Source organism: Callorhinus ursinus, unplaced genomic scaffold (assembly GCF_003265705.2).
Source record: "Callorhinus ursinus isolate GAN/ISIS: 27379988/994484 unplaced genomic scaffold, GSC_fseal_2.0 scaffold29, whole genome shotgun sequence".
In the NCBI taxonomy this organism is placed as follows: domain Eukaryota; kingdom Metazoa; phylum Chordata; class Mammalia; order Carnivora; family Otariidae; genus Callorhinus; species Callorhinus ursinus.
Genome location: NW_027397091.1, coordinates 2386756 through 2670431, shown reverse-complemented (window position 1 = coordinate 2670431; position 283676 = coordinate 2386756). Strand labels below are relative to the sequence as shown.

Here is a 283676-nt window from a genome sequence, read left to right as displayed (position 1 = left end):
CACACACACACACACACACACACACACACACACACACACACACACACCAGAATATTATTAACCCACAAAAAAGGATGGAACCTTGCCATTTGCAACAATATGGTTGGATCTTGAGGGCATTATGCTAAGTAAATAAATCAGATAGTGAAAGACAAATAACATATGATCTCTGTGGAACCTAAAACAAAAACAAAAACAAAAATAAAAAACTGAGCTTACAAATAGAGAACAGATTGGTGGTTAACAGAGGTAGGGGATGGGAGTGGGAGAAATAAGTGACCTGCTCTCTTGTTTGTTTTTGTTTAAATTGACTTTAAAAACTTAAAAAAAATTTTTTTTAATTTACAAATGGATGGCACAGACTTGGAAAAGATTCCAGAGACAAGAGTGTAGCACTCTTGAGAAAGCTGCATCAATACCTGTGATAAGAGTATGCTAGCATATGGAAACACAGCCATATCAGCAACTGTGAAAAACTGAATGTGGAGAAATATTAAAAATGCCTTAATTCACTTTGATTATATTTTTATGTATGCTAAAGAGTAATATACAATACAAATATTTTAAATAATCTAAAAGTTCAGTAATTACAAAATAGAAATTCTAAATGATAAAGCAATGTGTGACGGTTTGACATTTTATTTTTTTTCTTGTGCTACATGAAAACAATGGTGCATCTTAAAGTTATCTTGCTTTCAGGGCGCCTGGGTGGCTCAGTTGGTTAAGTGACTGCCTTCGGCTCAGGTCATGATCCTGGAGTCCTGGGACCAAGTCCCACATCGGGCTCCCCGCTCAGCAGGGAGTCTGCTTCTCCCTCTGACCCTCTTCCCTCTCGTGCTCTCTATCTCTCATTCTCTCTCTCTCTCTCAAATAAATAAAATCTTTTTTTTAAGATTTTATTTATTTGAGAGAGAGAGATAGCGAGAGCAGGAACACAAGCAGGGGGAGTGGGAGAGGGAGAAGCAGGCCTCCCGCAGAGCAGGGAGCCCGATGCGGGGCTCGATGCGGGGCTTGATCCCAGGACCCTGGGATCATGACCTGAGCCGAAGGCAGACGCTTAACGACTGAGCCACCCAGGTGCCCCAATAAATAAAATCTTTAAAAAAAAATTTATCTTGCTTTCAATGAAAAGATTCATCCATTAGAATTGCCAGAGAGAGAGAATAGATTAGGGAAAGGCAATATTTGAAACAATAATAGTTGAGAATATTCTAGACTTGATGTAATATATAAATCTTCTGACTTGGGGACACTAAACTCTCTAGACAGCATAAATAAAACTAAATTCACATCAAGATACACAGTAGAAAAACTAATTCTACAGACCAAGATAAGAGAGCAAATACAACTAGGGAAATGCTATAACCAAAGCAAAAGAAAAATAACAAAATGGGGGGAGGGAAAATATATATAATAGAGAAATGATTAATATATAAAGTGCTCCTTGTAATCAATAGGAAAAAGAGTTTAATAGAAAAGATAAACGTACAATGATCACTCTTAAAAAATATATATGAAAGTTACCCAACCTGTAACAATTTTTTAAAAAGATTTTACTTATTTATTTGAGAGAAAGAGAGAGCATGAGCAAGGGGAGGAGCAGAGGGAAAAGGAGAGGTAGAAACAGACTCCCCGCTGAGCGGAGCCGCCTGTGCAGCTCCATCCCAGGACCCTGAGCCCAAGGCAGACACTTAACTGACTGAGCCACCTGTAAATATTTTAATATTTCAAAAATATTTTAATAGGCAAATTGAAATTTTCACACGAAAAAGCATTGATTTTAAAACAAGATTGGTAATATCTAAAGTTAGGAAAATATGGAGAAATGAGTACGTCCACAGTCTTTAGGTAGATTGCAATCTTTCAGCAGCCAATTTAGTAACATTTATCAAAACTTTAATGCGTATGCTACTTCAAGGAGTCGATCTCACAAAAATCAACTAAGTGCCCAAAAGTGTTTGTAATCACAAGAAATTGATAAATTTGGTTACATGCATAGGATACTATGCCATTGTTTTAAGAGGTGCTGATATAGAGGTGGTGTGTGACAGAAAATTAAACGTATTTTATTAAATACGTCGCAGAAGTGTTTCTGGTATGAACGCATTTTTTTTTAAAGATTTTATTTATTTGAGAGAGAATGAGAGATAGAGAGCACGAGAGGGAAGAGGGTCAGAGGGAGAAGCAGACTCCCTGCTGAGCAGGGAGCCCGATGCGGGACTCGATCCCAGGACTCCAGGATAATGACCTGAGCCGAAGGCAGTCGCTTAACCAACTGAGCCACCCAGGCGCCCCCGCATTTTGTTTTTTAAGATTTTATTTATTTATTTGAGAGAAAGAATGAGAGAGAGAGAGAGCACATGAGAGGGGAGAGGGTCAGAGGGAGAAGCAGACTCCCTGCCGAGCAGGGAGCCCGATGCGGGACTCGATCCCGGGACTCGATCCCGGGACTCGATCCCGGGACTCCAGGATCATGACCTGAGCCGAAGGCAGTGGCTTAACCAACTGAGCCACCCAGGCGCCCCGCATTTTGTTTTTTAAAAATGTGTTTGAATAGGGGCGCCTGCACATGATCCCGGGCTCCTGGAATCGAGTCTGGCGTCGGGCTCCTTGCTCAGCAAGGAGCCTGCTTCTCACCTGCCTGCCGTTCCCCCCGCTTGTGCTTGCTCTCTGTCTCGCTCTCTCTGTGTCAAATAAATAAATAAAATCTTAAAAAAAAAAGTATTCGTATAGAGAAAAGAAAGCTTAGAAACTTGTATACAGTAAACAACACGAGCTTGGTGTGCGTGTGGGCGGGGAGGGGGCAGATAATTTTGTAATCATAACTGTACACCTCTTTACCGTTTGACTTTTAGGAGCACATCACTTCTATAATAGCAAAAATAAAATGCACATTTAAAACCGCTATACTCCTCAGGCTGCAAGGCGTTTTCCTCCTGGTAGGTTGGATTTGCGTTTCACTTTCACGGCTAAAATCTTTCTATCCCTGAAGCGGGAGATGGAGGAGGCAGCACAAAACTGTAAACTCTTAAGAACCCTAACCTGGGTCTTGCCTTCACAAGCCTAGACTTGTTTAGCGTCCGGGGTCTCAGAAAAGGGAAAAAAGGGCGGTCCTACAGGAGGTGGAGGCGCCACGCTCCCGCCCCGCCCCTGCACCCAACCCTCCAATGGATGTTCAGGGAGGACGGGCTACGTGCCGATCAGGGACACTATTGGCCCTGGAGTCTCTCCGCCAGGCAATGGGCGGGGCAGCGTGGTGACGTATCCACACGCGGCGCAGAGGTGGAGAGCGCGCGCTCGTAGACGCGGCGCTATTAGACGGTTGCAGGCGTCGCGGACTGGTTGTGGTCTTCTGCTTCTCGGACTTTCGGTCCTGCGTTTGTCGGCTCGCTTTTATACACTGACGCCCAAGCCGGCTACAACTTCTTCCTTATCTCCGCCTGTAGTTGCGTCGTTGTGACTCTGCCACCATGTTCGAGGCGCGCCTGGTCCAGGGCTCCATCCTGAAGAAGGTGCTGGAGGCGCTTAAAGATCTCATCAACGAGGCCTGCTGGGACATAAGCTCGAGCGGCGTAAACCTGCAGAGCATGGACTCCTCCCACGTCTCCCTGGTGCAGCTCACCCTGCGTTCCGAGGGCTTCGACACGTACCGCTGCGACCGCAACTTGGCCATGGGTGTGAACCTCACTAGGTGAGCCCCGGGGTAGCAGAGAGCCGGGCTCTCGTGCACCCCCACCTCCTGCTCTTGGCGGGAGCCCCTGCTAGCTAGGCCTTCATTGGCTGACATGGGCGACCTGCGCCATCTCATTGGCCTGCGACGCCGAGGGGCGGGACCTAGCGGAGCGCGCGGTTCGGAAAGCCCGCGCTGGCAGCCGCGCGAACCGGCTTTTTCCGCGCCAAAGTCACAAAGCGGGTGGTGGCGGGAAAATGACGGGCTTCTTCGCAATGCCAGGAAGAGCCTTGAACAGCTGTTTGGCCATTAAGTGCCGGCGGCCTTGGATGAGAAACCTTTGGCTTGATTGACTTTAACTGCTTTATGATGTGCCTTAGTTCTGTCACCCTCCCTAGGGACAGTCGGTTGGTTCTGGTCTTTTATTATTATAAAGTTGCAGTGAGCACCCTGAGTTCCTGGACTTAAAATTTCTCCAGGGCAGTGGCTTTCAACTTTTTATCACTACTTGTCTAGTACATAAACATGTTTAAATCTTAAGGCTTATAAGAAATACTTACCCCGACTACGTGCAGTGTGTTTTAATCCTAGATCATCTTTCACGATCGTCGCGACCGAATAATTTGCTTCATCCACCAAAGGGATTTGCAATTCATAGTCTTTTGTTGATATCCAGAAGTGAAATTGCTCGTGGTAGGGTGTGTGCTTGTTAGAGTATAAATACTGCAAAATTGCATTACAAAATGGCCGGATCAGTTTACCTAACTCACCCAATTCCTCAGAAGACCCTGGTAAAAATGGCAACTCCTCGTTTTAATTGCGTCAGAAATCGATCTTGAGAACATTGTGTGGATTTTAAATCCTGTGTCTTCTGTGCTCTAGCATGTCCAAAATACTGAAATGTGCTGGCAATGAAGACATCATTACACTAAGGGCTGAAGATAATGCGGACACACTGGCACTAGTATTTGAAGCTCCAAGTAAGTTGTATACCCTTCTAAGTTATGCTGGAGGAAATTTAAATGCAGTGCGTTTCTTAAAGTTGTGAGAAATTTAAGAAAGTGTTTGTGATGATCGTAGAACTTAACATCATAGTTATAAACTTAAATGCTTTTCTTCAATCTGCTTTCTTTTGGTAGATCAAGAAAAGGTTTCAGACTACGAAATGAAGTTAATGGATTTAGATGTTGAACAACTTGGAATTCCAGTGAGTATCAAAGTTTCTGAGTGTACTGTACACAAGTCATGATAGTTACATTAGATAATGTTAATACCATTAAAGCCCACTTTCAAACAGAACTTCTATATAGCTGCTGATAACATGTTCCAAAGTGGGGTTTTAGTATTTATACTGACATTTATAATTTCATTAAACTACAGTACTCTAAAATGAATCATTGGTTGAATTCATTGCACTAAATGTGTATTTGCATTAACCTCCATGCCCCCCCCTTTTTAAGAGTAGACTTTAAAGCTGTGTTAGCAGAAATTCATTAAGGTTAAGTTTATCAACGTAAAAGGAGAGAAGAGATGTTAAGATGTTTAAAATCCTTAGTATCTTATTTTCTTGTTTTGTTTTGGTAAGCAGTTGGGCCTCCTTGAACAGCCATCATCGTTTGTATGCCATGAATGTCCTCTGGATTTAGTCCAGAAGGTGATTAGGGGGAGGCTCTTTTCCCTGAATAGTGCATTTATCATTAAAGGTTTAAACTCTTAATTTTAGTTTTCTTACTTTGATTATTCTTATGATATACTTGTTTTATATCTACATTTATTTTTTGAGTGTTAGAGTATGTTAGGAAATTACACAATGAGTGATACTTCAAAGTAATCAGGAAATCTTAAATTCTGAATTCTTGTCTAGATGCGGAGTCTTCAGAAAATGAGAATGCCAATCTTTAATTTCCAGCAATTGAACTTTATTTTATTTTTTAAATAGGAACAAGAGTATAGCTGTGTAGTAAAGATGCCTTCTGGCGAATTTGCACGTATATGCCGAGATCTCAGTCATATTGGAGATGCTGTTGTAATTTCCTGTGCAAAAGACGGAGTGAAATTTTCTGCAAGTGGAGAACTAGGAAATGGAAATATTAAGTTGTCACAAACAAGTAATGTCGATAAGGAGGAGGAAGCTGTAAGTAGTTTCTTAAGTAGACAGAAAATACTTTTGAAGAGCATTGTGACCCTTAACATTAGGTTGTGCTTTAGTCTATTCAGGCTGCTATAGCAAAATACCATGGACAATGACCAACTGACATTTATTTCTCACAGCTCTGGAGGCCAGGATGCTGGCAGATTCAATGTCTGGTGTGGACCTGCTTCTTGGTTCACAGACAGTGGGCTTCTCACCTGATAGAAGGGTCAAAGGAGCTCTCTGGGGTCTCTCTTAGAAGGGTACTAGCACTATGCACCTCCTAAAGGCCCTACCTCCAAGTACCATCACATGGGGATTTGGTTTTAACATGAATTTTGCAGGAACACAGACATTCAGTCTATAGTAAGGTAATTGCAACCCAACAGAAGGATCTAGTTGGAGGTAAAAATTTACCTTTTAGGAGCTCTTATGTAATCTTTATATTAACTTTTTTTTCTTTTAAAGATTTTATTTATTTGAGAGAGAGAATGAGATAGAACATGAGAGGGGGGAGGGTCAGAGGGAGAAGCAGACTCCCCGCTGAGCAGGAAGCCCGATGCAGGACTCGATCCCAGGACTCCAGGATCACAACCTGAGCCGAAGCCAGTCGCCCAACCAACTGAGCCACCCAGGCGCCCTATATTAACTTTCTATACAGTAGGCCCAGTAGGGGGCCAGAGAACCCCTATTTAGGGACAAAATAAAGAACACTCTAATTACTAAATATCCTTAAATTAAGGTTTTCCTATATAATCAAGTGCTTTTTTAAAAGAATATTTATAAACTAATATTTTGTAATTGTATTTTTAAAAACCTTGCTAGCCTTTGAATAAACATCAGTTAACTCTAAATGAAGGACAGTTGAAGGTTCTAACCTCATAGGATTATTAGGATTAAATATGGTAACAAAGTGCTTAACATAGTGTCTACGTTTTAAGTTTATAGTAAATATTAGATATTCTAGTCCCTTGCATGAGTAGTCAATCCTTAGTTTAAATGAAGACTTAAAGGGTGCCTGGGTGGCTCAGATGGTTAAGCATCTGCCTTCGGCTCAGGTCATGATCCCAGGGTCCTGGGATCGAGTCCCGCATCGGGCTCCCTTTTCCTTGGGAGCCTGCTTCTCCCTCTGCCTCTCTCTCTCTCTGTCTCTCATGAATAAATAAAAATCTTAAAAAAAAAATGAAGACTTAAAAATATTAGTAGCAAAAGTCCAGGGGCTAATTCTGAATTATTGGTCTCCTAAATTATATTGTAACTCCGCTGCCATTCTGGATTTTTGTTTTAATCTCCGATTAGTTCTCTCTCTTTTTTTTTAAGATTTTATTTATTTATTTGACAGAGAGAGACACAGGAGAGAGGGAACACAAGCAGGGGGAGTGGGAGAGGCAGAAGCAGGAAGCCCAATATGGGGCTCAATCCCAGGAACCTGGGAGCGTGACCTGAGCCACCCAGGCGCCCCTCAAATTAGTTCTTATATAAATATTTTTATATCTGAAGTATGAGCATTTTATGACATTATTTGGTATCAAGAATTTTTCAGTGTTTTCCTGTTTCTTTGGTTATTTCAGAAGTTGTTTGAATCAAGATGTTAATAAGCTCTACATCGCAGTTCAATGATAGGCCCTCAAATTCTTTTAATCCATTGGTTCTCCATTCAATTTGTTCCCCCCCCATTACAATTTGTTAAAGCAAATCTTTGTCATTGAGTTTTCCCAAAGTCTGGATTTTGCCCATTGTATTCCTTATGTCAATAAATATGCTCCTCTAACCTGTATTTCCTATAAACTGGTAGCTACAGCTCTAGAGGCTTGATGATACTCAGTGTTTTCTTTGTTTTGGGAATGAGAGAGCAAAAATACTTTACAGATGGTGGTATGTGTACCTCTAGTAGGTATGAGGTGTCGTATATTTTCTTAGCAGCCATAATATTTAGAATCATTAGGCCATTAGGGTTGTAATATATTAATACATTTCATTCCTTCATTTATTACCTGATTTATTTATTAGGAGCATTCCCATAAAGAGAAGCTTTCTCTTATAATTTGTACCTGAGCTACAGTTCATATGGGAAAGGCAGACTAGATACTTGATTCTTTTTTAAATTTATTTTTAATTAACATAATGTATTATTTGTTTCAGGGGTACAGGTCTGTGATTCATCAGTCTTACACAATTCACAGTGCTCACCATAGCACATACCCTCCCCAATGTCCATCACTCTGCCACCCCATCCCTCCCACCCCCCCTCCACTCCAACGCTCAGTTTGTTTCCTGAGATTAAGAGTCTCTTATGGTTTGTCTCCCTCTCTGGTTTCATCTTGTTTCATTTTTTCCTCCCTAAATACTTGATTCTTTTGATTTACCAGTCCTCAAAGTTAGTTTCATATCACTCTCCAAAGTAAGCAATAAAGGGTTTTTTGGTTTTGTTTTTAAACGTATATTCTAGGGGTGCCTGGGTGGCTCAATCAGTTAAGCGTCTGACTCTTGGTTTTGGCTAAGGTAATGATCTCATGGAATGAGCTCTGCTTGGGCTCCACACACAGCCTGGAGTCTGAAGATTCTCTCCCTCTACCTCCCCGTCTTGCGTGCACCCATGCACTCTCTCTAATAAATAAATCTTTAAATATATTCTAAACTAATGGGTTGCAACTTTCTTGATGTTTTTCAATGATTAATCTTTTGTTTTGTCTCAGGTTACCATAGAGATGAATGAGCCAGTTCAGCTAACTTTTGCACTGAGATACCTGAACTTCTTTACAAAAGCCACTCCGCTCTCTCCTACAGTAACACTCAGTATGTCTGCAGATGTACCCCTTGGTAAGATAATTGGTTTGTTGAGTCTTGTTTTGTAGATGGTATAATGGACTTCTCAATAATGAATTATGTTCCTGTCTTCTTTCAGTTGTAGAGTATAAAATTGCCGACATGGGACATTTAAAGTACTACTTGGCTCCCAAGATCGAGGATGAAGAAGGATCTTAGGTATTCTTAAAATCCAAGAAAAGAAAGTTAAGCTCTTTAAGAACTGCTTCTGAGATGCCAGCATGTACTTGAGTCTGTCACCAAATTTGTACCTCTGAATACATATGTAGATATCTTCTGTAAATAACCTATTTTTTCCTTCATTCTTTACAATTTGTTTAAAGAATAAAGTCCAAAGTCAAATCTGGTCTTGTTAACCTAGGAATATTTCTGCCTTGCCCAAAAAGTTGTGATTTTCATAACAAAAGGGTTTTGACTCTTAAATACAGTTTTAAGAATTTTTTTCAATTTAAATAAAAGTTATTTGAATTGCAAACATCACAAGACAGTGCCTTCATTTGGACCATGACTGTTGCAAGTATCCTAGGCAGTTCAGTTCAAGCTACCATTTCATGTAAATGTGCTTATTTTTCCAGTCTAGAGCAGCCTGATAAAAATACATTAGATATAGCAATAAAAAGTATTCCAAATACAGTAGGTGACAAGATATTTTTGGGGATTCATTTGTCAAACTTATTTTGGTATTCTTCTAACTTGAGTTCAAGAAATGAACAGGAGGGTAGACCAAGTCCTATATATATTGTTATTTTGTCAATTTTGTTAGCAAAAATTAACACTCTTTTTCAGAAGCTTTATGTACCCAAAGCTGTGTGGGCTTTAGAAGACGAGCATTGCTATAGGGCAGTGTTTCTTTAGCCTAGGGAGCCTTTTAGAAGAATCTTTAAAGATTTAGTAGATCTGTGATAGGGCCCAAGCAATATGTGCAAAAATAATTTTTCTAATATAAGTAGCTTTTTTTGGGGACTTAATCCTAGCGGTTATGAAACGGACTGTTTAAATGTTCCTACTAATTGTGCCACAAAGCCACAAGCTGGCATAGTACATGTTGAGAATTGCTTCATTAAAGTCCTTTATCCCGGTTTATTTTGTGCTTGGTGGTTTAAATGACTGGTTTCTTTTTGTAGTATCTGGACTGAGTTCTAGTTACTGGACGGTAGAACTCCCTGTACCCAGTAGGTTCATTACCTTCTGTGTGCCTGGAGGTGGGGAAGGATATTGGCTGCAAAGGGGCCTGACGGAAGTTTTGGGAAAGATGTAACAATATAGACTGGTGATGGTTCCAAGACTGTATGCACTTGTCAAACTCATCCAATTGTACTTTATTGTATGTAAATTATACTTCAATAAATCTGACATTTACAAAGCTTCATGTGCTGCAAAATGTCCCTCGTGGGCAGGCCTCTTACCTGGGTCAGGCCTGACGGTGAGGAGGGAAACTGAAGCACAAGAATGTGGGGCCACTCGAGAGTAGTGGTGGGGTACTGACCAGCAGAGACCGCGGCGCTCCTGCGGGGAAGGCCTACAGCCCTGGGCAGTGAATAGGAGACCCAGCAGTTAGGGTCATCCACAGCTTCACTGTCTTGGCTTCCGTCTCCCGTGGTGCCACTGAGCTCCCAACACTGCCGGAGGGATCAGGGAAAGGAAAAAGTAGCCGGTTTACCTGGAGTCTGACTGACCCAGGCGGCCGGTCACCCAAGGCACCTACACAACCCAGCGGAGGTGACTGGCAGCGACTCCCGCAACCCCACAGGGCGGGACTCCGCCAGAGCCTCCCGAGAACCCCCGACGCCGCCCGCAGGATGTTCCCACTAGCGCGGTATCAAAACGGGAAGTTGCGAACAGTGGAATGAGAGGACGTCGCTCCCGGTGACGCCACTTCCGGCGCGCCGCCGTTCGGCGTGCCACTTCCGGCGCCGAGGTAGGCGGGTAGGGCGGGGTGGCCGTTAGGTGAGGCGTGCCATGAGGCCTCAGGCGCCTCTGCTGCCAACCGTGAGCGAGCTGTCGGCGCGCGCGCTCCGGTAAGGCGTGTGTGCGGCGGGGCGGGAACAGAAGCGCCCCCCTCAGGCGCCCGGCGGGGCCGAGACTGCGCTCCCTGCCGAAATCTACTTCGCGTCCTGGGTGTAGAGCGTTCGCCAGCCCGGGCCACCGCTGGCCTCTTCCCAGAAACCGGTTTTGTTTGTTTCCGTCTAAATTCGCGTCGTTTTTTATTTGTCTTCCTGGCTAGGCTTGGAGACGGGCAGGAAGGTAGTGTGTGTGGAGGCGCATAATGCCAGGCACTGCGCTGAATGCTTTACTGATGCTTTTAGTCTTGCAACCCTCGCGTGTTTAGGGAGTTTGGGGGTTGCGGTGGAACCGGTAAAAAAAAAAAAAAAAAAAAAGCCTTTTGGGAACTTGGACTGGTACTCTGAAAACCTCGGTTTACGTTTTTCCTTCCTCTTGCAGAATTCTTACTCTTGGCCGCCAATAAGCATTCGTCTCCCCTCTCCCTCACACCCTGCGGTTTTTTGTTTTGATACGGGTGTATGAATAGGTAATGGCAGAGTATGTAAACTTTTTTTAAAAAGACGATACAAATCAGAGGCGATTAAATGCCCTCAAAACCCCCACATACCGGTAGTTTGGACTTTAAATTTTGTAGAATTAAATTTAGGTTATCATGTAATCGGGATCGCAACACTTAAAAACCTAGTATTTAATGCAGTTTGAGCTAACTTCAGAAAAGTATATAAATTAGCATTCTGGATTCAGTACTTGATTTCTGCACTGGTATATAATTGCTGCACCAGTATATAATATAAAAAGGGACATTTGCATTTAGCACCAATTCCATCATAATGCTAGTTATTTTAGGTTCACTGCGGGCCGCTTAAGACGGCTCATTAATAATTGGGATAAAGTATATAGAAAGCACTTAGAGTAGTACCTGGTATCTAACCAACACTGGGTAATTATTAACTGATATTATTATAATGATGGTTATTTACAAAGTATCATACCAGGGGAAGGCAAAGTCGTTATGGTTTCTGTTTTTTTTTTTTTTAATGTAGTCCTTATTGCGAAATAGTTAATTTTCTCTTTTTACAGATCCACTTCACCTTTAGAATTAGCTTCACAAAATATTTACTTGTTTTATTCATATAACTTTGTGATTTTATGGTGGAAAAGTGCACAAATTACAAATATTTCCCCCATTTAAATGTCATTGTTTTTTAATCTTATCTACTGTCTCTTGAACTAGTGACAAAATAGTCATGATTTCATTACTGAAGTTGGTTTTGAATATTTTGAACAAAAACCAGATATTATTATTATTTTTTTTTTTTTAGGAAGCTATAGAAGTAATCTGGAAAATGAAATCACTACTTTCAGTGCTTGGGGTAGGGCAGAGAGGCAGGCAAATTGGCACTGGTACAGTGCTGATTACCAGTACTGATAGTGCTGATAGCCAAATTTACGGGAAGCTCTACAGATTTTTTGCATTAAAAGAATGATTCCCATTAAGGGGGATCAACAAAATGCTGATGTGACTGTATTCCATATCCTACCCATTCTCCCTCCCTGGCAAGTAAGAGAATCATTTGAGCACATGCTCTTCTTGCTTTTTCCTGAAACAGGGACAGGGGCCAGGCAGTACTATAGCAGAATGACTGAAAATGTGGACTTAGGTGTCAGACTCAGATTTAAGTCACCACTCTTCACCTGCTCTGTGTGAGGCTTTGGAAAAATTAGGAGGCCCAGGAATATTGGTGACAAGATAAACATGAGGTCTGTTTCTTGGCAAATGTCTTGACTCTCGTTCTACCAGGACAAGCCAGAGTAGATACATATGAGAATGTTTTCACTTTGTCAAAGGAATATCAGATTTTAAGTCCAATGGAGTGTAAATTGCCAGTTGCTTAGTATGACATCTCAGCCCAAAACTCCCAATATATGTAACACACTGTTGTCACTTGCATACAATGACAGTTTTCTTTGTCTTCAGACTATAGCTGTGTCAGTGTGTTATGATGCCGTCTCGTACCAACCTGGCTACTGGAATCCCCAGTAGTAAAGTGAAATACTCAAGGCTCTCCAGCACAGACGATGGCTACATTGACCTTCAGGTAAATGCGGCAGGGAGCTGATGAGACTGGCTGGCTCTGTTTCTGTTGAGTTAGCAGGAAGACCTTCCAGGTGGAGGATTTGCTAACTGTCCATGGGGATTCGAAGGAGCAGCAAGAAGGAAACTCATCTCTGAGACCCTTTCAACCATAGTTTGCAGAAGGAGGGGCCTTGGTAGAGCAGTTTCAGACAAATATAAAATATTGTTCATTTCTAAGAATTTTTAGTTGTAACGCCAGAGCCCAGTAGTTACGTATTTTATTTAGTTTTTTCTGGAAAATACTCAGATTGTGTTTTGTTAAGTAGAATTTTTTTAAGGACTGTGTCATTGGTTCGTTTACACTTTAGTCAAAGCCAGTTCATCTTTTAAGGGAGAAACTAGCTGCTAAAGCCAGCAGATTGTGGGAATCTTCCTTCTTTCCTGATGTCATGAGATCCAGTTTATTAAAGGTATTCTTTGTGGCAAACAGTAAGTAAAACAGAATATTTGTTAAGTTTGTATTCTACCCTGATTCATTATTTATAAAATACTTAATGTGTAGCATCTCCTTTTGACCACTTCCCCTTAGAATAGTTTAGGTGGAACCAGGGCTAAGGAGGAAGAGGCAGGAACCCATCCCTTTAAATATAAACAAATCAATGACTCTGCACTCTTCGGACCCATACTTGAAGGAGAGAAGTTTTTTTTTTTTTTGAAAGGACATCTGGGAAGCTTCCAGCCAGTTAGGTCAGATACAGAAATGAGGCAAACCTTAGAAAGCTTGTCTCTGAATCTTAACTTTGAATTGAGCTTATTAAGTTAGGTTACTTGATCTGTGGGGTGGGCAACTAGTGCTTTAGAAAAAGCTGTTTCTAAAATCTTTGACTGTATGCTAACTTAACTTTGAATGCCAGAAATCACTAGTTTTGTTTACTTCTCCACAACATCATACTCACTCTTGAATCCCTATAGATTAGTACAACCTTCCATGTGCCAAGCACTTAATAAATACATGTTTAATCAATGAATGACCGTTCAAGTGTCTTTTGTTTTTGTAAGAAAATATTTTCTTATGGTGAATGGTATGTGGAATGAGATTAGAAGTAGAAAGAGTAACATTCTGCTGGAACTCTTCTGAGTGATTGTTAGAGCAATAACTAGAGCTTCACTTCCTGTTTGTCCCTTGCCTTTCTCTCCCAGAGCTCTAGTGGGTAGTAGGACTTCCTTCAAGACACACAAAGCATCCACCTTGGTTCTTATTATCCTCCTTGCTTTAAAGTGTCTCAGTCCTGGTATTTTCATAATGTGCCTTTTTTGTTTTTTTCTCTTCCAGTTTAAGAAGAGCCCTCCTAAGATCCCATATAAGGCCATTGCGCTTGCTACAGTGCTGTTTTTGATTGGCGCCTTTCTCATAATCATAGGCTCCCTTCTGCTGGCTGGCTATATCAGCAAAGGGGTAAGTTGAAGGGTTTGTGGGACTCTGCCATGAAATCTTTAAAGTGTGAGTCTGGGCCCTATTGTTTTATATTCATATCTAGTACAGGATTTGCCAGCAGAAAGAAGAAAAGAGTTTTCTTTCAGATTTTGTTCTCTGATAACAAAGCATATGTTTCTTTTTTTGAGCAAGAACATGCATGTCCCACAGTTTCTGTGAGGTGTGTGGGGGCAGGTAGGCGCATTTTCCCTCTGAGATGTTGAGCAATCTTCACTGTCATAGTTTAGAACAGCAAAGCTGAGCCTTGTATTGAGGATTCCTGATTGATAACGGCTGTACCTGGAGTAGAATGTGTTGTTGCAGTTTTGCAGTGCCACAGAAAGGGTGAGGCTTCTATAGGTCTGGGGGCACTGACCAAACCAGGACTTGTGACTTATGAGTCTGATCCCTCTTACATTGGGTTTGGTTGGAGTTCTTGTTATGTTTCCGAGTGTTATCTTCAAAACCTAAAGTGTTGGGTGGTTCTTTTTCTTGGGCTATATACATACTAATAGACAGTGCCCAAGTTGATCTGAACTAATAATGATCACAAGTCATGTCTGTTCTTCAACACACACCAGGCCACGGGATGATGGTCATATTGTTCTGCAGAGGGAACACAGCCAACATCTGAAAAACTGGACACTATTGAAATTGGGAATAGTAGCACTGTTGCAATAAAATGGCTGCATATGGTTTTTAAGAAGTGAATCTGATTTGTCTTTGTTTCTTATCTATTTAAAATTATTACATGGTCACCAGGTGTTTACTTGGTGCAATCTGTGTTTGAACATCTAGCTTCAGGACCGTGCCTTCAGTTAACTTTCATTGCAGTATGCAGTATGCAGTATCAATTCCAGAGGACTCTGTTAATGATATTATGAATACTGAGAGTGGACATGACATCCACATGCAGCAAATATCATTTTACCTTGTGTGGTTTATAAAAGACTGCTTTATAAATAAAGATGTTAAGAGAATCACTGATAAGTTTTGTTTTTTCGGTTTGGAGTTTTTTCACTTTTATTACAGATATTTCAAACAAAACAGAAGTAAATGAAATAATGTGTTAAACCCCTGTGTGTCTACCACTCATCATCAACAGTTATAAACATTTTGCTTCATGTATTCCCCCACCTTTTTTTCCTGTGTATGAAACCAAATACCAGATTTACATTTTGCTGGTATTCTTTTTGTTTTTTTTTTTTTTGAGAGAGAGCGCATGAGAGTGGTGGAGGGCAGAGGGAGAGGAGAGAGAGAGAATCTTGTGGAGGGCAGAGGGAGAGGAGAGAGAGAGAATCTTAAGCAGGCTCCATACCCAGCATGGAGCCCAGTCTCACAACCCTGAGCTCATGTCCTGAGTCGAAATCAAGAGTCTGATGCTTAACTGACTGAGCCACCCAGGCACCTCTATTTTGCTGGTAAGTGCTCAATCCCAGGACCCTGAGATCATGACCTGGGCTGAAGTCAGATGCTTAACTGACTGAGCCACCCAGGCACCCCTATTTGGTCCTTTTTATAAGGGTAATGATGCTTCTGGTAAGGGGAGAATGCTCAAAATGGAACTGAAGGCCATAAAATGAGCATCTTCAGTATGCATCTGTAACAGTTTTTATATATAAGTTTACAGGTGCTATATTAATATCTTTGACCTTGACTTCATATTTTTGTTAGATTTAGAGACTTACTTAGATTCAGGTTTAGTTTTGTTTTAGAAAGAATATTTCATAGGAGGTGCTGTGTATTTGTTATGGCAGGTTGGTTTTGAAACTTCGATGTTAATCAGAATCATCTGGCAGGCTTGTTAACACAGATTCCTTGGTTCCATTCCCAGAGATTCCAGTTCTGTAGGTGGGTGGTGAGAATCTGCATTTCTGACAAGTTCCCAGGTAATGCTGGTGGTCCGTCAACCACATTTTGAGAACCATTGCTGTAACATTACATAAGCCCACATTGGGCTCCCTGCTCAGCAGGGAGCCTGCTTCTCCCTCTGCCTGCCATTCCCCCTGCTTGTGCACACATGCTCTCTCTCTCTCTCTCTGACAAATAAATAAAATCTTTGAAAAAAACGAGATTTTTAGATTGGGTTTACCTTAGATGAGGGAAAGCTTAAAATTAATGGGAAAAATCACAAAGGAAAAGGAGGATAAATTTAACCGTATAAACATTTAAAACTATACCTAAAAACAAGGCAGAGCAATTTTATGAGTGGATTCATTCATTTAATACATTTATATTTTGGGCACAGCTGGGGATCCAGGGATGAACAAAGTCCCTGCCCTCCTGGAACTCCCCAAATAGTTGAAGCCCTATTGATAAAAACACTAAACACCATTTCTTCCTCTTTGACCTGTGAATTGTACTCATGGGAATATACACTAGAATCTGAAAGGCCAAGGAAAACAATGGAGTTTATTGTATTCTGTACAGTTAGAAAAAGTGAGAGACAAAGTATCCAACAGTTGGTAGGAAACTGTGGTGCATCCCTTACAGTGGAATGATAGACACCATTAGTTGGCATATAACGTGTTAGTTTCAGGTGTACAACATGATTCAGTATGTCTATATTGCAAAATGATCACAATAAGTCTAGTTAACATCCATCACCACACAGTTAGAATTTTTTTTTCTTGTGATGAGAACTTTTAAGATCTGCTCTCAGCAACTTGCTGATACACAATACAGTATTATTAGCTAAGTCACCATGCTGTTCATTGCATCTCCAGAACTTACTTGTTTTGTAACTGAAAGTTTGTACCTTCTGACTATCTTCACCCATTTTGCCTATCTCCCACCCCCAGTGCAGAACTTTTCATAATATTTTGGCAGTTGCTTGTTAACACTAAGAGACTAAAACAAGGCAAAGGGTATGGTGTGTTCACAACTAGAAACTAGAATGGAGAAAAGAAGGAAATAAACGAAATATCTATGGATGAAGATGGACAATTTATTTACTTTATAATTTTTAGTGCTTTGCAGTTTTGCTACATTTTTTTTAAGATTTCATTTATTTATTTGAGAGAGAGATGGGAAGAACAGGAACACAAGCAGGGGGAGTGGAGAGGGAGAAGCAGGCTTCCCGCTGAGCAGAGATCCCGATGTGGGGCTCGATCCCAGGACACTGGGACCATGACCTGAGCTGAAGGCAGACACTTAACGACTGAGCCCCCCAAGCGCCCCTAGTTTTTCTACATTTTATAGTCAGGAGGAAAAGAGATGTAAACCTGTTTCGTTGGTAGCATACTATCCAAAGAAAATGCTCTGAAGAGTGTAAAATACTGATGTATGGGTTGAACCTATGGCTTTGTTTTATTTTAAAATTGGTAATTTGTATGGTACTAATGTGTTTGCCTCCTTCCGCCACCAGGGGGCAGACCGGGCTGTTCCCGTCCTGATCATTGGCATCCTGGTGTTCCTGCCAGGATTTTACCACCTTCGCATCGCCTACTATGCATCCAAAGGCTACCGGGGTTACTCCTATGATGACATTCCAGATTTTGATGACTAGCACCAACCCTTAACCCTGAGGAGAAGAGTCACAGATGGGACTGAGACCAGCTTTAAGATATTGAGCAGAAACTGGCTAAGGGCTAAGGAGTTCTGCAGTTTGCGATGTTAAACAAAAGAATGGCCATCCTCAAGATGTCAACTGAGCTTACAATTACAAATTAACTAATTAGGACATGCTCTATTTTTCATCTCCTGGCTCTGGCAAAAGCTGACAAGTTTTTCCACACGAATATGTATCTTGGAAGAGTAGCGGCGTTAATGGTGTGGGAAAGCAGGAGGTTACCCTGTAGTGGAGAGTGTTACTGCTGCCACCCTTTTTAGAGTTCAGCGTTTCTTTTAAATCGTCCTCATTGTCAGTTCTGGTAGCAAATGGAAAAATTTAATATGTCAAATTTCTTATTACTCGTAATTTATCTTGAAAACATCTAAGTATCTTACCCCTACACTCATCTCTCACTTTGTGTGCTAGTGGAAGACCTTGGCAAACCAAATGTCAGTGTGGGTGCATCTGTAATATTTTTTACTTGCTTTCTTATTAACAGCAGCCAGGACTTTTTTAAATCTCAGAGCAAGTTTCCAGAAGGTAAACACCTCTGTTCACCAATCCTTGGTCAGCTTTGATTTGGTCCACCAGTAAGTTGGCCAACATAATTTGGGTTATTCTGTTCTTCATAGATCAAGATGTTCTGTATATCGTGCCTTTAAGGACTGGACTTTGGCTGTTTCCTAAGGAAAAAATGTAGATAAGTGATTGTTATTTAGAGATTATAAACCTGTTGTTAGCACCTTGCATTATGATGTCATTCTGCTGAAGACTGCAAGACTCAACCTGGATTCCTAGATGGACTAGACTGCCTTAGTTTGATTCTGTTTCCTAGCTTGCATGAAGTGACATATTCAAAAGAAATTAAAATGCCAAAATCTAAACCTAGACTTAAAGTGAGTTAATTTCAAGTATATTTCAGAAAACATTTTAATGATTATATGAGATCGTTGATCCCAGTACCCAGGGCCATCTTCATATTTAGATAACTGGCCTTGTGGGTCAGACTGCATTTCAGTTGTCCTCTTACTATGAGCTTATGGACGTGGGCGACTAGAAGCCTGGAAGGGCCATCATCTGACATTTGGAGGGCTGTGGGTGGAACAAGTTTATTGGGGATGAATTCACTTTTGGATGTGTTAAATTGTAGATGTGTACTCTGCATCCACATGGAACTGTTGAGTAGGCAATTGGAAAGCATGGATCTGGAGTTCAGGAGAGAGTCTAGGCCAGGGCTAGAAATCAGGGAGTCATTATGGGGACCATATCTAAAAACTGAATGATACCACTCACAGAGTGAGTGCATATGAGAAAAACACCTATGACTCAGGAAATGAGGGACGGCGGGGGTGGGGGGTGACCTGGAGCAACCTCCAAAGTTAGGTGCATTTGGTAATGGGAGAGGAGGCTGGGGAGCCCAGTACTCTAATTGAAGTTCCTGGGTCTTGACACTGGAGATGTAAAGAGATCTATAAAGCTTTATCATGGGAACTGTTTGTAAAGCAAAACTCAGACCAGAAGGTTTTGGCTAAACCAAATTATTTGGTCTTTTTTTTTTTTTTTTTTTTTAGATTTTATTTATTGGAGAGAGAACGAGCAAGAAGAGAGAGAGGGGAAACAGACTCCCCACTGAGTGCAGAGCCTGAGCAGTGCTCAATCCCGGGACCCTGAGATCATGACCTGGGCTGAAGTCAGATGCTTAACTGACTGAGCCACCCAGGCACCCCTATTTGGTCCTTTTTATAAGGGTAATGATGCTTCTGGTAAGGGGAGAATGCTCAAAATGGAACTGAAGGCCATAAAATGAGAAGTAAGCATCTTGCGATAGAAGGTAAAAACGTTTGCTCCCCGACCCATTCTCTAAGGTTGTCTAGTGAAGTTTCTTATACACCCATCTAGAAGTGTTCTAAGCACATAAACATACCCTTTTTAAAACTCAGACTTCCATTGTATATTTCTATAATTTACCTTTTTTAAAATTTTTTTATTGTTATGTGAATCACCATACATTACATCATTAGTTCTTGATGCAGTGTCCCATGAGTCATTGTTTGTGCATAACACCCAGTGCCCCACGCAGAATGTGCCCTCCTTAATACCCATCACCGGGCTAACCCATCCCCCCTATAATTCCCCTTTTTTTCACTTATTCTGTTTGCTATTTCTTTCCATATCCATGGAGATCAGCCATATTCTTTTAAAAAATCTACCCTAGAATATAGTTTTACAAGCTGTGCATGTAGTCCTAGGGTCCCAAGAGCAGAGACCATGAAAGTCCTAATCCTCCCCTCTGATGTCCTCTAACAAATGGCCCTTGCTGTTCTCTGTGAACATTCAGGCTCATAATCTCATTTCAGGTGGGATTGTTTATTCAAGCCTTATTCGTTTGGGTTTTTAAAGATTTTATATATTTATTTTGAGACAGCGAGCAGGGGGAGGGGAGGAGACAGAGGGAGAGAGAATCTCAAGCAGACTCCATGCTCAGCGCAGAGCCCAACGTGGAGCTCGATCTCAACACCCTGAGATCACCACCTGAGTCAAGAGTCAGACGTTTGACTGACTAAGCCACCCAGGTGCCCCTCAAGTATTGTTTATTAAGATAAAATCAGACTCTCTGTTACTTTGCATTGACAGTAAGTGTGTGTTTTGGTTATTCATAAAAAAACATCTAAACGTTTGTAACAACAGTGAATGTTTCTTTGCCAGATGTGCCAAGATGTGCCAAGCACTTTTATTACATACTGTTTGATTTTAATCCTTGGAAAAAAACCCAAGTTGGATAATATTCTTAGGTAATAGGTCGGACATTTGGGACTCAAGGCAAAGCCTGAATTCCCCTTACCAAATATGAAAGCCCAAGTACCTTTAAGGGCCGGGCAAGTAAAGAAGGGGTGGGGGTGGGCAGAGCCATAGACAGTAGTGGGGACCTAAGTCAATTGTTAAATGTATATTTTATGTAAAAGCAGCCTCCCCCCGCCCCCACTGTTGGCTAAGCCAAGTGCTCTAGCTTTATAAGGATTTTCTTACTTGCAACAACTGTTAGACCTCTCGTTCATCATTTCCAAGACTAAAAATCCTCCGGGGTTGCATCAGCTGTTCTATGTATGATGGAGATTCAGACCGGTTGCCTCTGGATAAGCTTCCCCTGGTCAGTGCGCTCGCCGCATATTGACTGATTCCTTCTGCCAGGTTTTGTGAGGTGCTAAAGGCATAACAGGAAAAATTGGGCATGGTCAGCGAGGAGCAGAGTTTGCAAACTAGTGAACACAGATGTCGGCCTGCATTTTGTTTTTAAAAATGGAAGGGTTCACATTTTGATTTGGGGGTTTTCTTGAAAAATCACTAGATTTTTCTTCCATGCTGAGACGCTACAACCACCTGAAGCAACGTAGTAAAGCAGCTTCGTCTGAGCAGAATTCTCCAGTTCACCACAGTCCTCACCGTTGCTTGGCTACTTGTGTGCTCAACCTGCTAATTGTTTTTGTTAAGGGCAAGAGTGTGTCTTACGGTCCCACAAAGTCCAGCACAGTGTTTGGGGGCACTTCAGTTTATTAAATGAAGAACCAAAGTTCAAAGTGCATTTCCATCCCAGGATGCTATGTTATGTTCCTTGGAGGTGTGGACAGTTGGGCTGGTACTATTCGATTCAGATGGTCCTAAATGACCCTCCCGTCAGCTGCCTGGCAGGCCGGCTTCTCCTCAGACTGGTTGGTGCCACCTGGTGAGTCCAGTCTCTGCCTGGCACCCTCTGCTCAGGCCGTTGAGCCCAGTTCACAACCACCTGCACGTTCCGTCTGGCGGGGTCCTGGGGTGTCCCTGCTGGCTGACACAAAAGAGCCTTCTGTTACTGATTCAATGAGGGAAGCTGGTCGAGGGACAGTCAGTTTTGACCTTCAAAGTGTTATAAACCAAATTAATTCACCTTAGTGTCTTGTGTCATCTAAACTCCTTATCTCGAGGCTTCTCTCCTGGACATGATCCCCCAGGCTCCTGGCCTCATGAGTTCAGTTATGGTTTAGTGCCAGGCTGGGAAGGGTAGAGTCCTATTAGCTGTGAGGAGTTGGGCAAATCGAGTCTGGAGCTTCAATTTCCTTATAAGGTGGGGATGAGCCAGTTCCCACCTTCGAGGGTAAAGGTGAGGATTAAATAAAACCGTGTGGGAGGGCGCTTCACACACAGCCTGGCACCCAGTAAGTGCTCAGTTAATGGAAGCTGCTGTTTGAGGAAGTGAAGACGGTCAGTCCTTTGGCTTCAGGGAGTAGGTCCTCGGGTGAAGCTCAGGAGGGGAGTGAACCCATCTGTTATCCCTGGGGCCAACCTGAAGAATCTGCCGTCCCACGGAGTTAGGGGCCCGAGCTAGCATGGCAGTCGGGCCCAGCGGAGGCAAGGGAGGGAAGGAGAAGGTCTCCAGCCCCTGGCCCTCCCCCAGCATGCATCCGGGAGGCTGTGTGCTCCAGTCCTGTGAAACAAGAGGGGAAGGGAGAGGACCAGAGCACCCCACTGTAGCCTCATGGGGGCCACCGAGACCCCTGCCACAGAAGGCCCTGCGGGGAGGCCTCGGAGACCAGAGGTGGTGCAGCCGTAGCACTCGCAGACCGCCTCTCCTGGAGCTTGTTTTCCCTCACCTCTCCTCCTATGGGCCCTGTTTTCACCTCTTTCTCCACTTTTCCCTCCTCAGTCTTGCCCCTTGCTACTTGAAGCGTGGCCTGCGGACCAGGAGTTTGTTAGAAATGCAGAATCTTGGGCCTGCCCCAGCCCTGCTAGATCCAAACCTGCGTTTAAACGAGACCTCTAAGGGCTCCGTTGTGGGTCAGTGCCTGAAAAGCACTGGTTTGGGGCTCCCTGTGCCTCCTAATCCATTTCTTCCCTTTGGGCCTGGACCTTCTCTGGCAGCACCAATGGCTGAGGGGGGGGCACCCAGAATTTAGAGCTCCTCCTCCTTGATCTACCTGTTACTCTCCAGCCAACCCAGTAACTCCCAGTGTCTTGAGGAAGCTTCACAGAAACGGCACGGACACAGCACAGGAAGGCTTTGTGAAGATGCTTCGTGTGAGCAGTGAGAAACCAAAACAAGTCCCACAGATGGCGAAGGTCCATGGCAGGAGTGGGAGCACATTCAAGTGCTCTGAAGGCCAGGGGAAGGGAGCTGTGTAATTTAGGACCCAGTGAGAGGCAGGGTGTGTTTTCCTGCGTTTGTGGGAGGCAGGCCTTGCGGCTCAGGAGCTGCCCCCGAACACTGGAGGTGCTGACTTTCCTCCCCGGCTCTGTGGGTCTCCAATGCCTCCATTCTTTCGTTCCTTTCCCTAACTGGAGAAAGGCCAACTAGAAAATGCTCCGGTCTTGGCTCCGGTGCTAGGCCTTTGAGAGGGTTTTCTCTAGGATTAATATCCACCAAGTTTGCTCTGAGACCACCATCCTCAGGACCACAACTGAAAAGGTGGCAATAGCCGAATCACCAACACAGCTAGGAGGGTTCGTGGCCTGGCAGAGTGGAGGTGACTGGCACGAGGAGCTGGGGCTGAGTCAGATCTCTGGATATAGCTGCGGGCTCCTGTCCCTTCAGCCATGATCTGAACGTTTTAAAACTTCAGAGCATATTGACAGGGTACTTGCTAAGAGCGCCAAGTTTGCCCTTCTTGGGGATGTCAGAAAATGCCAGGTATTTTCTCCATTTAATGGGAGTGAAACCACAGTGGGACCAGAAAAGCATGGAATGAATGGGCCCAAGATTAAGGACTCCTGCTCATTCTGAACATTGACTCGAGATGGTCTTGCACTGCATTGCTCTCCCAGGGCTGTTGGCAGGGTAGAGTACATTTATTTTCCAAGGCCCGGGTCACCAAAACTTGGAACTTGAGAGTACTTTGGGGGCAAAATATCTCTTTATTAAAACAACCCAACTTAAACATTAACCAAAAATGTAGACCACGGAGCTTTGAAGGCCCCTCTATCTTGATACAGTTAGGTCCTCTAGATGCCTTAGCCATTATCAGTCACAGCTTTAATCTAACCTTAGTTTTATCTCCAGACTTTGTTTTAAATCTGTCTGTTAATTCACCTTGAATTCTACTTTTAAGTTTATTCATGAAGTGTTTTTTGGGCAACTACTATGGACGTTTGCCAAACATCAAAAAGGAATCGTTTACTTCTGCCAGAAGTTTGCAACTTACTCAGGGAGAAGAGCTCCATGTCTGAACTAGCTAAACCAATGTAAAAAGTAACATTCATCCATGAATAATTTAGAAAATTGTTGCTCTGCTAAGTGGACTGGAGAGGAAAGGAGGCTTGGCAGGCTCTGAAAGGGTCTGGTGGAGACAGGACTTGAGCTAGACCTAGGGCAGGTGGGAGGGAACTTGGGTGAACTTGGGCTGCCCCCCTCCCTGCCCCACTGGTAATGGGTGTTGTGTCCAGGCAGGGCATTGGGAGAGTTGGGGATTAAGGTTGCCTAGGTTACATGGGACTAGGTTGTGACCAGCTAAAGAATGAGAAACTATGGTAGTTTTCTTTTTAAACTTTTTATCTTTCTCAAAACGATCAGTGCACATATCATAAAAAGTTAAATAGTTAAACCAGGCTTATTATGAAAATCAGTTGTTCTTAGCAACGCCTTTTCCCCCATTCCCCAAGGGACAAACCACCCACTTTAGGTTCTTCCAGCTCAATCTCTTTGTATTGACTTTGAGCTCTCCGCATGATATATTACCACTTCACAATTTTTCAGTACTAAGCCTAATCAATTGACTTTATCTGGTAGAAAATGGAGATTTTGCTCCATCCCTCACCGTCTCCCATCCTACTCACATACTTGCAAGCCCCGTTTTCTCCATGTAATTGTGTGATTTTGAATGGATCAATATTAAACATTGTGATGTGACTAAGGATATATAAACCCTATGTGCAGCTTAGGCAGGACATATATTATGACTTACTTCTCCCTTCTGGCACAACTTTTAGTTTTCCCTGAAGTTGACAATCTTTTTTCATTTGTTTATGTGATTTTCTATGTAGCTGTCACTAAATCAGGCTCTGCCATTTCTATATGTATCCCCTGGTATTCTGTCCATGTCATCGGGAACTCTCTCTGGAGCCTGCTGCCCTTTCTCTACCTGCTTTTTGTCCCCCAGAGGTGAGGATGTGACTGCAGAGCCTTCAGCCTTCCCATATGACTTATGTGGAGATGTCTGGTACCACTCTGATTCCAGGTTCTTCGTTTTGCTACTATTTTTCTTTCTGGATGCTTGTAGGATTGCATTCAGTGTTCTGACATTTCACAGTGACATGTCTTGTTGTTGGCCTATTTTTCTCCAGCACAGGCACTCTGGAAACTCATGTCTTTTAGTGTTAGGGAATTTTCTGCAATTAATTTCTTTGATAATTTCCTTCACTCTAAGGTCTCTGTTTTCTGTTTCTGGAATTGGTTCTTTAGGTGTTGGTCCTTATCTTTTCTCTCCGATTTTTCATATTTTTGTCTTTTTCCATATTTTGTCTTTTTGATCTCTTTTATGGAAGGTTTACTTAACTCTGTCTTCCAAAACTTCTGTCATACTTTTTAGTTTTTTGCTATCATGGTTTTACTGTCCAAAGACTCTCTTTAATGTTCTGGGTGTTCTTTTTATGGCCATAAAATTTTATTTTGTGGCCATAAAAATCTTTTCTTATCTCAATATATTATCAATGTAAATATTCACTTAATCAGGGGCGCCTGGGTGGCTCAGTCGTTAAGCGTCTGCCTTTGGCTCAGGTCATGATCCCAGGGTCCTGGGATCGAGCCCCGCATCGGGCTCCCTGCTCGGCGGGGAGCCTGCTTCTCCTCCCGCTCCCCCTGCTTGTGTTCCCTCTCTTGCTGTGTCTCTCTCTGTCAAATAAATAAATAAAATCTTAAAAAAAAATATTCACTTAATCAGGGCACCTGTCTGGCTCAGTTGGTAGAGCATGTGACTCTTGACCTCGGGTTGTAAGTTCAAGCCCCACATTGGGTGTAGAGCTTATTTTTTTTAAAAAAAGAAAGAGGGTTATCTGGATGGCTCAGTTGGTTGTCTGCCTTTGGCTCAGATCTCAGGGTCCTGGGATTGAGCCCCAGGTTGGGATCCCTGCTCAGAGGAGAGTCTACTTCTCCCTCTCTCTCTGCCTCTCCCCCTGCTCATGCTTTGTCTCTGTCTCTCTCAAATAAATAAATAAAATCTTTAAAATCAATTAATCAATCAATCAATCAATCAATCATATTTTTAAAAGACGGGGCGCCTGGGTGGCTCAGTCGTTAAGCGTCTGCCTTTGGCTCAGGTCATGATCCCAAGGTCCTGGGATCAAGTCCCACATCGGGCTCCCTGCTCCGTGGGGAGGCTGCTTCTCCCTCTCCCACTCCCCCTGCTTGTGTTCCTGCTCTCACTGTCTCTCTCTCTGTCAAATAAATAAATAAAATCTTAAAAAATAAAGAAAAATAAAGAATGGTCCTTTAAAAATATATCATATCATGTCATTCCTCTCAAAACACCACAGTGGTTCTGCATCTGACTCACAGGAAAACCCCGAGTCCCTACAGTGACTGATGTGGCCCAACGTGATCTCTCCTCCTCCTGGCCTCCCTGTCGTCGGCTCTTCTACCTCCTGTTCACTCGGCTCCAGCCACACTGGCCTCCTCAGTGTTCCTTGACTTCTCCAGGCCCACTCCCACCTTAGCACCTTGGCCTTCACTGTTCCTTCTGCCCAGAACCCCTCCCTCCTTCAAGATTTGGCTCAGATCGCATCTTCTCAGTAAGACCTGCCGTGACTTCCATGAGTAATACTACAACCTGCCCACACTCCTGTCCCATCCACGCCTGGAGCACCCACACTCTTGGCCTCCTTTCTCCTGCTTGACTCTTCTTTTCCATAGCAACTGTCACTTTCTAACTAATTTTACTTACTTACTCTGCGTGTTCTTCATCATTCCATTCCACGCCCTCACCCCACCCCACTCAGAAAGGCAGACCTCTGTTTGTTCACTGATGTTCCCAGCACCTTGGAATGATGCTTGGCACATGGGGCAGGAGTAGTCTTCGCTGAGTGAAAGGATGAATGAATGGATGAATCTCTTTGAGGATTTTCGTGGTTGGTTTGGTGAACTTTAAAACTTCTCCCTGCATGCTGGGCTTTTCTCTAGGTTGCTTTTTCTATTTCTTTGCTTCAGTCTTGACCTTTCAGGTGATCCATGGCTGTCAGCTCATGCTAAAGAGTGAGGACACAAAACCCAGCACAGGTCTGTGCCTGTGGAACCGCCTTGTTGACCATGGGATGGATCCTCTGCGTGACAATCTGTCTGGGCTATTCATTGGGGAGAACTCATGGTCAGCGACTTCAGATCTTTCCCTGAGGCTGGTCTTTCCCAGATAGCAGGGCTACCCACCAGCACCTGGGAACCAAGTTGGCAACAAAGGATGGGAGTCTCGGCTTCTACTTAGTCCCCTGCTCTCAGTTGGCTCCTCACACCTCAGCTATAAATTGGTATCTCCCAGCTTCTCGGTCAAAAAGCCTGATTTCACAAACTCTCTCCAAAGATTAGACTTCCAGATTCCTGCCAGGGTACTGGGGTGATCTTTGCCCTGTGGCTTAGAGTTGGGGAGGAGAAATAGGGTTTAACTCATTTTATTTTTTACTTTTTATGCATGGATTCCCATACCTCAGGGGCTTTGCTGCTCCCATGTTTCCTTCTTTCCCCCCCAAACCCTTTAGGGCTTGAATTCTGCCTTCTTCCCACCACCCGCATTCAGATAAGCTGGTGTCATCCACAGCGTCATCCACTTGCTGCTTGGACCTCCAATCACCCTGCCCTCTCTGTGATTAGCCCCAGTTGCTCAGCCTTTGTTCCCACTTCTGCTGACCTCGCCAAATCAGGAGACCCAAGCACCGCTTCACTTACTGACTTGTTTACCAAAACCGCTCAAGAAATACATGTTCTGACACTCTCAAAACAGGAATAGCGTCCTTCCTTTTCAAATCTCTACCCTGGAAAAGACTCATTTTTCTTTTTTAAGGGAAATCGTATTAGAGCGAATTGTGTTTGAAGGGTTTTTTTGGTTTTGTTTTTTAAGACCATCCTGCTGCTCTTTGAGATCCTTAGAAAGCCCCGTAGCACCAGACCTGGCAAAGATTAGATCCTGAGGTTCAAAACGCGGTGAGTAATTGACGGTCTACAATGAGGGTAGAGGGCAGCAGGTCAAAGGCACAGTTGTCTGTGGTCCAGGAAGGAGACAGCTGCATGTTGAAATCTGTCTGGACACAGCCAAGACTGGGAGAGTGTCTCTGGTCATCTGGGGTCAACCTGGGGTTTCCCTGCTACCTGGTCATTTCCCAGGCTTCGAAAAACAATCATTTATTTAAATATGGAACTGTATTAATTAAAAAAAATTAAACACCCTCCATTACGAGTTTGCCATTGTATTCTTTCAGAAAAAAAAGTGCATCTATAAAACCATACACAGACTCTTTGTCAGCTGTCTTCATGGTGAAATATAATACATATACAGAAAAGCACACAAAACATACATGTATGGCTTAGATAATTAGAAATGGAAAACTCAGGGAAGCACCTGTCAAGTCAGGGAGCACCGCACGGGCATCCTGGGCAGATGGGGCAGCACGGGCAGTGAGGCGAGAGGCGACAAAGCAGATGTTGCCTGAGAGCTGCCTGACTTGGTTCTGGCCAGTACGTTGTGACAGGAGGAGCCTAGGAGAGGAGGCAGACAGGTGAGATCTTGGAGAGCCCTCTGTGCCAGGGGAAATAGGCCAGCCTCCTGTCCCCCACCCCAGCTGGGGGTTCGGCCCTTCTCTTCACTCTCAGCTCATCCTCTAAATCTGCTAAATAACCCGCAGAAAGTATGACTTTCCTTCTCGGAGGCTATAAGATTGGAACAGAATATCCCAGCCTTTGATCAAGCCCATAAAACTCCTGACACTGGATAAGAACAGACTCTTTTGGGGAAAGATGAAAAGAGGCACATGAAAAGATTCGGCAACACAAAAGAAAATGGAGCAGGAAAAGGAGAGGAGCGTTGCTTCCAGTAAGAGGGGAAATGTGTGCCAAGAGGAGACTCATGTTTGTGGCGAGATTGGAGAGGACATCGGAGGGGCCACCTGGAGTCCACGAACACTGCTTTCAGATGAACTCAGGACTCAGGGGTAAAAACTCAGAGAAGAGGGTGTTAGGGACGACTTTTTTTTTTTTTTTGTTAAGTTTATTTTATTTATTTATTTATTTTTAAAGATTTATTTATTTGAGAGAGCGAGAATGAGAGAGAGAGTACATGAGAGGGGAGAGGGTCAGAGGGAGAAGCAGGCTCCCCGCCGAGCAGGGAGCCCGATGCGGGACTCGATCCCGGGACTCCAGGATCATGACCTGAGCCGAAGGCAGTCGCCTAACCAACTGAGCCACCCAGGCGCCCAAGTTTATTATTTTTAAGTAATCTTTTGATTACTAAACAACTCACAACCCTGAGCTCAAGAGTCACATGCTCTACTGACTAAGTCAGCCAGGCACCCCGAGAATGTGAGGTACAACTTGCTCTGAGATTTAAACATGAAAATGAAATGTTCTTTTAGAATAAAATGTTACTAAAATTGGGGCCGCCTGGGTGGCTCAGCTGGTTAAGCGTCTGCTCAGGTCATGATCCCAGGGTCCTGGGATAGAGCACCTCATCGGGCTCCCTGCTCAGTGGGGAGTCCGATTCTCCCTCTCCCGCTGCCCCCTGCCCCTTCCCCTGCTCATGCGCACACACACACTCTCTCTCTCTATCAAATGAATAAATTAAAAAAAATATATTAAAAAACAAGTTACTAAGATCAACTCAATAAAAAATGGAGAACCTGAATAGACCCACTAACTCTAGAGGATAGGAAGAATGTCCTCAAAGGTCTTACTCAAATTTGGGACACAGATGGACAATAGTGTGGAAATTTTCTAGCTAACCTTCAAGAAAGGCTGCCCATAATTTTTACATTCTATAATCTAGAGCATGAGAAAATGTTATAAACCTAGTATAACCCCCTTATCACAGCTTGTTCAAATGAATGTTTTTAAAAAGTACACACAAAACTCACTTATAAATGTTGGTTTGAAAATTGTAAATAAATTATAAGCTCAAATTCAGCTATGAGTTAAAATAAACAGGCAAAGTCAAAGGTGAATTTTTTTTTAAGATTTTATTTATTTATTTGAGAGAGAGCGAGCGCACACACATGACTGGGGGGAGGGGCAGAGGCAGAGGGGGAAGCAGACTCCCCACTGACCAGGGAGCCCAACATGGGGCTTTATCCCAAGACCCTGAGACCATACCGACCTAACCGACCTAACCTGACCTAACCGAATGAGCCACCTAGGTGCCCCCAAAGTCAAAGGTATATTAAGAAAATCTGTTGTGTACTACATTACCTTAACAGGTTAGAAGAGAAAAATCATAGGACCCTCTTGGTAGATGCTCAAAAGGCACTAGACAAAATTCAACATCTATCTTGTTCTCAGCTGCACATTTTCCTAAGGGCTCTGTCGCTCAGCTCCTTCTGCACCCCCTTTGGGCCCACGATGACATCAGGTGGCCCTGGTGCCTACCTACTGGGAGTGTCCAAAGTTCTTCGCTGCCTGTGGGCTCCTTCTGGACACCCAGCGAATTATTCTGCTGCTCCCCGCCTCATGCTGTAACACGTGGGAACTGTGTGGGCTGCCTCCAATCCAGCCGTCCAGCTCTGCCCAGAGCCCTTTCATTTCTCAAAGAAATGACAGAATCTTGCTGCTTCCCAGGCTCTACTTAGAAAAAGGGATGGGCCCCTTCCGATTGCAGTTTCCCAGTCTGTCAAGGATAGCTGTAGTTCTCCCTTTGGCAGCTTTCCTCTGCCAGCCCCCGCCCTGCATTTATGGCCATGCTTCTGGGGGTGGGGGCCAGGATGCAGCCACACGGGGAGGGGGGACATTCCAGACCTGCATGCTTCCTTCTAACTCTCTTCTTTTCTCTCAATCCATAGCCTGCTGGTTAATCTAAAGAAGCACTCAACGAAAGCACATCAACCGAAGAAGTGAATCTAAAGATCAATCTGTGGTGAAGGACTTGGATTTCACTTCCGGTTGTCATGGAGCAGTATTTTTGGTTCACACACCGTTCAGTGAAGCCAGTCGGCTGATCATGCATTTGGATATTGTGGCGACATCAAATTGCTATAAAAGTTTCTAAATGATTCCTCTCCAAATCTGTACGTACTTCATCACGGGCCAGTGCCAAATGGCTCAAGGGCCAGCAGAGGTCAGAGGCCATGTTGAGGAACCTGGTAGAAAGGCTGTCAACTCCTCCTCTGGTCTTCTAAATCTGGTAAAGACATTCAAAAAGGAAAAATTCCAAGAATGTGGGGCGCCTGGGTGGCTCAGTCAGTTAAGTTTCAGACTCTTGAATTGGGCTCAAGTCATGATCTTAGGGTCGTGGGATGGAGTCCCGTGTCGGGCTCTGGACTCAGCGTGGGGTCTGCTTGTCCCTCTGCCTCTGCTCCTCCCCCCACTCACGTGCGCGTGCGTGCTCTCTCTCTCTCTCTCTCTCAAATAAAGTCTTTAAAAAACTCCAAGCACTTGACTTCCCTTTCCTGTGCATTCTGCTGTGTCACCCCTTCCCTAAGCCAGTGGGCACAGACCACCCTGGCTGCTGCCAGGCTGGAGAGAAGTGGTCACAAGGTCACAGAAAGTAGTGGAAATGAAAACTGCATCAGTCACACAGCAAGTTTCACTCTTTTTTTCTTTTTTAAGATTTTATTTATTTATTTGACAGAGACACAGCGAGAGAAGGGAACACAAGCAGGGGGAGAAGCGGAGGAAGAAGCAGACTCTCTGCGGAGCAGGGAGCCCGACGTGGGGCTCGATCCCAGGACCCTGGGATCACGACCTGAGCCGAAGGCAGACACTTAACGACTGAGCCACCCAGGCGCCCAGGATGGATTATTTAATAAATGGTGTTAGAACAACTGATTAACAAATCTGCCCAATTCTCCTGGTCCCCTGTTTGGATTAGATTTCCTCCTCCCTTCAGGCTGGGTGTCGTCATGTGATTGGCATTGGCCATTGAAATGTGAGTTTGAGTGATGGGGGTCACTTCTTTTGGGAGGGGCAGAGGGAGATGGAGAGAATCTTAAGCAAGCTCCAGGCCCATCGAGAGCCCAATGGGACACAGGCTTGATCTCACAAGATGGGTGTCACTTTTGAGAAGCTTTAAGAGCCATTACACAATTTCCCATGTTTTCATTTACCCTCTGCCTCAGTCTGGGAGTGAGGATGACTCACAGCAGAGCCCCCAGCTGACCAGTAAGGAACACATAGTGGGAGAGGGAAATAAACCTTTGCTGTTTTAAGCCACTGGGTCTGGGGGTTTCTGTTACACAGTTACCGTGACTGGAACAACTGTTGTTTCATACTTCACAACCGTCAGAAGAAAAACAGTTCACACCAATGTATTAGAAACGCAAATCATTCATGTTTCCTGGGAGTATCTGTGCTTTCAAAGGGAGTGTTGGAGAAAGGGCATAGCCTATCTGAAAGAATAAAGTGCTGTATGCAGGACCAGCTACTGTAATCTGTGGGCCTCAGGGCAAAATGCAAATAGAGATCCCTTGAGGGGCACCTGGCTGGCTCAGTCGGTAGAACATGTGACTCTCGATCTCAGGGTTGTGAGTTCGAGGCCCACACTGAGTGTGGAGATTACTTAAATTCTTTTTTGGGGTGCCTGGGTGGCTCAGTCGGTTAAGCGTCTGCCTTCGGCTCTGGTCATGATCCCAGGGTCCTGGGATCGAGCCCCACATCAGGCTCCCTGCTCCTTGGGAGCCTGCTTCTCCCTCTGCCTCTCTCTCTCTCTGTCTCTCATGAATAAATAAATAAAATCTTTAAAAACAAACAAACAAATAAATAAATAATTTTTTAAAAAAAGAAAGCAAATACAGGTCCCTTATTTAAAAACTATTAAAAATGGTCAAGATGGTGACAGTAGAGCATTGAAGCATGCATGGGGTCCTTCTGAGCCTGGGTCCCTGTGTGACTACACACACAGAATGCACACCCGTGAAGCTTGCACGCGCCATTTGTGACTGATGTGTCTGCAGCCTCCCTTTCCTCGCGCTGCAATTTTCTCCCTACTCTGCCTCACATTACACGTCCACCAAACACTAAGGTGGACATTTGTGGTTCATTTGTGAAGTCTTCACTCAAATGTCACCTCAATGACGCTAACCCTCAACCCCCTTGTTCCTTACCCCTTATCCTGACTGATTTTTCTCCTTAATACTTATCACCATCCATTGTGGAATACATTTGCTCCTTTATATGATTTATGGGTATCTCCTTTACTAGAATGTAACCCATGAGGGCCCAGATTGTTGTCTGTTTTGGTCACTACTGAATCCTCAACACCTAGGACAGTACGTGTCATACAGTGACTGCTCAGTAAATATTTGTTGACCGAGTAAATGAATTAAAGGGTATCAATAAGAGAATATGGAACAGGGGTGCCTGGGTGGCTCAGTCAGTTAAGCGTCTGCCTTCGGCTCAGGTCATGATCTCAGAGTCCTGGGATTGAGCCCTGCATCGGGCTCCCTGCTCAGCGGGAAGCCTGCTTCTCCCTCTCCCACTCCCCCTGCTTGTGTTCCCTCTCTCACTGTATCATTCTCTGTCAAATAAATAAATAAAATCTTTAAAAAAAGAGAGAGAATATGGAACAGGCATCCACACATTGGTGGGTACATCCATTCAACAGTATTTAATGGTTGCCCCTCAAATCACTGCATCATGTTATCTTCCGGGGGCGTGATAACAACTAAACCACAGCACTGCCTGTCCGGTGATAGAGTTGGGTGCTTGAGCCATTGCTGGAAATCCTGGTAACGATTATGAAAGGTACACTTACAGGATGTCACGAGGCTGGGCCCCTGTAGGGAAATGATTTTTTTTAAAAATCAATTTTACCATGGGGTGCGTGGGTGGCTCAGTTGGTTGGGCGACCAAGTCTTGGTTTCTGCTCAGGTCATGATCTCATGGGTGGTGGGATGGAGCCCCGTGTTGGGCTTCCTGTTCAGTGGGGAGTCAGCTTGGAGAGTCTCTCCCTCTGCCCCTCCCCCTACTTGTGCGCAAGCCCGCCTGCGCGCTCTCTCTCTCTCTCTCTCTCGATAAATAAATATTTAAAAATAATAAAGAATTAGGGTGCCTGGGTGGCTCAGTTGGTTAAGCGACTGCCTTCGGCTCAGGTCATGATCCTGGAGTCCCGGGATCGAGTCCCGCATCGGGCTCCCTGCTCAGCAGGGAGTCTGCTTCTCCCTCTGACCCTCTTCCCTCTCGTGCTCTCTATCTCTCATTCTCTCTCTCTCAAATAAATAAATAAAATCTTTAAAAAAAATAAAAATAAAAAATAAAAATAATAAAGAATTAAAAAATAAAATAAAAATCAATTTTACCAGGACATAATTTACATGCCATAAGATGCACTCATTTGAACTATACAGCTTGCAGCATTTAGATAAATATATAAGCTCATATTCTTTTTTTTTTAAGATTTTATTTATTTCTTTGACAGAGAGAGACACATCAAGAGAGGGAACACAAGCAGGGGGAGCGGGAGAGGGAGAAGCAGGCTTCCGGCAGAGCAGGGAGCCCGATGCGGGGCTTGATCCCAGGACCCTGGGATCATGACCTGAGCCGAAGGCAGACGCTTAAAGACTGAGCCAACCAAGTGCCCCAGAAGCTCATATTCTGCGTGATATTTTTATTGTAGTAAAAAAATTACATAACATTAAATTTACCATCTTAATTATTTTTAAGTGTCCCATTTGGTAGTGTTAAATATATTTACATTTTGCAACCCATCACTAGGATCTTTTCATCTTGCAAAACTGAAACTCTAGACCCATTAAACACCAATTCCCCCAGGAGAAAAGTTTCCTTTTACTTCACCCTTATAAATGGAGCATTCAGAATGTATAAAGAAGTTCTTAAAATGATCTCAAAATAGGGCCACTACCAGAAAAAGCCAATGTATCATTAAGGTGCAAATAAGGACTCTTAAGGATACAAATAAAAGAAAAACAATCTGACTCAAATTGGCTAAATAATAAAAGGGAATTTGGAGACTCCTGTAACAGAACATTCTTCTATCCAGGACTCAAATGGTGTGACCTGCCCTAGCTTCTCTTTCGTCGCCTCTCAGCTCTGTCCCTGGGGGTTGTGTCCCTTCCCAGACACAGGGGAGAGCACCACCAGCCCACCCTCTCTTTCTGGGCCTTCTGAGAAGGAGCCTCTTCCTTCCTGGCAACGCAAGCAGATGCCTCCTCAGGTCCGCACTGGATCAGCTAGGGTTGCTTGCCCACAACGGAACTAATCTCTATAACCAGAGGAATGGAGTCTGTTGATTGTCTTAAATCAATCGGGGTCCATGTGGGAGCTCAGGTAGGGGTTGATCCCCCAAAGCTGCATGCCTGAGAATGGGAGAGTGACAATTTAACCAAAGAAAATTGGGTGCAGGTGATAAAGGGGGAATGGATGCAGGGGCAACATTGTGATGTCATCACTGATATGTGTTTTATATAACTAGATCAATCAGTCAGTACTCAGTGAGTCCCAGTAACAAAATGAGCATCGTGATGAGCCTTTGGGGTGTGGATCAGATTGTCCCCGAATCAAGGATTCAGGTGCTAGTGATTCATGAAGAAAGTGCTCCCAGGAGAAACCTGTAAGGGAATGTGGAAGGGGGAGCAAGACAGGGAAGGGGAGGAGGGCCCAGCAAGGATGCCATTGGGGTGAGGTTTCAGCGCCAGCTTGATCCCTCCAGGCTGAGAATAAAATTACACCCCAGGGACACCTGGGTGGCTCAGTCGGTTAAGCGTCTGCCTTGGGCTCAGGTCATGATCCCGGGGTCCTGGGATCGAGCCCCACATCGGGCTCCCTGCTCAGCGGGAAGCTTCCTTCTCCCTCTCCCTCTGCTGCTCCCCCTGCTTGTGTTCCCTCTCCCGCTGTCTCTATCAAATAAATAAAATCTTTTAAAAAAATAAAAATAAGGGCGCCTGGGTGGCTCAGTCGTTAAGCGTCTGCCTTCGGCTCGGGTCGTGATCCCGGGGTCCTGGGATCGAGCCCCGCATCGGGCTCCCTGCTCTGTGGGAGGCCTGCTTCTCCCTCTCCCACTCCCCCTGCTTGTGTTCCTGCTCTCGCTGTCTCTCTCTCTCTGTCAAATAAATAAATAAAATCTTAAAAAAAAAAAAGAAATTCATCTGCTGAACTAACAGCAAATACATTACTTAAAAGTATAATTAATATTTAAATGATATATAATGTTTATAATTTATATTAATATTTAAATTATAACATATTACTTTAAATTTCAATATTATTTAACATTATTTTAATAATTTCTCAGTGTGCTGAAAATAACATTTCAAGTTATGTTTTCAAGTGGGGCCTTTGGTCCATCTTGAACTGCCTATTTTATGCCTACGGTAGGCGGAATTCTAAAGATGGGATTCTTTTTTTTTTTTAAAGATTTTATTTATTTATTTGAGACAGAGAGAATGAGAGAGAGAGAGCACATGAGAGGGGGGAGGGTCAGAGGGAGAAGCAGACTCCCCGCTGAGCGGGGAGCCCGATGCGGGACTTGATCCAGGGACTCCAGGATCATGACCTGAGCCGAAGGCAGTCGCTTAACCAACTGAGCCACCCAGGCGCCCTAAAGATGAGATTCTCTCCATACCATATTCTCATCCCCTAGTTAGTCAAACACTAACCTAGGTACTGCTAGGTGCTGCTGTCAAGGGATTTTGCAATTTTTTTTAAGACTTCATTTATTTGACACACACTCACACACACAGAGTGAGCACAACAAGCAAGGGGAGCAGCAGAGGGAGAGGGAGAAGGAGGCTCCTTACGGGGCTCGATTCCAGGACTCCGGGATCCTGCCCTGAGCGGAAGGCAGCCACTTAACCGACTGAGCCCCCCAGGCGCACCAAGGCATTTTGCAATTGTAATGAAAGTTCCCAGTCCGTAGATGTTAACACACGGGAGGTTCTCTGATCTAATCACGAGCCTTTTACAAAGCAGCAGCAGAAGGCAGAAGAAAGAGGCACCTGGGTGGCTCAGCCTTCGGTGTCTGCCTTCGACTTGGGTCATGATCCTGCAGTCCTGGGATCGAGCTCCACACTGGGCTCCCTGCTCAGCTCCAGTACCCACCTCTCTGCCTTCTGACTCTGTTCATTTGGCTGCTCCCAGTACCTCAGATTAGAAGAATCAGACAAGGGGCGCCTGGGTGGCTCAGTTGGTTAAGCGACTGCATTCAGCTTAGGTCATGATCCTGGAGTCCCAGGATCAAGTCCCACATGGGGCTCCCTGCTCAGTGGGGAGTCTGCTTCTGCCTCTGACCCTCTCTCCTCTTGTGTTCTCTCTCTCATTCTCTCTCTCTCAGATAAATAAATAAAATCTTAAAAAAAAAAGAATCAGACAAGATTGGTCTTTGGTGGCTGGCTTATTTCACTTAGCATAATGTCCTCAAGGTTTATCCTATTGTAGCAGGTGTCAGAACTTCTGCTTCTCCCTCTTCCCCTCTCCCTCTGCCCTCCACTCATGCTTGCTCTCTCTCCAGTGCTCTCAACCTCTCTCAAATAAATAAATAGATAAAATCTTCATTAAAAAAGAGGCAGAAGAAAGAGATTCATAGCATGAGAATGACTTGATGTGCCATTCTTGGCTTGAAGATTTTGAGGACCACATGAGAAGGGATGTGGGCAGCATTAAGGAACTAAGAGAGAGGCCCCCAGTCAATGGCCAGTAAGGAACAGGACCCTCGGTCCTTCAACAGGAAGGAATTGAATTTTGCGAACACCGACAAGAGTTTGACGGTGGCTTCTGCCCCAGTAGAGCTTCCAGAGAGGAACGTATCCCCATACTCTGATGTCAAAATTGTGAGACCCTGAGTAGAAGACCCAGCCAAGCCTCCCTAGATGCCTGATCTACAGAAGTGTGAGATAATAGGGGCCCCCCGGGTGGCTTAGTCGGTTGGGTGTCTGCCTTCGGCTCGGGTTGTGATCCTGGGGTCCTGGGATCTACCAGGATTGAGTCCCGCATTGAGCTCCCTGTTCTTAAGGGGCCTGCTCTCCCTCTGCCTCTGCCCCCTCTCTCTCTGTCTCTCATGAATGAATAAATAAAATTAAAAAAAAAAAGAATTGTGAGGTAATAAATAGGTGTATTTTTTTTAAGATTTTATTTATTTATTTGAGAGAGAGAGAGCAGGAGAGGGGGGAAGGTCAGAGGGAGAAGCAGACTCCCCGCCGAGCAGGGAGCCCGATGCGGGACTCGATCCTGGGACTCCAGGATCATGACCTGAGCCGAAGGCAGTTGCTCAACCAACTGAGCCACCCAGGTGCCCAGTTTTCTTTTTTTTTTTTTTAAGTAAACGTTACCCCCAACGTGAGGCTCGAACTCACCACTCCGAGATCAAGATTTGCACGCTCTACTGACTGAGCCAGCCGGATGCCCCTAAACAGGTGTAGGTGTTAGCTGCTAAGTTTAGGATAATTTTAACACAGCACTGAACAAAGAATACCATGCCTCTTCTAAACCATCTTAGTCCCCACATATGGCTGGCGGTAACATTTGATGCTTCATCTTTCAAATCCTCCCTCAAGGGATGAAAAGTTGTTTACAGTAAAATGGGTCCATGTAATTACGGACCTAATGGTGTGATTTATTTAAAGGATGTGCCACAGGCTCTGGAAGCAATGGCATGTGAAGAGCCGTTGGGATCAGGAATACCACAGAGAATCCTGAAACAGCTGGGTTGCAAACTGGATAGTCATCAAAGGCTGCTGCTTGGAAAGAAAGAAACAGAGCGAGGAACGTTATTGCTGTTTGGACCACAGACATAGCTTTAATTTTTTTCCAGGGTAACCAGTTCCCCTCCTCCCTCATGCTAGAAGCCCCCTGTTGCCTCAACACTAACTAGATGGGAGATAAGTGAAGGTGTCCGCCAGTCTGAAGCCTTCCTACAAGCTGTTGTATACTTTTTCTGTATCTCCAGTCTTTAAAACAAAAAACAAAACAAAACAACACTTCTTTTTGGACAAATGATGCAAGTTCCTTTTGGAAAAGCAGAATATATTAGATAATATATTATATTATATCTAATAGATTAGATAAGCAGGAAGGGAAAACATCCATGAACAATCTCACCACACACAGGTAATAAACATATATATATATAAAACACCTCTTTTTATTTTTCTGGGTATCTCCATCTCTAAATGCACATATTGGTGTCTAGATTCATCTTATTATATATATCAATGTAATTAAAAATCTATATATCTTTATATGTCTATTTATGTCCCCATCTTTCTCCAGCTCCCATATCCCCATACCCACACCTGTTTTGGTCAGTGTGTTTGTGTACTCTTTTTTTTTTTTTTTTTTTAAGAGAGAGAGTGTGGTGGGGAGGGGCAGAGGGAGAGGGAGAGAGAGAGAGAATCTTAAGCAGACTTCATGCCCAGCATGAAGCCCTATGTGGGACTCGATTTCACGACCCTGAGATCATGCCCTGAGCCGAAATCAAGAGTCTGATGCTTATCCGACTGCGCCCCCCCAGGCGCCCTCATTTGTATATTCTTTTTTTTTTTTTTTAAGATTTTATTTATTATTTGACAGAGAGAGACATAGTGAGAGCAGGAAAACAAGCAGGGGGAGTGGGAGAGGGAGAAGCAGGCTTCCCGCAGAGCAGGGAGCCCGATGTGGGACTCGATCCCAGGATCCCGGGATCATGACCTGAGCCGAAGGCAGACGCTTAACGACTGTGCCACCCAGGCGCCCGCGTTTGTGTATTCTTGACTAGCCGCAGCCCTGCCTTAAGCCACATGGAGCCCAGGGATGCGTATTTCCGGAGCCAAGACATTCACTAACGACTGGAGCCAAACACATTCCCACTTCCTGTCATTTCTGGGGCATCTACGGATCTGATCGTCTGACTTTTTTTTTAATAATTTTTATGTGTGTTATTTTTTTAAAGATTTTATTTATTTATTTGAGAGAGAGAGAGAAAATGAGAGATAGAAAGCACGAGAGGGAAGAAGGAAGAGGGTCAGAGGGAGAGGCAGACTCCCTGCTGAGCAGGGAGCCTGATGCGGGACTCGATACCAAGACTCTGGGATCATGACCTAAGCCGAAGGCAGTCGCCTAACCAACTGAGCCACCCAGGCGCCCCCGATCGTCTTGACTTTTAAGTACCTCCTGACAACCACCTTGTTGCCATTCACCTGCCAACGGGGCCAATGCCGGCTTCTAGCAAATAAGGAAAAACAAACACACAAACAAAAAAAAAATCCCCAGCATCTTCTGAGAAGCCTATTTGTTTTCCTCTGCCACACTTGCTCCAGAGCAGCCGCCACGGCCAATCACAGCAAACTGACGAAACCCGCCAGGTGATTTGCCCGCGGTGGACAAAAATGCTTTCATGCAAATCTTTGTTGACTCTTCTCCCACTCGGTAATTAATTTCCGCTTTCCGCTTACACCTGGATGAGCGGAACCGCTGTGGTGGAAGCGCGCCACCTGCCATGGCCCTTGGCTCGCCTGTAACAAGAGGACCGCCCAGCGGGGGGCGTCTGTTCCTCCGCATCAGTGAGAGCTCTGGGTGTCAAGACCACTTCTTCGAGCTTCTCTTCCTTGGAATTCCTTCCTTCCCTGGGTCGCTTCGCCGCTGCTTCCTGGAATCACTTCCAAACTTCTTATACCCAGAATCTACTTCTGTTGGAACTCAAACTAAGGCTAGCTGAAATATTAGCTTCATCTGTGGTCACCAGGGACACCTAGCAGCTGTAAATGGGGCCTCAGATCCGTATGGGTTGGCAGCTGGGGACCCTGGTCACGGGGTCGGAGATTGGAAACAAAGAAGTCAGTGGGGAGATGAGCAAACTCGTGTCTGCGAGCTTACCCAGGTCGGTGACTTTCTGTCGCATCCCAGAAACGTTCTAGGCGTCAACTCCGTGAATCACAGGTGCGTCAACTCTGTGAATCACAGGTGTGAGTAACACCGGAAGAAGGTTCTTTGGGCACGTTTGGGGTTTTGACATTTTTGTTTGTTTGTTTTTAAACAAATGTTCTTGTCTCTACTGCCCAGGCTTGTACCCCGCTGGGGATGGCCTTCAGAACTCTAGGAGGACAGAGAAACAAATTTCACATCCTCCATCAGGGAAGGCAGTGTCCTTCAGGGAAGAATGACTCTACCTTGACAGGCTGGCGAAACGGCCGAAGGCCAGTCCCCGGGACTTGGCTGGCCAGTCCCAGCCCAGTCCAGGAGGCCTGCCAGTGTAGCAGTGATGCGTCACCGACTGGGTGTGCTGGCCATGATTGGCTTGACCATGACTGGGCAAGGCTGTGAGGTTTCCCAGTCTGGGTCAGTGTGGGTGTATGGGCAGAACAGGGCTAGGGGTGAGGGCAGAGGCCAAAGCCAGGAAACTTTGTAGGCTCCTTCCATGGCACGGCGGTCCCTCTCCCCCTTGCTCAGATCAGTTCCCGCTTCTCTGGTCCTCATAGGGATGGGGGTTTCCAACGCAGCCCACCCCTCATGCTGGTTCTGCCCATCTCCAGTGCAACTCCAATCTGCCCTACAGTTGTGGTATCCAGCCTATCAGGGCGTGACCTGCATCCCACACAACCAGTGAGTCACAACCTTTGTGGTCTGGTCTGTGGGCTGGACACTTCCTGCCCTTTACGCCAGAGCCCTGCTCCAAGCCCAGTCATTACACAGGCCCTGACTTTAACCCAATTATTCCAGAAGCATCCCCACATGGGAACCTGGGAAGCTGGTGGTAGTAAGGGGCCTCTGCCCTGGCCTCCTGGCTATACCCACTGCCTCTCAGGGGCCTACCAGTCTCTAAGAGATTGTCAGAGCAACTTTGCTGCCCATAACAAGGGCCACTGGAAAAAAAGAACAATAAACAGCTATGGGAGGTGGATCATGGAAATCAAAGAAAGAAAATTCTCTGTTCCAGTCTCTCTTAACAGCACCACCTTCATCACTCCTGACAACTGGTCAACCTGCCACTAAGCCTATGATACTCCTTTCCTGGAAACCTAGGTCATGACGTTCATGGACCATTCCAATTCGTTAGAAAATTATTGCATATGAAGAAACCAAACCTGCTTTCCTATGATATTTTCCATCTTTTCATATGTTTATTGAATATTTGTATTTCATTCACAAAACTCATAACTTTTGTCTAAATTTTCCAAAGTTATTGCTGTAAAGTTATACCTGATATTGTTTATCTGTTGAAATATCTATGCTTTGTTGTTCTTATTACAAATATTAATTTTTATTGTCTTTTTTTTCTTTGATAGCATTTTTCAGAAATGTCTATTTTATTGTGATTCAGTGAATTAGCATTGCGTCCACTTGATCAAATTTATTATTGTGTTTCATTTGCTTTTCTTTTTTTTATTTCTGCTTTTATCTTGAATAATTTCTGCTTATACTTTCTTTGGATTTATTTTGCTGTTCACCTGCCAGCTTCTTAGATTGAAAACTCAATTCACCTAATATCAGTCTTTCTGGTTTTGTTATCAAGGCACCTGTGGGTATGCATCATCCCCGAGTCCTGCTTTGAGCACATCTCCCAGATGTTGACATGTAGCTCTGTAATTATCATTTATTTCTGAATACTTTATAATTTTTTAAAAATTTCCTTTTGAAACCAAGAATTGCTGAGTAAGCTTTCATAAGATTTTCCAAGTTAACAAATTTTTGGTTAAATTTTTCTTATTATTTTGTAATTCTATTGCCTAGTGGTCAGAGGATACAACTTGTATGACTTTTCACTTTTCTGTAGTGATCATGGTCTGTTCTCTGGTCCCTCTCAAAGACATTTTAATTCCTCTTTCAAGGGATGCTCCAGTAAAAACTTGATAGCAGTTACTTAGCAATCCCTGGGGAGGGAGGGGATTTCCCCCAAAGCATTGTCCATCTTCTAGGGGCTTCTAAAGCTGTTCAGATGTCCTGCCTTCTGTGCCTCACCTCATCACTGTCATCACATGTTGAGACAGGAAGGGAAAATCTGCTCTGAGTTACACATTCACAGTAGGACTGTTGTAGCATGCCCATTCTGTCCTGGGGCTCATCTCTGGAGATGTTTGAACCTTTCAGTGTCCCTCTTTAGCAAACCTCTGAAGTCAACATGGTGCTTATCAGACTGTAGGGAGCTGTGCACCCCCTCTATCCCTGAAAATGTACTTCCCTTTATGTGTTTCCAAGCTTGCTTTGTCTTTTTCATAGACTGTAAACTAAGCCCCAAACTGGAGTTTCCCACACTGGGTTCCATGGAACACCAATTCTGTAGGCATTAATAGGTGATACACAGAAAAGGTTCTTTTGGGGACTGTTGAATTAAACAAAGAGAACTGACTACTATGGTATCTCAGAGCCTCTGTATCTGCTAGTGTGTTAACTGACTTTATAAGAGGAGGGAAAAGCACAGTTGTGTTCCCCAAACTAATCTGGAATCGAACCCTTCTGTGGGACTCCGGATTAATGCTCCAGAACAGATAGCATATGCCATGCTGCCCTATTCTCAAATATACTCCTATGAAGTCTTTTGTCTTGGTCAAATTTTATTTTATTTATTCTAATGGTTAGAGTCAGTCCTTCATTTTGACTTCTCAGTGTGTTTGTCTCTTATTCTGCAATCCAGTGTTTCTTACTCTCAGTAGATCAGAGCAGCCTGCCCCTGTGTGCTCATGCCATGCACGGATAAGTGCTTGGAAAGGACCAAGGACAGAGCCTTGAAGTGTGCCTCTGGACTAGAGAGGACATTCATATTCATCCAATGACTTAGATTGGCAGAGGCTGCCTACCCCAGCACATCTTAGACTTCCCGGTGCAGGCGAACCACCTGGAAATATTGCTAAAATGCAGAATCTGATTCAATGAATTTAAAGTGGGGTCTGAGATCCTGCATTTCCAACAAAACTCCCAAGTGAAGCTGATACTGCCAGACCTGGAACTACATTTTGAATAGGAAGGTATTAGAGTACTATGACGAGAAAGAATCTGAGGCTACATTTGTGCTCAGTGGGAAAGAGTGCCATGATCAACTGGTAATGTCTGCCATGGGCAGAGGGGTAGGCCGTGAATACAGGCCATCTTCGCCCTCTAAGTCTCTATGTAGAAAATGATGTATTATTCAAGACTAGAGGGAAAAAAAGTCATCCATACCATAGAGTGTTATGTAAGCATGAAAATGGATGTCTATGTCTTCTGGATGGCGTAAATTCCAAGACATATTGTTATATTTTTTAAAAAGGCAAGGTTGGAGAATAAATTATGCGCTACTCTCCCATTTGTGTAAAATAATCAGTAATCATATGCTCTGACGATACCAAGACTTGATAAAGCCATAGAAAACAGGAACGTCATTACACCGCTGGTGGGAGTGTAAACAGGTATAACCACTTTGGAAGACGGTGTGGCACTCCTTTTGGAATTGAAGACATTCATCCTCCACCCTTGTGTCCTTCTTCTGGGTGCACATCTGAGAGGAACTAAACTCATGCACTTGTGCACCAAGACCCACGGACAGAAATGTTCACAGCAGCATTTTATGCTCGCTCCAAACTGAAAACAACTCAAACATCTCTGAAGAGGGAAATGGATCAATTGTGGTAAATTCCTAATGAAATACTACATGATAATAAAAATGACAAAACTATAGGTGTGTGCAGATAAATCACAAACAAAATGCTGACTGACAAGCAAGACAAAGAGAATACATGTATCCTTCTACTCCATAAGTTTCAAAAACAGGAAACACTAAGTTATATCACTTAGGGATATATAGGTAGGTGCTAAAGCTTTTTTTTTTTTTAAGTCTCTATGTACACCTTATTTTTTTCTTTTCCAAATTTCGATGACTTTAAAATTTTTTTAATTTAATTTTTAGTATTTTAAATTCCAGTATAACTGGGGCGCCTGGGTGGTTCAGTTGGTTAAGCATCTGCCTTTGGCTCAGGGCATGATCTCAGGGTCCTGGGATCGAGCCCCGCATCGGGCTCCCTGCTCGGCGGGGAGCCTGCTTCTCCCTCTGCCTCTGCCTGCCACTCCCCCTGCTTGTGCTCTCTCTCTATTGAGATAATAAATAAATAAATAAAATAAAATCTTCACAAATTGTTATAAATAAATAAATAAATAAATAAAATATATATTTTATATATATTTTATATAATAAATAAATAAATAAATAAAATCTTCACAAATTTTTTCAGTATAATTAACATTCAGTATTATATTAGTGTCAGGTGTACAATATAGTGATTCAACAATCTCTGCGGTCTTCGGTAGTTATCATGATAAGTGTACTCCTGCTAAGATGCGGAATCTGATTCAATGAATTTAAAGTGGGGTCTGAGGTCCCCATCACCTGTCTCACTTGTCCCCGCTACAACCTCCCCTCTCGTAACCACCAGCGCTCTGTATTTAAGAGGCTGTTTTTTGGCTTATCTCTTTTTATCTTTCTCTATTTTGTTTCTTAAATTCCACATATAAGTGAAACCATATGGTATTTGTCTTTCTCTGACTCATTTATTTCACTTAGCATTATAGCCTTTAGATCCATCCATGTTGTTGCAAATGACAAGATTTCATTCTTTTTTTATGGCTGAGTAACATTCCACTGTATACGTATATATCATGTCTTCTTTAGCCATTCATCTGTGGATGGACACCTCGGTTGCTTTCATATCTTGGCTATTGTAAACAATGCTGCAATAAACATAAGGGTGCATATATCTTTTTGAATTAGTGTTTTTATTTTCTTTAGGGAAATGCCCACTAGTGGAGTTACTGGATCATATGGTATTTCTATTTTTAATTTTTTTTTAAAGATTTTATTTATTTGAGCGAGAGAGAATGAGAGATAGAGAGCACGAGAGGGAAGAGGGTCAGAGGGAGAAGCAGACTCCCCGCCGTGCAGGGAGCCAGATGTGGGACTCGATCCCGGGACTCCGGGATCATGACCTGAGCCGAAGGCAGTCGCTTAGCCAACTGAGCCACCCAGGCGCCCTATTTTTAATTTTTTGAGAACCCTCCGTACTGTCATCCACAGGGGCTGAATCAGTTTGCATTCCTATCAGCAGTGTCCGAGGGCTCCTCTTTCTCCACATCCTTGCCAACACTTGTTATTTCTTGTGTTTTGATTTTAGCCATTCTGACCAGTGTGAGGTGATATCTAATCAGGTTCCTTCTGCCACTAAGACACGTTCGGCTCAATTCATCCGAAGTTTAGTGAGTACCTGCTATGTGTCAGGCCCTGTGATAGGTTCTGAGAGTTCAAGGACAAAATATGCGGCTTCTCCTCCTCCGAGAGCCCACATTTTAGCAGGAGAGGCCCCACATACAACGAATAACAGAGCAGTGAGGCAGAGGTTGCTGGTATGCTGTGAGAGTGGGAGGAGAGGGTGCAGACAAGGATGGGGGCCTAGAGAGGTGGTGGGTCCTTGGGAACAAAGCAAAATTTTTCCCAGTGAAGATGCAAGGGTAGGAAAAAAGCATTCATTCTAGGTAGAGAGGGCAGGTGACATGAACACCCCATCTGCTGAATCTGGGGACTGGAAGGGTGAGTAGGGGCCAGCTGGGAAGGGCCTTGAAGGCCATGCTAAGGAATATGGACTGTCTCCTGCAGGTAAAGAAGGGTAAGTGATGGAGGGTGGTATTAGGAGAAAGCTGGGTAGGTATGAAAAGGTTTTAAGCCAGACCAAAGTTAACCCTAATAGTTTTACAAGAAGACACTGTGAAGAAAATGTGGAGAAACAGAGGCAGGGAGCCTTGTTGTGAGCTCTTGTCTAGGCAAGAGGTGATGATGCCCTGATTTAGGTTTGTGGTTGTAGGAATGAAGAGGAGGGGCCAGATTCGGGGGGCTGTTTCAAAGATGAAGGAGACAAAATATAATGGCAGTGACTTCCATTTTCCATTCTTAGATTCTAGGGTCAAATTGGAATAATCTTAAAGAAGATCTAAGATAACACTGTCTTACATCAGGTCCCCTAGAAAGCAGAGCCTGAGGCAGGGATTCGGGTGTACATGACTAACTGGAGGAGTGCTCCCAGAAGAAGGGGAGTGAGGGAAGCAGAATGGTGCAGAGGAAGAAGCTGAGAAAAATGTGGTTTCAGGTGGAATCTAGCCTTAGCGTGACCCCAAAGACAGCTCTGTAGCAAGGCTTAGCACCACTGTGTTGGTCTCACCTTAAGCCAAGAGGGCCAGCCTTTTATACAACCCGGTAAGAGTAACCGCTCAGGCAAGGGGACCCTGATTGGCCAAGTACAATTCTCTGGAGAAGGGGACCGTTGGAAGTCATTAGCAACAGACACTCAGAGCGACTGGGAATGGGATGCACCAGGCAGGTGTTATGAGCTGAATTGTATCCCACTCCCAAATATATATGCTCAAGCACTAACCTCCAGGACTTCAGAATGTGACTGTATTTGGAGATAGGGCCTCGAAAGAGGTGATTATATTAAAATGAGGCCATTAGTGTGGACCCTAGTCCAATCGGACTGGCGCCTTTATAAGAAAAGGAGATTAGGACCCTCAGAGAGACACCGGTGATGTGCACACGCACATAGAGGAAGCCATTGTGAGAGCACTGTGGGAAGGCAGCCATCAGCAAACCAAGGAGACAAGGCCTCAGAAGAAACCAATCCTACTGACACCTTGATGTCAGACTCCCCAGCCTCCAGAGCTGTGAGAAGACACATTTCTACCACGGAATCCCCCCAGTCTGTGTGTTCTGTTATGGCTGCTCCAGCGAACTAAGAATGTCAGCAGGATCTGGATGGCACCAGCAACATTTCATTTATGCTCTTCACTCACACCGTTTCTCCTTTCCTTCCCCACCCCCCCTCCCCAAAACAGTTCACTTAAATCTGTCTTCCCTCTCATCATTAAGAACAACGGCCGCCATTGCAAGAACCAGCTGATTTCCTGGATGGGATACCGGCCACCTGCTCTCCTGGCCTCCCTGAAGCAGTTGTGACATCTCGGGTGGAAACAGCGCAACCAGGCTAGAGATTTATGGTCCTTCAGTTAAAATAAGCAATCACAAGTGTTGCTGTATTTCAGCCCTTAATCCGCCATCAATAGCCAGGTCTGATGACTAAGGGCGACGTGCGTGGTCCTGGCTGGTCTACAAAAAGCTGAAGAATTGTTCCCAAGATCTGCAATGAAGGCGGAGGAGGCAGAGTTGGCTAAGTTTTCTGTGATGAGCCTTTAATTGATGTGACCATCATTAAGGTTAATATTTATTGGTGACTAATTTTCCCTCCAATGCTGGATTTTTCCTGTGGCAACAGTAACCGCGTTGACCTCATTTCCATGTAACAATGGCAATTCCTCGGCCTGCCAGCTTGCTGAAACAACAGGTTCCCAAGCAGCGGGCACCTAGTCTGGTAAACTTTTTCTTGAGGTGAGATCAGGAGCCATTCTCCAATGGTACGTTAGCTTGCTACAGTTACCACAACAAAATACCATAGACAGGGGACCTGAAGCAACAAAAATGGATTTCCTCATAATTCTGGAGGCTGGAAGTCTGAGATCGAGGTGTGGGCAGATCAGTATCTCCTGAGGCCTCTCTCCTTGGCTTGCAGACGGCTGTCTTCTCCCTCTGACTTCACATGGTCCTCCCTCTGTGTGTGTCTTTGTTCAAATGTCCTCTTTCCACCCTAACGGCCACATTTTAACTTAATCACCTCTTTAATAGTCACATTCTGATGCACTGGGAGTTAAGGTTTCAACATAGGAACTTTGAGGGGACACAAGTCAGTCCCTAACAGAGGATTTTGAGCAGGAGAGAGATGGTATCTGATTTTTTAAGGACCCATTTGGCTGTGGTATGGAGCACAGACCGTAGGAAAGCAGGAGTGGGGAGGCGCTCCTGTCTGGAGGCTCCGGCAATAATCCAGAAGACAGAAGAGGGTGTCTCGGGTAGGGGGGTAGCAGTGGATTTGATGAGGAAGGATCAGACCCTGAATATGTTTTTAAGATAAAGCTGAGAGGATATGCTGATGCCCTAGAGGGTGACACAAAGAGAAATCCTTGAGAGTCCATCCGAAGGCTGGTGGAGCACTAAAGACCTTCCACCTCGGTCTTTTTTAAATGTATCAGATGTCAGAACTACCCAGATGATTATCAAAATACAGATTCCTGGGGGGCGCCTGGGTGGCTCAGTCGGTTAAGCATCTGCCTTCAGCTCAGGTCATTGTCCTAGGGTCCTGGGATCGTGTCCCTCATCAGGCTCCTTGCTCAGCGGGGAGCCTGCTTCTCCCTCTGCCAGCAGCTTCCCCTGTTTGTGCTCACTCTCTCTCTAAAATAAATAAAATCTTTAAAAATAAATAAATAAATAAAACTTGTAAAAAGACTATTATGCTAATATTAAATGCAACCACATAAAACAAATTAAGACAAGGAATACATTTTTAAAATAATTTATTTGTGGATGAAAATGACATTTTGTCTGGCATTTGCTTTCCAATAATCCAGTGGGGAAAGAGTCCGTATGAAGCAAAATGGACCAGGAGTTAGTAATTGTTGACGGTGGATGATGCGCACACTGGGCGGTGGGGATATGCTCATTAAACTAGTCTTTCACTTAACAAAAACCTCACCTTGTTATCTTTCCACATGAATCCGACAGCTCCCTTCTAAAGGAAAGACTCGAATTTTGACAATGTAATTTGTATGCAATTTTGGCTAAAATCAAGTGTAACACCTTATAATCGTCACTAAACATAACTGCAAAAATACGTAAAAAACAAACCAGAAAACTCGACCTCATTCTACACTGCCCTTCCATTCACCTCTGTACTTCAGTTGAAATCAAGAAAAATTCATGACCAGAAAGATTTACTTAAATGTTGCATTAAAAAAAAAAATCCATAAATCAATATCAAGCAAACACACAAGCAGGAAGCACGGTGTTATGGGCAAGCACTACCCATGTCGCAGAGCCCTTTGGGTCAAACACATTTACGGATGTTTATACCCCAGGTTGCTCCCACTGTAATTCCAACTATTAATTGATATAAATATTTTATCCTCAAAAAATCCTCAACATATAATTCAGCGCGCTAACAGCAAGACTTGATCTTTTTTTTTTTTTTTAAGATTTTATTTATTTGACAGAGAGAGACACAGCGAGAGAGGGAACACAGGCAGGGGGAGTGGGAGAGGGAGAGGCAGGCTTCCCGCTGATCAGGGAGCCCAATGCGGGGCTCGATCCCAGGACCCTGGGATCATGACCTGAGCCGAAGGCACACGCTTAACGGCTGAGCCACCCAGACGCCCCAGCAGGACTTCATCTTAAATTGGTTTGGATTTAGCAAGTTGTTCTTTTTTTTTTTTTTTTAAGATTTTATTTATGTTTCAACAGAGACAGAGACAGCGAGAGAGGGAACACAAGCAAGGGGAGTGGGAGAGGGAGAAGCAGGCTTCCTGCGGAGCAGGGAGCCCGACGCGGGGCTCGATCCCGGGACCCCGCGATCATGACCTGAGCCGAAGGCAGACGCTTAACGACGGAGCCACCCAGGCGCCCTAGCAAGTTGTTCTTAATAAAGTATAAAAAAAACACAAGAAAAGAGAATTTAGGACAAGGATATGGAGTACAGCTTTACGATAGAGAAATGCAGGAGTGCCCTGGGCTGCAGAAGTCACTGGAACCAAGCAGTGGGACAAGTCAGGAATGTGGGCCATGATCCCCTCCCAGCGACGCTCTTCTTGGCCTTTCTTGGTATTCTTGCTTTGTTCTCATTCTCCTTCTCTTCCTCTTCCTTCTCTTTTCCCTCTTCCTCCCACCCCTCCCTCTCTCCCTCTGGTTCTGCAGACTGGCTTTCTCTGCTTCCCGGGCCTATGGCGGAGGATGGCTGCAAGGTTGTGGGAGCTGGTCCTTACAGACTCTCGAAAGCCGATTGTTACTTGCAGGAATTTTGTAGGCCAGCGGTTAAGCATGCCCATCATTAAAAATAAAACTAGATAAACTCAAGCTAAATAAATTATATTAAAAACAAAGGGTAATAGGGCGCCTGGGTGGCTCAGTTGGTTAAGCGACTGCCTTCGGCTCAGGTCATGATCCTGGAGTCCTGGGATCGAGTCCCACATCGGGCTCCCTGCTCAGCAGGGGGTCTGCTTCTCCCTCTGACCCTCTTCCCTCTCATGCTCTCTGTCTCTCATTCTCTCTCTCACAAATAAATAAATAAAATCTTTAAAAAAAAAACAAAGGGTAATAAATACTCAAAAGTCATCAATTCTTAATTATGGATTTTACTACATTTTCTACTATCCGGAGGCTGTGTATGGCTATTGCGTCTATATGTTGGATATACCATATCACGGCATATACCACTGGGCATCTCTTTCCAACTCCGCATTTGGTTACCTCATGTTCGGAGTTTGAACTCAGCCATGGTGGGAATATTTACACCACAGAAATTGGCAGACATTATAAATTGAGCCTTGATTTATTATTTTGTTGACTGTCCAAAACTTAAAAAGTAATGGTGAGGGGCACCTGGGTGGCTCAGTCATTAAGCGTCTGCCTTCGGCTCAGGTCATGATCCCAGGGTCCTGGGATCGAGCCCCGCATCAGGCTCCCTGCTTAGGGGGAGGCCTGCTTCTCCCTCTCCCCCTCCCCTTGCTTGTGTTCCCTCTCTCGCTGTCTCTCTCTCTCTGTCAAATATATAAATAAACTCTAAAAAAAATAATAAAATAAAATAAACACACCCTAGCCTTTGCTTTAGGAGTAGCACAAAAATTTCAGGGAATAGTCATTCAGTGTTCAAAAACAATTACCCTTTTCAGCAAAGAAGTCCTCATATCACCGACTAACAAGAAAAGTTTTGATATATGTCTTTGTTGTTTTACTTTTGTCTTCCTAAGATAACATAACATAAATGAGAATTTATGTTCATAACAGTCATGTTGAAACTATCTTAAATTCCTCATTCATGACTAGAGTTTTGCTACAAATACAAGAATTCAGGAAAAATCATGAAAGTTTTCTGTTAGAATCAATTGGCTACATGAGACTTGCAATAGAGTATTATATATTTTATTATATGTAAATTTTATGCTACACATCATTAAGATTTGTTATATATATCTACCCATTTATTTTCATGAGGAGTTGGGTGTTAAACATCTACCAGCATCCCATTGGATGGCTGCCTCACACTCTTAAAATAACATCTCTTATTTCCACCCAGATTAAAACACTGTTTTAAATTCCAATTCCATATTCCCAGGGGAAATCATCTAATCTGTAGTGTGCGTCAATTGGCTGCCCTTGGTCCACTCAGTGAAAGTCAAGGATGCAGGATGACATAGTATTAAAATCGTCCTCCAAGGCCAGGAGCCTATTCTTAGAGAAGAGGGCAGGCTGATGGGCTGAGCAGGCATCCCACAGAAGTGTCCACCATACAGCAGACACAGAGAAACTCTGGCTCCTTTGAAAAGCAAGCAAAAAGTCACACAGAGAGAAAGGACTGAGATGAAAAGCGTAGGATAAGTTAGAAGGGAAAAGATAATGAGATCAGAGATTAGGACCAAAAAATGAAAATGCAAGAATAGAATTAAAATCTATTTTGGAGGATGCCCTTTAAAAGTTCACCTAGAATGTAGGGATGGAGACCCAAGAAGATGACGGCTACAAAGGATTAGAGGCGGGAGAACACAAGGCTGGGTGAGACACAGCAGAAATATCCATGCTCTCTTTTACCATACTGACATGGTCCTAGTTTTGTTGGAAGCAGCATTAAAAACAACATTCACCATCTCTCTTGCACACAAAGGTGGACTTGTGACATAGTTCTGCCCAGTAGATATTAAGCTGAACTCTGCTGAGGATTGCTGGGACAGTTTTGCTTTCCTGATACAGGAAATCCTATCCTCCCTCTGGCTTCTTTCATCTTTCTTCTTGCTGGATCATGGATGTGATGGCTGGTGCTGGAGCAGCCATATTTTGGCCATGAGGGGAAAGGCCAAGGGAATCAGGGCTTCAGATTCTGACATCCTTAAAACACCGAACCAAGACTAGCAACTGCCTACCCTTGGATGTTTCATTATGTGAACGAAATAAACCTCTCTTTTAAGCCATTGATAATCTGGGTTTTCTGAAATATGAGCCCTAAACCCCTAGCATGATGGGCTATCATGGATATGATTAGTGTTTCTCAGGAGGAGAGAACAACAAGTGAATTAGACCTAATAATTGAAGTTATATGAGAATAAAATTATGCTGAGATGAAAAATATGCAGATTAAAGACCTTACTGTTTTCTGAATAGAATCAGCAAAAAGATCTAAAGACATCCCATTAAAGGACCTAAACTGTGAGGAAAAAGATAGGATCCAGGTAGAAAAGGTGGGGATACTGGGCACCTGGGTGGCTCAGATGGTTAAGCATCTGCCTTCAGCTCAGGTCATGATCCCGGGGTCCTGGGATTGAGCCGCGCATCGGGCTCCCTGCTCAGTGGGGAGCTTGCTTCTCCCTCTGCCTCTGCCTCTCTCTCTGTCTCTCATGAATAAATAAATAAAATCTTTAAAAAAAAAAGATGGGGACACTAACAAAAAATAAGTATCAACCTGGTCTTAATAGCAGCATCTGTAGAATTTTATGAAGGAATACATTATGACTCAAGGATTTCACCTGTGTGAGAGGAAAAGAAGAACATTCTCGGGGCGCCTGGGTGTCTCAGTCAGTTAAGCATCTGCCTTCGGCTCAGGTCATGATCCCAGGGTCCTGGGATAGGGTCCTGAGTTGGGCTCCCTGCTCTGCGGGGAGTCTGCTTCTCCCTCTGCCCCTCCTCCCACTCGTTCTCTCAATCTCTCTCTCTCTCAAATAAATAAATAAAATCTTTAAAGAAATACAGCAGCTGGGTGAAAGAGGAAGCAAATTAAAGTCTCAGAAATGGAGAAGTCATGGTATAGAGCGGATTTGCACAAGGACTCCAAATCAAATATCCTCATAATTATTATACAGCTGATTTCAATATTAAATGCCAAAAGCAAAAAAAAATTGAAAGAATATATACAATATGAAATATACTAATTTAGTAATAATAAGTAATATTTTAAGACAACAAAGAAGGAAAAATCACAACTTTTGAGAAAATAAAAATGACAAAATTATTCATCGAAATTTATGCAATAGGGCCAAAACCGTAGTTAGAGGAAAATTCATACCTTAGCAAGTTTTCAACATTAACAAGACATAATGAAAACAAATTAATTAATATAATTCAAGAAGTTGAGAAAACTGCAATGAGATAAAACTAGGGAACACAAATAAAGGAAATCGATCAGTTAAAAGCATCACCTAATAAAATAGTAGGATACAAAATAAACTCATTTCTGTTGAATCAATTTTTAAATTAATTTTAAAATTTTGGATCAAACTTTGCCACTGTTAAATAATATTTATTATGATGGTCTTTTTCAGGGGCTATGTCAGGACGGTACAGCACGAGCTCACCTAGATTATCTCATTATCACTTACCTCACACTGGTCTGAAATAAGGATGGAGGCTTGGTTGAAGCTACAGAACCTTCTTATTTAAAAAAATATTTTAAAAAATGAAGCTTGTTAAACAGACCTTTAAAAAATGGATTATTGAGGGGCGCCTGGCTGGCTCAATGAGAATAACATGAGACTCTTGATCTCAGGATCAAGAGCTCAAGCTCCACGTTGGGTGTAGAGATTACTAAAAAAATAAATAAACTTAAAGAAATGAATTATTTGTGACGATTAATAGAACAAACAAATCTCTGGCAAGTGTATCATTAAGGAATGATCACATAAATATCCAAGACTTCAAAGATTAAAGATCTAAAAGACCAGGGAATTATAAAAGAATCCACAGATTCAAAGAAGAATTTTTTTTGAAGATTTGTTTTAAAGATTTTATTTATTTATTTTATCTGACAGAGAGAGAGAGAGAGCACAAGCAGGGGGAGTGGCAGGCAGAGGGAGAAGCAGGCTCCCCGCTGAGCAGAGAGCCCGACGTGGGACTCCATCCCAGCATCCTGGGATCATGACCTGAGCTGAGACACTTAATCCACTGAACCCCCCAGGCAACCCAAAGAAGAATTTTTAAAATTTATTTAATTTATTTTTTTTAAAGATTTTATTTATTTGTTTGGGAGAGAGAGAGAATGAGAGAGAGAAAGCACGAGAGGGAAGAGGGTCAGAGGGAGAAGCAGACTCCCCGCTGAGCAGGGAGTCCGATGCGGGACTCGATCCTGGGACTCCAGGATCATGACCTGAGCCGAAGGCAGTCGCTTTACCAACTGAGCCACCCAGGCGCCCAAGAATTTTTTTTTTTAAATTACGGAAATAACACAAAGAACAGGGAAGGATTTTTCCAATAAATCATATTAGGATAACTGATTAGTAATGGGGGGATATATTTAATTTTTCCTTTCACATAATTCACCAAAAATCAATTTACAGTACCTTATATGTTCTCTCTAGGGTTGATTAAGTTTAAAAAAATTTTTTTAAGATTTTATTTATTTATTTGAGAGAGATTTTATTTTATTATTTGAGAGAGCACAAGCTGGGTGAAGAGGCAGAGGGAAAGTGAGAAGCAGACTCCCCACTGAGCAGGGAGCCTGACCTGGGGCTTGATCTCACCACCCGGAGATCATGACCTGAGCCGAAATCAAGAGTTGGGAGCTTAACTGATTGAGCCACACAGGTGCCCCCTTAGCTCTTATATTTGGGTCTCAGATCCATTTTGAACTAATTTTTGTATATGGTGTTGTTAGGTAAGGGACTACTTCATTTTCTGGCATGTGGATATCCAGTTGTCCCAGCACCATATTTTGAAAAGACTGCCCTTTCCCCCATTGAATGATCCTGGCACCCTTGTCAAAGTCATTTGCCTATACATGTGAGGGTTTCTTTTCAGGCTCTCTCTTCACAATGGAATCACCTGGGGAGCTTTAAAAAACACTGAAGCCTGGGCCCCACCCCCCAGGGGTTCTGATGCAAGTGCAGCCTGAGCATGGAGGGTTTTTACCCATCCACAGGTGCTCCTAAGGTGCATCCAAGGTTGAGTAAGGAAGAACTAACATTGACTGAGCCCTCACGCTGAGCCAAGCCCCATTCTATACGTTTGACATCCTTGAAATCTCACATGATAACCTGATGTAATTGATCTATTGTTTTCCCATGTATAGTGTGGTCACTGAGTCACAAAGAGATTAAGCACTTGCCAAGGACACACAGGTCGCCAAGCGGCAGGGTCTCCACTTGAACTCCAGAGCCCGTGCCCCTTATTCAATGCTGTGCTGCCAAGGGTCACTTGCCCGTCTCAGCCATTAATCCTGCCTCAAGATTCCCCTGGGTGGAAGGATGGCCCATAATCTAAAAGGCAGGGATATGTCCACTCCTGCTAGACTGGTCTGGCTGCCAAGGTTACAAAAGAGAACCAAGAGTCTGTTTGAAGCTCCTGAGACCAACTCCTGCATGGACCCTCCCAGGATGTGACCCCAGACCCCCGGGCTGCCTCCCAGAGACATCTGAGCTGTGACCCCAGGCCACCTGCCTCCTCCCTGGCCCCTCTGGACTCTTACTTTGGGCATCCCCGATCCAAGTTCATGGATTTCTTGGTGTGTAGTTCTTCACATGATGCTCGTGGGCTCGAAGCCCCCACCACTGTCCTAGCAAAACAAATGTGCATGTTGGGGTCTGTGGTCCAATGGAGAATTGAAGTGGTCATTTTCCCCAGTCTTCTGAGAGACCTGGAGAGTCTTTCAGGGCTGTCCTCACCCCAGCTGAGGAGTTGCAGGGAGCCAGAGGGAAGCTGGGAATGAAAAAGTCTCTGTCCCCCATTCCCTTCCAGTCATTGTGAAAGTAAGTCCTGAAAAGAAAAGGGGGGTCAAATCACGATGAAAGTTGAGAAATTAAAAAAAACAAGGCCTAGGGTGCCTGGGTGGCTCAGATGGTTAAGCGTCTGCCTTCGGCTCAGGTCATGATCCCAGGGTCCTGGGATCGAGTCCCGCGTCGGGCTCCCTGCTCCTTGGGAGCCTGCTTCTCCCTCTGCCTCTCTCTCTCTCTCCCTCTGTCTCTCATGAATAAATAAATAAAATCTTTAAAAAAAAAAAAAAAGGGCGCCTGGGTGGCTCAGTTGGTTGAGCGACTGCCTTCGGCTCAGGTCATGATCCTGGAGTCCCGGGATCGAGTCCCACATCGGGCTCCCTGCTCAGCAGGGAGTCTGCTTCTCCCTCTGACCCTCTTCCCTCTCGTGCTCTCTATCTCTCCTTCTCTCTCTCTCTCAAATAAATAAATAAAATCTTTAAAAAAAAAAAACCAAGGCCTAAATAAGTAAAATGTGAGCTCAGAAAAGAATCTTTATTTAAAAATTGAGTCCAATGAGAAATTTTAAAAGCTACATGTACGGGTTATCTGTTAATACATAATAAATTACTTCAAAATTTAGCAGCTTAACACGACTATAAACATTCATTATCTCACATAGTTTCTGTGCGTGGGTCAGGAATTTGGGGAGCCGCTTAGCTGGGCATTTCTGCCTCAGTCTCTCAGGGGTCTGTGGCCCTCTGAAGTCTTCAGGGAGCAGGAAGATCCACTTTTTCATGGTTCCCATGGCGACTGGCACAAGGCTTCAGTCCCCCAGGACATGGCAGCTGGCTTCCTCCAGTGGGAGTGAAACGAGATGTCCAAGATGATCTAAGCCAGCCGCCACCGTTCCTAAAACGTTCTATTCGTTACCCAGGTCACCACGCACCCCATTCCATAGGAAGGGGAGCGCACAGGGGCTGGAATACCAGGAGGGAAGGATCACTGGGGACTCTCTTGGAGCCTGAATGCCATACTACATAAATACAAAGAGCACGTAATGTGTCTGTAGTGCTTATTCAGAGCGAGGCACTGTCCTAATATAGTAACACCTTTAGTCCTCCCTATAACCCTATAAGGCAAATGTGTTCCTATTCTCGCTTTACACACAAGGAAGCAGGCCCAGAGAAGTTCAGCTACTGGCCCAACGCTTCACAGCCAGTGGGGATGGAGGCAGAAATTACTCAGGTAACCTGGTGCTGTCTGTCTGTCACCCAGTGAACCCCACTGCCTCAATGGGGCGCCAGGGGTGGGCATGAAAAAAGTGAGGATTAAATCAGAAGAGCTAGAGAGAAAAGGGAACCTAAAGAAATAGAGCAGGGAAAAGAAAGCGGGGAGTGAGGGAGAGAAAGGAGTGAAAATAGAGGGGTAGAGTAGATCAATAGGACAGAGATGGTTCCAAACGGAAGCTGAAGAAGGCCAGGGAAGAAGACAAAGCAGGGTAAGACTATCGTTTAAAATCCTGCAAAGAAAGATTAGGAGTTTTAAAAAAGAACAATCAAGGGAGAAACACAAAGCACAATGAAAGGAGGGTGGTTTACAAAGATATAAAAGAAGCCGAAGCCAAGCCCATGCACTAAAAAATAATCCGTGAGCAGGTTAAAAAGGAGAGAGGGTGGGAAAGTCTCTGGAGGCAGCTGAGCAGAGGCTGAAAGAGGGTTTCTAGGGCATGTCAAGCTTCTAGCTTGTCCTAAAATAGGCAGGAAAGCCTCAGGCATCCTCTGCCTCTGCAGCCTCCGATCTCCGGGCTGGGCCCCTAGCTTCCACTTAAGGAGACCTGGGGCAGAATTTTCTAGAACACGGCTTCTCAGATTGGGGCCCTTGACCAGTGGCACCCCATCACCGGAGCTTGTCAGGAATGCAGAGCCCCAAGCCTCAGCCCAGGCCTCCTGATTCAGCATCTGCATTTTAACACAGGAAAGAGGGAGCCCTACTGCTTTGTAAGAAATGTCACGTTTCTTCCCTCAATTTTTAGTTTACGAAGTACTTTAAATTTCTGAAGAAATATAAAAATAATGCAGCACTTAGGAACATACAACTCAGATATAACAAATGTTAGCATTTTGACAAATTTGCTTCACAACTATTTTTTTTTCCCTTAAAACAGGAAAGGTATGGTTTCTTCCTCCCACGCTACCCCCCCGCCCCAACCTTGGTTCTCTTTCCTTTCCTGGAGGAGACAGCAGCTGCTATGGAGTTGGTGTTTCCTCCCCTGTATTTTATGTACACCTTTATTACAGATACAGGAATGCAGAAACATACAATCATTTTGTGTGCATTTAATTTTACATGAGTGGTATCATACCCTATGTACCTTTCCGCAACTTGCCTCTATAATTCAGCATTGGGTCTTTTTTTTTTTTAAGATTTATTTATTTATTTGAGGCGGGGGGAACAGGGGAATGGGGAGGGGAAGGGGCAGAGGGAGAAGGAGAGAGAATCTTGAGCAGACTCCCCGCTGGGCCTGGACCCCAATGCAGGGCTTGATCTCACCACCCTGAGATCATGACCTGAGATGAAATCAAGAGTCCAACGACCATCTGAGCCACCCAGGTGCCCCTAGAACTCGGCACTGAGTCTTAAAGGTTGATCTCTGCTGATAGACCGCAGCTGAGTTCACTCATTTTAATAGCTGTGTAGTATTCCTTTAATGGCATATTGTGAAATGTATTTCTTAGCTTTCCAACTGCATGACTTTTAGGCTGTTTCCAATTTTTTGCTGTGAGCCAAAGAAAAGCCGAAATGAACATTTGCAGGTCTTTGCACACATGTGTGAGTGTTTCACAAGGGCAAACACCGAGGAGAGGGTTTTCCGAGCCAATCTGTTCTTGTGCCAACAGTGTGCAAGTGTTCTGTACCCAAGTCCTTGCCACCTTTGATTGCATTGCTGTTTTAGACACTGTGGGCTGGCTAACTGAGTCGTGTTCTAGCCCTTTCTGCCTGTTTTCTCTCTATTGCAGAGATGGGACAAGCAAATACCCACCTTCTCATCACCCTTTCATCTCTGGTAGCCATAGAACATAACTCTGGATCCTGTACCTCCCATGCTTTATTCAAGAAAAAGAAGCAGAAGCAAAATTGGCAAAATGGCACCATGAAGAATTGATTTCAGGTGCAAAAGTGTCGTTATATCATTCTCTTCTTTTGTGGATGTTTGAGATCCTTCATATGGCAAAAGTCTGCTGGACAGATGTTAACGTGTTTGCTTCTCAAAGAGGATCAGTGCATTATCTTTGTTCTTTCCTCTTTGATTCTGGGTTTAAAACGGGGTGAGATGCCAGGAGGCACACCAGCTACCTTACAATCATGTGGCTGAGCTGTTGAACTGGTACCCACGGGTGGTTACCTCCAGATTTCTCCAGACTTCTTGTTATGTGAGAAAAAGAATCTCGTAATCGTCTGAGTTCCTGTTAGTTAGATCTTCTGTTACTTGTAGCCTAACGCATTCCTGATTAATACAGTCAGGCTTGCTAGTTTTTGCCAGTCTGAAGATGTAAATGGTATCTCACCATGTTTTTGTTTTTTGTTTTTTTTTTAAGATTTTATTTATTTATTTGAAAGAGAGCACAAGTGCAGGGTGGGGCAGAGGGAGAGAGAGAGAAGCAGACTCCCCGCTGAGTAGGAGCTTGATGCGGGGCTCGATCCCAGGACCCCAGGATCATGACCCAACCTGAAGGCAGACGCTTAACGACTGAGCCACCCAGGCGCCCCTTAATAATGCATTATTAATAGCAACAATAACAATAACAGTACTATATTGTTAATACAATACTGTCGTCCTGGAAGGATAGACGTTAGTAGAGCAGAACAGGAGGGATAGAAACAGAACCAAGAAGAAATTAATATTTAGTGTATGACGGCAGTCATATTGGCAATCAGTGGGGAATAGAAGAATTATGCGAGAAAAATTAGATAATTATTTGGAAAAAAATTTAGATTCCTGGCTTATATCAAATTACATTTCAGTTGAGTTAAAGACTTAAGTATAGAGAGTAAAACAGTGAATTGTGCCAGAAGAAAATGTACATAAATATTTGATCATGGGACAGGGAAGTTTTTTTTTAAGATTATTTATTTTTGCAAGAGAGAGAGCGGAGGGAGAAGCAGACTCCCCGCTGAGCAGGGAACCTGATGCGGGACTCCATCCCAGGACCCTGGGATCATGACCTGAGCCGAAGGCAGATGCTTAACCAACTGAGCCACCCAGGCGCCCCAAACAAAAATATTGCTAGAGGCTACCCTTGTCCTTGTTTCTGTCTTTAAAAGGAATTCTTTTAACATTTCACACCAAGAGTGTTATATTTGTTGTTTGGTAGATTTCTTAACAACAAAGAACAGGTTAAAGTAATTCTCTTTTTTTTTTAAGATTTTATTTTGGGGCGCCTGGGTGGCTTAGTCAGTTAAGCGTCTGCCTTTAGCTTAGGTCGTGATCCCAGGGTCCTGGGATCGAGCCCCACGTCGGGCTCCCTGCTCAGCGAGGAGTCTGCTTCTCCCTCTCCTTCTGCCTGCTACTCCCCCTGCTTGTGCTCTCTCTCTCTCTTTCTGTCAAATAAATAAATAAAATCTTAAAAAAAATTTTATTTATTTTTTTATTTTAGAGAGCATGGGGGGAGGGGCAGGGAGAGGGACAAGCAGACTCTGCTGAGCACAGAGCCCAATGCGGGGCTCGATCCCATGACCCTGATATCATGACCTGAGCAGAAATCAAGGTTTGGCAGCTTGACCAAGTGAGCCACCCAGGCGCCCCAAAATAATTGTCTTCTATTTCTAGTGTTCTGAGTGTGCCCCACCCACATCTTAGAACTTTTAGGATGCCTGGGCCCACATTCAAATGCCAGAGTCAGCCTCTCTGAGCGGGAGGCCTCCTCTGATCCTCCCCAAACTTAGGAAGGCCGCTTTGCCCCAGTAAAGGGAAGGCTGGACACCCTGGGGAATGGACAGCTCCGGGGTCAGTTCTCAGCAATGACTTTCTCTTGGGAACTGGAGTATAAATCCCCCAGCTCACTCACCCCTCTGCCCTCTGGGGGGATAATTGAGAGGGTCTGTTTCGGGGGGAACACAAAGGAAGACCATGCTTTCATAAAATGGTTGTGGGATTTATCACTTGTTCTTTTTCTGAATCTATTGAGATGACCATATGGTTTTTGCTTTTTTATTCTATAGCTATGTAAATTATATTGCTATTATTCAATGGTCAAATGACATCCGTTCTTCCTGGGATGAACACTACTTGGTAATGTTTATTCCCACATTGCTGCATTTGATTAGCGAATGGATTTTTCATAATTGTTGCATCTATATACATGTAATTAGACAATCAATTTCCTATGTCCCCTGTCCTTGCTGGCTTGGTGTCACGGTTACACTAACGGTGGCCAGTGACTTGCTTTGCACAAATTGATGAAGCTTGTTTCTGAGCTTGAGTAAGACAGAGGTTTTCTGTTCCTTGAGGGTAAAGTGCCTGTGAGGACATGCGGGCTTGGTGCAGTGTTTTGTAGAATTTTTTATTTGGATTCAATCTTTAATGTAGAAGTGTATTTGGGTTTTCTGTTTCTTGAACAATGTTGGTAATTGATATTTTTCCAGGTAATTGTCCACTTTATCTCATTTTTCAGAGGTATAGTTTTAACATGCAGAGTTCTGAGTTTTAGAACAATTGCTTGTCTCCCTCCCCACCCCTACTCCCCACCCTCCCCTACCCTTTCTAAATTGGGCAGACACCGAAAGGCGCAAGGAAAAAAGATGCTTTCATTAGCCTCTGATGACCCACAAGCTTAAAAGAAATGGGGGAGGGGCGCCTGGGTGGCTCAGTCGTTAAGCATCTGCCTGCGGCTCAGGTCATGATCCCAGGGTCCTGGGATCGAGCCCTGCATCGGGCTCCCTGTTCGGCGGGAAGCCTGCTTCTCCCTCTCCCACTCCCCCTGCTGTATTCCCTCTCTTGCTGTCTCTCTCTTTGTCAAAGAAATAAATAAAATCTTAAAAAAAAAAAAGAAATGGGGGAGGAGCCGATATTTTCTCTAAAGACTTTTCACTGTAATTTTTTACAAGCTCCTTAAGTAACACAGATGTTCTCCGTGGGTAGCCTTGTTCACAAGGGCCCACAGGCTAGGCAAGAGCCCCAAGGGTGATTTCAGGTGAAGGTGAGAACCAACTGGGGCAGCGAGATAAGGCAAGAGGTTTATCTGGCACAAGGCTGTGGCCACATGATGGAGACTTGGAGGCTAAGTCAAGGAGGTAGAACTTTTTACCCCATAGTTACCTGGTCTCCTGTCTTCCGTCAAATGCACCATTTTGGGGAGAATTGCAGGCTGGGGGTGGGAGACACAGACCTTTTCTTACTATTTTTAAGCCTTATTTTAAAAGACAGCTCGGGGGTGCTTGGGTGGCTCAGTCATTAAGCGTCTGCCTTTGGCGCAGGAAGCCTGCTTCTCCGTCTCCCACTCCCCCTGCTGTATTCCCTCTCTCGGGGTCTCTCTCTCTCAAATAAATAAATAAAATCTTAAAAAAAAAAGAGGGGTGCCTGGGTGGCTCAGTCGTTACAGGTCTGCCTTCGGCTCAGGTCATGATCCCAGGGTCCTGGGATCGAGCCCCACATCGGGCTCCCTGCTCCGCGGGGAGTCTGCTTCTCCCTCTCCCACTCCCCCTGCTTGTGTTCCCTCTCTCGCTGTTTCTCTCTCTGTCAAATAAATAAAAATCTTTAAAAAAAAAAAAAAAGAAAGAAATAGGGGAGGAGCCGATAATTTCTCTAAAGACTTTTCTTTGTAGTTTTTTTTAAAGATTTTATTGATTGATTGATTTGACAGAGAGAGACACAGCCAGAAAGGGAATACAGCACAGGGAGTGGGAGAGGGAGAAGCAGGCTTCCCGCCGAGCAGGGAGCCTGATGCGGGACTCGATCCCAGGACCCTGGGATCATGACCTGAGCCGAAGGCAGATGCTTAACAACTGAGCCACCCAGGCGCCCCTCACTGTAGTTTTTTACAAGCTCCTTAAGTAACACAGATGTTCTCCGTGGGTAGCCTTGTTCACAAGGGCCCACAGGCTAGGCAAGAGCCCCAAGGGTGATTTCAGGTGAAGGTGAGAACCAACTGGAGCAGCAAGATAAGGCAAGAGGTTTATCTGGCACAAGGCTGTGGCCACATGATGGAGACTTGGAAGCTAAGTCAAGGAGGTAGAACTTTTTACCCCATAGTTACCTGGTCTCCTGTCTTCCGTCAAATGCACCATTTTGGGGAGAATTGCAGGGTGGGGGTGGGAGACACAGACCTTTTCTTACTACTTTTAAGCCCTATTTTAAAAGACAGCTTGGGGGTGCCTGGGTGGCTCAGTTGTTAAGCGTCTGCCTTTGGCTCAGGTCATGATCCCAGGGTCCTGGGATCGAGTCCCGCATCGGGCTCCCTGCTCAGTGGGAAGTCTGCTTCTCCCTCTCCCACTCCCCCTGCTTGTGTTCCCTCTCTCGCTGTGTCTCTCTGTCAAATAAATAAATAGAATCTTTAAAAAAATAAAAAAATAGGGCGCCTGGGTGGCTCAGATGGTTAAGCATCTGCCTTCGGCTCAGGTCATGATCCCAGAGTCCTGGGATCGAGTCCCGCATCGGGCTCCCTGCTCCTTGGGAGCCTGTTTCTCCCTCTGCTTCTCTCTCTCTCTCTCCCTCTGTCTCTCATGAATAAATAAATAAATAAAATCTTTAAAAAAAATAAAATAAAAAAATAAAGGAGAGCTCGGGAGTGTAGGAGAGATAAAGTTGGGGAGAGGCTGGAGCACAGGGGCTATGTCTAACCGCCCCCCCCCCCCCCCCCCCCGCCCCCCCCCCCCCCCCCCCCCGCGCCGCGGGCCCGGCGGGAGCAGGGCAGGAAAAGCCTGCAATCAGGGGGGATGATTTTGCCTGGGTGTTGGGAGGAAAGGGTGTGAAAGTGGCCTTGGGACAAGAATGCACAGAGGCTTGGGAAAATCCACGCTTCGCAGCTGTGTGACCTCGGGCAAGTTACTTAACTCTAAAGCCTTGGAATACGAGAATAAGGTCTCTGATTTGCAACTGAGTTTCCTGCAATTTTAAATTTCTTTGGCTTGGCCACAAGGATCTGGGGATCCATGGGGTCGGGAGGAAACTTCAGGGTCCTCTTTCCCTGAGGCCTCTTCTCCAACCTCAGTAGCACCCCTATTCGATCTCACTGGTCTACTGTACACTGGGGATTGAGCAAGAGCTTTGTGCTGAGGAAGCCAAAAGATTCTGTGGTTTAAAAAATTGAATAGTAGGGGTGCCCGGGTGGCTCAGTCAGTTAAGCGTTTGACTCTTGATCTCAGCTCAGGTCTCAATCTCCAGGTTGTGGGTTCAAACCCCATGTTGGGCTCCACGCTGGGTCTGGAGGCCACTTAAAAAAAAAAAAAGTTAAATAGTAAAAAGGAACTGCCATGGATATTCAACAACCACTGGGATTTTAAAATTGTTTTGATTTTAAAATTGTTTAAAAATTTTTTAAAGATTTTGTTTATTTGTCAGAGAGAGAGAGCACAAGCAGGGGAAGTGGGAGGTAGAGGAAGAGGTAGGCTCCCCGCTGAGCAGGAAGCCTGATGGACCCTGGGATCATGACCTGAGCAGAGCCAAAGGCAGATGCTTAACTGACTGAGCCACCCAGGCATCCCCCACTGGGATTTTTTTTTAAACAGTGAAACATAACATTCAAAGAAATGCACAATGATGTGCAAAATAGACTGGGAGGGGAGAAACTAGAACCTGGGTCCTCAAAGAATGGTCTGGAGACCAGGAAACATCAGCATCCCCTGGAAGCTTATAAGAAAGGCAGAATCTCAAGCCCCAACTCAGACCTACTGAAGCAGAATTTGCATTTTTTTTAAAGATTTTATTTATTTATTTGACACAGAGAAAGAGTGAATGAGAGAGAGAGCAGCAGACAGAGGAGAAGCAGACTCCTTGCCGAGCAGGGAGCCGGACCCGGGATTCGATCCCAGAACCCTGGAATCATGACCTGAGCCGAAGGCAGACGCTTAGCCAACTGAGCCACCCAGGTGCCCCCGAATTTGCATTCTAACTTTAGGTGATTTAGAAATACTTCAAGCCTGCATCAGTGAGGGCCCAAACCAGGGGTTTCAAACCCAGTTACCCGGTAGGACCAGAGAGGTCCCAAAAATGAATGAGGAGCCCACTGAGGCCACATGATGATGCGAAGAGCACCTGGCACCCGGTAAGATACATGTACGCATGTTCACTTGAACTTCAGTTTCACAATTTTGCCTTGGGCCAGTACACACATGAGAGAAAGGAGTCGGTATCCAGAATATCCAGAATCTATGAAGAATTCTTTTTCTCTCACCGTGATGAAATGCTCTTTATTATCATTGAAAACCACTTACTACTTGTCTATAGCCACATAGCACACATTTCCATACCTAAAGTTTACCCGTTGGGTATATTACACGAAAAAAAGAGCTTTCTTGATGGCGCACGCAGGTGGCTCAAGTCAGCTGAGCATCTGAGTCTTGATCTGAGCTCAGGTCTTGATCTCAATGCCGTTGAGTTCAAGCCCCACACTGAGCTCCATGCTGGGTGCGGAGCCTACTTTAAAAAAAAAATTAAAAAATAGCGTTATTGAGATAATTCATCTACCATACAATTCACTCTTTTAAAGTATACAATGTAATGGGTTTTAGTATTCCACAGAGTTGTGCAATCAGCCCCGCCACCATTGTTTGCTGTCTTTCATCACTCCTGTTAGCAGCCGCTGTCCATTTCCCTCCAACTCCGCCAGGTGTTGGCCATCATTAATGTCATTCAACATCGGGAGGAAAGTACTAGCTGTGGGACCTCAGGCAAGTTACTTAATGTCTCTGAGCTTCCTGTCTTCATCTGTCACGTGGGAACAATATTTGTGCCTCCCTTCTAGGGTTGTGATGAGGGTTAACTAGAGTAACACTTGTAACCTCTTTGGAACAAGCAGTAGCTTGATCAGAGTGAAGTGCTCAATAAATGCTACTACCCCTACTCTTATTTTTTTTACTATTATTATAGTGGACCAGGAGAGGTTAAGCAACTCTTCCAAGCTCACAGAGCTGGGTTTTTTCCAGCTTGGCTCTCTGTGTGTGTCCCCACTGCCATGGCACTCATTACTTTTTATCCAGACTTTTTATCACCTTCTAAGTAGTCTGCTTTCCATCCATCTCTTTGCCCACTGCTCCATCCTCCACACTTAGTGACAGTGAGCTTCTTAACAAACATCTTAAATGCCCACGTGGGGTGTTAGTAGATGCTCTCAGTGCTCCACCCAGGGGCCCAAGGGGCCTGTTGACCGTTTCTGTGTGTCACTCACCAGGCTTCTCTGTGCTTCCAGTGGCCTATACTGTACAATGGACTTAGAAGTCACACATAGTCATTTCTGCAACGTTCTTTGATTACACAGGTCAGCCCTATTCATTATGGGAGAGAACTACCCTGTAAACCATTGGCCTCCCTGGAAACCATTCCCAAGGGTATGAAAAACAGGAAGCAAGATCACTGGGGGCTAAAGGGGAGCCTGGCTTATCACAATCCCCTTCCATTCTTCTCTCTCATCTACTATTTCTCTCTTTTATTGAAAATACTGTCTTTTGTAGGAAATGATACTGGTTGCTAACCCAACTGCCATTCCCTCTTTCTTGTTAACAGAGCACCAATTCATTCAAGTTTTGTTATTCAGGATTCTTAGCGGCAGACAACATAATCTACCCTAGCAGAAGGTGATGCGTGTTGCTCACAAAATCATTGGCAGGGCTGAAGAAACATGATCTATGCTCTAGACTTGCTGCTAATTTTTATAAAGTTTTATTGGAACACAGTCACACTCACTTGTTTACATATCATCTATGGCTGCTTTTGCATGACAATGCAGAGTTGAGTAGTTATGACAGAGACCATATATCCTACAGAGCTTAGAATATTTACTACCTGGTCCTTTAAGAAAAAGTCAGAATGGGGGCACCTGGGTGGCTCAGGTGGTTAAGCGTCTGCCTTCAGCTCGGGTTGTGATCCCGGGGTCCTGGGATCGAGCGCCATATAGGCTCCTGGCTCAGCGGGGAGCCTGTTTCTCCCTCTCCCTCTACCTCTCCCCCCCTGCTCATGCTCTCTCTCTGTATCTCTGTGTCTCAAGTGAATGAATAAAATCTTAAAAAAAGAAAAAAAGAAAAAGTCAGAATGGCGCAGCCATTATAGGAAAAGTATGGAGGCTCCTCAAAAACTTAAAAATAGAATGACCATATGATCCAGCAATCCCACTTCTGGGTATATAGTCAAAAGAATTCAAAGTAGGATCTCGAAGAGATATTTACACACCCATGACTGCAACATTATCACAATAGTCAAGATATGGAAACAACTTAAATGTCCACCCACAGATAAGTAGATGAAGAAAACGTGGTATATACACACAATGGAATATTAGGCGGCCTTAAAAAAGGAGATCCTGTTACCTGCTACAGCATTGATGAATCTTGAGGCTATTATGCTGAGTAAAATAAGCCAGCCAGAAAAGGACAAAGACTATATGATTCCACTGATATGAAACCTCTAAAGCAGTCAAAATCATAGAAACATAAGGTAGAGAGTTGGTTGCCAAGCCCTGGGGGAAGAAATTAGTGTTTAATGGGTAGAGTTTCAGTTTTGCAAGATGAAAAAGTCCGAGATATCTGTTGTACAACAATGTGAATGTATGTAACACTGCTGACGTGTGCACTGAAAAATGGTTAAGATGGGGGGCGCTTGGGTGGCTCAGTCAGTTGAGCGTCTGACTCTTGGTTTCGGCTCAGGATATGATCTCACGGTCCTGAGATCGAGCCCCACGTTGGACTCTGTGCTCAGTGGGGAGTCTGCTTGAGATTCTTTCCCTCTGCCCCTCTCCCCTCCCCCACTCAGGCTCGCTCTCTTTCTCTCTCTCTAAAATAATAAATAAATACAATCTTTAAGAAAATGGTTAAGATGGTAAGTTGAATATTATGTGGGGTTTTTTTACCACAATAAAAAAGAATTCACAGAATGACCCCCGAAACCGCACAGAACTAGGACGCCAAGGGTCCTGTTGTCTCTGCCACAGTCAGGATGTTGCAAATGAAGAAGCTGCTGCCACATCGGCCACCTCCAGTACCCTGACCCCTGTGCCGAGTTCACACTAGCAAGTCACTATTCTCCGAGTCTGCCCTCTCCTCCACGTGACTCAGCTTTCATGCAGGAGCTCACGTGAGCATTTTGACAGGTGGGCATGTCATTTTAGCTTCCAGACTTTTCAGTCCGGGAAGATGCCCTAGAAAATGAATCCCAGCAATCAAGCAGCAAAAGCCATCTTTTCGGGTATTGCCAATGCAAGAGCAAATTCTGAATAGTCCAAGTCCATCAAACATTATAATCACCTGGAGGGTTTGTTAAAACACAGATTCCTGGGTCCCACCCCCAGAGTTTCAGAGTTAGAAAACCCGAGGTGGGGCCCAAGGATTTGTCTTTTAAAATAATTCCCAGGTGATGCTGCTGGTTTAAAGGATTACCCTTTGAGAACCACTGGTCTAAGCACTTTTTCCAAACCCTTTCCACACCCTGCCCCATCCAGCTACATGGATGCTGCTGTCTGAGGGCTTCTGGGACCAACAGCTTGACCTACCTGTAGACCACTCGAAGCCCAAGCACACCTTCCCAGTGATTGGTTCAGCGGGGGGCACATGGATGCCTTTTTAATCAGCTGAGCTGAGACATGAGGTTCTTTTTCTTTTCTTTTTTTTTTTTTTAGATTTTGTTTCTTAAGTAATCTCTATCCCCAGTGTGGGGCTCCAACTCACAACCTCGAGATCAAGAGTTGCACACTCCACCAACTGAGCCAGCCAGGCGCCCCTAGATGTGAGGTTCTGGTGATAGCCATTGGAAGAGTTCCTTGTTCTGAAAAAGATGCATAGGAAAAAAATAGTTCCATGTTACACCTGCAGCCAGGGAGTCATCCTGCAACCCCGAGGGGAGGTAGGCTGCTTTGTTGATGAGATGGGCTGGACAGATGAAAAGAACCTGGGTCTTTGAAGATGTCATCAAGCCATTAATCAGCACAAACCCATCCTTACCTCTGGGCTTCTCGCTATCAGAGAGAATACGTTTTCCTTACTTCCTTAGGTTCATTATCTCTCACACAGAAGTAGGACTCAGCATTCTGTGTGATTTTCAGCCAAGGGCAATCTAGTCTATATACATTTTAATCTGCTTTTCGCTTACATTCTGAGAACACTCTTTCCTGTCATTTGCTATTTCTCTACATTATCAAATAGAATGGTTGTATAACACTTGTGCTGCGATGTATTTAACAGTTCCCTCTTATTAGACATTCAGGAGACTTCCAGTTTTTTATTACCACAAATCATGCTACGATAGACACCCATGGCCATACATCTTTGCACACCACCATAATGATTTCCTTAGGATCAACTTCAATGAGTAGGCTTGTAAGATTAAAAGGTAGGCACATTTTAAAAGTTTTACAATGTGTCTAACTAAGGTTTCCCGAAAGGTTGATATAACCCTACCGCCGGGAATGTGGGAGAGAGTTTTCATCTCCTCCCATTGTCACCAACCCAAGGTATTACGCTTTGACATTTTGCCGCTTTGAGAGGCAAAATAAACTAACTTGTTTTGATTTACGTTTTCTATAACCAGTATTTGTCATCCTATAAATTAAAGATAAAAAAGTTGTATCTTAATTATCTATGTCCCTTAAAGTCCGTATTTTAAAAATCGAATTGTGGACTCTATTTTTATGCTCTGAATAAGCTGATAAGCTATTTCTGCATATAATTTCCATTTAAAGAAATCAGGTAGGGAAGACATAATGGAGAGCAAACAGCAGGCAGCAGCTTGGGGTCACTATTTTGAAGTATGGTGACAGAGGGTTGCTCCAGCAGAGGCTGTCCTAAGAGGCTGTCCACTCGTCCAAAAAGTGTCTGCAGAACAGTGGTGAGGCAGCCCCAGAAAGCGTGCACCTAGGGCACCTGGGTAGCTCAGTTGGTTAAGCGACTGCCTTCGGCTCAGGTCATGATCCTGGAGTCCCGGGGATCGAGTCCTGCATCGGGCTCCCTGCTCAGCGGGGAGTCTGTTTCTCCCTCTGACCCGCCCCCCTCTCATGTGCGCTTTCTCTCTCTCTCATTCTCTTTCTCAAGTAGATAAATAAAATCTTAAAAAAAAAAAAAAAAGAAAGGGTGCCTGGGTGGCTCAGATGGTTGGGCGTCTGCCTTGGGCTCGGGTCGTGATCCCGGAGTCCTGGGGTCGAGTCCCGCATCGGGCTCCCTGCTCTGCGAGGAGCCTGCTTCTCTCTCTCTCTCTCTCTCTCTCTTTCTCTCTGACTCTCATGAATAAATAAATAAAACATTTTAAAAAATTAAAAAAAAAGAAAGCATGCACCTATAAACACTGGAAGAAGAGACAATCCATTTCAAAATTAGATTTTTAGGCAGCCATCAGCATTTTCCGACATGGAACTCCACACCTCTATATGTTGGATCTAGATTCTAGAATAAACTTGTTATTTTTTTTAAGATTTTATTTATTTATTTGAGAGAGAGAGAGACAGAGACAGAGCATGGGGGAGGGGGTCAGAGGGAGGAGAAGCAGACTCCCCGCTGAGCAGGGAGCCCGACGTGGGGCTCGATCCCGGGACCCTGGGATCATGACCTGAGCTGAAGGCAGACACTTAACGGCTGAGCCACCCAGGCGCCCCTAGAATAAACTTACTATTAAAAGAAAATCAGAACAAACAAATAAATATAGATCCCACCTCTCCAGAGGGTGACCAACACTCTGCTAGATGCCTCAGAAGGCGGGTTTGTTGTTTTTTTTTTTTTTATTGAAGTAGAGTTGACACACACGTTTACTTGAGTTTCAGGTGCACAACATAGTGATCTGACAAGTCTGTGTTATACTGTGCTCACCAAGAGTGTAACTCCCATCTGTCACCATACAACGCTACTCCAATACCATTGGCTACATTTCCTACGCTGTACCTTTCATCCCCATGACTTATTCATTCAGTAACTGGAAGCCTGTACCTCCCACTGCCTTTCACCCATTTTGCCCATCCCCCCACAGCCCTTCCCTCTGGCAACCACCAGTTTTTCTCTGAATTTATGAGTCTGTCTGCTTTGCTTGTTTTTTTTTTATACTTTAGATTCCACATATAAGTGAAATTATACAGTACTTATCTTTCTCTGACATATTTCACTTAGCATAATACCGTTGGTCCATCCACGTTGTCATAAACAGGCAGATCTCGTTCTTTTTATGGCTGAGTAATATTCCATGGCATGTATATATCACATCTTCTTCATCCATTCATCTATTGAGGATACTGAGGTTGCTTCCATACTGTGGCTATTGTAAATAACGCTGCAATAAACATAGGAGTGCATACAATTTGTGTGTGTGTGTGTGTGTGTGTGTTTTGTGTCCTTTTTTTAAAAGTTTTATTTATTTAGGTAATCTCTACGCCAACTTGGGGCTTGAACTCATGACCCCAACATCAAGAGTCACATGCTCTTCTGATTTGAGCCAGCCAGGTACCCCTTTTTGAATTAGTGTTTTTGTTTTCTTTGGGTAAAAATATCCAGGAGGCTTTTTTTTCCAGGGGAGATCCAGGTAGCAAGAATTGTTGGAGGAGAGACACATCCAGGTGCATTCATAGCTCATTAAAAATATTTTATTAAAAACCTAACATATTCATGGGGCGCCTGGGTGGCTCAGTCGTTAGGCGTCTGCCTTCAGCTCAGGTCATGGTCCCAGGGTCCTGGGATTGAGCCCCGCATCGGGCTCCCTGCTCAGTGGGGAGCCTGCTTCTCCCTCTCGCACTCCCCCTGCTTGTGTTCCCTCTCTCGCTGTGTCTCTCTCTGTCAAAAAATAAATAAAAAATGTTAAAAAAAAGAAACCAAACCAAACATATACAAAAAATGAGGCCAGGTCTGATAGGATTACCAAACTTAGCAAATAAATATACAGGGTCCCAGTTAAATGTGAACTTCAGATATATAATGAATATTTTCTTTTAGTACACGATGTTCCAAACATATATGGCAACTCTAGCTGGGAGGATTCCTACTGGCATCTCCCTTCTATCTCCCTGAATTTTAACGAAACTCTTTTGGTATTTATCTGAGGCTGTTCTTAGAACCACATGAAAACTTAAATGCAAACCTTTCACAAAAGACTTGTATAAAAATATTCATAGCATATAATATTCCCAAATGGGAACAATCCCAATGTCCATCCATGACAGGATGAGTCAATAAATGGTGGTCTTCATGCAATGGACGTTTATGCAGCAGGGAAAGAGAACGAATTCCTGTCACTTGTAACAACCTGAATGAATGTCAGACGTTATGTTGAGTAAAAGCTGCCGGACACAAAAGAGCACATGCTGCACGATTCTGTTTATACAAAGTTCAAAAATGGGCAAAACCAACTGATGGTGATACAATAGTGGTTTCATGGAAGAGGTGGGTAATGACCAGAAGAAGGTATAAAGGAACTTTCTAGGAGTCTGGAAATAGCCTATACATTTCCCACCTCTGCCTTGTGGATGACCTTGGGGAAACCATCTCCCAATATGCAAAGTCAAGATAATTCTGTCTGCCCCATCTGCCCCCTAGGTTGGTGTAAGCATTAAATGGTATAATTACTGCAAACATGTTTTCTGCAAACGTTTTCTATAGCCTCTACAAATATAAAGTATTAGTATAAGAGGTCTCATCTAGTCTATATATTTATAGATAGCCTATATATTTCCAGACTCCTAGAAACTGTGTGTGTGTGTCTGTGTGTGTGTGTGTACATATATATGTATATTTTAGCTTACACTTACACAGGTGCATACATAGGTAGAAATTCATCAATCGGCACATTAAGTTGTGCGCCTTTTTGTAGGTATATTATGCCTTAGTTTTTTATAAAAGGGTCTAACCCCCCTCAGACCAGGATCTTTGGTTTTCTCCAGGTCAGTTCCATGCATGAACCTATTTTTGCACCATAATTTTCTTCTCTATTCCCTCCAACTGGGCTGAATACGAATTTTTAAGGGATGTGTTATTGCTGGAGGGTCCCCATCAACTACAAGATGATGTTCTTCTGTGTCCTCTTTTTTTTTTTTTTTTAAAGATTTTATTTATTTGACAGAGAGAGAGACACAGAGAGGGAACACAAGCAGGGGGAGTGGGAGGGGGAGAAGCAGGCTCCCCGCTGAGCAGGGAGCCTGACGCGGGGCTCGATCCCAGGACCCTGGGATCATGACCTGAGCCGAAGGCAGACGCTCAACGACGGAGCCACCCAGGCGCCCCCTTCTGTGTCCTCTTCACCCACTGCCCCTCCTGCTTGGCTGCAGTCTCCTGTGCTGGAGGAGCCCTCGGGTCCCATTACTGGGCCTTGGTTCCTTTCCCTCTTATGTTCGTTCCCTCCATGATCCTACTGAATCTGTTAGCTTTGAATATCGCATAGCACCCTTGGCTCTGACGTGCACACCTCCAGCCCTGTCCTCCTCCCTGAGGCCAGTAAGGGGATCTGGATGCAGCTATGCAGCTGTTTCTTCTGGGGATGTCACAGGTCGCGGTCTCCCCGCCCCAACTCCTCCTCCATGCAGAACCCGTCGACAGAGTGGCCCCTCGCCTACTGGCCGCCTAAGCTCCAAACCCAGGGGTCCCCTGATTCCTCTCTCCTTTGTGCTCCACGTGCAGCCCATTAGCAAGCCCTGTCTCTTTTCTCTCTAAAGTATTTTGAATCTGCTCCTTATCTCCATCTCTCCTGCTCTCACCCCAGGCCACCATCTTCCACCTCACCGGCTCTAACTCCTCCGTGTTCGATTTGCTCTACATTTGCCACTCCCATCCATTCTCCACGGGGCAGTGGAGTGACCTGAAAACAAGAAATGAGGTCATGTCCCTCCCTTGCTGGAACCCTCTGAAGACTTCCCGTCAGACTTAGAAGTCATGACCAGCTCTTCAGTCTCATTCATTTCATTTGTCCTCCTACCGTCCCCAGCCCAACCATACCAACCGTTTCTCAGTTTTTCAAATGTGACAGGTTCTTTCCTGCCCCAGGACCTTTGTACTCACTGTCCCCTCTTTCTGGAATGTTCTTCCTCCAGCTCTTTGCATAATTGGCTTCTTCAAGGTTCAGCAATAATGTCCCCTCTTTGGTGCTTCTTCATTACCTTACCTATGATGCCCCCCCTCAACCTGGATCATAGTCAGCCTTTTTGATGACTCCTTTTTAGCACTTATCACAAACATAATAATTTTTTTATTTGCTTATTTGCTGGTTGCCATCTCATGTCTTAGAAAAAGTCCACTGAGCCCTAGGAGCCCAGACAAACACTGGCTAGACAACGTTTTGTCCTCTAGCCTCCATACTTACCGCTATCCAGGCTCACTTGGGGCAGGGCAAATTTCCTATCTATCATTTTGTCAATGGTGTCTAGCTCCATGCCTGCCAGGTAGCATGTGATCATCAGCATGTGATCAAGAGTGGCTGTCCGAACTTGTATCAGATGAGTGAGTGGGGCAGCCAACAGTCTGGGCACAAAGGATCTGAATTCCAAGTGAGGTTACATAACTGGAGACCTTATCAAAAACAAAGAGAATGAAATTTCATATAAATGAAGTGTAAACACAGTCTAGGGAAAGATTAAGTGTGTGATTATCGCTCAAAACCAATTATGGACTCAGTCCTGCGACTAAATGAGACCTCTTATACTAATACTTTATATTTGTAGAGGCTATAGAAAATATTTGCAGAAAACATGTTTGCAGTAATTATATCATTTAATGCTTACACCAACCTAGGGGGTAGATGGGGCAGACAGAATTATCTTGACTTTGCATATTGGGAGATGATTTCCCCAAGGTCATCCGCAAGGCAGAGATGGGGCAGGGACCCTGTGCCTTTTCCCCAAGGCTCAGTGAGTTGTTTGACTCATTTGTTCTAAGACCAAAGGAATATTCTAAATTAAACCTTCACAACCTGTGGTATATATGCCTTTGTTTCCTAAGGTGCACATTTCTGAAGATAATAGCTTAGACCAATTCATGTCCTGGGGCTTGACTTTCTGCCCCAGGGCCCAATCTAGGTAGGGACTTCATCTCCACTTTCTTCTGGAGATGGACCATGTTATTCACAACGGAACCGCCAATTTACTGAATATCAATTTTTTTCTAAGTCTAGTTGTTGCATTTACTTAATAAAAATGCTTTGTAATATACATACAGAAAAATGCACATACCACAAGTGTGCAGCCTAATGAAACCTCACTAACTGAACATGCCTGCCTGCCTAGCACCCAGATCAAGGCATAGAACATGACCAGCTCTTCAGAAGACACTGTGGGTCTCTCCTTAGTCACTATCCCCCCACAAGGTGACAGCGTCCTGAATTCCAACAGCTTGGGTTAATTTTCTCTCTATTCTACTTTATATAATTGCTGATGGATTTTTTTTTAAAGATTTTATTTATTTATTTGACAGAGAGAGAGGGAACACAAGCAGGGGAGTGCCAGAGGGAGAAGCAGGCTTCCCGCCTAGCGGGGAGCCCGACGTGGGGCTCGATCCCAGGACCCCGGGATCACGACCCGAACCAAAAGCAGACACTCAACGACTGAGCCACCCAGGTGCCCCTTGCTGATGGATTTTTGTCCTTTTCTCATTCCCTCCCCTCCAGAGACTAAGACTGTGAGGTTCTAGGCTCAAATGACTCCTTTACTGAATAAAAGCATTTACCCAGGCATTTGAGGCCTTTTGTGTTTTGCCTCTAACTTTCGTTTCCCTCTTGGTTTCCAATTCTCCAGGAACCTGGAGTTAATCCTGAGTCTTCCCTTCCCTTCATACTGCAACTCCCGTCAGTGCTCAGGCCTCGGTGGTTCAGTCCGAGAGCCAACATCCTTGCCTACTTACTGAGCATCTACTGTGTGGCCGGCATGCTGTGATGAGACAGCATGCAGAGGTACATAAATCGAGGTCTCTACCCTGGAGGACCTGACAATTACTGAGGCAGGGGAACAAGACACAAAAACAAAGTGTTTCGATATAATTTCATTCTAAATCCTGGGTAGTATGCAGGGGTACACTTATACCAGCCTAGGGGTTCAGGGGAGATTTCCAGGAGAGCCCAAGGGCAGGGGTGAGGTGCGGGGGGACCTTAAACAATGAGTAAGAATGATCCAGAGGAAAGGTTAAGATAACCCAGGCAGAAGGAACAGTGAAGCCCTTGAAGGGTTTTTGAGGAGGATGGACGGAATGGAAATGGACACACTCCCCCACTCCCAACACCAGTGTTTGAAGGAACGGGAGAATAGGAGTGTGAGAAAGAGGAGGGAAAAATATAGCCAGGGACATAGAAGAACCAGTAGGAAATGCAGCCACAAAGCCAAAGGCGGAGAGATTTTCGTGAGAGAACACTGCGCGGGCTCTGCCAAATGCCTCCAGAAAGTTCCAGTAAGGTACACACAGAAAAGATCCCCTAGATTGTGCAATTTGAAGGAAATGGGTGGTTTACCTGGGTAGGTTCAGAGGAAAACAGGGGCAGAAGCCAGATTGTCGGGGGGGGGGGGGGAGAAGAGAGGATGATCTCAGGATGGAAACAGGGACAGAGGTGGCTCTTTACAGAAGCTGAGTTGAGAAGGGGAGAGAGGTGCAAGAGCCGGGGGGATGTGGGCTGTAGAAGGGGGTGGTGAGTGCTGAGATGCACAGAAGGAGGCTACCTGAGGGAGGGGGCTCTCCAGAGAGGCTGGGAGGACGGGGTGGTCCCTCATAGGCAAGTGGGGCTGTGGGAAGCCCCTCCCAGGAATGGTCTCCCAGGAGGGAAGCAGGAAGCTGGGAGTAGGGGCAAATGGTTAGATAGGGAATTTGAGGTTATTTGCGGGGGGGGGGGGGGGGGTGGAGATGGGGGAGTGCAGGTAGGAGAGGTTACTTGTGAAGGAAAAATACAGGGCAGAGGGCTGTTCGGATGGGAATGTCATGGTGCAGGCCTTCATGGCTGCCCCGGGCTGGGCTTCCATTGGATCAGGTGGGCCTGGGATTCAGAGACAGCGTAGTGAGAGCGCTAGGGAGGCCAGGAGGGGCTGCTGAGTGAGGGGAGGGGGCGTGGAGGAGGCCCAAGGGACAGGGAAGGTTGCTTCCTTGAGCACCCTGTGGCCTCCAGTATGGGCTTGTGTCCGATAGATTCCCAGAACTGGTGTTCTGAGTTTAAAGGTGGGTACATTTAAATAGATACTTTAACAGATACAGGGCGTGCATTGAAACAGATAGATAATGCCAAATTACATTCCCCAAAGGCAGACCAACTTGGACTCCTTCCCACAGATTTTGGGAAAGCCTATTTCCCTGCGGCTTTTACCAGCCTTGGATGTTATTAATATTTTTCCAGCCTTGGATGTTATTAATCTTTGCCAGTCTGATAGGGGGGAAAGGATATCTTGATGACCACGTTTCTGCCCCTTGCTGGAGAATAGAGGCCCCCAGCCCTCAGAGAAGGGCTGGGTGGGGGTCTCTAGTCGGCAACCACTGAGCACAAATCCCTCCCAGGCCTCAGGCCCCCTCCACCTTGCCTGCTCTCAGCCTGAGCCCCTGTGCTGTCACAACCCCTCCTGCGGCGCCCTTAGCCTCTCATCCTGCCTTCCTCCTTGCAGATTGTTTTTGCTGCACTCCTAGCCACTCCTGGGACCCTGAGGACACTGTGTCCGCGATGATGGCTGTACTCATAGCTGGGTCTCTCCTGGTGGCCAGCCTGGTGGTCAAGGTGGCATTTTATAGTATAACCGGACAACGGAGTATTTTAGGAGGGGAATTCTGATACAAGCTACTGCGGGGACAACCCTTGAAAACAAAAGACATCGTTATGATTCCACTTACGTGAGGCACCTAGAATAGGCAAATTTACAGAGACAGAAGTAGACTAGTCCTTACCAAGGGGCCACGGGGAGTTAGTGTTTCATGGCGACACAGTTTCAGTTTGGGGTCATGAAAACTTTCTGGAGGTGGATAGTGACGATGGTTACAAAACTGTGCGAATACACTTAATGCCCCTGAATCGTACGCTTCAAGAGTTAAAATGGTAAATTTTATGTTATAGAGCTATTTCACTGCAATTTAAAAAAGAAACAAGGGGCGCTTGGGTGGTGCAGTCCGTTGAGCGTCGGGACTCTTGGTTTCGGCTCAGGAAGTGAGCTCAGGTCTTGAGATTGATCCCTGGCCTTGGCCTCCACACTCAGTGCAGAGTCCGCTTGAGATTCTCTCTCCCTCTGCCCCTCCCCCCCAAGCTCGTGGGCACGTGCGCTCTTTCTCTCTCTCTCACTCTCTCTAAGATGAATAAATAAATCTTAAAAAGAAAAAGAAACGAAGTGCTGACACATGCTACAACATGGATGAACCTTGAAAACATTGTGCTAGGTGAAAACAGCTGATTGCAGAGGACCACATATTAATGTGATTTCATTTATATTCAATGTCCAGAATAGGCAAATCCATAGAAATAGAGTGCAGATTAGTGGTTGCCAGGGGCTGGAGGGAGGGGGGAACGGGGGAACTGCTGATAATAGGTATAGGGTTTCTCTTTGGGGTGATGAAAAGTTCTGAAGTTATATAATGGTAATGGCCATACAGCTTTGCCAATATACTAAAACCCACTGAACTGTACACTTTAAACGGTGAATACTGTGGTATGAGAATTATATCACAATTTTAAAAAGAGCATGGGGCTGGGGGCCGTGTGAGGGCTACGTGGTATTTCATACAGTAAAATATACTCCAGTTTATTCAGCCATTCCCCAGTTGATGCACATTTGGGTTGAGTTTCAGTTGTTTTTTTTCCTATTTGAAACAGTGCTGCAATGAACATCCTTGAGCATGTAAAAAAAAAGAGAGAGAGGTTATTCAGGCAGATCTTGGGCTCTCCCAGGCTGCTTCATACCCGGGCATATCCCAATGTGAGTCTGACTTAGAAAGTGTCACTTCGTCTGACACCAAGACAGGGTGTATGGATGACACTTTCACCCTCTGCTCCAAGCACTTTCTCAGAATTAGAAGAAAAGACTTTGAAATGACTGTCATTTTGCTTTCTTCTATCACTGAAGATCTATTATAAATTATATTGGCCCCATATTACCCTGAGGAGACAACCCAAAGTGAGGGGAGTTATGGTTTAGATCAGGGATTGGCAGGGGCGCCTGGGTGGCTCAGTTGGTTAAGCAACTGCCTTCGGCTCAGGTCGTGATCCTGGAGTCCCGCGATCGAGTCCCACATCAGGCTCCCTGCCCAGCGGGGAGTCTGCTTCTCCCTGACCCTCCCCCCTCTCATGCTCTCTCTCTCATTCTCTCTTTCTCAAATAAATAAATAAAATCTGTTTAAAAAAAAAAAAGATCAGGGATTGGCAGACTACACCCCACGGCCTGTTTTTGTACCATCTAAGAATGGTTTTTACAGATGCGCATTTGTGACCGATTTGATGATAGGAGACACTACCTTTGAGTCAAATTAAGCAAATCTTATTCCCTATTGCCCCCCAATTCTGTTCTTCTCATTAACAGACTTGTACTACAAAAAGCTTATACTCATGGGGCGCCTGAGTGGCTCAGACTTTAAGTGTCTGCCTTCGGCTCAGGTCATGATCCCGGGGTCCTGGGATCGAGCCCCGCATCTGGCTCCCTGCTCCGCGGGAAGCCTGCTTCTCCCTCTCCCACTCCCTCTGCTTGTGTTCCCTCTCTCGCTGTGTCTCTCTCTCTGTCAAATAAATAAATAATAATAAACAAAAAAGCTTATACCCAATTGCTATTGTTGTATTTTGAATTTCATCAATAAAAAATTTGTGGAAATTCACTTTCTCTCATTTTATAACCACCCATATAATATCCTTGATTTTGCCTCTTGGCCCACAAAGCCTAAGACATTCACTATCAGGCCCTTTGTGGAAAGTTTGCCAATCTCAGTTCTATACTCCAGAGAGATATCGGAAATAAATAGTGTAAAGAAAAGCACTGTATAAAGATGGAATAGCCCCCAAGCTACAATTACCTCTCAAAAATAACACAGCCTGGAAATGACAGAAATTTCAATCAAATTATCCAGGTCACAAAACGTTCTGCTGATTTAGTTTAGAGAAGTTAAGTGGAAAGAAAAAAACCCTGTTTGTATCTTCTATACTAGGAAAGGAAAATGAATAGGAAATAGGAAAATGAAACGACTAGGAAATTATTCATGTATTTTTTGAATTGATGATAAAAATAATTATATAAAAATAAGGACATGGATACATATTGACTATGTGAAATATACTTATGTATTCCAGCCCTGAATAAGCACTTTATTTAAAAGATCTCATTTAATCCTCACAAGAACCCTGCAAGGTTGAAGTCAAGGTCATCCCCTGATACCAACTCCCATCTGCTAGCTGCAAAAAGTGGTACTTTGTCCAGAAAAAAAGAAGCAGCTGGAGACTAGCTGGCAAAGGGCCCTGAATGCTGTGCTGGGAAATAGCCTATATTCTTTTTTTTTTTTTTTTTTTAACCGGACCCGGAGGCCCCCAAGAATTCCCAGAAGCAGGGGAAGTGGTCAATTCTGTGTTTTGGGATGATAACAAGGATGGCTTTGGGAGATAACTCTTGAGGCCAAGAGGCCAGAGAGAAACTTTTTCAATAGTCCAAGGAGGAGCCAGTGAGGGTCTGGGATGGTACATGCAGAGAAGAGAGTTCCAGATACACTTCCTTGTTCCAACTGGCCATACATAGGTTGACAGAACGGACATGAGGGCTGAGAACAGGCAGTCAAAGTCAACTTCAAAGTTTCTGGTGGCAAAATGGGAGGACCCAGATAAGAAACAAGTTTGTAGTAGGAGAAGAAGGAGTAGGGAGATGCCATATTTAAAATTCCTGGGTAGTATCTAGGGAGGTTATCTAGGGCAATTGGAAATGTGTGTCCAGAAGTTCAGAAAGACATCTGGTTGAGAGAGAGAGAGAGAGAGAGAGAGAGAGAGAGAGGCTGGGAACCATGAGGAAATGGTTGCCTTTCAGAGGGGATTCGAGAAGAAAAGAGCAAAGGAAAAGATGGGAGAGAAAGGAAATGTTAGTAAAAACTAATCTTTTTAGGGGTGAGCATGGGGCAACTCTTACATCACTGAGAAGGAAGTGGGGGGTGTAGGACATGTAAGACCCAGTGGTATTATCTCAAAAAAAGAGTTTCAAGAAGGAGGGAGAAGTGAATGGAAGGTTACAGAGCTGTCTCCATAGAAAATAAGGGTTCCAAACAGGCAATTCGATTTGGCTATTAGAAGGTCACTGGTGACGTCTGAGAAAGCAGGGAGTGACAGCATCAGCCTGAGGAGTGATGGGAAGGAGGGGGAAGGAAGAGAGGCTGGGATAGTGGGAGCTTTTTTAGGATAGAGAAAATCTGTGAGGGAGAAAGAGACCCTGAAGATGCATTGAAGACTCCCTCCTTTTTCTATCCCAGATCTCGCATCCCTGGCTGAGCAGGACCCATAGTACTCCCCACCCCCCAAAATAAAGGTTGGCTAGAAAACAGTCTCACTGCTGAGGATGTTACATGGAGAGGGGACGGGCATTTTTCTCTAGGTGTTGGTCACAGGCTTTTCATCTCTTACTTCCTCCCTCTTCAGTGAGGATCAGAACACCTGACCTTCCAATGTAGAAAAAATGTTTTTTAAATTCAAGTATAGTTGACATACAATAAAATGTGTACTGAATTTTACAAGCCAACTCTTGTATTTTAAACATACAAGTTATTAGGTAAACATGATGACATTACTCTTACAGACTACACTTTGATTTTGATGAAATTCCCAGTTGCTAGTCATACTCCCCCCCCACTGATACCTATAACATGGGGTTCCCCAAATTGTGTAAAACAGGCAGAAAAGTCCGATGATGAAATCTGCTCCTCCCCATGTCAGGTCAAACACAGTCCACAATTTTTCAGCTCTCTCGAGAGTTGCTTGGGGGAACTAGTCAGTTATTATTCCATGGAAACAGCAACCACCACAGTGGTTTCAAGATGGAAGGTGCTAAGAAAGTGCTTATTATTAGTGTTTTTTCGTTTCTGGCCGTGTATTCAGATAGTCTTCAGCAGTGGCTCGCGAAGTGTGAACATGAGACGGCAGCTGCAGCATCACCTGGGAAGCTGTCAGAAATGCAAGTTCCTCTCAGTCCAGACCTCCGGCCTCAGCAGCCCGGGCGGGGGGGTGGGGGGTGGGGTGGGGCCCAACCACGTGCGTCTCACCCAAGCGCTCAAGGAGGGGCTTGCGATGCGCTAAATTTTACCTGCAGCCCCTTCCCCTCAGCGGCATCACCCCGGGGGCTTTTTAGAAATGCAGTATCTCGGGCTGCACCCCAGACCCGCTGAATCACAACCCGCAGTTAAACACGATCCCCAGGGCAGTGGAGTCTGAGAAACCTCCGGCTGTATTACCATGTCTACATGATGTAATGAGGACCTCTCCTCCAGTAAGTTAAAAAACCTGTCGGCCTAACCCGAGAAACGGCGAAATTGCCTTAAAACCTCCAGCCCCCTGAGCCCAATGCATCGCGCCAACTGCACGATTATCTTCCCGCAGCGATGACAGGGCTCAGTGTCAGGCAGGGTAAAGGGGGGAGCCAGGAGGGGGAGACTCCGGGCGGGCGCTCTGCATTCCAGGTGGGCCCCAGGAGCAGGTGTGGCGGGAAGGCGCGAGGAGGGGGGCGATTTCCACGCAGGGGAGGGAGCTCAAAGGGACTTGGGGTCGGGGTGCGCGCGGGGAACGCCGCGGGGAGCGGCTGCGGTGGGGGCCGGCTGCCCAGCCCGGGACCCCGCGTAAGGGGGGGGGGGGAGCCCCCCCCCCGGGGGGGGGGCGGGGGGGGGGGGGGGGGGGGGCGGAGAGGGAGGTGGGTCCCGGGCCGGCGCGGGGGCGGGCGGCTCCGCGGCTCCCCGCCCCCGGCCCGCCCCTCCGCGGCGCCATTTTGCAGGCGGCTGTCGCGGGGACCGGAGGCGGAGGCGGCGGCGGCGGCGGCGGCGGCGGCGGCGGCGGCGGCTGGCACTGCGGCGCCGAGGCGCGGCGGCAGGACGGGAGCCCAGTGAGCTGCAGCCAGGTGAGAGCCGGGCCGCCGCGTCCCCCGCGCGGCCCGCGAGCCGCACCTGCCGGGCCGGGCCGCGAGGTGCCCGCCGCGCCCACGAGGCCGGCCTGGCACGGCACCCGCGCGCTGTCACCGGCCCCGCGGCGCGGCCTGCGCCCCCCCAGCCCCGGCCGGTCCCCCGGGTCCCCGCACCCGCGGGCCTGAGTGGCCGCGGGGCCCGTGGATGCCCGGCGAACCCCCAGCCTCCGCCGCCCCGCCGGGCCCGGGTCGGGCCCCTGGGCGCTCACCCTGCCCGCCCCGGGAGCCGCAGCGCGCTCGGGCCCTCAGGCCGCGCCGCGGGGAGGCAAGTGGGTCCCCCGGGAACCGGCTGGCCGCGGCCGCCGCCTCCTCCCGGGCTCTCGGCCCGCGCGTCCTGGGGTCGCTCTCCCCTCGTCCCTCCGCGGGAGGTGCGCGCGGACATCCCGGCGCCCCAGGAATTCAAGGCCATCAAGAGGGCGGCGGGGGGGGTGCCTTGTACATTTTTTGCTTTCTTCTCTCCTACAAAGGCTGCGCCAAGTAATTTTAGAAGCCGCTGCTCGGACCCCAGGGCCTTTCTCTTCGGCCTGTTCCCCCGGGGGTCGCGAATTCCCCTTCTTGCTACCTTGCTGGAAGGAGAAATTGACATTTTCGAGTGTGACTACTTTAAGGGCTCAGAATTTTCTCCGTCCTTTGACTCTCGATATACCCTTGAGTGGGTAGCTGACAGGAACTCGGCCTACAGGCTGGGGGTTTTAAGCATGACTGATGAGAAATTCTTGATTGTCAGAGCAAAGGGTAAACGAGGGCAACTGCAGGTGGAAGAAAGTCACCCATAATTGATTTCTGGGTCTGCGGCGTCAGCGGGGGCTGTTACTTTTATTCTTGCAATGCTGGAAGATGGGAGGGGGGCGATGCTGCCCCTGCTGACGTTTGGGTGTGCTGAGAAGGCCGGTGATGTGCGAGGACATGGGACCGGGAGTCCCGAGGCAGTCTGGTTTGAGCTGTCATTAATTAGCCATGTGACTTCTCGCGGCCAGTTTCTTCCTCTCTAAAGCCAGAGACAAGAATCAGGGATAGCTGAAGGTTTTTTATTTTTATGTTTTTGCATTTGAATGCTGTTGGGCTGGGGCCTCACCGTTTCCAGTTGTCTACACCTGCCTTTTTACCCTCGCACATGACTTTCCCTGGATAGCCCCGAAGGTGCTGGAATCTGGTGAGATTTATAAAGGGCCTTTCAGCTCAGAGATTCGGAATTCTGTCCTGGGTTATGGTGGACTCTAGCAGGATCACTTGTGAACCTGTCACTAGTGGTCTCTTTTATGCAGAATTTAATAGCGTTTGGGCACCAGCCTTTTAAATGGCCAGCGGTGGGTGTGCAGTGTAAACCCTTATGGCACACCTGTTAGTTGAAAGAGGTGAGCAGGTGTGTCCGGCCAAGCTACCTGTTTCACCTGACAGCCTGAGCGGGAGCTGCTTTCTAGACCATTTCCTTTGTCAAAATGGCGACCGATTCTTTCTTTGAATTCCAGGGCATTTCTCTTGGTTTTTTTTTGCTCTGAGTGGGGAGTGATTCTTTTTTTTTTTTAAAGGAAAGAGGTATTTCAGGAACTTTACATGTTGACTTTTTTTCTTTTTTCAAATGGTTGCATGGCAGTTGTATTTTCTGACTGTGGCAACGTTAATGAAGCTGAGTTTTAATGTCTGTTAGGATGTTTCAAAAATGCTTATGAAAGTACTTGGCTAGAATATTGTAGAGGGTTTTGCTAGGTTTCATGCCAGCTACATTGTCTCGTTTGTGTAGCAAAGGCTAGAGGTCTTAGTAGTGCAGGAGTTAGGTGTCACAGGAACGAGCTCACATAGCCTTCCGGTAGTCCATCTGCTAATCTGGTGCCAGGTGCTGTTGAACAAATCATTGTTGAGTAACATTCAGTCTTTTGCCCTCAAGGAGCCCAAGGTCTGGGATTATTAGAAGTCTTGAATTGGCTATTGCCATCCTGTTCAGTGTCTCTAAAGACAAAGCTGGGATCCTTTTGGGGACTCCTTTCTGGCATCACTGGTATCTTGAGGAATTTTCCCATTTTGCTTAAGGGAATTAAAAGTCAGCAGTCATAATTTGCAATTACATAGTGCTTTGTACTTGTAAATGAAAGCTTTTTAAAAAACTTATTTTTACTTAATCTTCTTAGGCTTCTTTTTTAATTTAAACATTTTACAGTCCTTCCCTGACCTGTTTCCAGGCCTTGCCTATAAAACTCCCAACACACTGGTTAGTTCCCAATGCCAGCTAACCTCATTAATTCATCTTTACTCCCAGCTGTTCTTCCAGTTACTCTCTTCTCAGAGGGCCGCCTGTCTGGGCTTTTATTCTTTTGCTAGGGAACATTCCTGCTCCAGGTTAAGCTGTGCGTTACTGAGCTGTGTATTACTGATACCATAAGGCATACTGTGTGTGCCTTATGGCACTGTCTTCCTTTTCTCCCCAGCTTTGCTATTTCTAGCCTGTTATTTTGTCGTAGGTTCTAGATCGTTGACACTTGAATAATTGAGGTTTGCTTGCAGCTTATACTTTTCTTAGGATACTCACATATTTAGTACATTTATTGAGAACCTGCTGTGTGCCAGGCAGTGTTTTTGGTGCTCTGGTTGCTGCATGGAGATTCTCTGCCCACATGGAGCTCACACTCGGATGAGGAGGCAAAGAGATTTCATGCCCTGAAGAATCTGGCAGGATTGAAGGTATTAAGTGTTGGCGTGGGAGCTGAAATTTTAGGAAGGATAGACAGGGAAGGCCTGAGTCACCTTTGAGTGAAGATGTGAAGGAAGTGAGTCATGGGGATATCTGAGGACAGAATGTTCCCAGTGGAGGCAGCAGCAGATGCAAAGGCCCTGAGGCAGGAGGAGAGCATTTGGTTTTGGGGTCAGAGAGACAGTGGGAGTTGAATCATGTAAGACCATGTGACAGTAAGGTCTGTGGATTTTACTTTGAGGAGAATGGGAGCTGATGGAGGGTTTTGAGTAGAGGGGACAGGGACTGACCTAGCTTTTAACAGGGACATGCTGGTTATTGCTGTTTGAGAATCAACTAGAAGCAGGGAGGGCAGGGCAGCAGGGTGACCTCTGGGTGAGGGCTGAGGGTGGTGGTCAGACCAGGGTGATGGAGGGTAGTCGTGGAGGTGGTGAGAAGTGATGGGATTCTGAGGTGGGGCTGAGGAGATCACTGATAGACCAGATATTCGAGGTGGGGGTGGTATGTACAAAAGAGAGTTGAGGGCAATGTCCAAGTTTTTGGCCTGAGCACTTAGAATGTAAGGAACCCAAGATATCTGAGATGGCTGAGGAGCAGGTTTAGGGCATGTTGTCATGCCAACCTGACAAACCCAAATGTAGTCATAAAGGGAGGGAGTGGGTGTTTGGGGGAGCTCCTCCTCCACGGAAATGTAAATCTTTTTGAGAACTTCTCGTTGTCCGTAGTCTTCATTCTCTCCTCTGACCTCAGCAAGTCCCTTACCTCAGATGTAGGTGGCTTCTAGGGCCCCCTGAAAATGTACTCCACGAAGGAGAGTTCCATCTTACTCATTTATTCAAAAGCCATTTCTTGCTCTACTTCAGTGGGGTTGCATGTTATGCAGGCCTAGAATCTAAAGATAGCACAAAAAGCAAAGAGCTGGATTCATCAAAAATGACCTTTGAAAATTCCTATATCCCAGGAAGTGTGGTAGGCATGATCTGCATATATGCTGTATACAGAAATATCTAAGTATTCAAGTGTAATGAACACAGTAGTGAACAATGGATAATTTCACAGAAGGTCATACTCTGGACTTAAGTCAAGTACCCTCACTGCCGTGCCCTGCTCAGTAGCTTTAGATTGCGGCTCCCAGCCTTTCTGTTGGCCATCGTTTTGACTCCAGTTCTTCCTTATTCACTGTTTCTCTGCAGCCTCAGTGAGTCCTTCCGTGAGGGGGTCAGAGTTGCCTTGGGCCATTGCTTGCCTGGCCGCCCCAAACCATGGCTTTCTCTGGTCGGTGGTCAGGAAAGCCTTCTTCATTCGCAGTAATAAAATGCACTTCTCCTCTAGGAGCCTCTCCAGGCAGTAGAGGGGACCCAAGAAAGACTGGACAGTGGGCCCCAGGAGTTAGGGGGCCCACTAACACTGCACGTCAGCTCTGTGTTGAACACTTGCGGTCCATATTGTTAGTCCCAGCAACTGGCAGGCAGAGGCGTTCTGGGCTGCATTTTATCGATGAAGAAATTGGAGTTTGGTTAACTTACCTGAGTTCACTCTTGGGTCTTGATTTCTACTCTTAAGTTCCTGTAATCTGGGGCCCTCAGTGATAGACTGCCCTTCCCAAGTCTTGTCTGAAGCTCTGGGTTTGTACGTTCCTGTTGGCATAGAAGAGGGTAGAGAAGCTAGTGTTGGGTGCCAGGTGCTCTGCCTAGCACCTCCTGTGTTCACTAATGTCCTTTGATTACGGCAGCCCTGGGAAATGGGTATTACTCTGGTTCCCACTTTACATCTGAGGGGGCTGAGGTCTGGATCCTTCTTGCTTCTCCCCTTCTCTTATCTGGCCTGTTTTTCATTCCTGGCTATGGTGTTTCTTCTGTGTACCCCAGCTTGGTCCTTTGCTCCTCCCCCCCCCTTTTTTTTAAGATTTTAAGTAACCTCTACATCCAACGCCCAACATAGGGCTCGAACCCACAACCCTGACCGAGATCAAGAGTGGCACGCTCCACCGACTGAGCCAGCCAGGAGCTGTGGGTTCTTTGTTCCTTCTGTTAGTTCCCCCTGGCATTTCCTGTAGGAATCATCCACAAAGACACCACCCCCAACACATAGACCTTTCTTTTGCATGGTCTCCCTTTGAGGTGATATTCCTTTGCCACCAGCTTCATTAAATTAAACTTGAATTAGTGTTTTCATTCTGGACCATCCCTTCATCAAGGAGGCCGTGGCGTTAGGACCCTGTGGATGGTCTTCTCCACCCCTCTTCTGGTGGAAAGCACTGCTGGAACTGCTGTTCCTCATATAGTCAAATTGGTTTGGCTCTCTCGTCCCCTCTGCAGTGCTGGCTGAAATCCTTTGCTGTCTCCAAAGGCAAATTCCCTACTTGGGGGTACAATCTCTTACTTGTTTGACGTGGTAGAACTCAAACTGGAGAGTTTCTCATTCAGAGGGTCTGGGTGGGACCCGATAATTTGCATTTCGGATGCTGCCCCCCACCTGTTCTGGTAAATCAGGTTTTACTGAAGCACAGCCTGTGCATTCGAAACACCATATGACCTGCAGGCCTGAGGTATTTGCTTTCTGGCCCTTTTTAGTAAGAGTTTGATTACCTCTGCTTCTCAGTGGTATGGATGACATCAGTGCCGAACACTTTCTATTGAATTCATATTTTATCATCGAGAACTCTTAATATATAAAGACACTGATTCACAAATTGTTCCACAGAAGTACGGTATGGGGAATATATGCGTATTTTGAAATGTTAGGGAATATAACAAGCATGGCACTTCTTTTAAGTCTTCTGTTTTATCTAAAAATAATGTGAATTTTTTATTCTATTCCAGAAACATCAGTGCTTGGTTTAATATGAAACATTTTTCCTCCTTAATCTTTGAGTAAAGTTGATGCTACTGGATGTGTTATTTTAATCCTACTTTCACTCTGTTTGAGAAATAAGCCATTAAGATTTGCATTTTTTTTGTCATAAGTTGCAAATATTTGTCTATGCTTTGAATTCAGATCTGTCAATCTTTTTCTTTCTCGTGCCTTCTCTACCCCAAGATTTTATTAATATTCCTTTATATGTTTGTTTTTTTTTTAAGATTTTATTTATTTGATAGAGACACAGCAAGAGAGGGAACACAAGCAGGGGGAGTGGGAGAGGGAGAAGCAGGCCTCCCGCGGAGCAGGGAGCCCGATGCGGGGCTTGATCCCAGGACCCTGGGATCGTGACCTGAGCCGAAGGCAGACGCTTAATGACTGAGCCACCCAGGCGACCCTGTTTCTTCGTTCTTTTTAAAAATATTTGGCTGTTATCTAATACTTGGAGTGTGGCATGGAGTAAGGATGATTTTTTTCCTCTACATTTTTTCTAGCACCATTTATTCGTTTTCATCCTTGTCTTATTAAAATAAAATGACACCTTAATCATATGCTGAATCCTTAGATCCGTTGTGGGACTTGCTGTTTCATTCCATTTATCTGTCTATTCCTTTGCCATCACCTTGGTATTTTCATCATTATAATCACTCTGTAGTAGGCTTTATTGTCTGGTAGTGCCTAGGCTCTGTTCTTTTTTTTTTATCCTGTATTTTTCATTTTAGGGTTTCAAAATAATGGGAAATTTTATTAAATGTATATAAATTTGGGAAGACTCATCATCTTTCTAGTGAATTATTCTGTTTGTGAACATAAATCTTTGGGTTTATGCAGATCTTTTATAGCTTTCTTTTTTCTAGATTTTTTCCTTAATAAATGCAGATTACTTGTTTATTGCTCTTTATTTAAAAATATTTATTTAGAATGAGGTGATTTCCCCTTGCCCCTCCCTTCCTCCCACTGGTAAAGAGCAAGAATAGAGAAAGTACCTGATTGCAGTCTATATATCTTAGAACCAACCACCTGTATTACTCAGGGTAGTTATGTTAGCCAAAATCCGTGTCCTAACAAAATAAAAAGTTATTTTTTTTAAAGATTTATTTATTTTAGAGAACGTACAAGGTAGAGGGAGAGAGGGAATCTCAAGCAGATTCCCCGCTGAGCAGGGAGCCCTGCATGGGATTCGATCCCAGGACCCCAAGATTATGACCTGAGCAGAAGTCAGATGCTTAACCGAGCCATCCAGGAGCCCCCATTTGGGGTTTTTTTCTTATACATTTCTTTTTTCCTTTTTCTTTTCTCTTTTTTTTTTAAATTAGGCTCTGTGCCCAGTGAGGGGCTTGAACTCACTACCCCGAGATCAAGAGTTGCATGCTGTCCTGACTGAGCCAGTCAGGTGCCCCATACGTTTCTTTTTCTTAATAAATTAGTATTTATAGAACAGGTTTTAATGTGACAGTCCTTTTAGTCAGTTTTTACTGGAATGCATTATTGTATATAATCTTTAATGATATTGAAGACGTGTCCTCTTTTCAAGGTCTTTTTCACTAAATTGCAGTATTATATATACATAATGTTTTTGAATGAACAAAGTTTGTGACCTTGACATTGACCCTGGAATTTTGTGTGCCACAAAAATCCTTGGTAGAATCTGTCCCTGTTATTGTGGTAATTCTCCACAAAGAAGTTCAGTTTCCCTGCTGATTTGAGGATGACCTCAAATTTCTTGCCAGGGGGAATTATAGGAGTTCTGTCTTATCTTCAGGTTCATCCCCAGGGCCTCTTTTCTAACCATGCTATCGTATTGTGCAGCTCCTGGCATCTTTTGTGTTGGGGATTCTGACCCGCAGTCTTTGAAAATGTGCTCTCCCTCAGAGAAGTTTTTGTGGCTTCTTGTTTCCCTTCCTTTCTCTTTCATCCCTGTGAAGATAAACTGAATACTCTAGCAATCTCGATTTGCCTCTTCTGTTGAAGTTCTGCTTTTTGCACCTGCTTCCTGACACCCGGTGTGAGTTCAGGCCCTGCACGTCCAGGCTGCCCATCCTGCAGCCTGCGTCCCCACCCCTCCCCCCAGCTTCAAATGATGGGTTGGCACCCTCACCTCTCGAACTCCCTGTGGGATCAGCTGTGGGCTCATTGACCAGGGGCCCCAGATGCTGCTCTGCACCCCCTTGGAAGCCCTGGCGGGAGTGGATGGGCTAGGGAATCATATTATTACTTGGGCGGTAAAAGCAGACGGGGTCCAGCTCACTTTTCCTAGCATTTAGTTCAGTGCTTAGGGCAGTGCTCCAGACTGGCTTCAACTTTTTTTTTCTCTCCAATTTCTGTTTCAACTCTTAAACTCTCACCCTTATTTTTTTGTTTTGTTTTGAATAGGTGTCAGGTGTCAGTCAACTCCTGAAATGCATTTTCCAGTCTTTGTTTTGACTGACTCACTTTCATTGATAAGTATATATGCATCGTGTTTGTGTGCATCTCAAACAAGTTTCACAAAAACCGTACATAACTTTGTATGCTGTGTATTCTGAAATCTTACACTCCTATTTCATGAAAAAATTAGTTGTGATGCCCCGAATTGAGTTTGTGATCTGGTCATGAAATCCATACACGACTCCGCCTGTGAGTTGGAAAGGTTATTTATCCATACTATCCTATGGTAAAGGAACTGCATGAGGTTCTGAGGGAATGGTGGGGAAGGAACTCTTGACACAGAATAACCTGCAAACAACAACAACAACAAACTTTACTGAGTTGTTATTCCATAAAACTCACCTTTTTTAAAGGGTATGCTTCAGTTTTAGTATGTACACTGAGTTGTAGCCACTGCCACTTTTCATTTCCAAACCATTTTTTTTTTTTAAAGATTTTTTTAAATTTATTTGAGAGAGAATGAGAGAGAGAGAGCACACGGGAGGGGGGAAGGTCAGAGGGAGAAGCAGACTCCCCGCCGAGCAGGGACCCCGAGGCGGGACTCCAGGATCATGACCTGAGCCGAAGGCAGTCGCCCAACGAACTGAGCCACCCAGGCGCCCCCAAACCATTTTTATCAGCCCAAAAAGAAAACCCCGTACCTATTAGTGGTCAGTCCCCATTCTTCCCTCCCCTCCGCTTCTGGCAACCACGACCCTACACTGTTTCTGTGGATTTGCTTTATCCTTATCCATTTCATATAAATGGAATCATACCATATGTGTTCTTTTGTGATGGGCTTTTAGCATGTTTTTATGATTTATCCATGTTGTGGCATGTGTCAGTGCTGTATTAGTCCGTTGGACATTTGGGGTGTTTCTACGTTGTAGCTGCTATGAATAATGCTTCTGTGCGTGTTCCTGTACACGTGTTTGTGTGATCATGTTTCTGTTCTTTTGGATAAATATCAAAGTGTGGGATTACTGGGTTATATGATAATTCTATGTTTAACATTTTCAGGAACTGCCAAACTTTTTCAAAGTAGGTGGGTCGGCAATTTGACAGTAGCAATTTCTCCACATCCTCACCAGCACTTGTTATTGCCTATTTGGTGATAGCCGTTCTAGTGGGTATGAAGTGTTATCTCCTTGCGGATTTCATTTGCATTTCCCTAATGACTAAGGGGGGGGGTCTTTTTTCATGTGCTTATTGGCCATTTATATAATGTCTTTGGGGAAATGTCTATTCAAATCCTTTGCCCATTTTTAAATTGGGTCGTTGTCTTTTTATTGTTAATGTTTTATGTACCAGTCTCTTACCTGATAAAAAGTTTATAAATTTTCCCCATTTTATAGGTTACCTTTTACTTTCTGATGTCCTTTTGAAACAAAAGTTTTTGGTTTTTTTTAAAGATTTAATTTATTTTAGAGAGAAAATGCAAGCCGGGTGAGGGGCAGAGGGAGAGGGTAAGAATCTCAAGTGACTCCCTGCTGAGCATGGAGCCTGACATGGGATTCAGATCTCACAACCCTGAGATCATGACCTGAGCCAAAATCAAGAGTCGGGTGCTTAACTGACCGAGCCCACCCAGGCACCCAAAACACAAGTTTTTAATTCTGGTCAAGTCTCATTTACTTATTTTGTTGTTGTTGCTTGTGGTTTTGATGTTATATCTAAGAAACCGTTGCCTAACCCAAAGTCGCGAAGATTTACCTTTTCCTATATGTTGCCCCTATGTTTTCTAAGAGTTTTATAGTATTTTTTATTTTTTTAAGTAGTCTATACCTGACGTGGGGCTCGAACTCATGAATCCGAGATCAAGAGTTACATGCCCATCCAGCTGAGCCAGCCAGGCACTCCTAAGAGTTTTGTAGTTTTGGGTCTTTGATTTTTTTTTTTTTTTTAAATTTTTTTTTTTTTTTGTGAGAGAGAGAGGGGGGGAGCCAGAGAGCAAGCACAGGCGGGGGGGGGGGCGGGGGGAGACGGTGGCAGGCAGAGGGAGAAGCAGGCTTCCCGCTGAGCAGGGAGCCCAATGTGGGACTCGATCCCAGGACCCTGGGATCATGACCTGAGCTGAAGGCAGACGCTTAACCGACTGAGCCACCCAGGTATTCTTTGATTGGTTTTGAGTTAATTTTTGTATATGGTGTGAGGTAGGTGTCCAACTTCATTCCTTAATGTGTGATTTCCAGTTCTCTCAGCACCATTTGTTGAAGACTATTCTTTCCTCATTGAATTGTCCTGGCACCCTTGTTGAAAATCACCTGACCATAAATGTTACGGTTTATTTCTGGATTCTCTGTTCTGTCCCATAGATCTAGTTGTCCATCCTTATGCCCGGATATCTTAACTACTATAGCGTTGTATTAAGTTTTGAAATTGGAAAGCACGAGTCCTCCAGTTTTGTTCTTTTCCAAGATTGTTTTGGCTATTCTGGTCCTTTGCATTTTTATTTGAATTTTAGGATCATTTTGTCAACTTTTGCCAGAAAGGCAGATGGGATTTTGATAGTGATTGCATTGAATCTGTAGATCAGTCTCGATAGTATTGCCAAGAACTACATATTTTTAACGGAAAAATTTCATGAGATAATATCTATTTGCACTAGGAGCAATGCATTTTATATTCTAGCTTATTCTAGTCCGTTGCATTCTTTTATTTTTTAGTTAAAATAATTGCTGGCCCCAGCTCCGTGAATTGATTTCTCTATTCATGTTCATGGGGTGTTAATTTATTGTTTGAAAAACATGCTTCTGGTCAGTGGTCCTCAACCTTGACAGCAAATTGGAATCATCTGGAGAACTTTAAAAAACTACAGCTGCCTGGTGTCATCCCAGAGACTAAGGTGCACTTGATCATGAGTACAGCCTAACTGTTGGGATTAAGAAAGAAAAAAAAAATCTCCCAGGTGATTCCATTGTGCAGTCAGGGTTGAGAACCATTGCTCTAAGTGAGGTCAAGTGCAGATATTTACCCCTTTTAGAGCCTGTGCATAGTTGACTGAACGTACAATGGGATGAAGTGTGCATACTGCTAGCTGTGGAGCTGCCTGTGTGAAGCATTTGGTCACTTCGGTGACAAATGTGCTAGAGAGGTCTGTGTACTTCATTTTTTTTTAAAGATTTTGTCAGAGAGCGAGAGAGTGCACAGGCAGGGGGAGAAGCGGCAGGCAGGCAGGGGGAGAAGCGGGCTCCCTGCTGAGCAAGGAGCCAGATGCAGGGCTCGATCCCAGGACCCTGGGATCATGACCTGAGCTGAAGGCAGACGCTTAACCGACTGAGCCACCCAGGTGTCCCCCTTTTTCTTCATTTGATCTGACCACTGACGTTGTTTTCCTGAGAAATAAAAGGATTTTGCTTTCTACTTTCTCCTGAGTGTGTGTAGTTGTCTGTGGTCTGTATAGGAAGCAAGGATAGAGCACCCCCTGGGCAGTGTCATTTCTCTTTTGCTTTTCTGCGATAGGAAATGGGCTGATTTGAGAAGAATATGCAGGAAATGCCCAGCTATTTTAGGGATTGTTGTATAAAGAACACTGAAATTATTGGTTAGAATTATTATAGAAGTATATGAAGCTGTTGGTCAGGATTGATCAGAATTAAGGTCAGAATTACTGGAAAAATGCCTGAAAGTGAGACTGGTGTCCTGTCTTAGAATATTAAAGAATATTAAGACTGGTGGAAACACATAAAATAGCTTATTTTACTCATTGAGTATTTTTTCTTCGTTTGAAAGTAAAATTTTTTGTTTGTGTACGTGTGCATATGAACACGTGTATATTTGTATTTTGAAATAGAGATACAGGGGCTATTTAAACCAGTTTTCTTTCTTTCTTTTTTAATTTAGCAGTGTACCTTAGGCAAATGACTAAATCATTAAATAGCCCTTTAAAACATGGCTTTTAACAGCTCATTTGTGCTGAATGCATCATGTTTTATTTGACAAATCCTTCCATTGTTGGGCATTTAGCTTATGAGCCATTTTTTGCTGTGGTGAACATAATACAATAGTGAACAGCCTTGTATGGAAATCTGTGTGCATTTTTCAGATTATTTCTTTAGACTACTTTTTTGCAAGGGACATCGTTTACATTTTTAAGGCTTTGTTACATAATGTATATGCAGGATACTTACTGCATCCAGGTTAATGTACTGGGAATTACTGCTATGTTAAACTTTCCTGAATCCCCCCGCTTTTTTTTTAACCAATTTGGGCAAAGAAGAGAATCTTTATGTTTGTTCTGCTTTTCTTTGGTAACTAGTGAGTTTGAACACTTCTGAGTTTTTTTGGGCCATTTATATTTTGTTTGGCTTATTTATTTCCTTTACCAATTTTTCTAGTTTTCTCTTCCATCTTTCTCCTGGTGATTTATAGCAGTTCTTTTTATAGCAAGGGTATTAGCACTTTAGTAAATGTTACAAATATGTTTCCTAATTTGTCTTGTAAATTTATGATGTATCCAGGAAGTTTTATTTGTAGATCATTTTTAGTGCTTTAGTTTTCAAGAAAAAAAACCACCTCATTTTTCAGACTCTAAAGTTTCAAACAAAACTTTTTTCTTAAAGATGAATAAAAATCTGTCAATGTGATTTTGCTTAAAAGGTTTTTTAGATTTCAGATCTGCTTGTCTTTTAAAGTATGATGGGAATAATCAGCTGAATTTTAAAAAGTTAAATATGAACTTGAAGATTTTTCATCATCCTGGTCCCAAAGAATGGGAACTTTAAGTGGGATCACCCGGAAGTTGGGTGCTGTTACTCTAAAGAGCCAGAAAGTGGGGCTCGATTGTCAGTGACAAGCCTTCCACTCCAGTTTTAAATTTCGACACTTTTGGTGTTCAGTACTTTCCCCTTTGGGCATGTATGATGTCTGTTTTGGGTCGATGGAGTTCTTGTGCTTTCATTCCTTACTTTTGCGCCGGTACTATTAAAAAACTGAGACTTTTGCATCATGCTTCGATAATAGCCTCAAGTAACTCTTTCTAATTATATCCTTTAGGCATTTTCCAAAATATGGACTTCATCTGTATTCCAGGTCTCTGGAAACGCTTGTCCTAACTAGTTTTCAGTCCTTGTGAGTCTTATTAACTCCTGAGGTCGTGGGCGGGATGTTAATGCCTGTAGCATAGGACTTGCAGTAGGCACTAGGTACTCTCTGTGCCTATCCAGGCATTATTATTTTCCTCTCCACAGTTTCTAGTAGGAATCTGTTCTCTTGCTGCTTCTAACTGGGTGCGAGTCTCTGCTTCCCCTCTGTGCCCTTCACTGTCCTTAGCGGGTGGGTCTGTGGGATTTCTAATTTACCCTTTGTGTTCATTCTCCCACCCAACCATTATGGAGCACCTTCTTGGGCAGGATACTGAGGTACATCTGGGGAGAAGTAGCCTGTCTGAGACCTTGGCATGACCATCTCCAGGTCTTCCTTGGTTCTGAGTTCAAAATTCTGACCCTGAGTTACTTTAATCTGATTATAGGTATTATCTAATTGTGATCATTCTCTGACACTTTGGAAAAGTTTTAGGGAGTTCTGGGGTTAGCAGGCCCCAGGGGGGAGCTTGTCCTCCCTCTTCACACACACCCCTGGTTCTACTCCAAAATTACTCCTGTCTTCCACAGTAATGAGGCCCCGGAAATAGGTACAGGAAGGGGGCGTACGATAGCAGGGGGGCACCCTTGAGCTGTCAAGTCTGGGTGGGTCAAGGAGCGCCCCGCACCAATAGGCAGAGAATGGGGCTGTTCAGAGAGAGATTGGGGCATTAGAGGATAAAGGCACATCCGTCTAGTCTGACAGGGAAGCTTTTGGGGTTAGCTTTTCAGCTTAGTTGAACTCAGCTGTACTTGTTCACGTGCTAAGGCACAGTTTATTAAGGAAAAATGGAACCGTTTGTGTTAGCTGAGCTTGACTTATTACCACTGATAATTGTCATTGAGCTGTGTTTTTAATTTGGTCATTTTGCCAGGAATATAAATCAGACATTACTCCTTAGATCTTTTGGGTAATTAGGAAGATTGGCAAGCCTCCATTTTTCTTGAATTAAGTCATTATCCTATTTGTAATATGGGATTAAATGTGTTAAGTGAAGGAAAGGCATTTTTAATTTTTTTGAAAGATAGTTGCAACTTAAGCATGTGGGCAAAATTAGTTTTAGTGGCTTGTTTTGCATATATATTTATGAATTTTAAGCTTTTTTTTTTCCTAATCACAAATACAATAAATGTTCATTAGTAATGTAAAAGAGAAAAGCATAAAGAAATAGGACCCCACATGCAATCTGACACCCAGGGAGGATCGCTGTTAATATTTAGGTAAAGTATCTAGACTGCCTGGTTTACCAAACAAATGTAGTTTTTATATAAAAATGGGGGGTGTTCTGCCTCATCCTTCCCTCCTGCCACTTAGTAACAGAGCATGACTGTTTTCCTGAATGGCTTTGCAGTTTATCATAAAGCATTTTACTGTCATAATTTAGTTAGCCAGCCCTTAAATATTGGACATTGACTTGTTCTACAACTAAAGTGAATATAATTATACTCATCTAGTTATTTTCCTAGAGCAATGATTTTATTGGATATGCATTTTTATTTTTTTAAAAGATTATTTGAGGGGGGGAGAGGGGACAGTTGGGCTGGCACACAAGCAGGGGGAGGGGCAGAGGGAAAGGGAGAGAATCTCAAGCAGACTCCCTGCTGAGCGGGGAGCCTGATACAAGGCTCAATCCCCAGGACCCTGAGATCATGACCTGAGCCGAAACCAAGACTAAGCCACCCAGGTGCCCCTGGATATGCATTTTTTTTTTTAAAGATTTTATTTATTTATTTGAGAGAGAATGAGAGACAGCACGAGGGAGAAGCAGACTCCCTGCTGAGCAGGGAGCCCGATGTGGGACTCGATCCTGGGACTCCGGAATCATGACCTGAGCCGAAGGCAGTCGCTTAACCAACTGAGCCACCCAGGCGCCCCCGGATATGCATTTTTAAAGGGATGGATGTTAAACATTTAAAAATTACTTTGACCGAAAATATCTAGCTGAAAATGAAGGTGAATATTTCTCTAATCTTGGAATGAGGAGGGGCTTCCTAAGCACAAAAGTATTAGAAGCAATTGCAAAAAGATACTAGATTTGACTTCAGAGAGATGAAAAAGCTATCCTTTATTTCAAGTGATATAAACAGAGAGGAAAAAGCAGTCATTTACTTTTTCTGGGGAAAATATCTGCAACATGACAAAGGGTTAATGTCCTTAATCTGTAAGGAGCTCTTACAAGTGAATAAGAAAAATCAAACCTACTGAAAAAAATGGACAAAAGGCACTTTAACAGTTCATAAGAGAACTATAGACACATGGATCAAAGAAATCAAGATTGAAACCAGATGTCATTCTTTGCATGTCAAATTTGCAAAAGTTAAAAAAAAAAATCTGGGACTGGCAAGTGAAGTTAACATACAGTTTTCTTCTCTTGTGCTTTCTTTGTTAGTTTGTCAGTTTTCCCAGAAGGAATTGGGAAGGTTTCCCATTTCCTATTTCGTTATCAGGAAGGTTAGGATGTAACTATAAATTTGTCTTAAGCCTGGCATCTTTTTTTGAGCACAGTTCTTTGCTTTTGTGATTTTCTCTTATTTGTGTACTGTTATTCAGGGTTTTAAAAAATTGTTTTAAGGAAATTGCCCATTTCGCCTAGATTTTTGGGTTACATATATGTGCTGCTTTTAAGTCAGTTAAAAAATACAAACTCAGTGTAAAAGCGTGAAGAGTACATAGTATCTTGTGTTTGCCCTTGTTTTCAGAAGATATCCTTTGTCCTGTTCAGCAAGTATTTTGTTTCATGAAAGAGGTTTTGTATTTGTTTTTTTGAATTAGGAGTAGGTATTTTGTCAGCCTTTTTTGGCATCTACTGAATTGACAAAATGATTTGGTTGCTCAGTTTCTGGCCGGTGAATGGTACTGGCCCCGGGGCTATATCCTCCCTGCTTCTGAAGTATTAACATCCTTTTTTAAGGAAATGGTAAAATACAAAGGTAACAGTTCTGTATGTGTCTGTTACCCCCCCCCCCCGCCAGTTTTTTGGTATGTTTTTTCCTCTGTGAAATCAAAACCTGGAAACCATAGCACTTAGGACCTTTGCATACCCCAGTTAAGAAACTAGAGAAGAGCTGTGAATATTTTCTTGTGTGTTCAGAGTGTTCTTTCCGGGGGAAAGTCAGGTGGGGCGTCATTGAGCTCCAAGCAGTGTTTCCTCTGAACTGCTCACAGGGGCCTGGGCTTTGATCTCAGCCTTGTAACCTTGTGTGCAAAGGGCAGGTCTGCACATTTCCAGAGTGTGGTGCCATACAAAGGGGAGGGGTGCAGGCTGACGGTGGGACAGAAGTTCAAGGATGCGCACTGATAACTCAGGCTTGCTTTTGTTGACTGGCTCCTCCTGTTAATTTCTCTCTCAAAAATACATTTGTATTTTTCCAGTATTAGAACTTCTGACCCGATTCTGTATTTTGGTCTCTTGATAGTCTAGTGGAGTAGACAGCCAGTCCTTCCAAACACTGGTTTTACTAATCAGCTTAAAAAATACTTTCCAAAAACAAATCTTCATGGGGTCATAGTACTTCCATTTGCCCCTTTACAGTTTTTCTCTGATTAGTAGCTAAAGTGACATTTTGTTAATTTGCAGTTTTGCCCTTCATGGAAGTTTTTTGCTTAATTAATATTTTTTAGCCTTTTAAAGGATTTACGAAAGAAGCATACACATGCTGGAAAATAATTCTAACTTGTCAGAATTGGATAAAGCAAATTTTGAAAGTCACATGAGCCTCTTTTACCCCCTACACTTAAAGGCGGTTTGATCTTTATCCTTTCCGGCCCTTTCTTCTGTCTACGAATCTGTTCTATATAATTACACTTTTAATAAAAATGGGATTATACTACACATATTGTGTAACTTGAATTTCTCAAAGGACATCATATATAATTTCAGTTTAACTGAAAATAAGCAGTTCTAGAGCATTTCTTTGGTTACTTTTTTCCCTGGTATTTTCATTATTCCTCTTCTTGACTAATCTTCGTTGATGGATGTTGCCTTGGTGCTTTTCTTCTGACTCTGTACATTTTTAATAAACATAGCTTAGAATAGATTTATGGTTATGAAGATTTTGTTTTTGGAAATAAATTACCTTTTTATTCCTCCTTGAATGCAGAATGTTTTAGCAAGAGAAAAACAGTTTCTCCATGCATATGCTCATCAGTTAAAACGAGTAAAAATTTTTTTGTCTCAAACAGCAAAAGACCAATGTTTAGTTTCCGAAATTAAAAAAGTAGGATCACTGGAGACTTTTTCAAGGCTGGACTGGTACAATTCCGATGGCATTTGTGTGCTTTTTTACCTCAAAGCCATCAGTGATTGTGAGGCTACTCACAACAAACAGTAGAAAGAGTTGCAGCGTTTAAGAAAAAAAAGGGGTTTGCAGCATAACCGTTTTCTAACAAGAAACTTCTTGGTATCTGGCTAAACTCATCACCTGTGTTTTTCTTTACAATGGTGGGCCAGGCTCCTGACTGGTGCGTGGTGTTGCAGAGACAGCCACCCAGGTCAGGCTCTGGGTTCTTTTTTATTGTGAAACATATGCACAGGTATAAGAGTATATAAAACAATAAAATGAACATCTGTGACCTGTTGATAATCCACCTTACTAAATAGAATATGAGCCAGCTTTTTTTATAAGCACCCTCCCAATACATGTGTAAGATGCTTTAAAATAAGGTCATTTTTTAAGTAATCAAATCTTGCTTTCCCCACAAATACAGCACTGCCAGTTGATCATAGTGGTGACGTTGAAAGCAGTGTAGAGTCATAAAGCTCAGTTGTCACAGGTGTGATGGGCTCTGATCCCTATTCTGTCACGTCTTGTAGGAGCTCCAGGACCTTGACCAGGCCTCATCCCTCTTGGGTTTTCTTGTGAAGTGTGGACCCAGTAGTTTCCGAGGGTTGTTGTGAAAATGAAATTGCACAGGTATGGTACATTAACCTGAAAAAAGTTATTTTACCAGCAAAAATGGGTTTATTTGGGTTTATTAACTGAGAGCTGCAATTTTGGACACGCAAGCTATGTCCAGCAAACAAAGGAGAAAAAGGTTATTTTATGGAGAATGAGGAAATCGGAAGAGGTTATTTTGAACAAAAGTCCTTTGGAGAAAAGCAGGAGTTCAGGGTGGGGAGGGTTGATCTTTGGCTGAGTTGCAGGGGTGGTTAATTTCTTATATGAGATACTGTGTACTTTTTTCCCCTTTTGGTGCCTGTTATTGATGATTCTTTCCTGTTGAGATTCTTCTGTTGGGATTGTAATTGACAATTTTTCCTACAGTTGGCATTCAGTGGTACTGACTCCCCCTTCTAGCCTCCTGACTCCACTTTAGTGAGGTTTCCCTTTATAAATTTTCACATTTTCCCCCTTTTGACCAAGCTCTTTCTTCAAAAGCATTGCTGATCAGCAGATTCTTCTAATTCAGTGGCCTTTTGTCCCTCAGTGCTCGGAAGGACCTTTCCTGGGCGTAATGTCCCACATTGGGGGGAAAATTCTATAGATTGGAAACCTACTGAGGTCACATTTGAGTAACAAGGGGGAGCAGGGAGAACTCTCAGGTATCTCCCACCGCTAGTGCGTATTTATCAAGATTGTAAGCGTTGGAGATCGTCTGTTGGGTACGTCAATTTTTTTTTTTTTTTAAAGATTTTATTTATTTGACAGGGAGAGCACAAGCAAGGGAAGCAGCAGGCAGAGAGAGAGGGAGAAGCGGGCAGCAGGGAGCCCGACGTGGCGCTTGATCCCAGGACCCTGGGACACAACCTGAGTCAAAGGCAGACGCTTAACTGAGCCACCCAGGCACTCCTGGGTACGACATTTTTACACAAGTTTGATAGGCAGCAAGTACAGAATCAGAAGTAACATGACCGTTTTTGAATTGTGTGATGGTTCTAAACCAGGATCCTAGGTCTGAAGGCCATCTAGGGGGCACCTGGCTGGCTCACTTGGTGGAGCATTCAACCCTTGATCTTGGGGTTGTGAGTTCGAGCTCCATGTTGGGTGTGGGGATTACTTAAAAAAAAAAAAAATCTTTGTAAGTAGCCAACTAAAAATATCCATTGGCACTGATTCCAATTTAGGGGAGGAATATTCCCCCTACAGGAGTCAAACCCAGAGTCCTATATGCCTACTAGAAGTTGCCCCTTGGAGCCAGTCAAGAAAATAGAATAATGAATACAACAGGAGCACTCTGAGAATTAACGGAGTTAATTTGGGAAGGTATAGTGCAGGTATAAATATGAAGCAATAGCTGGTGGGCTTTTTGCAAAATAGCAGAACTTCAAAGACCCTTTAAAACAGTATTATTATCTCAAGAGAACTGTTCTAACCAAATGTAATAATACAGTAAAGTTGACAATTCAGAAACCATGAGTTTTGGATAAGAATCCACACTCTGTTAATAGTCCAGATGAAGAAGAGAGACTTTGTGAATCCTGAACCTTCTAACAGGCCAAGTATGGACATTTTGGGGAAGCTGTCTCATCAGATGCTGTCTGCTTCAGTTCTGGGAAATCTTTACTTTCGGGTCATTAGACGGTGTGTAGGTCCAGGCGGGGTTTGCTTTCTTTAGACAGGTCCTGTGAATGCAGGAGTCTGTTCCCTGGAGTTTGGCAGCACAAGGGTTGGTTAGCAGTACCTAAGAGGGGCCTTTCCAGCGACGTTGAAGAGAGTTTTTCCAGAGGTGTCTTTTATCATAGATGAAATCTCCAGTTGCAAGGTGTGATTCTTTAAGTTTTCATCTCTCAAGAGTGCATGGTGAAAAGATTGCTCTACCAAAGCCTGGTTATTCTCAATAGGAGCAGCTAGGCTTTTACAATATTCAAGTATATCTTTATCAACCATGGGTCAAAGAAGGCAGGAGCCAAGTGCGTTGGATGTTCTCGGATTATTTCAAAGGGTAAAAGCCTGAGTTCCAGAGGGGTGGAGCTGAGTTTAGAAGTATCAAGGCAATGCTTTTAGGCCAAGATAATGTGGGAGATCTCTGCAAATTTTTCCAGTTGAATCTTAATAGTGCCCTTAGTACATTGGACTAACCTGAGGATTGAGGATGGAAGTGTTGTAAAACTGGCGGTGCAGCACAGACTTGCTGAAGTACCTGCTTGGTAAAGTGGGTTCCTTGATTACTATGACTTTTAAAGAGGGTTTCTCCACATTGGGAATTTTTTTTTTTCCTAATAGAATTTTATCTACAGAAGCAGCAGTGGTCTGTCTACAGGAGAGAGCATTGGCCCAGGGAGAAAACCTACAAACCATGACTAAAACATATTTAAATCCATGAGATGAGGGTAGCTATATGAAATCCATTTGCCAAACCGCGAATGGCCCCTTAGGTAATTTCAGGTGAGCAGTGTGAACGTGTTTTTCTGCATTGTGTTTCGGACACGTGGGGCAAGCGAGGGTAGGCACTTTTTGCGGCTTTATTTCTATTTCCCCACCGTATTGGTTTCATGAATTGGGACAGATTATTTGGTCCAAACCACAGTTTTTTTTTTGTTTTTTTTTTTTTTTTTAATCCAACCAACAATGATTAGATTTCCAATATTGTTTTTCCCTTTCTGGGGGCCAGTTATCAGGTGTCTCTAGTCAGTTTTTCAGAATCCTCATTTAGAACATCCCTTTGGACTGTGACAGAGGTTTGGCTCTTGATTTCTTTGAGAGGCGTGTTTTGGGGGAAGTATCAGGGGGTTTCCTTTGGCCTCTGGAGAGTCGAGTCTGGAATGCCCAGGAACCTTAATAAAAGAGCAGCTCGCAAAAGTATGGCATTTAATGAATCTTGACCCTAGGAGCCATTTTTATTTTTTATTTATTTATTTTTAATTTTTTATTATGTTAATCACCATACATTATTAGTTTTTGATGTAGTGTTCCATGATTCATTGTTTGTGCATAACACCCAGTGCTCCACGCAGAATGTGCCCTCTTTAATACCCATCACCAGGCTAACCCATCCCCCCTCCTCTCTAGAACCCTCAGTTTGTTTTTCAGAGTCCATTGTCTCTCATGGTTCGTCTCCCCCTCCGATTTACTCCCCTTCATTATTCCCCTCCTGCTATCTTCTTCTTCTTTTTCTTTTTTCTTAACATATGTTACACTATTTGTTTCAGAAGTACAGATCTGTGATTCAACGGTCTTGCACAATTCACAGCGCTCACCATAGCACATACCCTCCCCAATGTCTGTCACCCAGCCACCCCATCCCTCCCACCCCCCCACCACTCCAGCAACCCTCAGTTTGTTTCCTGAGATGAAGAATTCCTCATATCAGTGAGGTCATATGATACATATCTTTCTCTGATTGACTTATTTCCCTCAGCATAACACCCTCCAGTTCCATCCACGTCGTTGCAAATGGCAAGATCTCATTCCTTTTGATGGCTGCATAATATTCCATTGTGTATATATACCGCATCTTCTTTATCCCCCTAGGAGCCATTTTTAATTTTATCCCCTTTGGAGGTAAAGGCACCCCATTGTTGCCATAACATTCCAGAGTTCTGAGCTACCCAAAGACATACCAGCTACGGGTGTAAATGTTTGTGGTTTTACCTTTGGCCAAGGTACAAGCTTGACCAAGGGCATGTAACTCAGCCTTGTTGGGCTCAAGTAGCTAAAGGTATAGAAGTGCTGCCTCAGTCACTTCTTTTTTTTTTTTTTTTTAAAGATTTTATTTATTTATTTGAGAGAGAATGAGAGACAGAGAGCATGAGAGGGAAGAGGGTCCGAGGGAGAAGCAGACTCCCCGCTGAGCAGGGAGCCCGATGTGGGACTCGATCCCGGGACTCCAGGATCATGACCTGAGCCGAAGGCAGTCGCCCAACCAAGTGAGCCACCCAGGCGCCCTGCCTCAGTCACTTCTGCACTAGCATTCCCAGCACAATATTTGTCATTTTCATCCTTTAAATAAGCACCATCAGTAAAACATGAAAAATCTGCCTTGGTTAGAGGAGTTTCCTAGGAATTGTCACAGGGAGTCAGGAGGTGATCTGTCAGTCTTAAGCAGTTGTGAGTGGTCTCCTCCGTGAAGGAGGAGAGAAGAATAGCGGCTTGATTAAGGTTATTGCAGTGAGAAGGAGTTCTGTGAGGAGCAGTTAGCAGGGGGATCTCCTAGGAGGGGAGGCAGCTGACTGAGGTGTTGAGTGTGGTGAGAATTTGTGGGGGGCTTCTGCATGCAGCACGAGCTTGGTTAGAGGGAGTCCTGTGACTCTTTCTTCACTGGCCTTAACCAGAAGGGCAGTGACAGGAATGGCTCAGAGGTGGGGGCAGAAGGGACATCCCTGGCCACAGGCTCCAGTGGTTGGCTCTCCTACCCGATGGGTCAGTGATGGTCCCCCATATTTTGGGGCAAGCAAGTACTCCAGGCATTTTCTTCCTTCTCACAAACAGCGAGGAAAAGGAAAGTTGATAATTAGAATGTGCGAGGGCAGGAGGCTTTATTAGGCTTTTCTTTAAAGTCTCCAAAGCTTGGTCTTTTCGATCTTTCTGAATGACAGGGTCAGGTTTGTCATTTTTAAGTGAAGCATACAATGGTTGAGCTGTAAGAGAGAAGTTTGGAATCTCAGTTTTGACAGTAGACAGCCAGTCCAAGAAAACTTCATAATTGGCACTTAGTTTTAAGTTTTGGGAGGTTCAGGATGCCATGAAACCTACCTGCATCTAAATGTAGTCCTTGTTCTGAGATCAGGTGCCCTAAGATGAACCTGAGTTTGTGCAAGCTGCAATTTTTCCTTGAAAACTTTATGTCCTTTTAAGGCCACAAGTTTTAGCAGGTGAATGCTGTCTCCTGTGAAGAGGTTGGAGAAAGGGAGAAGAGAAGCAGAACATACACATATTGTAACCAACAGGAGCCTGCAGAAAACTTTTTATCCTCCATATCAGCTTTTAAGGTTTGTAAAGAGTAACCTGGGACATTATTGTCCAGGTTTATTACTGTTCTTCCCAAGTGAAAGCAAGAAGATACGGGCTATCCTTATGAACTGGAATACCAAAAGTGCACTATATAGAACAATTACAGTGGAGAAGGATTTGCTTTCAGTGTCAGTGTATGGGGGTTAGGAACAACAGGGTGCCCAGGGATAATGTTACTTATTGCTCCGAGGTCCTGGACTAACCTCCATCCTTGGCCCCACTGGGTCTTCTCACAGGTAAAATAGGGGCTCCCAGGGACTAGTGCAGGGAATGATAAGGCCCTGAGTCCCGTGGTCTCCTATTACGGGCTTGATGCCTTAAAGGGCTTCTTTATTTATAGCGTATTCGTTCTGGGGAGAGGTGGTGAGGGATCGGTTTGAATCTTGATGGGAGGCGCGCTGTGAATTCTGCCAATATCAGTTGAGGAATCTGCCCATAAAGAGGGTGGTAGCTGACCCGATGAGGACAAATGAGCAGTGTCCCCAGACTCCCCCATCGTGCCATCAGAGATGGAGCAAATAGAAGATGTTGAAGGGTCATTGAATCCACCTGGTTGGCAATTTTGATTCTAGAATGATTTCCTTCTTTTGGGAGAAATTCTGGCATGATACTTTTCTAAGAAATCTTGGCCCAGTCAATGAATGGGGTAGAGAAACTAAAGGGTGGGAATCTCTCAAAGGGCCTAAACCAAAGGGAATAGGGGCAGAGACAGGAACCTGTTGAGGTTTATGAGAGACCCCCCACTATCGGAGCTGTTTTCATGTTCTGACGCCTGCAGGGCCTGCTTTCCAGGAGTGGTGCTGAGCTCCGAGAATGTAGCTCTACGGTCAGTTAGACAAAGAGATTGATTCTCAGTCTGGAGAGTGGTTTCTCCAAGCCAATTAAGAGGGGGGACTGGGAAGAGTCCCTGTCGGTCGTTGGAGCCCCATCACTGGGAATTAGGAGGACCCTAGAAAGGCTGGCTAAAGGGCTGAAGGCTTCTGGAATGCTTAAGTGTGTAACAGTCTTTTTTCCAGTGCCCAGGCCCTTTGCACCAATAACAGAAACCGGGGGGTTTGGGTCTGTTTAGGGGCCTTCATTTGCCAGAGTTGAAAATTGAGAATTTTGGTTCTTTCTTTCAGGTGACCCTGCTGGGTGTGAGTGAGCTGGTTTGCCAAGCTAGCGAACTCTGGAGTGGACTGAGTTTCCCATTCCATGCTGGTCCTTCAACTAAAAGATCCTGGTTCTGCCTGTTAGTAAATGTAGAGTTAAAGGCTACCCAGGTGGATTCAGCCTCTTACGGAAGCCCAGAATCTTTAAAGACGGTTTGGAGTTGGTTATAGGAGTTGTGACCAGGTTCATCAGGATTTTGTGTGCAAGCCTGAATTTTGTTCCAATCAGCAGGCTTAGGAAAAGCTACCGTAACTGCCCGGTGGAGGTTTCCAGTGAGCGTTCTAGAATCTTGCCAAAGTTTTAGGGGTTTGTGTCTCTAAATCTTTTAGGATGTTCTCATGGGGCTAGTTTCATCCAGCATTTGGCCTGGTCCTCACCAACAAGCACATGACCTGACTGATACAAATCTGAGAAACCGGGGGTGGTAAGTTAGAATAACTATGTTAAATTCTTTAGTAATTGTGAGTTCTGAGTCACTTTAGGAAACTCTTCAACTCTGGCTCACAGTCTGGCCTTGGTCCAGGGAACATAAGAGATTTGGGGTTTATTTGGATCCTCAGAAGACTTCACTTTAAAGGGGCAGTTTTTATTACGTTCAGGAAAGGAGGGAGTGGGGAGAGTTTCAGAGGAAAAGGGAAGTTCAGGACTGAACGCAAGACAGCTGCTGCACATCCTGAGACATAGAAGACAGGAAGGAAAAAGGCCTCAGAAGCCCTTTTCTCCCTTTGTTTGCCTCTGTTAGTCTAGAAATTGTATTTTGCAGACAGGCAATTTTAGATTCCTGATAATGTTTGAAAAGCTTCAAAATCCCAAAGTAGGCATCCCATTCAGTTTTGACAATTTTAGAGCCATGGCTGTCCAATTAATTTTTGAGAAGAGTAAGTTTGGGGATATGGCACATTCCCTGTAATGGCCATTGGAGTTCTAAGTTACTTTGTGCATGAAGAGGGACCACGGTTTTCATTTTTTTATTTTATTTATTTATTTATTTATTTTTTAAAGATTTTTATTTATTTATTTGACAGAGCGAAAGAGCACAAGCAGGGGGAGCAGCAGAGGGAGAGGAAGAAGCAGGCCCTCTTCCGAGCAGGGAGCCCGATGCGGGACTCGATCCCAGGACCCCGGGATCACGACCCGAGCCGAAGGCAGATGCCCAACCATCTGAGCCACCCAGGTGCCCGGGACCACAGTTTTTAAACATAAACCTGGCTAGGGTCCCAGAAGTAGGGGCACCCTCAAAACATTTTGATGACTGGGATCTCATTTCTTAGGGTTTTGTTTTTTTTCTAGAGCAAGAAAGAAAAATTCCTAAACAGTATGAACAGCCTGGTTCTAAAAGGAATCCGAGCAAAGGCCAGCTCTGTTCCAGTAGGCACAGCCTTGTTCCCAGGAAGTTGGGTGAAAGGCTAGCACAGTTTCAGTAGGAGTAGCCTGGTTCATAATAGGAGTTGGACCAAAGGCCAAATGAGCTGCTTATAAAGGACAAAGCCTCAAAACAGGTCCCAAATAATTCTTGGAGAGCTTAAAACACAGAGCCCAAAATCCAGGAGAAAAATTACCTTCAAATTCTAGGTTTGAGGAGAAAGCAGTGAGCTCAGGTAGCTCTGTGGGTATGGGTACCTATTTGCTCACCAGCCTTGGAGTTGTTGGCAGTCTTCTGGATCCCACTTCTAATCACCAAATAATGTTAACCTTAAAAATAAGTTTTTACCAGCAAAAATGAGTTTATTTGGGGCATTAAGCCATGGCCACACCATAGGCAAGTCCAACAGAGAGGAAGGTGATTTTATGGAGAAGGAAGAAGTTAGGAGGGGTGGCTTTGAGGCAAAGCCTATTGGAGGAAGACACTAGTTCAGGGTGATGGTGGCTTGTCATTGGCTGAGTTGGCAAGGGTAGCAGATTTCTTGTAGGAGCTGCAATGTACATCTTTCCCTTTTGGGGCCTATCATTGATGATTGTTTCCTATTGAGATTCTCCTGTTAGGATCTATAATTGACAATTCTTCCTGTAATTGAGTGGACTCGCTCCCCCTCCGGCTTCCCCTTAGAGCCTCCCCTACTTTCTTCTCCACTCCACATTAGTGACGTTTCCCTTTATTAATTTTAACAGGTAATGGGGCTTCTGGGTGGCTCAGTCAGTTGAGCATCTGACTCTTGGTTTCGGCTCAGGTCGTGCGTGGCTCAGGGTTGTGGGATCGAGCCCTACGTGGGGCTCTGTGCTCGGTGGAGTCTTCTTGTCGCTCTCCCTCCCCGACTGCTTCTCTCCTGCTCTTTGACCTTGCTCTCTCTCTCAAATAAATAAATAAAATCTTAAAAAAATTTTAAGAGGTACTTAGTACAGTGCCTGGCACGTAGTGAGCACTAGAGAAGTCTGTAAAAAGATTTTTTTTTTTTTGGTGCCTGGGTGGCTCAGTCGGTTGGGCGTCTGCCTTTGGCTCAGGTCATGGTCCTGGGGTCCTGGGATTGGGTCCCGCATCGGGCTCCCTGCTCAGCGGGGAGTCTGCTTCTCCCTCTGCCTGCCACTCCCCCTGCTTGTGCTCTCTCTCTCTCTCTGTCAAATAAATAAATAAAATCTTTAAATTTTTTTTTTGGGTAAATTGAGGTCTTACGCTAGGGAATATGGAGTTTAAAAGATTACCAAGGAAGAAACCCCAGTTAAGTACAAAATTGCTTTTCCCAGGTATTCTAAAATACCATCTTCCAAAATATTCAGTGCAGATTAAGAGCCGATTTTGAAGGGAATGAGGGTGCCATGTGTGATTCTGCCCAGGGGCTGGCTGGGGCCTCCTAGGTGCTCCTCAAGAATGAAGTCGTCACAGAGCAAGTTCTAGGATTGGGCACAGCTGAGTGAGAAGTAGGCTTCTCTGTTCATGTGGAGTGCCTCCTGGTAGGTTCATTATTACTCCATTTTTATTTACCATCTGTTTTTCTCTAGCTAGGTCTTGACTCTGCTAACCGGGATCCCCCTGTGGTTTCGAGCTTGGACCTCAGCAGCACGAGGAAATGTAGCTCAGCGGCTTGTAACGGAAAGCATATGGACAGGTCCACGGTGCGGCATTTAGGTGCGTCTGAAACCCAGTCTTTTTCGTTCTGCATTTCACCGTGCAGTTGTGCTGACAGCCCTTTAGTGTTAGAATTCATTTGTGCTTGACCTTGTCCTTTGCACCTGTCACTAACAGTCTAAATGCAATCTTGGGAATAATTAATTGTTCCATTAATGCTAATGATAAGGTAATGGACTGCTTTAGGCCAAATTCCTTGTAAGCAGATTAAAGTAGAAAATAGGCAAAGTCTTGCCATTTACAGGTAATAGTAAGGTAGGAAGTAAATATTTTCATTTTCCTTTATATGCTTTTGACTTTTTTTTATCAGTAAAAATTTGAGTACTGATTGCCAATTGAGGCTCCTTGTCTGGGGTCCCAGGTCTGAACCCTGGGGGTAAAGATTGAAGACCTCTTCTCTCTTTTTCAAGCATTCCTCATTATTACTGATATTATTACATTGCATTCCCGGTCCCCCACCCTCTCTCATCCCAAAGCTTGATGGGCATTTTGGTTATTTTAAATTTTTTGCTATTACAAACAATACTGCAATGAAATTTTTTGTATGTATTTTAGGGAGAATACCCATAAGTAAGTTTCTAGCAGTACAATTGTTGGGTATAGTGCTTAAGATTTTTTAGTTTTTTAAATTTTGACAAATTGTCCTGTAGGGAAGCTGCAAGAGTTGACACTCCTATTAATAAACATTCTCTCAAACAGGTTGTCATGTCAAAACTAACTTATTCAGTGTGATAGGTATAGAATGTTATGTCAGTGGTACTTTTATTTTACTTTTAATTTACAAACAGTAAAAGTCACAATTATAAGAGCTTTCACAAATGCTGAAAGGGGATCATTTAAAAAAATTTTTCATTTTCTAATAGAAAATCTATACTTACTGCTTAAAAAAACAAACAAAAACAACAAAAAAACCCACGGAAACTCCAAGAATTTAAGAGGAAGATCCTTGATCCTACCACCTAGTGACACCACTGTGAAGATTTGTGGATTTCTTTGACTTTTTCTGTGTGCAGCTTTTTTTGTTTTTCTTAAGCTGGTGTCAAATTATATGTAATCCATTCTTAAAAGTAATATTTATTAAGCGCAAGGGAGGTGAGGGGAAGACGGTTCTGTCTGGGGATACCTGCAAACTACATGGTTTCTCAGCTCTCAGAGTTTCAGTTACTGTCTCTATATTTCAGTTCGCACCTCTCTTTCTCTGTTTGTGCACAGAGCTTCTCTCTCAGATATCTGGTCTTCGGTGGGCGCTTGTCGGGTGTACTGTCACCCCCGGATCAAATTCAGCATGTCCAGACTTTGTTCATTACTTGCCTTGTCAAGCCCGTTTCCTTATTTAAGGGAGATACTCTTGTTCTTTTTTTAGAGGTCCTTTTTGACACCAAATCTTTGATTGATTTTTGTTGTTGTTCTCTTTCAAATCCCTCCCTCTGTTCCTTTTTCTCACTGTCCCTTCCGCCATCCCAGTTGCCAAGATCCTTACACTTGGATTAACACAGTAGCTTCTTGACCTTCCATCTTGAGATTTTTCAGTGGTGGACTGTTTCTGTTCTCCTTACCTGGCTAGGAACTCATGTTTCATAAAACTGTGTTGCATTTACATTGGACTCCCTTGACCCTGCAAGGGGTTTTCGTCCTCCACCTCCCATTGTATGCTGTGGCTGAGCTGGTTTCATGGCCTAGAGACTTGCCATACTTCTGCCTACCTTGGTCTCCATGGTGGTCTACCGCTCAGAACGTTCTGTTATCCAAGCCTGACCCCCCAAGTCCCACTTCCCCAAATTCATTTCTGACCATTTCGGGCCCTTTTGAGATCCTTTCTCTGAGTGCTCATGCCCAGTTTGATAATTATCATGTCTCTATAATTCACTCCTTGTCCCAGTCCACTGAAATGGCAGACGGCTTCACACGTAATCCATTTCCATCAATGCCGCTGAGACTTGTGGCAGTTTAGGAAACTAGCCAAATGGTTAGTTTAACTCCCCCTCTCCCCCACCCCAGTACAGATCCTAAATAGGAAGTTTACAGAGCTGAGAAAAGAGAAGGCTTGCCAGTTAGTATGTGATCAGGAGCATACAGGTGATAGTTCACTGTCTGGGTATTCCTAGCAGAGAACACCAGCTCTGCCCAGTGCCAGGAGCCTGCTGACCATGTGCCCCGGTCTGATTGCAGGCACATTTTACAAGTTGATCTGTAGATGTGGAGGGACTCGGATAGAAACTGGATTAAAGACTTTGAGCTATGAGGAACTGTGTTTTATTGGTGGCTGATTTCCGAGAGGCTGTGTCTGGTAATTCTGGTGTCTTTGGTTTATAGACTGCGTGCTCTTGACGTCAGTGTCCCACTTTCTCATAACTAAACATGTTATATAAAATGCTCATTGTTGATAGTTTGATCAGTAGCAACAAGAGAATTAAATATTTACTGGAAAAAATGGGTACTTTCAAAAACCTATGTAAACACTGATGATGATCAGGGAGCTTGCATAAGAAGGTAAGGAAGGACGATGGTTACTATGGAACAGTTACTATGAAGGGACTCCAAGCACATTAGGTGAGTGCTGGCCTTTTCAGTGGGATGTGTTATAAAATCAGTGTGTTAGTGTTGGATTAAGACCAGCTGTTGATAAATTGCCTAAGTCCTTGGCTGACTTTCTGTTTGGTATGGAAAAGTCTCATCAATAAATTTGTCCCATTCCTTCTTTTTTTTTTTTTTTTTTTTTTTTTTTACAAAAATACAGGTTATTATTTTGTTTTAGCTTTGTCATACAAAACCAGATCTTGCAATTCAGTAGTTACAAAGCCCCTCTGGATTTGAGACCCTTGGATGGACCTTGTTTGTTTTATTTAGGTTTCTTGTGCTGGTCCTGAGCTTCCAGTGCAAGAGCCCCTGGCCCCCTGAGGACCTTTCAGCTTGTGCTTGTTGTGAGCATCAGATTTCTGCTTTGGCCTTTCTCACATCTGGCCGCTCCCGCCTTCCAGGGCTGTGAGTGTGAGAAATTAGGTTATGGCACCTGTTCCCTCTATCAGAGTGCAGGCTGCCGAGCTGACGGTGTAACGGTAATACAGGGTTTGTTCTGATGGCTTGATTAGGGTACGTGGCCGTGCCTGTGTTATGTGCGTGTGTGTTTTGTAAAAATCTTAAGTATTGGAACATATTCTTTTGATGCAGTCTGATCATGATTACCATGGTTGTGTACTCTGCATAACTTTTCTCTTTTCCTGGTATCTGCTTTCTTTAGACCAGTGCTATGTGATTTTCTAGTAGCTAGATTAAGTTAAAACAAAAAGAAGCAGGTACTACTAATTTTAGTAATGTGTTTTATAACCTAATATATAAAAAGATTATCATTTCAAACAATCAGTATAATATTATTGATGAGATATTTTGCTTTTTTTCCCCCCATAGTAAGTCTTTGGAGTATTGTGTGTATTTTATACTTACCAGCACATTTCCAGCTGACCACATTTCAAGCGCTCGGTAGTCACGTGGGGCTGGTGGCTCTAGTGTTGGGTGGTACAGCTCAAGGTCCACATTGTTGTTCTGTACCACTGAGTAATATGTTTTCAAGTTGTAAGCTTTTGGAGTTTGGGGTATTTCATAACGTAAGCCACTTCTGTTCATGGGCTGCATAATAGCATGTACTCATCACCAAATGATACTTCTTTCAGCTTCCCTTTCATTTTTTTTCTTTTCCTGTCAAATTGAGAGGTTTCCCATTTCCTGGAAAATGTTTCTGAACCAGTTCAATAAGTAAATTGATAGGCAGTATTTCTAGATGTTTTTTCATTTATTCCCTGGCTTGAGAAGAAAAAAAAATTTTAATGTACTTTAAGTTTATATAAATTTTTGTATATATAAATTTTTTAAACTAGTTTTCTATTTTACCCAAGAATCATAAATGTTTTGTAGCTTATAATTTTAAATATATTAGATTATAATTGTAATGAATTAATATTTATGTTTATATATAATTTAAATATATATTTTATATTTTATATATATAAAAATATAATTTTAGATTATAAATTATAGTAATTGAAGTTTAGGGTCCATTGAATAACTTTTTAATTTTAATTCCAGTATAGTTAAAAGTGTTATATTAATTTCAGGTGTACAATATACTGATTCAAGAACTCTGTACATTTCTCAGTGCTCCCCTTTTTTGGGTCCAGTGAATATTTTTCATTTCTTTTAAATAAAGAATTTGATGACCTAGACTAATGTGAAGAAGTACACTACTGTTTTTAGATAAAAACGGCCTTTAGGGGCACCTGGGTGGCTCAGTTGGTTAGGCATCTGCCTTAACCATCAAGCCCCACATCGGGCTCCCTGCTCAGCAGGGAGTCTGCTTCTCCCTCTGCCTCAGCCTCCCCGCCCCGTCCCACTTCTGCTCTTTCTCTCTCGCTCTTTCTCTCAAATAAATAAAATCTTAAAAAAGAAAAAAAAACCCCAAAACACAACAGCCTTTAGAAGTAGTTAGAATACAGGGCTCTGAGGAAATACAGGAAAATCAGGAGTCCCTGAGCACAGTAAGTTTGCAGAACATTGAGAGTGCCTGTCTTCTGACCACACCTTTCGTTTCTTGAGTTACTCAGCTTCTGTCAGCAAATCCTTGGAAATGAGAAGCTAAGCATCTCGTCACAGGGATGTGAGTGCTGCACTTTCTCCTTCTAGTTTGTCTTGCCTGTGTATTTACTTTACATTATCCACAGGCAATGACTTAAGGTTTAAAAATAGGGGCACCTGGCTGGCTCAGTCTGTAGATCATGCGATTCTTGATCTTGGGGTTGTTAGTTCGAGTCCTGCATTGGATGTGGAGGTTACTTAAAAAAAAACCAAAATCTTTAAAATGATACACACACTGTAGAAAAATAAGAGCCAAAAGTCATAATCCTGTCATCTGGAGGTAATCACAAAATCTAAAAACACTTCAGCATCATCCTTCCATTTTCTATGTGTGTATGTACACACTGTAATGGGATATCACGTGTGTTTTGTAACCTGCCTTTTCCTCCACTCAGGGATACATGCAGCACATTTCTTTCCTTGTCAGTGAGTTACCTGTTCTGTTACCAGTTTTAAAATGCCCACAATATTCTAAGAACGTAGCCACAAATTTTTTTTTGGAGAGAGACCACGTGAGAGCTGGGAGAGGGGGTTTTGGGGGAGCAGAGGGAGAGAGAGAATTTTTTTTTTTAATTTTTTTTTTAAAGATTTTATTTATTTATTTGAGAGAGAGAGAGAATGAGAGATAGAAAGCACGAGAGGGAAGAGGGTCAGAGGGAGAAGCAGACTCCCTGCTGAGCAGGAAGCCCGATGCGGGACTCGATCCTGGGACTCCAGGATCATGACCTGAGCCGAAGGCAGTCGCTTAACCAACTGAGCCACCCAGGCGCCCGAGAGAGAATTTTTTTAAAAGATTTTATTTAAGAGAGAGAGAGGGTGCGCACGAGAGCACGAGCAGAGAGGAGAGGCAGAGGGAGAAGCAGACTCCCCGCTGAGCAGGGAGCCCAGTGAGGTGCTCAATCCCAGCACCTAGGGATCATGACCTGGGCCGAAGGCAGACATTTAACTGGCTGAGCCACCCAGGCGCCCCTGGGAGAGAGAGAAAGGATCCTAAGCAGGCTCCATGCCTAGTGTGGAGCCTGACGAGGGGCTCGATCTCACGACCCTGAGATCATGACCTGAGCAGAAATCAAGAGTCAGATGCTTAACAGACTGAACCACCCAGACGCCCCAGAATGTATCCACAATTTATTTATTTATTTATTTATTTATTTATTTAAAAGATTTTTTATTTATTTGAGAGAGAGAATGAGATAGAGAGCATGAGAGGGGAGAGGGTCAGAGGGAGAAGCAGACTCTCCACTGAGCAGGGAGCCTGATGCGGGACTCGATCCCGGGACTCCAGGATCATGACCTGAGCCGAAGGCAGTCGCTTAACCAACTGAGCCACCCAGGCGCCAGTATCCACAATTTAATCAATCAGTTTAGGCACTAATATTTTCCCTTCCAGGTTTGGATTATTTTACTCATTATTTTAGTGAACGTTCTCATAATGAAAAATTGAGCCTATTTTAATTATTTTGTTAAATTTCCTAAGAGTAGAATTGTTGGGTCAAAGGCTATGTGTATTTTTAAAGCTTTTGATGTTTTTAAATGGCCATCTAGAAATGTTAAGCCAATTATTATTCCCACTAGCAGTTTATCCAAGTGCCTGCCTACTGAAGGAACATTAAACAATTATTCAGTAATCTTAAGATTTGTTGAATGAGTTATAAGCAATGCATTTTAATTTTATTTGTGCTCTTCTAGATTTTTCACATTTTTTATAAGAAGGCTTATATATAACTATACTCCCATCAGCAATACAGCGAGAATCACATTAAATTAGAAAATGAAAAGGGAATTTTGACAGTAATAGGAATTCCTACAGCCACGCAGACTACTTTTAAGTATGTGTGGCTAAGGTGTTCTGAAGCCAATTTATCAGAGAACTGCCTTCTTGACCTGGTGGCTCTCTGGATAAATTTTTAGATATACACTCTATTCTCTGAAATCGTGTTTCTTTGTTAGCCAAAACTTAGGAACCACGTAGATTTAGGAAAATGTGGATTCCTCATTGCTGAACTCAAGAAGAGTATATGTTTGAACAACGAGGGATTCTTGGTATGAATTGTGGTTGTTGCTTTGGAGGGAACAGCAAAGGGAAGTTGAGATTTGATTTGGATTTTAAAGGGTCTGGGAAGGATTTTCTGAGGAATTGGTAATTTAAACAGAGATCTGAAATGTGAATAGGGAATTCTCCGTATGTTACGTCCTTCCAGGTGGAGAGGACAGCCTCCAGCCTTCGTTGAACAGTGCCTGCCATTTTGAAGGCCACACCAGTCTGCGACTCGACCCTCCCCTTACCTTTTTGCCTTCGTCTAGCAACTTCTTGACCATCCCTAATGTTCCTCAAGAACGTTGGCTCCTGTTTTGCTCCTTTTCTTTCCACTGTGTCTTCTAACATTGTTTTTGAGTTGTTGGCTCCACAGGCCTCTGAACCTCACCCTCCCTTCACGGGATCTTTTCTGGGAGTTTTACTCCAGTTACTTCAGCTCTCCTGAGCCTTGCCCTCTCCCATACGACCCTTGTGGAATCTCTGCACACATCCTGTCCTTCCCTAGGTCTCATTCGTTCTCTACTGGTTCTTGTTCTCTTCAGGCACTTCGCTATTCTCTGGCTCCCTCTCCTCTCTCCCACCCTTTGTCCCCGCTGTGGGTACCACAGGGAGTCATGTGGCTGCCCGCTTACATTTTGATTTCCTCACTGAACTGTCTGGGTGACTTACCAGCCTTCTTCAGTGGCACAGTCCTGTTTTTTAACTTTTCCGCGTTTTTTTTCCCGTTACACACTGCTGGAGAGAAACCAGGTATCAAAGTGACTTTCTCTATCACCCATTTACAAGTTCTGGGCTCCGCCAGACCCTTGACTTTTCTTTTTCTTCCCCTTATTAAGTGAGTGCTTTCACTCCTGTTTCCTCCACTGGCGGCCTCCGCCTCTCCTCTCCACCATGACTTCCACATCTTAGTTCATTAAGAAAACAAGTTGTCGGATAGATGCTCCCTCCACTTCCTGCCCTTCTCCCTCATCAAGCATTGAGAAACAGTGGCCATCTGTATACATCGCTGCCCACTGTCCTCCACAGAGGGTATGAGGCAACCCTGCAGGTGGGTGTGTGGAACTGTTTTCACACATCCTCGAAGTTTTCCTGCCAGGGCCACGGGAGAACCGCTTCCTGCTCCCTGTGGCATCGTTAGGACTTCTTTTTTTTTTTTTTTTTAATATTTTATTTATTTATTTGACAGAGACACAGCGAGAGAGGGAACACAAGCAGGGGGAGTGAGAGAGGGAGAAGCAGGCTTCCCGCGGAGCAGGGAGCCCGATGTGGGGCTCGATCCCAGGACCCTGGGATCATGACCTGAGCTGAAGGCAGATGCTTAACCATCTGAGCCACCCAGGCACCCCTATTTTTACTTTTGTATTACATGTTTATATATCCGTAAACACACATTCAGTATTGACTGCATGATTTAAAACCTTAAGTAAGAGATCTCATGTGGTCTGTGTTCTGTAGCCTGCTTGCTCATTCAGGAATGTTCTCAAGGCATGTTGACCCAAGTGGCTAGATCGCGTTCATTCATTTTAAGTGCTCTCGTTTAATTCTGTTAAGCATCAGAACTTATATATTCTGTTGATGTGTTGGTTGTGTACTATTAAAAACAGGGTCAAGATGCTGAGAAGTGGCATTGCTGGGTCATAGTGCACACACATCTACAACCTACTACATGCCACCAAATTGTTTTGCCAAGTGTTTGAACCAATTTACATCTCTGGCAACAGGGTGGGAAAATTACTGTTTATCCACAGTCCTGCCAACAGTTGGTATTATTAAGCTCTTTCACACTGGCTTTATCTGATGGGTGTGGAATGACCTCTCATTAACAGGGATATGCCACAATTGGTTTACCCATTCACTAGCTAAAGGTGAATGATTCCAGGTTTTGGCTAATATAAATAAAGCCACCATACACATTTATGTGCAGGTGTTTGAACATAAGTTTTCATTCCTCTGGGTAGATAGCTAGAAGTACTGTTGCTGGGTCATAGGGTAAATTTATCTTGTAACTTTATAAGAAATGGCCAAAATGTTTTTCCAAAGTGTTTGTGCCATTTTACATACTGACCAGGAGTATATGATAGTTCCCGTTGCTCTGTGTTCTTATCAGCACTCGGTGTGTCATCTTAGCAGTTTTAATTTTTGTTTTAGCCATTCTAATAAGTATGTCATATATTTTTTAACACACACAATTAAATTTTAAAAACTGGATATTTTAAAAGGACTTGAAGTAATAGATTTTTGCTCTCCATGGTCTTGAATTATTTTTTTTCTCCTTTAATTCAGAACTGGAGCATTGTGTTAGAATAACCAAATAGTGATAAAAGGTGGTATAGTATAGTGCAACATTTGCAGGCTTCTGCTAGAAAATTTGGTAAAGGTGTTTTTCTTGCTGCTGTCAGCAAAGTTCTTTAAGTTACGGAATCTTTGATTTACTGATTGGACTTTTTTTTTGGTTTTATTTCTGGAAAATATGTATTAAAACTTTACAGTGAAGAGTATGCAGTCCCCATTTTAATGACCTCATCCACCTACTTGTGATTTCCCCCCGCTCCAGGCCTTGAATAAGGTTTGAGAGTGCTTGTTCCATTACGAAAAACAGAAGGTGCTGAAACCACAGGTGTAGGCCAGCAACCTTACAGAGCAAGACATTTGAGGCCCACTAGTTAATGAGTCCTGCACTTGTACCACTGTGCGTGTATACCGGGCTTCTGGACTCCCCATGAAGGGCTCTTTCCCACAATCCTGCTGTTCACTGCATGGTGCTGACCAGGCTGGGCTCTAAGGGGAATCTTGGGTTTTCTTCGCAATGGATTTGCTTTGAGAGTTGGATAAACTTGATTTTACTTTCAGTGCAGGAGTTCTGGCATGTGCTGTCAGCACACATTCTGAGCTGTGCTTTGAGACCATGAATAAGTGACCAGTCTCTAAATGTCAGAGAAGCGAATTTAAGGTGAACAGTGAATTCACTCATCTCACCCAGATGTTTACCCTTTACCATGATGCTTCCCTTTGAAGGAAAAATAACACTCATCAACATTCATCCAGGTTTGAAATACGTACTGATCCGTTTCCTGTTGAGAATTTAGTCATTGGGCTTATTCCAAAATGTGTTGTCTTGCCAGATTGTGTCTCTACATGTTCTGTTTGTTTGTTTTAAAGAGTATAGTTCAGGCGGTTCTAATATAGAAGAAAATGGAAATAGTAGCTTTTTCCTCTTATGTAAGCCGGCTCCTTTTTTCTTCCTGGTTCACCATCGTTAGCATACTGATTTATTAATTGGCTCAAGATGGTTCTTGCAGCCAGTGGGGTGGAGTCCCTGTACTTCCACTCACATCCCAGGGGCCAAAACTTAGTTATGTGGCCATGTCTAGCTGCAGGGGAGGCTGGGAAACGTTGCCTGAATTTTGCTGGTTGTGTGCCCAGCCTAAAATCAAGGGTTTTAATTTTTTAAATTATTTATTTAAAGATTTTATTTGTGAGAGAGAGAGCACACATGTACAAGCAGGGGGGGTGGCAGGCAGAGGGAGACAGGCTTCCTGCCGAGCAGGGAGCCCGACGCGGGCCTCAATCCCGGGACCCTGGGATCATGACCTGAGCCTAAGGCACACGCTTAACCGACTGAGCCACCCAGGCATCCCAGTCAAGTGTTTTTATAGTAACAATTAATTGAGTGACAAAGGATTCTTGGAGACACCTGCTGGTTTCTGACACTTCTGATGAAATAGAGAAATTGCCACACAAATCAGAACAATGCATAGTTGGGAGTAAGTTATATATGAAATGTATTTTAATTCTGTTTACTTTTCTATATGTTTGAAATTATCTAAAATAGTTTTTTTAAAGTTTTGTATTTTCCAATTTACTGAGTGCTAGTTAAATGTTGTAACACTAGGGGGTGCTGTTAGTCAATGCATTTGCTGTTTGTGTTTCTAGACCTATTACCCGCACCCCCCCTTATTACAGAATCAGTTTTTGTCCAGCTGATAATTCTAAACCTTCTTTGTTGTTTTACTCAGTTTTTCAGCATATTTCAACATTGAAATGTCAATATACAGCATTTATTTGGAAAGACAGAAATAATCACCACATACAAGGGTATTTCTCAAAACAGTTTAGATTTTGTCCTTAAAAGAAACTAGAGATTGCATTAATCAAATTACATATTTTTAAATGCGTAATTATTTCTGAAGAGTTGCTTTTTTTTTTTTTTAGTATTTGCCTTAAGTTTAGCCTTTTAGTTGTTTTGCATCATTTTTTGGTCCTAAGTTTACTAACCTTATAGGTATTAAGATTTGAGCTGCTTCTAATTTGTCCCTTAATACAGTCGAGGGGCTTAAACTTAAAATCAGATGAATGGGGGCGCCTGGGTGACTCAGTCGTCAAGCGTCTGCCTTCCGCTCAGGTCATGATCCCAGGGTCCTGGGATTGAGCCCCGCATCGGGCTCCCTGCTCCACGGGAAGCCTGCTTCTCCCTCTCCCACTCCCCCTGTTTGTGTTCCCTCTCTCGCTGTGTCTCTCTGTCAAATAAGTAAAATCTTTAAAAAAAAAAAAATCAGATGAACACAAAGACGAAATACTCAGAATCCCGATTTACAGAAATGACCACTGTAAAGTAATTGGTGTATTGCCGTCTACTTTCTTAGCGTACTTGTCCATGTGTGTATACAGTACTTCACAAAAGACGGGGAATTAATGAGTTAATGCTATGCCAGGGATGTTTTTTTCTGTGTTCATTTTGTAACTCCCTCCCTTTCTGAAGTATCTTATTCTAGGTTTGTAAACTCATTTTCTAAGTTAGACCCATTACCTATAAACAATTGTCTTTCATTTTCCAGTATTTAGCATTTTATTTAAAGATTTTATTTATTCATTTGAGAGCGAGATCATGAACAGAGGGGAAGAGTAGAGGGAAAAGCAGACTACCTGCTGAGTAGGGAGCCCGAGATCATGACTCGAGCCAAAGGCAGGCACTTAACCAACTGAGCCACCCAGGCGCTGCACCGCACCCACCCCCCAACTTTAAAACCTTTTGCTTATTGTAGTAGTTAGGACACTCTTCTATACTGGAGGCTATCAGACTCCTGTTCCTGGCTTTCATGGGCACCTCTTGGGGTTTTTCAGGGCAAGTATCTCATTAGCTATGGCATGAGATGGCTTTTTTTTTAAAGATTTTTTTTTTAAAGATTTTATTTATTTATTTGACAGAGGGATAGAGAGCACAAGTAGGCAGAGTGGCAGGCAGAGGGAGAGGGAGAAGCAGGCTCTCCGCTGAGCAGGGAGCCGGACATGGGGCTCGATCCCAGGACCGCAGGATCATGATCTGAGCCGAAGGCAGCCGCTTAACCGACTGAGCCACCCAGGCGCCCCGAGATGGGGATTCTTTTTTGAGGACCTTTTTTCTTCTGTGTTGAATGTGCTAAGAGTTTTATTTGAAAATTGATGCTGAGTTTTATCCCATGCCTTTTTGGTTTTTGTTTATCTTACAGGCTTTCTTCTACCCACTGATGTGAGTTTTGTAATACTAGTTTTTTTCCTTTTCTCTGTCAAGTTTATGATCAGGGTGATGCTAGATTTCTAAAATGGTTGATAGGCTTGTTTTCTTTCTCCAGTGCTCTGGAGCTGAGTAGCCTAGGAAGTTCTTTTCCTTAGTGCTTGCAGACATTTGCCTGGGAAGCTACCTGGGCCCATGTAATTTTGAATGGAAGGTTTCTATCTGCCGTGGCCTTGGGAGGCTTGTTTAAGAACCTTCTTGGATGCATTTATCCAATTTATTTAATTTTTGCTTTTCTAGCCAATTCTTTTTCTCTCATTTCTTGTCCTTTAGGGTATTTTATTACTTACTCTTTTTTGTTGTAAGGGTGTTTTTACAATTTCAGTTTCAGCTTCGACCCAACGGTTATTTGGGAGAGAGGTTGAAAATTTTGAGGTTGTTATGACTTTGTTGGTTTAATAATTCTTTTGATTTCTTGTGGCATTATGGTCAGGCAGTGAGAAATAATAAATGCTCCTTTTCGTGGGGGGGGTTGAACTTTTCATTTGGCATGATGGCCAGTTTTCACAAATGCTCTTTAACCAGTGAAAGTAAAGCTCTATTTTCTGTGGGGTGCACAGTTTGGTACCTATTATGTTAGCCTTATTCATTATATTGGTCACATTTTCTCATCAATAAAAAATAAGTCTCACATGGAGACTGAGCCTGTGCCCCTGTCCGTCCACCCGTTTGTCCCCATCTTCTTGGAGACAGGTACTTTTATGAACTGTTGGTCCTTTCTTCCATATTGTTAGCCAGTATGGACTTTATATCAGTGAAATAATGTTTGGAACATAAAAATTGACATAATATTTCTGTTGCGAATTTTTTACTTTAGCAATGTGAACTTATCCTCTTTTCTCCCTTTTAATACTTCTGGCGTGATTTTATGGTATCTGATGTTTAAAAAACAATGAGGCATCATTAACATTGCTTTATTTTTGTTTCACTTTGTTTAAGGTGTATTTTTGGGCATTGGCATTTATATTCTGATGCACCTGAGAATACTTTGAATTTAACTCATTTATAGGTTTAGTTTGTGTTTTAGTCTGTAATGTTTCAAATTTTAATAGTGGTTTCCTTTAAAAAACTAAAAAACAAACCAAAAAACCACCCTCCAAAACAAAAAAAAAAACCCTTGTTTTTCCAGTAGTTAACACGAAGATCTAATGGTGTTTTAAAAGTCCTACCTGTTTGGGAGATGGGTTTGAGCATTATCTTATTTTAGCCTGTCTTTAATCTTTAATAATACAGTCTTGCTGGATCTGCTTTATTGTTGTTACATTTTTCACATAACCTAGCATATGCTTAGAGAATAATTTGACGTATGTGTTCAGTTTTATGATTAGGTTTATCTTCATTATTTAGTTTTGTCCTGACCTTGATGGTTTTGGTGGGCACATGTGATTAGCAGCCCTGCGTATTATGGGCCTCTCTGAATTTTGTCTCTTAGGCCGTTGGAATAATAGCCTCAACCTCCCCCTCCCCCCTTCTGAGCCTCTGCATATCTGAGGTTGCATTTTTTGGGCTTTCCCACATGAAGGGCAGCTTGTCTGGGTATAAAATTCTTTTAAAAAAACCTTTTCTTCAGTTCTCTGTCTTCATTTTCTGTAGACTTCCGTCATTTTCATGCTGCCTTGGAAAATCCTGGGGTTCATCTTGATTATTGCTATTACTTAAGTAACCCAAACACTTTCTCCTTCTCCCTGGATGCTTCTGCAACTACTTCTTCCTGTAGTTAAATTATTTTGCCAAAATGTGTCCAAGAACAGGTTTCTTTTCTCCGATTTTGCGTGAATCTGGCGTGCCTTTGTAATCTCTCTACTCCGATTTTTCTTAATCTCAGAGTAGTTGGTTTCTAGTCTATATCTTTTTTACATCTTTAAGCCTGTCCATTCGTTCTTTATAAAACAGTTTTATCGAGCTAGAATTCACACACCACACAGTTCTCCCATTTAACCTGTAGGGTGCGTCAGCTTCCAGGGAATCACACTTGTGTAACCATCACTGTCGAGTTTGGAACATTTTCTTCATCCCATAAAGAAATCCCAAGCTCATTAACGGTCACTCCCCATTCCTGCCCCCCATCTCCACCCCAGCCCCAGGCAACCGCTAATCTGCTTTCTGTCTCTGGATTTGCCGGATGTGGACGTTTCATGTAAACTACAGCGTGAATGGCTGCGGTGTTCTTTTTACCGCTAGTCAGGGAGCACTGGTTATTCATGTCTCGGTTTTGCTCTTTGCTTTTGTCCCTCCACGGTTCTCATGTGGGAACTGTTACTGCCTCTCTGGACTTTTCCTTGTCTCTCCGTGTTTCCCACACTTGTCCCGCACCCATTAGTTTTCTGCTGTTTCCTTGGGTTTTCACTTCTCTCTGTTGCTTCTTCACCACCCTCAGCTTGTTCTCTCTTGGTCTCAGTCCATTTTCTTCATGTAATTGTGTGATCCCATTTCCCTTTTTTAAAAAAAATAGTTTTGTTTTTTAATTTAACTTTTTTATTCCATTCTGCAGTTTAACCTTTTTGAGGTTAGAGTCTTCACAGAACAGCCTGAGGACGGTTCTTGTGTTGAGGATACAGAGACTGAATTCTTTTTCCCATACGCCACATGCTGGGTTTTTCCTCGTAGCTCACTTTGGAGCGAGGGGCCTTCTGGTCTACCTGAGGCGGTGGGTATGTCCCACGTGACCTGTGCTCTGGGAACTTGTGAGGATGAAGCTCCTGCTCCTGAACAGTTAAAGCTCTTGGCTCCCAGCTTTCTCCCCACTTCCACTGCAGCTTCTACTCCAGTCAGGTGGCATCTTTCTCTTGTTCCCACCACTGACTTCCCAAAGATGGTTCATGAATGAGTAACTGTCGGAGCTGCTGTTCCCCAGGCTGTCCTGTCTCTTCCTCTGCCTTTATCACCTCTTCCAGGAGGTACTGTGCTGCTGGTGGATGTCCCTTCTGCCTGCCTGTTTCTCACCTGAGCCCTGTGGTTCCCTTGCGGTGCTGGGGAGAGGGGGGAGGCAGCTTCTTGCCCTCTCACGGCACGGCCCAGCCCAGGGGAGCAGGTGCCCGCTGCCTGGGTTTCTGGCCGGCCCTGGCTTGGAGTCAGTACTAGAAAGGACAGAGTCTGACGACAGCTGTGGCTTCTTCCCTCCTCTTGGTACTAGATTGTCAGCGTGGGTTTGCCTTCCTGAGTGTTTCTGTGGGCACTTCCACTCTTCAGTGGGGCCTCTGTGGCTGGGACCTGCATGCCAGAGGCCACACACAGCCCCTCTGGCTCTCAATAGTGCTGTTAGTTGTTGCTTTTCCTGTCATTTCAATGAGCAGATCATGGTTTGAGATGTATTCTTAATCTTTGAAAGTCTGGGCTTTGAAAACAATTGTTTTTGGGGCCCCCAATTGGGGAAATTTTTTTGGGCCCCCAGTTGGGGAAAAAAAAATTACCAGGAAGTATGAACCCCCCCCCCCCCCCCCCCCGTCACTGAGCTTGAAAGCAGTGCGGGTGGACTCGTTCATCTGAACAGGAGTGTTTGGAAAGATAGGTTTAATTTCCCTTATTTGTGTGGTTTTGAGAAATGTAATCCCAGCAACTGCTTGGTTTCCACAATAGAATATCCACCCTGCCACATGAAACCTGTGACAGACTGATGGTGAGCAGACCATACCAGAAGCATGTAGTAACCATTTGTAACCAGGTGGTGGCTGTTGTGTAATTTCTGACTAGGTGGTATGGTTATACAATTTTGGTGAGCCTGTGTGGGTTATAAAAGCCGAAATTCCTTCAGCACCTAAAGCGGCTCCTGCTGAGCATCAGGACGATCCCAGCCCAGCACAAATGTCAGCACAGAGTTGGGTTGTTGGGTGGGTTGGACACTGATGAACGAGTGTTTTTGTGGATAGGGTAAGATTTCTCTCTGCAGGTAAGACCATTTCTTGGTAAATTAGCTCTGCTTTGGGGAATTAGTGTCTGTGTGTCTGTGTGTGTGTCTGGTGCTGTGGGGGTCTGTTTCTGCACACACATGGCTGTGACTGTGTGTGCTCCGGTCTGTGGCTGTGGCTGGTTTTCTGCAAATACATAGCTATGTCTGCGTGTGTCTCTGTAGGTGGGTGAGGAGCCTGTGGCTCAGGTTTGCCCAGCTTACTAGAAAGTCTCCAAAGTCTGAGTTTCTCCGCGCTGTCAATATTTAAATAACCAAATGTTAGCGTTTATGCGACTTGTAGAATTGGAAGGCAGTGCCCTTCATTAAACATGTGAGAAAGAGTGACCTTAAAACCTGATCTGCAGCAATTGAAATGTCAGATGTTCTGTTTTTCAGGTGCTCTTTTACCTTACTTTCTGAGTGAGGTCCAGTCCTGGGTCATCCAAGACTTTGTGTGCTCTTTTATGCTTTTTTTTTATGCAGAATTTTAGGGCCTCAGAGAAAAGTAGGGAACCCAGATTAAACTTCATGGAGAGCTGGAGTCTTTTATAGCTGAATACATTAATTTTTTAATCCTTTAAGGTTTGGGGATTATGAAAATGTTAGGTTCAGACACTGACGAAAGCTGTACATCTGTGGCATAGGATTCTAAGCGGTTGCATCTCTGTATTGAATGGATTTTTTTTTTTTTTTTAAGTTTTATTTATATAAGTACTCTCTACACCCAACGTGCGGCTCGAACTCACGGCGCGGAGATCAAGAATTGCTCACTCTTCCGACTGAGCCAGCCAGGTGCCCCTGAATGGCTATGTTTTTTTAATGAATTAGGAAGAACACGTTCCTTTGCAGGAAAAGAAAACAAAAACAACTCCAGCTATATAACTTACTCCCAGGTACTATTTTTGTTTATTGAGTGTCAGGAAACAGGCTCCCATTTATTGAAGGTCAGGGAGAGCCTATTATTTGGATCACTGTGTACTTGGGGTTAACTTGGAGAAGAATTACAGCATCCAGCCCCAGGTAATTGCAGTGCAGTTTAGGCGAACCCACTCTTCAGTCCTCAGGTAATCCATCGGGGCAGGTGGAATTTCAGAGCGCCCTCTTCCTTGTCTTGGGCAGGTGTGTGAGGCGGAGGACGTGGAACTCTTGGTGGAGCGGGGGTTGGGTGAGGAGAGAAGAGAGGTCGCAGAAGAGACTTGCCGAGCGCACAGACCGTAGGAAGGAAGCAGCAGGTCGTGGAGGGAACTGAGGAAGTGTGAAGTCCAGCAAAACCCAGCCGGTGTAGTTGGCAGTTAGGGAACGAGGGAGCGAGGGAGCTTGACCTCTGTCCGCAGGTGAGGGGAGGGTGTTTGGCTTTGACACTGAGGGCAGGAAGAACTGACAAGAACATTCCGGAGAGGAATGGGATGGTCTAAAGAGTAGTTCAGAGTGAGGGCCGCTAAGTACGTGCGGCTTGAGGCGACGGAGGGAGCCATCATTGGGAATGCTTCTGCTCTGCTTTTCCCAGCAGAGGCAGCCGGGCAGAGTAGCTGGAGGCGACGCGCTGCCCTCCTGAGGCTTCTCCTGTGGGAGGAGAGGAGGCGCGAGTCCTCAGTTGTGCTGGAAACGGAGGGTGGAGCGGGAGCTGGGGGAGTACCGAGCGGTGCACGGGGTTAGCAGGGCGCCGTCGTCCCTGGGAGCTACCTGAACACTCAGGTTTGTTTTTGTACCGGGAACTGGGAAAGGGGCGGGGAGGTAGCGAATGACAAAGGTCCTTTGGAGCTGTGCAAGAGGAGGAAGCTTGCTTTCCGTTCTTGGAGAGAAACGGGGGGCTTTATCCAGCTTAGTCCAAAATGACCTTGAGAGATACAACCCTCCAGGCCTCTTCTGGCCGCTCGTCTTCAGAGCCTGTGCTGTCAGTCAGTCTCTAAGGGAATTGAGAGCAGCTTTCATGCTCTCAGAATGATTGTTGTGCCTGCCACTTGCCCTTGGCTGTTGTCCAAGTGAAAATCAACGTCCCTGCCTCAGTTTCTGAGCTGTGACACGGTGATGGTAACAGCCCTTCCCAGCATTGTCGTTAAGGGTTACGTGAAATCCTGTTTGTGTTTCGGATGTGATAGGCGGTCAGTTAATTCTGAACATGTTTTTATCTTGTCACTAAAAATGCATACAAAATTAGCTTTCCAGTGGCCCCTCAAATGACTGATTAATACATTTAAAATAGTCTTTAATTAAAAACACCATTGCTACAAAAAATGAGGTGTTAAATCATACAGTAGGAATAAATGCAATAAAACCAATTTTTTTAAAGATTTTATTTATTTGAGAGAGAGAGAGAATGAGAGATAGAGAGCACGAGAGGGAAGAGGGTCAGAGGGAGAAGCAGACTCCCTGCTGCGCAGGAAGCCCGATGCGGGACTCGATCCCAGGACTCCAGGATCATGACCTGAGCTGAAGGCAGTCGCTCAACCAACTGAGCCACCCAGGCGCCCGCAATAAAACCAATCTTGATTCTGCTTGCGTTTTCTCAAATACACCTCTGTATTTTGATTCTGGCCTATAAGCTCTACCTTTTGCTCCATTACCTCTCCTTCTGCCCTCACTTGTCCAAGGCACATGCTTTCCCTGAGTGAATATGGAGGTTTGGGATTAGGTTTTGTTTCGGTTGTATCACCTATGGGCCCCTGGAAGAATGTTTAAGTTTTCTTTAGATATTTTGAGTGCCTTTTATGTGGTGGACACTGTGTCCCTGTCCCTGTCCCTGTCCCTGTCTGGTCGGGGAGCTGGACCACGAAGCCATGTGCTTAGAAGAGGGACAGTTAACCCAGGAATGCTTCTCGGAGGAAGAGGCTTCTTGAGCTCCGACCTGGGAACTGCAGGTCAGTGTGGTCCATGTGGATGGTACCTGGGGCAGGAGAGTCATGGTTAGGATAGTCAGGTCTTGAGGTCTTATCATAATTGTATTTAAATAAAGTTTGGGGAACACATTTCTGCTGGATGAGATCAGCCACAAAAGTTGCTGTGCATCTGATACCTACGACATTAGGTCAGAAACACGAAGATCACTGATGGGTATGGATTTCAAAGCCCCCCAGACCAGCAAAACATCAGCTGCTGTTTTTTTTTTTTTTTTTAAAGATTTTATTTATTTGAGAGAGAGAGAATGAGAGAGAGAGAGCACGAGAGGGAAGAGGGTCAGAGGGAGAAGCCGACGCCCTGCCGAGCAGGGAGCCCGATGTGGGACTCGATCCCAGGACTCCAGGATCATGACCTGAGCCGAAGGCAGTCGCTCAACCAACTGAGCCACCCAGGCGCCCAGAACATCAGCTGCTTTGACCTTTTACTGTATGCTAAACTCTGTCTTCCTCTAACTAAGCCGTCAGTGAGTCAGCGTCTTGCTCTCTAGGTCCCATGACCATCGCTTTTCGTGGCTCAGCCTGTATGTAAACGGACATCAGCGGAACAGCCCCTCTCAGACTGGATTTAAGAGCTCTCTCAGGATTTAGAGTTCAGTTTGGGTCTAGAGCTTATTTCTGTCCCAGGGCTTCTTGGGCCCAGTCTCCAGAAGAGATGGAAGGGGTCTCCTGTGGACAGGGAGTGTTCTTTAACATCTCCTGTTTCATTTTACCAGTGGGGGATTTTATGCTCCATAAAATACTTTCAGTCAGAAATGATCCTCCCTTACCCCTTGACGGTCTGGGAGGATTTGCGGCGTCCATCCAGTCCACTGTCGTGGCCCCCAGCTCCATTTTCACGTGATATCCAAGCAGTCCAGCACTGTTTGCCCAGAGGCCTTTTCTTCCACCTTTTTAGAGCAGGGTTGTTAACTTGGGGCCTGCGGCGGGGGGGGGGGGTGACCTCTAAAGCACTGCTCCTCCTGGGGTTCCCAGCAGCTGTGTTGACTTCGAACCTGGCGGTGGACTCTGGATCCCCCCCCTTCAGAAATCCAGGTTTTATCCGGCTTCTTTTTAGCTTTTCTTTCTCTTGAGAGAAAAGTTGACAAATCAAGACAGTGACAGAGACTGACATAGCTCGTTGCAGGGCAGTGGAGATTTTCTCGATTGCAGTCATTGAGGTCATTTGGTATAGGGCTCTGATCGATGTTAAAGAGAGGCTACTCAGAGGCCATGATTTTGGGTACTCTCTACCCTTGTAGTAAGGAGATATTAGGATATTTTGTTATCAGTGTCCTTATCTTGTACCACGTGAACAAACTTTTTCTATGGGGTATGTTCCTTGAAGCCCAGCAAATAACCTGATATAAATTGGGTACCTGGAATATGCCTTTTATGTCTGGGCAGGGCTTTAGTTACGTCAGTGACTTTTAGGCTCATTTTTTGTTGTGTTTTTTTGATTGAACCACAGTAAAGTATTTTATCTTGAAACTAGAATCCCTTATCTTTTGAGGTGTACTCTGAAGTTTTTTGTTCTGTTAAATGTCATTGTCTTAAAATTCTGGTTAAGATCCACTAGGTTGATATCCTAGCCCACTACTACTAGTGGGTAGTGACTTGCGGTTTGAAAAATAAGAGCAAAAGTTCTTGGAGCGTTTTTGGAAAAGGCTTTAAGAGGATTTTTTTTTTTTTCCTCCCAGTTACACCCCATGACACCGTAACTGTCATCACAAGAGCAAATAATAACCACCACTTACAGGTTCATTCATTGCTGCCTAACAGAATAATAATAGCTAGGATAAATACCAGGATTGTAAACTTTCTAAAGCAGGACCTTATGTATTAGGCAACCATTCAAGTCCTTTCATTTAAAGGAAGTTGAGCATATATAAATTGAGGTTATGTGTTCCAGTAATCTTCTTTTGTCTTGGATTAAAAATATTTAGGTCAAATGTTAGCATTTAACAGAATGTAATGGAGCAGGGACAGTTTAACTATAATCCCCTAATGATGGGATTTAAGCAGAGAGCGAGCCACGCATTGGCTTTGAAAATGTGCTTTATCATTGAACCTGGCCAGCTCTGAAAGGTCTTGTTTGTACTTTGGTAAGAACCAAACTACAGCTTGGCAAGTTGAGGTTTTCAGTTTCCTTATCCCAAAGTTCTCCTTGTTAGTCATACTCTCAGTTGTCTGGATAGGTCTCTGCAGGCAGAGGGATTACCCCACCCCGGGTTGCCCATGCAAAGGTGGGGGTGATGTGACGACCACTAACATCAGAATGTTTGTGCATTTGTTAAAAATGTTCCCAGGTCCCAACGTAGGTCTGTGGAGTCAGAATTTGGGAGCGGGGACATTTTTTAAGTTGGTGGGATTATGGGAGTTTTTAAATTCTTTTTTTTTTTCCTTTGAAAATAGATTTTTATCAAAATACAGTTTACACGCAGATGGCACCCCCAGCATCACACCACGGTGTAGATTTCTCCGTTTCCTTCCTCTGCCTTTGGGAGTCGCTCCGTCCATTCCTGCGCTAGGTCCCCACTATCTGCTTCTTGTCACTGGAGGTCAGGGAATCAGGCAGCATGTCTTGTGTCCAGCTTCCTTCTCTCTGTGTGATATCTGTGCATTTCCTCTCTGTTCTGTACATCAGCATTTGCTTCCTTTCTGTTGCTGAGTATTTTTTTTTTGTAGGGACCCGCTGTGACTTGTTTATCCATTCACCTGTTGATGGACCTTTTGATGTCTTGAATTCTGGGCTGTTATAATGAAAACAGCTTTGAGAATTTGTCTACAAGTATTTGTGTGGAAGAAATCTGCATTTTGAAGAAGCTTTGCAAGTGAGTCTTAGGCACATGAACTACTGATTCTTATTTTGTGGAACTGTATATTTTTGTGTCTAAAGGTGGATATGCCATGCATTTATATTTTTGTAGTATTGCCATCTATGCAGGATAAATATGTATTTTATTAATGTTTATTGAGTATTCTGTGCTAAGAGCTAGGAATATAAAGATGAATTGTACACAGCGGAGATTATACCCTTCGGGAGGATTCTTAGTGGTTACTTCATTCAGCTATTGAGTGCCTTGGACTAGGAACTGCTAGATGATGAGCAGGATGATAGATCAGGCTGATGGAAAGACATGTTTTCTTAGGATTTGGTTTTGCTTCCAAGAAACACGAAAAGGCTTGGTTGGTAGTAAACGCCAGGAACAGCTCAGCTTTTAAGTTCTCTGTTTGGATAGTACCATCATACTTCCAAGTCAGGTGGCCATGGTAAGCCACAGTAGGGAGTTGACCCGTTCCTGGACAGCAGAGAAATGGTCAGATAAAAAAAATTAAGTGCAAAAGAAATGATCACTGGCTGAATAGTTGATCAAAGAAGTACTGATTCAAAGCTGTTATTCTGTATTAGTTCATGATTATTGGTGGCTGGAGAGCTGGTGGTTCAATCCCTAGGGAATTGGAAGTTTGTTAAAGACCTGAATATTTTACTTCCCTACTTGCTCATAGCAGAATTTGCCAAATTACGGTTTTTCTGCTCTGACAGGCTTAGATTTATTTTGAGGTTGAAAAAAAAATTTTTTTTTTTTTTTTAATGAGACTGTAATTCCTGCTTGCTTTAAGGTGGTGATTTTTAACCATGGCCGCAGGGGAGCTTTATAAACTAGATGCTCAGGCTCCATAGACCTATTCAGTCAGATTCTGTGGTCAGCAGTAGTATATTTAAAAATTCTTAGGTGGTTTCAACATGGAGTCAAAGTTGAGGACCAGTTCTTTGGGGGCAACCCTGGTTATTGGTACACCTCTTTTATTGTCTGTCCCCACCCCTTTCCCAGCTAAGTGTAATTTACAGAACCTTCGCTTTTCTCCATTTCTCTCCTGACAACAGAAGTCATTTTACAACTTGAAACCTAAGAACTTAATTCCATGTGTTTTGTCACTCCAAGGCTGTGTCACTGAACAGAAGGGACCGGACTGCCTCATGTGACCTTGTTAAGGGGAACTGACCATGTTTCTGGATTTGATTCTGAACAGAGGGGTGGAACCAAGTGCTGATGTCAACATCATCAGGGTCTTCAGGGAGAAAGGGGCACCCCTTTCACTGTTAAGTAAATAACCTTAGAAAATAGGGAGACTTAAGTCCTTTGCCATCCCACTAATCAACCTTTGGTTGACACTTTGGTGTGTGTATGCGTGTGTGCACACTTAACACGCACACAGTAAGTTAGGGTTAGTGCTGTAACTAACTTTTTATCACTGTATGAATTGCCTTTAATTCTTTTTATTCATTGCCTGGTTTTTAAAAAATTGTTATTTTTGTTGTGGTAAGAACATTCAGCCTAAGATCTACCCTCTTAATAAACCTTTAACGACTGAGCCATCCAGGCGCCCCTCTTAACAAACCTTTAAGTGTACAATACTGTATTGTTAACTGCACAGTGTTCTACAGCAGATCCTTAGAACCTACCTTGCGTAATAACCTTTACACATGTTGAATAGCACCCCCCGCCCCAAGCCCCTGGCAAGCACCAGTGTATTCTCTGCCTTTGTGAGTTTGACTATTTTAGATACCCCCTACAAATGGAATCATGCCATATTTGTCCTTCTGTGATTGGCTTATTTTGCTTAGTGTAGTGTTGTATATACTGTTTTTTTTTTTTTTTTTTTTTATTCCTTGCATAACATAGGGTGAACATCTTCCCATGTCAATAGACATTTCTATGTCATCTTTTTAATGTCTGCATGGTATTCCTTTGTAGGAACATACCATAATTTTGCCATTCAATTCCCTAGTGTTGGATATTAGATTTTTCCTGATTTTTGGTCCAATTAATAATGCTAACATGCACAATTTGGAGCTCTTTGTGTCCCAATTAAGAAATATTAGTGAATATGTCTATTGATAGGTACTAGAAGTGAACATGCGTATCCTCTTCAGATACATATAACCAAATTGCCTTCTCATTAGCAAATTTATTTTTTATTAAGAGTGTGAGTATGTGTATTTGTCCACTACCTCACAAATAAGGGTGTTAAAAATAACCCACATAGATTAATAAAAAGGTACCTCATTTCAGTATACTTTTGATTTCAAAGGATGGAACATTTATTTTGCCGTTTGTATTTGAGGGGAATTGAAGATGAGCTTGTATTTTGTCCATTTTTTAAAAATATAATTTATTTGTCAGCGATAGAGCGAGCGAGAAGGAGCAGCAGGAGAGGGAGAAGCAGACTCCTCGCTGAGCAGGGATTCCCGATGTGGGGCTCCATCCCAGGACCCTGGGATCATGACCTGAACCAAAGGCAGACGCTTAACCAACCAAGCCACCCAGGCATCCCTATTTGTCCATTTTTATATTAAGGACTTTTGTTTCCTGTTGATTTATAAGAGCTCTTCAAATAGTAAAGATATGAACACATGATCTTGTGTAGGTTATATTTTGCTTTTTAACTTTGTGTGATTTTGATTTTTTTTTTTCCTCCATACAGAAACCTAAAAAAAATTCACATTGCCTAATCATAATGGTATGCTAAGAAAGGAGTCCTCCACCCTAATGTTATATAACCATTAGTGGCCCTTCCTCCCTTCCTCCCTCCATTTTTTACACTAACTGTAGGACTTACTTTTTCTGGTTTTTATTACCTAGTATTGAACTGGTTGTTTTGGCCTGTTGTATTGAAAAATCCATACTTTGCTTTATGATTTGAGGTGCTTCCATCTCCTGTATTTCTCAGTTTTTGGGGTTTCTCTTGTTTATTTGTGTTTGTGAACTCTGTTTATTACAACTTTATGTTAGGGTTCCTATCTGATAGAACACATTCTTACTCTTTTTTCAGATATTTGTGGCTATTTTTGCTTATCCTTCCACAGGAATTTTAGCAAGCCCCCTTTCTATCCTTTTGGGGTATTAATTGATTTTTATTAAATTTATATACATTATGTATATCAGAAAAATGAATATCCTTATAGCAGCACTCTTATTCTGGGATCTGGCTTGTTTCTCTCGTTATTTAAATCTGTTTTATGGCCCGTAGTAAAATAGTTCATTGTTTTATTCATAAAGGCCATGCACATTTTTGATGAAACCTAAGTAATGCTGTTACTGCCATCTTAAACAGGATTCGTACATCCTCTTATCTTTAGGGGTCGGTAAACTTTTCTGTAGGTATCTCAGGTTTTGTGGCCCAGATAATCCTGTCACATGTTCTTCCTTGCTGCTGTTTACCACCCTTTAAAAATGTAAAAACACTCTTAGCTGGCGATCCTGCAAAACGAGGCAAGGCAGCACTTTGCAGCTTCTGAACCAGATGCTTGTTGCTGGCATTTGGGGAATGCTTTAGGTTCACTACCTTAGTAGTGAACTACCTTACTAGTAAACCTAAAAGAACCTTAGGTACTTTTTTTTTTTTAACCTATGTGGGTTATTTTTAATGCCCTTATTTGTAAGGTAGTGAACAAATACACAAACTCACACTCCTAATGTGTTTTGTACCTAGCCATCAACTGGTAGGTCCTCTCAGATTTTCCTGTCTCTTGATTGTGGTTCTAATTTGGTCTTTTCCTTTCAAACACTTCCCCCCTCCTTCTCTGTCAGCTGAGTGATCGCGGTGGTGTTGACACCCTGGCTTGTCCCCGACATCAGTGCATCTGGTGTGTCACAGATGTGGTTGATGTTGGCTCTTAATTTCCTCTCCCAGTTTAGTAAGAGTGTTAAGCAAGAATGAGTGTTACATTATATCAGGGGTTCTTTATAATTATTTTTTTAAACCAGTTATTTATCCCACAAATCCTGGGGAGCCTTCAGTGCAGGTGCCAAGTCCGGCCCCGGGAGCCGGGGATACAGGCGGTGGCTGCTGCCCCTCATTCTGACAGCGGTCTGGCTGGGCAGGCAGGCGTGGCCTTGTGGTGGCCTCGCCATCCTCATGGGTCACGGGTGCCACGGTGACGTGGCGACCAGAGGCAGCACGGATGGGAGTTCCCCCGATGGAAAGGGGGGAGGTAAAGGATGTTTGTTTTGGAGGCACCACACATGCAAGAGCCTGAGAAGCTAGTGGAGGACCTGAAAGATGGAAATGACCGCACAGGGGAGGCCAGGCCTTCCGGTAGGTGTCACGGTGACCCCATAGCCTTGCTGAGGAATTTGGCTGTCATTCTGAGGTACATCAGGATACCATCAAAGGGCCCGATGGCTTCTGGTCGTGCCGGCTGCACCTGTATGGACAAGAGGAGTGCTCGAGGTGGGACAGAAAGTGAGACCAGAGGTGGTGGGGCTGTTGGGATGGTGTCGATGCAGCAGAGTGCCCGGAGCCCACAGGTTTGGGAGCTCCTGCCCTGGGGGGACGTGGGCTTCAGCCCTGGAGAGGGAGCTCAGCCCTTGGGGCCCCCTCAGAAATCCCAGGTAGCAGACGGCACACAGCAGGTCGGACAGAGACTGTGCTCCCAGGGCAGCCTGGGGCACATTTGCTCAGGGAGGTTGGCCAAAAACCAGGCATTCAGAGGACAGTTTTAGGCCTTGCTTGTATAAGCACTGTAAGGACGGGAATGCTGATTAAAGTTTGAATCCTGCTCCGCCACTTATGGCTGTGTGTCCTTTGGCAAGTTACTTCGCTTCTCTGAAGCTCAGCTTCCCCTTGTGTGGAGTTAGTGGGCACATCATTGCAATACTGTGCTTCCTCGGGAGAACAAGGTGCCATTGATAAGGTGAGGCAGGCGCTTAGCGGGGAGACTGTAGTTGTTGCTCTCACTGTGTTGCCCTCGTCCGTTTCATCGTTAGTGAGCCCCATCTTTCATCCCTCAGCATCTCCTGCCCCTCGTAGCCGGGTCAGGGGCAAGATAACGGTGGTCTCGCTTAGTTTTTCTTCTGCAAGGAACGGGAAGAGGGGTGATGGATGGGCTGGGGACATGCAGACCTTCCCCAGTGTAAGATTCCCTGGGAGATTTTGCCTTTTGTTTTAACACAAACCCTAAACTCCACCCTTCCTCCCCCTTTTATCTCCATCTGGGCCTTGGCATTTCCCCACTCAAGTTCGGCCTTTGTGGATGAAGCACTCTGATTTCAGGTTGGTGCGTGGGTTCTGGCCTTGAGGCTGTAACTCTCAAGTACTTGGCTGTGGAATGCTCTGTCATCTGGGGACTTCCAGGCATGCATTTCTGTGCTCAGTGTTGGCTGTCTCCTCCCTTCTTCCCCTGTCTGTGTGTCTTACCCAATAAAGGGTAACCTCTCTTCCCGGGTCTTGGCACCCTCTGCCCCAAAGCCTCTCTCAGAGCATCACTGCCTTGCACTTTGCCTGGGCCCATGCCCTCTTGCGCTCACTTGGCTCCCCGCGTCTTCAGGGCATTCCGAAGGGTGCTGCTCTGTAAGAGACAGCAAAGACAGTGGGTGGGTCCCAGTAGAGCTCATGAGGGCCAGTTAAACACTCAGTAGAGAAACACAGAGTGCTTGATGGAAAGTGGTCTTGCCACAGTGGAACTTTGTTCCTGGTCATGGGGGCAATGGGGAGGGTTGGCTGCTGCAGGGTTGATCGTGTCTGAAATGAGCATGAAGATGCAATTCACTTAGGAGGGTAAATGCATTCTACATTTAAAAGCCCTATCCTGGGGTGCGTGGCTGGCTCAGTCGGTTAAGTGTCTGCCTTCAGCTCGGGTCATGATCCCGGAGTCCTGAGATCGAGCCCCGCGTCGGGCTTCCTGCTCGGTGGGGAGCCTGCTTCTCCCTCTCCCTCTGTCTGCCGCTCCCTCTACTTGTGCTCTCTCTCTCTCTCTCTCTCTCTCTCAAAAAAAAAAAAATAAATAAATAAAAAAGCCCTGGGGCGCCTGGGTGGCTCAGTTGGTTAAGCGACTGCCTTCGGCTCAGGTCATGATCCTGGAGTCCCGGGATCGAGTCCCGCGTCGGGCTCCCTGCTCAGCAGGGAGTCTGCTTCTCCCTCTGACCCTCTTCCCTCTCGTGCTCTCTATCTCTCATTCTCTCTCTCTCAAATAAATAAAATTAAAAAAAAAAAAAACCCTATCCTTTTCCTTAAGGTTAACATGGGTGAGTGCGGGTTGGAGAGCTCCGCTGGTCCGCTGATGGCCGTGGGGCTGCATGTGGAGCCAAGGGCTCATGTGGCCCTTCTGATAACCATAGCATGTAGTCTTTTTTTTTTTTAATTTTTTATTGTTATGTTAATCACCATACATTACATCATTAGTTCTTGATGTAGTGTTCCATGATTCATTGTTTGTGCATAACACCCAGTGCTCCACGCAGAATGTGCCCTCTTTAATACCCATATACCCACCACCAGGCTAACCCATCCCCCCACCCTCCTCCCCTCTAGAACCCTCAGTTTGTTTTTCAGAGTCCATCGTCTCTCATGGTTCGTCTCCCCCTCCAACTTACTCCCCTTCATTCTTTCCCTCCTGCTATCTTCTTCTTTTTCTTTTTTCTTAACATATATTGCATTATTTGTTTCAGAAGTACAGATCTGTGATTCAACAGTCTTGCACAATTCACAGCAATCACCATAGCACATACCCTACCCAATGTCTGTCACCCAGCCACCCCATCCCTCCCACCCCCCACCACTCCAGCAACCCTCAGTTTGTTTCCTGAGATTAAGAATTCCTCATATCAGTGAGGTTATATGATACATGTCTTTCTCTGATTGACTTATTTCCCTCAGCATAACACCCTCCAGTTCCATCCACGTCGTTGCAAATGGCAAGATCTCATTCCTTTTGATGGCTGCATAATATTCCATTGTGTATATATACCACATCTTCTTTATCCATTCATCTGTCGATGGACATCTTGGCTCTTTCCACATAGCATGTAGTCTTGTAAAAACCTGGCAGTGGCTCACTGTCCTCTTTGCTTGTCCTATCTTCCTATCTTCTGGGAAACCCAAGCTTCTGGTGGTTACGGTAAAGGTCTGTCAGGGCCACTTTAGGTATGTTCATTGTCATGCTGTATGTGGTTTTGTTGTTGTTGTTTTTAGCTCTTGGGAAGCTGATGGGAGGTAGTAGCTAAGTCATAATGTGTAGAAGATGGATGGATTTGATTACAAACATGAGAATAATCCTGAAAGACCGTCCACAAAATTCATGGACAAACAAAAAGCTGGGATAAGATATTTGTAACCAAAAAACAGAGAATTAAAGGATTAAGATCCTTACAGAAATAAAGATTTATAAACACTGTAGGCAAAGGGCAGAAGGAGATAAACCACAGAAGAGTCTCTGTACTTGCTAACAGACATGGAAAACTCACGAGTCAACACATCACAAAATCTCTGAAAAATTATCCACTTGCGCAGCTTTGTGGTAGGGTTCCCAAACTTGGATGAGATGGATCGATTTGTCACTGGTGGCACCGCCAATTAGGAGAGTCTTTCTGGAAGAGAATTTCGTTTTATGACTCAAGAGCCTCAAAACTCTTCTACCTCCTTAGTCCTCTTCAGGGACTCTATTCCAGGGGATTGGGGTGTGTGAAGGGTTTGTTATGCATTTCATCATTTGCCTGCCTCTCTGCAAACTTTGCCTTTGCTAGGAATTCTTTGTGTTGTTTTATTTTGAATTGTTGTAAAACACTTTAAGTGAGAACACAAGGAAAAGGGTAATTTGGAGTGAAATCTCAGCTAGGGCTACAGGGAGAGCCTTCAGGGTTTTCTAAGCAATGTCCTTAACTTCCCCTCTGAGGACAGAAAGTCCTCCCTTTTATGTATTGGAAACTACGTAGTAAAATGGGTCCCCATATTCCTTACAAACTGCAGAGATGAGCAGAAATGGCCCGCTCCTCCCAGTTATTGTAAAGTGAAAATTATTTTATTTTATTTTTTAAAGATTTTTATTTATTTGAGAGAGAATGAGAGACAGTATGAGAGGGAAGAGGGTCAGAGGGAGAAGTAGACTCCCCGCTGAGCAGGGAGCCCGACGTGGGACTCGATCCCGGGACTCCAGGATCATGACCTGAGCCGAAGGCAGTCGCTTAACCAACTGAGCCACCCAGGCGTCCAAGGGAAAATTATTTTAAAAGTCACAAAATTGGCAGTAAGTCCCATAGACTTATTCCTTTACGGAGTTTGCTTTGTCTGGTGACATCCATGTCCCTGCTTCCCAAACCGGAACATGTATCCCTTGCTCTGTGCTGCGGATCCACGTGGCACACCGGGTTGTCATTTTTGGGAGGAGGGAAATGTTTTTAAACCAGGGTTTCTCAGCCTTGGTACTCTTCACATTTGGGGCCAGGTAGTTCTTTATTATGGGGTCTGCCCTGTGCATTGGGGGATGTTTATCAGCACTCGTGGCCTCTACCTGTTATACTAGTAGCTCTCCCCCAGTTTGATGACCTGGAAGGTCTTCAGACATTGCCAAATGTCCCCTGGAGGGAACATCACTCCTGGTTGAGAACTACTGCACCCCCCCCTTTTTTTTTTTAATTTATTTTTCAGAGAGAGAGAGAGAGTACAAGCAGAGAGAGCAGGCAGAGGGAGAAGCAGGCTCCCCGCTGAGCAAGGAGCCTGATGCGGGACTCAATCCCAGGACCCTGGGATCATGACCTGAGCCAAAGGCAGATGCTTAACCTACTGAGCCACCCAGGTGTCCCGAGAGCTACTGCTTTAAATAGATATGGATATGATGTAACCAAGAAGGCAAAATGTGCAAGAACATTTAAACCAAAAGAGCCCCTCAAACCACTTTGCTGTGTGCACTTGATTCTGTTCTACTTAAGGCAGGCAACGTGATGTTCTGGCAACGGTTTATTTTATTTTCCTTTTTTGTGCTCTACCTACTGAACTCCCAGATTTTTGTATAATTCCTTCTCTTCTTTTGTCTGTATTTCAGTTTCTCCCTTGGTTCATCCAGTCATTGTTGAATGAAAGAGTCCCTAACAGAGATCCTCGAACAGGTTTCCTACTTGTGTTTCTAACATCGAGTAGGTGTGACTTCACATTTGCAGGACAGCTTGGCTGGGTTATTCACTCTCAGTGGGACATTAATTGGTGCTGAGATATGACATGATTCTGATGAATGTTCTGTCCCTTCTCACCCCTACCTGCTTGTGGTATTTTTTTTTTTTAAATGAAACTTTGGGCATCCTTAGACATGTTTTATTGTCCAGATGCCAACCCTTGTAGGGATCCTTTGTGTCCTCTCATTTTTTGAAGCTGAAATTCCCCAAATGCTTGTTAATTTTTGGGTGGATCTCTTTTATTGTCCAAGTCATACTTTTGTTTGAAATTGAGTTTTTAATTTTCTTCTTCACTGAAACTTGGCTGCATAGAATTGTTTCAGTAATTTCTTACTCTTGACTTTTGCTTATATTTTCTCTTAGCCCAGAGCATTGCACTTTTCCTCATCGACCAGTATCGGTTTCTCTGAGCATTCCAGATCCATCTTGCTCTCCTTCCCCCTCCTCCCTTATGTCCTGCCATTTTACCTCCCTTCCTTTTTACTTTGTCTTTCTGATTTCTTCTGTAGGTTTATGCTGTTATTCGACTGATACGGAATGTTTTGGCTCTGTGTTTTGTATGGCATTCTTCTAGCCCATTTGAAGGTCATGTTGACGCGTGCCTAGAACTTTGTGTGGTCATTTAATCCCAGGTTGGTTTCATCTCTCTCTCTCCCCTTTTTTTTTTTTTTAAATGCTTTTGAGTGCCTTCCTCCACCTTTAATTGGGCACCTATAGGGGGTTCAGAACTTTGATATCCAGGTAGTCATAGTATATTAGCTATAACTGCATTTACTGTCTGGTGTGGTCATCACCAGTCACATGTGACTATTTAAATTCAAATTGATTAAAATCAGATCCAAGTAAAAGCTGAGTTTCTCCCGCAGCCTCGTGGGTAGTGACGATTGGGCTGGACGGGGCAGCTGCAGCACATTTTCCTCACTGCAGCAGTTTCTGCTGGAGAGTGCTGGGCTCTGAGAGCTCTGCCATCCAGCGTGTCACCGGAATCACTGTGTGGCCTTTTCATCCTTGGACTTGGGTATTGCCGATGGCCCAGTTCAGCAGTCCTCCTCCCAGGGGGCGATTCAGGGTCTGCACGACTAACTGAAGATGGCGGGGTCTTGAAAAGTGTGATTAAGTAACGTGCTTTTTTTGATGTTTGGATGTAACTTGTACTATAACCAGCTTCTCTGCAGGAGATGCAGTGAATGTGTGTCCCCTGCTCTTTATGCGTTTGTGGTGATTTGGTGCTTCCTCTCTCTAGGTGCTAAGAGATGGCGGCACTTGTGGGGCTCTTCTCTGCCTGAGCATCGGGCCCTCCAGGCACCGGGAGAGCCGGCTCAGATCCTGCTGGGCTCCTTGCCTGAACAAGCCTCCTCTTCCAGCCCCGGCAGTCCAGCGGCTAAACTGCCCGTTTTCTCTTAATGATGGGCATCGGTAAGAACACCACGTCCAAATCCATGGAGGCCGGAAGTTCAACTGAAGGCAAATACGAAGATGAAGCGAAGCACCCTGGTTTCTTTACTCTTCCGGTAACTCTATTCCCTTCTTTCTCTCTGCTTGACTCAAGTAGTTTCCGTGTTGTATCAACATAGGATTAGCTTTAATACTCCTGTTTCAGTGAAGGTTAAGGCATTCAAAAACCAAATGCTTTTCACGTGAGATAGTCTTCTTGGGAACCCTGTTGGCTGACTAATTTTGGCTCTGCTGTCTGCTGGAGTCACCTGATGGGGTTAACTCCAGGAGGGAAGCCTGCATTGCTGTGAACATTGTACAGCCAACCAGCCAGCCCAGAGCTTACTGTGTGCTGGAGGATGCTGAAAGCTTCCTTCTAGCTCCAAAAATGTGTTCTAATGAAGTAACCTGAAACCCAACTTCAGACTTTCATTGCAAGGTAGGAGAATGAATGAATGACTCACCATTTGGAACCCAGAAGTCACGCTTTGTATTATGGCAGCAACATCCAAGATGTAGTTTTACCTGAATAAGTGTTACCAGTTAGAGAAGGCTGATTACACACATTCACTATGTTCAGGGCCAATACTTTTCCAGATGTAGGGTTATGATTTGATGTGTATAAAGGTACTTAAAGTGTTGGTTCAAAAAAGGAAAAAGCTCTTTAGAGAGAACTTGCCTCCAAATGTTTTTCTCTTAATACTAGACATGAGGTTAAGGGCAAGAATATCATTCTAGGACTCCTTAAAGCATGGTCCTGGAATTTGCCTCACTGTGGCATTACTCAGTAAGAAGGATGTGAACACCCGTCCTTAAGTACATTGACTTAACTAGCATTCACATTTTGATTTTTACCCTATTGATTCACAGAGAGATGTCCCACTGATTTTACAACAGACATAACTTTTCCTTCTTCCTATAAAGTGAAATTTTTAAATGGATTTTCTGTTGTGTTGAAGCCTTCGGGTTGACAGATTTTCTAGAGGAAGAAGCAAGGTGGTTTTCCAAGTTTAAATTAGATAGTCTTTGAAAAATGAAAAGGAAGGTTTCGTGCCTGGGTATTGATTTGTCTCTCCTGCTGCCTGAGAGCCCAGCACACCATTCACCCTCCACTTGAGAGACGAACTTGAGCTTGCCTTCCCTACCCACCTGCCTTGTCATTAGGGAGGAGAGTTTTAGGTTGACTTGTTTTCACGTTCAAATTGTGATATTCTACAGTTAGTTAAATCCACGGCATATACTCTCCATTTTCGTATTTATTCCCTGTTGTTGGTTTCCCTCTCTCTCCCTCTTCGATCGCTTTTCATTTAAAAAAAAAACAAAACAAAACACTGAGGGTCTGTGAACGGTCACTACCTTTGTCTTTGTATATCTGAAAATAACTGTATTTTGCTCTCAACTATTGGGTGAACTTCTGTTAATGACACACTAGAGTTTACTAGTCTCTCTGTGTTTCTCTTTAACTGCTTTCTCATGGTTTGGATATCTTTTTCTAGTGCTAACTTCTGGATGGATTCCCCAGTGTTATTTTCCATTTACTAATTCCTTGTGAACAGTCATGTGTTTATGTTGAATTTTTGTTGCAGGGATTATAGTTCTTATTTCTGAGATTTCTATTTGGTTCATTCCTGCCTATTTTTGGTTCTTAATTTCTTGTATGTATGTGTTTGTGTTGTTTAAAAATGTTTCTTCATTTAAATCACCAAGGACCCTAATGTACTTATTTTCAAGTAATTCTCCAGTTGTTCTGTTTTCCATCTGGCGTAAAATCCTCTTTTGAGTGTTTCTTTTGAGATTTTCTTCCCTCTCCGGCCACCCCCTCTGCTCACCCGGCTTCTGTTGCTGTGGTTTTGCATTCTCCCTTCCTAGATCCAGTCCAGACCTGGGTCTTACAGTGGAGGTCTGCCTCGCTCCCCCAGTGGTGCCAACCGTGACGTGACGTGCTGGGCCCTGGCTTTGAGCACTGGACCTGGTTCTCATCCCCCTTGTTTGGGGGCCCCCAAGGCCCTGTCTCCCTGATGGAGCCGGGGGCTGCCTGAGTGAAGTCTGCCGGGCTCAGAGCCTTGCCAGGCCCAGTGTCAGCCTATTTGTTACTTTGTTTCTTGTTACAGAAAGGTTTGTCTGTTTGGGGTTTTTTCCCTCTACCATTATTTATAGGAGTGGGGCTGGGAAGGACTGTTTTAGCTTCCAGATCCATCTTCACTAGGAGTCCCTGCAAATACATGGGAGCCGGGAACGTGGACATAATGTGTAGTTGGGTATAAATACAATGTGAATATAAAGTGAGTTTACAGCAGTTTTGTTAAAGAACTTGCAGAGTGTTCCCCCACTGTGTCAGGCTATAAAGATAAGTATTAAAAAGAGGATGAAAAAGGAGTAATAGAGTTGGCCTCATGGGATCAAGCTGCTGGGAGGGGAGACATGCCAGGGGGAGGGGGCTGTGAAGGTCAGCACACGAACTGCCAGGATGACGTGGAAGCAGGCATGTCAGGAAGTGTGTTCACATGAACTGTAGAGCTTATGAGAAAGCAGAGGGCGAAACAGCAGAAGGAAAACAGATGAAAACAAGAGTCTATCAAAGAATGTTTGTAAAGAAATCGTTCATGTGATGGAATTTGGGGTTGTAGAAAGTTTTGTTAGGAAATATTTTGTAATATAAAAATAGGAACACTGTACTGCCCATATTTAATCACTAGTGAAATTGCTGCCCCTTAGAAAACTTAAAAGTAAGATAGAAGACTGTTTTGCATGATTTGCTTGTTAACAGGATAGTCTAGGGGGCTGGAGCAGAGCTGGTCTGTTTCCACTGTCCAACTGGTAGGATTATTTTGGTCACTGCCTCTCTGCTCTTGGGATGTTCCTCTGTGTCTCCCTGTTCCCTGTTCGGCCCAGAAGGTCTTTGACACTAATTTCATAGACTCTGACAACCTTAGAGCTAGAAGTGGCTGTAGAACTCACCTGGTGGTTCTGTGGGAAGGTGAAATGCAAGGATTTGCCCAAAGCATCTGGTTCACATGGTGTGTTAAGTAAAGTTTATATCCGTTGGATCCCACAGTCTCGGTCCCAGGTAACTCACCACTGGGTGGGCAAGACAGGAGCTGATGACAGGTGCGGTGCGCACTGACCTTCCGTGTTGGGCAGCTGGTCTTGGGGTGGTCTTAGGAAGGAAGAGGTGGGGGGGGGGCGCCCGGGTGGCTCAGTCGTTTAGGCGTCTGCCTTCGGCTCAGGTCATGATCCCGGGGTCCTGGGATCGAGCCCCGCATCTGGCTCCCTGCTCGGTGGGAAGCCTGCTTCTCCCTCTCCCACTCCCCCTGCTTGTGTTCCCTCTCTCGCTGTGTCTCTGTCAAATAAATAAATACATCTTAAAAAAATCAAGAGTTGGGATGGTGGTGGTGGAGCTGCGGTAGCCGTGTGCTCTGGCAGGAGTAAAGGAGAAAAGGAGGCTCGGTCTCCTGTTCCCTCCCGCTACTTGTCCCCGGCAGCATCTGGCTGACTTGGTGATTCTGGTTGTGTTTTTGTTTTTTCTTGTCCTTATAGCATGGCCCCTCGGCGCACTGAAAAATTGTATTTGTCTTTTTCTCTACATCTGTGCTGCCCAGGGCAATAGCTGCTAGTCACATGTGGCTATTTAAAATCATTAAAATGAAAATCTAAAATTCAGTTCCTCAGTTGCACTGATCAAGTGCTTGATAGCCACAGAAAGTTACTGGGTAGCCCATCTCTTTTTACTGCTGGTCAACGCCTTGCTAGACTCTAAAATGCAGGCTCTTACTTTCATGTCTGCTTTGGAGTCAGAAACTGGGGCTCAGGCTGTCAGCTTATCAAGGTGCTAGAGACAGCAGGGACCAAAGCTGGCTGCTCCTCGAACCGGGTTTGGGGAGGGTTTGCCGTTGCTGGCTGCCGAGGGTAGGGGGGTGGGCTTCGGTGGCCGTGTGCTGAGGATTTTATCATTAAAGATTTTCTTTGGCATCCTATGTTGGATGAGAGTTTCCTCAAATGTGGCAAGAGCTGATTTTTTTTAGAAACTCACATGGAAAGAATCAGTTTCTTTGTATTTTATTTATTTTATTTTTATTGTATTTTAATTTTTTTTAAGAGTGCACACGCCTGTGTGAGCGGGGGCAGGGAGGGAGAGAGAATCTTAAGCAGGCTCCATGCCCAATGCTGAGCCTGATGCAGGACTCGATCTCATGACCTTGAGATCATGACCTGAGCCAAAATCAAGAGTTGGACGCTTAACCCACAGCCACCCAGGCACACTGGGAATCAGAGTTTCTTTCTTTCTCTCTTTCTCTCTCTCTCGCCCTCTCGTTTTTGACCGAGAGAGAGAGAGAGGCAGCGAGAGAGGGAACACAAGCAGAGGAGAGTGGGAGAGGGAGAAGAGGGAGAAGCGGGCTTCCTGCGGAGCAGAGAGCCCAATGCAGGGCTCGATCCCAGGACCTGGGATCATGACCTGAGTGGAAGGTAGACGCTTAACGCCTGAGCCACCCAGGCGCCCTTAGAGTTTCTTTACACAAAGTAAAACAAAGGTCCATGACAATACTTTAAAGCGAAAAAGAGTAAATCCATACATAGAAGAAGAATAATGAATAGGTCACAGTAAGAACAAGAGCTTTGCAAAGCCCCAGCATTCACAGAGGTTAGATCATGTGATCAGAGTTGATCCTAAATAAGAGAAACATAAAAAAAGATCTCCGTATTCCACGGGAATCTTGTTAGGCAAATTTGTGTGCTTTTAAAGACAACTAGGAAATTTAGTGTAATACGAGTGAATGCCACATGGCAAGAAATTAGAACCAGAAAAGCAGCAAAAAGTCCTGAAGAACTGTCCTACCCTAAGGGCACAGGCCAGGAAGGACAACCAGGAAAAGGTCTGCCGTTCTGTGTGGAGAGCTCCTGTATCATCTGAACTTGGAGGGCTGTCCAGGGGAAACCAAGTTAATAGCCTGAACTTGGCGTTGGCAGAGGCCCACCAGCAGTACAGCCTGTTTCAGCACGTTGGCATTCCAGTGCCAAGTTCACGGCAGGCAGGAGTGTTGAAGGTTCCCTAAGGTTTTGTGTCTTCTGCTTCTAATAGTCTTGTTGAGAACATTGGGGTCTTCTCTCTTGGGTGCCAAGAGTAGATCGTTTAGTCTGGAGAAGTTAGGGGTTTGGACTGAGGAGTAGCTTCATTAGGTTCCATTTTATGGAAGGGTGGGAGAAATAATCATCATTCATACAAGTCCATCGTTTGTTTCAGTTTCCCTTAGCATGTTTTCTTCAGAGCCGTATAATAGGAGGAACCCAGAGCGCCCCCCGTGGGCGGGCACCACGCAGACGCGGTAACAGGCTGCTACAGCCCAGTCGGAGAGAGACGGCAAGTCTTCAGTCAGACCCTAAGTGTCAGGGTTTGAATTCAGTATGGTGTGCTGCGAGAGCACCCTTGAGGGACCCCTTCCCAGCCATGTTTATAGGGGTGGGCGTGGCCTGTCAGAGGTTCTCAAGGGAGATGGCCTCAGGGTCCTCAAAAATGTCTTGGTGAAGCAGCGCAAGAGGAGGGAGAACAGCGGGGGAACAGCATCGCCGTGTCTTGTTCTGGACACAAGCTTAGTGCAGTCAGAATACAGAGAACGGAGGTGGGCAGCAGGGGAGTCAATGAATGATTGTGGAAAAGTTGCTTGAGCTTCAGGGTAGAGAATTCCTGCCATGGGTGCTACAAGAGGGAGGGGTCTGGAGTTGGGAAGCCCAGGTGAGAACGGTTGGTCCAGGTGAGAATGGCTCATGGTCTGGCCTGGGAAGGCGGGCAGGAAAGGGACTCTCATCTGCAGCGGGTGTTTGCTGGGTGCCTGCCTGGTTCCTGCTCTCTTGGAATTGACTTTCAATGGTGGGAGGAGGTGGACAAGAAACAAAGAAGCAGAAGCATCAAATGGCACCTGGTGACAAATTCTGTGAAGAAAACAAATCAAGGAAGAGGGATAATGAGGAATAGAATGTGAAGTCAGACAGGGATCATTTAGGGACCTGCAGGCCATTAATTGATTTATCCCTTAAAAGTATGTACTGAGTGCTTCCCACAGGTTTAAGGCTCTGGGGAACAGCAGGGACTTAAAACAGACAAAAATCTCTGACCTCCCAGAGCTTCCACGCTGGTGATGAGACAGGCAGGGTGTGCTAGAGATAAGTCATATGTGTAGATGTTAGATAAATACAAATGAAGAAATAAAATAGGGAAGTGGGACAGAAGCTGCCAGGGGTGAAGTGCTGTACGTTCAGCCGGCTGGGAAAGGCTGCCCTAAGGAGATGGCATTTGCGTGAAGGCCGGCGGGAGTGGAGGGAAGTCTGCTGTGGCCGTGTGTGGGCAGCAGGTGCAAAGCAAGGCACTGAGGCAGGAGGTGCCTGGGATGTCTCAGGGACCCTGGTGGACAGAGGGCAAGATGGGGTCAACAGAGATGATGTAGACTGCGTGGCCCTGGTAAGGATTTTGGCTTTTCCTGACTTTGAGGAAAAGCTGTTGGAGGCCTTTGAGCAGAGTGACACGCTCTGCCTAGTTTTAAAAGGATCTCTGGGGCAGCCGCCAAGCCAGGGAGCAGACCAGTCAGGAGTTGCCTGCCACAGGGCGGCTGAGCTGACGGTGGCCCCAGCCAGGGTGCTGGTTGTGTGGAGGTGGTGAGAAGTGGTCGGGTGCTGGAGCAGAGCTGACCCGGGCACCCCCAGACTGGAGGAGGATGGAAGTAAGAGAGGGCAGGCAAGGACAGCTTCAGGGATTTCACCTGAGCCTCTGCAGAATTGGCCAAGTACTGAGGTGGAGGGAGGCAGACAGGGGAGCAGGCCCGTGGGGAGGGGTGGGGGCAGTGAAGGAGTGTGCAGTTGGGCCCTGGGACATGGGGTAGAAAGCAGGGCTCGAGATTGTGGTGCCTGGGGAAGCAGCATGGGTTGGAGCTACTCACTGGGTGTGAGCAGCGGGAGAGGGTATTTAGAGCCGGGGAATGGGATGTTATCACCTGGGGGATGATGTCGGTAGGAGTGAAAGGGGGTCCGAGGGCCCAACAGGGTGTGGAGATGGAGGAGGGCCAGCAAAGGGGACAGGTAAGGAGTGGAGTGGTTGCTGAGGCAGGAGGGGAACCAACCAAGCTGTGTGTGGACAGCCAGTGACGAAGCCTTGTAGAGCCTTGTAGGTGGAGAGCAAGGATGGGCTGTTGGATTTAGCCAGGGCTGGGCCTTTGCCGGTCGGAGGTGGGTTGGTTTGTGGGAGAGTGGTTGCAGGGATGCACCATGGGTCCTAGTGGGGTAATGAGGCCATGAGAAGGTATTCGGGTCAGGGTTTGGAAGGCCTGCTGGGGTGGAGAAACTGGGGATTGGGGTGCTTGGGGCATCTAGGAGGAAAGTCCGGTAGGTGAGGCACAGGTAGCTCTGAGAGGAGCAGAGAGGTAGATGTGACCAGTGACCACATTTGGTGCTGGGTTGGATGTGGGCAGTGAGGTCAGCATTGGAGGTGCTGGGGTTGGGCACCTGGGGGTATGTGGGGGGAACGGGGGTCTACGAAATAAGCACACAGATCGCCAGGGGCTTTGTTTGTTGCTTTTTAAGTTGGTGTGGGGAAGTGAGGTTAAGGAGTTAAAGAGTCTGTTCTTTTGTGATGCTTTGTGTCCATTTGCAATCAGGGAGATTCTGATCCCTTGGCCCCTAGAAAATCTTTTCCCTCCTCTTGCCTTCTGTCAGCCAGGGTGCAGGTCCTGCTGCGTTACTGCAGAGTGACCAGCTGAAATCCACTCTCAATGCCTTGGTGTCTTGTAGCACAGAAAACCGTTCCCTAAGTCACCAGGTGGGAAGAGGCTTGTGAGAAGGTCACGCCCAGGCTCTCTTGACAGTCGGGTTTGCTGGGGCAGTCCTGGTGTGGGTCTCTTGTTTTCCTGCACACACCTCCCTCCAGTTTCCTTGTGCTCCTACAAGGGTCCTGGTTTGGATAATAAATTATGTGGTAACCTTGATTACAACCAGGCTTAAGCCTATCAAATAGCTGAAAACATTGTAGCTCTTTCAGAGAAACTTTTTGAAAAGTCTTCCATTATGATTAGACTTAGGAAAACCCCTGCTCTGGTTGTAAAAATAATACCTGTTCACATTAGGAAATGTGGAAAATACAGTAAAGCATTTAAAAGAGAAAGAATATTTTTGAATTGGAAGGTTATGAAATGGATCAGAAGATATAGTTGGGTCATCTCCCTCCCACTTTCTATAGTTACTACAAATGAATTTTTTCTCTTGCTGTGGATTTATGCCAGATCTGACCACTTCTGTAATCCAGCAAACCAGAGAAATGGAGAGCTTTCCTTGTTTGCCATTGATTTGGGGGATTCTGTCAGCATCAGTAAAGACATTGTTCTTGTCTTTCAAGTTATTGGTAAAGGAAGGAAGGTTTAAACCTTGAGTAGAAGAAGGTGATGGATTGTGAGAAAGTCTGTACAGAAGAGAAAGGAGGTCATGATACAGCAGTCAGAAGGAGATGCCTTGTCCAGCCAGAGAGTTGGTTTAATTCCTCTCTTTCTGTAAGATAAGAGCTTGAATCTACTGCATCGTGGCCATGATAAGGGAGGGGATGCTCTTGACAGGTCAAAATTGAACAGCCAAGATAAGCAGCCTTTTCTGTTTGAAGTCTATTAGTTGGAAAATATTTTTTTAGGAAAGGGGATATCCTGATGCATGCTTTGAAGTAAAAACACTGAAAAAGATGGGATGCAAATGATTTTGATGCATGGTGTGAGAGATTCTTTTCCTTCTTTCTTTCCAGAGTTTGTGTTCTTAAAAAATTAATTTTAAAGGGACACCTGGATGGCTCAGTCTGTTAAGCGTCTGCCTTTGGCTCAGGTCATGCAGGGTCCTGGGATCGAGCCAAGGACCCTTTAAATTAAAAAAATTAATTTTAAAGATTTTTATTTTTAAGTAATCCCTACACCCAAGTGGGCCTTCAACTTACAACCCTGAGAATAAGAGTTGTATATTCCATTAACTGAGCCAGTCAGGTGCCCAATTAAAAATTAATTTTTATGCTCTGGTTTTGAGGTTTCAGATAGTATTTTAGTATTTCAGCTTTTTTTTTTTTTTTAAGATTTTATTTATTTGAGAGAGAGTGTGCGCAAGCATGAATGGGGGGAGGAGGGGCTGAGGGAGAGGGAGCAGGAGATTCCCCATGGATGCAGGGTTCCAGGTGGGGCTCGATCCCAGGACCCTGAGATCACTACCCGAGTGGAAGTCAGATGCTTAACCAACTGAGCCACCCAGGCGCCCCTAGTATTTCAGCTTTTAATTCAAATAGAGCTTTAGTAGTTTTTCTTTTTTCCTTTCTTTCCTTTCACTCCTTTCATGAGTGAGTGTGCTCGTGAATTTTGGGGGGGCGGCGCTCAGAGGGAGAGAGAGAATCTTAAGCAGCCTCCACGCCCAATGCCGGGCTCGATCTTATGACCCCACAAGCAGAGCTGAAATCAAGAGTTAGACGTTCAACCAACAGAGCCACCCAGGCGCCCCTGAGCTTTGGTAGCTTTACATGAGAGATGTTCGTAATAAAAAAATTACCACCTAGTAGTTGGAACGCAGGCAGTTTGGTATAAATGATGACAAAATAACAGAGTTGGTGCAGTTACTTCCTCTAAAGGAGGTTTACAAAGTTGACGGGCATTTTAGCTGATTGTGTCTTACTTTTGTGTGTGACCAAATCCACAGGATCTGGGCCTTAAAGCACATTCTGTCCATTCTGCTCTTATTTGAGGCCTGCTTTGTGCTCCAAGCCTTACCAGATGTGATGGGGTGCAACCAAAGCAGTTGCTCAGGCTTCCCTTCCCCACCCGATCAAGCCTCCCCCCCCCCCCCCCCCCCGCATCAGCGCCATCCCTGGGGCCACTGTGTTCTTTGGATCCTTGTGTCAGCCTGGGTCTTCGGTCTCCCTGCCTCCCAGCCATGTTCCTTTCCAAGCCCTGTCATTCTTGCCTGTGTCTTTTGCATTCCTAGACTAATTAAGATTTCTTTTTCTTATAGGCATTTATACCTCCTGAACCCCCCCTCCCTCTAAATTCTTGGTTCACTCCTAACCTGTGTTTATGTAAGCTAGGTAGGCAGGATCCCTGACTTTTAACAGTTAGAGGTAAGGGATTTCAGATGGATTTCTTTACCATAATCTAAGTCCGTAATTCTGATGGAGAAAAAGCTCATTTCCTGTTAGGATTTGATACAGGACTTGAGGAGGAAGATTGGCTATGGGCAGTTGTGTGGTACTCATTACCCGGTGTTTGTTCCCCCACCCCCTTTAATTTTACATCTTCTAAAGCACCTGCATTTCTCCCCAGGCTTCATGGTACGAATGTGGTGCTGGAATAAAACGAGAGTAGCAAGAAAACCAATGTGTTCTTTTCCTTGATGTTTCTCATAGTTCCCTTAGGTTCCTTTTCTGTCATTGTTTCACTATTTGTATAAGTTCTTTATTTACAAGAGAAATATGTTTACTGTGGGAAATTTAGAAACTATGGAATGATGTAATGAGGGGAAAAACAAAATCATTTAGAATCCCATCAGCAGAAAAACAGGATGCTATTTTGGTATATTTCTTTCTGGAGATTTGAAACAAATATTTGGGAGTGCTTTTATAAAATTCTGATACACACACACACACATACACACACACACACAGTGCTTTAAAAAGCCCTTTAGCTTCATATTCTATCCTGGCATATTGATGCCATTGAAAACATAATTTGTAATTGTGACACAATAGCAAATTGTGGATCTAACTTTTGCACTTTGATCAGGATCTTGGGTTGTTTCTCAGTGTTTGCCAGAGTAGATGTTAGCCTAATGTGTGTTAACCTTATTGCAAAGCATACTAGTTTTGAATTTTAATGAGGTGGAATACTTTTTTTCCTGTGTTCCTTGGCCGTTCATATTCTTTGTGAATATCTGCCTTCCCCACCCGGACCCCTTTACTTATGTTGAGCTGTACCAATGATCAGAAATGCCACAGACGTATTAGCAGTTACTGTTGTAGAGAAAATCCCTGGTCAGGTAGCAGTTTGAGGGTATGGAGGGAGAACCGGCAGCACTCCATCCTGAGCTGTACCTGTCAGTACTGGTAGCCACAGCCTCCTTGTCTGTATCTGGGATGTTCGATAAGTAAACAAGATCATGCGTATCAACATCAGATCATGTACACGGTAGGCAGTGAATAAATGCTCCACTTAGCTCCTGCATCTCCACTGTGTTCCTTGAACCAGAGATCAGCAGATGGGCAGGCAGGGGATCTGAAAGGAGACAAATGCCAGTATTGGTGTGAATCTGTGCCCCGAAAACATCAGCCGTCCTCATCACCGTCGTGATGGGATGTGTGGGGGGAGGAGCACAGGAGGTTTTCTTTGTGGGCCACCGACAGACACATCGGCCCACCCAGTGCTTCAGGATAGGGGCTGGATCTGGGGAGAGGTCAGGCACCTCTGGCTCCTCTCAAAGGGCAAGTCATGCTGGGGGACGAGGGGATGGTACCTGGAACTCCCAGGGTACTTTGGCTGCTGTATCCCAGGTGGCCTCAGGAGATGGCTGAGGAAGTGAAGAGGCTGCCCTGAGAAGCCTGGCTGGGCAGTGCAAGTGAAGGAGGCTGCAGCATTGGTCGTTGAAGAGTGTCATGGGCGCTGCCGTATTTGAGGAAGCAATGGAAACAGGGTTAGGGACTTTGCTGCCTCAGACAACTTCAGGGTTGCTCTATCAACTATATATTTTGGAGTATCATAATCTAAGACCGACAAGCTCTGGAGGTTTAGGGTATGTTGTATAATACTCACTTTGATTTATTTTTCATGGTAGTTAATTTTGAAATTTCAAATAATATTGAAAGTAGTTGGGGGATTTTTATGTTCTTTTAAAAGGGGTTTGGGTTAAAGGCTGAGAAACACTAATCTTGATACCTCTATTCTTTTTTTTTAAATTTTAGAGAGTGCAAGGGCCGTGAGCCAGGGGGTGGGAGGGGCAGAGTCAGAGGGGGCGAGAGAAATAATCCCAAGCAGGTTCCATGCCCATCGTGGAGCCCGATGTGGAGCTTGATCTCATGACTTTGAGATCATGACCCCAGCCAAAATCAAGAGTCAGAAGCCTAACCAATTGAGTCACACAGGCTCCCCGATACCTTCTTTAAATACATTTTAATTGTAGATATGGATACTAGAGGGAATAATCACGTGTGTGTGTGTGTGTGTGTGTAGGAGGGTAAGAATAGTGCTACCTTCTTACTAAAAGAATAGAAAACAGTTAATTAGGGGTACTTCATTTTTACTTTGAAAGTGAGTAAGTAGAAAATGGCTCACTTAGCTACTGGACACGTGATAGTGCTGGGTGCTTTATACCATACCCCAAATAGGCGATAGATTGGGTTCTGAGCCTCTGATCAGAGGCACAAGGTTTCCCAGGTCCCTGTACCCTTTCGCTTGCATGTGCCCACAGCTGCCATTCACTGCAGCTTCTGTGTGAGTAACATGGCTTGTTCGTTCTTGGTTTAAATGGGCATTGCTGTGACACTGACCCTCGGCATGGCACTCCTCCACTATTGGCCTGTCTCTCCTGCTTCCCGTGCATTTGGCCATCTCAGGATTACTATTTAGAAACAAGTACGTTAGCATTATTGCCTTTGTTTACTAGAAATAAAACACTTGAGTAAGAAAGACATGTTTACGGAGCAATAGACATACTCTTCCACACAGAGACTTGCATATTGGGAACAAGTCATCAGCTGGACAAATGTAGGCAGAGAAAACCTGCTCGATTCACAGCTGATGGAGTGATTATACAGTATTGGTTTAGTGGAAAAATGTAAAGCCATCAAATCTGGTTTCAAATAGTTTTGGGGGGGGGAGAAAGGACATCTTGTTCCCAAAAATGATCTGCTGGTTTTGTTTTTTGTTTTTTGTTTTTGTTTTCTAAATAAAAACTAGATCAGTTTCCTAAGATGAAAGATGCCAAGATCCAGTTGTTAGCGGCCGTGCTATCAGTAACTCAAAAGAAAACCTATTTTATTAGTTTAAGAAGCTTTCCAACTCGTGTTTTATTTCCCAGTTGAAATAATATTTAGAGATTCAAAAATGTGAAGCTTTGATAGTATCAGGAACATTTTTTTATCCCTTTCTCTTAAAAAAAGTCTGTGCCTTTCCTGAAGAACGGATTTTAACATTTGATTTTTTAAAATTTCACATTTGAAAAAAACCCTAAATCATCAGAATAGCTAATTTAATAAATCAAAGGAAACATTAGTAAAACAAACCAGTGTTTTATTTTTCCAGCCATGTTTGGTCATTTCCTGCACGCACACACAGGGGAGGCCGTGGGTCAGACAGGCGCCCTGGTGGGCGTCCCTACCGCCTGTCGCCTTTGCCTCTCTCCGGTGCCAGATCCCCCTCTCCCTTCAGTAGAAACTTGGTTCAGCTGCCGCTCGCTCCAGAACCTCCTACCTTCCAGGACGTGGTGGGACAGGGCATGTTCTCCACTTGGGGATAAGGGTGGCCCAGGTGGAGGGCAGCAGTGCAGCTCTGGAACGGGAGGCTGATGGGGATGGAAGGTGGGCTCCAAGGTCCCCCTGGATGGCTTGACCTGTGGAAATATGTTAGAAATCATGGTTAGGTGATTTAGGTCAGTCATCTTTATAGTTAAATAAACAGCCCACGCTGGTCTGGGGAAGTAAGTGTCCTGTGTGGTTTCTAGGAATCAAAACACCTTTTGGATCGGCTTACAAACACTGCTCCTGTACCAATTTGTTTCTCTGCTCGTCCCTGCACCAGTCTCTTTGGGGCTGGGACCCACATCTGCCCAGGGCCCAGGCGACTGAGCTGGACAGTGGCCTGGATGCTTTCCCCCTGCCCCTGCATTCAGGGCAGGGCTAGCATGTTGCCTGTCGGACCATGGTGGTGTCTACCGGGTGCCCACCCTGAGCAGCTGCGAGGCTCTTCTCCTATCCGGGCAGTCTCCAGGGGCATTAGGGCCACATCCTTGCTCTCTCCTGAACCACACTACCTTTCCCAGAGCACTGCACTGTTCATACCTTGGCCCAGGCCACTGTCTCTAGCGCCCGGCAGCAGCCTCATACAGGTCTGCCTGCCTCTGTTCCCATCGCCGTGCCCTTTACCACACCTCGCCCTTCCACTCCCACTGCCGGCAGAGTGGCCATCCACAAGGCACATCCGGTCGTGGCCTGCCTGGGCTTGCCACTGCTTCATGGCTCCCTGCTGGGGGCCTTGTGTCCAGTCAGAATTCCTGAGCCCGGCACCTGCTCCAGGTGGCACTCCTTGGGCAGGTGTTGCGGGGGGCAGGACTGCATCTCCATGGCCTGGGCACAGCAGGTCCTCAGACAGTTCGTTGAATAAATATTGAGCCTTTGCCTAGGCTGGGAAGCATTTGCATCTTATGGTACTTACTGTGAGTGTGTGTGTGGAATAAGTCCGGAAAGGCCTGGGGATTGATAAATCCTGCCCAGATCTCCTGTTTGGTGCTGGTATATGAATTAAAAAAAAAATCACCGAGGTGAAATTCACACAAATGGTTAACAAAATTAACCATTTTAAAGCGAACGATTCAGAGACCTTTCACACATTCACGGTGTTGTGCACCCATCAGCACTGCCTAATTCCAGAACCTTTTCATCCCCCTGAAGGAAGCCCCGTCCCCACGGAGAAGTTGTTCATCTGGCCATGAGTGCAGATGAAGGGGGTTTTTAGCCAGGATAGGACTTTGAATCAGATCTGGGTTTCTTTGATGACTTAGTAACTGAGCGTTGTTGTTGTAAGAGAGTTCATCCTGAGTGTGTGTAAGTCTTGGCGTCTCCATGGGCTGAGCACTGCTATGATAGGACTTGGAGTGTGGCTCTGACAGTAAGTTAGAGTTTCCTGTTGTGGACTTGAACTTGGCTGGGAAGGTGTATCTTGCTGGCAGCTGGTTTTATGGGCAAACAAATGTCCCAAACCTAGGTAGCTTGTGTAAAAACCCGTCTCGTGACTTAAGCGGTAGTTTTAGAAATAAATATTTGAAGTGCCATAAGAAAACGCTGCCCTGTAAAAATTATGTACTAGTTAGTGCAGATCTCTGGCATTCTTTAAAGTAGCCTCATACTTGGGTTATTAATCTGTATAAGAAGTTTAATTTTTCACTGCCTGATTTCTTCAACTGTTTAAAAAAGAAGGGATTGAAATGTCTTTGGACCTCCTCAATCTAAGCTATGCTGCTTATTAGATCTTTAGTCTTTATAATTTCTTCCCCATTATAAAAAGTAGTTGTCCTCATTATAGGAAATTCCAAAATATATAAATGGAAAAAGGTGAAAACGGCCCCACTGATTAAAGACAACCACGATTAATATTTTGGTGGGCATCTTTTTTATTGTTCATTTAAAAAAGCAGCATACAAATAACACACAAATACATGCCGATTATAAAAGACCCCAATGTTAAAGAAGGATTGGGAGTAAAAAATGAAACGTGTGCCCATCATTACTCCTTGTCCGTAGGGTAGCCTTCCTGTTTTTGGTTTGGGGCCTTTCTGCATCCTTTCCCAAGTGTTCAAGACAGAGAGGTTATTAGGATTTTTTTTTAAGCATAATTAGGATAATTCTAGGCTTACTGTTTTGTGACTTTTTTAAGAAACTGTATTTTTTGGAGTTCTTTCCTTGTCAGCACATTAGTTTATTTTTTCTTTTTAATTCTTTTCAATAGCATTATTTTTGAAATGGATATATCTCACAATGTTCACCTTTATTTTTCCCCCATTGGTTGTAATGTCTTTTTTTTTTTTTTTTTTGGATGAACATTTAGGTTGTTTCCAGAGATTCAGCCTTTTAGATATCAGTCATCAGTCTTGAATGCACATACCATTTGCATGGATATTTCCGGAAGATAAGTTTCTATGAGTGCAGTTGGTGGGTCCAGAAAAATGCCTGTTCTGTTCTGGTGCTAAATTACCTTCCACAAAGGCCAGTCCACCAAGAATGTAATCTCTCTGATAACTCCAGAGTAGCTTTCTCCCCACACCTTCGTCAACACTAGATTCATCTTTTGAAATATCCCCCTAATTTATGTTAAAACATGAAAAATTTTATTTCTATAATTTTAAATGAGGTTGGGCAGCTAATCATGTGTTTTAGATACTTAAATTTTTTCCTGTGAGTTGTAGCCTCCTGTCATTTGCCCATTTCCTGTGAATTGTTTGATTGATTTGCAGGTATTCTTTACCAACTACTGATACCGACCTTTGTGGGCTATAGATGTTGCGCTTGTCCATCTCTTACCCTGTCACTCATCTTTTACTTCTCTTTAGTATACTTTACAATACCAGATGCTAAACTTTTTATGTACTTTGTCTTTTTTCTCTGTATTTTATTTTTTTTTTTTAAGATTTTATTTATTTATTCGTGAGAGACAGAGAGAAGCAGAGGGAGAAGCAGGCTCCCCACTGAGCAGGGAGCCCGATGCGGGACGCGATCCCAGGACCCTGGGATCATGACCCGAGCCGAAGGCAGACGCCCAACCATCTGAGCCACCCAGGCGCCCCTTCTTCTCTGTATTTTAAAAATATAGTTGTGCTGCTATTCATGCATAGTTATTTTTCAGGATTAATTTTTCAAGATGGATTCCTAGAAATGGAGCCATTTGGCTACAAGAGTAAAAATATTTTAAGATTCTTGCTACAGGCTTCCAGGACCTAAGATGACTCCACGTGCCTCACCAGGGCAGGCATGAGGGGTGGTGATGAATTCTGCTCCTTCTACTCTGAGGGCCCAGAAGCTAGATTTTTGTCATTAGGAAGAGCCCCCACACCTGTCCATCGCCACACGTTCTCTTCTGTGTGCGCCTGCGCCGGCAGGCTGGTTTACATAGTAACCACAGTGGGAAACGTCAGCACGTCAGCACGTCAGCACGTCAGCACGTTAGGTGATCAGCAGTGCGTGAGTTGCTTTTCCAGGGACGCCACTTAGAATCGCCATCACGCGGTGACTTGGGAAGGGATCTTGACCCAGGCAGCTCAGGATGCTTCCCACCGCCCAGAGACGGCAGCTACGCCTCTCTTGGCCTCGGAGGGCGTTGCGGGCCCCGCTCCCTGGGCTTTCTGTGGGTGCTCCTTCCGGCCTCCGCCTGTGGGACCCGCGGGGCATTTCTCTTCCCCCATCAGAAACACACACGGTCGCTGAAGAGCGCAAACTTGTCCGGAGTTTCCTTGAAGAAAACTCGAAACTTGGCTGATTTGGTAGGCAAAAAACACACAGCTCGTGTCTGTTATGAGCATTACAGAAGGCTTCTGAGGAGAATGTTTCCATTCCATTTTATGAAATGACAGCGGTGTGTGGTGAAGCAGCCTATATATAAATGAAGTGTTTCTCTGCAGGTGGTGATAAATGGAGGTGCCACGTCCAGCGGTGAACAGGACAATGAAGATACGGAGCTCATGGCAATCTACACGACAGAGAATGGCATCGCAGAAAAGGTACGCCCATGCCCCAGCCTCCTCCCTGTGTCCTAGGCCCGGGACAGGGCGTGGCTGTCCTTCTTGGGGGCTGGTCTCTACCCTTCCGAGTGGGTGTGTTCTCTTCATAATGGAAATAGAAGGGATGAGGAGGAGTGGAAGTGGCTTGTTAATTGTCTTGATGGCAGTTAAGGTGAGACCCATATAGAACTCCTTATTTTTAAAGGCCTCATCCAGGATGCTGAGGGAGGTGGTTCCGAGTGTGAGTCTGGACTCAGGGTCTGCGTGCTAATGTGATCCAGATCCCGAGGGAGGTACTTAAGCTCTCTGGGTATCAGGTGCCTCATCGCCAAAATGGGAATAAAAATGTCAGCATCTGTCTGTTCACTTTGTTAGGATTAAATGAAATAGTAACATAGGTGGTTATTAGTATCGATCCTGGGGCGCCTGGGTGGCTCAGTTGGCTAAACGTCTGCCTTCAGCTCAAGTCATGATCCTGGAGCCCCGGGATCAAGTCCCACATCGGGCTCCCTGCTCGGCGGGGAGTCTCCTTCTCCCTCTGCCCCTCACCCCACTCTCGTGCTCTCTCTCTCACTCTCTCAAATAAATAAACAAAATCTTTAAAAAAAAAAAAATCAGTATTGTGCCTGGTACAGACTCCATTGCGGTAAACGAGAATGAGAGAAGCCAGTGTAGACTGTGACAATGAACAGAGTGATGAAAATCACATGCTGAGGCGGGGAGGATCTTTTTTTTTTTTAAATTTTTTTTTTATTTTTTTTTTTTTTGCCTCATCCCATCTCCTTGAGGTCAGTCTGTGTGACCCTATTCATGGAGGCCAGGAGAGGCCTGCCCAAAGAGGATCCAGATGTCTTGATTTCTTTTTTTACTTTGGGTCGGTCACTATGCTTAATACGTGAAAAGTTTGTAGGATATTTCCAGATTGCACGGCAGCTCTAAGACTTCTCGATTTCATTTGAGTTTTGCTTTGTAGACTCTTATTTTTTTATTTTTTATATTTTTTAGAGAGAGAGAGGAGGGTGGGGCCGAGGGAGAGAAGATCTTAAGCAGGCTCCACGCCCAGTGCAGAGCCTGACTCGGGGTTCGATCCCACGACCCCGAGATCATAACCTGAGCTGAAATCAAGAGTCAGATGCGTAAAAGATTGAACCACCCAGGCCACCCCAATTTGGTAGACTTTTTAAAGCACATTTTTTATTTTCACTGTGAAAATTTACTAATTTAATCAGTTTCTATAATGAAGCATTATATTCTAGAACTATATTGTACTTTTTTAAGGTAAGCTCTACACCTCCTGTGGGGCTTGAACTCACAACCCTGAGATCAAGAGGTGCTTACTCAACTGTCTGAGCCAGCCAGGTGCCCCTGGATTGTATTTTAGATAGTGTACACTTAATATTCTAGAAACAGACCACTAGAAAGTTGATACATGCAAATATGGTACCCACGTTGGGTATTAACACCCTAAGTTTACAGTGTAATCACTAAAACGATAAACAAGGAGATTATATTGGAATTCTGGAATAATCAAATTTTTGTGTCTGTGTAGTTTCTTTTTTCCATTTTTGGCTATCTTGACCAATACTGCTTTTTGGTCAAGCTATTATAAATTTTATGGAGGCTAATTAGATTCATGCTGCGATGTTAAAATTCCTGTGGTCTTGGATTCTAAGGTGCTCCTCAGAGTGCAGGAATTCAAGTAGGCGCTGTTGATATGTTGACCGATGGCTCCGTCAGCAGCTGAGACACAGCCCACAGAGCAGGATCTGGGCAGGGAGCCACCACCTGGCCTGCTTGGGTCTCAGCATCCAAGTGCTACATCTTGCAGCAGAGTGCTTCTGAATTCACAGACTCATTAGGCTGTATCCAATTTTCATGTGCTGGGCCCTTAATCAGAGTTTCCAGGGTATAGGCTGTCATGATTCTGGACTTCCTCCTCCATTATCCAGGAAATGATGGACATCTTTTGAGATGAATAGCAAAGAGCGCTAACATTCAGGGCTTTTTAACATCTCTGACAGTACCTTCTACTGGTGCTAGTGAACTCTTGGCAGAAAAAAATGTCTAGCTCATTAATGCTAGCACATTTATGCTAGACATTTATTTGCCTGTTTGAAAGTCTTTTTCACTGTCTCAATTTTGCTACGTTAGTATTTCCTTGAATACTAGTGAGATAGGATATCTTCCTGCTTCGCTGGCCGTGCTTTTCTTACTGTATGAAATGACAGGTTTGGGGAGAACGGTTACCGTGTGTTGAATGGTGCTAATGGTCCAGACCTTGGGCTCTGTGATTCAAGCAACAGGTCACATTTAGCTCTCACCACAACCCGTTAGAGAGGTGCTACCACTATTCCTGTTTTAGAGAAAAAGAAAATGAAATTTAGGTCCCCTGCTGTCTTGAATTTGTGCAAAGAAAACTTCAGAGGATGCTGCCCTTTGGGATCTTGCCTTTTTGAGGGCATGGAAAGGCTGTCTCTGAACACTTGATCGTGAATTAACAGACACTGGGACCTTGCAGGAGAGACAGGAGGAGTGGGGGCCAGAGAGATCACCCCATGTGATCGCCATATTCATGTTTGTTTTCCTAATTATAGTGAGCTATTAGTTGTCGTATATTCACTTACTTTATACAAGACTTGACTTCTGGTGTCTCTTAATACTCTTGAGCTCCTTACAGTAAGTGCTGGTTAATACAGTGTTAGCTACAAGATACCCATCTTGAAATGTGCTCAAAGGAATTTATTCCTGAAGGGACCAGAAGGATAATGCCTTGAATCACGAACCACGAATCTATAAAATAGCATTGGGACCCACGCCCAATATGTTCTGAACTTGACCTCGGTATTACTGGGATTCTTCTATGAGGGATGTTGAAGGAATTGAACTTTGTTTATAGTGAGGGTATTTACCACAAGAATGAATTAACTACAAGTAAACGGTTTAGATACTCCCATTCAAATATCAGCATTTTGTTGCTTTACAGATTCCCCGCAAAATGTGTTTACAGGAGCATGTGTAGTGGTTGCAGTGGTATTGGGCAAATCACTATTAATCACAATTTCAGAAAGTCAGTTGTTTCTGGTAATTTCTAAAGAGCGACTCTATCCTTCTGGGAGGCCGTGTAGCATGGTGGCAAATGCAGCGTTTGTGGACAGCCTGTCTGTTCAACTCCTGGGCGACACGCTCAGCCCTTCAGAGTCTCTACCTCCTCATCTCTAAAATGGGGTTATTACAACACATAACTTCCCAGGGCCCTTGCACGGAGGACAGGGGAATGTAAAATAGCACGAGGTTTTTAGGAAGCAGAGATTGCCAAAATGTGAAAATAGTCACAAGTGAACTAGTTATAATGTGTACCTACTTGAATATCCCTCCCACCTGGCTTGGCACTGGGGTCTTTTGCTGCCCATTGTTTCAACAGCTGTGCAGTTGCAACTGTCACCAAGTTTGTTAAATAGAAGATAAACTTACTTTCATAATGTTGAGATTTATTTTGAAAGTTAAAGACCTTTTTAAACTTTCAGTCCTTATGGATTCTCTTTAAAATTAAGGTACCGGCAGTTCTTGAAAAAGGAAGTTCCCTTGGAACAGATTAGATAAGAATACAGCACTGGTAATTTTTGAAGCTGGAGAGAGAAGGGGTGGGCATTCCATATTTCCAACCTTTGTATATGTTTGGAAAATTGTGTGGTACAAAGATAAGAGAATAATTGAGTCCTACCTTATTGTTGCTACTCTTTGATTCTCTGGTATTGACTGTGGCTGTGAAGAAATCAGGCCAGTCTTGTTTTCTTCTTTTTATCAGCATCTTGATCTTTTTGCCTGTTTTTTGGATTCTTTATTTTTGATACTCAGTAACTTTACTTAGATATGTTTTGATGTTGACCATTCTGGGTCAGTGTTTTCTGGCACCTGGAGTATTTAGCATTAAAAGTCCTTTTACTTTAGGAAGGCTGTCTTGAATTCTGTCTTTTTTTTTGTTTCAGTCTATTCTTTCGGTTTCCTTATTTGAGGGCTCCAATGAGACATATTTTGGATCTCCTTTGCCTGCCTTCTCCAGCTGTCATTTCTCTCTAATCTTTTTTTCTCTTACATTGTTTTTTTTTTTTTTAAGATTTTATTTATTTATTTGACAGAGAGAGACACAGCGAGAGAGGGAACACAAGCAGGGGGAGTGGGAGAGGGAGAAACAGGCTTCCCGCTGAGCAGGGAGCCCGATGTGGGGCTCGATCCCAGGACCCTGAGATCATGACCTGAGCTGAAGGCAGACGCCTAATGACGGAGCCACCCAGGCGACCCTCTCTTACATTGTTTGATTTCTTTTTTTTCTCACTTCAGCCAGTGCCCCTTACTCTGTTATTCATGTCTGTTTTCTCTTGTACTCTTACCACTTCCACTTTTTATTCCTTTTTTAAAAAAAATTCTGTCCAGATTCTGTCAACATGTTTTATTTCTCTTTGTTCTTAAATTTGTTTTAAGGTCTTTAAAAAAAAAAAAATATTTGAGAGAGACAGAGATAGCGAGAGAAAGCACAAGCGGAAGGGGGTGCAGAGAAGCAGGCTCCTCACTGAGGAGGGAGCCTGATGCGGGACTCGATCCCAGGACCCCGGGATCATGACCTGAGCTGAAGGCAGACGCTTAACCGACTGAGCCACCCAGGTGCCCTAAGGTCTTTCTTAATACAGTTGATTGTTATTGAGTTTTCCAAAATATCCGAGTCTGAGCAACATTGGTGGTATCATGGCTGCCTTCCAAAATATCTGAATAGGGGCGCCTGGGTGGCTCAGTTGGTTAAGAGACTGCCTTCGGCTCAGGTCGTGATCCTGGAGTCCTGGGATCGAGTCCCGCATCGGTCTCCGAGCTCAGCAGGGAGTCTGCTTCTCCCTCTGACCCTCTTCCCTCCCGTGCTCTCTATCTCTCATTCTCTCTCTCTTAAATAAATAAAGTCTTTTAAAAAAAAAAAAAAAAACAAAATATCTGAATAGGTTTTCATTAATTAATTGAGTACTTAGTGGGTCTTTGTAATTTGCAAACATATCCTTTAGTTCTTGGAAATTTTTTTATTTCTTCAATTCCTATATTATGTTTTCCTTGTTCTATTCTGACTTTTAAAATCTTATTATTTCTTTTTTTTGAAGATTTCTTTTTTATTTTTAAAGATTTTATTTATTTATTCATGAGAGAGAGAGAGAGAGAGGCAGAGGGAGAAGCAGGCTCCCCGCCGAGCAGGGAGTCCGATGCGGGACTCGATCCCTGGATCCTGGGATCATGACCTGAGCTGAAGGCAGACGCTTAACCGACTGAGCCACCCAGGCATCCCTGAAGATTCATTTATTTAAGAGAGAGAGTATGTGTGAGTGGAGGGGGCAGAGGGAGAGGGAGAGAGAATCTCAAGCAGATTTGGTGCTAAGCCTGAAGCCCAGTGTGGAGCAGATTCCACAACCCATGAGATCGTGACCTGAACTTGAAACCAAGAGTTGGACACTCAACTGACTGAGCCACCCAGGTGCCCCTAGACACGCTTTTTTTTTTTTTTTTTTTTAAGATTTTATTTATTTATTTGACAGAGACAGTGAGAGAGGGAACACAAGCCGAGGGGGAGTGGGAGAGGGAGAAGCAGGCCTCCCACTGAGCAGGGAGCCCGAGGCAGGACTCGATCCCAAGACCCTGGGATCATGACCTGAGCCGAAGGCAAACGCTTAACGACTGAGCCACCCAGGCGCCCCACCTAGACACACTCTTTTTTTTTTTTTTCCCTAGACACACTTTTTTTTTTTTTTAAGATTTTTTTAATTTTATTTGACAGACACAGCGAGAGAAGGAACTTAAGCAGGGGGAGTGGGAGAGGGAGAAGCAGGCTTCCCACTGAGCAGAGAGCCTGATGCAGGGCTCTATCCCAGGATCCTGGGATCATGACCTGAGCCGAAGGCAAACGCTTAACGACTGAGTCATCCAGGAGCTCCCCTAGACACACTCTTAAGAGCAGGATATTCCGTAGGGCACCTGGGTGGCTCAGTCAGCTGACCATCTGACTCTTGGTGTCCGTTCAGGTCATGATCTCAGGGTCCTGTGGTCGAGCACCGCGTCGGGTTCCACTCCATGCTCTCCCTCCCCCCTGCGCTCTTCCCTGCTTGCTTGCTCTCTTTCCCCCTTCCTATTTCTCTCAAATAAACAAATTTAAAAAATCTTTAAAAAGAAAAAAAAAGAGCAGGCTATTCCAAAGATTCTTAGGTTGTCTCCCAATTGCCAGGCAAAGACCAAGACATTTTTTGAAATGTGTGGGGGCTTGGACAGCCCAGGCCTGCTGAGCTAATCCTTTCCTGCACATTAGCATATACCACACTTTTCACACATATGTGCTTTCTCTACCACCCCCACCAACAGATTTTTAAAAGGCATATGCAATCCATTTTAACTCTGAATGCAAATCTGCCAATATCCGTTATTTAGAATGGAAGAAAAAATTCTCTGAAAGGTCACCCTCAGTTCTTGTTTGGATTAGCTCAAATGTCAACTTATATCAGACATTTATTTACCTTTAGGCTTTGAAAGGTGAGGCTGAATTGTACCATTTCTATTGTTCAAGGGTATTTGGCCCCCCAAATCCCCGTCTGCCTCTGCACGGGAAGTCAGTTGACAAACGGAGTCAGTGTCTTTCTGTGGACCATATCCATGGACAAGAGGGCAAAAGTGGGGCTAGTTACAGTCAGAAGGTCATCATCCTTTTTTGTGGAACATCTTTGACTTTTGTTTCTTGTTAGGCGCTTTTTTAAGTTATGAAAGACTTAAAAAAAAAAAAATGCCCATCTCGGATTCTAAGAAATTGTTCATAGAGTTTTAGAACCCAGAGCAGTTTTGAGGATACGTGGGAGAACGTGAGGTTACCTTGAGTTTTCTATTTAGCTGAGAAGTAATGCAGACATTGACTACACTATAATCTAAAATGCCCAGTCTTTGTGAAGATTTTGGCTCAAAAAGCGTGCAACACTTAATATTTTTTAAAAGTCTATAGTAATGGTGGGGGGAGGGAAGAGAAGGGAGGAAAAAAAAAACCCACTGGTCCCCTAAACTACAAATATATCTTTAGTCTGCTCTTAAACAAAATTGGAATCCTCCTATCTGTGTCCTTTTGAATTTTGCCCTTTTCACTCACCATGTGTCTGAGCAGAAGTGTTTTGATAGGAAGGTGTAGGACTTTTTTTTTTTTTTTTTTTTTTTTAAAGTACAAAGATCTTTCTCCTTGCAGAGATGAGGTAAAGTAGAAGGGGCAGATTAGTGCTCTGTTTGAAAGTGGTTAGCATTTTGTAACGCTTTTTCCTTTGGGGCACCACTCAAGGACTGTTCATGCCAAGGTATCACTTTGTGGGCTCAACCTGGAAGCATCCCTCCCTACATAGGGGGTCCCCAGGCATGGAGAGAAACTGAGCAAGCTGGGTGCTCTTGGGGATGAGTCAGTGATAAGGGTTACTGAGCCCCCAAACTCTGAGGACAGATCGTCTCACTGAGTGTGTTGAGCATTACATCAAAGGCAGCCAGGCTTATTTTTGCAAGAGAGTGGCCACCACTTTTATAAAGTTGTTTTTCCGTAACAGTGGCCTATATCGAGTGGAGTTCATTATCGGTTCTCGCTTTTATTAAACAGTTCCTTTTCTCCCTGTCACTCGCAGAGCTCTCTTGCCGAAACCTTGGATAGCACTGGCAGTCTAGACCCCCAGAGGTCGGACATGATTTATACCATAGAAGACGTCCCCCCCTGGTACCTGTGCATATTCCTGGGGTTACAGGTAAGATGGTTCCCACAGGATGTAACCGCCAGCAGACGTTCGATTTGTCTGTCTGGAGTTATTAAAAATTCAATTTTGATTTTTATTTATGGACCGCTTTAAATTACTCTTTTAAGAATGGTGACTGGGACTCATCAGCATCCATTTCATAGTAGTAAAAGGAAGACAAGAACAGGAGGAAGAGGTTGACCCAGGCACGGAGGAAGGAAAATGCCCAAGGAATGAATAAGATGAGTGATGTGGCAGGAAGGAGGAAGGACTGTGGAGATAAAGAGGGGAGAATGCAGGGAGGGAGGGGAGAGAAGTTTTGATCTTCATTCCTAGTCATGCAGTCCAGTCGTGGTCAGTTCTGCCACGAAACATGAGAGACACCTAGAAGTGCCCTGTCGGCCGGGACATACATGGGAGGTTCCGGTGTTCTCTATACGGGAAGGGAGACGGTGCTGCGGTAGAAGCTTCGTCTGCCACGGATTGCCGTGGGAGCACAGTGGGCAAGCCACCAGACAAGGGGGGACCAGGCGGGAGGTGACCCAGGCTGACGCAGGGCTTCTGCATCTTGGGTATTTTTCTCCCCTCTCTCAGTACCCCTTCTCCTCTTAGGGATTAGAGGGGGGACTTTGGAGAAGGGCGTAAGTCAGGAGGCCCTATCCCCCCTGGCCTGTCTCTGCCTTGGTTGTTTTAGCCCAGACTCTCTTCTGAGGTTTCACTTTCCTTTCTTCCTTTCTCAAGTTTAAATGAGCTGTTCAACCTGAGGTATTTCAGATGCTGAGAAAATTGGTCCCATTGCCCAGACAGGTGTAGTCACTTAGAGGTGGGGCTGTCCCTACAGACACCTGATGCTTTGGTCCGGTTCCCAGCACTCTCCGCACCCCTGCCCCCACCTCCCACACAGGCATCAGAGTACTTGGTCACCTGGACTGAAAAGTGTCTAGTAAAGGAAGAGTCACAGCTGAAGGAGCTAAGTGGTCTTTAGCTTGGGCTGAGTATCCTGAATCAGGTTCAGGAAACTCACTTTTGGAAATGTTTATATTACAGATGTCTCTAGAAGAAGTATTCCCTGGTCAGATAGGATCGGGAAACCCTGTGTGTGTCTTGCCTTTCTTGATGATCCGCAGTGGTCTTCAGCTTGTGAGCAGCTCTGCGAAGTCCTGAGCAGGAACGTTCTGTTCCCGGCCTGGAACACCTAATAGTGTTGTAGAGTGGAGCATCAGGCTGTAGGCAACCCATTTTGGCAAACATAAGCAGAGACGGGAAACTGGGGAAGGAAAGTAGGGAGTTTGCAGAACAGAAGTGGGACCTGAACAGACGGACCTCTGGGAGGAAGAGATGTGAGCAGTGAGCACCAGGAATGTCCTGCCAGGGGCCCAAAGAGTGGGGGCTGGGCCCGAAAGGAGGAGGAGGAGTGGGGGATGGGCACTTTCTGGAGGGTTCCCACAGCTCCCACACACCCATAACCCTTCCCTGATGGTAGTCAAACAATGCTAGACCCTAGAAAAAGATGGGAAACACCCTGTGCATTGAAACTTGTGTAATCTTAATCCACAGGCCGGAGAGAATTAAAAAAAATAAAAATAAAAAAGGCAGACTGATTATCTTAAGAATATAGATGTAGAATGCCACATAAAATATTGGCAAATCACATCCCAGAAGACAAACCTAGCATGACTAACGAGGGTTTCAAGAATGGTCCCATGCAGCACAGTTCATGTCAACAGATGAGAGAAAAAAGATCTCAGATTTTAGCAATCGATGCTAAAAAAGCATTTGAGCAAAGCAGATATTCCCAGTCAGAGTTACGTAAATAAAACCTCACCTGTGCAGTCCTGGACTCAGGTAAACCGTTAAGACAGAATGGGGAAACGCTGAAGAAGAAAGAGGATTTGGCACAGGTTAGGCAGAGGTGTTCTGTACGCAGAACACCAGAGATTCTTCCCCGGGGGCCATTTTTATAGAACAACATTGGGCTCAGTTCGGATGGGATCAGACGGAAACACGAGGAAGCTTTGCTGTCTCCCCGACCACCTCCTGTCGTCCACAGCACTACCTGACCTGTTTCAGTGGCACCATCGCTGTGCCCTTTCTGCTGGCCGATGCTATGTGTGTGGGGTACGACCAGTGGGCCACCAGCCAGCTCATCGGGACCATTTTCTTCTGCGTGGGAATCACAACCTTGCTGCAGACAACGTTTGGATGCAGGTGAGATTGGGGTGCTGAAGCCCCCTGAGGCATGGAGCAAGGCCACTCCCCCAGGGCTGCTTGGGAGGACTGGCTGGAGCTGGCAGGGCGTGGGGCGTCCTAGTGGCCGTGGCCCATCCCCACCCCCGTGTTTCTTTTCTTGGTGGAGGGCTCTGCCCTGGGCGAGCTGGCGACTCCGACTCACTCTGCGCTCCTTCCAGGTCCCCGGCGGGCGGGGTCTCGTTCTCTCCAGGACCCCCTTCCACCTTGCTTCCTTTAGTTCAGACCTGACCGCTCCGCCCGGGCCCACTGGGTTTCCCCGCCTTCAGGGCTGGTCTGCTCTCTACTCTGTCCCCCCAGCCGTCTTGCTCACCTTGCGTCTTCCTCCGTGCTGCCAGGCTGCAGCCCCACTCCATGTGTAAAATCTGACTGTGCCCACCCTGAGGCTTCTCCCTTGCTGTCTGTCCCGCCGCCCCCCCCCCCCCCCCCCTGCCCGCCTCTGAGCCCTGCACTCGCCCTGCACTCGCCCTGGGCTGAACTCCTGCCCGAGCCCGCTGGTTCACCCTCCTGTGCTTGTGCTCCTCAGCAGCCAGTAAACCCTGCTCATCCGCCCGGCTTGCCCCTCCCCCTCTGGGAAGCATCCCTGTCTCCCCAAGGCTCCCGTAGTTGGGCTCCGTTGAATCCCCACACATGCATCTTGTGTACCGTCTTCCAATGTGGCTCTTAGTCCACTTTGTCCTTTTTTGTTTTTGTGTCTTTTCCCACTGGATTGTGCTCCCCTCATTGGTGCCAGGGCTCTGGCTGGTTCACCTTGCATCCCCAGCCCCCAGCTTAAATGGGTGTGGAGCTGGCACAGGAAGGAAGAGAACCGTCCTTGCCTGCCTCCTCCTGCAGGCCGCTCGTTCCTCTCCTCTCTCCTCTTCCACCCTCATCACGGTACAGCCTCCTCCTTTGCCCCTGGCTCCACTCACAGCGGGGAGCCTGCTGAGGCTGGACCCTCTCTTCCCAGCAGAAGGGCAGCAGAGTACGCTTGGGAGTTCTGTCCCCTGCCCCGTTAGAGACAGCCGGAGGAGGGCTTTGCCTTCCCTGCCGGGGGCGGGGGCGGGGGGGACAACGACAAGAGGGCAAAGCTACAGAAGGTAGCTTGAGAATCATGGGCTGTATTCTGAAGAGTCAGAATCCTCAGGCCCTCAAGAGGGTTGCCCTTCCTTGGGGACAGGAGAAGTACGGGAAGGGCTGTGAGCAGAGTTAAAGTGTTCGGCTTTGCTGTGCAGGCGACGTCCTGGGAAGGGATAGGGCAGCTCCCTGGCAGGTCTGCCAGTGGATGGAAGGCTGTGGGGGCTACCCAGCTCTTGGAGTTGTCCAAACCTAGCCCCTGCAGGACTGCCTGCAGCCACCATTCTGAGCACCTCCCTTACCCCAGAGGGACCATCTCCATAGAGGATCTGTGACGGGGGGGGGGGGGGGGGGGCAGGGTGTCATTGACCTGCGACGGGGAGGGGATGTGTTCTGGGCATTCCAAGGAGCGCTTGAGATATTTTCTTAGAGCCAGGTAGATAAATTTGGCTGGCAACATCTTTCAGTCTTTGATAAAGCATTCAAGGTTCTGCATTTCAAGTCCAGAGTGTATTATAAAGCTTTTGTTGACTGACTCGGAGCCTTACCTTGTACACAGGCCACTGGTTCTCTGGGGAGTTGGGGTGGGGGGGGATTGTTCTTTTTCTGAACAGCTGACTCATTGGGGAACTCATAGCACAAACCATCTGTATATTGGGCAGTGCTTATGGTTGAGAATTGCTGGTTGATCGGAAAAGCAGAGGGAATGCATGTCTTTATTGTGGTAAAATATTCAGTGTGCAGCTATGCCCTGGTCTTATGCCAAGGAGGCTAGTCCTGACTGACAGTTGAGCCTGGCAGCAGCAGGCACAGTTGCCTGCTGGTGACGTAGAGGGGAGGGTGGGGGCCTTTGGGTGAGAACTCTCAGTTATGGAAGGGCACCCATTCAGGACCGCCTTGCCCATTCTCGGGGCACAAGAGACCTAAACAGAACAGCTTGGGTCTGTGCACCCTCACCCCCGCTCCCAGCAGTTGAGCCGAGAAAGAACAGGAGAGGGCTTTGAAACACCTGCTGGCATCGCTTGGGGACCCAACATGCAGAGCTGCAGTGTGTATGCGCGGGCAGACATGCAATACGAGGGCATGTCTGCATGCTGTGCCCAAGGGGCTTGGTGAGTGTAGCTTTCTTTGCTCTGTTTCACGGGGGGGGGGGACCGGGGGGAGGTGTCAGGAAAGCCCCACCCATGTCCCTGGGTGGTGTGAGAAACTGTGGGTCCCATCCTCACTGCAGTGTGGCCGTGTGCCTAGCTGTAAATTGGGAGGTGGGTGTCACGTCTGCCAACCACGTTAGTGAATTTGTGCTGCTGAGGCAGGATGATGTGTGTTGAGGGGCTTTGGTGTGGTTTTGTCTTGGGATATGGGTTTCCTATGGCGGTCACAGTGTGCGCTGGTGTCCGTACTCTTAACCTGGGAAAAGAAGAGAAAAGTACTGACCTGTTCCACAGATCCGCAACGAACAGTTTGTGTATGAGGCACTGGGTGACTGGACCCAGTAATGGAGGTTGTTGAGGTGAGCATGTGCTGTGAAGCATGCGGGGCAGCCACCTGCACCTTTGGGGATTTGCAGTGATGTCCCAGGGATTTGAAGGGAGAGTTCTGGGGGAGGTGACAGCATGTGAGATGGGTCTTAAAGACTCAGTGGGCTCCTGGTCCAGGAGGGTTGAAGGAGCATTTTCCATCGTGGGAAGGGCAGGGGCAAAGGCAGGAAGTCAGCCTGGTGAGGTTCCCCCCCCCCACCCCTTGACCAGAGGCCGGGTTGTGGGCCAGTCTCTGATGCATGGGCGTTATCAGCGGGGCAAGGGAACTTGCTGGGGCTCCATTGGCAGGGCACATGCTTACGGGGCTGTGTCTCGAAAGACATTACTTGGGTGCAGTGTGGAGGGGGTGATGGGCCAGATTCAGGGCATCAGGGATATCTAAGAGAAAGGCAGTGGGGATCCATGCAAGGATTCTGGAGGGGAAATAGGAAGGAGAATATTAGGGTCCTTGCGTGGGATGAGGTAGCTAGCCAGGGGGCAGCCGGGAGAGACAGAGACAGAGTGTGTGTGTGGGGGGGGGCATTGAATGATGAGTTCAGCTGTAGCCTGCGTTCTGGAAGTCCGTTCTTGCTTTTGATCCTAAAATGGAAAGAAAAACACGGGTGTGTCTTGTGCGTCTTGATTAAAGAATATGACTGAATGAATCTGAGTAGCTGCCTTTGGTCCTGGGGAGAGTTGGGGGACCAGCCCACCCCATGATGTCACTCCCTTGGGTTCCTGGCCCTCCTTGTACTGGGTTAACTCTTGCTCTCCTTCTCTGTGCTGACAGCACTTTTTTCTTGCCTGGGATCCTTGCCTCTAGTGCTGTGGATTCCAACTCTGCAAAGCCTTAAGCTGTTATTGATACATTCTTTTCAGTGATGGATTGTTCACTGTATATTTGAGGGTCTGCTGAGCACAGGTGAACTGAGATGGTGAGGTGGGTGAGGGGCGTTTCCCCCTCCCTGCCTGGCTGGTCACCATCTCTAGGGTGTGTTTGCTGCACCTCTGTGTTCGAGTGTCCCATCTCCCTGCGTCCTCTGCATCTCCCACCCGCTTCGCCCTTTCCACTGGAGCTCTGACTTGTCTCATCCCCGCTCTTCCCCTCCTTCCACTGGGCCCCAGGGGCCAGGTCTCCCCTCTCCAGTGGAACCATCTCCTATGCCCTTGGCCCGTTTCTTGTCGGTTGAGTGAGAGAAGAGCAGAAATCCCAAGAGTGGCCAGATACCCCACTGCCTCCCCTCCACACCCCTTCCTCCAGTATTTCCAGCAAGCGAGGCGGGTGGTCACATCTCAGCGTGAGGAGCCAGCCATGGTACTTGGACACCTGGCTCCTACTCAGGATGGGGTGGAGGGTGAGCATCCTAGGGTCTGTTCCAGAGGCTCCCCGAGGTGATGCTGCCAGAGCTGGCCGCTTCGCCGGTGCTGGCTCAGATAGAGTTGGGATGCACGTGTCAGGTGTTTAATGTGTATGGTTAATTTGGCAGTGCAGTGATGTTGCTTTAATGGATAAATAAACAGTAAAAGTGAAATATTACCGTTTTAAGGAAAACTAACTTAGGATTGCAACTAGTAAAGGTAATTGATGTATTTAAAAAAAATCAAGTTGTTAGATATTTTAATGATGAACTGTAATCCTGTGGGCAGTCAGAACCTACAGTACTCAGTGTAAGCATTAGCTGAAGGCATGTGGCAAATAACGGTTTCTTTTCCCTTCACACATGGGGGAGTGCAGCAAGCACAGGAAGTTAGTTGGACTCAGCCCTCTGATCTTGGGCAGATGACCTCCCCAGCTCTGTTTCCTTTTGTGAAAATGAGAGGCGGCTCTTCTGAAGGTGACCTGTACATGACATTTTGCCATTATTGTGCAAATAGATTATTACAAGCCTCCTAAAGTTCCTCTGAGGCGTTGTGGATTATGAGTCCTATGAAAGATCTTTTAGTTCTGCTGGATGCTAATGTGGACCCTCATTATAGGCTGTGAATGATCATCTTAACAGACTTGTGTATTTACTTCCTGATCATGACAGGATCAAAGAAATAGATAAAGCAGTTGAGGCAGCAGGGATGGCCAGAGTGGGACAGTGCAGGCGTGGGGTGGGGGGAGGCGGGGGTGCTGATGGAGTCGGGAGCGGGGTGTATTCCCAGTGTCCCAGCTGTAAGGATCGTAGATGGCCTGTGCATGTGTGTGTTTGCAGTTTAGTGCCCATTTCCTTAGGCTTAGAGCAGAAGGAAGAGTTTCATGTTCAGCTTTCATGATTTCTAGGACCTATTGTCAGACCATGTGGTGTCTGAGTTCTGTACATGTCTTTGCCTATTCTCCCCACATGTGCTGAGTACCCTGTGCTCCATTGCACTGGATGCAGTGGGTGCACAGGCCCTTCACTTTGAGAAAGCTGGGAGGACCACGGGTCTAAAGCAGAAGACAGAGGAAAGTATCAATGTCCCTGACCTGTGGGCTGTGACCAGGTTGTCCCTCCTCCTCATTTCACACAGGCACCCTGGTGAAGAGTGGTGCGCTGTTCCTGGAAACCTGTTTCAGGCCATTAAAATAACCAAAAATGGTTGGGAACCAGTGGAGCAGATGCGCGCCTTTGCATGAGCTCCAAGTGCCAGCTTTAGGGTGCTGTGCAGGGAAGGCTCCTTTGGGGGCATGTCGCCCCAGGCGGGGCTGGCTGAGGCCACTGCTTGTGTGCTGCAGACCCTCCTCCCTTCCCTGTATACCTTCCCGTGCAGGGAGTGCTTTCCTTTCTTCCGGGGACCATGACTGTTGGGAAGTGGCAGTCATGGGTCTCAGCCCCTGATGCCAGGTGACTCCTGTGGCTTTAGTGCTTCCCAGAGCCTCTGCCTGCTGGGGGCAGTCATTCCACTGCCTCCCTCCTCCCACCCTGGTTTTTCCTTCTTCCTCCTGCCCTTTGACCTTGACCCCCTGCACTTCGCTTTCGACAAGGCCTTCATTGTTGAGTTGCCTCAGGTGAGGTTTCAACAGTTCTCATTTTGGTTAGTTTGTGATGTCAATCCCGGGAACTCCTCAGGCTTGTTCCAAGAATTAATGCAGAGCTTTGAAATCCCGAGAGATCAGGGCAAGTTTGTTCAGATCCCCCCCCCCCCCCCCCCCCCCCCCTGTTAGCCAGCTGGCAGCGGTGTTGCCTTCCTTGCTTCAGGGAGGACTCAGCTGATGCATTACCTTGGCTGCTGCTGCCTCCTAAAACAGAGGCCAAGTCTCGGTACAGCGCTGAGCTTCCCAGAGCCCTCACCCCTCACCCTGGGTGTCACTGCAGAGCTGGGGGTGAAGGAGGACCCTTGAACCCTGCCCCTCATGTGCCACACCGACCTTCCCCATGGTGTGGCAGGTGCTGTGTTTCGGGGTTACCTCAAGAGGCGCCTGGGGCCAAAGACTGGGGAGGCCTCACTCTGCGCTTTCCCACAAAAGAAAAGACTGCAGGTGGGCTGGCCCCTTCCCAGAGGAGTCCCTCCAGTCCTTCACAGGACTGCTGCAGGCATGCAGAGCCTTTCTTTGCTGAGAAATGGTAGGGATTGGGCCAAGAGCATCCTACTAACTGGTGCGGCAGCCTGTTCAGTAACCAGATTGTCTGTCCTGAAGAGGGCGCTCCCCTGTCTCTCACCTCCCTGAGTTCTTGGGGCCTGTCCGTGGTATGTGCTCACTGAGTGCCGCAGGATACCTCCAGCTCTCAGGTCTGGGGCTTTGAACTCTTAACTGTTCATAAAACTTACAGAGGTGGAGGGAGGCAGTGATTAGATTGGGGATGGCGGGGGATTGGGATGTCTGCCACATCGTTTCCGTATATGTATTTGTGGTGTACGTGCAGTTTTTTGAACTACTTTAAAGTTGTAGATAACATGCCTGCTCACCCAAAAACACTCTCCTAGGACTGAGGATCCCCTGTGTGACCCTTTACCACACCCAAGAGCAGTGTCGTTCCACTATACCATCTAAAATGCATGCTATTTAATTTCCCAGGTTGTCCCTAAAATATCTTCCATGTCTCCCTGATCCCAGATGCAGTCCAGGTCATGTGGCACATTTGTTTATTGTGTCTGTCTTGGTCTCTTAATAATAAGCTGTCCTCCCATTTTTCCTCCATAGTGTTGCCTTCCTAAAGCGCCCAGGCCAGTTGTCTTGTTGAGCATCCAGTGGTCTGAATTTGTCCGATTGTGTCTTTGAGGTGGTATTTGAGTTTTTACACAATCCCCCTTCTCTGTTGTAAACTGGGGGATGGGGCCAGAGGCTCAGTTGATTCAGGGTGAACATGTTTGCCAAAATGACCTTGCGCTTGACAGTCTTTCATATTCTGTCACAGGAAGCAGGCATGTAGTAGCAGGTTGCAGGGTTTTCCCCTAAATAAAAAAAAAATGTCCATTTAACTCAAATTTTGGGTAACAGGTTACAGAACTAGGAGCCAATGAGAACTTGAAGGTAATGACCTTGGAGGGAGCTTTGCCTCGGTCCCCTAGCCAGCTGTATTGGGGAGCTTTGGCCTCAGAGCAGGCCTCACTCCTTTTCCACTGTTTTCCAGCCTTGTGACCTTGGACAAGCCGCCTGGTCTCTCAAAGCCCCCTTCCCTCATCTGTAAAATGGTAATTAATAATGGTGAAATGGTTAGCTTCAAATGAGATAATGCCTGGAACCTGTCCACACCTGCCTGTTTGCTTTCATTATTTTAGTGGGCCTTCTGGAAGGGGAAGGAGGCAGGCGGATGCAGGGGAGGTGGGAGGTGGGGGTGGGGTGCAGTGGGCAAGGGCTAGCTGTCTGGCTGAGCAGCATGTCCTTGATGCATATAGCAGTTGGTTGAGTGCACTCCTCGGCCACACTACCAGCATCCTCTGGCCAGGATGGGCCCCTGAATCTGTCTCAGGCCATCAGAAAATGATTAGAGCACTTCATCCACTCCCCCTGTGCCCTGGGCACCTGCCATCTCTCCGCTGAGGCTGCCCTAGGTTAGCTCCTTCAGCACTGGCTTTTCCAGGTGATTCCCCTTTCAGTTGACATGCTGTTTCTCTGTGAGGATTTCAGATGCTCCCGGAGACTAGGAGACAGGCAGAGTCCTCTTAGTACATGGGGGAACTTAACAAGTTCAGTTCTCCACAGAAGTGTTTTAGGCTAACAAACTCTTGACTGGAAATAGTTGATACTATCATGCTTCACATGTAGGCAGAAGAAAAGGCAGAAGACATGAACAGATCACAGAAAAGTCCTTCTCTGTATGTAAGAATAAGTCAGTTTATAATAATAACAGAATATAAACTAAAACTACCCTGAGACACCACTTCTTACCTTTGTCAGATTCACAAAAAATAAAAATTTTGATGAGCCACTCTGATGGCAAGACTATGGGAGGGCATTCTTATACATTGCTGTCAGGAGTGAAAACAGTTCAACTCTTACAAAGAAGAATTTTACAATATCTAGAGTACGTATGCATTTACCATTTGATCCAGCAATCCCACTTGTAGAAATTTACTCTGAAGATACTCTCCCACAAGTGCAAAACAAGGCCCAAAAGTTACTTATTGCTATATCATTTGTAATGGCAAAATATTTAACAACTCAAATGCCTGTCTGTAGGAGACTGGCTGCTATTGGTACATTGCACAGTATAGTCCCATGCAGCCCTGAGAAAGAATGGGGAAGATCTCTGTAATCTGGTATAGAGTAAGTTCCAGGATATGTAGAAAAAAACAAGTTGCAAAGAAGTGTGAGTGCATGCATGAAGGAATAAGGATAAGTTAGGAATGAAGGAAAATGGTTAACTATAGGGAGTAGCTGGGGATGGGGTGGAGAGGATGGGATGGGAGTGAGACTTTCCTGGTATATCTCTCTCTATAGTTTGATTTTTTTTTTTTTTTAAGATTTTACTTATTTATTTGTCAGAGAGCACAAGCAGCAGGCAGAGGGAGAAGTAGGTTCCCCACCGAGCAGGGAGCCTGATGTGGGACTTGATCTGGGATCATGACCTGAGCTGAAGGCAGACACTTAACCAACTGAGCCACCCAGGCGCCCCTGTATGGTTTGATTTTTAAACTGTACATATGTTCAACATACTCAAAACATAAATCTAAATGGATGAAGAAAAGCAAATCCTAAAACTGAATTACAGAAACACTTAAGCCTAACTATATGTCAAATTGCTAACCACAGAGAAAAGAATTCATTCACAGACTTCAGAACATAGTACTTTATATGCCCTGGATGGGAGGTATTTTAAGGACAAAATAGAAATTTTAATAGTCTTTTTTTTTTTTAAAGAGTTTATTTATTTATTTGACAGAGAGCGCACAAGCAGGTGGAGCGGCAGGCAGAGGGAGAGGGAGAAGCAGCCTCCCCACTAAACAGGGAGCCTGACTCGGGGCTCGATCCCAGGACCCTGAGATCATGACCTGAGCTGAAGGCAGACGCTTAACCAAATGAGCCACCCAGGTGCCCGAAAATATTAATAGTCTTAATAATCTTAGTAGTCTTGTTAGTAGTGATTTTGGTGTAATTCTGCACTGTATGATGTTATAGGATAAAGCAAATGAATAGTATGTTGATGATGAAAAATCAGGGCACTCAGTATAGGAAAAGGAGAGGTACAAGTATGGAAAGAAAGGTAATCCAGGGGTACTGGGCTGAGCTATAGGTGTCACTGTGATCCCACAATTCAAAAATGAATCCTACCTCTGTTCACTAACTAAATGCCGCCCCAGTAACCGTGAGCCCACCTGGTGTTCCATCTTGGTTTCTAAATCCCATTCTCCATTAAAATGAACTGGGCTTTCTGGAGTAGTGGTTGACTCCAGGGCTAGGACTGAGAAAAGTGCATGTTGACCGTGGAGCATTTTGTGCCAGAAAGCAAAGACCTGCTCAAAGAATAAAGGGGGGGAGGGGGAGAATCATGTCATAAAGAAGGGGAACCTGCTTGAACAGGCTGCTTTGGGCAAGTTTTAGACAGTTTATTAAGAACAATAGTTATAGAAGTGAATTACAAAACTAAATAAAAAAGGAATTCATGCATCTCCAGTGATGTTCAAAAAAGAAAAGAGGGAGACAAAGTTGAACAAAAAGGCAAGCTCTTCTTTACAAAAGGCCACTAATTAAATGCGGGTAGAATGATCAAATGGAAAAATGTAGTTTTTAAACCTATGTAAGAATGTTAATAAGCTAGTGGTAATATAATATTCACATAGTCTAAGAATCACCCTATAGGTAATTTATTAATTACAAAAGGAAAAAGGTCCTTTTTATATGGAGATTTCCAGCAGTTACTGCCCTAACTGAGCTTTCCCACCTCGTGGGACAACCGGGCAGACCTCCTTCCTGATGGGATGCTCTAAGAAGTGCACGACACCTGAGCAGTGTCGTGGTTAGAGCACTTCATCCACTCCCCCTGCGCCCTGGGCACCTGCCATCTTTCCGCTGAGGCTGCCCTAGGTTAGCTCCTTCAGCTAGGCAACTCTTAATTGAGTTGCCTTTGACAAACTGTGTTTTGCTTTTCTTTAGGGGAATTAGGGATATACATTCCTGATGGCAGATTCAATTTTAAAACTATAGCTCCTTGAGGTGAAATCTGTTCTCTGTTTCTTAGAGATTATTTTAAAATTGGGCTGCCATTTAGACTCAAGGATATATTTATTTGATAGCGAAAAGTTTTGCATGAACTGAATTGTTTTCTTGGTAGATCGAGGAAGCCAGGCACACACGGCACTTTCTGTGTTGGCGAACTGTTTGTTTTACTCATTTTCATTAAATGAGTCAGTTCTGGGGAGATAACATTTCCTACCTTCAGGTGCTGCTTGTAGGGGCCCACCCCCCCTTTTAAACTTTTTAAAGACATTTTTCCTCATGATACCAGGGAGGATTGCTAGCCCCCGGGACCTGGGGGAGTTGTCTGGTTTTGTCTGGAAAATTCATGCACATTTGACTCTGTGTCCTCTCTACCCAGTGCTTTTAATCTTTACCCCCCACCCCCCCAAAAAAGTCCTTTCCCTGATTTGCAGTTAAAATCAACGTGGCAGAAAGACTTCTTATTTCTAGTCTAATAAAATTCTTGAAGAATAGCATTTGTAAACAGTGCCTTTAAGTCATTCATTAATTGCTAAGTGGAAGTTGGTGCTGGGGACACAGTGATGATGGGTGAACGGCCCTGTTCCGGCCCCGTGGGGAGAAGGGCGGGTCCACAGGCCGGGATTTGGGCACAGATGGCTCAGATGCTACCAAGGGAGCCCGTAGAGGCCGAGGTGCGTGCGCAGACCTGCCCTGGGCTGGCCGGTCACTGGAGCCGACGCGGCAGCTTGAACAGCAGAGACGCACCGACCATGGAGTCAGGCCACAGCCTGTCGGAGTGCCTTTAGAGGATGTTTTGGGGTTAAGGTCACCTTCCCCAGTTCCCCCAAAGTGGTCCTTTCTGAGCAGGATTGCCCTTGCCTCCTGGCCCAGGGTGGGGCGGTTTGCCCTTGGGCTGCCCTGACCTTGACTACATTGGCCCCCACCCACAATCAGGTCCCTGCTGTTCTCGGAGGATTCCTGGGGCTGCGGTGTGGCTCGGATTTGTGCCTGTTCTGCTCTCTGCCTGGGCTCTTCTTCGTAGCCCCTCCCATGTGCGGTGAAGTGCTTCTGGCCCTTTAGTTTAGGTTGGGGACTGCTCCTACAGACGTCCCCAGCTTCGTGTTTGGCCCTGACTAGCTGTGTCCTTCACATGGCAGAAACTCCACGGCAGCCTAGGGGTCGTTTTTTCCGTTGTCGTAAAACAGTAAATCCCTTCACTGGCACAGGGGTAGTCTGTCTTTGTGGTGCCTGGTGCCTCAGCTTCACCCAGAAATGATTGTTCGAAATGCAGATTGGAGGCCTCATCCGAGACTCTGATGAACCAGGCCTGGGTGAGATGCAGCACCCCCGGGATCCTAAAGCAGCTTCCTGGCAACTTGTAGGGTGACTTGCAGAAATCATGGCCAGAAAGTCCTGAGTTGTAGGGGAACACACTTTGAATCCGAAGAAGGAGATCCTGGAATGTTTTCTGGAGGAGGTGGTATTTTCTCTGTGCCTTGAATGAGGAATAAAAATTGAACATTGGAAGTGAGTTGCTGACTGAGAAGAGCAAAGGCTCAGAGGCAAGAAGCTGGAGTGCAGGTCTGTGAAGCGGCTGGTGGTGAGGAGCCTGGGGCCCAGGGCTCTGGTCTTCTGGGTTTGGAGGAGGAAATGGGGTTCCTCCAGCAGAGTTTTAAAGAAAATCTGGGCTTAGGTTAGATTTTTCTCCATCCTAAGGCTAGAGCCCGACATGGGAATGTGTCACCATAAAGGTGCCTGTCTGCTCAGATTTCTTCCTCCTAACGTCTAGTGACATAATGAACCTTAAAAACTTATTTGCAAAAAAACCACCACCTCTTCCCATGTTTCAGATAATACTTTCCCTATACCCTGGGGTGGCAAACTTTTTCTGTAAAGGGACAAGCAGTAAGCATTTGGGCTCTGTGGTCTCTTGTGACTACTAGACCTCCACCATTGTAGCCCCAAAGCCGCTGCAGACAGCGGGCAAATAAATGGGAGTGGCTATGTCCCGGTAAAACCTTTCTCACAAAGACAAGTTGTTTGCCAGATTGGGTTCATGGGCCAGTTTGCCAGCCCATGGTGTAAAGAAAGGCAGTTTGATTCGTTTCTTCCCAGCCGTCAGGACAAAGTAAAAGAGCAGGCAGTCCTGCCTGCGTGGGGAGCCCAGGGACCCGAGGTGGTGATGGGTGTGTGACCGAAGTGCAGAGATGAGCCCTGTGCAGACAGACAATCAGCTGTCTGCTGGGGAAGGGCTTCAAAAAGCCCCTTCAGCAGCTGAGAATATCTAGTGCTTTATCCTCCTCCATCTTTTTCTCGGAAAATTGGCTTTGTATTTAGGGAAGTTCTTGTTTGATGAAATAATATGCTCTCGTCACAGTTTTCCCTAAGAATCTTTCTGTCAAGCCGCTGATGTGTCACTGCCAGTGTGGAGACCACCCTTAACTGCTGGGGCGCTTCTGCTGCTGACTCTCCAGCGGCCGCCGCCCTCCCACTGGTGCTGTGTGGGGCAGGTAGTGTGTGTGGGCTGAACCGTGAACGTGTGAGCATCCTGGGAGCCTGGGGCAGCACATGTGGGGATTTTCTATTACCCCTCACTTTCCAAAAGAATGCAGGGTCCCGGTTGCTTGAAATGAGGGAGCTTCTTTGCAGCTGTGTTCTCAGGACCTTTGGTCATGTTTAAGCCATAAAATGTTTGCCCTGACAGGTGCCCAGGTGATGGTCAGGTCCAGACGAGGCCGGGAATAGTTCATGTCCCCGGGAGTGGAACCCAGAGCCAGTCTTCACTTTCCTATCCAGTGAGTCATCCAGTGCAGTGTCGATTGCACTATTCCTAGGACAGGTCTCTAAATGCAATCCACATTACGTGGCCCGGGGATGTGTTGCTGGAAATCTGAAACGATAGTAAAGTTGATGTTATTTGGGCCATTTGAGATGACATCCATTGATCAGGTGTTGACCTCTCTTTGCCCTTTTAGGGCATTTCTGAAAAGTTACCAAATCAAACCGTGTTTTCCTTTAGTATACATTCCCGCTTCAGGTGGCCTTCACTCCCACTTTTGACGGTACTGTGCTCTGGGCCCCTCCAACAGCTGGATGGTTGGTGGAGGGCGTGCCCATGTGAGTGACAGCCAGCAACGCGTCTGGTCTGTACCGTGCAGCCCGCCTGCCTCTACACCCTAGAACCAGCATCCTGCCTACTCTTTTCAATTGATTTCATTGCATGATTTAAAACAGGAGAACAAGAGATCTTGAGGCCCATGTCTGGCGCAGAGAGGTGTGTGCCAGCTCTGGGCTTGTAACGTGGCTACGTACCCTTGAGCCAGAGCCACCTTCTCTCAGCCCATTTCCTGTTCCAGTCAGGGCAGGACGTGCTGTCAGAGTGTGGAGCGGCGCGCGTGCCGGGTGCCCGTCCACTGGCCAGGATGCTGATACAAGGCTGCTGGGGAGTATTTCAGAAGGATCTGGACATCTGGGAGTTCCCAGCCCCGCCAGCAGAAGGAGTCATTTTTATATTCCACCCTGAAAATGTTAAAAATAGCAATCAAGTTCTTATGTTAGCCTGTAAAGCTACCTTCATACAACGGTAGCTGAAACGCTGTACACTGAAAAATCTTGTGAATTTGAGTAGCTCAGGTGTTCAGAAAGTCAACATGGAGTATCTAAAATGTAATTGAATGGTGGCATTTGAGGACTGTAGGCAGGAGATTAAACAGAGTCCACATGCTTTCTGGGTTCTTTAAAAATAAGGTTTAGAACGCTCTCTGAGTATTTTTTATGATTAAGCAGGCTATTATATATGCTGTTGATTTGTAACTTACAGTTTTCCTTTCCTCAGTAACTCTAGATCACTAACATGATTATGACGCTTATCCTCTAGGATTTAGGGCAGTTTTTGATTTACAAAATGGAATGCCAGGGGGAGATAGATTTTTTTTCCTGTGATAACCAATAAGGATGTGAAAGGGAGGAGGAGGAGGGTGGTAAATTGGAAGACACACTGGTGTTTAAGAAGGAGCTCACAAGCTCAGCAGGAAAGCGAGACTCCTGAAGGCCCGACATCCCCCACCCCCGAGGGGAAAGGTGGTGATGGCAGGGCCTGGTGTTGGGGTGTGGGCGCTGACCACAGGGCTCCCCCGAGGCCCACGCAGGGCTGTGTGTGGGGAGCAGCAGGAGGGGAGGATGGAGAAGCCGGCGGCCCTGGCCGCATGCGGAGGAGATCTGTGTGGACTGGGGCTCTTTCTCCCGAGCGTGCCTGCATTTACTCATTGTGCTGTGTGTCTATGGAAAAGACTTGTTAAGCTGTCAAATCGTGAACTACCTCGGTAGTTCCTGATGCCGTGATCATGGTTTTGGTCTCGTTTCTTTTAGGTTACCCCTGTTTCAGGCCAGTGCTTTTGCATTTCTGGCCCCTGCTCGAGCCATCCTGTCTTTAGATAAATGGAAATGTAACACCACAGGTAACTGCAGTTATTTCCACGTACGTCATTGGGGTCCCTCAGCGCAGGTGATAGAAGGGAGGCCTGGACGTGCTGCCCACGGCAGCCTTAAATCCTTTCCGGAATCGGGCACAGAACACACAAACCAACAAACTGCTTAAAACACTCCAGTCTGTGGATCGTGTTTCTGTCTCTCTCTCTCTCTCCCCACTCGTTCCTCCCTAACCCCAGAGCAAGTAAGGACCAGAAAGGACCTCATTTCTCTATGCTAATGAAGTTGATAAATACAGGAATGGACTAGAACAACATTTGTGCTATTTTTCTGCCTCTTTCTTTCAGTGGATTTTATGAACCACCAGTAATCACTCTCTTTGCTGCATCAGCTTCCCTTCTCTGAACCATCTCTGCTTTTGAAGGATCTGGCTGCTTTGGTTTTCTGCAAATGACTTTTACCACCGCCCCCCCCCCCGCCCATTTAGTGATCACAGAGATCCTTAAATAACCCGATAAGGTCAGGAAAAAATCAGATAGGGGGTTTGAGAAAATCAGATAGACCTGTTGTACTCTCAAAATACTGTTACACTTTCCGGTTCTAGGAGCAAAGTTTTCCAACCTTCATTTCCTTCCTTGCTCCTAGGAGTTAATTTGTGACCACTGATTTGATTTAGGAACTGGAAAAGGCCCTCTGTTTTCTCTAGGTTTTAAAAACCTCAGTCAGCAACCTTGCTCTCAGGCATTTCAGTTAGCTTAGCTGCTTGCAAAGGTTGGTCTTTGTGTGAGTCTGGCACTAGCAATGTGCATCCCCAGTTCAGTCAGCTTTTGACACACTGGGAGCTCTCAGTCGATGAATAAATTTGGTTACATTAGCGCTGGGGACTCCACCTTTCAGTATGGTAAGCCATACTGTTGTAACTTGAATTTTAGGGATGGGTATTTTGTACAAATATACTTAAAATAGGGAAGAAATTTCTCCTTACAAAGAGTAAAATGAATATATCCTGTGAAACATCAGTGTCACTCCAAAAAAATGTTGTCTCTGTTTTTGTTTTCAAGATGTTTCAGTGTCCAATGGAACCACAGAGCTGCTACACACAGAGCACATCTGGTACCCCCGGATACGTGAGGTAAAAGATGAACACTGTCTGCTTGGGGCTTCTTTGTGTTTCTTCCCCGCTTCACTGTTGGCTGTGCCCAAGAAATTGTATTTACTTGCGCTAAGCCCTCCTTTTCCTTTTCAACTTCTGACATGTTTATTTCTGTTGTGAAACTAAACTTAGATTGACATCACCATAAATCGTGCAGAAATGCTTTGTGCAACCAGGCAGTGTTGTTTCTTGCCCTTCATCCCCCCCCCCACCGTGCACAGACCAGACTTACATCCTCCAGTGTAACTGGCCCGTTACCAGCTCCCTCGTAAGGAGCGACAGAGGCTGGCCTACGGGCAGCAGAACTCTTCATTCCTGCCTGCGTTTGCCCATGTGTGTGGGAAGAGTTAAAGCTTCTTGTCTGCTCTGGTGCACTTGAACAGAACAGGGCACGGGAGTCCTTAGCCGTGAAGAATGGCTGACCGTTTATCCAGATCTCCCCAAACCTGGAAGATCTTTCACCATTAGTTCAGAATGGGCGCAGATACAGCCATTCTCCACAAAAGAAGCGTTCCTTTGGAATTTGTGTCAATAGCACTTCCTTCTAAATGTCCCTTAGGGACTCACTCTAGAATCTGTGCTGGAGTGTTCCTCTGAGGCTGGCTTTGAATGTCCCATGTCTTGAGCGGGAGTCATAAATCTCTCACTTATCTGTGGGGAGGCAGGTTGGCCGTACATGTGTCAGTGCCCGTTTCTGTAACGCTCCTATGTCAACCATGTCGTTCGTAGGTTGGCTAGACCCCACTCACCCCACTGGTTTCTTTTGAGGCCTCGGGGAATTTTCCAGCTGTGTCATGCCTGTTAGGTAGTAACTCACTGCTTGGCAGAACTGTCCGGTGTGGTTGCGGGTGACATTTGGAGTCTACGATCTACAAGCATCTCACTCTCCTGTCTGTGCCCTCTCTCGCTCCAGATCCAGGGTGCCATCATCATGTCCTCACTGATAGAAGTGGTCATCGGCCTCCTCGGCCTGCCTGGGGCTCTGCTGAAATACATCGGGCCCCTGACCATTACGCCCACGGTGGCCCTCATCGGGCTGTCTGGCTTCCAGGCGGCAGGAGAGAGAGCGGGGAAGCACTGGGGCATCGCCATGCTGTGAGTTCTCTAGACCACTTAGCACGGACTGTCAGCACCTCCCCTTCCCACACCTAGTGGCAGCCTCGTGGGGTATTTTGAGCATTTACACAGACCTTAGGAGATAGGTTTTTTGTTTTGTTTTAAGTAAGAATAATCTGACAGTTTAAACTTGATTTGTTTCTTACCAGAAAGTTATTGAAGGGTTTAAGACCCAGAGGTTGGGAAGTGACATGCAGTCAAGGTATTCCAAAGACCTGTTTGGCAGTGATGTGTAGAGGGAGGGTTGTAAGGTTTCACGCTTTAGGAAGGGGGTGTAAGATGGTGATGCCATTAGTTTTTAACTTCTGAGGTCATGCCAAGTCTCTTGCACATGAATGGAGATACCAAGAAGCCAGTCCTTTAGATGAGACTCAAAAAAACCTTCCAGGTTGGCAGGAGACAGGGATGCTGCAGGAGTGTGTGTTTGCATTGAAGGAGACATGACTCCCCAGGCTCCTGCCAACACCTGTCGGGAGGTCGTGGCCCCTGCTAGAGTCCTGACAGTTACAGCTGGTCCTTCAGCATGGAAGTGCAAGTCCGTTAAAGATGTCATTTACCCCTCAGTGTGTTGTCAGTAAAGACATCCAGGACTTCGATAATATTATAAGATTGATTAGTAGAGCCATAGAACTCTGTATACCACAAACAGAACCCGCATTCTTTTTGTGTGCCTGGAGAGCACATGAAAGAGTTGATATTGTCCTAGGGAAATGGTGCAAAACCTGGAATTTTGCCAACCAGTGAAATTTCTAAAATAAATAATAGAAGGCAATTTCCAGTTGTTTTTGTCTTATGAAGTCTTCTGTAATTATTAAACAGCATGTGGCACTTCTTGAGCCTCTGCATTAGTAGTGCTTTACCAAACACTCGTATACATCGTAAGTTAAGGTAGGTACCAGTGTTATCCCTATTTAACAGCAAAAGAAGCAGAGGCACAAGATGCAAAGTTCATTGCCTAGGCTTGCACAGCTAGTAAGTGGCTGGGATGGTTTTCAGAACCCAAATAGTCTGACCAGAATTTACTCTGTAATACTTAATCCAGCCTGTCTGTGTTGGAACAAGTAAAGTGCATCCTTGCGAAATTATAATCCACCTATCCTTACAAATTAAGGTATGTGAAAATGTCCAGGATTGTTCTTAATTTTCTCATTTCACTGAAGGTTGGTCAGTATTGCCCACACCAGCATGAGTGTGTAGAAGGGCATGGAAGAATGTTTGTTCAGTGAAATGCAGGAAGTTCCAAGAAGGAAAAGATGTAATTACCATCATACAGTAAAGTTAAAAACCAACAATGAAAGGGTGAGCAAAACCCCCAGACCACTTAAAAGCTGGAAAGCACTGTTATAAATCACTCCTAGTCAGAGGGGAAATTGAAACTTCACAGTTGCTGATAATTTAGAAGATGATGGTGAGAACCGACCAATCCCATAGAGTAGTCAGAATTGTTCTCAAAAAAAATGCACCATCTTGGGGCACCTGGGTGGCTCATTCGGTTAAGTCTGCTCATCCATCTCTCTCTGCTCTCCCTTCACCACTCTCTCTCTCTCTCAAATAAATTTAAAAATCTTTTTAAAAAATCCGCATAATCTTAAAGGCAAAGTACATGAAGAGCTTATCTCTAGAAACTAGAAAAACAGGATAAAAATGAGCCTAATGGAGGCAGGGGACCAGAAATCAATACAGATAAAAAAAATACAGAAGAAATAGAAGTGAAAAATCCCAACATTGGTTCTTTGGAAAATAACATGTGGACACGCTTCTGGCAAGGCTAACTGAGCAGAGAAGGGAGTGAATGCACAAATGGAGGATAAAGCCTTAGGTCCAGGGAGGAAGAGTTCTAGCTGTGCTCCCTGTCCCCGCCTTTAAAAACAACAGCAGCAAATCAATAAAATGGGTGGTTTCCAGAAAAGCATAAAAACCAAAACAGACTTCTCCTCACCCTGATCGCTAAATGTCGGGTTCCTCAGAACCTGGTTCTGGATCGCTTCCCTGCCACATGCTTTTCCCCTGGGGGACCCTGTCTAGGATGACCCCAGCAAGCCTCTGGTATGCTGGTGACTTCCAAAGAAGCCTGCAGCCCAGACCTCTGGACACCAGACTTAAACTCCAAGCCCTGGCCTGCACGCTCCAGGTGTTGTGACACAGGACACCTCAAACTTCAGGGGGAGAAAGTGTCAAGCTTTTGACTCCCTCCCTCCCCAAACCAGTCCCCCCCCCCCCCCCCCCCCCCCCCTTGCTCTCAGCCAGGGCCATGACACACATCCAGCTGATGAAGCCAAAAGCCCTGCAGTTGTCCTTGATTCTTTGCTTTCTCTCTCTCCCCACGTGCAAACCATCTTTCTGCATCACCTCCAGGGCCAGTCCCACCACTCGGCAGTCCTCACCCTTGTTCATTGCTTCCAAACTGGTCTTCAGCTTCTCTCCTGCTCCCCTCCTGCCCTGTGAAGTGCTTGGCCACTCTCTGCTCCTTACTCCTCCTTTTGAAACTCTTAATTGCACACAAGCTAGGATTTCGGAAGCTTGTAGGTCTTTTTGTTGTCTGTGTCTGAAACCTCCCTCACTGTCCCTCGTTCTATTTACATCTCGTGCCTGGGCACTTGGGGCCTTTTCACTCTGGAATCTCAGCTGTTTGGGGGGTGGGGTGGTAAATGATCTTGAATTATTTCATGGATGCCTTCCTCCCCTCTGTTCCTGCTTGTCCCTTTCTGGAACTTTTAGAATGTTGGACCTCCCAGACCCTTCCTCTGCTTTCCATTTCTTCATTTTATTCCTCTATTCATGAGAAAATTTCTCGGTTGTATCTGTGCATCCACTGTCAAGCTTTTCCTTTCTGCTTTCATGTTTTTTAGTTTCCAGCCAGCTTCTTTTGTACGTGGGATGCCAGCTCTGCAAGGCTTTCGCTCAGGCTGGTCCCCACGGCACCTCCAGCGCCTGGCCCACCACCTGTCACAGAGCAGGTGTTGAGTAAGCACCTCATAATAAGAAAGGAGGAATGGGGCTTGTGAGTACACCCCTGAGCACGGAAGAGGCAAGAATGCTGTCAAAGGATTTTATCCCTAAAAAGTGTTCTGGGCTCCAGTGGTTAGTGAGGATATTCTATTTCAAGGAAGGGCAAATGCCTACACTGGGTAAGTGGTTCTGGCACTTTGAGAAACCAGGGCAACTTCCCAGCCAGTTTTATCTAAATGGCAGATTCTGACAGAGCTAATACCAAAGGGACAGCCTGGTTCAACATTTCCTTTCCTCCCTAGAGTTGGTGTCAAGCCTCAAGCTTAGTTCAGATATGTTTAGGTAGTAGCGTGCTAAAGCTCAGCATCTTTCTGTACTTTAAGTCTCCTTGTGATCTTTTAAAATGGTAGTGTGCAGAAGACCCTTTTCAGAAAAAGGCCTTAGTGTCCAGCTCTGCACACACAATTTATGTTTTTAGTGCCATATCTAGTAACATATCTTGGAAGAATGTTCTTTGGAACATGGCTTGGGAAAATGCTATAGGTAATAATAAAAAAGCCAACACATTATGTGTGTCATTTTAGAAGCTCAAGGATGATTAAATATTAGAAAAATTTTATTTTTAAGATTTTATTTATTTGTCAGAGAGCGAGAGCACAAGCAGGGGGAGCGAGCAGGAAGCCTGATGCGGAGCTCCATCCCAGGACCCCGGGATCATGACCTGAGCCAAAGGCAGACGCTTAACGACTGAGCCACCCAGGTGTCCCTAGAAAATTAATAAAATTCATTATAGGCCCATGGTGGATTTAATAATAAAAAACCATGGTGACAACTAAATCACATTCAGTCTCTATCTCTGCTGCCAACTGTTAGCAGTATGGGGATAGAAGGATCTTTCATGAATAAGATTTTTAAGTGCCTCATTCTTTAATGGTGAAAGACTTAAATATCAGTCCTGCCTGCTGAAATCAGAAACCAAGATAAGCATGTTTATTATTACCGGTATCATTTAAGGTTGTTCTGGATGTGTTAATCAGTGAATAAGAAAATAAAGTAATAAGGGTCATTCCCAGAGAACTCAGAGAGAAGGGAATGGTACAAGTCGCTCTTACAAGAATTAAACTACGTTTCCGAACTTAATGCATTTTTTTTTTTAAGATTTTATTTATTTATTTGACAGAGACACAGTGAGAGAGGGAACACAAGCAGGGGGAGTGAGAGCAGGGAGCCCGATGCGGGGCTCGATTCCAGGACCCTGGGATCATGACCTGAGCCGAAGGCAGACGCTTAACGACTGAGCCACCCAGGCGCCCCTTAATAATGCATTATTAATAACAACAATAACAATAACAGTACTATATTGTTAATACAATACTGTAGTCCTGGAAGGATAGACATTAGTAGAGCAGAACAGGAGGGATAGAAACAGAACCAAGAAGAAATTAATATTTAGTGTATGACGGCAGTCATATTGGCAATCAGTGGGGAATAGAAAAATTAGAAAAATTAGATAATTATTTGGAAAAAAATTTAGATTCCTGGTTTATATCAGATTACATTTCAGTTGAATTAAAGACTTAAGTATAGAAAGTAAAACAGTGAATTGTGCCAGAAGAAAATGTACATAAATATTTGATCATGGGACAGGGAAGTTTTTTTTTTAAGATTATTTATTTTTGCAAGAGAGAGAGCGGAGGGAGAAGCAGACTCCCCGCTGAGCAGGGAACCTGATGCGGGGCTCCATCCCAGGACCCTGGGATCATGACCTGAGCCGAAGGCAGACATTTAACCCACTGAGCCACCCAGGGGCCCAGGAGAAGATCCTTCTTAAAGCAGATATTGAAAAGAGAAAGACTGATAGATTTTACTACCGATGCATTTAAAACTCCTATCAAAACCCACTGAAAACTAAATTATAAATGAATCTGGGATAAATTTACAACAAATTCCATTAAAAAGGCTAATGTCCTTAATTTATAGTTTCACCGATCCTGGTAAAGCTACGTACGTCACTGTGTTCATATTTATGTATACAGGGCAAATACTAACTTTTCACTAGTTAATTTAATCAAGACATTTTTAACTAGTGAAAAGTTAGTATTTGCCCTGTATACATAAATATGAACACAGTGACGTACGTAGCTTTACCAGGATCGTCTGCTTTTCACCCTAACAGTTTGTTGGGGCTCTCCTCTCTAAGACTGTGTGTTTAGATCTACTGCATTCTTTGTAAAATTGCACAGTGCTAAATAGTATGAAATAGCATAGAATTTATGAAACCATTCCCCAGTTGATACTCATGCTTGTTTAAAATATTTGCTGTTGTGAACAATGCTGAAATACATACTCTTTAGTGTAAGGGATGAATGTTAAAATAAATGACAGTAGTTTTTTAAATTGATGAAATTGGTAGGGATTTAAAAGTATAAGACTATGGGGCGCCTGCATAGCTCAGTCGGTTAAGCCTCTGACTCTTGATTTCAGCTCAGGTCATGATCTCAGGGTCCTGGGATCCAGCCCTGTTGGGCTCCCTGCTCAGTGGGGACCCTCTCCCTCTGCCCCTCCCCCTGCTCGCTCTCGCTCTCTGTGTCTCTCTCTCTCAAATCTTTAAAAAAAAAAAAAAAGTACAAGACTTTGTACTGCGGTGAGTAGCAAGTGGATGTTTTTGATCTCTGGGTGGGATTGTAAATTCATCCAACTTTTATGTATTTGGCAGTTTGTATCAGAAGCTTTTTAATAAGAAAAAAAACTTTATAATAAGGCATTTACTCTTTGGCAGATCCATTCTAGTCCTAGGAACCTGCCGTAAGGAGATGTGTAGACAGGTGCCAGGGAGGGGTGATCTGTCACAGTTGTTTATGCCCCCAGTGTCACACCATATGGAAACTGTGTAACAAGATGTACTATGTACATAAGGTGGGATGCTAAGTAGCCAGCCACTAAGGTGCTGTTGCTGATTTCCATCTGTAGAGGTTGTGGCATTAATAGGGGCTACAAGCTAGCTGGGAAATACATTGTGAAGTCTGATTCCATTTTGGGTCAGATGATGAGCTGTTTGTACTCCAAGGGCAAGGGTAACATCAGGCAGTCCCGTGTCCCTCTCTAACCCCGGTGCCCCGGACCCGGTGACACCCTGTAAGTATCCAGGGAATGGAAGCTGTTCAGAATCTGTAGGCCAGAATGTTACATGGGTTGTTACCCAGCTGGGATGATGAGTGATCTTCAGGATTTTGTCTTTTTGCTTATCTGCCTTTTATAATTTTCCTGTATTTTAGTGTGCATTGCATTGCTTGCATAATATTTGTAAGGTAGAAGGTCAGCAAGCCAGTGGTTGGACAGAACCCTGGCCTGAGAACCTGGGGCTGGCTCATCCTTTCCCATTCTCTGGTCGGCCTAGATGTGTGAGCTCGGGCACAGTCCCCCCTTCCCCGCCCCCCCTTGCCCACCCCCCCCCAACCCCGGCCCTGAGCCTCTACTCCTGCCACCTCTCTGTGATGGGACTGCCTGCCCTACCTGCTGCACAGGCTATTTGAGGATAAACATAAATCAGAAGGGGATGGGTTTTAGAGTGGCAGAAAAATGGAGTGTTCATCTGCCTAGTCCACTCGCTTCATTTTTGCTGCCAGATTTGGCCTGAGATCTGGGTGTCCTTCCTCCCCTTGTAAACATGCTTTAAAACGTGAACACCATAGTGCAGGCGATAATAGGTGGGTGTTGCCTGAAATAATGATAATAATAGACTTGGGGCCTTTGGGGATCTCATAGTGTTCACTTTGAAATAAATCAGCATTTTTTTGGAACATGAAAATTTTATGTTGATCTAAATTTAAAGTAAACCAGGGGTACCTGGGTGGCTCAGTCATTAAGTGTCTGCCTTCAGCTCAGGTCATGATCCCAGGGTACTGGGATCGAGCCTCTCATTGGGCTCCCTGCTCGGTGGGAAGCCTGCTTCTCCCTCTCCCACTCCCCCCTGCTTGTGTTCTCTCTTTCGCCCTGTCTCTATCAAATAAATAAAATCTTTAAAAAAAAATAAATTTAAAGTAAACCAGTTTTGGCACCTGTCATTACCATAACTTTTTTTTTTAAAGATTTATTTATTTGAGAGAGAGAAAGAGAGAGATCATGAGGGTCAGAGGGAGAAGCAGACTCCCTGCTGAACAGGGAGCCCAATGCGGGACTCGATCCCGGGACTCCAGGATCATGACCTCAGTCAAAGGCAGTCTGAGCCACCCAAGCGCCCCCGTAACATTTTTTTCAAAGATTTTATTTATTTGTCAGAGAGAGAGCGCAAGCAGGGGGAGTGGCAGACAGAGGCAGAGGGAGAAGCAGACTCCCCGCTGAGCAAGGAGCCTGATGCAGGACTTGATCCCAGGACCCTGGGATCATCACCTGAGCTGAAGGCAGATGCTTAACAGACTGAGCCACCCAGGTGTCCCACCATAACATTTTTTTATTAAACTTCACCACCCCGGGGGAATTGGAATAGCTTGGGCACCATGTATATTTCCAGCCTCCAACAGGTACTGGCTTGATGACTTTGTGTTTGGGCTGAGACCCCCATCACCAGTGAGCAAAGCATTTGGTGGATAGGTGGGGAGAGGATGGAGTGGCATGGGCCGGTTCCCCAGCTGGCTATAGGCTACATGCCTCATTAGGAACGTGACAGTGAAACTGCACTTGACCGGCTGTCAGTGGAGCTGATAATTCCATCTCCGCAATTGGAGCTGTGCCCAGGAACAATTAAGCTGAGCTTTGACTGAGAACCCACTCTTGTGCCAGCTCTCCCTCGGGTTGTGAGTGAGAGTGCATCCCTGTGGGTGATGAAACACGTCATTGCAGACCTTCATTGTGTCAGCGATGGGAAGCCATCCCACGCTGGCCACGCTTGGTAGCAGGCGTATGAGGATGTGTTGGGTCCTGCTGCAGAGGAGTCACCCGATGTCGCTGCCTCCTGTGATCCTTAGTGCAGCTGGGTCAGGAGTGTGGGGCTCAAGGTAGAGAGCCTTCTGAGCCAGCCCCAGCATCCCTGCTCTTAGGATAGTGTGGCAAAGTAGTTCAGAGCCCAGGCTGTAGAGTTAGACCCCCTGGCCTGCCCACCTGCCCTGCAAACCCTGGCTGCATGATCTTGGACTGCTGTCTTCGTCTGTCTGGGACGTGGGTGGTCATAGAAGCCACTGCTGCAGAAGGCTGGGATGATGGGCAGGACGGCCTTCACATAGTGTCTGACACAGACAAACCTCCCAGGAATGTTGTTAATACTGAATTCTGTATGTAGCCTCCTTAAATGTTGAAGCTTTTTGCTTTTTGAAGCAGTTTATGCTCTTGATACATAAATCACAAAATACGGAAAAGTAGAAAAGTCTCAAAACATATTGCCAACTGTAGGCAATCCCTGTGAGCATTTTGGACCCTGTCCTCCTTGCCTGTTTGCACACATGTGTGCATGGACATGCCCGTGTGGCAAGTGCTTGTTCTGTAGTTAATTCCTAGTTGTGATTATAGTGTGCATTGTCTTGTATGTGGTATCTTTTTCCCTTACGTGGTGTGAGCATCTCTCCTGAGTATGTGCATTCTTCAGGTTTTCTTATTCTGTTAAGGAAAATTTAGCCAAAGCTTTATATGGCAGTTTCATTTAGTATCAAGATATGCCTAGAACTAATATCTTTCCCAAAATGGCATTTCCAAAAGATAAGATAACAGTTTTTTTTTTTTTAAGATTTTATTTATTTATTTATTTGACAGAGAGACACAGCAAAAGAGGGAACACAAGCAGGGGGGGTGGGGGAGGGAGAAGCAGGCCTTCCCTCTAAGCAGGGAGCCCGATGTGGGGCTCAATCCCAGGACCCTGGGATCATGACCTGAGCCGAAGGCAGACGCTTAACGACTGAGCCACCCAGGCACCTCCCCAAATAACAGTTAATAGGACTAGGAGCTTTCTAGAGAAATGAATCGAATATATGTGGTCAGTTTTGCTGTTGAAGCTTTGAGTATTATTTTAAAACACAGACAACCTTTAACCTAGTTTATTTTCTCTCTCTCTCTCTCATCAGGACAATTTTCCTAGTATTATTGTTTTCGCAGTATGCCAGAAATGTTAAATTTCCTCTCCCAATTTACAAATCCAAGAAAGGATGGACTGCATACAAGTTACAGCTTTTCAAAATGTTCCCTGTGAGTAGTCACTTCTGTTTTTTCCGACAATACTGCCTTTGTTTATGTGAAAGGAAGTTTTAAGCATGTCTTCCTGGGGGAACTAGGTTGGGGTTGTAACATCAGGGTACTAATGAGCACGAAATTGTCGTGGGCTTAAGGTTTACCAGCGGCAGAAGGTTGTGGTTTTGAAATCCTCTCAGGAGTGTGAAGAAGGGCACTGTTCTTGAGACAGAGGGAGATCTGTGTTCCCATGGCTTCTGCAAGTACCTTGTCCGTTATTCTTATTTTCTAGCCAGGCTGGGAGTTAAAATAGCTTTACCTGCATAAAACTGCTCTCTCTAGATGTGATTCCATCCAGGAGTAGGCTCTCAGCAGGTCTGTAATGTGTTTTTTTCTGCAAAGTACCAACGATGGTGGAGGTTCTGGGGTATGATATTCAGGCCATAGGAAGATGTGTGTTTTGCCAGCATCCACCACCTTGGTTGGCCTCATGGAGCTTTTCCCTTTCACCACTTTTAGATCATCCTGGCCATCCTTGTGTCCTGGCTGCTGTGCTTCATCTTCACAGTGACTGACGTCTTCCCTCCCGACAGCACAAAGTACGGCTTCTATGCTCGGACGGACGCCAGGCAGGGCGTGCTTCTGGTAGCCCCGTGGTTTAAGGTCCCGTACCCGTGTAAGTACCCTGATGGCCAGAGGGAGAAGGGTCAGGAGCTCACAAGAGCCCTCCTTAGAGGAGCTGGAAGGCGGCAGAAGGTTCTGCAGCTTGAAAAGCCTTCTTTGTCCTAGAATGTCCCTTGAAAGTTTTACCATTCAGAGGATTTGACAGCGGACAGGGGGAGACCCTGACCCCAGAGGACTGACACTAATGCTCAGAGATTTGCCAGCTCCCTTCCCAGATGAACTAGTTCTTTTGGTTCCACTGGGATGAAATCCTGGACAAAGGGTCTCTTGCCAGGGTTGAAGAAGGCAAGTATAGTGCTGCATGGTACCTAAGCTGCCCACACAGAGCAGGCTTCAGCAGGAGAGGCCTGAAGATTAGCAAGCCGACTGCTCAAGCATGATGGGATTTGTGTAATCTTTTAATGGGTAGCCATAATCTTTGTTTTTTATTTGGTCACAGCTGTCAGAAGTAAAGGGATACTCACCAATAGGTGGAAGATGGCTCTTAAGTTATAATAGTGTTGGATAACTCTTGTCAAGGTGTGTGGGGTGGGAGGTGCAGTCCCAAGCTGAGGTATCACTTGGATTCACACATAATACTTTCTAGGTCCCAGCGCCAAAAGTGACTTGCATGAATCCAGTGGTTATTAATGCTTGGGCCTTTTAATTAGAACCGAAACCTGACCTTAGTCGAGTTCTGCTGATTTATTCCCCTGCTCAGTAGCCACATCTTCACATTTTATGATGATAAGGAGAAAAAGCAGGAAAAGCCAAGAATAGTAAGGTTGGTTTTAAGGAAACTGTTCCCAGCATGTTAAATGATAGTGATGTTGGCAGTTCCTTTTATCATTGACAGGTTTAGACTTAAAAAAGTTTATTCTTTTTAAAATAATATTCTCATAAGATCATATGGTCTAACTATGTATTTATGTACACCTGTCCCTTTTCCCAAAAAAGAATAAATGCATGGTTTATAAACAGACATATAATCCGAGATAAAATGAGATGAAACCTGTTGGTCAGGCAGTCAGAAGGAGGTGTGGGAGGCTGGTAGGAAGAGCACATGCTGGAAATCTAAGTTGCTATGGATTATAAAGAAATGGACAAAGGTATACCAGGCAGATGCTAACAAAAGTGAATGTGGCTTTGTTAACTTATGGCTAAATAGAATAAATAGATTCCAAAATGAAAAGCATTAAAGGGGGGGCAAAGAAAAAAGCCATTTCTTTTTGACTAATAAAAAGTATAGTTTGCTGAAGGATTTTTTTAAAGATTTTGTTTATTTCTTAGAGCGAGAGCATAAGCAAGGAGGAGGAACAGAGGGAGAGGGAGAAGCGGGCTACCTGATGAGCGGGGAGCCTGACGCGGGGCTTGATCCCAGGACCCCCGGACCATGGCCCGGGCCAAAGGCAGATGCTTAATCAACTCTTAATCAAGAGCCACCCAGGACCCCTTGCTGAAAGATTTTTTAAAATATATCTGTAACCTGGGGCTCCTGGATGGCTCAGTCGTTGGGCGTCTGCCTTCGGCTCGGGTCATGGTCCCAGGGTCCTGGGGTCGAAACCCCACGTTGGGAGGCCTGCTTCTCCCTCTCCCACTCCGTCTCCCACTCCCCTTGCTTGTATCCCCTCTCTTGCTTTGTCTCTCTCTGTCAAATAAATAAAATCTTTAAAAAAAGGAAGAGCAAACGCTGGGAGGTCTTCTCTGTGGTGCAGGCCAGTCCCAAGATGAGCACAAATGAGGAACACAGGGTAGGCTGTTTGGGAAGAGCAGCTGTGCATGTGCTGAGACACCAAAGAGATGTCCCCAGGGTCCTCCCCCCCCCCGTGCATGAGGGGCCATGGCCAAGTGGACTGGGCACCTGGCCCCAGGATGGCAGGCTGTGCTGTTGGGCTCCTCCTCACCACAGCCCTTCACTGCCTCAAGCTGCTCTGGGGCCACGGCTCCTGGGGCAGAAGGCCACCCCAGAGAGCAGGAGGGCACCCCCTCTGACAGTTTGGCTCAGTCTGGAGACAGGTTTCCAGATATCTACGGCAGAGGTCCTTAGTCTTTAGTGTGAGAAAAATTGGTTAAAACACAGTTTGGGGGCCCAAAATGTCAGTAGCGCTGAGGCTGAGAAATTGCTTTAAAGTAACATCATAAATTAGGCATTTTAGTTAAAGGGGGTTAAATAACAGTTCAAAGAGAAGGCTGGAAGCCAACAAGATTTATATGCACATACGCACACATGTAGCTGACTCTTGAACAAGTGGAGGGGGGGAGGTTGGTGCACCCCACCCCCACCATCAAAAATCTGCATATAACTTTCTTCCCCAAAACTTAACTACTAAGACCCTTACTAATAAGGTCAACAGCTAATTAACACGTTTTGTATGTTACATGTTTTATACACTGTATCCTTACAAAAAAAATAAGCTAGAGAAAATAAAATGCTACTAAGAAAATCATAAGAGAAAATATATTTATACTATTGTACTGCATTTATTGGAAAAAACCTGCAAGTAAGTGGACCAGTGCGGTTCAAACCTGTGCTGTTCAAGGGTCTACTGTATATAGAAATGATCTGAAGGAAGAGGGATCAAAAATTTAGAAGAGTACGATTTAAAATGTTGAAGTAGATGGAATAAAGATTTTACAAAATCAAAGTTAAGGGCTGCAGGCAAAAGGGAAAAAGAAAAAAAACAGTGTAAAGAGACTAAGAAGTAAAAGGCAATTTCTGAAGAAACAATAAATGGCAAAATGAGTATTCCCCCCTACAAATCAAGACACTAAAATGAAACCACAATGCTCTGTCAGTAACAAGGTAACTATGTAAAAGATTGCTTAGAAAATACAAAATGTTGCTGGATAAAGAAATCATGGGCACGAGAAAAATCTGCTCCAAACCCGCCCGGAAGGCCACGGTGACTGACCCTGGCCCTGTGTGCTCCCAGGCGGCAGCAGTCCTGCCCTCGCACACACCCCTGGCCTGTCTGCTCGCTGCACTTCCTCTTCCTCTTCCCAAAGCTGGGTCCCCCGCTGCGGCTCGTGTGACAGTCCAGATACTCAAGAGAAAGTGACCTGGGGACTTCGCTTTGCTTTTTAAAGGAAACTCTTTAATTTTCCATAACATGATTTACTGTAAAAAAAAAAAAAAAAAAAAAAAACACTGATCTTACATCAGAGGGCCGTCTGTGTCTGATGCCATGCTTTACTGCTGGGATTTAAATTTAGCTGGTGGTGACTTTTCACTGCATTTTCATTTAATGCCACCACCCGGGCAAGATCCCCGTTGTTTTGTGCCATACTTTGCACAGCAGGGTTAAAAATCTTCTTCATAGAAATATCCATCCCAACAGGAATTCTTACCCTAGTGGGCTCTGTTAAATTGTAATTTAGTAGAAGACACCAAGCGTGGCTTGGAAGCAGCCTCCTCTTCTAACCACTTGCTTTTTATTAAAGACAGAGAACAGACCAGTCCTGGTTCATCTGACTCAGGAACTGTCCCCAGGCATCTAGTGCACTGATGAGTGACACTTAAAAATAAACAAAAGATTTTCCCTGCGCCTTGGAATCTGAGTGTGTCGTGTGGAGTCCTTTGCTGTCTTGATTCCTTTCACCTGTTTTCCTTCCCTAGTTCAGTGGGGCCTGCCCACCGTCTCCGCCGCCGGTGTCATCGGCATGCTCAGCGCAGTGGTCGCCAGTATTATTGAGTCCATCGGGGATTATTACGCCTGCGCAAGGCTCTCCTGTGCACCGCCGCCCCCCATCCATGCAATCAACAGGTATGTTCCTCAGAAAATGGAGTTCTTCTTGGGCCCAGTGCCTCATCGCTTGGCTCTTTGGTTAATCTTGGAGAAGAAAAGGAGTTTTCAGCATGGAAGCAGCCAGGCAGCAGGGCTCTTTATTGGTTGTCTGTCTTGGGACAAGTCACTGCCCCCATTTTGCTCTCATTTTGCTCATTGTAGCATGGAGGGCAGTTCCCACCCTTCCTTCCGCCTTGACAGCCATGTAAGATGCTCTCTCTGAGACCATGCCAGACCTTAAACTCGCCACAACAGATGTGAGGCAGTGCCATCTTTCTTTGCTTGGTTTGGGGTCATGGATGGATGTCCCCTTTGATTTCTTCTTTCCGTTACTGTTTTTTTTTTTTTTTTTTTTTTTTATATTTTTTTTTTTTTGCCATAAGGTGGAAACAAAGCAGGGGGGGGCGGGGGGGGGAGAAGCAGGCTTCCCGCAGAGCGGGGAGCCCGATGCAGGGCTCGATCCCAGGACCCTGGGATCACGACCTGAGCCGAAGGCAGGCGCTTAACCACTGAGCCACCCAGGTGCCCCTTTCCATTACTGTTCTTAGGGGTAAATGCTGTGTCCTCTATTCACAATTATAATTCCCATGTAGAGGAACAAGAAGAGCAGGAATAGGTGAAGGCTGCAGAATCTTGAGACTTACGGGCGGTGGGGCTTATCTTCTCAACACACCTGGTCTTCAGTTTCTGGATGCTGAGAGCGAATTGGACCCTGTGGAGGCCTCAGAGAAGAGCGTACTTCAGCTCCCCCCTCCCCTTGCCCAGCCAGCTGCTGCCCTCCTGGAAGGATTGCGTATGATAAGATCCAGTAGACTGGTCTCTTAGCATGTCTTGCTTCGGTTCTGTTATTAGTGTTTACACTCCAGGTTTTTGCAGCTTTCTCTAATGGATGTTGCATTTGATGGAGTTACTTACAAATCGATTGTTTTTAAAAAGTTCCAAAGTTGACAAAATTACAAAGCATTTCCTTCCTGATGAAACTATTAATAATAAAGGAATCAGATCAGCCAGACGGCCCATATTTGTCTTAGATCCCAACAAATAGCTCTGTTTTCTGGCTAAAAGTCTTTAATTTGGAATGGTTTTTAAACACCTGTGTCTAATGTGTGGTTCCCAGAAGTGCTTCTCACAGTTGAATGAGCATGGGGGATCCTGTTAAAATGCAGGTTCTACTTCAGCAGGTCTGGGGTGGGGCCTGAGACTCTGCACTTCTAACCCTTCCCAGGAGTGTGGAGGCTCCCCAGCCGTGCACACCACCTTTGGGGTGCAGCCACTTAGAGCATATTTCACTCATTTCCCCCATTGAATGAATGTTTCTCTTTCCCCCATTCCTTTACATTTTAGGGGGATTTTCGTGGAGGGTCTCTCCTGTGTTCTCGATGGCATATTTGGTACTGGGAATGGCTCTACTTCATCCAGTCCCAACATTGGCGTTTTGGGAATTACTAAGGTACAGCTATTTTTCTAATTAAATGGTTGGGCCTCTAAGTGTTGATCCATTTCATCGATTGGTCTAACCACCGTGAATTCTAAAAGGAAGGCTTCCAGCTCTGAGGTCATTCCCCCTCCATCTCCTTTTTCTCATTGATGGGTTTCTGGAATGCTGATAGAGGTCTCCCTCCCTTGGCTGCCTGGGTAGCCAGGCACTCAGTGCTGTCACTACTTCGTAGGCATTCTACAAATATTTACTAAGCACCAACCCTGTGCCAGGGTACTGTTCTAGGCACTTGGGATTTCACAGTGAATAAAACAAAATTCCCGCCGTCGGCATTTACATTCTAGACAGAGGAATACAAACCCTAGACAGTAAGCATAGTAAGTATAAGAAAAATACAGGGCAGGAGTGGGTATTGGGAGTGAGGGCTGGTAAGTGTGAAATAGGGTCAGGCTAAGCCTCACTGAAAAGATGACCTTGAGCAAGGAACTGAACAGGGCAGGTGGAGGGAGCCATGTAGGCCCCCTGGGGAAGGACGTTCAGGCCAAGAACAGAGCCATCATGAAGCCCTGTCATGAGAGCAGGACCACAGGCTGCCCATCAGCAAAGAGGCCATTGAGGCAGGAGGGGCGGGGGCGGTTGGTAAGAGCAGGTGACATCCTCCAGGTAATGGAGGACCAGGTCACACAGGCCCCAGAAGCTGCCAGAGACAGGAAGGGTGTCCCCTGGGCTGTGGCTCCATCAGGGTTTTGGGGTTTTTTTGGGGGGTGTTTAGAGAGCAAGAGGGGGCGCGTGCTTGTGCACACACATGGGCAAGTTGGGGGGTGGGGCAGAGGGAAAGTGAGAATTTTTTTTTTTTTAAAGATTTTATTTATTCATGAGAGAGAGAGAGAGAGAGAGGCAGAGGGAGAAGCAGGCTCCCAAGGAGCAGGGAGCCCGATGCGGGACTCGATCCTAGGACTCTGGGATCATGACCTGAGCCGAAGGCAGACGCTTAACCATCTGAGCCACCCAGGCGCCCAGAAAGTGAGAATCTTAAGCAGCCTCCGTGCCCAGTGCCGAGCCCAACATGGGGCCTGATCCCACGACCCTGAGATCATGACCTGAGCCGAAATTAAGTGTCGGGTGCTTAACTGACTGAGCCACCCCGGCGCCCCTCCATCAGGGTATTTTTTAAGGCTCACTTTGGCTGTTATGATGAGAGTGGACCTCGGGGTCAGGGGAGGAGGTGGAAATGGGAGCAGGAGATGGCACTAGTTCTAGATGTGAGATGATCCCACTCCTTACAGGAAAACATCCATCCTACAGTAAAGAATTAATGTGATTTTCCAACCAAAGCAGCAGAGACCTCTTTCAGACGAAACTTGGCACGGAGTTAGTGGATTTGATAGGCCACAGCGAGTCCCCCAGCTTGAGCAGGGTCTGGATCTGGAGTCCTTCCCACAGGCCTCCGCACCCCTTCTCCACACTGACCTGTGACCTGGAGCTGCCCCACCCCACAGCTTCTGTAAGGAACCTGCTCCTAGGCCTTTCACATTTATTACTGCACTCTAGATCCCAGTAGCCTTAGCCAGAGCGCACTGTCTGCACAGCTGGAACGTGCCTCCGCCCCGGCTGCTGTACGCTGGGCAGCGTTAGAACCTGGGCATGGTTAGAACCTGCTCGCTGGCTGGGATGGCCGTGTGCGCCACAGGTTTTCCTCACCCGAGCCCTGTGTCCTGACAACCTAGGGGCGAGCTGCCACCTTCTCGAGCTGTCTGACCTCTGTAAGATTAGAAATACCCCCGCTTCCCTGCTCCCTACAAGATTCCATAACCAGATGAAAAGAAACCAGAGACTGTTTGGTTCATCCTGACTGCGAGTCCAGGTGAGAAGGGAGCATGGTCCTGACATGTTCATTTCCCTGGAAGTTGGTGGGGCCTTCACAGAGCCCAGTGTCTGGTGTGCACACAGCCTTGTCGGGCGTGTCCTCCAGTGCCATCGCTGTGTCCTGGCACTGCCCGTGGGGAGAGGCCAATGCCGAGCACACAGAGCTAAGGGCCATGCTTCTCTTTAGCCAGTTTGCTGCCTTGACCCTGTGGACAGACCTAGAACGAATCCGAAATACCATACTAGTAAAATTCTTGTAGATGGAGGGACTTCTGGCAACCCAGTTTAACAAGCCAGCTCCCATTCTGCACCCCTTTAAGGCTGATCATCACATCACGTAACATAACCAGGGTCACTGTAGGGAGTAGGGGGTGTTGTTCGTGGAGGTTCCATTCTTGAAATGCCACTGAGGTGGTTTGGGGAATAATTATCTTTATTACAATTTGAACAGTGCCAGTTTATTCTGAAAAGGCAACCTGCCAGCACTTTCTAATGAGCTAATTGATCTTCCCTCTGAACCCCTTTGGATTACTATCCCCAGGCGAAGGTGGCATGCATTCAGGGGCCTTGAATTGGTTTTCATTGCCCTGACTCAGGGGATAATTGAGCCATCTACATAGCTGCCCTGGGGTGGGAAGTGGGACTTGCAGCAGAAATTTCTTTTTGGCCCAGCCATGCGGCCACTGGAAGGATTCTGTCCAGGACGAAGGAGGCACGAGTTGGATGCTGTATTCTTCCCCTCATCCAGTGGAAGGACTTGGGACAAATCACTTGTCTGAGTAGAAATGTCAGCTCTGAAGTCTGACAGTTCTAGACCTGGATCTGTGCCATCCGATTTGATAGTAGCTGCATGTGGCTCTTTTAAGTTAGTAAAATGAAAATTAAGTTCCTTTATCACACTAGCCACATTTTAAGGGTTCAGTGGTCACATATATGGCTAGTGGCTGTCGATGGGCAGCACAGATCCAGGACATTTCCATCCTTGTAGAAAGTTCTGTGGACAGCACTGGTCCGGGCCATTGTGTCAGACTTCCAGGGCTTGTGGAAAGAAGGTAATCTCTGTTCTTCTCAAGGATCTGCCTCCATGTCCTGGCAGCTGTGATACTTGTTACCCTTTGTCCAGTTGTGACGTTCTCTGTACCTGGAGATTCTCAGCTGTTTGATCAGGAGATTAGGCTGCCAGTGAGCCTGTTGCGTGCTTGGAGGTTGTCAGTTGGGATTCCTGGTGTAGGTCTTCCCTTCTGAGTGTGTTCCAGTGTCTGTCCTGCAGAAAGGGGTGGCATGATGGGGTGGGGAGGTGGCTGTATGGCATTCCAGCTCTGGTACCATCACTTTGTCCCAGTGTGACTGTGGACAGATTACATCACCTTCCTGAGTCTCCATGCCCTTGTCTATATATAGACAGCTTGCCAGGCATTGGAATTAGTAAACTGATGTAATGCATTTAGCAGAGTTGGGCATGTAGGTTCACAGTAAGCAGTAGGTAGCGTCCCTGCTTCATATTTAGCCCTAAGTTTATTTCCAGGGACTGAATAAACCCCACCTCCCCGACAGTGCAGTCTCTTCAGAGGAATGCCATTTCTCCTCTGCTGCATTCCACACTGTTGAAGACTTTGAAAAGTCAGAAATGAGGTGTCAATGTTTTGATGGCCCTGGAGGTAAAGTTAGAGTTCAAGGAGGTCAGAATGGAGCTAGGGAAGAGATTCCAGGGAGTGGGCAGCAGGAGAGGAGAGGCAAAGGCTCTGTGTAAGCACTGGGGGGCAGGGATTAGGCCTGTGTTTCTGGTGTTGCAAACAGAAGTGTATAATAGGCACTCGGTTGATAGTCACTGAGTTGCTTCTTGTTTGTTTTGAGCGTCTAAGGCAGATCAGCCTTCCATGCATAATCTTCATATTTGATTTATTGTTTCAAGCGTCCCTGGGGCCAGCCTCACCCTTCCCCTGGCACATCTGATCTGCTGGGAGGTGGGCTTTGCACAGCCTGGATGCTTTTCATCCAGGGAGCTCTTACTCATCCCTCCAGACCATCCCTGGGGAGCCCTTCGCAGCTCTTCAGAGCTGCTGCTCCGTGCTGGGTGCCCACACAGCATAACATTGGCAGCAGTACAGTGATTTGATCATAAGTTTATGGCTTACTCATCTCTGTATTCCCCTCCCCCTCCTGTCTAACAAGTGCTAGTCACATAGTAGGTTCCCAAAAATGTTTGCTGAAAATGTCAGGCTTCCTTATCATGTAATGCAACCCAGCAGAGGTCATTTTTGCTTAATTCTCCAGTTTGCGTGCCCTTTTTAGCTGCTTCCCTGCACTTGATGTGTGTGTGGGGGGGTAGATCATAGCAGCAGAGCCTGGCCTCCAGGGTCAGCTGGCCCAGATTCGAGCTGGACAGCCATCCCTTCATTGGCTCAGTAAGAGTCTTCTCTGATTCTTAACCAGTCGGCATTTGGGTCCCGTGAGACGCTGCTGGAAGGCCTAGCCCAGCACCAGGCAGCGGAAGCCCTGTGCAGTGGCGGGCACAGCCTGCATTCACCTGCGCTGCTCCTCTGTGCAGCGGCCACCCGCGTGTGTGCCCCGGAGCACTTGAACTAGTGCCTGGTGCAGCTGACTGGGGGACTAGCACTTAGGTTTCATTTCCTTTTACTTAAAATTTAAGTGGCTCTCTTCTCACCAGAATCACACTTGAAGCCCTATAGACACTCCCCGGGCGCTTCGGGAACCTCTTTTACTCAGCTTATGTCCTCGGGGTACTTTCCTGGAAGAGGCAGCATACAGCAGGGGCCAGCAGTGCAGGATCCTTGAGCCTAGTGCCCGCTTCACATCCCACTGCCTGGGGGACAGCAGGCTAGGTGGAAGTTTCTAGAAGGCATAGATAAGGTTGAACAGATAAAGATGAGACCACATGGAAAATATTATAATAGTTCTGCAGAAGCCCAGTGTGGGAGAGCAGAGCCTTGGCATCAAGGAAGACTTTTTTTTAAAGAGGAGGTAGCATTTGAGTAGTGTTTCGAAGGATGTATCTGGAGCCAGCCAGAACGGAGGATGTGAGAGTGTTCTGGGTAGACAGGCTTGGGGATGGCTGAGAAGGGGTTTTATTTCATGAGCACCAGAGGATTTAAGGGGGGCAGAAGGGCACTGACCTCCCAAATCACAGTGTTTGAAAGGTCACTCTGCCACAATGTCATTACAGCCTCATGCTTGCCAGGCAGTGTTCACACTGTTTTACATCTTGTCTCATTTAACCCCTAAAGCAAAACCTCGTGGTTTATCTTTATAAAAGCGAGGATCCCGCCACCCAGGGAGGCCAAGTGACTTGTCCTGGTCACATGGTTAGAGTGGAGTGGGGTACACACCAGGCAGGGGGCACTGAGAATCCATACTCCTTGCGCTCTTGGCTGTGCCTCCTCTCATGGGCAAGACATCCTGAGGAGAGGGGATTCCAGAAATATCTGGGACTGTTGTCTGATTCAGGGTGTGGGGAAGATGGGAGACGAAGGTGAATCAGCTTTGGGGTGGGTTAACTTGGTAAAGGGTGATTCCAAGAGCCCAGAAGAGAAAAGCAGGTTGAAGTGGGGTTTTTGCATTTGACGTTAGAAGGTCATCCCAGCCGCTGACTGTAGGGGCATTCGAAACCCGGGACAGAGCCGGAGCAGGGCCATGCCTGCAGTGACATCACCCAGGGCACCAAGAAGCAGAGGCCGAGCCCTGGTGCTGCCTTCCTCCCAGGGAGGTGGGGTGGAGGAGGAACGGGGGGCAGGATAAGAAAGAGGAGAGGGAATCTCTTCACTCTGGGTGTCTTTATAGTAACTGTGCCCTGAGATCAGTCCTCATTGTCTGACGAGACCTCTCCACTAAAAGTTTGAAGAGTAATCTAGGGGTTGCCTGGGGCTTTTGTCACATTTGCCCCCCGGGGTGGGGGGGCGCTGGATGAGAATGGGTGCAGAACTGGCGCTGAGTGCCGTCTGGCTTCTGGTATGTCCCCAGGTCGGCAGTCGCCGGGTGATCCAGTACGGCGCGGCCCTCATGCTGGCGCTGGGCATGATCGGCAAGTTTAGTGCCCTCTTCGCCTCCCTCCCGGATCCGGTGCTCGGCGCCCTCTTCTGTACTCTCTTCGGTAAAATCCCGTTTCCTTGGTAGCCTGACCTCTCTCCTCCTCTTCACGTTTGCTAGCGAATCCCTTCCATGAGATGGAAGGTAATAATACATTTCTGTTTAAAAATCCAAAGGGATACACCTTGAAAGCATAAAAATCTCCATCCATCTCTGAGTTGAATTTATGTTAAAGGTAGAACCAAATGGAGCATACTTGTTCTAGAAAAAAATAAGATGACCATGATCTTTAATTGGTTTATCTAATCAATTTAAATTCTCCCCTAGTGGCCATTTAAAACTGACAATTTTTTACCGTGGGATTTGACATGATCTATGTGCCATCCAGTTGTGGTCAGGGCCCAGGTCTTCTGGTGGGTTTCCCAGTTTAATCAAAATGTGGGTTTCCCAGTTTAATCAAAATGTTTGCAGAGAGGTTCTCAGGGGGCAACTGATGTTCTTAGTTTTCTGCTTGGTCTAAAGAAAGTGTCATATGATGTTTGTGTCCCTGTGTCAGTCCAGATGGTGCTTAGGCCAAGAGTCATTTGGATCAGAGAGCCAGGTGGTCCCGTTTCGACCGTGTCCTGTCACTCACTGTTCTGTGTCCCAGGTGGTTTCTGGTGGGACAGAGAAGGGGCGATGTGGGAAGGCTGTGTGTGGCCCGTCACCTGTCTGTAGGTGAGCTCAGTGCAAATTGCCATCTGCTCTTTCTCTCCAGGAATGATCACAGCTGTTGGGCTCTCCAACCTGCAGTTCATCGACTTAAATTCTTCCCGGAACCTCTTTGTGCTTGGATTTTCGATCTTCTTTGGGCTTGTCCTTCCAAGTTACCTCAGACAGAACCCTCTCGTCACAGGTAAGGAAAACTGGCCTCGAATCTTGGGGGTAGTTGGAACCCCAGCTGCTGGTTCACAGACAGCCCATCCCCAGTCAGAGAGGGCTTTAGAACTTCAGGAGTTGTCTCCTCAGACATTCATCCATGTATTTCATTCAAGCCTTGCTCTGCTGCCGCTGATCTGGAAGCCCCCCCTGCACATCTGGTATGAGCTGGCGTGAGCACGTGACTCATGTGCACGTTAAGGTCTTTATTGACTGGGACCCTGTCTTTTGGGAGAAGGCCTGTGTGTAAAACCTTTTAATTTGTCAGACTAATGCTTTATGAAAATGTATAATTTCTTAAAACTCAGCTTCATAGACTTTCAAATACATGTCTTTCTACTGGGATTATATAACTACGTTGAATTCAAGATTAACCTTTTTAACACCTTTTTATTTTAATAACCTGAGTCATGAAAAATGAACAAAAGGGAACCATGCTTTTTAGAGGAGGGGAGGGACAAAGGGCGAGGGAGAGAAAGAGAATCTCAGGCAGACTCCTCGCCCAGCGGGGAGCCTGATGTAGGGCTCCATCTCACGACCCTGAGATCATGACCTGAGCAGAAATCAGGAGTCGGACACTCAATTGACTGAGCCACCCAGGTGCCCCCAAGGGGAAACGATTGCTGTTGACATTTTATGCAGAATTGGGGACCATTTTATATATATATTTTTTGAGGTAAAATTTATATAATGTTAAATTAACTATTTTAAAGTGAACAGTTCGGTGCCATCTTCGTACATTTGCGATGTCATGTAACCACCATCTCTATTTAGTTTCCAAAACCATCTCCTCACCCCAAAATAAAATTCCACACCCATTAAGCAGTTAATCCCTATTAGCCCCCTTCTCCCAGCCCCAGGCAACCACCAATTTGCTTTCTGTTTCTGTGGATTTTATCTCTTCTGGATATTTCACATATATGGAATAATACAATACATGATGTCTGGCTTCTTTCACTTAGCATAATGTTTTTGAGATTTATGTAAAAATAATCTATTTATCCGTTTGTCCAGGAATGGACATTGGGCTGTTCCTGCCCTCTGACAGTTGTGAACAGCACAGCTGTGAACAGTGGTGTACCAGTGCGGTCAGTCCTCACTCAGCTAGCCGTGTCCTGGAAAGTCACTGTGAGCATGGAATTAGCAAATCCTGACCCACCCCTTCTAGGGGAGCAGCAGCCAACAGCAGGGTAACTCCTCTAACAGCACAGCACGGCCTCAGGAAGGCCTGCTCTTAGGAACAGTAGACAGCACTTGGGGGCCATCGTAAACAACGAAATCACCAACCAAAACCACAAAAATGGGGAAGTGCTATTGAACAGACTGCTGCAAGCACACTTGAGATGAGGTGTGAGAGCTGAGACAAGAAGGCAGAGCATTACCTAGTTTAATCTCGGCTGGGATCACACATGTTGGGTGACCCAAAGTTTGTGCTGCTCTGTGAATGAGTGTGAAAGCCGGGAGTACTCATTTTGGGTTTATAGATAAATTTGAGGGTGTAGGTCAATTCACAAATACAGAATCTGCCAGTAGTGGGCATCAGCTGTATTTGAGTCGCTGCTCTCAGTTCTCTTGGGTATATACCTAGGAGTAGAATTGCTGGGAAATAGGGTAATTCTAGGTTTTAACGTTTTGAGGAACTGCCAAGCTGATTCCCACCAGTTATGCTCAGGGGTTTCTGTTTCTCCACATTCTTGCCAGCACTTGTTATTTTCCATTGATGATCATATATTTTAAAGATTTTATTTATTTTATTTTAGAGCGTGCTCAGGTGTGCACATATGTGAGCGGGGTCGGGGGTGGGTGGGCTCCCCGCTGATCTCAGAGCCTGACGCAGGTCGTGATCTCACGACACTGAGATCATGACCTGGTCTGAAACCAACTGAGCCACCCAGGTGTGGGAGCTTCTGATAACAAGGAGATTCTTGCTGCTTTTTACATTTTAATATATCATATTCATGAGTTCATTTATATACATCCAATTGTTCCTAATTAAAAGCAGCTAAGCACAAATCAGTGATCCAGGATTCTGAAACCCTTTATCTGATTCCAAATACCACAAATGTTTTCATTGTCGTCTTATTCACTTTGTGATATTTTCAGCCTTACAACAGCCATCTTTTTATTAATTTTTTTCTTAATCTGCTAACACCACGCCCCAGTGGCTTTCTAGTTCATTATGGGTGAGTTTCACTCTTAGATTTGTCTTCTATGGACCACTCTTGGGGAGTTTTCCTTATAGAGATAATCTCTTGATTATTGTTGAAATTATTTATAACAGTTAAAATGTTACTGGCAAAAATTTATCTGCTCCTGTACAACAGAAATTTGCACTTTCATGCATCACATTGGTGATTGGTGCCCGCCCCAGTGCTTCTTCCTGGCTGTGGCAGTGACCCTACCACTGTGTTCTGTTTCCAGGAATAACAGGAATCGATCAGGTGTTGAATGTTCTTCTCACAACTGCTATGTTTGTAGGAGGCTGCGTGGCTTTTATCTTGGATAACACCATCCCAGGTACGTGTACATACCCAACATGCCTTTGCCACATGGGAAGTACTCGTTCTGCCAAATAAATACGGAAGCTGGCAGAGTGAATCAGTTCAAAGCCGTCGCTGGTTAAAATGGTCTTTAAGTGGTTAAGACACTCTCAGCCTCCTTTTATGAATCCGTTTTTTGCTGATAAACCTAGTGGGTTTTTTCCTCCCTGCTGAGTTAGGAGAAAGCAGGAAGTCCCTTACCCACGGGCACTCTCCAGGCTGCCTGCCTCCTGTCAGCTGGCCTCAGTCTCTGCAGCGGTTTCCATCAGCTTGCTCAGACACTCCTCTGAGCTGCTGACAGCCCGTGGGGTTCCTCCCCCTCCTTCCTGAGGCAGGCCCCCCACCAACTAAGACCAAAAGATGGTGAGTATGGTGGGCGTAGGCTGTTGCCAGGATTGGTGACTGAGGGATAGATGGAGGCAGCTGTCTTCTCTGACGCCCGGGACCCTTGTTCCTCAGCATTCTATGCCCAGTGCTGGGCCCTGGACGAGGATGTGTTGTGGGCCCTGCCTCACAGCCTTCCCAGCTTCCCAGAGGAGGCTGCTGGTGCCGTTGGAAAGTGCTGCTATGGACACGCTCGTAGATTGACCTTCCATCAAGACATGCTGATACTTATTCTTGAGCTTGAAGGTTTTGTTGAGGAATTTGCCCTGAAGACTGCACACCTCCAAAAAGCCTCAATGAAGAGGTTGCTGGGGAAACTAGGGATGAACACATCAGGCAGATGTGTTCATGTGCATGAATACGTGGTACATGTTAGATTCATGGATGTCAATAACTAACACATGCTCCTCATCTGAGCGAATTGAGAGAGAGGCACAGGAGTCAGACAGATGGAAATGAAAGCTTCGCTACAGAAACACTGATGGGAGGGCGTAGTTTAGGTGTAAGAAATAATGATGTTTCTTATACTGCACCATGGACTCGAACTCATCATCTAGGCTTGGGCAGAGAAGTGTGTTGTCTGGTGTCCCATGTAGCCAAGAGCAGGTGCCAGTGCGCCTCTCTGCACTGAGAAGATTTATGAGATCAGCCCAGGGCTCAGGGGTTGCTGAGCCCTATGGGCCCAGATCATTCTCCCTGACTCATCTGTCAGGGTATAGAGTGGCCCCGATTGTTAACGCCAGTGGAAGTTCACCCTCACAGAAGGGACATGACAAGTGGGGAATACAAGCGAGTGCATCCCTCTCCCTTTCTCCCTCCCATCTCTCTCTCTCTCTCTCTCTCTCTCTCTCTCTCTCTCTCAACTCGGTATGCCTAGATGGGGGGTGGTTTGTCCTGACCAGTTGTTGAAGGCATTGTAAATTGTACAATGAAGACTGGGTCCCTTTTTGTAGAGATCACGTTTGCAGTTCAGAAGTTCTTTTGTTGTTTGTTGAGAACAGATTTGGGGAAGGAGATGGGGAGATGGAAGGGCAGCCAGCCAGTAAGGGAGGGACTGTTATGATGACCCTGGAAAGCAGTAACGTGGCACGGGCCAGACCTCAACAGTGACAGTTGAGGAAATGGGTCACGTGGAAGGACAGGGAGGAGGCAGAGCCATCAGATCGCTTGAATGTGGAGCCAAAGGAACAAGGATGGGTTAGCGATTCTTAGATTTCTGGCTCAGGCACCTGGATGGCCGAGTGCTGTCAACTCCCTGACAAGGGCTCCTTGCTGTCCTGGCGGGTTCCGTATGTGGGACGGCACACTGGGCATCTCAACTCTCGGTGGAACTGTCAAGCTAAACTTCTATTCCATTGTTTTGTGTGTGTGCGTGTGTCTGTATGTGTGTGTGTTGCAGGTACTCCAGAAGAAAGAGGAATCAGGAAATGGAAGAAGGGTGTGGGCAAAGGGAGCAAGTCGCTCGATGGCATGGAATCCTACGATTTGCCATTTGGCATGAACATTATTAAAAAATACAGATGCTTCAGCTACTTACCCATCAGCCCAACCTTTGTGGGCTACACGTGGAAAGGCCTCGGGAAGAGTGCCACCAGCCGGAGTTCGGACGAGGACTCACAGGCCACGGTATAGCTGTAGGTCACCCTGTGGCCCAGCCGCAGTGAGGCATGAAGCTGTAGTTCCTTGCTGAGTAACAAGCAGTAACATATATGTTTGTATATCTGCATTTACCTTCTGCACCCAGGGCTAAGACGATTACAGATAGCTTTTTTGTTGTGGGTGGTGATCGTGTCTATTATCGTGTCTCACTGGTCTCCTTATTTAAGCCCTACCCCTTGCCCTTGAGAGCATCCATTGAACTTCCTATCCTCCTGTGGGAGTGGGTGTTTGAAATCCACAGCGGTTCCTTGGTTTTGGTCTCCTCCTACCACCCTGGGTTAGCTTTCTTACGAGCCGCTGCCACGGTTCAGGGGCTTTCTGTCCCAGAAGCACTGGACCTGCTTCTGTTTTATTTGACTTCGGCCTGCAACCCGCAGAGACGCCCTCTGGTCAAGGGACACCAGTCTCCTCACACTGTCACAGCTGAGGGTCAAAGGTGATTCTGTGTTCCCTGATCCTCCTGTAGGAGGATGCTACTGACCTGATTGAAAACCGTGACATGGTTACCCCCGGCCCATGTCTGTGCGTGGGTAAGTTCTGTACAGGTATTACTAGAACCGACATCTGTTTGGGGGATTGGAGGGAAAGGGGAAGTACCTGAAGTCATATCTGGTCTTCAGCTGCTCTATCTTGGTGCCCCCGGCCCAGGGTGGGCCAGCACATCTCATAGGCTTCTTTGTCACTCTGACTGAGACACTCTATCTGACATTTGTCACTCTGGGCCGGTGTGATGGGTAGAGTGCCACACAAGGGCACTAAGCAGATGTGTATGGGAGTCTTGACTCTGCTATCATGTGGATGTCGGTTACTGTTGCGCTTGTCTATAAATTACAAGATTCTATTCCTATTTAATGTTATGACTATAGCAGGTTTTTTGAAATCAGTGTTTTCCATGTGACTCTCTTACCGTGCATCCCTGTTACTTGTCCCCTACCCCTCACCTCCCTTTAAGAAAAGAACCAGCATTTGTAAAGCTGTGGACACCATCAGGGAAGCTTGTCGTCATGGCTTTTGAAGGCCAGTAACCATTATTGTGGTTGTGTTTTGTATTGCTTGATACCATGAAAGTGTAAATACTGTAATGCCTAATCTATTTATCAAAACTGACTACTGGACCAGAGCCCAGAAACCATGGGTTAAGTTATACGTGAATTTGTTTTGTGAAGAAGGGAAGCTGGGGGCAGGTAATCAACAGAGCCGCCATGTTGAAGGGTCAGGCATCCTGGTAAATTCATCACTGCAGTTCTGTTTCGAGTCTTTTCTGGCACTTAAGGCTTAAGGAGACTGTGTGTGGGTTGTCATGTTGTGTGTCCACTGGATCTTAATTTTGCAGAGGGGAAGATTAGACCCCCTGGCCAAATGCACCTTTCCTATTTAAGTCATTGCAGAAGGTGGTGACAAAAAGCAGTTGGCAGGGCCCCTTCCGTCCAGTTCTTGTTAATAACACTAAATCCTCTGTGAAAAAATGACTTCTGTGGAATTTGGTTTGAAATTTGTCAGCCAAAGGAAAACCCTGAAACACCAAGGAGCGACCTCACCGTGTGAGGTGGTGCTTCCTAGGTGGCTCCTTGACCTGGTTGAGCCTTGGACAGCCGCGGGTGTTCCTGTCTCTGGCAGCAGGGCATGGTTCTCAGCTGCCTTGTGTCCACAGGATAAGTCCGCTGCCCCCACAGCTGGCTCTGCTCCACCACGCTGGGATGTCCTTGGCAGCAGCATTGTCCCCCTAGCCTCCCTGACTCCTGGGAAGTTTGGGGCTTCAAGGCGTATTCTGGCAAGAACAGTTTTACAGCCACTGCATTGTTTGCCAAGATCTGGTTGCAGATTAAGTAAAAAAAAAAAAAAAAAAAAAAGATTCTAAATTACATTTAATTTTGTATGTTTTTAAAAATTGTATCTGATGCATAGTTAACTTTAGAAGCACACTGGTTAACGACTTTCATCCCTTTAACTTGGTAAGCACTCAATGCCGAAGGCCCTCCTGCACCGAGTCGCTCTCAGTTTTCTTCTATTTGGGTTTTTTGCTCAGCATCTCTAATTTCTCTGTTCTGAAAAGTGGGGAAAACTGTTAAACATGCCAGAGATTCTAGCTCTCTAGGGGAGCAGAAGGACCAAATATCCAAATAAAAGCATCTGAACCATTGGATAATCTTAACTTTCAATCTGGCATCTTCCCTCCCAGTGCGTGACCCTCAGGATATGCTTCAGACATCCAGAAACCCACTCCCTTCTGAAAACCCCTCCTTGGGCTCGGTTTTATTGGGTGGTTCCAAGTGTGCTGGTCTGGGGGATGTCTTCTGCAAGCTTTTAAATGTGGAGGGAAGCCCTGTACCCCCACGTTCTGTTAGAAATGAGGGTTTTCGCCCTTCTTGTTCCATTGGGGCCAACTTTTAGATTCCCTAAGGCAGGGGGAGGGGGGTACAGGAAGTGGGGAGGAAAGAGGGCAGCCCGACTAGAGGGCCCATTGAGCCTGGCACTTTCTGCACAGCCTGTGAGACTCACCTCGGCTTGAGTGATTGGAGTCTCCTGATGATTAATGCCATTTTAGATAGTGGTCCTCCTGCTGGCAAATACGCTACAGAATGAGTCTGTAATCAAGAGAAATAGGTATTCGTCTGCTCCTTAGGCTTTAGCACACGCATGAAAGGGAGGTTTGGGAGAACACAGTGGCTGTTCCTAGTCTGCGTCTGTGCACTTCCCACTTCCATGGTTGGCCTGCACTACTGGGGCCAGGTACCCACCATGCTTTGTTTGGCCAATAGAATGTTTCAAAGGGTTTGGGATGTAAATGTCCTTGGGCGGGGCATTCAGACTCCAGTTTCCATAGTGACCACCTACCCACCATCTTTACATTCACCTTGGGGGACTTGACGTGAGAAGTAGAAAGTATTTATAAGGACAGTAGATGGCTGTCACATCACGGTGGGTGGCAAGGGAGATCCCACCACTGGTTTTAATAAAACATCTAACATGGTTGACCGAATAATGGGAAATGGCTCCAGTCTTTGTCTCATTAGGGAATTAAGCTGAGATTGGTTCATACAGACTCTTAAGAGGGTTTCGGATGTTAACTTGTAGTAAGTTTCTGGTGATGGGTGAGGGCAAGAGAAGTGGCTTAACCAGGCCAGCTAGAATGAAGCGTCATGAGTCCCGATGGTTTCCCATTTTCATGGTAACAAATTCACACACAGGATTTGCTTTATACTGTAGAATAATGACTTTCATGATGACGACTTGGTTTATGCATGAATCTTGCAGTATTTCCATATAGTAAAATAACATTTCTACCCAGGATAATAGTCACAGTTTTCCAGGGAGGGAATGATATAATTTTCATGACAATGTCATGTGATAATAGAATTTCTCCATTGATGAATCTCTAGTATGTGTGTATACTTTATTTACCCATGCGTCTATTTTATCACCATGAGCTAACTCGTTCCTTCTTTAGTTCACGGCCCTGCTGAAATACCGGTACTGGCAACTTCGACTTGAAGTTGGCAGTTATAATCTTCCATAATACCGAAGTGGCAGGCGTGGCCAGGTCAGGTGGAAGGTGGATAGGTGACTGTGGCAGAAGCCTCATTCCGGTACCTGGCCAGGGCCGGGCCATGCTGTCGCCGTGCCGAGCTGTGGCTGTGGGTGGGGCCTGAGACTTCGGGGGTGGGGGGGTTGGCCTCAGAAGCGCCTGGGGTTTTCACACGCTGTGCGTGTGGTGCTCTGTCCCCTTAGGATTTGGACACCCACCACTTGACCTGCGGTCACATCCCGAGTAGCGCAGGAAGACCGCCCTCAGTGGCAGGCATTCAGCTCCCACCCGTGGACGTGGAAAGCACGTTAGCGCTGGGCACCCCTTTTCAGCAGCCTCACACACATTCCTGCCCTTTGAGGTTGTTCTTGACCGTGCCTCGTCCTCACTCCACAGGAGCCACATCCAGCGTCCTTAGACGTGCTGTGTTTGTTTCCTGGCATGTAGGGCACCCTCACCAGTGTTGCCGTCTTACTGACAGTTCAAGTTGATACCCTTTTCTGTTCGTTGGTAATAACCTTTGTTTGACACATTAATAAATTTCTGACTGTTCTTAAAGGAGTGGGGATGCCTATATTTTCCTTGAGTTTTTGTGACTGACTTTGGCTCTCTACCTTTCGGGGATTTTCTTTGTTTTTTATTTTTATTTTGCATACCGAGGGTATTTGGGGGTGGGGTTGTTTTTTGAGATGTGTAATTCTTTTATGGAGTTTTTAAAAAGAATTTTCATATTGTTTTTCTAACATGGCTTCATTAAACGTTTAAGTATTTTAAAAATATGTAATATTTGGACCAGATGTTGTGAATAATAGTAGAGATAAAGCTATTTTATTCTGTATTTTTAAAACTGTTCCGTACAAATAAAAGCTCTCCTGGACGCAGTTGTGTTCTTGTGCCTCCTCCTTTGGCTGGTCTTTAAGAAATTTGCCATTAATTAAAAGTCATCACCTAGGGGAGGGAAATTGACTAATAAAAAACTCGCTTCGGCAAGCCTCAGATGTTAACCGTTGTCGGGGTCCTGGAAGACTTAAAAGGAGGAAAGCAGGAGCCAAAGCATCCTCTGTTCCTGCGCCCAGAGAACCACAGCAGGCGCCTTGGGGGGAAGCCTGAGTGAGCCTTCCATTCCGGAATGCACCCTGCTGGACTGTGGGTGAAACTGCGTCTCTTACTAAGGCAGCGACATCTGGAGGCCGGACAGGGAAGCTGTCTGTCCACACGGTGGGACCAAAGGCTCCCGGAGCAGCTTCAGCCCGGCCGAGGATCGGTGCTGGGGCAAGGACCACTGAGGCGTGGACGCCATAAAGGCCTGGGGCTGAGCTTGAGAGCCGCTGGTGAAAGCTCATTCCGTCAGGCCTCCTGGTGGGGCATGAACGTGGCTGCAGAGGGACTCCCGTGTATTTCTTCCTTTAGAGCAAACTTAAAGAGTTACCCCATTCCTGTCTCCATCCCTGCTTCATCTCTGGCATTTCGGGCCATGAGTGGCCCCCACAGCTACTCCCATAGGGTGTGCATCCTGCCGCCTCCTGTCCCCAGTACCCTGACCTGTAAGCTGCCACTGGGCAACCAGTCACAAGGTGAAATGTTTACACAATGGGCATGCAAAAAAAACCCAAAAAACAAAAAACCAAGGTATTAAAATAATAAAATACCCGTGTTCTCACCTCCAGCAGGACAAAAGCACATTACCAGTACTTCAGACCGACCTCCTCCCCGCCACCCGCCGTGCCCCATCCACCAAGAGAGAATCACTGTCTGGGTTTTGGGTTGGTACTTTCCTGGCTTCACAATCTTGCCCATATATATGCGTTCGTAAACAGTTTACTGTTTAGCCTGTTTTGCATGTTTTTTAACATCATGTAAAAAGTAACAGTGTATGTATTATCACATTTCACCCACTATTAAGAGATTCTTCCATGTTGGTATGTGTCTGTGATGTAGTTCATCTTCACTGCTGGGTAGTAAAATTTAGGATTACCAAAGACAAAGCTCATTCTGAAAGCTTCTGGAGACCATGACCCAGAAGCAATGGACAATATTCCAGCAGCAACCCTGTGTGTGGAGGTAACATTTCTAAGGACTGAAGGAAAAAGACTTCGAACTTAAGAATTTCACGCCTATCTACCCACATGCCCCCATTTAAATACTTAGGATGAAGTAGTTGACTCAGGAGGAGACAAACCCAGGAGGCGCTGTAGGAGATGATAGAGGGTAAGGTGTGCAGTAAATACCTTGGTAAACCTGTCTTGGCCCATTTTGGCTGCACAGAAAACCATAGACTGGGTGGCTTAGAAACAAACATTTCTCACGGTTTTGGAGGCTGGAAGTCACGGCTCCAGCAGGTGCTGTGTCTGGTGAGGACCTCTCTCCCCATCCATGGATGGCCATCCTTACTGTGTCTTCACATGGTGGAAGAGGCAAAGGATCTCTCTTTGGGGCCTCCTTGATGAGGGCACTAATCCCACTCATGAGGGATTCACCGATCCCACCTCATGACCTAATCACCTGAAAGGCTCCACCTCCTAATACTGTTACTTTGGGGAGTAGATTTTATTATGAACTGGGGGGGGGGGGGGGGCCCGGTCTATAGCACGTGGTCTCAAATTGTAATTTGAGGCCATATGAACTTGGTGTTGGGGGAAGAGAGAGAAACACATCCAAATGCACCAATAACAATGAACTAAATTTGCCAGTTAAAAGATGTTAGGACACATAGAACAAAATCCTGGTTTATGTTTACAACACTGGAGTTCAAAAGTGTGGCTCTGTTGAAGGCTGCAAGATCTGTTCAGGGTTTGATAACATCTTAGAAACTTCAGGTGAAAAAGTTTCTAAACAATTAGATGGTTGTTTTATGTGTGTTGAATCTAATACTAAAATAGCTTGCCTGTATTTACATTTCAAGTCCAGAATTTTATTAATCTTTTAAGGCATATTTTTCAAAAGTCTTGGGCTATAATGGTTTGGGGAAAACAAAAAGTCCTTCACCACAGATAGGCTTAAGAGCATCATTTACAAGAAACTGGTTTATGGAAGGATGTGCAAAATTGACGGTAAAAGGATGGGGAAAAATCACATGGGACAAATACAAACCGTTTATTTTATTTTCACACAAAATCTGAGACAAAGCTTTGTTAAGGATATGAAAGTTCATGATGTGATGATGGAAAGGTTCAATTTACAGAGCCATTAATTTTACACAGCCTCAAAATTCATCCATAAATGGATAGAACTATAGGAAGAAACTGACAAATCCACCTGCCAGTGGAAAATTCTAGCACTTCCCTTTTGATAAGTCAGGCAGGCAAAAACTAAGCAAGGCACAGAAGTGACCAAAGGGCATGGTTAGAACTCTACACCCGACACCTAGAGCATATGTGTTCTTCACAAGCACTCAGGGATGTTTCTAAAAACTTCTCGTTCTAGGCATTAAAACAAGTCCTGAAAAAAATTTCAAGAATAGGTATTGTGCAGGACATGTTCCCTAACTATGCACAATTAAGTTGTAAGGTAGTAAATACTTGAATTTACAAGTGTGTATATTTGGATGTATAAAATAGTGCTAAATAACTCTGTGGCTAAAGGAGAAACCAATAATGGAAATGTTCTTTAATGAAGTGTATTGGGTGTCCTATGGTGGTTCTGTACATGCCTCCTTCTAGAATCCTGATTTTATGTCCACCTTGCATCTAAGTCTCCACTGTGGTTTTCATACAGTTTCACTCATGCTGTCTTTTTCCATTTCCTCTAAGTTCTGGGAGAAGTTCCTGAGGAACGACCTAGGTTACTGACTGGGTTTTCTAGAATATTCAGCCTCTTGCTCATGTCTTCTAGTGCAATTTTTAAACAATTTATTTTGGTCATTTTCAAACATACACAAAAGTAGAGAACATAACTGCTCCCCACATGCACACAACCCAGCTTAATCGGTATCGACTCCTGGCCAATCTTGTTTTACCTACACCCCTCAACTTTCCCTCCTTCATTGTTCTGATCAAATCCCAGACATCTTACTTCATCTATAAATATTTCACCAGTTACCACTGAAAGGTTTTTTAAAAAGCTATTATGTCTTAAAAATCAATAGTTTTTAATATGGTCAAATAGTGTCTAAATTTGCAATTGTCTCAAATGTTTGAAATGTTCATACTTCATCATTGCTATTGGCTGATACGTCTCTCATTGTTGCAGTTTGTTGAGCAATTTATTTGTCCTGCAGTTTCCTACAGAAATGCTGAGTACAGGGGCGCCTGGGTGGCTCAGATGGTTAAGTGTCTGCCTTCGGCTCAGGTCCTGGGATCGAGCCCCACATTGGGCTCCTGGCTCAGCGAGGAGCCTGCTTCTCCCTCTCCCTCTGCCTCTCTCCCTGCTCATGTTCTCTCTCTCTCTCTCTCTAGCTCTGTGTCTCAGATGAATAAATAGAATCTTAAAAAAAAAAAAAAAGTGCTGAGTGCAGCCCCTTAAACATGTTCTTTTGCCTGAATCTGGTGTTGGTTGGGGGGAGCACTACTTTATAAGTGGCTGTGTGTCCTTTTATGAGGCAGCACATAGTCTCTCCTTTTGTGATGTTTATAGCCATTGATAATTTCCAGATCCAGTGGTTTCCTGGGGACATTGCAATTTTTTATTTGGCTCTATAATTGCATTTCAAATTAAAACACTTCTATGATAAGTTTTCATAGATGTCATAACCTCTGAAGTCCCAATGAAAATATATCCTAGGGACTTTGCTTAAAAGTTTTCCCCCATTTCATACGTTTCATTGGAAAGTGTTTCTTCCAATTACTCTGAATGTACCCTTCTTTGGGACTGGAGTCTTTTCATGTTATCTGGTGGGTTTGTTTTTTTTTTTTCTGACTGCTTATGCTAAAGAAGGAGGTCTGTGTTTGCTCAACAATAGGATTTATGGTGGATTTGGTTGATTACTTCCCCCCCGCCAAAGCTTATGAGTTGAAATTAAAATCCTTTAGATCTTTTGAGTGGGCCTCTCCTTGGACTTTCTTCAGTTTGGTTCCATCTGCATCCATTTACCAGACTGGTTTATTTAGCAATAACTCATCATAGGTATTCTTCTAACATTTCAGTTTTATCACAAATACCTTCATATTTATGTGACCCTGTGCTTAAAGGAAAGCAATAAAAATGTACCTCAAGATCTTTGATTATTTTCTTTGGGAAGTGGGGTTATAGGTTTTACACTTATTCCATTTTTCTGTCTTAATTTTTTTTGTATTTTTAAACTTTTAAATACAAATTAAATTACTCATAAATCTTTGAGAAGATAAAAATTGTATTATGAATACTCAGTAATATCACAGTTTAAGAAATAAGAAAGTCCCTGTACTCTTCTAATACAAATATAAAACATTGCACCTCCTCAGATTGTACTTGACATTAAAATAACAGTTGTAGCCAAATATAACTCAGTAGAAATATGGAAGTGCTAAAGCTACCACTCAGCGGGTTTGCTGCCATTTGTCCTGTATAGGAAGATTTTGCCTTATAAATGACCTGGCTTGGTGGATAAAATCTTCCAGAACATTCTATCCTTAGGGGCCAGGGGAGGGGTAGGTTGGGGAGGACACAGGTTTGAACACACAGGCTCAAGTTGAATGACTCTCAGATGGTGGAATTTTGGCATCTGCCCCTGAGCTGTGCCCAGAAGTCTATACTGACCACTCCCGCACTGTGTCTCGTGCCCACAACACACCAAGGCAGCCCTGGTCTGAACTGGGCTGATGTGGTCTCTGGACACATGCCTAGGCAAAGGGACAAGAAGACTTCCCGTTGCAGCCCCAGCCTTCCAACCACTACGGAGATGCCTAGCCTCAAATTCCCAATTTATATCAACTATGAAGCAACTGTCCTTAGAGACTCAAAGTTGTCAGAGGGCCTTTATTTGTGTGTGTGCATACACCTATGAGCACCCGTACAATTTGTTTTACCTCTTGGGCAGTGAGTGATCTGTGGGCTCAGGAAAATTATGGGAATGAATTTGAAGCAGGAAGAATCACTCTCCGAGGGATCTTCTAGGAATGAGCCTCTTGCACAACGGAAGAGTTTTTTAAAATAATATTTCACCTGGAGTAGCAGCCTAACCATTTTTATTGTGGTTCGGTGATCAGGGAATGAGCTTTGCAGGTATGCAGATCCATGCTCAGATCTCGAAAGTTCTCTTTCCACTGTGGCAGACACTTCCAAGTGTCCCCCAAGGTCTATGCCCCCATTCTTCCATGGTCATGCAATTTCAGAAGGGCCCAAGACGACACTTCCCAACCTTGCTTGTAGCTCAGTAGGACCATGTGACTGGGCTTGTGCAAGTGAGGGGTAAATAAGGCTGAAGGTACAACTTCTGGGTTGTGTTCTTAAAGGATAGATGTTTACCCTCATCCTTGCCTTCCCCCCCAACCCCTAATCCTCCCTGCTGGAAGGCAGAGGTCGTGGCCAGCCAACGTGGTCCATTTCAACAAGGACAACACCTGGGAGGGCAAGAAGATATGGAAGGAGGAGCCTGAACTCCTGATAGCAGCAGCCCAAGCTTTGGTGTGAGAGAGAGACACACTGGTTTGAACCATTATTCCTTTTGTATCTGTTGGAACTACCAAAACTGTGCCCTATTGGAGGTTAAAAACCAATCTAAAATTGGATTCGCAGCTCATACGTTTCCACCTACAACTGGCCAGCTATATAGCCTTGAGCATGCTATTTAACTTCTCTGTAAACAGAAGTAATGCTCATCCAGAGTATTAGGATTATAGGGGTTAAGATATAAAGCCTCAACAGGCTAGGTTTCATTCCTCTTTAACCCCTCTCCAGGCCTCGTGGGCACACACAGATATTTTTATAGAGCCACAATCATGGCATATGTGCTTTTATTGAAAGAATTGGCCAGGCCAGCGCCGAGACTTGGATTTGTCAATCTGTACAGTTGTGGGTCCCATCCCTAGTTCCTCTCTGTTCTCTAGACTAGCCAAGTCCTTAAGTGGCCCAGAATTGTCAAAAAGCCTCGTAGATACCCAGACACATTCTCTGACTTTGACCACCACCTGGGACTTTTGTGGAAGGTAACATCAAGTCCCTCTACAAATGGGACTCAAATGTCTACACATATGAGGTTGAGTGAGAGATGGGGCGTGGGGAGCTGGGCTTCATCCAAAGCCAAATGTTCAGGGGCGAATGAAGATGGAAAGAGAAAGAAACCTGTCATTACTTTAGAGTTTTTCTTTCTCTGTTGATGTTTTGAAACTATCAAAGTAATACGCGCTTATTGTGACCAGTGAAACAGTTCAATCAATACAAAGATGTGAAAAGTAAAAACTGCCTCCACCCCGCCCAGTCCCGCCCCACCACGCATAACCACCATTACCCACCTGGTGTATCCTCTCACAATGTTCTCTTTGTTCGACAAATGCATATAATCCGAAACAAACATATACAAGGATTGTGCTTGTGATTTGTTTTTATTGAAATAGAAGGGTGGCATACTAAATTCTGAAACTCGATTTTTTCATTTTACAGTATAGCAGGGACTTTCCTACAATTGGGAAGATGTAGATCTCTCTTTTTCCTGGTACTTTCTGCACTGAGATACAATTTAACATAAAGAAGATCTTATACACAACAATTTCTTTTTTCGTGCAGACTTCTTTCCATCATTTCTGTCTACTTACTTCTCTTCTTCCATCCCCCTCTCCCTCCGCCCATCCTTCTGCATCGCTCTAGTAATCCATGTTGGCGACATGCTTTGTAGCATTCAAATATTTCTCCATGTTCACACAACCATGTAAACTATCTGTACAAACACATAGGCATCAACACCACACATATATATTCATTCATGTTTTGTCAGGGTTTGCTCTACAAAAAAAAGGGGGGATCCACTTACACACACTTTTCTGTACCTTGCATTGTTCTCTCGACAATATCTTGTGGAAATCTCTATGAGTCAGCTTCCATCACTCAGACTCATTTTTTCATAAAGATTTCATAATATTCTTTTTTAAAAAAGATTTTATTTATTTGACAGAGAGAGACACAGTGAGAGGGGGAACACAAGCAGGGGGAGTGGGAGAGGAAGAAGCAGGCTTCCCGTGGAGCAGAAAGCCCGATGTGGGGCTCGATCCCAGGACCCTGGGATCGTGACCTGAGCCGAAGGCAGACGCTTAACAACTGAGCCACCCAGGTGCCTCAGGAGTCTGTGTATTTTAAATGTTAAGGGAAATGTTAAGGGATCTTACCAGATGGCTTTCTAAAGGCAATGGTAATTCTGTTTCCATCAGCCAGGCAGGACAATACCTCATCTCTCTCCTCACCCCTGCACCTCTGCCAGCAATGATGTTAACTTTCTCGTAATGTCAGTCTAACAACTATAACTTGATATCTCGTTGGACTTTAACTTACCTTCCTTTGCCCACTAGTGTGTTTAGGCAGCTTTTTTTTTTTTTAATTTCTCAGTCAGTTCAATTTTCCCTTCTATGAATGGTCTGTTCATATTCTTAGCTCATCTTTCATTTAGGTTTATCTTTTATTTTGTGAGAGTTTTTTGTGTATTATAGATACTTAAGTCTTCATCGGTATTGCAAATTTTTTTCCCCAAATGTATTTGTTTTACTATTTCTTGGCAAGAAATATCAGAAACAATGTTAATAGACAAATAAATTTTGGGGGAAAATTTCACAATGCAGCGTTAAATATCCATAATACATAAAGATTTTATTAATATTTATGTAGTTAATTATGCCCATGTCCACAGAGCAAGTGTGTTTCCTATTTTAAGACAATCTCTCCACCCCTAGGTTGCATGTGTAGTTCAAGATTTCATTCTTGATTTTTATTTTTATTTTTTATTATTATTATTATTTTTTAAAGATTTTATTTAGTCATTTGAGACAGAACGAGCGAGAGAGCAGGACAGGGGAGGAGAGGGAGAAGCAGGCTCCCCACTGAGCAGGGAGCCCGATGTGGGGCTCGATCCCAGGACCCCGGGACCACGACCCGAGCTGAAGGCAGACGCTTAACCAACTGAGCCACCCAGGCACCCCTTGATTTTTATTTTTAATGTTTTATGTTTAAATGTTTAATGCTTCTGGAAGTTATTTTTATGATTGGCTGTTCTACTAATCTATCTATCCCTATTACAGTAAGAAGGCAAATCCATGCTTACTATTCTTTTCCTTACATTTGTTATTTTTTAAAACCGTATTGCTTATTACCACCATCAGGAGTGGCCCGTATGGGGCGGTGGATGCGCTGGGCTCAGGGTGCCTGAACCCTGCAGTGTTGGTTGGGAAGCTGTAAAGAAAAAGGATGGGTTTGGAGGCCAGGCCCAAGGGTTTCTCAGATTCGTTTATGGGAATGGGTAGCCAGAGCCATGATAAGGGAGTTATGGCAAGCCACAGCCGTGCTGCCAAGGAGATTGAGAACTTCTTGGAAATCTAGCTGCCCTTCACAGTTTGAGGTTCCATTTTTGCGCCGTGTGGTCAAGGGCACCAGGGTCCTTCTGGCTCTTTGTGAAGGCAGCCAGTTTCATATCCATGAAACTTAGGAACTCGCTCTTGGAGAGTCTGCGGTTGTTACCGTCCTTCCCAGCATACTTCTGGAACACAGCAATCAGGGACTCAAGGCACCACTCAGTCTCTGTAGAGCCGAAGATTTTTGCCTTGTTGGAGTTGAACTGGAGGCTGTGTGTGGCTCAGAGAGCCCCGGGCAGCCTCAGGCATTTCTTGTTTATTAACTTTGTCTTAATTAATTCATCCAAATCCCTGAACCTTGTTAAGATTCTAACTAGAGTTACATTACATATTAGTCCCCAATAAAGTACGTGATACATCCTTTCATTTGTTTAGAGTCTTGCTTTTGAGGCCTTCAAAAAGATTCTATAGTTTTTCATATATGTCTTATGCCTCTCATTAGATTTATTCATAAGAAGTTAACAATTTTATTGCTATTGTATATGGAATATTTTTCCAGTATCTATTTCCCATGGACATGTATTGTACAAATCAGATATTACTTTTTATATACTTCCCTTGTATCCAGCCAGCTTACTAACTTCTTTTACTAATCCTTTTAGCTTTCTTTTATTAGGCAGATTTTGAATTCAAACGGTTGTGTTGTTGGCAAAAGTAAGATTATGTCTGCTTTTCTTGCCCAATGTTCTGATTCTTTCCTTTTCTTCTGATCATATTGCAATTACTAGAACTCCAAGACAAGGTTAAATAATAATGATGATGTCAGGCGTCCTCTTTAGTTGTTGATTTAGGTTGAATGTTTGTCCCTTTAGAATATTTGCTACTGGATCTTAGTAACTAGACCTTATTATATATTTAAGCTGTTTTCAGTTTTATTTAGCATTTTTTTAAGATTTTATTTATTTATTTGAGAGAGAGAATGAGAGAGAGAGAGAGCATGAGAGGGGGGAGGGTCAGAGGGAGAAGCAGACTCCCCGCTGAGCAGGGAGCCCGATGCGGGACTCGATCCCGGGACTCCAGGATCATGACCTGAGCCGAAGGCAGTCGCTTAACCAACTGAGCCACCCAGGCGCCCCTATTTAGTATTTTAAATAAGAGTGCCTGCTGATTTTATCAGATGGCTTTTCAGCATTGCATTATTTTATTAGATGATTTTGTCCTTTAATTTACTGTAATGAATTACCTTACCAGAGTTCCTGATTTTAAGCCAGGTTTACATTCCTGGAATTCAGCACACATGGCCACAGTGTCCCACTCTAGGCACATGGCTGGGTTCTATTTGCTAACAGTTGGTCAGAAATTTGACAGCCGTATCCAGTAGGGCAGTTGACTATGGTTTTCTGTTTTTGTAGTGCCATACCAGAATTTAGTGTTCAAGTTATTGCGGCTTCCATAAATACGTTAGGAAGGCTTAAATCACTTATCCATTGTCTAAAATAATTTAAATAGCATTAAAATCATTCCTTCTTTAGAGGTAAATGGAACGTGGCTGTGAGCCCATCTGGTTCTGGTCCTTCTTTTTCAGTGGCTGATGTTTGACCACTTCTCTCTTTTATTATAATTAGTCTATTCAAATCTCCACTTCTGGACAATTTTTGCTAGAAAATTAACTGTTTTCTGTAACCTTCAAATGTACTTGTATAGAGTTGGGTAAGTATTCTCGATCATTTTTATTTTATACTTTCCTGCATCTCCTTTCTTTATAAATCAACTTTAAAAATTAACTTCCTCTTCCTGTTTTCTTTTGCTTTAATTTTTCCTCTTTTTCTAATTTCTAAAAACTGATCACTATATTCCTTTACCTTTCTTATTTAATAATGAAATTTAAGGCTATACATTTTATATTTTCCTCTGAATACGGTTTTTGCTGCTAATAGGTTTTGATATGAATTGTTCTTCTCTTCATTGCTTTCTAGATAGTTTTCAGTGCTACTTTGATTTCTTTGGATATCTAGAAATTGGTTCCTTAATTTCCAAGTAATAAAGTTTTTTGGTTACTTAATTAGTTTTAATTGTATTGAATTATGATTAGAAAAGGCAGCCATTTACATGATCAGTTTTTTTTAAATTAAAATACTTATTTTAGAGAGAGAGGGGGAGAGAGCACAAGCAGAGAGAGGAGCAGAGGGAGAGGGAGATAATCTCCAGCAGACTCAGCGCTGAGTGCAGAGCACGACATGGGGCTCAGTCCCACAACCCTAGGATCATGACCTGAGCCAAAAACAAAGTCAGATGCTTAACTGACTGAGCCACCCAGGCACCCTCATGACCAGTTTTTACAAATGAATCATAGATACATAAAAAATACATCCTCTATTCAACAAATTTAAATATGTTGGTTGTTTTATACAATTATTCTATTGCCTTTATTTTACATTTATTAGGCATGTCAAAATAAAAAGGAGTTGTATTTAAATCTCTAACAATTTTTAAAATGGAATTCTCACATTTCTAATAATTTTTGCTTTATATCTTTAGTCTCCTTTTTTTAAAAAAAAAAGTAATCTCTACACCCACTGTGGTCCTCAAACTCAATGCAGGACTCAAACTCATGGCCCTAAGATCAAAAGTCTCACACTCTACTGACTGAGCCAGCCAGGCGCCCCAGTTTCCAAGCTGTTTTGTGCTTACATGTTTATAACTGTTATATCTTCTTTGTATACTGTGACATTTATCATGAACCTCCTTATTCTATTTAGTGCTTTAACATTTTATTTATTTATTTATTTATTTATTTATTTATTTATTTATTAAAGGTTTTATTTATTTATTTGACAGAGAGAGACACAGCAAGAGAGGGAGCACAAGCAGGGGGAGCCACAGAGAGAGGGAGAAGCAGGCTTCCCGCCGAGCAGGGAGCCTGATGCGGGGCTCGATCCCAGGACCCTGGGATCATGACCTGAGCCGAAGGCAGACACCTAACGACTGAGCCACCCAGGCGCCCCTAGTGCTTTAACATTTTAAATTTCATATTGTTTAATATCAAAATTACCACATTTTATTAATAGTAATAGCTGTAGTAGTAGGAGGAGGAGTATTTGTATCAACTCAATATCTCTTTGCCCATCTCTTTATTGCCATTCTTTTTTTTTTATTGCCAGTCATTCTTTAACAATATATTTCCACTGTGTTTTTTTGTACACAGCATATAGCTAAATTTCACATTTTAACTTTGACATTTCTGTATTTTATTGGTATAATTCTATTTGAACTTACTGTATTAAGTGATATTTTTTATTTTATTCTTTTTTCATTTTACATATTACTTTGTTATATCTAGTTTACCTTTTTAAAACTTTTTACTAATTCGATGAAATTGTGTTCATTTCCTCCTTCCTTTCCCTTCTCTGCCCAGTTAGGTAGGGAATATCATTGAACTTTCCCCAGATTTCATAATTAAACAAATATAATTCTATTTTAAAAACAAGACACCAGCCATTCCTCTCACTACTCCCAGACTTTCCCCTCAATGAGTTGAGACAAGCATAATACTTGCATTTCTTCATCTTTTCAGATGACATTTAGAAAGCTGCTACTTCCCAACCCCCACCTGTCACCCCTATTACTCCTAAATTTTGCAGAGAGAGTTTTAACACTCTTCATCCCAGCTGATCACTTGAATTTCTCTTACAGTATGTTTCTTCTATGCATAAGCCCTTGCTGAATATTTATACCACACAATTTTACACTGTGTATTATACTGTTTAACAGCGTGCACTTTTAAAGGTCCACTGGTCACCACTGTTTCCTCTTTTCTTTACCCTCTCTCAACTTGAAATCTCTGTTCTGAGTCATTTTTTTGGACAGAGTTCTTTCTTGAGAATTTCCCTAAGGAACAGTACATTCTGATGCCTATCATATCCACAAATATCTTCCTTTTACCCTGACATGTCAGAGAAATCTTGGTTGAGTAGAGGACCCTTGGGTTCTGGGTTTTTTAAATTTTTGATCAGTACCTGTTATCCCACTGTCCATTAGCTTCCTGTGTTGCATATTAAAAGTCTGTTGTCAGTTTATTATTTTTTCTGTGTAACTGCCTAGTTTGTTCCTTTTTTTAGTTTTTTTTTTCAGTTCTCTCAAATATCAACATCAGCCATCCTTTCCTTCAGTTCACTTGCTGAATATTTTAATTTAAAAATCACATTTTTACAGAGATGCCTGCATGGCTCAGTCGGTTAAGCATCTCCCTGAGCATTAGGCTCAGCTCAGGATCCCAGGAGCCCCGCGTCGGGCTCCTTGATCAGCAGGGAGCCTGCCACTCCCCCTGCTTGTGCTCATCCTTTCTCTCTCTCTCTGACAAATAAATGAATAAAATCATTAAAAAAATAAATAAAAATCACAGTTTTATAATTGTGATTAGATGGTACGATGCCCATATTTTTTAGAGAACTGGCTTTAAAATACTTCGCAAAGTAGAAAAGTAGATACAGCAAGGGTTCAATTGAGGTTAGAAGAATTTTTTTAGAGCTGGATCCTGAAGTATGTAGGGGTGATAGGACATGGTGTCTGGAGTCGGCTCTAAAATACTTAGTAGGGAAAGAAAGGAGGTAGATGTAGCCTGTGGCAAAATATTTATGGTTGCTGAATCTGGGTGATGGGCACATGGGAATTCACGGTACTTTCTACTTTGTATGTGTAAATATTCATCATAAGCCTTAATAATATTTTAGTTCCACATTTTTTGTGCTGCTCTTACATCTTGCCAGGCGCTGTTATTAATTTTTTGCTCCTATTGGCGTGTGATAGCTAAGTGAGCAAAGTCAAGGAAGAATGACACAGGAGAGCAGTTGTAGAGGATGACAAACAACAAAAAATGTTGTTGGAGCGTAAAGTGTGAGCCAGAGAGAGGTCAGTCATGAAGACAGCACCTTAGGTAAGAGCTAGTTAATGGACAGCCTTGTAGGCTGGAGTCAATGATGTTGACCCTTCATTTCCTATCCCCCTGGGCTACCTGAGTTCATGTGCAGCTCAGAGAAAGACGGTTTCCGGCCCACGGATAGCTTCCTACCTCAAGCATATGTACGGTTTGCTTTTTCTCTGCTTCAAGCTTGGGCATCACAGGAGTTTGCTCAGTTGAAGGCAGGGGTACACAGCAGTGGAAGATGCAGGGGTTTCACTTTTACTTCTTCAAGGCTAGGTCACATAAGATAGGACAACTTCTACCAGTGCAGGACTGGTAACGGTGGGTCATGCCCCCAACTTCCACCCTCCGGTGGGATGACTCTAAGGCATGTTCTGTGTAGTGTTCCAGAGAACTCACAGGATGAAGCTCCAGTTGCCCACAGCAGCAAACGGCTTATGATTGCCCCTTTACTTCACCTTCCTCCTTCCCTTGTCCACTTCCTCACTCCCTCCCTGGTGCTTCCTAGGATTACTTCCCAAATAAAGTATGTGGTGATTTCACAATACATTCACAAATTCTTTGACACACCTCCCTTCAAAAGGTGGAGCTAATTTCCCTCCTCTTGAGGGCGATGGCTTTCATCACTTATGTCTAATGAATAGAATGTTGCAGCAATCACAAGGTGTGTCTTCAAGTCTAGGTCACATAAGATAGGACAACTTCTACTTTGTTCTCCTGGATCGTTTGCTCTGGGGGAAGCCACTCGCCATGTTGTGAGGACACTTGAGCCACCCTATTGAGAGGTCCAGGTTCTGGGGCAGAACTGAGGCCTCCTGACAACACCTGTGTGCATGAGCCGCCTTGGAGATGGGTTCTCCAGCCCCAGTCAAGCCTTCAGATAGACTGCAGCCCCTATGAGAGCTCTTGAGGCAGAGCCATTTAGCTAAGTCACTCTCAAATCCCTGACCCACAGTAAATGTATGAAATAACCAGCATTTATTATTGTTTTAAGCTAACTTTTGGGGGAAATTTTTCATATGGCAATAGTTAATTAATACACAGATTCTGCTTTGGGGTAAAGCCAAACTAAGACATGGGAGGCTTCAGGACCTAATCCTATAGATGTAGGAAGTTGCAAAAGAATTTTAAGGGGGAAGCCCCCAGCTCCAACCAGCAGATCCCACCTTGGGTCTTTTCTCTCTTCAGGATGCCTGCTCTCACCCTTGGCTGTGGCTTGCATTATCATCCATGGGGGCACACACAAATTGGATCTCTGCAAAAATGAAAGTTTTCCGACTGTTCTCTTGACTCTGAGACCCATTAAAATTTTCTGTTGGTGCTCTCTAGTACAGGCAGTCCAGTGGGTGACTTTATTCCTACCCAGGATCAGTTCGGCCCAGCTCCTCTGCAGGCTGCCCCCCAGCTTCCTCCCCCTCACGCCAGTTGCTCACCAGCTCAGAGCGCAGGGCCACAGTGTGGTGCCTGGGGGTCCGTGTCCCTGTCTGACCGTGTGCTCAGACCCCTGGCTGCTTTTGCTTCTCTGGGGCCGATGTCCAGCTGCTCTTTTCTCTGCACACCAGAGCCTCTGAAACTGCCCCTCATATGGGATGTCTGAAGACTCTGCATCCTTGAGTGGGACACTTCCCCCAGAACTGAAGCTATGTCGCACCCCCAGCCCCCTTCCATTCTAGGTGACCTGTGATGAGTGATGAGTTCCTGAAATGGTCTCCTGAGGCGACCACACTCACCTTGCCATCCCAGGTGGCATCCATGGTTCCGAGAAACCCTGGAAGTGGTCTGTCCCTCCTGCCAACACCTGTCGACATGCTGCGGGAAGGAAGGCTGCCTTTCTGTGCACCCCATATGATGGACAGAATGATAGCCTTCCCTGCTATGGGAGATGCTGTCAGTGTCCACTCGTGTCCTCTAGGCACTGGGCACTCACTCGACTAATGCTGCTCTCTGGGAACCTTTCAAGCAAACAGGAAGAGCCCGGGGGGGGACAACACCCACAGGAGAAGCTCTCAGCCAATGGCTGAAGGGAATCAGTAGCCAGCTTCCTCATTCTTTGGGTGGGTAGCTGAGGTGTGTTCTACACTTTCTCCCAGAATCCCCAGCAGGACTGAGCCCCAGCTGCCCACAGTGGTAACGTGCCCCATGTGCCCCGTGTTGGTGTCTTTCACTTCCCCACTCCCCACCTCCCACCTAAGCAACTTGCACCGGCATCAGTGTCTTGGGGTCTGCATTTGAGGGGACCCAAATCTGGACACCCACCCGTGGTTATCACTGAACTTCACAGGTGCCTCATCCTGGAAATGGGAAAAGGGGGAGGTTGTAGAGTACTCTGGAACTTCTACAGATAATTTTCTCAAACAAACTAGAACAAAAATCCTCTTTCCAGCCCCATGCAGAGTTTATCTCCTCCTTTCAGCTTCTCTGAAGCTGACAGAGAATTGTCCTCTCATGTGGCAGCACGGTGCCGATTCCACTTAGTCACCTGGGGTCTGATGTCTTCAGGGGTCTGTGTCAGGGTGGAAATGGGGAAAGGAGAACAGGTCTCCCGGGGCATCACAGATTATGGCCACAAGCAAAAACCCTCTGGTAGGCTTTGGTAAGCCGATGACTGGCCATCCTAAACCTTTACCCAGACTTCATCTCCCAAGTTCCCCACCCTAGAGCCAACCGCTTACGCGACATAACCACAGGATGCGTCTCAAACCAGAGGCATCACCTTCCCTCTCCACCAAAGATGCTTCTCTTCCAGCTCCATTGCCCTCGCTTGTGATTCCTCTCCTCTCTGGTCTCTTGGACCCAGTCTGTCACCAACCCCTGTGACTCCTGCCCTGCAACCACCTCCTGAATCTATCCTCTCTTCTGCACACCCGCTGTTACCTCTGTCACACTGATTAGTGTTATGTGGTGTCGCCACTGGTAACCCTGAAACGTGACTGTAGCTGAGTCAGCCCGGAGTCCACATCCTTTGACACATGACTGGTTTCTCTCACTAGAGGTGCGGTGTTCTTCCCAAGCCTTGGCTTTGGGCTTGGCCGTGTGACCTACTTTGGCCAATGAGATGTTTTGTTTTGTTTTGTTTTGATACTTTAAATTTTTTATTGTTATGTTAATCACCATACATTACATCATTAGTTTTTGATGTAGTGGTCCATGATTCATTGTTTGTGCATAACACCCAGTGCTCCACGCAGAACGTGCCCTCCTTAATACCCATCACCAGGCTAACCCATCCCCCCACCCCCTTCCCCTCTAGAACCCCCAGTTTGTTTTTCAGAGTCTATCGTCTCTCATGGTTCGTCTCCCCCTCTGATTTACCCCCCTTCATTCTTCTCCTCCTGTTATCTTCTTTTTTTTTCTTAACATATGTTGCATTATTTATTTCAGAGGTACAGATCTGTGATTCAACAGTCTTGCACAATTCACAGTGCTCACCATAGCACATACCCTCCCCAGTGTCTATCACCCAGGCACCCATCCCTCCCACCCCCCCACCACTCCAGCAACCCTCAGTTTGTTTCCTGAGATTAAGAATTCCTCATATCAGTGAGGTCATATGATACATGTCTTTCTCTGACTGACTTATTTCACTCAGCATAACACCCTGAAGTTCCAACCACGTCGTTGCAGATGGCAAGATCTCATTCCTTTTGATGGCTGCATAATATTCCATTGTGTATATATACCACATTTTCTTTATCCATTCATCTGTCGATGGACGTCTTGGCTCTTTCCACAGTTTGGCTATTGTGGACATTGCTGCTATAAACATCGGGGTGCACGTACCCCTTCGGATCCCTACATTTGTATCTTTGGGGTAAATACCCAGTAGTGCAATTGCGGGATCATAGGGTAGCTCTATTTTCAACTGTTTGAGGAATCTCCATACTGTTTTCCAGAGTGGCTGCCCCAGCTTGCATTCCCACCAACAGTGTAGGAGGGTTCCCCTTTCTCCGCATCCCCGCCAACATCTGGGCCAACGAGATGTTTTAAAGACTGGAAACGTGCTTGTGGGGCGAGACGAGCTCTCTTGTGCTGCAGTCATCACTATGAGGAGAACATACCCTGGCTAGCGCACTGGTCTCTGGAAGGGGAGAGAATGCAGAGCAGAGCTTGAGGCCTGCAGAGCTGTCCCAACGTCCCCCCTGCAAACAATAAGTGTTTTCAGCCCTGTGTTTTAGGGCTGTGTGTCGCACCATAGAATTGTGGCAATGGATGACTGACACACCTCTGTGGTTTAAGCGATCACAATTGTGTTCCTTCACAGTGATAACCTCTTGGCTGGTTTCCATGTTCTAATCTTACCCCTTGCTAATCCACTCTCTAAACAGTAGCCTGAACAGAGGCGCCAGCCTCTCATTGTGTTCTCCATCATGTTCCCTGTTTTGTGGCTTCAGCTCATGACTTTTCCGATCTCTCAACGATCTTCTTTCAGATGTTTGCCTCACCAACGTCTCCCACCAGGGAGCTGAGGTCCCATGGCGCTACGAAATCCATGATTGAAGGTTCCCACTGCAACATGGATGGAACCCCAGCTCCTCACTGCGGCCTGCGGTTCAAGGCAGGGCCTGGCTTCTGCCACCTCACCTGTGTCCATCTCCCTGCGCCCTGTCCCTGCTCCCCAGCACACCACTTTCACCATTCCCATGCAACCAGAGCCAACCAGCGGGACGCTGGAACTTTCTCGTCTAGTCACTCAGCTGCTTCCAGACCCTCCTCCCCATCCCTCCCCTGAGGCCTGGGCCTGGGGAGGAAGAGGTTAAGGTTGCTGGAAGGCCTGGACAGCCCAGGCCTGTTCTCAATCAGGGCACAGCAGGAAGGCGTGGGGCTGCTTGCTGGGTCCGGGAAGTCGCCACAGCCGAGCGATTAGGTGGAGTGTGGGAGAGAACATGCTGAATGTTTGTCTCTGTGCACAGCGGAGGGTGGGGTAGGCCAGGGCCAGCAAGGAGGGGCGGTCAAGGCCTTGAGATGGTAAAGCCCTGAGAGTTGGCTTTGTGAGTGCGGAGACTTGGCCAGGTCTGGGTGGAGGGTCGGCGTCTCACACCGGCTCTTGCTGGCTGAGGGGTCCTGCCCTCCCCGCCTTGGCTCCTTCCAGAGGTTTCTTGGCCCAGGAAGCATGTCGGTCCTCCAAGAAACGTCCCCCAGCTGGCTCTTCTCAGCTGAGCTGCATCTCCTGCATTAGGCGGCCTTGGCTTCCCTCTGGCCTTGCAGCTTGAACAGTGTTCAAGGCCTAGGGCTGGGGGAGCCGTGTTCCTGAGACGCTACGGGAGCCAGGGACCTTGATGCGTCCTCAACTTTGTTTCTTGGCTGCATAAATGGAATATAAAACACAGCTCACCTCCCCCCTTCTGTTCCAGCCGCCCCCAGACCACACACGGCTCTCTGCCATGGCCAGGTTTTCCGCGGCTTTGAACCTGCTACAGCTCTGCCCGGAATGCCCTCTGCTACCTAAGGAACTCCTGATCGCCTTTTAAGACTCAATCCAGATGTTACCTCCTTCCTGCGGTTGCCCCCTTCCTATACCTAGTCCTGTCTTTCTAGGCACTTCCACGGAGCAGCTGAAACTATCAGAGCAGGGGCCTCTACTATTAGCATCCCCTCTGAGTACCTGACCACCTTCTTAAAACTGAACATGGCCCGAGGCCTGGTTCTGGATTTATAGTCAACTCCTCGGTGAGGTCCATGCTGCTGGTCCATGGACCACAGTCCGAGAAGCAAAGATTTAAAGCATTTATATCTCATTCTCTCACTTGTCTGACAAACTATACGTGAAACTGTTTTAAAGAATACAACTCACCCTCTCCTTTGAACTCCCATTCAGCTAGCAGCAGAAATCATGCTGGTTAATTTCTGGTAAACTTGGTCATTCCAGGTTAAATCTGGTTAATTCTAAATTTCCCTTTCTCTCTGCCTCCCCCTCCCCCCCATTCTCTCTAGGATCTCATCTCTGTTTTGTTGCGGATGCTGCCTCCGCTGGTGGTGGTGATGGTGGGGGCGCTTATGTGGCATCTTGGCAGTTGGGGGGGTGGGAGGAGGCATCTGATGCTGCGTGGTCGGCATGCTGGTTGTGGGTACAAGATCCTTCCACCCTGGCTCCCCCAAGATGTCTGAGTTCCCCTATGGTCCTCGGCATGGCCCAGACCACTGCCTTTTTGTGGGTCCCCTTGTCCCAGCTGTGAGCTACCCTCAGGTCCCTCAGCTTTCTCCCATCTGGCTTCCATGCCCTTCTCTGGAGTAAGGGGAACTTTAGCCGTCTCCCACACCCCCCTCCAGCGGCCCCCAGAAGCTTTGTGTACCTGCCTAGGTCCCTCTGCTCCTGAAGATGCCCTAGGCAGCCCCCAGGTCACAGGTACCAGCTTATTGCAGGTGCCTGATGGGAAGTGGCACAGTTCCTCCCCACTTTCAGGTCCCAAACTGACCTGAAATCTGAGGGCCTTCTTGGCCACTCCCCCATTCTCCTGGATCTAACCCTAGAGAGGAGGTGGCCTGTGGACCCCTCAGAAATCCCCACCAGCTACTAACTGACTTGCTCCAAGGCCTCATCACCCTCCCTGCCCCCTCCCTGCCTCCCATAAGGCTACGTTTACCTTGTAATTTTTTTGACGAGTTAATATATGCATATGGAACAAGTCGTTCACCTAGTACAAAAGAGCACTCAAATTGTTAGACAATTTATTTAATCTTCTTATCTAAGACAATGTCATTCAAGTCCCCACCACGGTGATGGCAAATCCGCATGCCTCCACTCCGTCTCATCTCATTTCTCCTTTCCCCTCCCCTCCCCTCCCCTCCCTTCCCCTCCCTTCCCCTCCCCTCCCCTCCCCTCCTCTCCTCAGTTCTGGTTGGTTGTTACTATTGGTTCTGGGGCTTTATTTCTCCGTGGGGATGAATTAATGTGTTTCTGGGAGACAGATCTTTGTGCAAGACAGTCGAGCACTTTGCACTTTGCTCATAAGCTTTGATCCCAACACACTGAAAGGCGTGAGTGCCGCTCAAGCTCCAGGACCACCAAAGATGCAGACACTGCCCCTGGCTGAACCCTGCCTTCCGCGGACACTTGGACACCCCTATCCGTAACTCTGTTACCTGGGCTGTCTGCTGGCAACGTATCTTTTCATCCCCCTGCTAAAAAAAAAAAAAAAAAGAAGAAGAAGAAGAAATCAGGATACATAACAAATGCCTACCTCTGTTGGCTTTATGGTTTCTACGTCATAACAGGATATAATGTGGTATTTTGGAACCATAATCCCAAAAGTTGTTTTAACTTTAATCCCAAACATCAGTATATCCAGGGATCCCTTTGGTGCTTTTCCCTCTGTTTCTCTATCCATTTGCTTACCAGACTTAGTCTTTCAGTATTTTCTTCAAGATGGCTGAAGTTTTGTCGTTTTGAAATATTTGTGTGTTTTATATTTGGATTACAGTTTGGGTTGATGTAAATTCTTGGGTCAGGTTTTCTTTCTCCATGGACACCATGGTGTCATAAGAGGTACACGATTGCTTCATTGTCTTCTAGCTTTGAATGTTGTTGTGCTGATGTTTGTAGCCAGTCTGACTTTTTGCCCCCAAAGATTATTTATTTATTTATTTGAGAGAGAGAAAGTCCACAAGCAGGGGGAGTGGCAGAGAGGGAGGGAGAAACAGGCAGGGAGCCCGATGTGGGACTTGATCCCGGGACCCCGAGATCTTGAGCTGAGCTGAAGGCAGATGCTTAACCGACTGAGCCACCCAGGTGCCCTGAGCTTTTTTTTTGTTTTTTGTTTTCCAAATGGGTGATTTGACCTTACTGCTGGGTAACTAAAGGAATCTTTATCTTTGAAGTATGGTAACATTATTAGGACATGCTGGTGTTAGTTGGTCTATTCCTTTAGGAATTCATTCAATTAATGCTTATTGGGACTCTCGGGTGCCAGGCATGATTTTAAACATTGGGGACACAGCAGTGAACAAAAAGGAAAGAATCCCTGTCCCTACACTTCATGAAACTTACATTTTGGTGAAAAACTTAGGAAAGAAAACTATATCCATTTTCTCAGAACACAGTATGCCCTTTAAATCCATAAAAGTTTTTTGTTTAGGGAAGTTTTCTCAATTCATATATTTGAATGCCGGTGTACATGGGTTGTACATGGGTTGGATTCCTTTGGTTTTGTTCCATATTTATCAGTCTCTTCCTCTTGAAATTCATTGTTTTGGGTTTTAAAATATTTTTTATTTTGGGGGGGGGTTGCAGAGGGAGAGAGATCGACTCTTAAGCAGACTCCACATCCAGCGTGGAGCCTGACATGGGACTCGATCTCATGACCCTGAGATCATGACCTGAGCCGAATCAAGAGTCGGACACTTAACCAACTGAGGCATCCAGGTGCCCCTAAAATTCACTGTTATTCTCCATGTTATGGTGTTCATTTTTCAGGAACTCATCTTTGAAGTTCGGAGCTGAATTTTTTCTATTTTTTTAGTGCTTCTCTGGGTCCTTCATTTCTTTTTCTTTCTTTCTTTCTTTTTAAAGGTTTTATTTATTTATTTGACAGAGAGAGACACAGCGAGAGAGGGAACACAAGCAGGGGGAGTGGAAGAGGGCAAAGCAGGCTTCCCACGGAGGAGGGAGCCCGATGCGGGGCTCGATCCCAGGATCCCGGGATCGTGACCTGAGCCGAAGGCAGACGCTTAACGACTGAGCCACCCAGGTGCTCCTTGGTCCTTCGTTTCTGTGATGATTTTATTTTTCTCTTTCACTTCTTTCCTAACTCCTTACAGCTTATATTTCTCCTCTTTCCTTTGTCTAATTTTTTTTTCTTGTGTGCTTATAACTTTTCTTTAATTATTGCTTATAGGTGATTTTTTTCATTAAGTTATTGACTTTATGAGAAAATCTTCATCACAATTTATCTACCCAAGACAAAGGCTTTCTCAAGTGGTAGGAAGGTGTCTCTCTCTGGCTCATTGGAAAGCTCTGGACAACACACGTGTGTGTGTGTGCATGTGTGTGTGTGTGTGTGTGTAATATATAGAATACTAACAGTAATATATATTAACAGTAGTATTAACGGTAATATATATTTACTTCTTATTTACTTCTTTCATTACACTATAGTAACTTGACAGGCGTTTGTCTCCTGAGTGTTGAGAACACTTCTGGGATTGTTCCTATTTATCGGATGTTTGTTGAATGAATCAGTGGCTGACAGAGCCTTCTATGCCATAATGAAAGAGAAAATGGGACTGTGGGGTAGGAAGGGAAGACAGGGGAGTGAGGGCAGGGCGCAAGGTCAACTTCTGCTGACTTCACAAGTTTTCCAAGAGTGGATGGGCATTGTGTTCTCACCCCAAGATTTCTGAGGTGATGCTTCTGTTGCTTCCAGCACCCAGCCCTTAGAGATCACAGAGAAGCAATAACCTGACTTTCTGTACTCTCACCCCAGGACGTGTACCAACCTCAGTTTCCTCATTTGGTTTCAGATTTTATGTGAGGCTAGCAGGGTGAGGATCAGTAGGTATCATTCTGGACCAGGACCAGGACCGGGCTGCTGAGGAGGCAGAAAGCACAAAGGCTGAGAGACGCCTTCGATAGACTGCCTAGGTCCCTATCCTCGCTCTGACTCTTGTTGCCATGATCTTGGGCAAGTTACTTAGCCACTCTCTGCCTCAGTTTCCTTTTCTGTAAGAATGAAGGTAATAATAGACCACCTACCAGGGTTGTATGAGAATTAGATGAGCTAACGCTTGTGGCAAGTAAGGTGGCAAATAATGTGATAGGATTCATTTTTTATTGCTTTCATTCATAGATATGTGTTGAGCACTCACAGTATGGCAGTTGGAGATGAACTGATAAACTGATAAACGTGATGCCATCTTGGCCGTTGGGCTGGTTGACCTGAGGAGATGCTCACCGTGGATGCATTTTGAAATGTTGCTGTGAGCACACAGAAGAAGCGATGGTGTGGGTGGGGAAAGTCTTCTCAGGGAGGGCTTCCCAAAAGAAGTGGCACTGGAGCTAAGTTTTGGAGACGGAGTAGTCATCAAGAGTAGCTCCAGAATATAGGAAGGGATGTCAGTAGAGTTCTAATTGGACCATGGAACTTAGGGGATGCAGTACACGCTATGATTGATCTTTTATGCATGTTTCAGTTGGGAAGATGAAGGGTGGAGGGCACTCATGGAGGTTACATCAAGGGTAATGGGAGAAAGAGTCCAGCAGAGAGGGGGAGGAAAGAGCATCCAGGAGAAGGGAAATGCTTGAGCCAATTAATGGAGATGTGAGAAGGCAGGGCACATTCAGGGAACTCACCACCCTGGATCTCTCAAGAATGCCTGGGGCCCGGGTCCCATGGAGAGGGACCATCCCGCCTGGCCATGGACCTGGGCTGCCAGAGATGAAAGGACCAACAGGTGGGAGATGAACAGACTATGTGACCACTCAGATGGAGACTCCAAGCAAGCACTTTTCCCCTCTGCCCACTTCTTCCTTTTCTGAGATCACGGACCAATCTTACCTGCCCACCCTCCTCCGCTGCAAGCCACAGCTGATGATACCCAGAGCCTGTGTGAGTTGATGGCGGGCACAGGATCTCTAAGTGCATATAGACTTTGGGATCAAGACTGCCATCTGGGGAGAAGTTGGAACAGATATGAAGAGAGAAGGCAATACAAGAAGCAGGGAGGGGGAAGAGGGAGACAGAGAGGTGGGGGGCAAGAATGAGAGAAGACTGTAGGTCATAGTCTAGCCCCTCCTGGTGCTGGCTCACTTCCTTCCCATGAGTTCTGCAAGAAACTTTTGTTTTTTAAAATCAGTCTCTCTTTACTTTGGCTGGCTCAAATGGCTTGTTTCTTGCAACCAAAAGGTGCCATGAGTTGATTTCTCTCAGTCTCAGTTTCTGAGCCCAGCAAATGCATTGTTGGACTAGATGCTGTTTAAAGGTTTTTTTTTTGGCTCCTTGATTCTGATATTTCTTTTATTTCACCGTGCCTAACGTGGCATCTATCACGTTGTCTAGTAAATATCTATCAACGGATGTCTAGTAAATATCTATCAACGTAATTTTGAATGCGTATTGCATTATGACAGGATAACATTTTCACACCAAGTAATTAGTACTACAATACACCCAAGAACCGAGGGGGAGCTTTGGTGGAATGTAACCTTGGGGTTAAGGAAACTTGAATAGATCCCTAGAAAAATTATATGAAATCTCCCATCTAATCTGAAACAGAGTTCAGTTAGCAAATTCTGTTCATAAGCACTTTGTTTAGACGGGTAGCCACCCAGAGAATTTCGCCTTACGGCTCTCTATCAAATACTTACTGGGAAAAGATGCGTATTTGCAAGAAATGAACTGAGTCTAAGCTATAAACTTTGAATCCTTCGCTTTCCTTTTTCCCCCTCTCACCCTCTCCAGGCTGCACTTGAAGTGGAGGAGGGAAAAATCCAGTAAGGTAGGTCTCCTCTCTGGGGCTGGAGACTCGCACACCTGAGCCCTACTTAAGTGCCAACTGTGTGAGAACTGTAATCCGCCCTCCCATCTCCAAGGATGAGTCCGGACACTGTAGTGTATAAATATTTAAGATGCTACGGAAATTTCTTAGTGGTGGATAAAGTGGACTCTTTTAATTAAGGTAGCCCTTCTCCATGAAAGATAAACCTGTGGGGTTCAGTGACAAAGTCTTTGTTACTCAAATTTCCCTACGTCTCTCCACTTTATGAGAACAAATGGTCACATTAGCAGCCATAAATAGAAATTTCGCCAGCTCACTGAGACTTCAGCTAGCTATACTTCCATACTGGTTTTGGAAGTGGGGTGTCTGTGGGGGAAGAATTCCCAGAGACCTCTCTCACAAGCTCATAAACAAATCCGGGAGGCTCCAGACTCATGTCCGCCAATATCCTGGTCATGTCAGCCATGCCCACTTTATCTTATTAAGTTCTTTTCCTTCCTTTGTATTAAAGGCTTTTATTTTTTGTGTTTTCCCCTCCGGCTTTATTGAGATATAATTGACATACAACATTATGTAAGTTTAAGGTGTACAGCACAATGATTTGATGTATGTGTATATTGCAAAACAATTACTCCAGTAAGGTTAGTTAGCACACCCATCACTGCCCAGAATTACCATTTTTTTTTTATCCTATTAAGTTCTTTAACAGCCACTGCTGTATAAGGAACAACGCGGACCTGAGTGGCTTAAGATGACAACCATGTATTTAGCTCATGCTTGTACTGTTTGGCTATCTGGGCTAGACTTAGCTGGGCTCCTTCATGCATCAGCGGTCAACTCTGAATTGGGTTTTATGGATTTTGGTTGGATCTTTCACATGTCTGGGGGGCCTTGGCTGGGACAGCTGGGTTGCTTTGGCTCTGGGTCATGAGATCTCTCACCCTCCAGCAGGCTAGCTCAGGCTTACTCACATGGCAGAGTAATGTTCCAGTGGAGAGAGAAGAATGCAAGGCTTCTTGATGTCAGGCTCTGAAAAGGTACAGTGTGACTTCTGCCACATTCTATTGGCCAAAGCAACAGTGTCAACCCAGATTCAAGGTGGGAAGTAGGCTCCCCCTTTTTGTGGGAGGAACTGCCAAATATTTGCAGGGAGGGGAATAATTGTGACTGTTGTGGTAATCCATCTACCACTTTCTGGGTAATGTCAACATACCAAGCCCTTGAAATGGAGAAGCTGAGTGGAGTGTAGGTCTCTCAAGTGTTACTTAGCAGGAGGGTCCCCCGTGCATAGCTGCTTGGACCCCAGAGTCTCCCTGCAGTTTATGAAACAGTTCTTTGAGTTGTAACATAGAGCTTCTACCTTCCTAGGATCCCTGGTGTGTCCGGAGGGCCAAGTTGGGGGCAGAGTTGAGGGACAATTTCATCTTCCTTCCGGCAACTAAAACTCTGTTACTGGACCAAACCAAACATGGTTTCTTCTTTTCTTGGAATGAAAATGATCTCCCAGGAGGACTTTTTTTGCCTCCCAAGCAAATAGATTTCCAGCCAGCCCACCATGCTAGTGTGCCAGACAAGTCCAGATATATTTGGGGCCCAGTGGCAGACCTCCCTTAGTCTTCTTTCTCTACAACTCATTAGATATTCTTTTGTAGATTCTTACCTCCTGGATAGCAGATGGAAAAAAATGGAGTCTGAGGCAATAATCCAAACAGTCTCTCTGGTCTCCTTAGAGACTTCCCCAGTTCTTCCTGTGGTGGAATGTGAGATGATGCCTCTGGGTCTTCCCTGGGCCTCCCTGCAGAAAGTCTGCTCTGGATCATCCCTGGAAAGCAGAACGCTGAGGGGTGATGGCCCCACTCCTGAGTGTTTGACCGCTGATGCCTGTGGCTTGTGTACCTCATGGACTGGGTGCTCCCTTCTCCTTCAGAGTTCTGCAGTGCTCCCTGACTTCCCCGACGAAGACGTTAACCAATGTTCTCTCACCAGTGTTCCCTTGGAGTCCCCGTCACGTCCTCCTGTCAGCCCCTGACCTAGCCTCCAGGGTCCGCTTGCCCCTCTCCACGCTGGGTCTTAGAGCAGATGATTTGTGTGTTCTGTGTCACACCCCCTCAGCCCCCCTCACCCCGGCAGAGCTGTGGTGGACAGCTTCATGCACAACGACTCATCACACCTCCAGTGACAAAGGCAGTGGCTCCTGCTTTTCTGCCTCAGATGTTTCCTTGAGGCCAAAGAAGTCCACACAACCAGGAAGTAAGAAGAAGTAAGCTTTCCTGGGAGTCATCCTCAACTGGGATGAGATAAATGCCCCAGCCCCCTGACCTTCAGAGAGGACAGTTCTGAGGCATGTTTCACACAGTTCCTCAAAGGGACCCCAGAGGAACGGAGCCCCCGTTGTACACCCTTTATTAGCTTCTCCTCCAGGCCTGTCTCACTTCTTTGCTTTCTGGGATCAACTCCAAGTAAGGGAGGCACCCAAGTCCTTATCTCAGGTTCTGTTTTTGAGAGAACTCAGACTAAGACAGTTCCCATGGAAAACCCTGGGACTCACAAGTTAGCCTCCTTCTGAGGCCCCTGGTCCTGGGGAGCAGGTGGGAACTTCTGCATCATGTCTGTGCCACACAGCACTTACAGGTGACTCCAGAAACTAAATCCAGGCCCTATCTCTGTATAACCATGGTGGTCCACTAAGTTGACTTTAAAGAGGCGGCCCCCTCTCCTAGGTCAGTTCCCGAGAACAGGGGAGAAGGAGGTAGGCAGCCCACGTGGCAATCTCCTCAGAACTTCCCTTAACCCAGTGACATGCCTCCTCACTCTGGTCAAAGGTCACAATCAGGGAGGATGCAACCTTTCCTTCCGACTGTCTGTCTGTCTCCTGCTTCTTCCTCTCTTCTCCTAGAATCCACTGGGAACCTAAGAGTGGGCTTTGGGCCTCCATTTCTTCCCTGCATACCTTCCTTCTCCCCAGGCGTGTGGTAGAACTCTGATCTAGTGGCAAAGCCTGCCTCTTGCGATGTTCTGTGGAGACATAAGGAATTTGGAAAATCATTTTCTCTCTGGCCATGCTTGACATTCCTGCCACTAGCTTTGCTAAAGAGATGAGGGAAGTCGATTTTGAGACTCTGAGTCAGTCAGTGGCTTCCTGGCTCTCTAAATTTGCACTGTCCCAATATGGTAGCCACAAGCCACATGGGTGTACAATTTAAATGTAAAAACTGATATACTCAGTTCAGTTATTGGGTAACTTTAGAGTGTGTCTGGAACAACTTGGGTATGTGACTCGACTTTTTCAGATAGAAATTTTATAAAGCCTAAATGCAGATCAAGTGTTTGTGATGAAAATTTAACGTCCGAATTGAGATGTGCTGAAGTGGAAATACACACCCAATTTCAGCCTTAGTACACCACTAGAATGCAAAATACCTCATGAGTAATGTCTTTATATTGTTTACATGTTGAAATGGTAATATTTTGAATATATTGGGTTAAATAAAATATATTAAAATTAATTTCACTTGGCTTTTTTTTTTTTTAATGTAGCTAGAAAATTGTAATTGCGCCCATGGCTTGCACTATGTTTCTCTTGGAGAACTGGTTCTAGACAATGGTTATCTGCTGCTTCCCTGGAGCCATGTGCCTCTCGGGCCAGTCCCCAGGGGGGGACGGTGGCAAGAAAAGATCGTTTTGAGGGTGGGCTTTCATGTATCAGTTTAATATTTGCGAAGCATTAAATCTGTACAGATGTATCATCCCTACACTCCCTGGAAGGATAAGAACCTTTTCCTTTCTCTTCTGTGGCTTCTGTATGGGGAAATTGATGAAAAGAAAGATGTTTTCTGGTACCTTGAATTAATCAATTTATTCAGCAAGATGGAAAATATAAGTAGAAGGGAATGAATTCTGTTTTGTTTTGTTTTTTTTTTTTTTTAAAGATTTTACACAGAAAGCGAGAGAGAGTGGGGGTGGGCAGAGGAAGAGAGAGAAAATCTCCTGCACATTCCCAGAGGAGTGCGGAACACAACCGGGGCTTGATCCCAGGATCCTGAGATCGTGACCTCAGCAGAAACCAAGAGTCTGATGCTTAACCCACTGAGCCAAACAGGGGCCCCAAGGCCTGGATTGTGTTTTAAACAGCGCCTAAGGGCAGGATTCCTGCCCGCAGTTTGCCCAAGAGGAGTCACCCACCTCAGCTGATTGGTCATAGGATGGTCACCTGACCCGAGCTGGGCCAATGAGCTTCTCTCGGGAGATTGGAGTAGCGACTAAGGGATTCCAGCTCGCAAGGCTGGCCTCTCAGAGAAGACTTCCTGGGTTCCTGGAAGCCCTCCAGGCTCTGGATGTGCCTCTTACTGAGCTCTCCCTGCAGTTCTGACCTGAGGTCCTAGAGAAAACACCATGTCCTCAGAACACAGTCCCCTGATGGTGTTCATGTTACCTGCAAAGGAAAGAAGCTTACCAATACAGAGTAGTGGCTGAGGGGTAGGGGAGAATATTAATGGGAGAGCTTTGTGTTTATAGGTCAAGGGGAAAGTACAAGTAGATAATTTTTTTTTTCTACACAAAACGCCGATCAGTGGTCTTCTTGTTCCAGGGTAGCTGACACAGTTTGCAGCACCACCCTACAGCTGCATTTTGGGTTCAAAGGCTTTTGTGGCTGGGCTGGGAAGCACATCACCATTTATAACATTGTTTCTAAGGGAGACACATTCCAAGATCCAAACAATGAATTTAGTAAAGAATGTTTGGCTTTTAGGAGGGATGAGCAGAGCCGGCTGTACCCTGGGGGTTGGCTACCCATTAACCATTAGGCTCCCTTCCTTTTAGACACAGGGAGACTCACCCTGCAGGGTTGCGGCATGTATTTGGTGGGGGGGGGGGGTTGTGATAAGAGGAAGGAAATAGATAAGGGGCCCCGCAGCTCGGGTGCTCTAAGCCTTCCTCTGCACTGAGAGTCCTCCGTCCAGGGATGGATGAGAGAGGGAGGTGAGAGGTGGACAAAGAAACTTGGCCTCCTTCACTCACGGTAACGTCTGCCCACCCGCCTGTCGAAGGGGGCTTGCTTAGCCCGCGCTCAGCTCAAACCCCTTTTGGAATAAGGCGGGGTGTTAGAAAATGAATCCCACACTGTCTGGGGAATCCGGGGCGCTCGAGGTGGGCTCTGCGAGGCAGTGTGACTGTTCCCTGGGAGTGGCTGTCACAGTGCGGGGCGAGCCAAGGGACTTGGGCCAAGACTCCATCCGGCTTGAAGAGGGCATTGGCGAATGGGGTGAGGGGAGCCAGTCCATCCTCTCCACCCCTGCACTCCTACCCCCTCCCCGCCTCCCCAGCCCGGAAGAAGCGCTGGCAGCCCGAGCCCCGACTCGCAAGAAGGGAAGGAGGGGAAGGAGGGGACGCGCAGCCCCAGCATTGTCTGGGAGGGAGGGGAGAGGCTCCGCCCCCCAGGAGGAGGGGAGGGGAGGGGAGGAGGGAGGGCGGGAGACGCGGGGAGGAAGAAAGGCGAGGGAAGAGGGGCGGGGGAGAGATGGAGAGCTAGAGAAAGACGGGGAGAGAGGCCGATCGGACGCGGTAGGGACGGATAAAGGCAGGGGGGCGGGAGAGAGGGCGGGAGGGGCGGAGGGGAGGCGAGGAGGGCGGGGCGCCCGACCCCCAATCGCGCGGCCGCCGCCTGCGCTGCGGGGCTGGATTTGAGCCGGGCCCGCCGCTCGCAGACCCGGACTCGGGCTGGAGCAACGCCCCCCCCCACCCCCGTGCCGAGGCGCCCCCACCTTCCAACTCCGCGGGCGATGCATCCGGCTCTGGACGCAGGCAAGGTTCGGGGCGCGGGGCACCGGGCGCGGGATGTGGGGCGCAAGGTGCCGGGCGCGGGCCGGTCCTCTCTCCCCGGCCTCCCTTCAGCTTCGCGGAAAGTTTTCCCGCGGTGTTCCCAGCCTGGTCCAGGTCAGCGCCTCAGTCCTCGCCTGCCCTGGTCTCCTCTCTCCTCCCGGGGCCGCCGGGGGTTCCCGGGCGTGCGGAGCCCCCAGGGGCCGCGGAGGAGCCAGCCCCTGCGCGCCCAGCCTCTGGCCGGAGAAAGTTGTGGCTCCAAGCTCGTCTTCCCCCTGCGACCCCTGGGGGTCCTTCCTTCCCTCCGCACCAAGGGCGGCGACAGGAAGGCGCCCCCGCCCCATCCCCGGGGTTCCCGGGACTCCCTGGCGAGCCGGGGCCCGGCAGCAGGTGCAGGGCTGGGAGGCCCGGACAGCGTGGGGGAGTGCCCGACCCCAAGCGGGTCCCCGTCTTCCCTGCCCAACGGTCGGTTCCCCAGAGGCGGGTTCCAGCACCCGGCGGGGGCAGGCGGCGCGCCCGAGGCCCCTTCTGAAGGGCGCGGGGGCGCTGGGGCCCTTGGTCCTCGTGGCACTTCCCGTTGCGGTCTCCCCGCCCGCCTCCCCAGCTAGCGCCGAGGTCGTTGGGGACCTCAGCTTTGCGTCCTCTCTCGCCCGAGAGGGGCAGGTTCCTTGGGCGACACAGGCACTTCTGCATTTCGGGCGCCTGCTTTGCATTCAGCTCTTAAACTGGGAGAACCCTAGGGACAGCTCGGAGCAGCGCGGTGGCCCGGCAGGGCGACGGAGGGCTCCATCTTACTGTGGGGCTCTCTGTGGCTCCTGGGTTGTTCGCACACCTCTGCCACTCACTAAAGTGACAGCAGGAGCCCAGCGCTGCGCTTCTCAATGCTGCACGGACTTTATTCCCAGGTGTCGGGAATCCGGGTTCTCCCAGAGGACGGAGGCGGTGACTAGCGTGGGCCAGGTTTCTAGTAAGTACCTTCATGTGATGAATGAAAATTTGAACCAGGGAGCTGCCAAATAATAATTCATCCTGGAGTGGGACTCTGTTCCTGCCCCAGCTGATCTTGGTACAATGGGAGGAAAGAATTGGAAACAATGATTCTTTTAAACAGCTGGGATTCAGAGCCAGGGGCCTTGTTTCCAGACCTTCTGGAGAAGGAATCTGGGGTTGGATTTATTTTACTTACCAGTCTGCACTTATTTACTGGGAACTTTTTCTGCAGGTGGTCTGAGGAATTAAAGACACTTCTCATGGCTAAGATAGATTGGGCTTTTTGAGGGGAGGTGTTTTTTCGTTTTGTTTTGTTTTAACATGTGTCCAAAGGCGGTGTCCCAGGGACTAAGTGTGGAGTCAGCCTGGGAGGTGCCCACTTGGGATCAGAGACCCTGGAGTGGGGTGGTGAGTGTGGGCACCAGCTGTGCTTTCTCCTCTGGACCGGGCAGCCCACTAAAAGAGGGCCTCACGTGGTGGCTGAGCTCGGAGAGGTGGGGTAGCTTGGGAAGGATGGTAGGTGGTTCTTGCCCTGGCTAGAAGGAAGGGAGCCAGAGATGTCGCCCGCGTGGGCACCTGGGAGTGTGGGCTGGGCTGGGGAGGCTGTGTGCCCAGGACTCACAACCAGACCCCCCCTTTCAGAACACAGGAGAGCAGGGGTGGCCTATCGGGAGACAGGATGATCTCGCTGGGGTAGAGCCGAGATGTATCCCATGTTCCTTGCTATCATTTTTGTGCTGTTGAAATCCAGTTAGAATGAGGGGCATCTTTAGGGAGCCTGGCTGAAAGGAGGCCAGGTGACCTGGGTGGGTCCCCTGGGCATGCCCCCCTCCAGGGGAAGGCGGGGGTGGGGTGGGGAAGGGGTGCCCTCTGCACCTGACTGCGTGGGCCCCGGGCGTGTGTACCTGTGCCTCGGGTGGCAGGATCCCCATCTTCGTGAGGGGGATCTTATCCCGCCCCCGGGGCTCTAGAGCCCCCGTCTCTGCATTTCTACACAGCTTCTGTTCAGGGCCGCAGGCCCTCTCTCCAGTTGTGTTCTCCTAGAGGTCACTTAGCAGTGGTAGATGCCCTACACCTGTTTTCCATCCCTCAAGCCTTCCGTTTCTCAGCTGCGCTGTCCTGCCAGGGACCTTTCAGTCACCCCCTGGTTTTGCTTTGATTTCTTGGTCTATTTCCCGGGGCCCCGGAGCCAAGCTTCGTGTCTGCCTTCTGTGCGTGAGCTGCTTAGGAATGGCCAAGAGACTTGGCTGGAGAGGTGCCCAGCACTGCACATCCTGGCACCTCTGCTGGAGGGCCGATGGCTGGCCCACGGCACAAAAGAACTTGGCCGGATGATTGCCTTCAGTACTCCCTAGGATCCTCGGGCCGGAGGTGTCCTCACTGGGAGACCCGACTGCCAGAGAATCCTGCTGGGAGTGCGCGAAAGGGACTGGGACTTGCCCATGTCTCCTTCTCTCCCCCAGGGTGAGAACCTGGGCAGGTCTCAGCAGTGTGCTCGGAACAGAACAGGGCGGCCAGTCTTTGACTTCAAGATAGAGCTGCTAAGAGCTGCTACCACTGGGTTTCTAAAACTAGGGCAGCGGTCCCCTTCTGCCACCTCCCTGTTTCTCCCACCACTCCTTACAATATGGTCCAGTGATTTACCCTAATGACACACTGTCCTATTTAAACACCTCCCTGCATCTCCAGAAGACTTTTAAGTGAGTCCTTAAGGTGGGGTAAGCTCCTGCAGACCTGTGATTGCTGGTTTCAGTTCTTTGGCGTACTTGTGGGTTCCCATGGAGGGTATGTGAAGTTGGAGGGAGAGGGTAGGGCGGGAGGCACAGGGGAAGCAGGGCACAGTAAACAGGGACATCCTCCAGACTCAGCCGGCGGGGCGTCCAGTGGGTCATTTTTGATCATTCCTGGGATGGCAGGCAGACTCTGGAGCCTATAATCACAGGTTGATGTATCTGCTTGGGATGACAGCTTGAGGCTGCAGGACTCCTGCCCAAGCCAGCTGTGGCTGATTCAGAGAGGGAAACCTTACGCCGAAGAAGGGGGCAGGGAAGGGCTCTTGGCTAATTCCCGTGAGATGAGCAAAGTGACATAGAAGGGCTTTTCCTATTCATCCCATTGATAAAACTTGACAAAAAGATACCTGTGCTGTCCTTGGACATCTCAATCCAAAGTGATTTGGCCAAGTAGGCTTATTTCACCAGCGTCACATTTCCCCCTAGTTGGCACTCAGTTAAGTGTTTGATCAACTGCTCATTTCTGAACCAGTAATGCAGAGTATTGGATTTGGAGTTTGAATGGCATCTTACCATTTCCAGCCGCACGATATTGGGCAATGTGGTAGATACTGTCAGCATCCTTCCTGTGTTCCCTTGGCCTCAACCAGCGACTGATGAGAGAAGGTATATAAATACCCCAGCTCCCTTGCTTCTCTGCTGGGGTGGCGTGGGGGCTTGTGCTATGTTGTCCATCAGAGTTGCCTTGTAACTGGCTTCCTTCACAGGCTGCTGTCCCTTCCCTGTTTCACTTTCCAGCCCTCTTCCACTTGCATTGGGATCCTTGTTTTAGGGTTAACTTCGGGGGGAAGGCAACCTAGGATAGGCTTTAGGCTGCAGTTAAACAGTCATGTAAGGCCTCTGAGGCTCAGTTTCCCCAAGTGTAAGATGGCAGTTCTAACTATCTCCTGGTGATATTGTGACGTGCGTTCAGACGGGAGCCTGGTACACAGCACTCAGGCAGCCATCTGCTGCTCATTGGTTAAGATAAAAGGTGCCCTGGCAGATTTGGGAGTGAGTATTCTGATGGCCCGTGAATGGCCGATCATAACGCTTTGGAGAGAGGCTGTCCTTTGGCTAGGTGAGGAAACTGAGTGCACCTGCTCGTGGCTGTCACATCTAGGCTGTGACCAGTGATAAATGCTGAACAACTGCATGAGTGGCACTGGGCCATCCTGGAATTCTGCTGTGATCTTTCCTGCTAGCGAAGGGGCAGTCAGCAGATATTAGCCGAGCCGCCGTCTGCCTTCCTGGTATAGCGGCTTCTTTTTATGACACAGGCGTGGTGTGTTCCCTGAGGAGGTGGCCAGGGCGGTGGGGAGGGAGGGGGCTGGTTTCTTATGGAAAGGACAGTCCCTACTTTCCTGAACTGCTATGCAATGCCACGGACACCCAAGTGAAAGCCGAGAAAAGTCCACGTGGTGAAAGAGACCTTTGTATGGCAGAATTCGACATCCCTGCTGTGATTTTACTCCTAAAGCTCTGTTGACAGTCCTCCCGAGGGAGTTCCTGACTCAGCAATTGCACAGGTAGGAAATCTTATCCTAAGGATATAATTGGACAAGTGCAAAAAATATGTGCACAGGGATGCCCCTTGCAGCATTCTTTGCAATAATAACAACCACCGAAATGGAGACTAGACCCCAACAAAAAGCAAACATGTTAATTATGGTCCAGGTATCCCTCGCTTTTCCAAAGTTGTTTGCCTTAGGCCGCTTGGTTTTTATGAAAGATCTACGTTAGTACCTGTTTTGCTAACAGAAAGAAATCCGAAGAGGATTTTTTAAAAAAATATTTTATTTATTTATTTATCAGAGAGAGAGAGAGAGAGCACAAGTTGGGGGAGCAGCAGAGGGAAAGGGAGAAGCTGAGCAAGGAGCCCGATGCGGGAATCGATCCCATGTGTACCTGTTAGCAAGATGTTTCCCGAGGTATCAGAAAAACCTAAGAGAGGTTATTTTGGGGTCTGGGAACGCTAACACATTTTCCCATATAAATTAATGGTAATTGTTCCTTTGCTTTATGCGTTCATAGGAGCCCTCTGCTTTTGGGTGGCAGGGAAGACCTGCATATCTATGCACTGGAATACCATGGGGCTACCAAAAAGATAGGGGAGCGATGTGCATTTATTGCCATGTGAAAATATGATACTTCTCAAAAGCATTACCAAACCATGCTCTTTGTAAAATATATCCTCCCCTCTGTTTGTCTCTGGAAGGATGTACAGGCAAATGTTCATGGTGATTGTCTCTGGAGTGGTGAAATTTGGGGGAGATACTGATCTTAGTCTTCTTTTAAGTTAAATATTTTTATTTTTTATCTTTAATGATGGCAAAATATACATGATAGAAAATTTGTCCTTTTCATCATTTTTAAGTGCACAGTTCAGGGGCTGTCTGGTCTGTTGCAGCAGGATATCACAGACTGAATGAGCTGAACACTCCAGGGAAGCCTTTCTTGCGGTTCTGGAGGCTGGGCGTATGAGGTCAGGGTGCCCGTACAGGTGGGTGGGAGGCTCTTCTGGATCTCAGACTTCTCATTATACCTTCAGGTGGCAGGAAGGATGGGGGGGCTCCGCGGGGTCTCTGAGAAGGACACTGATCCCATTGGTGAGGGGGGAGCCACCCCCTTGAATCATGCCCAAAGGCCCCACTTCCTAATGCCATCCCATTTTGGGTTGGGATTTCAATATAGGAATTTGGCGGGACATAAACATTCCGACGACAGCAGTGACATAACGTGTACTCCCAGCCTTGCACGACCATCACCAGTCTCCATCTCCAGAACTCTTCCGTCATCCCCCACAAAGACCCTGTACCCATCAGACATCAGCTGCCCATTGCCGCCCCGCGAGCCCCTGGTAACCTCAATTCCACGCACGGTCTTTGTGAATTTGCCTGTTCTAGGTAGCTCATAGAATTGGAATCATTCAATAATTTTTTGCTTCTCTGTATGTGTCAAAGAAATAAAAATGTTGGGCGCCTGGGTGGCTCAGTCGTTGGGTGTCTGCCTTCTGCTCGGGTCATGGTCCCGGGGTCCTGGGATCGAGTCCCGCATCGGGCTCCCTGCTCAGCGGGAAGCCTGCTTCTCCCTCTCCCACTCCCCCTGCTTGTGTTCCCTCTCTCTGCTGTGTCTCTCTCTGTCAAATAAATAAATAAAATATTTAAAAATAAATAGATAAAATCTAAAAAAAAAAGATTAAAAAAAAAAAGAAATAAAAATGTTTGTTTTACATAACAAGGAAAGAAAGAGCCCTGCGATAGAGTGGTGGTGTTTGGTCCCGGGTGATTTCATTTCAGGCAGGGCCCCGGGACCCTGGCCATCCGTCCCGCCCCTGCCACCCTCCCCTGGGGTGGGGCGCAGGCAGCCAGGCACTGACGAATGCAGTGCTCCCGGCCCCCGGAGCTGGCCGCCGGTGTGGCTTGCTGGTTGCTGGCAGCTGGGCCTCAGGCCCCAGACGGCGGCTTCTGTGGTGAGTTTGAGTGGGTGCACTTGGGGTTCACCGTGCTTTGAACCTCAGAGCTGTCTTGCAGTGAGTAAGGTCCAAACCAGGTAGAGGTGGGTTATTGGGACCATCTTTCTTGAAGGTTGAGCATGACAGCCTCAACATTTCAATTTCGAGTGTACTTTGTGTGTGTTCCAGAACCTGGGGCTCAACTGGACCTGCTAAATCGTGGGTATGGCTGCTGAATGTTCTGTCGGCGGGCAGGGCGAGGGCGGCTGGCGTGCAGGGAGGACGTTAGCTGGTGGGGTCCATGAGGCCCCAAGGGCTCCGGAGAGATGGGGGGTAGCCTTAGGTAGGCGGCGCCCTCTTCCTGAAGCTCCATATGGGATCCTACAGTTGATCACACAGACGTTTGGGACAAGGATTACTTTCTTGTGTATGTGACAAGGTGATCAGGGACGTGGTGCAGTGGGGTGGGGAGAAGGGGAGATGGTGTGTACGCTCCAGCCTCAGGTCGACTCTGAGGTGAAAGGGGGTTGGGAAGCTTCGGGACCCAGAACCGGGAAACCAGGTCATGCGGCTCTGTTTAGGCGCCACGGGAGTGGATTAAGTGGCTTTTCAGTGGGACACCTTGTTCTGTGGGAAAAGCTTTAAGTTCCTTGGTAAGTGAGCTCCCAGAAGGGCCTGTCGGGCTCTCCAGCGAGTCAGTGAGGGTTTAGGTGTGGGAGGGACAGACCTGCCCACTGGACTCTGGAAGTTTCTTTACCTGGCTCTGCCTGTTTTCTCTCTGCCCGGTGGGAGGCTGCTCTTTTAATCCTAGACAGGCGGGGGAGTGTAAAGATTTTACAGAGCTGGCCTTTGAAGCCCATTTGGAGGAGAAGTTCTGTGTTTCATGGTGCTGATTTTTCTTTAGGGTTAGTCACTGGCTGCAGGGCAGGCAGAGGGTATGAATGTGGTTTGGTGGAAAACTCCCCCTCAGCCTCCTGGAAATGCTCTGGAAACCCCCAGATGTGCCGCCTTTCCTGGTAATAGGAAGGATCTGAGATCTGCTGTGAGGGTGAATTTTTCCACACACAGGGTGTTAAGGACATGAAAGGAGGGTGGGTGTGATCACCCCCTGTCCCCCATGGCTTTCCCAGGGGAGGGCTCAGCGCACACTGGATTCGTCCTTTGCTTTTTCTTCCTTACTGCTTCTGGAGCGCCAGGAGCCTGCCCGTCTTGGCTGGGGAGGAGGTTGGGGAGTGGAGGAAGTCTGCAATCCTGGCTCTTGGGTTTCCATTCCTGGCCCCAGGTAGCAAGGAGCAGAAACCCCAAGATCTCTGCACACAAAGCTCAATCTTAGCCTCTAGCACCAAAAAAGGAAGAGCTGCTGGGGTTCCCGAGGAAGGGGAAGTGAGGTCAGAGATGAGTCTCCGAGAAGTCACTCAGTAAACAGGAAGAGTGGCCAGAAAGAAACCTGTTCTTGTAGGAAATGGGGAGCTGGAGGCAGCCCCTCCTCACCTGCCCGCATAGGTCAGCACATCCCCGCAGAGCTGAGAGGCTAGCCACAGACAGTGAGTGGGGGCTCGAGGCACAAGGACTGATCCAGGCCTCAGGCCCTCCCTGTGGGACTGGGTTCCACCTAAATCCCATAATTACTGGGCTGGAGGAAAGCTTAATTTGCCCTTCGCAAGGTAGAACATGAAACTACCCTATAAAATAGCCCTTGGTTTTGGGAGATGCAGGTCAAGGAATGCTTCGTCTATTTGCCTTATTAGGGCCAGTGTTGCCTCTGCCAACTTCCCACTCTTCGCCTCAGCCCACCTCAGCCATACAGAAGTTCGCATGTTGCTGAATCTTAGCCCCTGAGGGGGTAATCTTGGCAGAGCCCCTCTGGTGGGAGGTGATGAAGGGGCTGCTTTAGGGAGGCAGATGTGACAGGTCCTTCTTTGGTGGGTCTGTCAAATTGGAAGGTTGGCTTTCTAGGTCTCTGGTTCCTCTGAGCCAGTCTAAATTCTACACACACACACACACACACACACACACACGCACGCACGCACGCGCGTGCGTGCACAGACACACACACAGGTTTTTCTGTCTAGAGTTTTTACTTCCTTAATGCCTTTTTTTTGGTCTTGCTCCAACACCCTGGTTCTCTGATATGAGGTTAAGGGCCTTTGGGTTTCCTCCTAAACATCCATCCAGAGGGTCAAAAGCTTGTGGACACTGGTGGGACTTTCCTACAAGCAAGTAGTTGCTCATCCGGGCCTGTGAGGTGACTGTTTGGGTGAGTCCCAGTGGTGACTTTCCAGGTCACTCACCTGGCCCCCCGCCCGCTGGTGTGGAATGGGAGGCAGGCCCTTCTGGCAGGAATCCCAGGACTATTTCCTCAGATCTCTGCTCCAGCCACACTGGGGACTCAGCCCTGTGCACAGAAGGCCTGAGCAGAGCGGGCCAGGGTCCCAGTTGGCGGCAGGAAGAGCAGGGGCTTTGCAGATCAAGCTGCTCTCGGGGAGCTCAGCATGGCTGGAATCTCTGCTCTTCATCTGGAGAGGGTGGGCCAGGCAGGGGCTGCCTCTGGGGATGGGAGCCAAGTTTCCCGTCAGCAGGGGCCTCCTACCTGTCATCAGTCAGCCCCCCTGGCTTTTTCCGGGTTGGGGGAGCAGGTGTTTTGTGGGACCCATGAACATGAGCGGTAGCTCATTCTTTGGACAGGGGTAGGTGTGACTTAGGGTCTGTGGCAGGTGCCTAAGTCCCTGGCCGGGGGTCTCTATCCCTGGCCCCTTGCAGGGTCTGCTCTACCTACATCCTGTCCGTCCAGCCATTGACTCAGTTGCCTGCCTTCTCCAGGCCCACCGGGCCCGCTGTGGCTGGCAGCGGAAGCCTCCCCTCCTCGTTCCTGCCTGCCCTGCCCAGAGCCCCCCATATCCAGCGCTTAGCCAGAGCATCACAGAAGGAGTCCTGGGCTTCCTGTCGGCTCTGTGACCTGGGACGAGTTGCCTAACCTCTGGGACCTTCTGTTTCCTCATCTGTAAAATGGTGAAAATGAAGCCTTCCCTGTGGGTTCTTTCTTGTAAGGAAGAAGATAAAGCTTCTAGAGCCTTGTTACCAGCAGTGTGAGTGTCACTGGGGAGCTTGCTTGTTAGGAATGCACATCCTCAGACCCCATCCAGAAGGACTGAATCAGAAGCTGGGGGGGGGGTAGGGAGGGGGAAAGGAATCTGTACTTAATGAGCCCTCCAGAGCCTCAGGTCCACACTCCAGTGTGACCCCTCCTCAAGGATGCGGCTGGCTCAGTTGAGTTTTAGCTAAAAACTCTTTTTTAACCTTCACCTCAAGAGGCTTCTGCTTTGCCAGAACTCACACAGTCCCGGGGTTTGACCCCACCCCCCTCCTGGCTGTGTATTTGGGGACAAGTTACTTCGCTTCTTTGTGCCTCATTTGCTTCATCTTCAAAATGGGGATATTGAGGTTTCTCCGTGGGGTTGTTGTGGGGATTAAATGAGCCAAAGCAGATACTCGGTGGCCCACAGTAAACTCTCATTTACGGTAGCTGTCTATGATTCACATCTGGTGTTTTGTTATTAGCCCAATAATAAGAGTGTGATTGTTCTGTTCTTGATTGGTGGGGGAAGGTGTCACGGTGCCTCCTGAGACTAGTCTTCTGCTAGTTCTCCTGAGCTAAGCCCTTTTCCACCTGCCCACCCCTTACCAAATACCTTCCACGCCCCAGACTCTTTCCTGAGTGGAGTGATTGGGAGAGCCGTGAGGGTGGGTCCTGAACGCCTGGAAAAGGGAATAGAGGAGGTACGTTCGCGGAAGGGGGGGTCAGTGAGCTGAACAGGCCCCAGAGAGGACCCAGGCCTGGCCAGTAAGTGGGCCTTTTATTGAATAAAGGTGGAAGGCAAGGTGTGCCGTTTCCTTTCCAGGCAGCCTGAATTTTGCCCATGTCTGGGACAGGTTCAGGTTCAGGAACCAGGAGGTGGAATCTTTGGTAATCTCTAGAACTTGGCAGGGTCCCAGGCCACAACTCTAGTCTCCTTCCTCGGGTGGTGCAATAGGGCTGGGGCTTCCTGTTTGCCACTGACACTTCTTCCTGTCCCTATACCAAGGGGCTGAAGTATACAGGGGTCAGCCCTGTCTCCTCTGTAAGCGCTGCTTGGTTACAAAACAGAGCCCCTCAGGAGACCTGATGAGACAGTCTTTAACACTACAGTATGAGGCACTGTGTAAGATAACTTTCTACTCCAACCCAGGAGCTCCAGATTAACCTCCCCCTCCCCGGGAGGGGGGCAGGGTAGGACTCAGAGAAGAGGTGGGGACAGGCCCCAAAAAGGGAAGCTGTGGGCCTTCAGTGAGCATTTCCTTTGTTTCTGGGGCCCAGGGCTCGCTTTCTGGCTTCTGTGGTGTGGTGCCCCGATTTGCGTGTCACAGGGCCCTTTGCATCAGCTAGCTCTGTCCCTGTCTACACCGACCCTTTGGGATGCTCTACACCGCCCTCTCTCCCCTTTGAGATATTAGTGATGCAGAGAGGGGTGCTGAAGACCCGACTCAGTTTGCTTTTAGAAAGCTCTATTCCTTCCATTCCTGAAAGGCTGCTTTGAGATGCATTTGGTGGTGTCCTCAGTTTACACAGCTCTATCCCTATCAGATTTCTAGGTTGTCCTCAGCTCCGGTTGTACATTGGCACACCCTGGGAAGGCTATAAAAATGCTAATGCCTGGGCCCCTTTCAGAGGGTCTGATGTCATTGGTATGAGTGACAGCCTGGACATGGGGAATTTTGAAATCAACCCTGCCTACTCCCCTCCCCCACCTCTCCGGCCTCACTCAGGGAGGGTCTAAGAAGCATCTAGAATTCGACCCTCTGAGCTGCTGTGTGTCTTGAGGCCAGCTACTTCTCCTTCCCGCTTTGGTTTCCGCTGAGGCCTCGCAGATTGCATGTCCCTCTCGTCTGTTAGAGGGGGGCTCTGTGGGGTTTGCGCCCCTGGGAATTCTCCGTGGAAAGCCCTCCCCTGTACTGTCTTAGAAACTGAGACTGCCTGGGTCCTGTTAACTGGTTGGGGCCCCCCGGCCCCCATCCCGCCCCAGTTGCTGAGGTCAAGGCTCTACCACTGGGAAGACGGTGTAGGAAACGAAGCGGGTTCTTTGTCTCCTCTGGGCTTTCCTGCCAAGGGCTGGCTTTCCAACCTTTCTGTGCTGTGTTTGCCCTTCTCCCTCCGGGGACCCTCCAGTGGATCAATAAGATGAGAGACACGTAGTCTCGAGGCTGGGACAGAAACTGGAGGGCTTAGCCGGCGTCCCAGGGAGGCTCTGAGGCCAGATGAACGTGTTGTCCAGGTGCCCCGACAGAATGGGAGTGAGGGCCCCGGAGTTTGGAGGAACCAAGAGCTAAGAACACAGCAGATTTTGCTCTCCTTGAAGAGAGCTTTGGATGCCTTTTCCCACCTCCTCGAGCTCCTTGAGTGCTTGATGTTTGCCTTCCTCACAGGAAGCTGAGCTGGGGACTTTCAAGGGTTTGCACAGCCCCTCATTTATTCTTGGGGAGGATGGAGACACCTGTGAGTGTGAGGGTCTGTGAAGAGGAAGAGGGAGGGACCTTTTGTGCAACAGCTGCAGGGGTGTGATTTGTCCAGAGCTCTGGCAAGTGTCTGTCCCCATCCCTGCAGCTCAGCCTTGCACCTCGCCTGGCCAGCTCGTGCCGGCAGCTGCTTCCTCCCGGCTGCAAGGCAGGTGGGAGAAAGTGGATTGCTTCTGAGTCTTAGTTGCTCCCCCGTCCTGAGATCAGTTCTTGCAGGGCAGTGCCTGGGAGCTCATCCCCGTCCTCCCAGATGACTAGCCAGACGACTGATTAGCACGGGGGTAACAAAGGCTGGCCTGCCTGTCTGAAGGTGGGACAAGTCCGTGGAGTTATTCACACCCCAGAGCTCCCACGGGATCAGGCTGTGGCTGGAATCCAGCGAAGCCCCGGTCACCCAGCTCCTTCCCCGGCCAGGTCCTGCTTCCCTCACTTGCTTACAGGGTTCTCTTGAGAAAAGTTCCTCAGTAACTCATGTGCCCAAAAATTCTTGTGTGGGGCCCTGCTTCTGGAAATCCTCTTATCCAAGACAGCAGGAATCCACTCCCTTCCAAAAAAAAAAAAAAAAAAAAAAAGACAATGGGAAGATTCACGGGAGAGAAGCATAGGCTGGGAGCTGGGGTCCAGAAAGGGGAAGCTCCAGGCCCGGGAGGTGAAAGAAACACCAGATGGATGGTTTCTGTGTTCCATGGTAAGTGCTGTGAGGGACAGGCCGAGGTGTGAGCGCCTGCCCCCACCCCCGACACTGCCCTGGGGCAGCAGGGAGACTGTGAAGGGGGAGCTAAGTTTCGGATCAGGGTCTAGGGATCATGTGAGTTTGCTTGGGTCTGTAAAGGAGCATGGATGGGCACACTCACGGAGCTTGAAAAGCAGGCCTAGAAAGTTCTCTGTGGCTGGGATTTCATCACCTCCAATGGCTTAGGAACCTTCCAGTTTTCAAAACGTTCTCTTGGACCTTAGGGAAGGTTGTACAAGCAGGCATAATGGATGGGTCTTCCCGTCCACCACTAGCAAGGTACATGGTACTGCCCAGGCATTTGATGGAGCTGAAGAGAACCTAGAATGTTCTGCCAGGGCGTGAAGTCAGTGCCAGAAGGAAGGAATGACTAGTTGGTGGCCCCTGTGGGTCTCCAACGTGACTAAGGCCTGGGAGGCTCATGTCCCTACGTGGCAAGCCCAATGATACACACACACCTCAAGACATTTTAGCAGACGTGCTTCAATACACATTTTACCTCTTAAAGTCTTTCTACAGGGAAGTTGTATGACGATGTTCCTATAGGGAGTTCAGTAGGTTTAAATATGATTTAGAGGGGTGCCTGGGTGGCTCAGTCGGTTAAGCGACTGCCTTCGGCTCAGGTCATGATCCTGGAGTCCCGGGATCGAGTCCCGCATCGGGCTCCCTGCTCGGCAGGGAGTCTGCTTCTCCCTCTGACCCTCCCCCCTCTCATGTGCTCTCTCTCTCTCTCTCTCTCTCTCTCATTCTCAGTCTCTCAAAATAAATAAATCTTTAAAAAAAATAAAAATAAATATGATTTAAACTTCCAAAGAGCAACTCCACGTTATTTTTTTTATGAATACTTCTTTATAAAGTTATTTTTCTATAAAATTTATGTGTCACATCAAAGTCGTCCTTTCATTTGCATCCTTTCTTTCCCCTTCTTCTGTGTGGGCAGCTGTGAGCTGTTTCAGTTCTGTGTCTGAGATGCCGACCCACATGGGAAGCCCCGGTCTTCCTCCCCATCGCGCTCTCTCTTCCTCAAAGAGATGGTGACGGCCACTTGCCACTTCGGTGTTCTCAAGGCATCGTGGAAGTGTTGCTTGTAAATGATTCTTACAAGGCATTTTGGAGTCCCGGAGTGCCCCATAAATTCTTGATAATAACAGAGAAGGCTGAAGAGTTGCAATGAGCCAGCTGAACAAATCCCTCTCTCCAAGGCTGTAGATGTTGGCAGGCATCCTTGGGGGAAGTGTCCCATTGAATCCACATTCCAGCCCCATCAGCCATCTTCCTCTGACCCTTCCTTGTGTGAGGAACAATACTCTGTTTAAGGAATATCAGACTGAACTCTAAATTTCCAGCCCTTTGTTAGTTTTGCTGCTGTGTTTGCCTTAAAGTGAATGTTAATTTAGCTGAACCCCCCAACTCCGCCCCCCGCAAACCCCCAGCTGGTTGGAGGTAGCCAGTGATTTGTGGTGATGGTTGGAAAGTTTCTGAAGAGAGATGCAGATGTTGTCCTTGAGACAAAGAAGGGATTGGGTCCTAGAATCAGTGACCTGTACGTTTAATTCAACAACGTGGTAGGCTATTAAATGTTTTCCTAACACGCCTAACTCAAGATTTGTAAAAGTAAGAAAAAAGGTGGGGAGACATTCAGGTTGGAGACAAAGACCAGGCAACACGAGCCTGTAGGTCTGATACATAGCGATGGCCTTGCTAAGATCACCCAACAGGTAGTGATGGAACCTTGGAGAATCCCCACATTTGGGCCATTGGACAACTTGATTTATTACCAATCTGGCAAGTAAGGAAATAGTGATTAGGGAGGTTGAACATCTGTTCATAAATCTATTAACTATTTGTATTTCTTTTTCTGTGAATTAACTGTGTTCTTTGCCCAATTTTCTATTGGGTGTAGAATCTTTTTCTTGTGGATTTATTAATTTTACAGATTAATGACATTAGCCCTTTGTCATACTGTATTGTAAATGTTTTCTCTCAATTTGTCACAGATTGGTTCCATTTCTTTTTCTTTTCTTCAATTATACCTTCTGGATTTGGAATCTTTCATAGGAAAGTTTTTCCCACTTCAGGTTGATATATATCCTATGTTTCCTTCCAGAATTTTATGTTTTAATGTTTAAACTTTTTATTCATCTATGATTTCTTTTGGTGCAAGGAGTAGGGTAGGGATTTAGCTTCCCCGACCTCCCCTTTCCAAAGGCCAGTCAATTCTCCAACGACATTTAAAGAATTAATCCAACTTTCCCTGGCTATTTAGAAATGCACCCCACATTCTATATTCCCAAATATATTTGGGTCTATTTCTGTGCGCTTATTGTTTCATTGATCTGCCTGCCTATTTTTTCTCAAGTACCAAATGGTTTTAATAACTGTAGAGAAGACTTAAATTCCCTAATTGGTGTGCTCAGTAGATTTAAGAAGGCGTGCTATCCAAAGGGAATTGTCTTAAGAACAGGACAGACTGCTTTCAGATGCAAAACAAAATTACTAAATTATAGCTTATGAGGGAGGCAGTGAACAAAAGAGAGAGTCCTGCAGAAAATCCAATCCATGAGTTAGAAGATTAGCTGCAGAATTCTAAGGAAAAGAAGGAGATGGAAGGTTATGAGTAAAAAATGATATGGTACTTGGGGAAGAGGGGCAGGGATGGATGGATGGATGGATGGATGGATGGATGGATGGATGGATGATTGGATGGATGGATGGATGATTGGATGGATGGATGGATGATGGGATGGATGGATAGATGGATGGACAGTGTTCGAGAGAGGGGGTAGAGACATTGCCGAAGAAGAACCAAGAATGGAAGGAAGAGAAGAGAATCCAAGAAAGAATAGAACATTTCCTTGGTTGGAGGAAGACCTGAATGTTCAGGGTGAGAAGGTCTGTGGATGGCTAGGCACCGCTAATCTGACCTCGGCACCAGCCAGGCTGCGGAATGGGTTCTGGCTGAGGTCCCGCATGACTGCTCAGAGGCTGCTCTGGGTTTTCTTCCTTGGGCGCCTACCACCAGCTTCTGGCTTTGCTGACCAGCCTCCTTTTCAAGGTACCTTATTCTCTTGGCTGCCGGGGCAACATGTCTCCCTCCTCCTCTTCGAGGGACTCCTTTTCCTCTGCCCCTCACTGCCCTACTGGGTGCATCGGAGCCCTGCCCCCGAGCCCTGCCCCCGAGCCCTCCGTGCGTTCTAGACCTCCCTCTCTGGGAGCTCCGTGCGCTCACCTTCCCGGGCCGCAGACCTGGCTGCACCAGAGGGTTCCGTGGGCATGTCTCAAAGTCCGCCCATGTTCCTCAGCTTGGCACGTGCGAATGTGGCACCACCCCCAGCTCCTGCATCATCCTGGACTCTGCCTTTAACCCCACGGTGACTCTGGCAGCGGGCTCTTTTCCAAACCTTTTTACTGGTGTATCACGACTTTTCCCTCTACCTCTTTAAACCCCCAGAGACGCTGTGACTCCGCCCCCATCGCCCCCCCCCCCCCCCCCCCCGTCCCTGGATCAGGCCCCTCCAGGGGACCCCTCCTCTGCTGTCTGCCACAATCCTTCCTCAAAGTAGGCGGGGTGGGGCAGCCGTTCAGAAGTTCAAGTCAGATCACACCCTCCCCTGGTTTCCCGAGGGCTGCAGTAAACTCGATCATAGAGGGGGTGGTTGAAAACAACAAATTTACTCCCTCACATTCTGGAGCCCAGAGGTCTGAAATCGGTTTCATTGGGCCCCAACCCAGGTGTCAGGAGGGCTCTGGGGGTGGGGGGGGGCGGTGTGTGTGTGGAATCATTCGCTTGCCTTTTCTAACTCAGCGAGCCTTGGGCCTCAGCTCATGGCTCCTTTCTCTATCCTCATCCAGTTTAGTACATTCCCGTGTCTCTCTCTCTCTGCTGGGGTTGATGTTCCAGAAGCTCCCTCTGCCTCTCTTATAAGGACACTTGGAACTACATTTAGGGCCCGCCCAGGTAACCCTAGGAAGATCTCCCCATTCCAAGAACCTTAATTTAATCACATGGGGGGGGCGGGGTACCTGTACCGTACAAGGTAACTTTCACATGCTCCCGGGATTAGGACCTGGGTATCTTTGGGGCCATTATTCAGCCTACACGCCTCCCGTGGCACCTCGAACTCCTTGACGTGGTCAAGGTCCCAGACGCCCCCCCACCCCATCTTGCACGGCTCTGGGTGCGACCGGCTTCCGTCTGGACCGCTCTGCCCTGCAACTTTACCAGCTTCACCTCATCCCTGAGGTCTCAGCCTAGAGGTCGCTTCCTCCAGAAAGCCCCTGGGACCCCACCCACGTCCAGATTAGGTGCCCTTCTGTGTGCTGCCCTAGCATCTGCTTCCCTTGCCAGAACAGTCTCCTGCTGTCCATCTCTTACTGCATCCTGAGGGCAGGGCTTTGCCTGTTCCCTTTGCTGTTGAATCACCATCAGTAAGCGCAGATCCCACACGTCAGGCACACGAGAAATGTTGGTGAAATGTGTGCACTTGAACCTGCATAGGAAGGGGACTTTTTTTTTCATTTTTAAAATTTAAATTCAATTTAATTAACATATACTGTATTACTAGTTTTAGAGGTAGAATTCAGTGATTCATCGGTTGCATATAATACCCAGTGCTCAGGAGCGCCTGGGTGGCTCAGTCCTTAAGCGTCTGCCTTCGACTCAGGTCATGATCTCAGGGTCCTGGGATCGAGCCCCATATCAGGCTCCCCGCTCAGCGGGGAATCAGCTTCTCCCTCTCCCACTCCCCCTGCTTGTGTTCCCTCTCTCACTGTGTCTGCTTCTCCCTCTCCCCCTGCTTGTGTTCCCTCTCTCTCTGTATCTCTCTCTGTCAAATAAAGAAATAAAATCTTAAAAAAAAATACCCAGTGCTCATCACAGCAAGTGCCCTCCTTAATGCCCGTCACCCAGCTACCCCATCCCCCACCCCCTTCCCTCCAGCAACCCTCAGTTTCTTTGCTAGTTAAAAGTCTCTTACGGTTTGCCTCCTGCTCTGTTTTCCTCTTAAAAAGGATACTTTTTAAAAAAATGAGTATTTGGGGCGCCTGGGTGGCTCAGTCGTTAAACGTCTGCCTTCTGGTCAGGTCATGATCCCAGGGTCCTGGGATCGAGCCCCGCATCAGGCTCCCCGCTCAGCGGGGAATCAGCTTCTCCCTCTCCCACTCCCCCTTCTTGTGTTCCCTCTCTCACTGGGTCTCTCTCTGTTGAATAAATAAATAAAATCTTAAAAAAAGAAAGAAGGGTACTCACTAGTTATGGGTAATTGTCACTTAAAAAAAACTTTCTCACCAGTCTGATTCTTTCTTTTCTCTTTCTTTCTTTCTTTTTCTTTCTCTTTCTTTCTTTCTTTCTTTCTTTCTTTCTTTCTTTCTTTCTTTCTTTCTTTCTTCTTTCTCTTTCTTTCTTTCTTTCTTTTCTTCCTTTCTTTCTTTCTTTCTTTCTTTCTTTCTTTCTTTCTTTCTTTCTTTCTTTCTTCTTTCTTTCTTTCTTTCTTTTCTTTCTTCTTTCTTTCTTTCTTTCCTTTCTTTCTCTTTCTTTTTCTTTCTTCTTCTTTCTTTCTCTCTCTCTTTCTTTTTCTTCTTCATTTTTACAGTACATATGTATTCTGATTTTTTTTTTTTTTAAGTAGTGTGGAGCCCAACACAGGGCTTGAACTCACGACCTTGAGATCAAGACCGGAGCTGAGGGGGTCCCTGGGTGGCGCAGTAGGTTAGGCGTCTGACTCTTGGTTTCTGCTCAGGTTGTGATCTCAGGGTTTTGGGATCGAGCCCTTTGTTGGGCTCCCTGCTCAGCATGGAATCTGCTTGAGGTTTTCTCTCCCTCTCCCTTAGCCCTTCTTTCCTGCTTGCACAAGCTCTCTCTGTAAAATAAATAAGTAAATCTTAAAGAAAAGACAAAAACAAAAACCTGAGCTGCAATCAAGAGTTGGATGGTTAACCCACTGAGCCACCCAGGCACCCGGACTCCAATTTTTATGAATCTTTTTTTCCTTTTAGGAAAAATCAAAAAGTTAAAATTTAGAATTTAGAGAGAACAACTGTGTTCTTAGGGTACCACTTTTGGGTACACAGTTGGAGATTGAATTTTCTGAATGAAATTCAGCCCTTCAACTCCCTTCCCCACACTGATGCCCCTGTTTTTAGGGGGCCTCTTGTATTTGTTTTCTGCAACCGCTTTAACAAAGTGCCAAGATTTAGCAGCTTAAAACAACGCAAATTTATGGTCTTAGGGTTCTTTAGGTCAGTACCTACAGGGTCTCACTGGGCTAAAAATCAAGGTGTCAGCAGGGCTGTGTTGTAGAGGACCTAGGGAAAAATTCATTTGCTCGTCCTTTTCAGCTTCTAGAGGCCGCCATGTTCCTTGGATCGTGCCCCTCTTCCTCCAGCTTCAAAGCCAGTGACAGCAGCTTGGGTCCTTTTCACATTGTATCACCATCACGCTGGCTTTTCTGCCTCCCTCTTCCATTCTTTTTTCTATCATGGTGAAATACACATAAAACGTATCAACGTTATCATTTTTAAGTGCACAGTTCTGTGGCATTATGGACATTCACACCGTTGTCCTAGCAACACCACCATCCATCCACACAAAGCTTCATGTCGCCAAACTAAAACTCTGCTTGTTAGACACTAATTCCCTCTCCTCCCCGGCCTTGGCAACCAACTTTCTACCTTATGTTTCTATGATGTTGACTACTTTGGAGACTTCCTATTAGTGGAATCATACAGTATTTGTCCTTTGGTTGCTGGCTTATTTCACTTGGCAGAATGTCCTCAAAGTTCTTCCATGTTGTCGCACATGTCAGAATCCCCTTCTTTTTTAAGGCTGCATAATATTCCATGGTATGTGTCTACCGTGCATCGTTCATCCATCCATCCGTTGATGGACGCTTGAGTGGCTTCCACCTTTTTGGCTGTTGTGATTAATGCTGCTATGGACCTGGGTGTATAAGTATCTCTTCAAGATCCTGCTTTCAGTTCTTTTAGGTATATACTCAGAAGTGGAATTGCTGGATCATCGGGTTGTTCTATTTTTAACTCTTTGAGGAACTGCTGTACGGTTGTTCACAGTGGCTGCACCATTTTACATTCCCACCAACAGTGCACAAGGGGTCCAATCTTCCCACATCCTCACTGACACTTATTATCTCGTGTCTTTTTGATACCAGCCATTCTAACAAAAATGAGGTGATATCTTATTGTGGTTTTGACTTGTGTTTCCCTAATGATTCTGATACTGAACATCTTTTCATGTGCCTGTCGATCATTTGTATGTCTTCTTTGGGAAAATATCTATTCAGGTCCCCTGCCCATTTATTAATTGGATTATTTGGTTTCTTTTGCTCTTGAGTTTTCTGTGTTCTTATATAATTTGGACATTAACCCTTTACCAGATACATGGTTTGCAAATATTTTCTCCCATTCTGTAGGTGACCTTGCCAGCTTGCTGATTGTTTCCTTTGCTGCACAGAAGCTTTTTAGTTTTATGTAGTCCCACTTATTTATTTCTACTTTTGTTGCTCATGATTTGGGTGTCATAGTCAAAAAATTGTTGCCAAGGCCAATGCCATGGAACTTTGGCAAGGAACTTTATTTCTGTTTTCTTCCTTAGAGTTTTATGGTTTCAGGTCTTATATTTAAGTCTAATTCATTTCAAGTTAATTTTTTTAAAGTAGTCTCCACACCCAACATGGGGCTTGAACTCATGACCTCACGAATTGCATGCTGTACCAGCTGAGCCAGCCAGGTGCCCCTCAAATTAATTTTTGTGCTTGGTGTAAGATAGGGGTCCAATGTCATTCTTTTGCATTTGAGTTTCCAATTTTTCCAACATTCATTGTAGAGACAGTTCTTCCCTCATTGCATATTCTTGGCTCCCTTGTCAAATATTAATTTTATGTGCATGGGTTTATTTCTGGGCTTTTAATTCTGTCCCATTGGTCTATGTGCCAGCATCATGCTGTTTTGGTTGCTATAGTTTTTGTAATACATTTTGAAATCATGAAGTGTGATGCCTCCAGCTTTGTTCTTTCTCAGGATTGCTTTGGCTGTTTGAGTTCTTTTGTTGTTCCATATAAATTTCAGGATCATTTTTTCTGTTTCTGTGAAAAATGCCATTGGAATTCTCATAGTGATTATGTTGAGCAAGAGGTGGCTTTGGGTAGTATGGACATCTTAACAATATTCTTCTGATCTGTGAACATGGGATATCTTTCCATTTGTTTGTTTGTTTTTTTCTATTTCTTTCATCAGTGTCATTTAACTTTCAGTGTACAGATCTATCACACACTTGGTTAATTTATTCCTAAGTATTTTATTTTTTTGATGCTACTGTAAATGGGATTATCTCTTTTTCAGATAGTTTGCTGTTAGTGTATAGAAACACAACTGATTTTTGAATGCTGATTTTGTATGCCGCACCTTTACTGAACTCATTGATTAAGTCTAACCATTTTTTGGTTGAGTCCTTAGGACTTTTTTTTAAGATTTATTTATTTATTTGAGAGAGAGAGAGAGAGAGAGAGAGCATGCATGAGTTGGGGGAAAGACAGAGGGAGAGGGAGGGAAGCAGACTCCCCACTGAGTGTGGAGCCTGACGCGGGGCTCCATATCATGACCCTGATATCATGACCTGAGCCAAATCAATAGTCGACGCTTAACTGACTGAGCCACCCAGGTGCCCCACGGAGTCCTTAGGATATTCTATATATAAGCTCATATTATTGCAAACAGAGACAATTTTACTTCTTCCTTTTTTATTTGAATGTCTTTTATTTATTTTTATTGCCTGATTGCTCTGGCAAGGATTTTCAGTACTGTGTTGAATAGGAGTGGTGAGAGTGGGCACCCTTGTCTTGCTCCTGGTCACAGAAGAAAAACTTTCAGTTTTTCACCGTTGAGTATGATGCTAGCTGTGGGCTTGTCGTATCTGGCTTCTATTATGTTGGGGTATATTCCTTCTATACCTAATTGGTTGGAGTTTTTGTCATGAAAGGATGTTGAATTTTGTCAAATGCTTTTTCTGCATCTGTCGAGGTGATCATATGTGATTTGCATGTGTGGAACCATCCTTGTATCCCAGGGATAAATCCAACTTGATCATGTTGTATGATCTTTTTCATGTACTGTTGAATTTGGTTTGCTAGTATTTTCTTGAGAATTTTTACATTTACACTCATCAGGCATATCAGCCTGTAGTTTTCTTGTTTGGTAGTATGTTTACCTGGCTATAAGAGTATCAGGGTAACACTGGCCTCATAAAATGAGTTTGGGAGTGTTCCCTCTTCTTCGGTTCTTTGGAAGAGTTTGAGAAGGATTGGGTATTGATTCTTCTTTAAATATTTGGTAGAATTCACCAGTGAAACCATCTGGTCCTGGGCTTTGCTTTTCTTTTCAAAACCTGAGAAGTTTTTGATTACTAATTCAATCTTACTCATTATTGGTCTATTCAGATTTTCTTTTTCTTCATGATTCAGTCTTGGTAGGTTATGTTTCTAGGAATTTATCCATTTCTTCTAGGTTATCCAATTTATTGGCATATAATTGTTCACAGTAGCCTCTTAAGATCATTTGTATTTCTCTGGTGTCAGTTGTAATGTCTCCTTTTCATGTCTAATTTTGTTTATTTGAGTTTTTTCTCTTAGTCTAGCTAAAGGTTTGTCAATTTTGTTTATCTTTTCTAAGAACCAGCTTAGTTTCATTTATCTTTTCTATTGTTTTCTGGTCTCTCGTTTATTTCTGCTCTGATCTTTGTTATTTCCTTCCTTCTTCTAATTTTGGGCTTAGTTTATTCTTTTTCTAGTTCCTCGAGGTTGTTTATTTGGGATCTTTCTTTTTTCTTAATGTAGGTGTTCATTGCTATAAAGTTCCCTCTTAGAACTGCTTTTGTTGTATCCCATAACTTTTGGTATGTTGTATTTCCGTTTTTGTTTGTTTCCAGATATTTTTCACTTCCATTTTGAGTTCCTCTTTGACCCATGGGTTGTTCAGGAGTGTGTTGTTCAATTTCCACATAGTCATGGATTTTTCCAGTTTTCCTCCTGCTGTTGATTTCTAGTTTCATACCATTGTGGTTGGAGAAGACACTTGGTATGATTTCAATCTTCTTAAATTATGAAACTTGTTTTGTGTGTAATTTACTTTGAAATGCATCAAAAATAAGATGGATTATTGAATAGATAAAGGAATGTATAGCTGGACGGATGTGTGATAAAGAAAGATAGTTAATGTTTTTTTTAAAGATTTATTTATTTGAGAGAGAGAGAAGAGTGTGGGAGAAAGAAGAGCGTGGGAGAGAGAACACCAGTGGTAGGGAGGGACAGAGGGAGAGGGAGAAGCAGGCTCCCCGCTGAGCAGGGAGACCTACACGGGGTTCCATCCCAGGACCCTGGGATCATGATCTGAGCTGAAGGCAGACGCTTAACTGACTGAGCCACCCAGGTACCCCAGTAAATGTTAGGGGTAGAATAACTATGCATCCCTGGCTGTTCATTGTCTTATTCCTCATCTTTATGTTTGAAAATTCTCATAATAAAATGTTTGAAAAAAATTTGGGGTAATGCCATTCCCCAGAGAGAGCCAATCCTTCATTCATTTATATACAGATATACATATGCCAGGGATTCTTAACTGGGGACAGTTTAGCTCCCAGGGGACACTAGGTAATGTCCAGAGACATTTTTGATTGTCATGACTGGCTGGTGCTGCCGGCATCCAGTGGGTAGAGGCCAGGGATGCTGTTAAATATCCTCCAATGCAGAGGACAGTTCCCACAACAAAGAATGATTTAGCCAAATGTCAATAGTGCTGAGGCTGAGAAACCCTGACATATATATCTGAATATCTGAATATATATATATCCATTTATATAAATGTTTACATATGCATATTTGATGCTTACTTATATTTTAAACAAAATTGAACTTATGGTTTTGTAACCTGTGTTTTCACAACGTGTTGTCATTTCCCCAGGTAATTAATTGCCTTTAACATTACCATATTTTAATGGCGATTGTAGATGTGTATGCTGTGGTTTACTGCACCCAGCTCTGGGCATTTTTAGGTGGCTGGCCCATCTATAATGTGCCTCAGTGGAACCTGAGTCTTCCCTGTCAGACCCATCTCTATTCTGTGTTGTGAAGATCTCTTCAGGGAAGACACGTTGGTCGCCCTTGGGACCACCTTGGGTGTCAACATTCTTGTGACTGGAGCATTTGTTCTGGGTTCGTCTAAGGGTTGTCCTCTCTCCTTTGGGTGTTTTTTTCCCCAGAGGCTGTGACAAGCACAGGCAGCAGTCAGCAGTGTGGTATCTCACTAGCCCTGGGTCAGCGTTGGGCGGCCCATGCTGTGGATCTGGGGTGGGAACAGAGAGCCATGTGCCCCCTCCCCTGGCCCAAATTCTGCTGAGTTCCTAAGGACCCAACTTGACTTGGCCTGTGTCTTTTTTCAAATATAGGTCTCCCCTTCTGATGAAAATAGAACAGAAGAATGGACTACAGTCACCAAACCTCTCTAGTCCCGTGTGGACAAGATAAATACATCTCCAAGTAAGATTTTTGGCTTTTAGTGTTGTGTCCCCAGTGGCCAGTCCCACGTGGATGGAAACCCCTTCCGTTCATGGGTGGCAGGGAGTCCTGTGTGTGGGAAGAAGGGAAGCAGCTGAGTGAGAGCACAGCAAGTTTGGTGCTCTAGATAAAAACATGGCCCCAGAGCCTGGCCACGGACAGCAAAGTAAAGGGGACCTTCAAGACACAGCACCTTTGGGGGTTCAAGAGAGATGGTGTCCTGGAAGGAGGAATTAATGGTGGCTGCCCCCTGAGCTGTCTGTGGTGTCCCCTGAGGGAGTCCCCGCTGGGTGGTGTCCCTGTGCTGCCGGGGTTCTGACCAGAATAGGCACAGGTGCCCCCTGAACAGAAAGAGACAGATTCATTGCTTTATATGCACTAAAATCTCTCTCTCTTTTTTTTAAAGATTTTATTTATTTATTTATTTGAGAGAGAGAATGAGAGAGAGAGAGAGAGAGAGAGAGAGAGAGAGAGCATGAGAGGAAGGAGGGTCAGAGGGAGAAGCCGACTCCCCGCCGAGCAGGGAGCCCAATGCGGAACTCGATCCAGGGACTCCAGGACCATGACCTGAGCCGAAGGCAGTCGCTCAACCAACTGAGCCACCCAGGCGCCCTGCACTAAAATCTCTTGAGCTCGGATTTTTTGCTAATGTGAGCCAAAATGGACTTTTCAAATGATAAGTTTGAGGATATCTTTTTATATCCAGCACAGGGATTTGTTCATACTGAATGCTCTCTATCTGAACTAAATGCTTAACTTATCCGAGACCAGATTGTTTTCATTCCTTTACACATATTTGGCCACATACAGAAACACAGTTGTGTGAACTATGGATCATTCTTATCGATTCATTGAGGGATTTCTCCAGGGACCTCGACTGGCCAGTAATTTTAGATCTCTGTGCTCAAAAGAAAGTACCCAGCAGCTTTTTGTGTTAGGTTATTTGGAGTCACATTTTTCACTAATTCATTTAGGCTTGCATAGAATGACTCCGATTTTTCTAGGTTTAACTTGTCAAGAGCTTCTTCGACTTTCAAGCCAGCTTTGACCTCTGGTGTGGCCCCCAAGTCGCTCCATTGAATGGCTGAATTCAGAGAGACCAAACTCCACAGCCTCTTGCCTGAGTACAGGCAGAAGTACACGGCAATGTCTTCAAGCCCCTCCTTTCCCGGCCTCAGGCACTAGTGGGCACTTTCAGATAAAACCTGGGTAGATTGTTCTCAGGTTGGCTCAGGGCTCATCCAGATCACAAAGGTGGGAAGTCCTCGCTCCCTCTTGTTCAATAGAGCTGTGTTTCCAGGGGACCACCTGGAAACCAGGTATTAACAGCTAAGGAGGCCTGATATAGGGTTTCAGAGGGAGATTTGCAAGTTAAAAACATTTTTTAAAGTTTATTTATTTAAGTAATCTCTACACCCAACATGGGGCTTGAACTCATGACCCTTGAGATCAAGAGTCACACGCCCCTCCCACTGAGCCAGCCAGGCGCCCCCCAAATTTGTTTTAAATAAACTGAAAGCACTTAAAATAGAATAAAAAGAGATAAAAGCTTGTAGAAAAGAATATTGCTAGGGCCCAGAATCCCCTCCTGCCCCCTTGTGGTCACTGCTCCCCAAGGTGAATGCTATCGTGAATTCCAACATCCATTTTGAACTTTATATAAATGGAATCATACAATACGTGGCCTTTGGTGTCAGGCTTCTTCTACTCAACACAATGTCTGTGAGATTCATCCATGTTGTATGTGGCTCATTCATGTTCTTGTTGCTACGTAATATTCCACTGTATGACCACAGCTCCCTTTATTCATCCTCTCCACTGTTGATGGGAGTTTGTAAGTTTTTAAACACACCATAAGGTCATGTCTATCACTTATAAGTCAGTGGGTCCAGACCTGTCCCTTTTGACTTTCTGAAAAGCCTAGAAGTTTCTGAGTCTCATGAAAGCCTGTAGCGATTGTCCTGTTCTAACTCATAGCAGAGGTGAGGGAGAAAAGACAGTGGACAGACACGCAGACTTAGGTGGCTGAAGGCCAGATTAGAGGTGAGAAAAGAGGGAACAGGTGCATTACAAGTGGCTTCAGCTGAGAATGTCACACCTTTTGTATTTTGCCCTAAGGAATGAACTTCTCCTGCATCTGAAGACCTACAATTTGTACTACGAAGGCCAGAATTTGCAGCTCCGACACCGAGAGGTAAGGAGTCCCTGGGGAAGGGCCGTGGGCCGGCCCAGTCTGCCTCCATGTCTCCAGGGTCTCAAGGTCCCTGCCTCTCCTGCCCCCTGGGAGTGGCCTCTCATTTAGGATGTTAGCGGGAGTCTCTGGAGTTCTTTAGAAGGGGAACCCAGGCTCATTTTGTTCTAAAGAGGATGAGCTTTTCTGTTCCAGAGACATTCCTGGGGATGGATGTGAGGCTGGGCTAGCATCTGTTTCGGAGGGGGTCCTCTAAAGGGGGACGTTCATGAACTGACCCTTTCCCATGGTGCTCAAGCAGGCTGCTGCTTCTCGGGCAATTCAGGAAACTTCCTCAGTCTTCTGTGTTTACACATCTGGGCCCACATCTGATTGCTGCAGCAACTGGGCAAGCCGCATCAGCTCTGCCTGGAAATGCTTGGCCCTTCCCCACAACTGCAGTGGTCTTCCTACGGTGCCTTCTTGGGACGCGCTTTGCTCTCCACCCGGCTTCCCCCAGCCCGAATCTTAGCTTACTCATCCCGTATCCATTTCCGTAAAGCCTGTTATCAGGTAGATGGTGAGTTTTGTAGGAGCCAGGTAGAGTAATTTATACTCAAGTGTTCTAGACTGATAAGATATGTGTAATACCCTTCTAAACACATTTTCAGGTTATCAAGCCATGGCAATTCAATCCATAGAAACAGATATCAGATGGTAGAATTTCAGCTACAAAGGCAGGCTGGTTGGGGAGAGTATGTGAGATGCAGTGGCTTTTTCTGTGTCCCTCAAACCAGTCCATGTAGGCAAAGTCCTACTTTGGGTTAAATCCTGTCCTAAAATCATGCAATATAACGGTAGCTAGAAGGCCCTCTGTACAGCCTATTCTTACATAAAGCTTTTCCCCCCAAGACCCCCACCTGCCTGAAAGCTGTTCTACTCCTCTCCTGCTTCTTCTGTTCTCTCCTCCTCTCTGGCGATGATCCTGGGATCCGGGTCAGTTGTTCATTGGACGGGTGTCCTCTTCATCCATGTGGCTCATCCTGAAGACATGGCCGTGGCCCAGGTCTGACAGCTGTGGGGTTTTCTGAGACTTGAGAAAGGAGGCCTGACCCTTTTAGGCATTGTCCTTAAAGCTTCTAGTGAGTGGCTGGGCCATTCGCAAGATTTTGGTCCTTGGACAGCTTTTTTGCGGTGCGTCTTAGAGAATAAATTCTCAGAGTGCTCTATGATTAAATAGAGACTCATAATAAATGAGACTCAGTTCTTTGAGACAAAACACGCCGAAGCCCTTAGAAGGGTCTGATGTTTAACTTGTTAGCAGTCAACAACCCTTGAGTATAAATTTGGAATTATCGGAGGATTAATTCACCTCTTGGAGAGCCGCAGTGTAGCACATTAGCTAATTAAAAGCTCTGGGAAGTTCTGCTGGTAAGAAGTCTGATTGACATATCATCTCCCAACTCATGATCACCGACACCCTTTTTGAGGTAACCGGTTGACCTGCGAGAGGCGCGAGTATTCGGTAGAATAAACTTGGGGAAATGTTACTTTAAATCTCCTTCAACCAGCAGGTCTGGTTGCTAAACATATGTTATAGCTAAAGACTTTCTGTGGTAGGGGAGGGGAAAGTAGCTAATTCAAGAATCTAGCTCTGGCTTCTGTTAGTAAGGCTCGTCTCAGTTACTCTAAGAGATGTCTTCTTCTTTCTTTAAAGTATAAAAACAAAAAAAAACACCCCATTTTTATCATTTACACACAGGTATTTGAGTTTTGAGGCAACTTTTGGGTTGACTTGTGAGGTCGTCTTCAGGGCGTAGCTTGTGGTGGGGTGTGTCTTGAGGCTGGGGTGCAGGTGTAACTTGGGTGCGCCCAGCCAGGGCCCATCGAGGGCGCTGTCCGTCGTCCCCCGGGGTGTTGCTGGCCTCTGCGGGGTTTTCTGGTCTGGCTCACCGTGCCAATTGCTTTGTGGGCAGGAGGAAGATGAGTTCATCGTGGAGGGGCTGCTGAACATCTCCTGGGGGCTGCGCCGGCCCATCCGTCTGCAGATGCAGGATGACAACGAGCGCATTCGCCCTCCACCATCCTCTTCTTCCTGGCACTCTGGCTGTAACTTGGGGGCTCAGGGGTGAGTGAGGAGAGATGGGGATGTGGTGCCCGGGAGTGTCTGGGGGTTCTGTTCTTAAGCGCTCTTGAGCAGATCAATGCCACCTTCTTCCAGCAAGCCTTGACTCCAGCTCCCATTCTCCCCACCTGCACTGTGCCCCTGTTCTGGGCTCAGGGGGAGGAGGAAGGAGCAGATGTTGGTGTGATGGGGTCACCGTGCCTGTCACCACATCACTGGGTGAGAGTCAGGGGAGAAACGCCAAAGTCTGGTTGCCGTGTGTCCTCCCTCATGGAGAATTCCTGAGTCTCTGAGGGGTATCGCTTGTGACCAGCTGGGCCTAGCCTGCAGATTTCTGATGCGACGCCTGGTGCCCCAGCACTTCCCCATGGGGACCACTCCTCATAGAATGACCCTGCTCTGGAGACACCAAGGGCTCAAACCTTCTCTCCAAAGCTCTCCATGACCTGGGGGAACCTGGAAGAAGGAAAGGAACATCAGGCTGTGTCCAAGCCACTCCCACGAGGTCAGCTAGGGGGCTGCTTCCTTCAGGCCACACCCGGAGCTGGGTGACCGTGTGACAGTCAGCAGTCTGGGAGGCTCCTTCCTCCGGGGTCCCACTGGAAGGTCTGCGAAGCCCATGCCTATTTGTCCGCCTCCCTCTGCTACCAGCTGAGTAGCCAAGTGCTTGTAGACATGCCCGCCCTCTGCTGGGACTTCCTTCCGGGACTCTGGTTCTTGGTATCAAGTGACTGACCAGCTGTGTTCCGTCTCAAAACTTGTGGGTGCTGCAAGGCCAGAGTGTGGGTAGCGTGTGCTGACATCTCAGCCGAAACCACAGTGATGTGTTTTCTGTTTTCAGCCAGAACCAAGCCCTCTCCGTTGGACACGCTGGACGTTCTGTTAAAACTCCGCAGCCAAATCCATCTCTCTCTAAAGTTGAGAGACACCTACATTGTGGCCAAACGCTGATCTGCTTTCTTTCCCAGGGAATTGTAGGAGGGAAGTCCTTGCCCATCCCATCAGACGCTGGGATGTCTGGTCAAGGTTCTCTGGCTTCATCTCCTTGGCTGGTTTCATGCTCTATTTCAGCCCTTTGGACATCTTGGATTTCCTGTGGGGCCAAACCCTTTCCACAGCCACGTCCCGACGACGCCTGATTCTGCTCCATTCCGTCCCCTACGTGAGAGAATTTTTAGAATGCCATCCGACGGCGTGATTTTTGGCTGAGCCTGCTAAAGGGTCCTTCACTCGGCTCGCTCGTTTCACCTCCATTCCCAACATCAAGCTGGTCTTGGTTGGTTCTTGAAACCTGCCAGGGCTCTTGAGAGGGTTGTCAGGAACGGTAACTAAGGTTATCCCCAGTGCTGGCTAGAATAAAGTGAATACCTGGGCCACTGGGGTAAGAAGTTGGCTGAGACCAGTTTCTGCTTCGGTGAGGGAGTGGGCTGTGGTCGCTGGGAGCGCCAGGCACTCACCACTCCTGAGCAGCTCTGACCAGTTAGAGGCTGGTCGGAAGTCCAGAGTTAGACCACAGTGGGACGTTCTTTCAGATTTTCAGCTTTTATTGTCTTCCCTTAAAACTGCCATCCCTGGACTGTAAGTCCCATCTCTACTGGGTCCCAGGGAGCCCACGCTCTTCTCACTATGGGATGGTCCTAACTGGTTAAATATGATTTTTCTTTCTGGTCAAATCTCCTGTTGATTTTGGGTGTGCATCTCTGAGCTGCTGTCATTATCCTTTTGGGCTTATAAGGGAGTCTTTGGCCAGTTATTCGGGACTCTGCTCAGACTGGCTGCGTGGGGTCCAGCTTGGCTGAGCGTCCTGTCCAGCAACCCCAAGAACACTGTCATCAGTGGTCCTTCCAACGCTGCTCTGACCTATGACTTCCATTCCTTTAGGTGCCAGAAGCAATTTCTGAGTTACTCCTCCAACAGGAAAGGATCTGAACTGGAATCTTGTCTGGAGAAACAAATGTCCATTATGAGAGCTATTTGAACCTGTACATGCTCAGAAACTCAGTGCACACAACGCCCAGATTTTGTCCTTTGGTGTTCTCCATCCCGGGCTTGATGAAGTGGGTGCTTGTGTTCCTGCAGATGCTGGGAAAGAGCATCTTCTCCTCCAGAATACCCCCTCCCCACCCTGTGCTCAGCCCTGGAGCGGGGCCAGCCTCACGGGACACTCCGCACGGGCCGCCTCCACGGGGGTGTGCTTGTCCCCAGCCTAGCACAGGCCAGGTGCTCCTATTGCAGGAGAGGGAGGGTCCCCCTGCAGAGGCTGAACCAGTCTCCCTTTTGTGTTCTATCTCCCCAGCACCATCCTGAAGCCCCTCACCATGCCCAACATTCAGATCTCAGAAGTGGACGCCCCGCCCGAGAATGAGCAGACACCGAGCCCCACAGGTACACACATGTGTGGTGGGAAGTGTCCCGCTTTGGACTCACCTATGTGAAGACTGATGTGATCTAGATGCTGTAAATTGAATAAATGAAATTCATGTGGTTCAAGATTCGAGGAGTATTCAAAGGAGACTATCAGAAGTTCCCCATTTCGTCTACCCACCATAGGGGTTCCCTCCCTAGAAAATACTCGAAGGCATTCTTTCTGAGGTCTTCTAGACAGATACAAGCAAATACACAGCAACATACCTTTATGGTTGGAGGTCATTTCTTTTCTTCCCCTTTTTACATAAGTGGTAAATTTTGTATATCCCTGTTTCTATTAGTTTGTTTTGAGGACTGTCCCACACAAATCCATAAAGAACTTCGGCATTCTTATCTGGCTTTGCTGTATTCCATTGGGTGGAGAAATGATAGCTGAATCACTCCTCACTGATGGACATTGAAGTCATTCCAGTCTTTTGCTGTGACAAACAGCAGTTAGTGGCCCTGGACACGTGCCATTTCACACATTTGTCAGTGTCTGTAGGATTTTTTTAAGTGGAATTTCTGGGTCTGAGGCTATGTGCGTTTGTAATTTTGATAGATACTGTCAGATGGCAATATCTTGCAAGTCCTTATGTCACGCTTCTGCTGTGCCAAGCACTCTTCTAAATGCTTTGCGTGAATTAATTCAGTAAACCCTCACAACAGTCCTGTGATGTGGGTGCTATTATTATGCCCATTTTATAGATGAGGGAACTGAGGCATGGAGGGGTTAATGAAACATAGCAATGGTGGGGCTGGGATTTGGCCCTGGGAATCTGGCTCTCAAGTCTCTGCTCTGGAATCTTGTCACTGTATTGCTTCTCAGTAAATTATGCCATGTGTTTTTCCCCCGGCAGGAAATACTGTTTGGATGAAACGTATTTCGGGGGAGGCGGCAGTGGGTACCGTAGCCTTGGCCACAAAGAGGGTACTGTGTGCAAACTGCCACATCCCCGGGCCGGGCCGACAGAGCTCATCTTCCCCTTCCCTCTTAGACTCCAGGGGCCTCAAGCCCCTGCAGGAAGACACCCCACAGCTGATGCGCACACGCAGTGATGTTGGGGTGCGTCGCCGTGGCAACGTGAGGACGCCCAGTGACCAGAGGCGAATCAGACGCCACCGCTTCTCCATCAATGGCCATTTCTACAACCACAAGGTAGAGAGGATGGGGGGTAGGGGGCAGGGGTTAGTCCCGAGTGAATAAGGCCTCTTCTTGGGCAGCGGCTGCCTCAAGGCTACAGACAAGTGGGAAGCCAAGTGTTTGCCGTTCTGTCTTTGGGTCCTGGGTGGGCTGCAGGCTCTGCCGGCTCTGGGAGGGATGAGGGACCCTGGATCAGGAGCCCCGCCTAGGGGGGGTGGGTGAGATGACACCACGAACACCAGAGCCGGCCCCCCTCCCTGGGAAGTCAACACGACACCCTCTTCCTACACCGGCTGCTGCGTGGTCTCACTTTCCTGTGAGCTGAGTGCTGCCCCCTGAAGCAGGGCTGCGGGATGCAAATCAGGGGGCATCCGTGCCCTACCTGCCCCTCCCCATTAGCTGACCCTCCTTGCCTCCCGCTGCCTGGTCCGAATCCAGCCCCAGAAGCAAGTGCATCATGGGAGAGGGGTCAGAGACCTTGTGTTGAAGTCACAGTGGAAGGGGCCTTCTGCACGTTTTCTCTGGAGAGAGGGCCTTCCTTATCTGGGCCCCTCCCCCTCCCCCACCCTGCCACTTGCCCAGCTCAGACCCCTCCAGCCTCCCGTGGGGACGGTGGGTGGGAGACGAGCTCCCGAGTTAGGCACAGCCCAGGGCTGCTTGTGTTGACCTCAAAGCCATCGTCTGCCAGGCTGCTGCGGGGGGGGGGGGGGGGGGCTCAGGGTGCACGGGGTGAGTGCCCTTGTCACTGTGCTCTTTACCCCAGGTCACGGGGCTGGGGGACACCTGGGTTTTAAGGCCCAGTTCTTGTCCCCACGGCCACCGTGAGCCGGGCCCCTCTATTGACAGACATCGGTGTTCACGCCGGCCTATGGCTCGGTCACTAACGTCCGCATCAACAGCACCATGACCACCCCACAGGTCCTGAAGCTGCTGCTCAACAAATTCAAGGCAAGTTCCCACGCGGACTGGCCCCGGAGTGGGAAGGGGGACCATGGAGGGTGTGCAGTAAGCGGGGGGAGGGGAGGCGCGCTGGGCCGCCGGGCTCGGGGTCTTCCAACCCCATGGCATCAGCATCCCATGGGAGCTTGTTCGCAAAGCAGCTTCCCAGGCCCCAGCCCTGAATCAGACCTGCTGAATCTGAAGCCCGAAGGCCAGGGAACCTGCTCAGCAACTGGCAGGCGATTCTGGTGCTGCTGAATTCTGAGGAGCTCCGGCCCCCAAACCCCAGGCCCCAGGCACAGACCTCAGACCCCAGGCACAGACTGACTTCTGAAACACATTTGGGGAACCTACTCTGAAAAATGAGCTTCAATACACGTGCAAGTTCTAGGGCATGAATCCTTAAAGTTCTGTTACTCTGTAGGTCTCCCACAATCCCTTTATAAGAAATCTTTTGGAGACATGGATCCCTATTTTTCACTGGGGCCAGTGTCAGCTGGTGGCCTCTGCGTTCAAATCCCCAGCCATCACCCGCTGATTGGAGGAGCCGAGCTAGTGACTTAAGCTCCCTGTGCTTCTGCTTTGTCTTCTGTAAAATGAGGGTTCACAGGACCCCCCCTTAAGGGGCTGACAGGAGTATGAGATAAGTTAACGTGTGCAGAGCATGTGGCACGGTGCTTGTCAGGGTGCAAGAAATGTTAGTCCTTCTTATGGACTGTTACTGATAAAGTTACCTGCCTGCCCCCTCTCCTCATCCCCTCTGAGAGCTAGAGAGAAATAGCTCCCCCTCAGAAGCGCCGAACATCCATTTAGCTTTGCAGCGTTCAAGAAGGAATGGCTCAGAGTTGGGATATGTAAATATGTGCTTTCTTCAAGCATCTCTTGTTTCTGATTCAGATCGAGAATTCCGCAGAGGAGTTTGCTTTGTATGTGGTCCATACCAGCGGTGGTAAGTCTGAAAAACACAGTGTACTTGAAAATGTTTACTTCACTCAAAACAGCAAGTGTAAAAACAAGACCTCTGCCTCATTTGCTTGTTGTTTGGCCTTTGGAAACTTTCAAATGTTCGCCTCCGAGGCTGGTGGGGTCACTGGCTGAGTCCACTGGGAAATGCCATATGTAGTCTAGAACCTAACTGCTTATTTAAAAGGCAACCGGATTTCCTTGAGAGGTAGATAAAACCAATTCCTCCAACACAGCATCTTCCAAAGGGTTTGAAGCATGGTCGTTTTGTCAGGGAGAGCGGGGAGGGAATGGTTGCTTTGAACCAGAATTGTTCATTCACAATTCAGTCTCCTGACTTACCTGGCTGCATCTTCTAAGGTGCCCGGGCCATTTGGGCCCCCGAGTTGGCCACTACTTATGGTGAGAAAGGCCTCAGGGCCAAACTCAGGGCTGTTCCTTGTTGGGTGTTGTTCCAGAGAAACAGAAGCTAAAGAACACCGATTACCCTCTGGTTGCCCGAATCCTCCAGGGACCGTGTGAGCAAGTCTCCAAAGTGTTTCTTATGGAGAAGGACCAGGTGGAGGAAGTCACCTACGATGTGAGTCCCCTTTCAGTAGGGCGGTCTCTCCTCAGGAGGGTGGAGATTTGGTTGGGTTACCTGCAACTGGGGTATAGCTTGACTTTCTGGCCGAGGACCATGTCCCGTTTTGCTGCCATTCCTCAATACTAGGTTTTCTTCTTCTTTTTTAAATTAAATTAAATTAAA

The 283676-nt window shown here is 45.8% G+C and overlaps 4 protein-coding genes across 29 annotated transcripts in view; all 4 read left to right on the top strand.

Annotated features, from left to right (window-relative positions):
* The first annotated feature begins 3277 nt into the window (after nucleotides 1-3277).
* PCNA (proliferating cell nuclear antigen) lies at nucleotides 3278-9996 on the top strand. The gene is made up of 6 exons (XM_025876146.2): nucleotides 3278-3691; nucleotides 4553-4650; nucleotides 4810-4877; nucleotides 5610-5804; nucleotides 8498-8621; nucleotides 8707-9996. Exons 1-6 carry the CDS (start codon nucleotides 3471-3473, stop codon nucleotides 8784-8786), a joined length of 786 nt encoding a protein of 261 aa, XP_025731931.1. The 5' UTR covers nucleotides 3278-3470; the 3' UTR covers nucleotides 8787-9996.
* A 513-nt stretch (nucleotides 9997-10509) lies between these two features.
* Nucleotides 10510-18619, top strand: TMEM230 (transmembrane protein 230). Of its 7 annotated transcripts, none has more exons than XM_025876581.2 (6): nucleotides 10524-10645; nucleotides 11070-11157; nucleotides 12610-12730; nucleotides 14042-14164; nucleotides 16017-16071; nucleotides 17550-18619. In XM_025876581.2, the coding sequence occupies exons 3-6, from the start codon at nucleotides 12632-12634 to the stop codon at nucleotides 17663-17665; spliced, it is 393 nt and encodes a 130-aa protein (XP_025732366.1). In that variant the 5' UTR covers nucleotides 10524-10645; nucleotides 11070-11157; nucleotides 12610-12631; the 3' UTR covers nucleotides 17666-18619. The 7 variants fall into 7 exon arrangements, with proteins under 7 accessions (XP_025732365.1, XP_025732372.1, XP_025732366.1 ...); XM_025876583.2 differs by lacking the exon at nucleotides 10524-10645 and adding an exon at nucleotides 10668-10796; XM_025876582.2 differs by lacking the exon at nucleotides 10524-10645 and adding an exon at nucleotides 10680-10871.
* A 64983-nt stretch (nucleotides 18620-83602) lies between these two features.
* Nucleotides 83603-218427, top strand: SLC23A2 (solute carrier family 23 member 2). Of its 12 annotated transcripts, XM_073878344.1 has the most exons (19): nucleotides 83603-83759; nucleotides 110832-110958; nucleotides 120473-120667; nucleotides 132621-132766; nucleotides 143127-143394; nucleotides 160688-160786; nucleotides 168454-168570; nucleotides 170609-170766; nucleotides 185293-185381; nucleotides 186414-186484; nucleotides 187419-187600; nucleotides 196621-196741; nucleotides 197243-197399; nucleotides 201003-201150; nucleotides 202516-202621; nucleotides 208454-208583; nucleotides 209277-209414; nucleotides 211859-211954; nucleotides 213761-218427. In XM_073878344.1, exons 5-19 carry the CDS (start codon nucleotides 143287-143289, stop codon nucleotides 213991-213993), a joined length of 1953 nt encoding a protein of 650 aa, XP_073734445.1. In that variant the 5' UTR covers nucleotides 83603-83759; nucleotides 110832-110958; nucleotides 120473-120667; nucleotides 132621-132766; nucleotides 143127-143286; the 3' UTR covers nucleotides 213994-218427. The 12 variants fall into 12 exon arrangements, with proteins under 12 accessions (XP_073734445.1, XP_073734448.1, XP_073734447.1 ...); XM_073878347.1 differs by lacking the exons at nucleotides 120473-120667; nucleotides 132621-132766 and adding an exon at nucleotides 142393-142515; XM_073878346.1 differs by lacking the exon at nucleotides 132621-132766.
* A 29844-nt stretch (nucleotides 218428-248271) lies between these two features.
* The window catches only part of RASSF2 (Ras association domain family member 2), a 42598-nt gene continuing 7193 nt past the window's right edge, over nucleotides 248272-283676 (top strand). Inside the window, exons 1-13 of one of the 9 annotated variants that reach the window (XM_025875973.2) lie at nucleotides 248784-248866; nucleotides 250027-250088; nucleotides 252427-253412; nucleotides 254294-254386; nucleotides 254578-254743; nucleotides 273073-273163; nucleotides 275300-275375; nucleotides 277328-277479; nucleotides 279773-279861; nucleotides 280881-281041; nucleotides 281873-281974; nucleotides 282863-282914; nucleotides 283387-283508. In XM_025875973.2, the coding sequence (XP_025731758.1) occupies nucleotides 273105-273163; nucleotides 275300-275375; nucleotides 277328-277479; nucleotides 279773-279861; nucleotides 280881-281041; nucleotides 281873-281974; nucleotides 282863-282914; nucleotides 283387-283508 (813 nt within the window). In that variant the 5' untranslated portion in view covers nucleotides 248784-248866; nucleotides 250027-250088; nucleotides 252427-253412; ... (1 more) ...; nucleotides 254578-254743; nucleotides 273073-273104. Of the gene's footprint in view, nucleotides 248325-248783; nucleotides 248867-248933; nucleotides 249112-250026; nucleotides 250089-252426; nucleotides 253413-254293; nucleotides 254387-254577; nucleotides 254744-255268; nucleotides 255356-273072; nucleotides 273164-275299; nucleotides 275376-277327; nucleotides 277480-279772; nucleotides 279862-280880; nucleotides 281042-281872; nucleotides 281975-282862; nucleotides 282915-283386; nucleotides 283509-283676 lie in introns of those variants that run through there. The other 8 variants (XM_025876353.2, XM_073878350.1, XM_025876354.2 and 5 more) reach the window with 8 other exon arrangements.

Coding starts and splice junctions, on each gene's coding strand:
- PCNA (XM_025876146.2), top strand. CDS start 3,471: ATGTTCGAGGCGCGCCTGGTCCAGGGCTCCATCCTGAAGAAGGTGCTG. Junction 3,692..4,552: donor ATGGGTGTGAACCTCACTAG/GTGAGCCCCGGG, acceptor TCTGTGCTCTAG/CATGTCCAAAATACTGAAAT. Junction 4,651..4,809: donor ACTAGTATTTGAAGCTCCAA/GTAAGTTGTATA, acceptor TTCTTTTGGTAG/ATCAAGAAAAGGTTTCAGAC.
- TMEM230 (XM_025876580.2), top strand. CDS start 12,632: ATGATGCCGTCTCGTACCAACCTGGCTACTGGAATCCCCAGTAGTAAA. Junction 12,731..14,041: donor ATGGCTACATTGACCTTCAG/GTAAATGCGGCA, acceptor TTTCTCTTCCAG/TTTAAGAAGAGCCCTCCTAA. Junction 16,072..17,549: donor CATTTCTGACAAGTTCCCAG/GTAATGCTGGTG, acceptor TTCCGCCACCAG/GGGGCAGACCGGGCTGTTCC.
- SLC23A2 (XM_025876047.2), top strand. CDS start 143,287: ATGATGGGCATCGGTAAGAACACCACGTCCAAATCCATGGAGGCCGGA. Junction 186,485..187,418: donor GGTACCCCCGGATACGTGAG/GTAAAAGATGAA, acceptor CTCTCGCTCCAG/ATCCAGGGTGCCATCATCAT. Junction 202,622..208,453: donor GCGTTTTGGGAATTACTAAG/GTACAGCTATTT, acceptor GTATGTCCCCAG/GTCGGCAGTCGCCGGGTGAT.